Below are 238,881 nucleotides of genomic sequence, written 5' to 3'. Positions count from 1 at the left end.
GCATTCCAATCATAAGGTCCCGAGTTCGAGTCACTCCAAGATTAATGTATGTTGTCCAGTTACAGAGTTGTTGACAATGACAATTCATAATCATGGACGTGAAATATGAATCTAAGAGACTGACTTCGGTCAGTTTGCGGCTTTGATAAGCCAATGAGGCTTCATTGCGAGTACCTGCTTGCAGGAGGACCTAAAAATACATAGATAAGTCAACTTTATCTATTTTTAAAAACCTCTCTTTTTGAAGAAACTTTCAAAATAAAAAGTTGTGATACCCATAGAAAAAAGAGGACACAATTAATGATAAAAAGGATTAACTATAAGCACACAAAATCAATAACTTTTGATTCTCTTAGCTTTGTCCAGTGGGATTTTCCCTAACCATATTTTTGCATCTTTCTGATGGTCTCCAAATTCAAATGACAACAATAGACTTTCTTTCCCACCTTTATGCCATTCCTGCCTTTTGGGAGAAAGTCTGTTAGTGGCTCTTCACATAACTTGACAGAGCATATAAAAGCAAACAATTTTAACAGTCCAACTTACTAAAAATAATTATACAAAATTGACAACAATATTTCAAAGATAGATTATGCCCTCCCCAAGTCCCCTTCCCCTAGCTACCCCCTCATCCCCTCCCTGTTGGATTTCTGACTAAAATGTTGGTTCTTAAAAATACTGAGAATACAACTTGGAACCTGTGATGACCACACTGACTGTAAGCACCAACACATAACCTTATTATGCAGGAAAAAATAATTTATCTGGTATATACTACTGCAAAACGTGCAAAAATAGCTACACAAAATGCAAAAAATATGCATATATCAAAATATTTCATGCACAGAATTGTACCATTTTTCACTATTATATGAGTAACCAATTTCAAAAACTGTGACACAAAATGTGAACACATAAAATTATTTCCTGTCATGATACATAGTGTTTTATATATCAGAAATCACACAGACATGCTTGGCAAGGTTTCAAAAAGTCGATACAAAACTTTATGGCACACAGTGGTATCAAGATACTGGCAAGAAGGACATCTCTGGTTAACCAAAAAAAAAGAAGAAAAAAGCACCCTCCATCTATCACCTTATGTGCAGATGGCTGAGCACACCTTTCCTCACAGGACGGGATCGGTCACACACGCAGTAAGGTAACGGCACGCGTTTATCCCAGCAGACGTCATATTTTTGGTACAGGCTGTATTGTTTGACCTGTAGACATAATTGAACAAAAATTATTAGAATTAGTCTAAATTTTAAGTATTGTGGCATAATTTTCAGCAGTAAAAAAAAAAAAAAAAAAAAAAAAAATCCTTAACTGTCCCGAATGGCTTTCCATAGGTAGGAAATCATTGGCACATCCCTGAATATAACAACTTTTTTCTTTCTGTGATGGAAATGGGTTTTGCCCTATCTTATGGACCAATGACAATTATTGAATTTGTGCCTCTCTGACATTTTTAAACCAGAATATAAACAAAACTAACCAAAACAATAAATGGCCCACCTGATAAACATCCATAGCATTATTCAGGACGGCTTGCCAAACAGTATCATCTTCCTTGGCTTGGAAGGTGATGTAGAATATATTTCGTTTCGGCGAACCTTGTTTCTCGAGAGGATTCTCGTTGACAATGACGTGCAAGAGTTCCTTAAAATGAATATCGTAGCACACGGTCTCCACGTCGTCTCCCACTGGGTTGTCTAGCAACCGCTCCGGACTGTGATAATAATTGATGTAGTCTGTAGCTTTATCTACCATCTTGACATACATCGGCTGCCATTCTTTCTTTGGTATTTTCTATCACAAAACAGAAGATGCAAAAATGGAGAGAAGATTTCGTGAACGCACGGCTAATTAAGTTATACAAATCGAAATATGAGCATATTCCGAAACAGCAGAAAGAAAATTCAGATGTGACAGAATCATAATATGTGACAGAAATCACCTTGCATGTTCACTGAAATCTAAATGTGTGCCTGCCAAACTAACTCTGACAGTTGTGTCAACCATGTTTTTTATGATATTTTTACCTGTCAAAAAAATTTGTTCCAAACTTTGGATCTAATTTTACGCCGTTTAGATGTTTAATACGTACAAAATGCATCCATCTCACTTAAAGGATGACACGATGCTCTCATCGACATATATTTATGATACAAACTGCAAAGATTTTAACAGCATCTACAGATCCTCTGTGACACATTCCATGTGGGTCCAACCACATCCTGGCACACACAACTCCCTGGTCCCTATTTATACAGCTTGGGGAAGAGAGGCAATCGAGAATGTAATGATCTGGCCAGGAACCAAATCTGCTATCCTTAATTTGCAAGTCCATTTGCCTCAAACGTACCACTTGACCACAAAACGCTCCAGACAATGTAATTTACAACATTCCCTAAAAGAGTTTAACGATGCATATTGGGAGCGAGTATTAGCATGACGAGTACCATGACATATGCAACCGCCAGTCTAACTATGACATTCGCAACCGCCAGTCTAACTATGACATTTGCAACCCCCTGTCCAGCAGATGCTTTAAATTGGTCTATAGTCTTACCCTCATGTAACCGCACACACAACTCCAGGCTGGCATGATAGCATCATCACACGTTCTGGTTTGGGGGATTTCCTGAGTGAATATATTCATGGATTTATTATTATCTGCCTTTGTGCCTTCTACTTGTTCCATATCTGGGTAATGTAGCAGGGACTTCATGCTCAAGTGTAAGTCAGCAGGCACCTGGAAAAGAAAGGATGGAAAGAAATGTTATTAATGATCCATTTACTGGTGATGAGAAAAATAACAACGATGAGGGTAGCTGAAGAATACAGAATACGACTAGATTATTTAATGGTAAATAATATATTCAGTCTCATTGTGTATGTGATTAGAATTTGGTGGTGGGGGGGGGGGTGGGGTTCACCAGCAACTGAGGCATGGTGAGAGGGACTGGGTCATTCTCAAAAGGGTGGAGGGGGGGTGGTGAAATGAAGAGGGGTACACAAACAGCACCATTAATGGATGCATAGTAAAAAGAGACTGATTTGAGGATTTGGAAGGTGCATGAAGGGGTATACATGTCAAGTTCAATTATTAGTGTGTGTGGGATTAAAGAGCTGGTGAACATAAACCACACCATCGATCAATGGGCAGTGGTCATGCAGAAAGGAGGTAGGAGGGGTGCAGACATACCACCAGTCAAGAATGTGTATTGATAATAGAAATAGCATGTGGGTATGTTCATAGACTTGTCATTAACTAACAGTCTCTAAGAAACAGAAGCTTGTTGACATACATACACTGGCACACAAATCCACAAACTCATAAACATACACACCTAATGACTTCCTACAACAAGAAATAGCTTAATCTTTAAGGAAGATGAAAGCAAGCATTGTAGAAGTACCCCCTCACTATAATGCATACTTTTTCACACAAAAAACAAAGGGAATTGAAGACAATACTTCATACGTAATACAGAGGAAATATAAAACAAACTTTGTTAGTTTAAATTTAACTTCTTTTGCTTGTTCCACAGCTGGGATGAATCAAGTTTCAAGGAGAAATCAAGAGCAAGATTTTGAAAGGATCGATAGCTATTGAAGAAGATTTATAATAATGACATCACAGACAACCTACTACAGTACCTTGCCTGGAATGATGATGGATGATCTGTAAAACTGTACCTGGTATCTAGTGGAGGGGGAGGGGGTGGGGGAGGGAGGGGGTGGGGGGAGGGGTAACAAGAAGCTAGGGTGTTCAACTAGCATTGGAATACTACAGGTACTCTTCCTTAGAAGGATCACATTAACTATCAATGTAATTAATCCTTCGAAGGCTGCTTTATAAACATGGCCAAAGTGATACCTATATATCTGGACAGTAGCTTTGGGACTAATATGCGCTAAATAATCCCACAATCATGACAATACACCTTTGTACCAACATATCAGCCTATTTGATGGGATCAAGCATACCATAACTTCACGATAAACATCACAGTATCCTGCGTTAGTTCACTAACACAGCGATCCCACAATTTTTTTAGATCGCTGTTATATAATGCACGCCGGTTATATTTGATTTCATACCATGTATCTCTGTTGATTCTTGACCAAGTTTTCAGCGATGGAGGGTGACTCTTCCAATAGCCAGGAGGGTACTAAGATGGAGAGAAATGGCAGGAGGGTCTCGTAGTGACCACCCAGGTTAGCATGATGGATTTCATACGGTTTGCCGTGATCCCCTAGCAACATCTGTAAACGAGATTATATACACTCATTATACGCACATCACTTAAGTCTTCGGCCCTCCATTAAATTTTATTATAATAATAATAATAATCATAATAATAATCATAATCATAATAATAATCATTATAAAAATAATAATAATAATAATATAATAATAATGATAATAATAATAATACTAATTATAATCATAATAATAATGATAATAATGATGATGATGATAATAATAATAATAATAATCATAATAATCATAATAATAAAAATAATCATAATCATAATAATAATAAAAATAAAACTAAAAATAATATAATGTACTCTCTTCCTTCCATATAGAATACAAATCCTCCCTTCAGCAGTAACATTTGATCAGGGGCGATGAATAAATGGGAACATTTGTTTTCATGGCCTTTCCAACTCCTCACCACCCCCCCTACCCCTCACCCCTACCATTTCCCACAAGTCAGGTTATTATGTAACCATGCACAACCTTGGTTGTGAACACTTTCTCATCGATCCAAATAATGCTTTTACCTTTTCCCATTTTAAAGAGAGTTGTCACTCACCACGACAAGATTTTCATTTTCCTCCAGAACTTCCTGAATAAATGCAGATAACTCCTCATCCAGCTGGTTGATTGCCTCGGCCTCCCTCCTACGAGAAATGATAAGAAGGTGTTGACATTTACTGGTTAGTCGATCATTAGGGTATACATGCTCGAACTAGACACATCTATGGCAGGCCAAATGCCCAATAGATTGATAAACCTGGTTTATCGGTCGATAATCCAGGTTTATTAGTCGATATTCCAGGTTTATCTAAATTACTTTGATAAACCGGATTATCAAATGAAAATCTTGGATTTTCGGTTGATATTCCAAGTTTTATTCGATACTCTAGGTTTATGAGTTGAAAATCCTGGTTTATTGGCGACAATCCAAGATTCAAGACTGATAAATCTGGATTATCAATCAATAAACCTGGATTATCAATCAATAAACCTGGATTATCAATCGATAAACCAGGTTTTTCTACTTATTGGCCATTTGGCTTGCCCATACACGTATATTGTCCAATTCCATCTCCATGATGTCAGGACATGCAGATGAACAAAGCCTCTAAGAAAGTATTGCAGAAATCCCATAGCAATTTTCAACCTTTTTAATTTTTGGAGGCCAAAGTGGTAACATTTAAAAGCAACTGTTAATAATAATTCTTGAGAAACTCTCGATTTTCAACAAAACTGACTCAAGTTAGTTACTCCATGTACCCATTGCATTCCAAACTTTAACTGTTTTATAAACAAAGGACTGGTTTGGAAATTGAGAAACCACATAGTTTAGATTCCTGGACAAAAAGCAGCAAAGTAGCTCTAAGAAAGCCGAGCTTGTGCATGTAATTAACATTTTATGCTAATTTGAAAAGTTAAAAGACTTTCTTGGGGCACCACTGAATGTAGATTTTCAAAGCTAAATGCAACAATACTCACGAGGAAACTTGTAGATTATGTATTCTCCAGCTGGTAGGGGTGATGTTATATTTTCAAAGACTAGGAGTTGGTTTAATATACATCAAGCTTTGTTTGTTTGACAAAGGAACCAGCTTCATATAATGCAGACTATAATACCACAATGCAACTTTCCCACGGAGTCTTCTTCGTTTACATTAAACCCAGCACTTGAGGTGGATTGCTTGTGAATTGGTAAATTTCTTCCTCCTGTCAAAGTTATCCGATATGTCCAAAGTTATCTGTTATGTCTGATGTGTTCAGTGCCAAGTAAAAATGAGAACTTAAGACAGAGAGAAGGAAGCCAGAGGTGCATAGCCAAGAGAAGTGAATGGAGCTTGAGGTTGGGGTGAAATAAATTGTAATTCATCTTAACTTACTTGTACCACAGGATTATTGAACTGGAGGACAGATTACAGACAAATAACAGATAACAGAAACCCAAAGACGAGGTCATCAATCTTCACTTGTCCCTTACGTACCCCCCCCCTCCATCTCCACTCATCGTATTAGCCATGCATCAAAGCTATAAATACAGAGGTGAAGGATTTTCTGCATGTTGCTGACACTGCTGTAACGATCCAGAACTCATGGCCGAATAGATAATTAAGATTTCTTAATGTATTTATGCAAGGAAAGATTATAAACATGATAATTTTATTTTATTTACATGGGCAGTCTTTGGGCAGATATTACTCTGACCTTCTTCATCTTGTCCATGTGATAGAGCTCGTTAACGATGAGTTACTCCCTAAAAAAGCTAAGGAAATCTGTTTGCGTAGGAAGGTGCCATAGTCAAGTTTTTGGTATTCAAACGTGTTCAAGATCAACAACTTGAGCAAACCTTTAACCTAATCATTTTCAGTTTCATACAAAATTCCGATCCCCACGAAACTAAGCCTTTTGTTTTCTTAATGAAGGGGTACGGACCACTCTGGTTCCTAGTGTGGTGAGGTTGAGTGATAAATGGTTTACTCGCAGCAGTTTAACATAATAATCTGCATACCGGTGGCCAGCGTTGAGGTCCAGCGCGGCCCACTTGACAGGATGAGGGTGTCGTAGGAAATCCCTGGTGTAATTTAAAATGTACTCGTGTAAGAAGTGATTCCCTTCACAAAGCCCACTGAAGGTGTCTGGACCCATCTAGAACCAAGAGAAAATAGTCAAAAGTTTAAACAAGCAATAACTTTGATATTTAAAACTTGCATGGAAAGAGCATGTTAAAACTGAACTGTAAACTTTTCCTGTTAGTTCTATTTTGAAATCATATTGCATTTAGGGTGTATCTTTTGAATCATTCACACTGAGTCTTGTAACATTCATGAACGGCTTTAACTTACTAACAGCTTAATTAAAGATCTGCTTCATTTGGCTCCAATTATAGCACACCATAGCTAGGAAAGTTTTGGGATTACGTAATCCACCTGCCACGGTCGTAACTCGACCAAATTCAATAACTATTTAAAGGCTGCCTCTTTCATTATTTTTTTGCTCATCCACGTTTAATCACCAACTCTGGTTAAAAAACAAAAAGAAAGTGTCTGAATATATTTATCAACTTACTTGAACACGTTCTTTCTGCAACCAACCGTGCGCAGCATGAGGTAACACAGGTGGTCTGTAATGACAATCCTGTATACAAGAATATTGGAGAAGAGAAAAACATTAGCAACATCAGGGGGGGGGGGGAAGAACCATCCTGTGATGACTAATCACTTCATCAATTTGAATTAAGGAAATGAAAAATAATAATAATAATAGTGATTATAATAATAATAGTGATTCATAATGCACCTCATGTCCACCCAGATGGGTGCTGAAGGAGGGCGAGAGGAAAAGAGAAAAGAAAGGGAAAACCAACGAACAAAAGAATTATTGGTTAACGGTGATGAATGCTTGACGCAGAGAAGATGAGTTTTCAAAAGTTTTTTGATCAAAGTGAGGGCAGCACAACATCTGAGTTCTAGTTAAAACTTATTGGGCTAGGAAGATGGTGACTTTATCAAACATTGGTTTGTTTTTAAGTTCTGCCCAACTGTTAAATTAGATCCAGATAACCCATTATTTCTGTAGGAGAGAGATTATCGGTGCCTGATAAAAAACATCTTCCTAGCATTCAAAACAACTGCACTTCCTGCGACTCGAAACCACAAGATAAAAACAAACAGGCAGTTAATTTTAGCTACTCAGTCCTAATGTTTTCACTAGCAACAAACACCACCAAATCTTGGATTTGTTAGTTTTGATTCTTTTTTTGTGGTTAAGTTGATTTATTCCCTTCCTTGTGACATAATCTGGATCAAGAGTTTGTCTGACATTTATAGATTATTTTTCCTCCCCCCACTCTCTGTTTAAAAAAGAAATGTTCTGAACAACATTTCAGTGGGCACAGGAGGGCTTTAATAAGCATTCAAGTTATGGTTAGACATCCCATAAAAACAAATAATGCTTCCTCTTAACAAATGGAAAGTTAATCACAACAGAGAACAGACAGATAATTTTTAACCTCTAGTAAAAACAATAACAGCTGAATACACTTCACCGCCTTAGTAACAGTACCTCAATAAAACGGAAAATTTTATGAGATAATTTTCCGTCATCATTTCTGAAAAGCTCTGACCCATTGTGAAGAGCAGTGTGTCATAAACAGCAAAACATTCATTTTTTTCCCCTTTGAGTATGATCGATTGTTTCAAAGTTTCTTTAATATGTAAAGACCCATAGGATAGCGCCCCCTATATAGAAACGCTGAAGATCCCCGATAAGGTGATAGTTGTCTTAATGCAGTCGATTGCGATGTTGGATTGCTGGATATATAGGTTAGTTTAGTAGAAAAAAAAAATCAGTAGGGACACTTAAGTCCCCATCAAGGACCCTATAAGAGAGAAAAAAAAACTGAAGACACAAACACTCAGACCCGATTACAATGCTTAAAGTGCTTGTCCAAAGCATTCTTAAACCCATTGACACTACTTGCAAGTACAACTTTCTCAGGCAAACCGTTCCACTCATTCACAACCCTATTAGAAAAAAGTTATGCCGAATATTAATCCTACTTTGTGACTTTTGGAGTTTAAGACAATGGCACAATTACTATTAGCAAACATGAAAAAATCGGCAAAGGATAAATTGTCAAAACCATACACGATCTTGAAAACCTGAAGGTTGGTATGATTGCTAGAAATGAGTGGCAGCTATAAAACATAAATACTCGCTCTTCAAACAGGTAATGAAAAGCCCCCGATGACATTTTCATCTGTTTTTGGAGAGCTTACGAACATCCTATTGGAAGTTTTTTGCTGTAGCTTAATTGATCACCCAGAAGTGCTTGTTCACTATGAAAACTGACTGGTTGAGAACACGACATGTACAGACAATCAGGACTTGACAGACCTGTGGATGTTTACTTTTGGTGCAAAGAATTATCCTCAACTTATCGCTGCATATGACCCACATTTCCCCCTATACTGGGTCAGAGCTTTGCCCAATTTTTCTCGGATAAAGTATGTATTCGTGAACTAGACCTAAATACCATTGAGAAATTATGGTAACGAATAACACCCATGAACAAATTTTGCGACATATCTGACACTAGGAACGTGGGAAAAAAAGGGTTGTATTATACGACTTCTGTGACGGCAAGTTTGAAAGGACTGCTTAGGAGGCATATAATTATGATTAAATGTAAGTCAGAAAGGCAGAAAAACATACTAGTTCTCAGGGAGCTATCCTAACACAGTTAAAAGAATTAAACTGGCTGCCATCTCAGTGTAGGCTTGTGACATACTTAACAGAAGGAGGTAGGAAGTGCCTTTAATAAATTTGGGGTATTTATCAGTGAAAGAAAGGCTGTTTTGTTTTAACTGAAGAAAAAGCATTTAAAATAAAAAGTGTAAGAGGTTGGGGGGGGGGCAGGGAGGGGGGAAACTGATGAAATAATAATTATATCTCTGAAATCCTAAACAACACACACCATATAGATATCAAACTAAAGAGGTCAATTCAAAGGTTGGCTCAGGAAAAATGATAACACAGAGGTCTACACACAGTTGTGTTGTGTAAAGTGACAAGTGAAATGGTGCATAGCGAGGGGTGAAAGAAACGGGGCAACCAGCTTTGGTTTTCTGACACAAAAACAGAATGAGAAAAACACTTTCATATACTACAAAAATATCCTACAATGACTAGGTGTGTTGCTATCACTTCAATGTTTAAGAAACTTTCAGCCCATTTGTGTCTTTTCAATGTATTTTTTTTGACAGTTTTTAGGTATTAAAAGTATCTTTGGCTTTGTGTTAATAACGTTGTCATGGTGAAGCAGTGGCGAGAAAGTCTTTCTTTGATTTCTGTTAACACCAAACAACAGATACACACCTGGTTGCTTTAAAATTCAAAACAAAACAGTGGATATGGTATTACAATAGGACAAAACCATAAACATAACATAAAAATACCATTATTAACAGGTTGTAGAGGAAATTAAGCAGCTACAGGTAAACAATGAAGATTTGTGCCGTCACTTCATTCTAGAATGAGGTTCCACACAAGATAATATATATTTAAAACAAAGGCAAAATCTCTTTTAAATATCACAGTTTTGTCTTGCAGCAATCTTTCCTCAATTTTTTTTACCCTGCAGTAAGCAACAATGATCCTTTCTTGTTCTTTGTATACTCAGACTTAAAACTGTCAACTTTCAAATCTATGTATTAAAATCCAAACATGTAGGTTCATTTGACATATACTGCAATACAGTATAATGTACAGAAGGTGCAGGCCTACAAGACTGATGATGTGAAAGCAAAATTACATGCAAAGATTACAAAAATAAATTGTGGTCAATATTCTTTGAAGAATTAAGGTGCCTCTGTTTAGTTTCAAGAAATGAAAGAAGACCGGCTATCCGATGCCCATGCCGAATGTTTCGTCACCAGGAAGAGAAATGTTCTTTCCAATAACAGCAAAGATAATCTTCAATAGCCGCAACCAGAAGCAATATCAATCCAATAAGATTGTTATCGCATGTTTGGACAGGCTTAGTAATATCCTACTAGCAATCCTAGATTACGACTCATTGGTTCGTTGACTGTCACAGACATGAACAGATACGATCTACCGCCCTACTTATCACAACAGATCAGAACTTCAAATCATCGAGTTTGCAACGTTTTCAGAGATGTAAACTTAAAGCAATTGTCGATCTGTGTCGATTTTATTCCAGTTTCTCGTTAATACTATTCGATGCTTGCGTCACATAGGCATATGATGTGATGTTTGCTTTTACAAAACTGAACAAATCTACGCGACCAGTCCAACGAAGTGTTGTCTTGCACATACTAGGGTCTATAAGTTGTACAACCTCAGAGAATGGGCATCAATTCCTGAGAGACAGGGAACATGTCCCTTCCAAACTTTTTCTAGTGGGGGATGCCATGCTTCGAACCATACCCAAAGATGGCAATCAGTTGAAGAAAATGTGTAGTAAACAACTTTCTTTGGGGGGGTGGGGGAGCTAGGGGGTGAGTGGGGAATGGGGAGGGGTGATTGGGAGAGGGAATTAGTAATCTTCTTTGTTTGATTATTCATTACAGCTTAATAAAGCTCATCCATTTGGTTAAGAAAATCTTGAAGGCAGCCTTACAACAGTGGCAGGATTTAACTTTGCTCAATTACAATCATCCTTTGAGAGACACTTATCATTTTTGGTGATACTGTCTGAAACTGTAGACCAAACACAGACAAGCCACTTTAAAGACTAAAAAATAGTAAACTGTTCAAGTGGAAATGGTTTCACTGGAGCAAATGTTTATTTTTACCCGAAATAGACAAGATACATCAAAAAGCACACATGCATAGAATTGTGATCTAATCAGCAATGGGCATAATGTCATTCTTGTTTGGAAAATTGCTGTAGTCAAAAGTATAAAGTGAGGTGAAGGGTTAGACTGAAATTCAAAAAAGCAGATGGCTGACATAATGCCTTCCTTTTTTTAAGTTGTTTTAAAGCTAAGTTGAACAAACTTATGGAGAGCGGTTTCACAATGGGTTAACTTTCAAATAGTGAAGCAAAAATTTTGAACGGTTTTGAAAATCATATTTCAACTAAGAAATTTGACCAGGCGATGAAATCGTTTAGAAGAATTCGACAGTTACTCAGGGCCTTTAATTTCAATTCATAAAGAGAAAAATGTCTTCTTTTGATTGATCTGGCCAGAGTAAAAACTGATGATGCTAGTGGCCAAAGGCCCAAAATTACTAAAACAAAGTGCTAAAATGCAAAGTTTCTTTCAGTAGCTATAGGACCTCACCCTTACTACCAAAAAACTAATGAAACTGTGCCCTTCATAACTTGACATTTAAAATGAACTCAGGGAAAAGAGGGGGAAAAACAGTTCAGATAAATATATCAAAAGTTGTTGAATTATGTTGGAATGTAGCAAAACTGGGTCAGTTCAAGTTTTGAACATAATTTAACTCATGGTCCATATACTGTTAATTACTACAATGTGTAAAAGGTAGAATTCTATGTTCAACCAATCACTTACCTGAACCTGCTTGATAATTGGTCTCTGACCAAAATCATTTTATAAATGTTTAAATTGAAGTCGAGCTGAAGCTAGGAAAATTAATCACCAGTTCTCCTGAAATTGGTGAGATGGATACTCTTTTTGTCCAGACTCCGTGACCAATCAGTGATCGAAACGAGTCAGGACGCAGATGCGTCCTCACCCCTCCCCCTCCCCCCTGCTTCACCAATGTGACTGGTATTATGTCATTACCTTGCATTTCGTTCTGGTGCCCATCAGACCACTGGCATTATCTACACCATAGCTAGTGATGTAACCACGGCCATTTGCATATTGCCATGACCACTCTTGGATATCCTTGGCATATCTGAAAGAAGCATAAAAAAAATCAGACCATTGCCAGTTTGACTAAGAAGATTAAGAAAGATAGCTGGAGATAAAACAAGGATATCATGGTCAATTATGATGGCAATTGTCAAGCATTATGATAAAAGTGGTGTTGCCAAAGGGTGGGGGCAGGGCCATATGCCCCCACCCCAAATGATCAGTTCCACCTGTTGCCCAACCCCTCTAAATTAAATTTGCTATGTCCAAAAACAAAAAACCCTAAGGCAGGCACCAGTATACATTAACTGGATTCTGTGCACCCTACCCATCCCTGTCCACTTCTAAATGTCTGGGAATGCCACTGCACTATAACAGCATATTATGTTAAAGACCATCAGACTCTTCCCCCCCCCCCCTCCACCCCCCCTCACCCCTGATATATGCCAACCAGTCAGACAATCATCATACAAGCTCAACTTTCGATCAGTATTTTATCCTACAACTCAACCCCCCCCCTCACAATCCCCACTGCCAGGTGATAATGCCATTACATCAATTGGTTGAAACTATGCCAAGACTTTACAGTCAGCAAGTGACTTCAAATCTTCAAAGACTTAATACTTGTATGTATGTTTGTATGTATATTTGATCCTCCTGCAAGCAGGAACTTGTGAAGAAGCCATCATTGGCTTAGCCGCAAGCTGACCGAAGTCAGTCTCTTAGATTCATATTTTAACGTCCATGATTATGAATTGTCAACAACTCTGTAACTGGACGACATAAATTCATCTTGGAGTGACTCGAACTGGGGACCTTATGATTGAATGGTACCGGCGTTAACCACTGAGCTAAAACTCCCTATTGGAATGATTCCACCCACTTGGAATGATTCCTCCATCTGTTACACCTGCCTGCTGGCCCAATATTTCTCAAGGTGTTTTTTTAGCCATCTCTGTCTATGAATTTCCTGCCAGTTGTAATGTGTTCCTGTAAAAGCTTCATATCTTTAATAATATTATTAACTTTAATATCTGACTCACATGCCCTTGGTGACTCTATCCTCGTCCAGATTGTCGTAGAGTTCTCCGCTGAATAACGGGGTGAGGTTCAAACTCGTAGCGGAGCTGATAGAGTTTAACCGATTGAATAAGAACGCTTTATGGGAAGTACCTGGTTCTTCTGAAAATAGATAAAAATATGATCATATCAGACAACAGATGCAAGTTGGATTGGGGTGTAGAAAGTAAGCAGAGTCCCTCCGTGCATTCCCTTCAGCCTCCTCCCCCACCCTCCATATGTCCCCTTTATTTAGCCCCCTCCCTCACCCCTCTTCATGCCCTAAGCCCCAGCCCTCTTTCAACAACTCATTCATTATTGTTTTTTCTTTTCTTTAAACATATTTTATGATTCCTTTTTATAACTTTATATTTATACTGGAATGAATAAATGAATGAAATGAATAAATGAATCAATGCTGCACAAAAAAAATAAAATACTACTTGATATTAAAAAAAAAATTTTTTAAATTATAATACACTCAATGTTGCACATGCATGCATCATCACAGACTCTCAGACTGACCCTTTAAATTCAGCTTTTTGCATCTGGTCACACAATGTTACCGAACAGATACTGAGTATTATTACAAAAGCGAATCTCAATTGATCAACATTAGAGATTTCTCTTCAATTACAGTAAGTGAGGAATTAATGATTCCACTCAGTAATTCCCAATCAATCAATCAATCTGAAAACATTCATATAGCACCAATATCAACAACAGTTGTTCAACGGCGCTAAACTCAAATTACATCAAACAGACATTTTCCCAAAAAAGTTACAATTTATATATGTATAATATGCAATTACAACAGCTTAATAAAACAAATTTTTAGTTCCTTTTTTTTCTTTCCGATATGTGAAATTCAAATTAAGACTTAAGCAATTAAGAATTCACACTGATGCTAATATATGACACTTTAAAGTATTGATTACTAGTTTTCATAAAACAGTTGAGCGAAATCAACTCCAAAAGCTGCTTCTCAAACAGGTAAGTACTAATTAGCTGTTTCCTTATAGGTGAGAAATCCAGACGAGGATGTTAATGATATCAAAGAAAGACAAACTTTCCGAAGAAAACAACAAAGTTTTCACTCTCTAAATTGGCAAATTAATAATGAAATGTTTTCTTTTTTAATATTCAGTCGGAAGAGAAACAGCCGGATCGTCTAGTCGATGCTTCCATCCAAGGCCGACTAATCTAAAATGCAGAAGTTAAAATATTACGTTAACGCTCATCCCATCTGGCTCGGGAATGACTTAGATATGTATGATTAATTTTACACGAGTACGCCTGGCTAATAATTTATTTTATTATTTAGGGCAATGTGTCTTACAGCTGACTGGGGTGGACTGCTACATTTGTCTTCACAATGAAAACAAATGACAAGGATTTTTAAATCTTTTATCCAGCCATCGAGAATCTCTCATCAGAGGTTACAGTGTATTACAAATGTCAAACAACGACTTATTTTAGATTATTTGTATTCCAAGGATACCCAGTGTCTGTCAAAAGTTCAAATCCAGATTCTTTTAGATATGGAAGAAGATGAGTTATGGCAAAGTCATGATCCAGAGGAGGAACTTGTGGGGGTTATAGCCCCCCCCCCCCTCCTCCTTAGATACCGTACTTAATTACCACAACCTTGTATTTAGACCTATCATTATATCAGCACTGTGTGTAGTAAACCAACCAGTTTGTGATGCAACACTTATTTCATGGTTCTAAATATGGCTCAGAAGGCCCCCAATTGACTTCTAAATAGTATTTAGTTCTTTTGTGGACTTGATTGCAACCTCCCCCCACCCCCCACCCCCACCCCCCATATGAGGAACTAATTTCAACACCCAAAGGGACATTTAAGTACCTTCCTATATGGCATCCTGAATCTACCCTTGTGACCATATTATGTTATACACATTATGCTAACTATAATAGCTCATAAGTCACACAAAAAAAACTAACATTGTTTACCTTCTTTGTACAATATTATAAAGCAATGCGGTGAAACATGAATATAGTGTTATATATTTTACAACTACATGAATTGTAGAATTGCCATTTTGTCAAGGAAACTCTCTTGGGCCTGACTTCATAGGACAGTAAGTCATGCCAAGATACTAGCTCTTACTAGCTAGAAATGAGATTACATCATTACTATACATGATTAAAGTAAACGATGATCAATAGGCTTCATAAACCGGTGCTGTGGCTGAGTGGATTTGAAGCAATGAGGCTTAGCAATCGGGAGGTTCGGGGTTCGATTCCCGGCCGGGTCAAAGTAAGGTGGGTTTTTCATCCAAGAGCAATCTACTGTTTTCCCATCTGAAATGACTTTCTAAATTGAAAACATTCCAAATTTGAGTTAAAATGTTGAATTGGAAGCCACCCGACGTGTAAGTTGTAATCCATAAGCCCTTGCGGGCTTCTCCCACATTTTTGGTCGCTTAAGCGTCGTAAAGTAACTGCTGATTATTATTATTATTCTTATTATTATAAATAAGTACCTGAGAAGTATAATTTTTCCAAGAGCTGAACCGTTTTCGGCAGACCGCAGTCCCTTAAAATTTGACTTCTGGACGAAGAATCCAGAACCACCGTGAGCACCGACAACGGTTTCCACCCTCTGTGCTGCTTCTTGGTGTTCTCGAACACTCTCTTTTGAATTTCGTCTACGGAAGGTTTCGGAACAAATTGGGTGTGGTAGTTATGAACCAATCGGTCTCTGATAAAAGAAAAGAATAGAAATGGGTTTGGAGTTTCAAATCAACATACCTAGCATTTAACATGGTGAAAAAAACAATTTCTCTTGTATTGGCAAGCACGTTATTGACCAGCAATATTTTTGAACGAACCCACATGTTAGACAAATATACCTTTCTTGGATCTGACCGATATTAACTTGGAAAGCGATCCTGACATACTTTTCTGTTGGATTAAAAAAAGTACTTTTCCCTTGGAATAAAAGTACAGATAACATATCATTACTATTAACTTTACTGTCAGACTGAAACATAACAATTGTGGTTAGTTGAGGGGATGAGGAATGTAGTACACTTAATTCACCTATTTCTTAAACTCAATAATTTCCACCTGGACATTTTGGTTTGGAATGTCTAGACTGCAGTAGCAAATACTTGTATCTATCAAGAGAATATTTTAATAATCATCTCTTGTGTCATAACAACATCATCATCTGTATAATTTCATTTTCTTCACCTGTTTTATGACCTTGCCCTTCTATTGCTGTGCATTAACATTCCCCGACCATTGCGATTAACGTCTTGCTGTTTTGGGCCTTTAATTCCGAAAAGTAATAGTTGAAAGGGAAATGAAAACTATGGTGAAATTCAAGGTGATTAAACAGTGGGACATTTGAGTATGTATGACTATGTTGCGAAATGCCACTTCCTTCACTACAAGTAATTAAATCAAATCATTTTTCGCCACCTGTGGGGAACCTGTCTGTGTAAGAGATAATACACCATGGGATCATCAGTTTTTCTTATGTAGTAGGCCTAAGTTCGGTTGGGCCTAACACTCTTCCAACCACACAAACCTTGATACAGCGCATATGTAGCAGTTCAATATTATAGGGTGTAGGGTACGAACGTCAAGCCCACATATATATTTTTTAGATCACTCCAATTTTACAATATATGTATACATCCCTACATATTATTCTATATATACTTTTCTACAGGTGTATGCTGTGATAAAACAAAATGAAATGAAATGGACAAAATAACTGGCTTTCAAAAGTCTACAATTTTTTCAATCAGCTTATTTTTTTAGAACACTTCCTTTCACAATGTATATGCATACATCCCTGCATATTATTCTATATACTTTTCTTTAGGTGTACGTTGTGATCAAACAAAATGATTGCCAATGAATCGAAATGACACAAAATGAAAAAAATGAAATGAAATATTATGAAATGAAAAGAAATGGACACAATATCTAGCTCTCAAAAGTCTACATTCTCGTCAATCTGCTCTTGGGTTTTATTTTGGTAACGTTTTCGATAATATTTGAGACTAATATCTGATAATAATCATAAATGTTAAATCATTAACTTGAGTATACTGCAGTTCCATTTGAAATAATGATGTAGAAAGAGACAGTTTGAATTACTGTTCCAATTTCTCATCGTATTTATTTAAAGATCACACTTGGGCCCCCATTATCTGAACATGAATCATTCCGATGTCTTTTCCCTGCAAAGCAAGAATGTGTTACTAAAGGCAGCCTTGCTTTTATTTTCTCAAGTCAAATTAATGGCCATTTTGATAGCCCCTGACAGCCAATTAGGCCTAAACAGGGTAAACCTCTATGGTATATAAATACCAGGGTAAGATGACCTGGGTTATAAACTGTGTGGGATCTTATTACCCATAATGCCAGATTTTATTAAAACCACATTACATATCCACCCATTCAAAACATACATTTATTTTGTCTGCATAAGTTAACAACTAAACTTTTTCAGGTATTGTAATATATTGTAATCAACCTACCAAAAGTTTTCAAGAAAAAGCTGCAGCAACTGAGAAATTCACAGGGAATCATTTACTCATAAGAACATGGTTTTAAAGGTAACCAGTGTTGGGCTAAAATTTTAGCATGTTAAAAGTTTCGAAATATTTTTGACAAAATGCAAAATGCTGGTAATTCTGACTTTGGCAATTATTGCCAGAGGTCTGAAACTGAAGTGTGTTTATATTAGAGAAATAATCGTCTCAGGGAGGGAAAGAAATGTCTGAAGTGAAATGCTCGCGAAAGTTGGCACATTCAATAGTGACCATTAATTTTATTTTCTAGCATATTTCTGGCCATGTAATACTAATGAAATACTTCTTAGTTCATGTTACTTCAACTAAGGTTAATTCATGTGGAAGAGAAGATGTTTTTGCCAACAAGAACAAGATTTTAAATTACTTCTTCAGTTTTTCAAGTCATGTTGCTTCTGGTTAATGTTATTCCCTGGAGCATAAACATTTGTACAACGTGGGGGGGGGGGGGTGGGAGGGGGAGGAATACATACATCTCTTTGAAATCATTTTGAAACTAACCTGGTAAATAAGTTTTTCTTTCTTTTTGAGGATCTGTTGCCTCAAATTATTCACGGACAATCAGGATTATTAATTGCATTACAAATTAATGTGTCTCAGAGAGGAAACTTGTTTTGAGACTAGCAGTAAAATACTGTGTTTGAAGTTTGAACATGGTTGCATGACCCTTTTAATATGTTTGGACACATATTTGTGGGCAATACTAACCATCATTTAAAGACCTTTTAAAACCACCAACGGGATGGAGACTTGGCTCATGTATACATGTGTTGTTGCTGTAAATTGTCACATACATAACTACGTAAAACACAATTAACCTTTCATTTTAAACTTTGTACAAATCTTACAGATTAAGGTCATAAAAATTGGCCTTTTGGCTCACATCCAGGATGCCAACGGCCCTAAGGCTCACCTCGTAATATTGATCAATTTCCAAAACTAATAAATTTTAATGAACATCGGGTCCTTGTCATGACTTGACAGCAGCAAATAATATATTTACCTCAGTCACGTATCAGTTCGTATAGTCCGAATCAACATGGACTTATCATCTTATCGAAGTGACCCTTTTGGCCTCCCATGTAATCTGATGCAGCTTCAAAGTTATATCCCTCCCATTCATGATCAATTCCCACTGGATCCACAAATATATCACTTCCAATCACCTCTTGCAGCATATACATCAATCAATACACATTCCTGTTACTTGTGTGATGACATTAATGATTAAGCAGAAGCAAATTAAGATATAAATAAAAAAATAAAAAAACTACATCACCTCTGATAAAGTCTTCATTACTATATTGTGCATGGTAACTATATAGTAGGTCCTATGTACATTCTTAACATAGCTAAGATTCACCCTATGTCAATATTGAACGTTTGTCAAACTCTGGCATTTACCCGATGATCGATCACGGTCGATGATAGGGCCCTGTTTGCCTTGCCGGAATCATTCAAGGTTCGCAAAAATAAACTTTGACTTTCCGCGGCAGAATCAATTTGTTTACCCTCTGGATGTTAAGAAAGGGTCTAATTTAAGCGTGCTGATGTGATCTGCACTTTTTTTAAGGTGATTCAAAGCATGCTAGGTCACTGCATTTCATTTCTATGGTAACATGATCACCCAGGATTAAATCCATGCTCACTAGATGTACTAAGTGACTAAAGTGCAGTATATACCCTGTACGAACCGTTTGGAGTGATGTCGTTATATCAGTATAGAGAACATGTAGCGTAATTGTTCGTTGGCTAAGTTTGCAAACGAATCCCAGCATGCATTAGTGCAATTAACTTTCCAATTAACTGAATGTCTGCCTACAGTGTTACAGTAAAGACTTTCATTGTCACCTCTTGTTCTCCTGCCAGCCTACCGTACAGCTTTACTGCACGCGTACCGAGCCTATCCACTAGTGACACTCATAACGACAGTGTCTTGGTAGCGGATTAAATATTCTGTACCTATTCTTTCATACAGAGTTTTGCAGTATAATAGTTAGACCACATATGTACATCAATGGTTGTACGTAGTACAAAGGAACATGTCTAAATTTTGTATGGAACATCTAGGTAGAGGGCAAAGATTCTCATGCTAATCATACAGGTAAAAATTAAAAAGCTAACTGCAAAACATTGTTAGATATATGCATAACATGTAACTATCAGGGACAGAGGCCTTAAAGGATATGGTGAGGGGGGCCTGTAAGAGGAAGGGGATATGGTGAGGGGGGCATGTAAGAGGAAGGGGATATGGTGAGGGGGGCATGTAAGAGGAGGGGGGAGATGGGTAGTTAGTACTTACATCTAGGCATATCTGATAGGCATTGTCAATTCACAATAGTGTTAGTCAATATTGTCAGATACTGTTTCAAAACAATTAATCTACTTTTCAATATCTACTATTGGAATTCTTTCAGCAATTACTTAAGTTTAATATGTCTCTTTATTCTTATTTTTAATATTTTGTGCTATAATTTCAAATATGGCCTACTTGGAACTCTCTACTGACTGTGGTATATATGTATGGAGTAGTGTGCATATAACTGAACACCATGCCAAGCTGAACATCACTAACGTTATGGTAATTAATTGACCTCACAAGTAGCACTTTAAGTAGTAATGGTAAACAGATGTACAATATATGCATGTATACTATGCATGTACATCTCTAGAATTCAGGACCTGACCTTAGAATAAACTCTTTGGCACAAGTAATGTGGCAAAATATTATATCCATAACTGTAAAATGTTCATCACCACCCACCCCATCCCCTCCCACCCCTCTTCTTCTTCCGTCCCAATGTCTTCCTTTCATCTACAGAAATGGGGGAAGAAGGAAAAATGTTTATTTTGGATTAATTTGGCTAGTAATTCTAGCTGAGCCTCTGGTACCCTGGTATTCAAACTTCTGTGTTTGGTGATCGCAACTGTCACCTTCATCACAACCTTCGGAGGGGGGGGGGGGTGGATGTGGTCTGGGGAAGGGGTGTTCATGGGGAAGAACAGCACCCCTGGAGAGAGTTTGATATGGTTAAGGATGCTAAGCTATTGTATTTTTTTAAATTTGAAGTAACTTATGTTCTAGAACCTTCCACTTACTTTCATCAACTATCAGTGATTTATTTTTTTCTTATTTTTGTTGTCATTTCTTGGCAACGCCTAAATTGTTTTGCAGCCCCGCTTCCCCCCTCCCCCTCCCTCCTCCTGTTTGAATAGCAGGGGATTTGGTACACCAAAAGCTGCATGGTCTACTATAAGACTTCTAGATTTCCGAAGCCTGGTGTTCAACTTGACATCCTGGAGAGTGGTGAAAGCCTTAATTGGCTAGCAATGCATCCTTCCAAGCAGGCGAACATAGTAACCTATGTACTATGGCACTGCATGCCTTATCTTTATTAGCTGGTTAGGTCACTTATACCTGATGATGGATATCTTTGAGTAAGAAAATAAACTCAGCCATTTGTTTCTCCTGTGACTGAATGGAAAACTGGTTATCATCAATATTCTCCCAAAGTCAGGCAATTGTTGGCAAAAGTCACATGTCAAAGGGCTAGATGGTGGGTTAAGTATGAGTGGATTGTCACCAGAATCTACTACTTTAAACATGGCCATTAATGTAAACTGGTCTTTCTGACTTGACACAAGGAGTCAGTATAGTTTGGTTTATAGAGAGATTTAAATATATCAGTTACTTTGCATGTTTACCTCTGCAAGGACTGTAGTGTAGCCAGGGAGTTGTTCCATAACAACTCCTTGGTGTAACTGCCTTGGAAGATTTAGAAAAAAGTGTAAAATTATGTGCTGATATAATGGATGCAGAGAGAAAGAGAAGGTGCGGGGGGGGGGGGGGGGGGGGGGGTTACCATGTTGTATTGTACTGCAAGCAACTAGTAAGTTGGATGGTAAGTTTTAATTGGCCAGGCACTGATGGGAACAAGGACCTGCTTGCTGTGCAGGTTAAAAAGGTTAGAGGATACTGGGAAGTTTAAAATCCTCATGTATATAACAGTCAGTTTTGCTTTTTCTATTTTAAGACCTGATTCATTCACTCTTGTCGGACTGTGGCCATGAAGTGAAGCAATATTGTACATGAAGCGATTCCTTTCTTGAGTCCTGTGCAGTCGGTAAACTGGGTGCAAATAATTGGAAAGTAGTATACACTTGCACACATACTTAAATGGTGTGAAGACTCACGCAAAAAGAAACGTCTAATGCCGGTAATCTGACCTAGTTTGAAATGAGGTGTAACAGAAATGTTAGACACCACCATCGATCCCAGAAAATACGCACACAGCTTGCTACCTTCGGTAATTAGACACTAGTGTACAGTCAGTACATACAGCTGCGATCAATACCCACAGCACAATGTATAAACGATACAGCGATGGACATCTCAGGTCCAGCTCAAGATGACAAGGTATCACGTTTCATTACTGTCTGCATTTTGCAAGCAACAGAAAGTTAACTTTTTCAGAGCGTGGCACGCGGTTTGGGGTGAGTCTTCGATGCCTTTAATTGTGACTAGCTTTGAATATGTACAAAATGCCAGTTGTTATCTGCCACATATATAATTGAATAGGGAATACTTTCATTGATACAGTATCAGTTTACAGTAAAGCTACAGTACAAATTGAAAATTGCTACAAAAGAAAAATACCCCAAAAAATGGCAGAGATGTATCATAGATTTTTTGTACACTGAATCATGGAATATTTGGCAAAGTTTATGATATAAACAAACTTTTCAATCTAATAAAAGTACAGTAGATATTAATTTTTAACCACTAAATTAATCACTGTTAATTGTGAGCACCAAATAGGTTATGTGATGTTGGTATTCTGGTTCCATAACAAAACCATACAAATTTAAAAATAAAAATAGTTAGTTATTAAACTTGAGGAATTCTTTTAGCTTACCCTCCTAATTTACAAGCAACATCGGCAAATTCTGACTCCATGTCGATTACGATTGGACCTTCGTAATGTCTCCATTTCGGCCGAAGTCTGTAGCTGCTCTGAGATACCAGTTCCTCCATCTCTGTGCTGTCAACGGAATTCACTCGGAAATTACCCTCACAGCTGACATGAAGTTTTCTGGCGAGAAGACAAAGGAAAGATTTAAAATCATGATCTGGTCAACATTGTTTTGTTATTTTATTTAAAATTTATATGATCACTGCTGTGATATCTAATTCTGCATAATCATCAAATCCCTTTAATATACATATTCAAATTAGAATTCCATTTCAAACAGCACAGCAGAAAATATGCTTATCTTTCTTGTTTTGGTTATTTGTTTTCTTTCTGATTGACTATAGGTCATCAGTAATTGGCCCCAAATATCAGCATGCTAACATTGCTAGAAGATTTCAAACCTGCTTTAAAGGGTGTGAAGACTCGCGCAAAAAAAAATGTCTAATGCCGGTAATCTGACCTAGTTTCCAATGAGGTGTAACAGGAGTGTTAAACACCACCATCGATCCCAGAAAATACGCAAACAGCTTGCTACTGTCCGTAATTAGACACTAGTGTACAGTCAGTACATACAGCTGCGGTCAATACCCACAGCACAGTGTATAAACGATACAGCGATGGACATCTCAGGTCCAGCTAAAGATAACAAGGTTTCACGTTTCATTACTATCTGCATTTTGCAGCGACACAAACAAAACGTCACTTGCAAGCAACAGAAAGTTAACTCTTTCAGATGGCCGCTCGCGGTTTGGGGGGAGTCTTCAATGCCTTTAATATAGCTGCTCTGATTCTCCACACTAGGCCAAAAACTGCTTTCATACTCACTTTGTAGTTTTATTGAAGAAAGAAAACGTCGGTACAAGACTGCAGTTCCATCTGATCGTCTCCGGACAAATGTTACTCGGTCCAGAAATCTTCGGTAAGACGCAGACGCTGTCGCTCTCCGCACCGACGCTCGGTGTGAATAGTCTTCCAAAAAGCGCCCTCTTCTGTTCACTTAAGCTGATTAATCTGTCAGGAAGTTGTTCCCTTCCCTCATTGTTGTCGTAGATATCTTTGGTAAGGTTATTTTGGGAACCGTTTTGGTTACCTGTTAAAACAACAAGCAGGAGAAGATAAAAGGTGTATAGTTAGAAAGCAATTTGTGTTTGTACTAAACCCTTGAGCACATTTACTGGGACAAAATAATTGCACGATTCCCACGCTCATCCTTCCTCTTGCGGAACAATTATTCAGGCTGGGACTATAATTGTAGCTTCACATTATGAATATTCAACATATGCAAATATATACTGTGTACCTATACACAGACTTACTTTAACTTTTACAGAGAAAGAGCAAACTAAATTAAACATAATTAAAGTCTGGACATCTTGCATAATAATTTCATTATATATTAACTATAATATAATTCACATTTCACTTAAAGCAGCTTTTTGAGAAGATTTTCATAAAAAAAATAAAAAAATTGACGCTATTCGATGCTAAAATTTCAGCACATTGTAACTCCTTGACTTGACCAGGTAAGTTTCAATACCATTAAATACTACAAGAGCCTGCCAAAGATCACATCTATTTTCAGTTAAATTGAAGTGACCTCAAATATGAATACATCCCTGTACAACCCACCAATCACAGCTATTCGCTAGTAGGCCTTCTGTGTGTCTACAATATCCTTTTATGTAAATTTATTAACTCAATTTTCGCATATTAACATGATCCCCAAAGCACTGCATCAACAAAAGCTGCAACAGCTGCATGCTCAGGATATATGAATCAAATACCATATTAAGGATTATCTTCTAGCACCTGCAGTGACTATCGTGTGAAACTGCAGAGCAAAAAAGGTATTATTGTCTTATGCAGCCTGGCTGCAAGGAGGCTGCAGCCTCCTCAGCATCCTATTTTTGATATGGTACCTATACGTAGATGTACTTTTGCATGCATGTATATGACGATTAAACGTCGTAATTTTGGCATAGGTCGACTAAAAACAAAGAAGGAAAAAAAGTGATGCATGTACAGCAAGGTTATTATTTCCACTCCTGGAGGATATAGGGGAAAACAAGGAATGCTAGTTGGGTACATTGACCCAGATAGCATAACTGACAACACAGATATACTTGATGTAAGCAACGAAGGAGAAAAAACAAAGCAAATTAAAAAAAAAGATAGTTAGGTAGTTGTTAATTTCTTTTTGAGCAAACCAGCATCCATGAAAACTAGTTCAAGAGGATTTCATGTCTGGCATTTAAATATATATTTGTGGATATTAATGGTATAAACTTGTAACAATTAGTTCAGAGAATTAAGGGACATTATAGAAGATTTGGTCTGGTGGCTTTTCTATGACCCAGAATTAAAAGGTCAAGTAAACAACTTCCTAGATGATTTGTAAATAAAATTCTGAGATATTATATAAAGTTTGTGCATCAATTGGTACCGGGAACAATTATGTGCTCAAGTTATGAGTATAACAGTATATGAAATCTCTGAGTTTTGTCTCTAGATACAAAATATATCATGGTTATGCTGTGTACAAACCCCCCGTCCCCCTACCCCCCACATACATACTCGATAAAATATTCCATAGCGCCGTACTTGTGGTAAATAATTGTAAACCTATCATCATCGCATCGATAATTGACAAGTCAACTTTCATTCCAAATAATGAAGAAAACAGTGACATTTGTCAAAAAAATTCGGATTTCAGTTTGTGTGACTTCAAGTGAAAAACATAGCTGGCCGATGAAACTTTTGGAATCGAATGGAATCATATTTCGTGTAGGACGCTCAAAAGGTTACCTTTTCATTCTAGGCACAGTGAAGTGAAAAGTGCTGAGGTTGTGAGGATCGATACAGGGTAGACAACCAAACAAAATTAATTAATTAATTGTTCACTAATTAATGCATTAATTTAGTGAAAAACACACTTAGTAAAGTATCTTCGTTTGATCATAAGCAACCTCCCGTTGATTATTTCCAAGTTGATATTATAGGCAAACAGCAGCGTGCAGACCGAATGCAAACGGTTCCCACATACCCTTGCAATTATGACAGAATATGCATCTGTTTTGAAAACACTGACTCACATATTCCTCCAGGTTGATGAGGTGAAACTGCCTGTGAATATTTTCGTTTGGATGAACCTATACAAGCTATAGTTTCCTTTCAGCTGGCTATTAAGGCTTCCTTGTTACTTTTTCAAGTTATAACTATTTAGGTATTCCAATGCAAACATCAAAAGCTGTATATACATATGGATTGGTTTTGAAAACTTGACTCAACTGTACACCAAGGTTTATTGGGTGCATATATTTATATATATCTGCTGGGTATATTTTTTTTGAGGTGATACTGCCAACTTTCTGCCCATATCAAAGCTGGATTGTACATTTTTGATAATTTCTGACTAAATCAGTTATTTTTAAACAAAACTTGTATTCCACTGAATTAACTAATAGATCTATCTGTGTGTTACAACCCTTTTGCCTGATCATTATAAAGACAGTTTTTAGTTAGTCTGGTTGATTTCAAGGTTTGCGAGGCCAAGAGAACCACATTTGAAACCCTACGCCAAGTATCAGCTGAACACCATCTTATTTCAAGCTCTCTCTCTCTCTTTTCAATGAGTATTACCCATCAGAGAATTACAAGGTAGGTATTTAATCGTAACATCCATTCCTACTCACATGGACACCCACTTAAAAGTAGTCTGTGTAGGCCTCAAATTATAGCACGCTATAATTGCTACAAGTTTTCAAAAAGTACTTTCCTGGAGGTCTTTACTCTCCAAATTGTCCCCAGACATTTTTAAGGAACACACAAGATGACTGAATGTCCCAGTGAGGAAAATTTCCTGGAAGGTTGTCATAAAAACAGTTTAAGAATTTTGACCCAGTGACCATATTTGAATATCTAGCATATTTGGGGCCAATATAGTATACCTTTAATGTCCTTATCCAAGAAGCACCTTATTCATGATCACTGAGGTGCAGCCACAGTGAATAAATTAAGTTTCAAAACCCGAATATCCCACCTGACAAATGTGGACATAAACCAAATCCACACAAGGGATTGACTGTGCAGCACCTGCAATGCAATTCTGAATAGGTCAAGAGTGTCTGGTTTCTGGCATTAGTTTTGAACTGGTTTTCTGGCAGCATTAGTTTTAAACTGGAAACCTAGAGGGTTTGGTGTGGTGCCAGAGACTCTAATTTTTACACCAGAGTTACAAACTGCTTAGTTCAATATTACAGAACATTTTGCTGAATCCCATACTGTTGACAATAGTATCTTTGCATAATATTATTTTGCTATTCTTTGAAGTAATACCTAATGCCTGGTAGGATCTTTTCTGCAGTGTGCAGTTTTGAACACGTTAAAGTAAACATATCATATTGTCATTAATCAAGGCACCTTATCTAACCTTATTGACTGTGCAATAAACCACCAGATAGTCACCGGAGCGATTAAAAGTCACAAACTTCAGTTTTATGGATACAGGCTTGCAAATAAAACTGATACACGTATATCCCTCCTCTCCAGTCCTTCTGGCTGGATCACCAAGGTGGAAATCCTGTTAGTCTCTATACTTTTATTCCATCCTCTTGTTATTGGTCTAGACAAAATGTAATTACAGAGAGAGCAGACATCAACGTACTCTTAGAATAAGCAATTTGTTAAAGTAGGTTGGGTCTTTATGGAACATCCTCCAGCTTTAATTCCTTCGAAGATTGTAATGCCAATTAAAAGATTGACTTGAAATGGGAATAATGAATCAGAGATAATCAGGCTGAAGATACAGTACTTCCTGTCCTTGGGGGCGGCTCCTGATATAAGCATCATAAAAATCAAACAATTGGCTATAGGACCTTAGGCGATTTCGGGTAGGTCAAGGGTATGCACTTTAATTACAGAGAAGAGATTTGATTTTAAGGTCTCTTGATGCAGCAACTGTAGGATGGAAAAACAATTTGATATAAACAGAGATAATTCTTTCTGATTATTAAAGGGAGATGATGATTAATAGAAAATGTTATGTTATGATTTTATAGTATAGTGTTTACAATTTATTTCATATATATATGTGTGTAATATTAGAGAACATATATTTATGTTTTCAACATCTACAGGTAAGGCTTATTAATCAAAGTGGCTGGACTATCAAGTAAAGCATACCATCCAATTGTTTTATCCTGACACAGTAACCCATCAACAAAGTTAGGAAACCCCACTCTTGTTTTTATTGTCAAATAACTTTTTCACAATTTTGGCAAATTACTATCCTTTGGCTAATTAACATTAAGAGTTACACAGGTGCAAATGAAGGTTTGGCTTTCTTATATCAGATGTGTTAAAGAAACTTTCCACATATTTGTTCATGTTTGATATTTTGTGAATCAAAAGCATTTATTAACCTTAAGGTTTAAAGAACCAGTTCATGCTGCACATCTCCATGTTTCCATGACATACTCCCTCATTAAAGCTGTTATCAACCTGATATTCAGTTTTTATGTCACATAGCCGGTACTATTTTGGTGGGGATTTAATTTTAAGATCATCCAGAGTTGACCAGCATCCTATAACCCCTTAGGAAAACCAGTATATCCTCTAGGAAGGGGATGGGGGCCTCGCAGCGATGACAGAAAGCAAACTGATAGGGCAAATATTTAACTTGAGACGCAGTTTGCTGGTATTAATTTGAGAATTTCCCATCAATGATGGATTAACAAAAACAGCAAACTGGTTTGACTGAGCCTTTAAATGCATTTGTTAATATTCGTTCAATGGTTTCTTTTGCCCACCAATGTCATTTGGGAGGCAAGTGGGGCAGGGGGGATATTTGACAGGGGCTCCCACCCCTGCCCCACCCCCTGCTGATTACACCACTGCTCAGACTAGATTAATTATACATTTATATGCCTTACTATTCAAACTGTTGTAATGTCACTGTTCTCACATCACAGTGCTCCTTTTGGTTTAATAATCTCAGGCAAGGGGTACTTCCTGATGTCTTGATAGGTCAGGGCAATGACATATTTAAAAAGATTTATGTAACCATTAAAAATTATCACAGCTTCCACAAGTATCATATGTTTGTTTGGGCTATCTAAGTAACATTCTTCCAGACTGTGATAATAACAGGTCTATAAAACTAACAAAGGAATCCATTGTTTCTAAAACAAAATGTTTACCACAGATAAAAAAGAAAAAGAAAAAAACATCCCAATTTAGTATTTTATGCCTTCTAAATGTTCAGCTCGTTTTTTTTTTTTTTTGAGTGTTGAGAGTTCAATAGTGATGGAATGTTGTGAATATAATCAAAAGGGAACATTTCCTCTTTGTCTTCATGAATCTTTCAAGTGTGTTTGCCCACCACTGTCACAATTTATATCAAACAAGAGTATGCAAGCTAGGAAGAGTGGTTTAAAGAAGAAGTCAAGGTCTCATTCAAGCTGGAAAAAGAAGTAAAAAAAATATAGCATTCTATGTTTTGAAACAATGCTACATTATTCATTTATTGAGGAAAAAAGCCAAACGAAGCAAAATATAGCAGTGATTTAAAACAATAAACAGTACTTATCACACCTAGCTACTACTACAAATGTGCATTAATTAATTAGTAAATACATGAGTTTGAAAGACTAGACATAGTAACGTTTACTGACAGAGTACTTAGTGAATGATCGGCAGAAACTGCTGTGATGGGATAAAACGCAGTGTTTGAGACTTAAAGGCATTGAAGACTCGCCCCAAACCGCTGGCCGGGCTCTGAAAAAGTTAACTTTCCGTTGCTTGCAAGTGAAAGTTTCTGCTTGTCGCTACAAAATGCAGACAGTAATGAAACGTGATACCTTGTTATCTTAAGCTGGACCTGAGATGTCCATCGCTGTATCGTTTGTACACTGTGCTGTGGGTATTGACCGCAGCTGTATGTAGTACACAAACTGGTCTAATTACCGAAGGTAGCAAGCTGTGTGCGTATTTTCTGGGATCGATGGTGGTGTCTTACACTTCTGTTACACCTCATTCGAAACTACGTCAGATTACCGGCATTAGATGTTTCTTTTTGAAAAGGCAATAGGTTTTTTATTTCCATGTTTCTCCTGCCTACAGGGAAGCAACAGGTGCCTTTACACAGTAGATATTATTGTCAGCACTGTGAACTGAGGGTCATTCGTTGCCACAGAGGTGTGATGTTCAAGTCAACTTCATTTCATCATACCCTGGGGACTTATCCAAGAACATCACTTTAATTTACAGGATCCTGTAGGAAATCTACTCACAAGGGAATCTTCCTTAGCTTGCAGGTGGCTTTCTAGAGTAAACAAGTTTTGACACAATGGCATAACATACATGTCATGTTAATAATGCATGAAATAGCTACTGGTCATAATTATTATGAAATGAAGCCATATGTTCTCACTCTCAGTAGAACATAGTATGTATAAAGACCTACCGGGAAAAGGAAATTACATTTATACATTAATGATCATCTTATATGGACACTAATAATGTAAGGAGAAAACTGATAATCTAAAGAGGAAACTGATCATATAAACTGAAACAAATGTTCCTTCAAATTTAAGTATATATACTCGAGTAAAAGTTTCTAAAACTTGTTTTCATCTGAAAGCTCTAAACTCTCTATCCAGCTCAAAATTTATTCTCACCAACAGACATTTGTTACAGTAATGTAAAGTTTACATAAATGCAAGTCGCACATCCAACCACTTCATGACCATACATGACCCATGGCGAGTAATGGCAACTTCATGCGTCACGTAATGTTAACACGTTATGTTTTCCTGACCAGCTGGCAGTCGGGGATGGTCATACAGTGTGTGATGGTTCTCAAACGTCCCCCAACCCCCACCCCACCTTCATGAAGAATGACGTCTCACTGAAGATCCTTACTCACTTAGTAAGGCTTAACTATAACCATGACAACTGCTGTTACATTGTCAGAGTAGAATATGAGACAACTCCTCCTGGCCCACGACACCATCAAACACACCGATCCAGAGGGTGTGCTGGTCTAGAGGTGTACATGCACCCATTTTCAAACTCGAACAAAAGTTCAAAGTTACTTATTAGTACAACCTAGCATTAAGTCCTTAATTTTACAGCTAATTTAGAATCTAAATATGTTGCACCATTTCACATTTAAACAATCACTTCTTTCTGGAAATTGATACCCACCCCCCCCCCCCCCAAATGACAGTGGGCTTAAACGACGGCACGGCTGCAACTCTCTTTCATAAAATCCTGCACCTGACCTTTGCATGTAAAGGTACATCATCCATTTATCTAAATCAGTCCCCCTCCCTCACCTCTCCCACTCCCACCCCTACCTCTCCCCCACCTCTTCTCTCCACCTCTCCCTCGCCCAAATCTCCCTCCCCACCTCTCCCTCCCCCACCTCTATCTCCCCCCACTTATAAATTCTACGCATATCGCTGTGCAGCCTCAGAGGTTATAATAATGAATAAGGCATATGGCAACATCACTACTGTACAAGGTACATACAACCATAAATCATCATCAATGGTCAAATAATCTCTAGTACATACCGTATACATAAACTTCAAGGAGTATATAAAATTCCTCTGAATTTTATGACTAAGAGTTTGAGATTAAAAGTTTAAAATGGTTATGCAGCAACCTCCCCTCCCAAAAACCAAAAACATAAATATAAAGGTGAGTGTGTATAATGTAAAATATCAATCACAGAGCAGAAACGATTCATAAATGTACCTTAAATTTCAATAAAATCAAAACGGAATGTCAGTGCTTAAGAAACTAATATTTTCAAATTCCAATGTGCCAACACTGCTTTAAAGTTCTCTCCTGGGGAGAAATATTAGCCAACTGTCAACTTCTACAGGAAATGTCAATGAAATGACTCCTGTCTCCCTATAACCCAAGCTCATCCATCCCACATGATCATAAAATAAATTGAATTTACTCGTACTGTGACATGGAATTGCTTTTCGTAATATTACACAGTTTAAAGTTTAATCTGGGGTTGTCACCTCAAATTTGGTGTATTTTATCAGGACTTTTTTCATTTAAAGTAAATTGATTTATGAATGGTTTCTACCCTAAGGTAGAGACAGTTCACATTCCATGGGTATATGGTGGTGGCTACAAAATAGCATTCTATAAATTTATTAAAATATAAAATTATTAAGTGAACATGGATTTGATTTTTGATTTTGATATTTTAAAAGGGGACATAATGAAGAGAGGAATGATATAAATACTCAACCATCATCTGTAGCTTCTATGACAGGGAGATGTGTGAGGAACAACTTTCTCAAATAGTTACGATTTAAATCTTGTTCCTTTTGGAAGATATTCTAAGTTTAAAAGACATTTCTGGGAGCTGTCATCTTGTAAATCTGTAACCAAACAAGCTTTTAACTTTTTCTTTGCTTTTCCGTTTTGATCTAAAATTTTAACAGATTTGACATGGAAACCATCCCATCCAATATTTCATTTGAGTTTCATTATTGTGGGGTGGGGGTGGGAGGGGGAAATTGGGGATGTGGGGTGCAGGTATGGCTTGAGGTAATAATAGTGAAAAGTATGGATCTAAAACAGACCATACGCCAAATTAGAGCAAAGCACCTCAAAAATAACCATAATCAATACCTTATAACTAAATGCAATAACTAGTTGCATTATGTGAGGTGACCTTACAGTTGGATTTAGTGAGGTTCGAGTATCTAAATATCTATACAGACAATGACAGCTAGGGTTATAAAATACTTCAATCAAGTTATTAAGCTTTTTTTATTTTTTATTACCATTAATTTGCATTCACGATGGAATTAGAGTAACAATTAATGCATACACTTCACACTGGAAAAGATTTATTTAAACTACATGCCTCAGTGGTCATTTAGTATACGGGTTGGTATAATAACAGGAAACTAATTCAAAAGCATGGAAAACGTTTCGTATAATCTGTTTTATCCAGTGTTTACTAGACCACAAACAAGTATTATTAGCATCAAGGCAAACGTAACACATACACACTGGCCACAATATTGTGATTTGGATTTGAGAATATGTAATATATACAAACAGTAATTACTTTGACTGAAGTTTAATTTCGAGCAAACGCTATAAATATTTTAATGGGGAATATTGATTTGCATATATACCTTTCTATATCAGGGGTCAAAATTTAGAATATTTACCACTATTCCAGCGGAATAGTGAATTTGAAAATACACTATTCCGTCTCATTTTCCATTATTCCTTTGAAACTAGTGCAATAAATCGGAGGAAAATGTAAGGCTTGCTATACTGTGCAAGTGAAGTTGGCTACGGAACATGTACTGTACTGTATGTACTGTACGTAACTGTAACTCACATGTAAAGAAAGTTTCTTTTGTATTTCTGGGCAAGTTTTTATGCCCAGGAATCAAATAAAATAAAAATTGTTGCCTGACTAGTGACAGGCAAGTAAAATTTAGATGGATTTGTCACAGTTTGTTGTTACTTATTAGCTATCACTTTTAGCACTATCCATACGGAAAAACCATCCCAGGCAACTTGGTATTCCATTTATGATTTTACTATTCGCGGGATAGCGGAATACCGTAAATTTCGACCCCTGTATATATATATATATATATATATATATATATATATATATAACTTTAACGAAACATGTTTAATATCTCTTCCTTTTCACAGCTGCCTCTTGACAATGTTCCAGGATGTTCATTTATTAAACTGGTTTTTTAATGAGTGAACATGTGCTTAAAATTCCTTTTATTTGCCATATATCCTACACACATGTTAGCCTATTTTGGATGGTATTTTTTGGGGAAAAAAAAATCAATTTCGGTTGTCTGTTTTATAATTGCTATTGACAATAAAACTCCCTGAAAGTGACAAGCTTGTTGAATCATGCACCCAGCTCGATTCTAGAATTGCCAAGTTCACCGGAACATATGGAAGCGCTACCTGCCATGAGGTTGTAGTATACATGCAAGCTTGTTTTTAATACCCACAGGACAAACCGCATTCTTTCTGCATTGTACTTAGCTTCAATATGGCTTTTAGAACTGTGAAATAAGTTTTCCATCCATTTGCATCCATGGTCTAATTTAATTACAACCACACCTGTGTGAACTAGTTTCAGCCCATTACAGACTCTAACAGCTTAGGATACAGTATTTAAAAACCGCTAATTAGGATGCACGCATACTGTAGATCTACTGTTAGCACCAAAGTTACCTCCACTGAGCAGTATATAGTACTAATATTCAGTAATATTAAACTTCCCTATTTAACAGCAGGATAACCTGCATACAAATAGCATAAGCTGTACAGGAGTATATACACAACATTAGGTCTGCTATATATCTACACCCTGCAGCTATAAGCTAGCTCTTAATTTTGAACTTACCTGTATGTGCACAGGACCTTTTCAGCTGATTTTGATCAATTTTGAAAATTTTATTCTGTGTACCTGATTGTTACACAATCTGAAAGGCTTATAAATGTAAATTTCCAATATGCAAATTAACACTGCGACAAACTTTGTAGGGCTGACTCGATCCTTTTTCTTTCAAATTGTACAAACAGTGTAAAATCTTGACTGAAATAATTTAAGATGATTTCAACTAAGGTCAATTGTACCGTATACATGTTGTATACTGTATAATAGGTTTTCTTGTACTATTCTGTCTATCAATGAGTGGGGAGGAGGCGGTGAAAGGGGGGGGATAACAGATGTTTCTTGGGATGGGGTAGTATACATGGTTGCACCCCTGCGACTCCAATTTATACCAAAGGGAATGATACTTGTAGCTAAATCGTACTCAGATGTTGTATGTTAATAACTGTACCTGTACTACACAAGTCTGGCCAGCATGAACTTCTGTATACAGTGAACTTTAATTGACATTATAGTGGAAACCTTTTTGATAACCAGAGCAAACAAGTTCACAGTTCATTTTTTTCTCTGATGTACTTCTCGCAGCCCAAACCCGAATCGAAGGAAAAATTACTATCTAAACAGGATACTGCCTGGAAGTAATAATGTCTGATTCTCTTTACCCTGCCGGGGGGGGGAGGGGGGCGGGACACAAATTATCTACAGTAGCAAAGATATCAAAAACAGAACTAAGTCTAAAGTACAGCAGTAAACACTTTATAAAGTCCTTCTGTGACTGCTGTGTCCTTCAAAACTCAGTGTGAAATAGCAATTACTTTATGCTATCAATTGAATAGCTTTCCTATGTACCTCACTCACTAGAACTGGTTTATACTGCATGTTGTTTCTTAAATGATGGCAGAATTTTAGTTTTCATATATGTTATAGATCAGAAAAGAAAAGTAAACAATAATGTGAGTGCTAATAATATTTCTCTTGCTGTTCAATTTTTTTAAAAGATATTCACCTTTAAAGTATGCTGAATCTCTCGAATTCCATTCTTAAGGCCTAACTTGATGATGACTGTTGCATGGCCCCTACATGCAGGCCAAAATGTTGATGTTAAATCTATGGTTTCATGAATTATATAATTTCTCAACCAAAACATATGTTCATTGAACTCAAGTAATTATATACAGGCGCGTAGCCAAGGGGGGGGGAAGGGGACGATATTTTTGTTGGGCATATTTTTTTTATGATATCGCTAGTAATTTCAAAATAAAAAATGCTCTAGATGCAACTTACAAGGCCTGGGAAGTGTCATTTCCAGCCAAAATTTTCTTGTGCACCACAGGCCAAACGATGGGGGCGCTACGCTTACATAGTTTGCCTACAGACTTCGCCCTCCCTTCGCAAATTCCTTGCCAAGCCCCTGATTATATATTCATAAATTTAACCTTTTGGGTATGTCCTGACCTTATTAACAACCTGTAAGGTCAAAATTATAAACTTTATATAATATACTCTAAAGTCACTGAATTGACTGTTGCTACAGCAATCATGAAACTTCTATAGGCTTACTATATGCAGCTTCTTGACTAAAGCCTACAGTTCTTTCCAAAATACTTTCATTCAATTCTTTCATTTTCTGCTTCTCTGCTTACAAAGAATGAACTATTGTAACTTGTAAGAGGAGTTACGATAAGAATCATCAAACTTACAGCAAAAATTCAAGGGTAGCTCCTACAGGTAGTGAATAATTTAGCATTCAAATTTTGTGTAGCATTTTTTCGAAGGCTCAGAATATTTTTCTCTCTCACCGAATACTAGTAAGTGTTCCTGTGTAGAAAATTGCTATACTGCACATCTTTACACTTGGTTAGCAAACTTGACCATTTTGTAAAGCATTTTTCGATCTGATACTGGGTACATAATATTATTCCCAGCTGCCAGGGGTATAAAAGTTGTTGATCCAGGGATACTTCATTTATATGATCATGTATAGATGTTTTCTTATAGAATGGTTTTTCATGCTTACCTGTGAAAACTGAAGTCTGGGATAGGAAATTACCTATAATTAACTAGCATATCTTTTTAATGAATGAATTACTACCAGCCCAGTGATACATATTAGTGCAGTCGTGCTGCAGCCTAACTAAAACAAACATTGGCACCAGCCTGGATGTAACTAGCACCTTTCGCAAAGCAAGAAGAAATAGGTGCCTTAATTGGGCTTCCCAGATCCAATTCGTCACTGATCTAGACAAATCAAATTTTGGATAAATCTAGTTTCCACCTCTGGTCAAAGCGAGAAGACTAACTACTCTCGGTGTAATTAACTGTGGCTAAACTATCTAAATTATATTATGGCTACATAAAGAAATCCCAGGGACTACAAAATCTTTGCAATTGCCACCCTTGCTTTAATATCTTTATACCGAGTTATTCAATTACCTATCGGCCCAATACCTGTAGAATCAGGACCCTTTTGTACCAAGTTTCATTCAGATAGCGGCTTCAATGCCGAGTTCAAGGATTAAGGATTCAAGGATTAAACTACATTCGATATTTTCAATATTTCGATCGTGCACAAATTCTTTGCAACGAAACTAAATTAAACTTCTTGCCTTTTATTTCCGTACTGAATTGTTACCCCAATATAAGTATACCCTTTTCAGTTCTGGTATTAGTATAGTACTGCCCTTACAACTCCTGTAGCAAGATAGCACCCTGCCTTCAATGTTTCCCTTTTGTGTGTTTTTTTTTGTGTTAAGAATCTGTGAAATCGTTTCATGGTATGACCTTCCACATCTAGCTCTTCACACCTGTTTTCCTGATTCTTTTTCACCAAATGTAAAGTCATAATTTATAGTCATTGAACATGATCACTGTTTTGATACCAATCCAGGTGAATGATTTGGAAGGTTTGGCCAAACGGCTCTTTTTTTCCCATTTTCCATTTCATCTGAAGCGTATTTAAGTTTTGTCGATTCGATTTTGGTCCTGAGGGTTTCGTAAGGAGGGCAGAATAATATATGTTGTATATATTTACAAGAAGGTAAATTGATTGAGCCCGAATCTCAAGCCCAGAACGGGAAACAGGATGAATTAGAACAGGACTCCGAAGAGGGTAAAATGTTTTATTAAATAGCTCACAGAGTAGGCTAAATTTCAAGGTTGGGGAGGACTAAAATATCTTATGTCAACAATCGATGACAAAAGGTTCTTTCTGACAAGAAAATCTAGAGGGAGTTAAAGAGAGAGGCTGGACGAGTTTGGTTCACTATCAAACAGATAACCTAAAATAAACTGGAGAACAACCCTGCAGCCAATATCAAGTTAACCTTCAAGGAGCACTCATATATCTTTAAAGTGAATATGATGGATAACCAGAATATACCTCTAGAAAAGATATTACTTCTTGGACAGCTATAGTAAACATATCAACAATCTAATCTCAGCCTAATTTGGTCATTCTTTAATCTTGTGAACTTTAGAGTATTCACTATTTCAGTAGCTTTTGTAAAACTGTAGGACCCTTCAGGTGACAATGTTAGGCGAAACAGCTGTCTTTGCTTATTTTATAAAACGTCAGTGAGGGTGTACAGTGTTAAAAGATTACCAGGGCATACTAGACACAGTAGAATGCGGTGCATAGGTTGTGGGGAGACAGGTAAGTGGGGAACGAAGTAAATAGGCGAAACAGCTGGCTTTGCTCATTTATAAAACATCAAAAGTTGATCATACACAGATGTCAATCATTGCACTTAACCATAAAGAGACATAAATAACCCCCCAAAAAGACACAAAAAAAAACATTGGTTTATTAATTGTTAAATGAAGCAGTCGATTAAAACTTCTAGTGTCTGGCATTTTGTCGATAACTTCCATCCAAATGAAGATAGATTAATGTCAGAACAAAGAAATTAAATTTGAGTATAAGTTTGATTATGGATGTAAATGAGGCATTAAATTGACCTTTTCTTAGGTTTTTTTTAATCCATGAATTTGTGATGATATACACCTTGCATGCATGGTGATATGCTTACAGTTGCCCCCCCCCCCCCAAGGAGAGGTCAGAGTAATATGTGGAACTAAATTCATGACAACATCAACAGCCTAGTACTATTAGTTAATTCAAACAATTTGGAGAAAATATAATTGAATTCAAGAATGAATATTGATTTACTTCAGATCATTTGTGATATTGCTTGCATTGGCTAGACAGCTAGTGGCCAATTTAGTAAAGGGATCGAATAATCATTGTGGAGATGGAAGGGAGGGTGGGGGGGGGGACTTAATCATCAGATATTGGCTATGTCACTTTACAATCTTTCTGTATACCTCCAACAGTTCAAATTGTGCTCGTAGACAACTCTTCACATTTTTTTCTCAGGTAAAAGAGCTTTCATCCTCCTGAAAGATTGTTAGTTGCATATCTTACACCCAAGCTTTAAGCTCTCACTTCTTAGCCCCCCCCCCACCAAACCCCTTTACCCCAGTCCCACAGAAAAGTAAAGTTCCAATATATATTCTTTGTTTTCCTTGAGCAGATGAAATTGAGTGTTGGTAAACATAAATACACAGCAACTTGAATTAACCAGATAATAGCATATCTAGGGATCAACATAGACCATTTGCTACAAATTATTAAATTTTTTTTCAGTAAATTCAAAATTTCCTCTGAGGTTCACTTCAGTTGCTGTAGGACGGTATATATTTGTATTATATATGTAGGACAGGTTGAGGCTAGTAGCTCTTTCATCAGAGACAAGTGATAAAAGAGAAGTGTTTTCCTACCAACTGCGTGTTAGACAACATTCATTGACTAATGGAGTTGTACAGGAAGCTCTTAATAGAGGGTCCTTGGTACGGTCACTGAACATCGTCTGTCTAATTGTACCATATATGCTTGTCATAAAAAAATCATTATTCATAAGTTTACCAGAGACAAAATCAGTTAGCATTTTATCGCTTGGTATGGAGGAAAAAACATACCAATGGGTTTTATGTGAGAACAAAATACTGTTCCTAGTTTGTTGTTCTTCAGGTTGTTTTCTTCTTTTCACTCTGTATCTACTCTAGGTTCCCATTTTACAAGGTTTCTTTAATTCACTTTTGTCTCAGGATTTGAGTCTTGGTCTTTTTCAAAGGAGCTATTTTAGCATTTTGAATTTCAGCAACAATTTTCACCTTTAAACATACTGAATACATGCATACAGAATGTACATCGTAAGATTGGGTCATAGGTCAAACTAAGAATTTTCCTCAGCTACATATTTTGCACCCAATGAATGGTTAATCGATTTCACCTCAATCCTCAACGATTTCATATTCAAGCAAATTGTTCATGAAGCACAGCCAGGCCGAGGCACTTTGCCACCCTGTGTTAACTACACTGTGCCCTCCCCCCCTCCCCATTGTATAAACCAAACTTTACCAGACAATACCATTGGCCCTTCCTTAAATTATTTGTGCCACCTTAATTCCTCAGGCTACAGAGCCTGCTGTGAATCACAAGTATTTATAAGACTCGACTGAAGTTTCGAAACTTTCAATAAATTGACTGCATTTCTCAAAGTCAATGGGAAAAATCTGATCCGAAGGAAGTTTTAAGAAATACTTCACCGGGAGACATCAGTTTTAATTGCTGCAATTAGCAGCTTATTTATCCTACATTGTAGTCATACACAGTATTGAGTTTGTAGTGTCTATAATTGGGTTCATACATTTCTATTGGCAAATGAATAGATTATATGGATCAACAGTGCATGTTTAACACTTAACACCCTTGGACAATAAAATAAACAAATTGAACAATTAAAGAGTAACTTGAGCTTTGATGAACAAGTAGTATAAGTATGTGTACCAATATGGACAGCAACGGGCCTCAGTATTTCATGCATATTCTGCACAAATGTGTATGTACATATACAGTACATACATAAAACTCTGCCTAGTATTGTCGCATATACAGTATGGTCCTTCATATGGGCTACTTGTGCTAATCTCGATATTGCTAATATTATTACACCCACTACAGGGTCCCAGACACTAGGCAAAGGGGAAAAAGGATAGCTTTTCCCAGGCCTTCCAACTACCTCCCCCCCTCCTCCAACACACTCCACAGACAATTATCTTCACCAGAGCCTGTTGCTACAACACACTTAATTTAAATAATGCCAAAAATAAATCTGACTTCTACCTTGAGCCCCTCCCCCCACCTATTCTCAAAGGTGTGTTGGGACCCCTGTAGGGAACTACCAAAACATTTAGTTGTTGGGCCCTGAAGTGGTCAGCAATCATTTTCCCTGTTCAGCCTTTTGCTATGTACAACACATTACAATTTCGAATCCCCTGAACATTGAGGTCTGACTCGTCACAAAAATCAAAAAAATTCATTTTGCAGATTGCTTCATGACTCTCTTAATCACCATAGACTCTGCAACATTTCTCAATGGGGAGGGGGATGGGGGGGTGGGTTGGAGGAGTGGACACACTCCTGGTGTGAGGCAGTGCTCTAGGGGATGCAAAGCTACAGACATAACCAACAACTTTAAGCGCAAAGCATTCATCCACACCTGTTACAGGTGGAAAAGGATTTTTTTTCAATTGCCAAGGTGTGTACGCGAGTATTGGAAAGGGATAAGGGAATAAGGGAAAGGGATAAGCAACACTGGGCAACTAGAGGGCATTGTCAACTCCCCATTAACCTCATAAGAGTCTCTTGAAATAAGATCAATATACCAATATGAAAACAGTTGACACCTAAGATACATTTGAAGGAAAGTTTCTTATCCTTCAGATTCCAAAGTCCTCAAGCTTTGATATGTCTGTTTCAATGGCAGAGGGCATAAAGTTTGTCGCAATCTGATTTTAATTGTAACCTAACACAGGATGCAAAGTCATGAACTGGGAAACTTTTGACAGCCAAACGGCTACAATTACAACATAATTTGCAAGCCTCAATGAACCTCCGTCCATTGAAATTTGAGGAAATAAGCTAGCATAATGTATTTATTCAAAGTGATCGGTGACTATCTACAGTAGGGCAATGACCTGCATTCTATCAGGATTATCTTGAAAGGGCATCGGTAAATCCAATCCGCTCTCAGATCTGCTGTGTGCATGAGTATCAATTCTAAAAGAATGCACCGCTACAGTTGGTTGTGGTACTTTTTTGACAGGATTTGGTAAAAGTATGGCACAACAACGGACTTTCAAATGATAAAAGTGGACAATGTAAGATCCTATTCTCAATATTTTGTCTGACCATACTCTTTGCATTCATGCAGTATACTAATAATTAATCACACTGTAGGAAAAATAAAACTTGCATGATGCAAATGTTTTGATTTAATAAACTCAAAATTTGTAATAATAATAATAATATTTATCTCCGCATGTAGGAGAAGGCAATTCACTTCATGTTGTGTACAGTGGCCTATTCAGTTTAGAGTTTTAGATTGTTTTAGACTGGAAGACTATTCAGAGGGGAAAAGTGTGGAAGTCTCCTCAACGAAAAATCCAATACTATAGCCGACCATGATGCATAAAACCAACAACCCCCCATATGCTGCTAGGATTCATTGTTTCTAATGCCCCTGCTTTTATCCACTCCACCATATAGTACAGGAGAAACATGATTGGTCAAGAAAATAATGAAGTCGTCTGGGGCTTGAAACCTCCCATATGCTGCTAGGTTTCACTACTTCAAATGCCACTGCCTTTATCCACTCAATCGTATAAATAAAACACTGGTATTAAATGAAACATGATTGGTCAAGAAAATAATGAAGTCGTCTAGGGCTTGAAACCTCCCATATGCTGATAGGTTTCTTTACTTCAAATGCCACTGCCTTTATCCACTCAATCGTATAAATAAAACACTGGTATTAAATGAAACATGATTGGTCAAGCAAATAATGAAGTCGTCTGGGGCTTGAAACCTCCAATATGCTGCTAGGTTTCACTACTTCAACTGCCACTGCCTTTATCCACTCAATCGTATAAATAAAACACTGGTATTAAATGAAACATGATTGGTCAAGCAAATAATGAAGTCGTCTGGGGCTCGAAACCTCCCATATGCTGATAGGTTTCACTGCTTCTAATGTCAAGCTAATGCAGTTTACTGTACATCGAAAGCAGCAAATGATGTACCGTATCAAAGTCAACCCAAAGAGATGCATATTTATCTCCAGTTTTGTCCATTCTCATCAAGTTTACCACAGAAATACTATTTTTACTGCATGTTTATACTGCTTTTACAAGGAACAAGTTCATCTGGCAAGGACAGAGGAGAAAATAATGCTGATAAATTTCATCCTTTTTTTTCTTTTTTTTTTGGTTTGTCTGGTTAAGATATACATCAACACAAAATCTTTCCTAATAAAAGCAGAATTCTGTAGAGTTTATTATTAGAGTGCTGGTTAAATGGCCATAAAATATCTCCCAGGATCAAACCTTGGGACCATCACCCCACGACTATGGCAATGAAATGTCAGGCTTTAAGGGCTCAGGAACTGGTCAGAACTCCCCAGGCTCACTTCCAGTTTATTCTTTTGTTCCAGAAGAATCAAAGGTCAAGCGATGAAGAACTGGAGAATATGAAAGATTTTCAATCTATGGGAATACAAATATAGACCCAGGGCAGATGTAAACAATAAAAAAGTTTTCTAGCCCAGGCCTGCTGCAGGATGGAAGCTCTTTAGTTTCTGTGCACAATGAACCTTTGTGTAAAAAGCCAAAAACTGGACTCACACAACTGTGGGACACAGGTAGGTAGGTAGGTATATTGCAAGATGTGTGAATCTGTGAATTTACAGTGGATCTGTCTGTCTGTCTGTGTGAATGCGTGAATGTTTTGAATGCACAGCCCGATGCACTCTGTAAAAACTGCCATTTCAAGTGAGCTCAATCAGTCCAGTTTGATACTTGGGGGGGGAATATTGGTGTCACTCGATGAAAAATTTTTTTTTTAGTACAATTAAGATTATTAGGGATAGTGCACCAATACACCTTTCATTTAAGTACTACAGTTGGTTGGATGGAATTTGTGAGGTGCTCTTTAGGTGGTGCAAGGATGTATGAAATCATGTATGTGTGATATACAGATCATATAAGGACACTTTGTAAGAGAGTATATCAGGATATAGTGTACAAATATATACACAAGACATAAAACATCAGTGTCAACTTTTACAATCAGTCTGATGTCACGTAAAGGTGTTTTATTTTTAAACAAGGAATATTTAATTTCTTCAATTTAATTTACGAGAGAGAAGGAAACGTGTTTCTCCGTCTCTGCACAGGTGATATGCAAATTAAAAATTGACCTCCTCCGTTCACCGCATTATAATGCCTGATATCCTGTACATGGTAACACAGCCATCGCGGCACTTAGATAAAACTACTAGAGCTGTTAAACCATTTATATATACAGCAATATATATCTTTAGCAAACAACTGTTACAGATTACAGTGCAAATTAGGTGTCTGTCAATTATCTTGAAAAGTGTACACAAAATACTGTGTGTTAAAGCCATTAAACTTTACTTACTGTACATATGGTTGACTTGCAGATATTATGCTGTAAATTTTGGCTAGATACAAGTTTAACTATAACTTCCAACAGAAGAAATGGTTTGCCTGCCCTCCCCACCCACTCCACCCCCCCCCCTAAACAACACCCATCAATAAATCATTCATTAACTTTATAGCATATAATGTAACAAATAAGATGTTAAGTTGGACCTTTTTAAACTTCATCGTTCAGAATACCTATTAAAAATTCACTCAATAATACTATGAAATGTTTTCAAGACCAACAAAATGCGATTACTGATTCATAATCCGAAAATTGGGGGGGGGGGGGTTATTTTGCAGACTTGGTAAAATACATGACCATACTCTAAATACAGGTACAGAATCATGGACGATGCAAATTGTAATCTGGAGGTCTCTGCAGTTTCAGGACTGTATAGTGGCCAACAACAGTTGGGGGGACATTGTGGCAGAGTAGTACATCAAACAGTTAGGACGCAATGACTTTGTCAGAATACCGTACTGGCCAACGTCCAAGACAGCAGCCTCTTACTCTCAGAGCTGTGAATTCCACATGGTACATACACATGGCTGGAAATCTAATTCTGAAAGCTACAAATTCTGAGGCCTAAAAAACTTTAAGAGAAAGAAATGTTCTTTTCTAGTCCCAAACTGCTGCCTGCTAAATTAACTTTCCAACAACTGAACACCAAATGTTTTTGTACAAATCAAGATGTCAAAGAAGAGACTGAGACACCAGGTACTAGCTTTCTAATTCCATGATTAAACAGGACATAAAGATTGTACAGCAAATTCATATTGTTTTTGGATAAAAATAAAAATTCATTCATGAAGTTAGCAAAATTCTTGCTCATATTGTCAGAATTTAGTAAAATTTAAATCTAACTTTAGTTACTTGTTCTTTTTGAATTATAACTTGGTAATTTCAGTTCTTGTAATGTTGTTGTCATATATACCAAAATTAACCAAAAATTTTTTTGTTGGGCAAAATTATTTACTTAAAAGAATTTATTTGAATTGGCACCAAGGAAACTACTTCAAAATAGGCCTTATTACTATCAGGTACTGTGTACTTTGAATTTTTTTCCGAAATCGATGCAAATAGTCGCTTTGCGTAAACACAAACCACACTGGCCCTAGACCATTTTCAACTTTCTCGTTCGATGACACTACTTAATTAGTAAACATCAAAATTGTTTACAGCTAATTTTTTAGCTAATTCAGGGGCCATTCTTTTCCAATTAATTACTTTGATAACATGATAATATTTTCTTCTCAATAACCATGTCACTCTCCATAACGTACGTTTTACTTGTAGAGCAATTTGACTTATATCCAATGACATCTCGTCAGAAGGTAACGAGTTCAACGTTCTGCCAATCCAAGAGTCAATTACCCTGAAACATGCCAGGAGGGATCTTTGTGCCTTCCTGTATTATCAACCTTTATACACCTCCATTCAGTAAAAATCAAATTGGTTATATCATTCTGGCTTATACATCGTTGTCGTCTGTATAGGAAGGGAAACCAATAATCATAACAGAAAAAAAAACAACCTGGATGTGTTTAACTTTCTCTTTTCCTACGTTGTATATTCCAACAAGACAAGTTTATTTTACTGCAACTGCCAGCTTTTTTATTGCTATGTCTGTGAAATGCTATTAAAGCGAGAGCTCATACCCTATAGAACAGTTATATGTTGAAGTGTTGTATACATACAGTAGGCATAGGAGCCAAGTTTGATTTGGGGGGGGCTGTAACGACTTGCCCGAAAAATATAACCAAAATTTTTCGCACGCGTTCTACATCTTAATGTGCATATCATATAGGCGTTCATCGGTTATTACATCGCATGTCAATTACATAAATCATATGCCGTGTTATTACCCTTTCCATATTGATTAGAATTTTTCAAGAAGTTATTACAATAATAATGATATATAATAATCATATAAGTTTAATGATTGAAAAACACATTGGAATTTATTTTTCTTTCAGTAGGTGCCCGAAAAATTCTCCTCATATTGCCCAAATTTTCACAAAAATATTTTCCCGCTTCCTACGCCTATGGTTGCATATATGCTTTCAAAACTACAAGCTGTTTTGAAAGCCAGACTGGCTGAATTACTACCATAACTATAACTGATATCTCTGTAACAGGTCTATTATTTGCTTCAATAGCTAGTTATCAAATTATATCATAATACCACAAATTAAGTTTGTACTGAGGGTAGCCTAGAATATTTACTGTCAAGAGTAGACAAAGGGAACAAGGAATCACAGATACTGGAGGGAAGTGTCACAAACACTGGGGACAATGTGTCACACACAATGGGACAACGTGACACAGATAACGGAGCAGTGTGTCACCCAAGATCAGGCCGCAAACCGTTTGCTGTCGTATTATTGAACAACTATAACTCGAAATACACTTGTGCATCAGGCTTTATTGGAAAATTGACCCTGAAATTCTCTATTTCTAAATTCCTAGTCATGCTTTCAAACTCTGCTGTCTATTAATATTAATCTCTATCCATAATAACCAAGGAATTACGCTTTAAATTGCGATGAAGGTATATATGGAGGCTTACTTAACTTTGTTATCAAGGATTATAATTCTGGACAGACAAACACAACTGTTTCTGGTACCTCTCGGGTAACATGTTTGAAGGGCAAATAAATGACATGTGGAAGAAATCAAAGATCCATAAAGTACAGTGTGTTATTCACAGAAGAAGAAGCTGAAAAGATGCAAGCCTAACATCAGAGAGATATACAAGCCTGACATCAGCAGCAGCAGCAATCTGGGCGGGAGGGGGAAAATAGGGAGCAAGGCATATTCTTGGGAGAAGGGCAAAACATATATCACTGATATGGGGGAATAATCTAAGGTAAGGGTTTGTGTTAGGGGGGAGGAGGATTTTTTCTACCAGTAAGAGTGAAATGAAACTTTGATGATCCAAAGCATTGGTTACACCGAATTGAGTCAAAAAATGTTTGCAAAATCTTTACACCAAGCTACAGTTCCAAACAAAATATGTGAAAACTCAAGAATCCTATTTAGAGGCTACAAAAATCCTCAAAAAACCCCCAATTATCAACATGGCAAAGTTTATGAACAGCTGCCAATCATCATTAATGTTTTCAAAAACAGTTTTAATAGACAACTCAGCCTTTTTAAGGAGATGTTTCAAGCAACATTTCTGGTTAAAAAAAACATGTCTGGACCTAAAATTGCAATCTATCACAGCTGTGCTGTTTAAGCCTATCATTTATACAATCTGAGTCTTCAGTGACTATTTTATACTCTATTACTCTGGCAACTGACTCTCTTTGGCAATAAAACCTTCCAACTTTTAACTGCTTTTTTAATGAGCTAAATAATTGCAATATTATGGCTATTACCTGGTATTTATTTATTCAGCACTTCCAATGGCGTCATTAACTTTTTGATGATCCTGTATAAAATCTTGACAGCAATCCAGTTACAATTCAAACGTCACACGTAAGCTAAAAACCTGATGTAATTCAACTGGAAATATATAAGATACTTTGTGAACAGGATAAACAGTGCTATTAAAGAGGAATGTTTGGCTGTGTTTTGCCATGTTTAAACAAGTACCAACTGACAGGTTTTTTTTTCAGAGGTCCTATTCTGAGAGATTGTCAGGTAAAGCCACCTGGCATGGAAACACCTGTTGCCAAAGAATAGTTGATGTTTCATGATGCAGCATTATATTCATATACACTGCCATAAGAGTGGCGTCCATCTCAGGGAAGACCTTTTTTAATACCTCAAGTATGTAATTACTTTTTAATCACACAATCATGACAATACACTACATTTTCACCAAAACTTAAGCCCAGTTGCAAGGATCTTCGATTGTACTAACAAAGTAAACTTCTTCTTCAACGCATTAATCCGGGCCCAAACCTAAGCAGATGTCTTGACCCCAAAACTGTAACAAAGTCACAATGCTTTTGATGCAACTTTTCATTACCTTTGATCACTATGAATTGGCCAAAATTCTAGTGACAAAAAAAGTAGTCATCACCATGATTGTGTCATTATTTTCCACAAAGTAGTTCCAAAAAAAGATTGCTCATAGACTATCAGGCTTGAAAGGCATCAAGAGGCTTTCAAGCCTTTAAGAAAATAGTTTTAATTATTCATCAGTCGGAAGCTGTCATTAATTTGTCTCCTCTGCAATTGCTTTTAAAATCATTCCAGGACCTTTTGCTCTACCCCATCCAGGACATAACTACATACAGTAGTTGTTTGTATATGTTTGCCTCCTCCCCCCCCCCCCCCAAAAATCCTTCCCTGCATTCTTCGTTAGACCTGAGTTACACCCCCTGAGATCATATCTGCAAGTTAGCATCATTCTAACACAATACAAAAATCAACTCCAATATGTAAACAGTTCATTTGCCTTTGAGGTAACTTCACATCCTGGACAACTGTTTTCATTGCAATAAAATTTCAGCACACACACACACACAGACATGTTTAATACATGTAACCACAAAAAACATGTTGTTGAAGAGTGCTCATCCTTTTCTTAAATCCTAAATGTCAGTAATATTAAATCTATCATTGTTATTTCGAGTACAGTTATGCACCAATTAGCTTTAATGGTCTGTTTGTATGTTAATCATATACTAATTTGGACACCCCCATATTGAATCCAGGAGAGCAATGCATACATATACATGTGATATATGTACCTCCACAGTTTGTTGTCATAATAAAGGCAAGCCTAAACTCATGTATCTGATTCTGTTCAACTGTTATTTTCCATACAATAATAAGGGGTTAATCAACGGTCTAGCGTGCATTACTCACAGGATTAATGCACGATCGGGGGATAATGCAAGCGATGCACGAGGGCAGAGCCCGAGTGCATCCAGCGATAGCATTAACACCAGGAGTGCATTAATCATGTGAGTAACGCACGCTAGACCGTTGATTAACCCCGTTCATTCATACACTACCATTTGTGTGGGGGAAAAATCATAAAACAAAACATTTTTGGTTACATATAACCAAAGATTTATTAAAGTGATGCCCCGTAATTTTACCGTGCGTTACTCACAGGATTAACCACTGTCAGCTGACCTGAATGGACCAATAGGATTTAGGAATCTTTACTAAGTATGAATGAACTACTAATTTACCAAGTTTATATTGCACTCTTACAAGGGCGGCGGAACCGGGGGGGCACAGGGGGCACGTGCCCCCCCACTTTTCCTCAGGGTTAAAAATGTGCCCTTTTTCTACATAAAAATTGAGGTGTCTCAAGTTAGCAAGAGGCCAGGGAACCAGAATGAACACTCGGGAAGGGCCGTTTCCGGCCATCTGAGGGGTTTGTAAAACCAAAAATTTTCTTGTACGCTCCGCGCCAACCGATGGTGGCGCTCCGCTCAGAATGTCGTGCATACAACTTTGGATATTGCAGTGCTAGTATGCATTTTTTCCATGAAAGGGGAGGGGGGGGGGGGCGTTGATGGAGTGATGTGTATACGCGAAAAAGATAATACAATAAGAGTTATAAAGGGTACTAAATATAAGACTACATCAGTCAAATTGAATTTCTGCAAAGTGCCCTTTGATGTCGGTGCCCCCCCAGATTAAAAGTGCTTCCGCCGCCCTTGCACTCTTATCAGTCGAGACGTGCTCTAAAGAGCTATACAATGAAATCAAATTACTGAACGAAACTGACTTAATAGGCTATCTGAAATCAATACCATTTAACATTACATCGAAAATTAGTTTAAGGACTTAGCATCTCAACCATTTTGTGGTATAGAGTTCCACAGTTTTGCAGCTGTCTCACTGAAACCCCAGTCCACATAATACTTTGTCCGACCACAGGTACATCAAGCAGGGATTTGATGGAGGATCTAAGAGTGAAGAGTATATCTGCTGACGGATCAATCAGCTGTGAAGACAATTTGTTATGGTTGTCTCATAGTAATGAGGGGACCATGGGGTGATGCAGTATCGTTCAAATGTAATGAGGCGAAACTTTTGGCGAATTATTAGCAGCTCGACGATTACGGAATGTTAAATTTGCATCATTAACTTTTCAATTCCCAAATAGTGCTGGTAATTAGCCTCTGATCACTTAATGGTAATAACAGTTTCAGTTGCAACACAAGTAACAGCTTGTGAAGGAGGCTAGGTCTATCGGTATTGTATATACATACTGTATACTTCTCAAGTAATTTTATGCCTAACATACTGTGCTTAGCTTCTGTTGTTAGTTTTGCAAAGATTCGTCCATCAGACCCTGACAACGATGCTCTTGGAGTCTCGTTGGAACAGTAATTATGTAACAAACATTTTGTGCAGTATTTGTGTATGGTGACATGTTTTTCAAACGTAACATTTGGCTTAAATTCAGGGCTACATTTGAGTCCACATAGTTTTGGCTACACTTTCAAATAACTATGTTTATTGCTTGGCTGTTCGTGATTGTGGGACATGATATTCCAGATATTTTGGTAATGAAAAGTAAATCTGTTAAACTTTGAATCAAAACTATTTAACATGTGAATCGCTGGACAGACACGTCTGGCTCATATTCCCAGTACGACTTCTGCCAAATTCGACAAGCCAGGTTCAAGTCCAGTGCACGTAGGTCCAAGAAATGTTATCTGGGTCCAGATAATGGACTCCATTTTGAGTACTCCATTCTGATCGAGTACTCGATGCTATGTACTCAAATACTCCAGCTCTAGACTGGCCAAAATGGATCGGTTGGTGTCGGACAGTACAAGACCTGTTTTTTATCCTTCGATCTGGTTGATCGTTTGGCACCGAAACTATTATCTTTGCTGCTTTTAGTTTTCAACCAATTCTTTAAGTCACAATACCAGACTATTTCCCAGTTCAAATGTCAGCTACTCAATAGGTTTGTTTGGAGATCATTACAAAGAATCGTTTCAAGCAGAAAAACAACTTTGCAAAGGACAGAAATGCCGACACTGTAGGCAAACCAATCACAGATCAATGACAGTTTTAGAGTGGTTCGTTTAAACGTAGAAGATGGGACGTTTAGGAGGAAAGCCATAAAAATGAGATTGGTATACTGAAAGTATAAAAAAAAAGACAACTTTGGAGAATGGCTAATTGAGGGCGAGGGTGCACTTTAGAACCTGACAACCCACTGGGCGATTGTAATAGCTTTGAGCATCCATGAGTGACTTATAAGAGGTTCATTTCATTCCTAATGAGTTCTTATGACCGCTACAAGTGGTTTTTGAAAGAACTTAATTGTTTCCATAGCTAGAAAAACACTTTGTGTAAATAGATAAAGAAAATGTTTAGTAAGATATCAAGCCTGTGGCATGAGACGGTAGTAACACATAGCTGTTAGGTTTCTGACATAACTAACCCTCTAGAATGCATCCTATTCTTTGGGTCTGTCACAGATTTTGAGGACAGTGGCTTATATTCAAGTTGAGAAGTTTCAATAGACTGCTGGAATGTGACAGAATCTTTCAACTTTGAAGGACTGAGCATCACTCACAATAGGCCTTAAATAGATGCAACTTTTGTTGATGGGATGAATTTTGAAAATCTCCAAACTAGAGTATTTGCATCAAAAGTCTACCAGATATGTGAAGTGATCATTGCGGGTGAATTTATTCTTTGCTGCATCCAAATTTTTACACCTTATTCTTTTGCTCGACAGCTTCCTAGTTTGAGCTCAGAACCTTTAGTCGTGACGAAATAACATGACTGCATTCCACTTCTCACCAGAATTCAAATTCAATCAGTATTGCTACAGGTAGTCTAATTATCAAACCTCAATGAAATGGAAGCGATTTTTCTAATTCGCCCATTTTTACAAGATCACATTTTATATCACAGTAATTTTCTCTAGTACCCAGATTATCATCTCATCACACAGGCTAGCAGCATTTGTAACCCATGTTCATCATCCTACTTTGAAGTCCGGAGATGTAGAAAAGCCGCAAAATCCATTTGTAAATTTACTCCTTCTCTTCCTATTCAGTAGAGCGGGAAATGTAGAACAAACTATCTGGCCAAGTACAAACAACTGCGGCTTAAAGTAGGCTTTATAAATACAAGTTGTACAACTGATTTTCAGAGCGGATTTAAGTGGTTGTTGACATAGCATATTCCTCCTTGGCATTGAAAAAAGCTCCCTCTTTCAAGGGCCTATTGTCATCATCTTAGAACGGGAGGGAGGAGTGCGGTTGAAGTTGACGACGATGATGATGAGGCAAGCATTGAAATTAGAAGTGGATGGTTCCTTTGAAGGAAGCTCTCTTAAAGGGGGCGTGCATGTACCATCGGACAGTCTAGAGAACTGAGAATATATATCATTTGTCTCACTATCAACATCCATTTTCTTTATATATGGTTCAATAGTGATAACATAATAATTATTGCCAATGCTTATTCTACATGTATGCAAATGATGTCAAAAGTTTTTTTTTTTTTAATTTACCCATAAAATTGACTTTTTCCATGCAATAATAATCTAGTATAGTACACTATACCATGGGGTCGCCAAGGGGTGGCTTGGGGGGGCAGACTATGCCCAAAAATTCTTGAACAAAAAGTTACTTCAAGTTGCAAAATATAGCACCAGATTGCATCTAAGGACCCTTAATTAATAAGAAAAATTCTCACACCCCTCCCCTTAGACCCCTCCCCCAGGACGGCATTCACAATTAAACATTTTGTCCCCCCAATTAAATGCTGTGCCCCCCCCCCAACATTAAACTGTCTGGTGATGCTACTGCACTGGACATACTCAAATGAAAAAAAAATGGTCCTCTGAGATGAAATGTTGAAAACCAAACATTTTCATTAACCTTTTAGTGATTGATAAAAATCTTATATTGAGAAACACTTTTATAAGTTTGGAAGAAAACCTACCCATCAAAAGCACCACAGAGGCGCTTTAAAAGTCAGTATATATATTGTGTATGTCAGATTGATAGACAGTTTCATCAACATAGTAAGAAGTTGTCAATGATTTGAGTCAATATTTTAGAAAGAAATAACACACAATGTCTCCAATGTGTGATCACCAAGATCAAACATTTCAACCTGGTAAAGTGTAGAGTAATCCCAGTTTTTGAGATTTAGCTACCTAGGCAACGAGGGAATGGTTAGTTGATTCTATCGGGATGTCAGTGCTGCAGAGTGTTTTTCACAGGACAAGTACCCTGTACATAGGCTACATATCAGTTTGCCAGCTTAGGAGCTGGTTAAGAAGCAAATGCAGTGCACTTCAACAAACTTCTCATTTCAGTTCATAACTATGGCATGCCAATAGGGATAAATTTGTTAACAACCTCCTGATTTGTAGCAAAAACCATGTAAACTTTGTTAACAATGTCCCCATTCATAGCAACGACCATGTAAAATTTGTTAACAACGTCCCGATTGGTAGCAACGACCATGTAAAATTTGTTAACGTGAATTGTTGCAACGACAATGTAAACTTTGTTAACAACGTGATTTGTTGCAACGACAATGTCAAATTTGTTAACAATGTGATTTGTAGCAATGGCGTGAATATAATCAGCGGCGCAAACATTTTCTATTGGCGTCCTTCGAATGCTAATAGAGGCACGGCTACAGTTGACACCCGTTGTTAACAAATTTATCCCTTTGTTGCATTCCATACATTACAGGTGCATTTTATATTGGGTGGTTAACTTTGCGTCTATAGATCTGACCAAACCTATATTGATGGTATGATTTGAATGAGATATGACTTCCAAGTTCATCATAAAATGCACAATTAGCATTTGAATATATTACTGTGTTGCCATAAGACACAAATGAGACAGAGAGGAGAGATATAGAGGAAGGGGGAGGGGAGGGGGTAGGGTCACAAGGTAACGATGAAGTGCAACTTGTGAAAATATGTTTTCATCTTTAAAAATAACTGAAATTATACATCTTTCCTTTTGTGATATAGGCCTACAGATATCACAAAATTAGACCAAAGTCAATCTGGAAATAATAATGGTGTTAGATGGGCACCCCACACTATCCCCACACTATCCTCATGCACACTATCCTCCTCATGAATGATACAGACAAATTTCTCTTTCGTTGGTGTTCCCCATCGTCTAAAAACTTACACAGTTTTATGGTTATCTCAAGAAACTGAACATTGTCATTATAGAGATGGCCTCTGAAGTCAAAGGACCATATAGTGTAATGACAGCAATTAAGCAATCTTGGAGAAATTCAAAACAGTTCTTAAAGGTCTGCTGTTTAGACTCAAACCATAGCACGCTATCTTGGAAAAGTTTCTTTAGATTACGTAATCGACCTGCCTTTTTCGTAAAATGACCACTTTTTACCAATTAGTCTGCAAGGCCTGTCACATAGTTTTTCTTGTATGAGGGTCTTTGTGTGAATGCTGTATGATTAACTATACTGTAGACATGAACATATTTCCACGCAGTGTTTACACAAAGAGCCTAATGGCACCTGTTAAGAAGCTATGCAGGCTAATTGTAGGGCCTGGGGTTGATTTACGACTGTGGCAGGTCGATTACGTAATCACAAAACTTTCCTCGCTATTGCGTGCTACAAGTGGAGCCAAAAAAGCAGATCTTTTAAGAAGTTAAGGCATTGAAGACTTGCCCCAAAAGTTAACATTCTGTTGCTTGCAAGTGAAGTTTTCTGCTTGTCGCTACAAAATGCAGACAGTAATGAAACATGATACCTTGTTATCTTTAGCTGGACCTGAGATGTCCATCGCTGTATCGTTTGTACTGTGCTGTGGGTATTGACCGCAGCTGTATGTACTGACTGTACACTAGTGTCTAATTACCGAAGGTAGCAAGCTGTGTGCGTATTTTCTGGGATCGATGGTGGTGTCTAACACTTCTGTTACACCTCATTTGAAATAAGGTCAGATTACGGGTATTAGACGTTTCTTTTTGCGCGAGTCTTCACACCCTTTAAACCTTCGTTTGTTAGCTTGACTAACTTGTATCAAATTATTATGTCACAATGTATTAATGCTGTCATACTTAACTGTTATTACCCTTCTATTATAAATATTTTTACAAATTATTTATATTTATCCTGTTATATAGGGGTGGGAGGGGGTGGGAGGGGGTGGGAGGGGGTGGGGGGGAGAAAAGAAAACAAAACCTGTAGGTATGACAATACATCCCTCAATAAAGGTTCCAGGTTTTCCACAACTCATCTTGAAATTTATCAAGCCTGATCAAGCAGATAGAAGATGAGGAGGAAGAAGAAGAAAAACAATTCCTAGTAGTTTTGCAAGGAATGCAGAGTAACAGAACCCCAAACATTTTGCCACCTTTTGGTAGAAAGATACTTGATGGATTTAACTGTTTTCTGTTGATTTTTGTCACAGCTATTCCTTTTCACTATCTGGAAGGTCAGTTAGACTTCTATTAAGAGAGGATTACACCCCTGTATAACAAACCTTCACCCACAACAAGCAATCAAAAGGCACACACCTTCAGTACTCTGATGGTACTTTACTGGTCTGTCTCCAGTATATAGAAAAGCAGAGATTTTTGTGGTTTAGAACATAATGGAGAAAATCTCTCTCTTCATCCCAGATGCTACCGAATGACAATTGATTCAACGAAAGGAGATGAAATTGAAATGAGACTGAGAGGGAAAATTAGCAACCACCAGGAGAGAGTGTTCATTGAGGCATTTCTAAACAGAAAATGATGATTTGAATGAATCTGGCTTATTTGTACTATAACTGAACCGAGAAAGACCAGACACTTCAGAAAACCAATTAGTATGACTATGTTGTGCCAAAAAAAGTTTTTAAAAATCAGAGCTGTCTACTGATCTCAAAATCTTTTTAACTGAATGATAACATCTGAGTAGAATAGATTATTAACTGTCAGTGGCAGAGGTAATGATGGAACCCCCTCAAATAATATGAGGATTGAACCACTAAGATACAAACAGGTCTAGATTTTGTGAAAGTTGATGAGCACGTAAGTTAGTATTTCATGTCTTTTTCAACATTCCTTATATGCTAGACACTTTTTCATGAATATACAAGTTTAAAATACAAATTGGAAAATTTTGCTGAACTCAATTCAAATGAAAATTGACTTGACATTAAAATGCTTCAAAATCCAATTTTAACATAGAAAGAAAAATATATTGCAGAGATTGATGAAACCAGAAAATGGAAACGTTTAGTGGTTCTGATGCCCAAACATGTTCGTAATGTGGTTAGCCATACATATTAATCTTCATGAACTATTGCACACTAACGAGGGAGATCTTTTGACTTAATGCACTAACAGATAAGGGAAGGCACCAGGAATTGGTTATCATAAAGTCTATTTAGTGACATAGTATAAAAACAAATGTAGGAATGAATATTAATGAGGTCAATTTTTATAATCTCATAAGCATGTACTATATCTGTATTGTATTCTCCAAGTTCATACATGTATAAAGCTAATGGTTGTTGAGATATATTTACAACCACCATGAATATTGATGAGGTAAAAATTGTTGTCGAAAGGACATGTACAATGTAGTTACATTGTCACCAAACTGAATATAAAAACTAAATCGGACAAACTTGACATTTTAAGAATTTTATGGTAAGCCCTGCCCACTCATTAATATTCATGACATGGGAACCAGAAACAATAGGGCATATCTAATCATTGTAGGTCATCAAGTATGACATAAATTCAACTTGTGTTTTTTAAGATGTCGTGTCTACAAGCTGTTATCGAAGATTTCCCATTAAGTCCCATCCACTCATGAATATTAATGAGGTCAAAATTGTTGCTGTAAAGAACAAGTACTTGTGTAGTTACATCACCATAGCATGTATGAACTAAATCGGACATATGGTTGAAGATATGTTGACATTTTAAGAATTTTACCTTAAGCCTGCCCATTCATTAATATGCATGATAGCCACAACAAAAACAATAGGGATCATCTACTGACCATGACCAAGATATATATGCGAAGTATGACATCAATCACATAAATTTCTTTCTTGAGATACCGTGTTTACACACATACACACATATACAAACACGCACGCACGTACACACATATACATACATATGCCAATTTGACTGCATAGATTCTGAAGGATGCAAAGCATCGGAACCAAAAAACAAGTAAATTAACCGACAGTACAACGCATGGATCCATAAAATGAATTCTGGTAATTACAGTAGAATCCACCCATAATCATTAGGCTCTAGGGCTGAGAGAACCTATTGATATCCAAGCAACATTCTGGGTATCTTGGAGGCATTTACAGCCAAAATTTTCTTGTACGCTTCGCGCCAACCATGGTGGCGCTACGCTTAGATAGTTTGCAATGCAGAATCTACAGTTTCGCCCCTCCCTTGGCGAATTCCTGGCTACGCGCCTGGGTTGTGAAAAGGCTAGATGCTGAGAGAAATATCCTAAAGAGATGGACAATGACATATCGTGTCAATTAACATTTATCATAATAGCAAGTTGCGGTCTATCTGTCTACTTTTGGTAGACTACAAGGGGCAAGCAAAATAAATTGCTTTCAACAACTTACTGCATGGGTTATGCAGCCAGAATTTATGACATGTTCAGAATATGACATGACCCTACTGTAGGTGTTTGTATCAAACATCTCCTGTGTTTACAAAGTCTGTCAAGTTATATTCATTCTCGTGGTTATCTCTAATTACTGTTTTGTGGGGTACTACTTTTCAACATGTATGTTATCTGAAACTGATTTACTCCAAAATATTTACAGGATCTTCTTCTGAAACATCCAGACACAAAAAATTAATACAAAAGATTACTAACTTTTCCAGTAAACAAATGGGAGAGAAGAGGGGAGGGGGAAAATAATTTACCCACTTCGAATGAAGAAGGGGACAGGGGACTTACAGTAAAAGAAAAAATTGCAGGACAATTTTTTTTGTGGCAAATTCTTCAATTCTGTGACTAGTAGAGGGTGAGGGTGGGGTGGGGTGTGGTGGGAAGATGGAAAGGCAAAGTAAAACATATACTGTATAGCAGGAAGACCATTGGACATTATTTCTTACAAGTCTGCTTGTGTATGAAGACCTGACTTAACAATTTTCAGGCCCATGAGGAGATAAGGGTGGGTGGATAAGTGTGCATATTACTAGGATATATATCAAACTTCCCAGAAACACAGGACAGGGGCCAATCTAGAGTATGGATTATACAAACAACCTAACCCTTTGAAGCCCCCACAATAACAGGAGGTATTAGCACTACCTTGCATAAATTGCATGTAACTATTAGAGATGTAATAAATATGAACTACTTCATATCTTAACTTTAATTCTCCCCCCCCCTCCCCCACCCCCAGCCTGACTTGGGAGTCAACTTCAATGACACCAAGGCCACACAACCTCCTATTTCAAATCCTGGAGACCTTTGCAGGAAATAAATGCTTGGATGAGCTAGGCCGCCAACTGGCAACTGGGTATAGGAGCCATTATGCCTAGTCTACTTACACAGGGCACACCTGATCCCTGTGACGCCTACCTGTAAAGGTTGAGGACCGGTTAGTTCATAAGTACTATCATTGGTAGAGCCCATAATGGACACTTACAATAAACATGCACCATTATATTCTTGTACTTGTATACTGAACTTATATTGGGGCCTAGCAGCCTAGGCCTAGAATGAACTAGCCTATATATATGTTAATATTAGGCTTATTTAGGGCCTACAAATTAAAAGTTCAATGTTTTACCTTGCAAATCTGCATGTTTCTGTACTTCAGCTCTGGATTGTAAATCAGTTGGCAAATTTAATTGTAGTCTGTCCTGTTCTATCGAGTCTTTTCCCCCGGATTCTGTGAAATCGATGTATTTTAGTTTCCTTACGAATTTCCCAGAGTTGAGTTCATCTTCCTCCTTGGATATAAAGTTCACTGCTAAGAATAGTGTTAAATGAATACCAACAATTGTTCCTAACATGAAGTATATACAACGTTTTCGCGTCATTATGCTTTCACACTAAAATTCTTTTCTGTTCGACCTATATATAAATAAGATTTATTCAAAGCAAAACTACACTGCCGCGTGTCGACATTTTAGTACAATTGGCCAACTAGCCCAGCTTAGAGTTATACCTAAGTTAACGGATACTAGCCTAAATCCAGATTAAATGCTGCACAATACACAGACCCCTAGCGACAATTAGGCTATTATAACTGTGTAAATTAACAATGGTTTTTAAGAACAGTAACGTTAGAATACAGGCTTTTCATGCTGGGTGAATAACTACGACTTCCTAATGTTTCGTCGGTAATACTAATATAACTGCGTTCCTTTTTGCCGGATGAAATTTTGAACAACTTTCCTGGTAGGCAATTTATTATCCACACGCTCTGCAAAGTCCGTGTATATATATCAGATTCGGAAGCCAGATCAAAGACCTGGGGAATGTTCAAATACTCACAGACACACGTGCTTGTACGCTAATAACAAAAGTTTGGTCGGGTTTAACCCACTATTTTCGAAGGGGGAGGAAATAAATAAATTATGTACGTTTTCCTACAGCGGGATGCAGTTTCAAAGAGAGGGCGTTATTCTTAATCCATATAATTATTTTCACCTTGAAAATGTTTCGAAGTTTTCTGTATTCCGTTTGATGGGGGAATAAGTCTACCATGGCGGATTATAACCATATAGGAACGTTCATCTGTACAGAGATACGTGAACTGAGAGATTAAAATAACTTAAGCAAAGAAACACTAAAAAGGAGAAGTCGAATAAGAAGAAGAAGACGGAGAAGTAAAGAATAAAGTCAAAGCAGTTGGATGTAACCAGACTTATATATTTTCTCCAAACAGTTATAAGCCCATCGTGAACATTGCAGACAAAGCTGTGACAAAAACACCAACCATATTTTGTGAAATAAACTACTTACCAATAACACCGTTTTATAGGGTTTGGACTCATCCAAGCTGGTAACACCCTCAAAATAGCGAACCATATTTCGAAATATCCATTTTCAACTAGACAATGAGCAAAAGAATTTTAGATTTCAGCATAGTCTGACGCCATTTAATACCGCCATGGAGCTATAAATGGTACTGCTATAGTATAAAACTAATCTGTAGGATAGTATTATCTATTTCTTTAAACGAGGATAAGGGGGTGTTTGGGGTTTAGTACTATAATAGGCCGTGATTTTGCCCGAAAATGGAATGCTTGCTCAACATCATCGAAAGTGAACATGAATGAACAGGTTGTTTGCTTTAGACGTTTTCTCCAGAGCATCGACCCAGGGAGTTGAAATCCCCACCGAGCTCCCCGCCTTCCCGTCCCCCTCTCCTGTCTGTGTGTCTCATTATGTGATCAGTTCAGTTCAGTTTGCCCTAGACCTGTTATAACGGCCGTAGACATTTCTCTCAAAAGCTGCCTTAGTCGCTGATACCTCCTCTCCACTCTTTGATGTTATCAAGCCAACTTTTCTTTCTTCTTCCTCGTCTTCCTCTTGCACACACTTCTCCCTCAATCGTTGCCTAAATTCTGTGATATAGTTTTATGTTATTTCATATTCCCTTTGCTGCAATAAACCAAATGGATTGGAGTTTTTATTGTTGTTGTTTTTTCTAGCTTTTGTTGTTTTCTGTCTCAAGTAGTCAAATCCACACTTGTATACTCGATGGTATTCTTTCTCTAAAATATGTAAATTTTATTTAGTTTTATTTAATGTGACTCTAACGTATCTTAATTATAAAAGCCGTTTTCATCATTACCTGAACTGATGTATAACAATTTCAAACATTTCAAGCTGAACGCAACTCAACAAAAAACAATAAAATATATGATCAACATTTGAAATATATTTCGGAAAAGTTGTTGAACTACTTCTTATTATAGCAAGATAACGAGATAATATACAGTTTTCAGGCGCGGATCTAATCGGGGGGGGGGGGGGGGGGCTGCACCTTTCTTTTTCCAACCCACACAAAACATGGAAAGTATAGCATGTGCTAAACACAGTCTGTAAAACTAGCATATATGTGTACAAGTTCTACAACGTATATGTATGTACAAAATCATCAGAGATTATATATAAAAAAAACCATTAAAAGGCTTCGTTATATCAGGGCTCTATTGCGAAAGGGGGGGGGGGGGTGGGTAATAATTTGATTAATACGTATAGATGACCAGTTCCCATCTTTTAGGGTATTTGCAGAAAATATTAAATATTAATAATTTTATAAATTGTAATTTCACTTTTAATATAGGCTACCTGAATTTACCTACATGCCACAAATCATCGCGGTTATAAAGATTCCTCATAACACATGTCAGAAAGAAAATGAAGCCGATGTGTTCTCTTTACTTTTAATGCGATACGCCTTATCATCTACTAAGTCAGAATATATCGGTAAAACAAACCGAGAAGTTAATAAAAATCCTGCACTTGCTCAGATTTGTCACTAATGGACAATGATTTTACTAGAATTTAATCTTTTCGATAAATAAGTTTTTGTCTTTCAACTATACCATGAATCTTGTTACGATCGGCTAAAATGATGGTTTGTCATAACCAAACAAATCAAAATCGAGTTCATATTTTTTCACTATTTCATTCAAAATTGTTACATTTGTGTTTCCGATGTATTTCTGTCTGTTGTCTTCCGAGGTGCTATTAGTTCCATGACGTTGACGAGTCATATTGAGAAGTTTCGTAAAATTTGTGAAAAAATGATCGAAAACATATTGCGTGTCACGTGATGACGTTTCCAAGCGACCAATGAAATCGTATTTGATATCACATGGATAACAAAGGAACGCCGCGTGAGTCCAATGTGCATCAACTCCATTGGATTTTATTTTAATTTCTTTTTGTAAAATGTCATCCAGAAATACTTCGAAGGTATCTTCCTTTAAACGGAAAGCATGAGAAGCCAGAGCTTTATCTAAAAACAGCGACAATATTCGTTGTAGAGGATCTCGAACGAAGATAAATTTCTTATAATTTAAAAGCATCCTCGTTGCTTCTGACTTATTATAGCGACTCAAAGGTTTGACGAGTTTGTCAAAAAGGGGATTAATTTTACCAGGGTACTCGTTAAGATCATCAATATGACCCAAACCTGCTAGTAAAATTCTCTTCCATGCGGTAGTCCCATCCTTCGGTACAGAGCAGTATATGACGCCCAAACGCTCTATTGGGAACAAGTTTCTTAATCGCGTCATTTGGCCTTCTCCAATTTCTCCATTGGCGTTCCATAGTGATGGTTTTACGTCGCCATGGTGCTTCACGCATGCGTTGTTCAATATCTGTTGTCGGTACCGTTGAACAGATTCCAGGCACGTAATGTTACAGTCACTCTGGAAAGGTAAATGTGACAATTAAGTTGCTATTTGCAGGGGCGGATCCAGGATTTTGAGAAAGGGGGGGCCGACATCCCGATGGTAGCACTTTAGTGATCTGCGTCCTGGGGGAGGGGTCTAGGGGGAAAATTTTTGGTTAATTGTGAGTGCTTAGATGCAAAATGGTGAAACATTTCGCCAAAAACTAGAAAATCCAGAAACGTTGCAGACACGCTTTTTTGTGCACATATTTTTTCTCGATAGACACATATACTGTACAACGCTCAACAGTGCATGTACAATGGATACACTATTATTGCGTCGATTCGTTTTTTCTTTTGCGCGAAAATTATGACACCAGATTCACCCCAAGAAAAAACATAAAACAAGATATATTCAATGAGATAATTATGATATACTTATTAATGAAAGGGGGGTGTAGGCGGTTTTACACTATCTAACGCAACGTAGTCGCCAAGAACCTGAAGTATTTTTAAGGGAGGGCCCGATAATAAGCGGAAACGGATCACCGACCGAAAAAATATCGGAATTTGTGGACTATTTCTTGCTTCCTAATGTATTAAAACAAAGCACCTATGTGAAAGACACAAATCACATTCTGAAAATTGTGGAAGCCACCCCGTTATCAAAAGCAGTAGTACTTGCTACACTCGATGTCGTCGCCATGTATACCAATACTCCCCAAGAGGAGGCATTAGATATATGTCAAGAAGTCTATGAAAAGGCGGAAAAAAGCGAATATGGAATAAATAAAATATCTTCCATATCCATGCGCAAACTAATTGAACTTATTTTTAACAAGAAACTGTTTCGAGTTCAATAACCAATTCTATCTACAAAAGATCGGTTGCGCCATGGGTAGCCAAGCCTCTCCGGAAATCTGTGATATCGTCATGCATAGACTGGAAAACCAGATTTAACCGACAGATAATAAAATCTGAAAATGGCTCCGCTATAGAGATGAAATTCTATTGCTTTACGACGGTTCACCTCAGGAACTTGAACAACTAGTAAACAGGTTGAATGAAATTCACCGCTTCTTAAAGTTTACGGTAGAAATATTACACACCGAGGTAACATACCTAGATTTGAAAATCTTCAAAGGTCCAAGGTTTGAAACCAATGGGTTCAGTGGCGTAGGAAGGTACTTTGGAGTGGGGGGGGGGCTGAAGACTGATGGCCGGCCTGGGGGAGGGGTCTAAGGGGAGGGGGTTCTCCCTCCCCTTTGGAATTTTTTGCATTTCCAGGTGGCCTCAGATGCAATTTGGTGCAATATAGCACACTTCAACACTCACTCCATTTTGTAAACTTAATTTTGTATTTTCACCTGGCCTTAGATGCAATTTGGTGCTCCAAATGAGATTTTTTTTCTCATTTGGAAATGAAAAAGGGGTTTTCTGACTTGCGAAGCGGGGGGGCGGAATGATACTTCCGCCCCTCCACATTTTTCACTGGGGGGGCTGGCGCCCCCCCAACCCCCCCGGTTCCTACGCCCTTGAATGGGTTATTAGACACCAAAGTCTACACCAAACCCACGGAAACCTTCCAATACCTCGACAGAAACTCTGCACACCCACTTGCCACTTTTAAAGGCTTCATTAGGGGGAAGTCTTACGATACGCACGTCTATTATATGTGTTATAACAATGAGACTGATTTCTTACAGAAAAAGAATGCGTTCACAGAGAAACTGTTACTCCGTAACTATAAGAAAGAGGAAATTGCCTCAGCCACGAAAGGCATAAAATTTGAAAACCGTGGGCAATACCTCACTACCAAACCTAAACGAAAGGAACCACCAATGGTGTTCAAGCTTACCTATACACCCCATATCAAAACCACGCATTTGAAATATGTACTTTTGAAACATTGGCACTTAATCTCGCAACACGCGGACAGGGGCGTAGCGAAGGATTTTTTGTTGGGGGTGTGGATGATTTGATTTGCCGACGGATCTGGAAGTGGTGACTGAAATGGGGGAGGGGTCTAAGTGGAGGGGGTGTCCCCCTCCCCCTTTGGAAAATTTTAGTTTTGAAACGTCCTTAGATGCAATCTGGTGCATATTTTAAGTCAAATTTGGCACCGTAGAATTTCCATTTCGATATTATTTTTATGGCAGTCGGCAATAGAAGAATTAATTGGGACCAATTATCGAACTGTGTTTTCTCTTTCACCGATCGTTGAAATAGTGAAACTTCGTGATGAAAATGTTCAGAAAACTTTCCGGTAATGAGAAATAACAACATTCATTGATATACAAGCGAGAAACGTTAAAAATTGTGTACAATTCGTGAGCCGTGTCCTTAAGTTTTCCAAGGAGAACGAATGACATCTGCGATGACGTCATTCTAAACAGAGGATAATAACAACACGTTGTCACACGATAGCACGACTCATGGGCAGCGGCCTATACGGAAGCCTTTAATTCCATTTCTTTCACTGAGTTGCCGGCGATTCTGGCACTCGTCTAGCTGAGCCTGGCTACAGTAGCTATACTGATGGCCGTGGTATTATCAGTTATTTGCCGAGAGGTTTTTAACTTGCAGGCGTCGGGTGATTGGATTGGTGAATGAGTTTATCAGATGAAGAACTGGAAAATCGAAATAACTGATAAAGAAACTCCCGTTCTCCTTTTCTCTATTCAGCTTTCCTTCTTTCTTCCCCTTCCGCTCTCTTCACCTTTTCTCCTTTTGCCGACAGACCCAAAATTTGCCGACAGCGACCAAATTATTGGGGGGTGTGACACCCCCCCCCCCGCTCGCTACGCCCCTGCACGCGGAATTATCCAAACTGTTTCCAAAAGAACCGATTCTAGCATACAAAAGGGCCCAAAATCTCAAAGATTTACTACTTAACTCAAGGTTTCATACTAACGAAGAATCAGCTGACTCTCAAGGTTCACACGAAGGTCTTTTAGATGCTCTTATAGCTGCACTATGAGTCCATAAAAACTCGTGCACAGAAAATAGATGCATTTTGAGAACGAGACGCCCAGGCCGAATATAAAATATTCAAAGGCTACTACTGATGAAGCTCCTCCTATAAAGTTTGAGAGCAGAAACCGGTCTAGTTGGTCATAAGAACCTACACTAGTCTCTCCTACTATTAGCAGTACACTCAATTCCCCCAACAGGTGCAATTATGTTTCACCACGAGGAGCATGCTATAAGTTCATGTTCCTCGGGCCCTCCCTTAAAAATACTTCAGGTTCTTGGCGACTACGTTGCGTTAGATAGTGTAAAACCGCCTACACCCCCTTTCATTCAGATAATTATGATATACTTGCTAACTGTGCATTGATTTTCCCTGACAGTAATAGTCAGCACTATAGTACTGAGCCGTATCTAATTAATACGTGATGTCGCGTAGGCCTGATAATTGCCTTAGTTTCAAATTTGGAATAAAAACGATCGCGTTTCAGGGAAGAGCAGCTGGATATATATTAGGCTTTTCTTTCACCAAGTTATGCCTATTAGGAATTTGAAGTACTCCCACATAAAAAAACGCAACTGATTTCCAAAAAGGGGGGGCCGGGGCCGGGTCGGCCCCCCCCTGGATCCGCCCCTGTATTTGTTCTCATGAAATCCAAATCTACCTAATACCAATTATCTAATCTTATTTGTCTTTCTTGACTTCCCCTTGGTCCCCAATGCCGATGCTTTGCGAGACATGGACCAGCCACGTTACAACCGCCGAAAACGAACTAAATAAATAATGCATTTTCCAACATTTTCATAATAGGTTGCCTTTTCTTAAAGGGTGGCGCTACGCACAATTAAGATAACTTATATAACTTTATAACTTCATATCATTGAGATGAGAGAGCAGGCCAACCGCCCTGACTACCAATAACTGGAGACAGGGACGTAGCCAGGGGGGGGGGGGGAGCAGGGGGAGCGACCGCTCCCCCCTTTCAGTGTCGATTTTTTTTTTAAACTGTTGTTTTTTTAGCAGGGTATTTTGTCAGTGCTCTTTTGATCTTGAATACTCGTCAGCTCCGTTAATTCGATTATAATCGTAGTAACATTCACGCCTACTGATTCAACTACTAACTTAGTTTGGCAGATGCAATTAGCTAAATTTAGCCTATAGCCTATTACAAGCCTACAGTTGGCTACTGCGTAATAAAATACATATTGCCTACCTAACCGCACTCTATGGAATGTCACGAACCGTATGCACAACAACGTCGACAACGTTCGTTTTCATCCTTTCTATGATTCGTCCTAAGTTGTGCACGAACAGCATGTTATGAAGCTAAGCTATAGCAATCGTACGTGATACGCACTTCCTTTAAATAATTATTACACTGTTAACGATAACGATATTTATTTTTAGGCCACTGCATATCTGGCTATATTACAAAATATGAAAGTTTATATTGTCCATCAGTTAAGTTCGTCAAATGTATTAAAGTCCAGACATTGGACAATAAACAAGAATCATCCTACTGGAAAAATTGTAAAAGAGCACTATGTTTGTCTCTCTGATATATTATGTAAAGAACATGTAAAAGAATTCAAACAGGAAACAAAATCTGCTGATAATATGATATCCGTGATCAGGGGCGTAGCCTGTATGTAGCACTGTAGGCCCGGGCCTACACACTTTTTTTTTGGCCAAGTTATCTTTTTTAAAAACACCCATATTTCAAATCCATAAGCTTGCTGGACGAGTTTAAGAGTCCAGACAGGAATAACTATTGAAATGAACGTAGCAAGAATATGGCTAAATTAGGTGACCTAGTCTTCTAATTTAGGCTGTCATTTCTATCGCGTGCCGTTTCATTCAACACTCTACCCGCCGAAAAAGTCTAGAATCCGATCTTGCCAGTTTTTTTTAACATCTAGTTAAGAACCCGTTTACGCAGATAATATTTCAGTTGAGAAAACAGTTGAGAAATTTGCATCAGATGGCAATCGTCGGATATCTCACGCCTTCTCTAATATTAGGCTAACTTAAACATTTACAGTTGTATCAAAGACAATTACTGGCTATAGTTGTATCAAAGACATTTCTGGCCTATCTATATATGTATCTACAAGTATCAGCAGTTGAAAAGTAAGACTACTCTGTACATGTACTTTGCTAATTTTAAATACCGAACATTATGTAGTATTGAATTACGTACTATTTTAACTCGTTTGTTTTTTTTGGTTTAAAAGTGATATTGAATGAGGTGTCTCAAGTTAGCAAGAGGCCATGGAACCAGAATTAACATTCGGGAAGGGCCGTTTCCGGCCATCTGGGGGGTTTGTAAAACCAAAAATTTTCTTGTATCGCTCCGCGCCAACCGATGGTGGCGCTCCGCTCAGATAGTCGTGCCTACAATTTTGAAAATCCATATCAGTCAAAAAGTGCTCCCCCCCCTTTCAAATTCCTGGCTACGTCGCTGACTGGAGAGTTATTTGCACAAGTTGTTATGGCCAGTTTTGAGTTTATGAAAAACCAAAAATTCGGCAGAAATTGTAATGAAAGTACATCTTTCGAATGATGTGCTAAAAGAGTAACTTGCAAGTCTTTGAGTATCGAATGCATTTGGATTCGTCTAGTTTGTCAACGACACGACGTTTGGACGGGATTGAGCTACCGTCTGAACGTTATTACTATACTAGGGAATATATAGTAGAGCCCCGTTGAGACATCACCGAGCGCTAGTGTGTATGAAATATAATTTAATAATGTAAAGCCTTCATTTGACAGCTCCATGACGGCTCATTGTATATTACAGTGCCTTAGCGGGAGAAAGAAAATTGCATAACGATAGTCATAACTTTAGTAAACATTGACAAGCAACTGAGCAAAATACGCATATATACCTCTTCAGAAAGATCAAGTTTACTCATAAATGAAGTGTTTTGGCTAATCTCGTTGTCACGTATTCTGGACTCGGTTGCTGTTGTACGTTCTCCTACGTAAGCACCAGTTGACTCAGACAGTGTTCTTTCTGTGACAGCTTCTGCATAAGAAATAAAAAATAAAATCTCCTCTTGCTGAAATTGTATGATCTCAACCAAATTCATTCAAATCCTAAATGTAGAAGATGAAATACTTGCCCACCGATCTAACGCAATACACATTTCAGCCACAGATGAAACTGCATCCTAGCTTCTATATAGTTCCTTTCCGTTCGGGTTCACTTGGACTATTTTGAAACCATATATAGCTATAGTGCATTCACGATTACTTATTAAGGGCATCGTATAGTATAACACTTACCTGGGTAGATGTAATATGTTTTGATGATCCCAATTGACGCAGTCATTGCTATAAACACGAAACCTGGCACATACCATGGTATATTAAACATTATCATTTTGTTAAAAAATCTTCGCTGAAAAGAAAACTAACGCGACAATAATTGTGTGAACAGGCCCTTATTCTTCACTCAAGTTCTTCTTGGCCTGGAATCCTCGAGAAATATGAATTTGCTGTGACTCTTAAACAAGATATCACGACGGTGCCCTATATATCACTTATTACAACAAGAAAACAAATAAAACAGTGGTAAACGGGGATTCAAGTCTCAAAAGTAAAGTCTATCCAATAATCCAATAAAATACAAAATATCGACAAACATATATAGAATCTTATGAAGTCTGAGTATGGCGATTCCCGGTTCGTTGGTATATATTTAAGTCTGTAAGTTTTGATATTGACGAGTAAAGTGTTTGAAAATGTTTCAACTTTTGCAGAACAGAGTCGCACAGTTTCCTTAAAGGAAGTAACAGGCTACGCGAAGGAGATCGGTGCCGTCTCTAAGCCTTCATGCATAGGGATACATACAGGTGAAAAAATCAAGGTCAAATTAAGAGAATAAAAGGGCGGTTAAAATCGTCGACGTGAATCATCTTCTGTACCATATACAAACGGAACCACACTATGGTACCATAAACAATTGGCAAATGGTCACAGAGTTCCTATAAAAACAACCAGCTCTTTCACATTACATCTTAGCATACACAAAAACAAACTAAACATTTAAAGGCAACTATGGTTCAGTGAATTTGAAAAGAGTTAACCTTGAATTTGGTTTCTAAGTCAATAATACGGTAATATATCGGATTACCACTAACTGATTCAACAGCTAATTAAATAATTAAAATAGTGTAACATGTAGAGACGTTTCCTTTTCCTTTTCTTTTCTTTATTCTTTTCAATTTCAAAGGCTTTTTCGTTAGTAACTTCCTTGGACTTATGGTGTTTAACATAGGCGTACGGGACCATTTCAGTGTGGGGGGCAGAAACTTTTGTGCCAGAAAGTTCCCGTGACACTATCTAAGCGGAGCGCCACCATCAGTTGGCGCGTAGCGTACAAGAAATTTTTGGGCAAAAAATGCCTCTCAGATTGCCGAAAATGGCACTTCTGAGGCCTTGCAAATTGCAAAAGTTGAAAAAGATTCGGGCAAACTACTGCATATTTATATATATAAATATTTTTTTTCCTCTTAGGCTGCCCGAATTTTTCAGGACTTTTGCCAGAATTTCTTGTCCTCTGGAAATTTGGGGGGCGGGGCAGTCTGCCCCCTGCCCCCCCCCGCCTCGTACGCCTATGGTGTTTAACACGTCATTCATTTTGATGTTGACAAGTATATTGAACATGCAAATCTGTTATATCATGATTTATTACAAGTCTTTGAACGCATATCGCTGTATAAAGTGAAACTTCTTATCATTCTTAAGATTGTTAAATGGGGCCCACTGGATCACGGTCGTTTATAGTAAAATTAACCGAGTCGAAGGGTCTTCTAAGGTCCTATAGCATTCAAACTTTTTTCTCGCTGACCCCAATTTGTCATCTTTATCATCTTGTGGCCCCTCCAGTGGCGGATGTTTTGGTATAGGGAAGTGGTCTAAGGGGAGCAGGTATAGTAGGATTACCTCCTCCCCTTTGAGAATTTGTAATATGATTAATATTCAAGGGTGTTTAGCTGCAAAATGGTGTTATATATAGCAATTGTTTTTAAAAATAATTTAAGTTCAAGACTTTGTGTACCCACCGAGGCTACATGTGAGTACACCCTGATTCAGAAAATCGCTTCAAGTTTGAGCCTATCTTCGTCGAGGTACACACAGGAGTTCAAGGTCGGTGGTGTGCAGTGGCGTAGGAAGGTACTTTTGAGTGGGGGGGGGGGCTGGAGACTGATAGCCGGCCTGGGGGAGGGGTCTAAGGGGAGGTGGTGTCTTGTTTTTCATTTCCAGGTGGCCTTAGATGCAATTTGGTGCAATATAGTACTTCAACACCCACTCCATTTTGTAAATAATTTTGCATTTTCACCTGGCCTTAGATGCAAGTTGGTGCTCCAAATGAGATTTTTTTCTCATTTGGAAATGAGAAAGGGGTTTTCTGACTTGCGAAGCGGGGGGGGGGGCGGGCGGAATGATACTTCCGCCCCTCCATATTTTTCACTGGGGGGGGGGCTGGCGCCCCCAGCCCCCGGTTCCTACGCCCTTGGTGGTGGGAACAAGAAGAGGGCGGCCAAATTATAAATTCTCTGGACTGACTTAAATGGGGGATGAACCATTTTGGAAGGGTTAAGAGGAGAGTTAAATTTTTTTTTTTTATAGAGAATGACGGGTGGCGGCATTGGGTTCTTTAGAGCTGAGTCCAATAGGTGGGAGGAGATCTTGGGGTCTACCTCAGAAAGAAAATAAACGTTTAGACGTCAAATAGTTCATTCTGAGGCATATTTAGACTTTAAATAAGATCTATAATTAAGTGAAAACGTAAGTTTCTGCTAAAAATTCTGTGTGACGTCTTCTACTATTCAGATAGTCTCTTATTGCCACTGCAACAGCAGAGCCCGTTGAAACAATTAAATAGGAATTTCAATTTAAGTCATGTTGATTCTAACTATGATATCAACTTTATTGACACCATACTGGAGCTTAGGAGGTTACATGGTGACTTGATTCAGGTTTTCAAGATTGTGTATGGTTTTGACAATTTATGCTTCACTGACTTTTTCATGTTTGCTAATAGTAGTTGTACCAGAGGTCATTGTCTTAAACTCCAAAAGTCACAAAGTAGGATTAATATTCGGCATAACTTTTTTCTAATAGGGTTTTGAATGAGTGGAGCGGTTTGCCTGAGAAAGTTGTACTTGCAAGTAGTGTGAATGGGTTTAAGAATGCTTTGGACAAGCAATTTAAGCATTGTAATCGGGTCTGAGTGTTTGTGTCTTACAGTTTTTTTCTCTCTCCTATAGGGTCCTTAATGGGGACTTAAGTGTCCCTACTGATCCCTTTTACTAAACTCCCTTTTACTCCCTTTTACTAAACTAAACTAAAACATAAGCCCTACCGGAGGAAAGTTTACACTGTTGTTCGAAACGCTGTCATTTCTAACAGCAGTCGTCTTCCTCTTAATAGTATTTTTAAACAGCGCCAAGTTGTAAATAGTGGAAACAATTCTATCCACTGTTGATGATACCCACAACAATTTATTCACAGCTGCAAACGTACATTTAGTTACGGTAACACAAGAACGAAGGATAGCTTGGCATTCAAGATCACTAAAGTGAAATAACTGCTATCATAGTCTAATTCACCCTCACTAGCGACGCTACATCACTTCACTTCTTGCGCAGCATTAAGTGCGATTGATCTAAAAACAGCAACACGGAAATACACTGGATTTGAGCGATACAACATATAGTCGTCTTGGTATTAGGTAAGTTTATACTTTGCTCATGGAGGTAAGATGCTGTATCAAGTAACTCAACATCTAAGTTTCAATTCCTAGCCAATTGCTAAGAGTAAGAAGATATAGACCTAGGCTAAAGTAGGCTGCTTATAACTCACTGAGATTCCATTAATTTACGCAACTCTTTAATGTTTAAAGCTTTGGGCCTGCAAACCTAGCTTTGGGTCAAACGTTAGATGTAGCCAAACACCAGTCCCCAAAGATGGGATATTTTGTAGTTTGCATTGTGATCCAAAACTAGGCCTAGTCTAGGTAACATTTGGTAATAAATGTTTTAAATTACTTAAATAATCGCTCAATGTTGTACTAGTAAAGAGAAATGTAACAAAATGTACAATGTTATGATTTGTTCATATCAAGCATACAATTACAACTACAACTTACAAGGTTGATCAGTTCTAACAGTGTACAAGTAAGGTTAACAGGTAACCACAGCCTGAGCAATGAGTGTAAAAGGAGAATATGCTTAAGAATTCATAAACAACATGTTGTGGACTATAAGCTAACTAAATAATTGGAAAATAGTATCTATTGATTAATTTGGAAGAAAAATGTCTATATTATGACTGTATTGAGTGATGCATTTACTAGCCATGTTAAACTGCAACGAGCGTGGTGGCAATCTAACCACTGCTTTCCAATATTATTGTTGAACACAATATCACTTATTGGTTTTACTGAAATCATGATAAGCATAATCTCCTAATTAAATAATAAGTAATTGAACACGCGCTATTAGAAGCGTGTACAGATGTTTCGTTTGAATGATTCGGTTTGTGGGGCTGGAAGACAGCCAAACTGGTTCAAATTGGTTGAGTGCTCATTTGCATGCATGTGCTCATCTGCATATCCGGTTGGCACTCAATTAATCAAGAGTAGGGTGAGGGGTTAGCTATAAGTTTGGACCAATCAGGGTCAAGGGCTGAGCTTGTCCCTTGTGCATCGTGTCGTAATTTGTTATTTTAGAATCGGGGGTTTAAGTTTATCTCCCGAAGCCTACAGACGTATAACAAAGGGCTCCGTAATTTATATTTATAATCAGCATTTATGCTCGTGTATTTTAATCATCCCAAGTTATAGTTATATATTCATCACTGAGTTTGTATACCGAGAGTTAAAAAAAAGGAACTTATAATCAAATATCCACTTTTGAAGACTATTTAATGGTTTAACGTTACTAGTGTAAGGCCCGGCTTAACGTTACCAACTTATACCGGGAACTATAAAAAATAAGCCTTCAATACACTAACAACCATTACTTAACACTTGAAATGAATTCCATAACTTTGTTTGTTGTTAAAATGTTCTTCTTTTGCATTGTGTGTGGGTGTATGAAAACAAGTGTATTGTTATCTATAATTACTGAAAACCCTTTGTTCTTGATGGTAGGGCCACTTTTACTGTGATATTGTGATAGTGAGTGTCATGGTACCATCATGTTTTAGCAATTGTCTGCAGTCTGTCTGTAGACACAATCCCATAATGCAAGACAGTTGCACTCAGTGATAAATAATTACATTTTTATAACAAAGGTTCAGATGTTCAGATGTTGGGAGATCACAAATGTAGGGTCTGATCCTACATAGATGAGTGTTCCTCGGATTCTGCTGGTATTCTCAAAATCATGTAAACAATGCGTTAAAGAGGCCATGACACGAAAAATCCAACTCATCGAGAGTAACTTCCTCTGAATCTATGAGAAAATCTATGTTCAAAACTATCCTCAACACCTTGAAAACCTCAAGGACTAATTAGTAATTAACGTTTTAATATTCGCATCCGAAAATAGATATCTGAGAATGCGATTTCACAACAAGACAATGATGACGTCATGTTAGGAACACAAATGCAAAGCTCAGGCATGTATCGGATGCGCGACGATCATACCGTTCCATATACAGTACACGCACATTTACACTGAGAGAACAACCACTGTATTACGCTATATCGTTAGAAATTTCAAGTTTGTTTTACAACTGTTGTAAACTATCCGAGAGAAATGCCGGTCCGTTGTGTTGTTGGGGCTGCATAAATATCATTACCCATGCAATTAGCCTTCACGAAGGACGAAAAAAAACACGGCGATTATGACCAAGTTAGTGCACAACACCAGCGCCGATTTCACTGGGCCTAGCCAGTATGCAGCTCCGAATGAAGCGAACACTTCACGGAAGCATACTACGATCCCTCCTTTTTGTTATGAAATAAAACAAATGGACTTTAACGGTTCGACATAAAAGAGTCATTCTTCTGTCAAGTAATCCACAAAAAACTACTCTGAAGACCAGATCGGGGAACAGGAAACCTCCAATGGGGCAAGTGGCGATCCTTAGGAGGTAGTGCGCCGAGCACTAGTAGTACTATAGTATTAGCGTTACTACACTGAAGTCGCAATAGACGAAGAGATTTTACTGTATCATCTAAATTAACACCCCCTTCATTGCTCTATTGTATACTAATAAGCTATGAGGTTAGCTTCAGAAGCGATGGGTTACATCTTCTTGTGAACAAATCTCAGTGCCCCAATTTATTTCTGGAATATGCTGGATCAGTTAATTATAGCAATAATTTCTTATTCCTATTCCAGGAAAACCATTTATTATGTTGTGGAGGGAGTGGGGGTAATGGGGATGGGTCAAAATAGGTAGGTAAAAAGATTTCATTCCAAAGGTTGTTTAATTAAATCTCAAAGCGATTTATTTTAAAGTCACAGAGCCAAAAATTCACACAACATAGTTCAAGTGTTAAATCATTGAACAAAATTTATTCAATATCAGTTCTAGACAGTCATTCTGGACAATCTGAACTAACATTAACAACAATCATTGTATTATATGACATAAAAGTAAAACTGTACTTTCCATAAACATTATCATTCTTAAATTACACTAATGTAATTTGTGACATCAAAGGAGGTTAAAAGAAAACAACTTACATGAATTTTTTTGCTTTAAGCCTACAAAGCAGTTGCATGTCCATCGCTATCAATCGTTGTTGTGACAAATTAACTAGAATAATCCAGAAGCAAATACAATACAGGGTTATTTAAACCAAGAAACACTGCACGACGCAACTCACATGCAAAAATGTTACCCACGCACGACGACACGTACAACACTGATGGGCAATGTGAAACACAGCATCACACGCATTAAAACAATCGAAGACCATTAACAGGGTGTACTGCTGAGTTTTTGAAGAAAGACTACAAAACAAACCAACTGCTGCTGAAGAAACAGTCTAAACATTCAAGAGTTCTGCTGCCTCCATTGGTCTTTATTATGACTTTTCTGTCAAATATCATTGGTGATATGGATATTTTGGCTTCCAGATTAAAGGTACGAATCAAACGTCTGGGAGGTAAATGCCCCTAAAAAGGTCAATGCCCTTCCCTTATGCACATATTATATGACATCACGGTCACGCCAATACTTGTGTCCAAATGCTTCAAAACATGCCTTTTCTTTCATTGTTGATGTTGGGTCTGGAAAATAACCTTTTCATCCTGAATTAAAAGTCTTGAATTTCAATATATCAACACTGAGGGAACCCTGACGGATTGATAATCCAACACAATCGTAGTTTAGAAAAGGTGTTTCTGGAGGAATTTCTCAACCAAGGCTTCCTATACAATGAGTTTTCTCCTGGCAACTTGAATCCAGTCTAATGACCATTGGCTGGAAAATCACTTCTGATCCTTTGGACTGCACATGATGGTAGCACAACCCTGACGTGTCTTGCTAGGAACCCCAAGTATCATTGAACCTGTTGACCGTAGGCTATGTATCTGTACTGCCTGGGAAAAAATTTATGAAAGTTCAAAATGTATTAATGTTGGCCCATGATGTCCACAATAACAAGCAGGCATACAATGTACAGTTATGGTTACATTTGTTGTGATTCATTTTACACCTTCCATGTATCATGAAACATTCTTTTGTTTCAGAAAATTGATTTGCAAAACTCCAGGCCAAAGTACTAGCCAAGTAATAATGAGTATGAAATAACACACATGCCTACCTAGCATGGCTGCATAATGCAACTTACATCCCCGAGCCAAACTTTCAGTATGCAACCAACCCTACTAGTACTACACACTCTACATATGGGTTGTAAGTTACCGTAACACAACGCACAATACGGTTAAGGGTGTTCCGCGAATTCCAACAACACATGCACAAAATGGACTGAATTTTGTTTTTAAATGCTTCGTTAATAAATTCTTACCACGTTGTATGTTTCTTGCAATGGTTTCGAACTGATTTCTTCTTCAATATCTTGTGGAGCTTCAATTTCGGCTCGTTTAACAGGCTCGAACTGATACGGTTCTAACACCTCCGCTCCACCCTCAACGTTCGGTTCAATATTGGAATGATCATCGCCTTCACTCTCTGCTTCGAATATGAGAAAGGGCACTCTAATTATAGCCCAATTTCACTGCCTGGTGAAGAACCATTATCACTTTGAACTTCAGTTGCCGCAATTGGTTCTGGATCCTCCATTTTACAGGAAATTTTGATTTGAAAGCGCTCTTGTGATCGGTGTTTTGTTTAGTAACTACTAGTGGTATGTGTACTTGTCTACTGTGTACGTGAATGGTACCGTAGCAGCGACAACAAATATGTGTTCAAAACGTGACGTCACATGACGTCATGGGAATCGGAAAATTTTCGAGTAAACAAAGTTTCAAACGCCGAAAAGGGTAAATTCATTCTCAATTTTCGACTTGAAAAATCAAGTTTTAAACTGGCAGATTGGTTGATACATGTTTTAGAGAACATTCTTTGATGGATCCCAAAAATATAGGACTTTGAAATTTTCGTGTCATGGCCACTTTAAGGTTTCACATTTGATAATAAGAGACACCATACATTTGTCAGGGATAGATAATTATGCAAGAATGGTGAGTTGGGCCAGCCAGGAAATGTGCAACATGTACAGGATGGTAAATTATGGCAGTATTGGAGAGAGAGGGAAAGAAAGGGGGTGGAGAGAGAGGGGGAGAGTGAGAGGGGAGAGGGAAAGGTGGGAGGGAAAGGTGGGAGAGAGGGGTAGGGAAAGAGGGGAAAGAGAATGGGCAAGAGTTGGGAGAGAGTGGGGATAAAGAGAGGGGGGAGGGAGAAAGAGAGGTGGAAGAATTTCTCACAATGAAGCAAGATATCCACCACTTCAGATAGAGGGCAGGCTGTTGAAGTCAGTATCGGCTAAATAGGTCAGCGTAGAGTTCACTGCAATAACATTCACTTCCATTTCAAAACCTTTTCAACATTTCGGAACTAAAATTTTAAGTCATCTCACACGTACGTAATCTTAACTTCGGCCATCACTGTTGTCATTTCAAAATGTTAGCAAGCCAAAGATGGCTAAAAGTTTTTTTGAAAGTACTACTTTCCTTAAGACTCTGATATATATGCTTCAAATTATTCTTAAGATATTGAAAAAGAATGAAATTATAGTAATAAGCTTTGAGATTTCCCACTGCTAGTTTTCTTTTTCTGTTTTGAAGTTTGAACATGACAACAGTAACCATTACTTGTATTTCTAGTTTACTTGTGAAAGAATTGATGACTTTTAAAGTTCCAAAGTAAAACCATCCTTTCTCTCTCTCTCCATAACCTAAGCGATAACTTTACTGCATCAGTGCTACTGAGTAATGAATACCGAAGCAGAATCAGTGAATGGAATGAGGGATTATAGGGCCTGAATGGAGTTTAATCATCCATGAAATCACAGAATACCTCTCCTGTTGGTTCACTGAGCCATCTTCTTTTAGGTCCTTGCATAACTAAACACCAAACCCTTTAGTTGGCATGTTGCCTATCTGGGTGTATTGACTCCATCTGGAAGGGAGTGGTAGTTTTTATTGTTAGATCAATGGATTGGCATTCAACTGTCAGTAGTATGTCTTCATGCTCAATTATAAAACCAGTCATTCATTCTGGAGCCTGCTGGGGGCAGACTATGAATAAGTGATCGTTACATAATGCAATAAACTTCATATAGCTTCTCAGCCTTTTGACTAAGATCATGTGTAGTATCTGTTCCCTTTCGAGGGGAATGGTGATGTACACCTGACGATGATCACACAGTCTCGGTGAAAGGGGACTGGGGGTTGAGAGCGGATCAGTCGGTTCTTTCCTGAGGGACTTTTTTCTTAAAAAGAACTTCATATAGCCGAGTCATCTGCAGCTGGCTAAATCTAGCCTTTTTCAGTTTGGTTTATGTTACCAAACCTACAGAGTAGTAATCAGTCAAAATAATTTCAAAATTTGGTCATGATACTTAGTAAGCCTCCTTATAACTTTCGAAGCCCAAGGGATGGTGTACAGAGAGGAACTAAAAATAAAGCACGTCAATTTATTACATTTAGCCTTTGAAGAAGATCCTGCTAGGATCGAAACGTCAGGCCAACTTACTTTTACACAATTTATTTCTCAACATTTTATTGCCCAGAAACTTTCTGCATAGAAGTTTGAACCGGTAATAAACATTATCACACTGGAAATTGTCAAGATGTTCATTTTTAGTTCAAATATTCTGTATGAAACTTGACACCGGCAAACTAAGCAATTACAAAGACATTTCAATATTATGTAAAGGGGAATAACCCAACCATCATCACTGGTCTTTGTGATAAAGAAAACTGTCATGTGAATAACTTCCCCTACCCCCCCCATTCCCCTGCCTAAGCCCAGCCTCGACAGACAGGAGACACAAACCAAACCACCATCATTGATTCATATGTAAGAAGTACTGTCATGAATAACACCCCCACACCCCCCTCCCCCACCTCACCGCACCCTCTAAAGCCAGGAGACACAACCCCTACCCTCACTATTGGTCTATGTGATAAAGATCATTCACCACAGATTTACTGACAAAATGATAGAGCCTGCCAGACACGAGATTTAAGCCAGAATATCTCCCAAATGGAACAAGGTATTTCTGTTAAAGCTGTTTGTGTTTGTCACATAAAACCATAAGTGGTGAATAGGTTTATGTCCCAATCAAGTACTGTATTCTGATCGTCAGTGGCGGAGCGTCCATACAGTCAGAGGGGGCGGATGCCCCCCTGACGGACTCAAATAGACTGCTGGCGCCCTTTTCAGCTTTTTAACACTTTTTACTTATTCACGATTATTGACTTTTTTATTGCGCTCTCAAATACCTATTGACATTTGTCACATTTTGTTGGTGTAATTTTCTGACAAAATGGCGATGACACCTATTTATTCTTCGTTTATCTGCAAATTAGCAAGGCCCGGAAAGGGTCATATCTGGCGATCTAGGGAGTATGTTTACTCAAAAAATTTCTGTTCGTTCCGGGCCAACCGCTTAGATAGTGTCGAAAGCGCCCCTACAGACCATTCTCGCCCCCCTGACCAATACCCCTAGCTCCGCTACTGCTGAACGTAACAATGACAAATGCTATTAAAATCAATCCAACAAGCTTCTCTAAAGGTCATCTGTACTGCCCCATTAAATTAGCATGCTCAAATTTCCAAGAAGTTTTCCAAAGTTATCTTCCTTCGAGATTTTGTCTCTTCAAGTTATTATGACGGAAGAGGGTTAATTAAATTAAAGGATTAATTGTCTCAGTGTGGCATTATATAGTAGTCTAAGATATATGTACTGTTGCATTCAGGCAGGTCGGAAGGGGTTCCAGGTGGGAGGGGGCTGGGAGGGGGGTGGGAAGGGGCTGGTGTGAAAGGAAATATTTTCGAGTAGATTAGTTGAGCTGTTTTTTTCAACATCTTATGTTTTACATTAAAAACATGTTGAAGAAATTAGCTAAATTATACTGCACATTATTTTTCAGCAACTTGGCTTTGATATATAACATATCATCAAGCCAGTTTCATGTTTTTGCTATGTTTTATTTTCTATAATGGAGATGGGTTTTGAAAATGCTGATTGAATTGAAACTGGGTAACATGACCTAAAGTTGTCATTGGTGTTAGCTAGGGTTAATAAAAAGATTAAACATTTCGCCTTGGAAATTTGTACAGAGAAACAGAGAGAGAGTAAATGGCTTCAGATGTTAGTGGCTCTATGACATCACAGATTAACAAAATGGCAGCTCCCAGACACAACTAATAAACGGCAGGATGTATCTCCCAAATGGAACAAGATTGTTTTTTTTTAGCCCGTTTGGGGGAAACGTTCTTCACAGAGATCTCGGTCAATGTTCGCTAGAGATGATGGTTGGGTAAAGTTGTGCCCGCTTTAATGTATACCTGGCAGCAGATTATTGGCCAGTACCTAAATCTTTATTCTACTTCCAAAGGGCAAAATAAACTGACAACAATACGCCAGTGATCTACGCAATCTCAGATCAAGGACACAAGTTGGCAGTGCGTATCATTTGTTTGTGGTGCATATATATATATATATATATATATATATATATATATATATATATATATATATATATATATCTATATATATATATATATATATATATATATATATATATATATATATATATATATATATATATATATATATATATATATATATCGTAGATTCCAGGTGTAAAGTACATTATTCCTACCTGCATCCATGGTTGATTTTCATGCTACGTCTCTGAAGCATGCAACGATGTGGCTCTAAATTTGATATGAATATTTTAACAACTTACATTGGAAGTTGAGAAGTGCAAGTCACTTTCCCTTTCAATTTACCTAGGTGGTGTTCTGTGTGACAAGAACACTGTTGACAAGTCTCAAGGTCTCTCTGTCAGATATCACTGTTGTTTTCTATTGCAAACTATATTTGATCAGTGAAGTTTGTGATACTTTTCCAGAGCATTGTACAAATCAATTGACAAATGCATGTTTTGACCCAAAATTTATAAAACTGTTAAATATTGACCAAACCCCATTTTATATTTGCTTGATTATACCTATCTTTATATACATATATTTTTTTGGTCAATGAAGTGTGTGAAAGTGCTGGCTCTAATACTTAAACTAGAAATAATTCCAAACTTTCCATACATACAGTACAGTAGTATAGTATTAATGCTTCAAATTTCTTGCAGTTATTGTACGATAGAAACAGCCACGCTGGGCTGGTGTCAAGGGTGTGGATGAAGGTTCGGGTCATGGGAGATCCCAAACACAATTTCACTTCATGCCACATTAGCAGTTGAAATCCCTAGTATCAGAGATCAAAGTTGTAAAGAAAAATATGAAGGAAAGAAATTCAAAGAATATCATCCCAATAACTCAGCAGTAGATGACTGCATATAATAATCATAGTGATTATACTTGATCAAGTAGTTTTCTAGTACAATGTTACATGTACTTGTACTTGACCTCATATGGTTTGTACTCATGCTTGTACTTGTGCTTGTACACGGATTATTTTGATCATCTAGTACAGATCGATACCAGCGCATGGTTAATTGTACTTGCATATACACTCAGCTAGTGGCGTCACTACAGGGGGGGGGTGGCAGATGCCCTTCCGCCCCAGAATTGTGCCCCCCCAAATGCAAATACTCAAACAAACACTTGGTTTTACAAAGGACGAAACGTATTATGTTCATCAGTTAAACTTCTTTCCACCAACCATCAGAATAACCAGTTGTTTTCTCATTAACAAGGTCACAGAGAACCTGGCATGACGCGCTAGTGCTCAAACTTCACTACTACCCTGCATGAATTTAATTTTTCAACACTCTTCGTGATGTTGACCCTCTTGAGATGGAGAGGGCTGAAGTATGCTCCCGTCCCAACTATTTAACGGAAAACATGCATGCATGCATCCAGCTGTATTCATATGTACGTCATCTCAGAAGGTTGTAAATAATATGAGGCTACCACCTAACTAATTAGCAACCTTAATTAAAACAGTATGAAGTATTTCTTTGTTCTTATACTGAATTTGAGATATTGGCTCCCTGGTGGTTGTGCAATTTAAAGCAAGTAGCTGCCAACTTTTATGTTGTGATAACGTAGTCAACTTGATGAAATTTTGTATAATCGCTGACTGCATGGGCACATCAATTTTCGTTAGAGAAGACATCGTTTGATCAGTCTACGAAAAATAATAAAAACAATACGTTCGTTTTTTGACCGCTTATGTGCGTATCACTCACAGTGTGTCCAGTATGGTACACGGTCAGATTAATATATGATAACAAGATTGAATTTAATCATAACGTACGCAGATGTACCTGTAAACTTGATGAGTTTGGGATAGGGAGGATAATTGCACCTGCTGAGAACTAAACTATGCTTCCCAGAGGACTAACGAAATTAGTCCCATCAATGAATACTAGAATCTTAGAGGCCTCCTTTTTATATCTGCCGAGTTTCATGACCGTCAGAAACCGGGTGGTTTGAAAATGAAAACTGGATCGTTATTGTCTTTCATTAATTAAAAAATTCCTTAATATAAACGTTATATATGATACATTATACATAATATGTTGTGTTCTGTATATTATACTATTATCTTATTATATTATTATCTTATATTCTTATAGTTTATATCTTACACCTTATATCATATATCATATTCTTTAAATCATCTTTTTATTTGTTCACTGTACATTTCTTAGGATCATTTTATTCATGTTTGACCGCATATTTCGTAAATATATTACTACTGTCTTAATTTTCGTTACTACTTTATATCTGGATAATTCTTATTGTCTGATCAACTTGAATTAAGGATCCTAAATGGGCAAAGTAATCTCTTTAGTACAAGTCAAAATATTCTCTTTAAATTTCATTGAAATGGTAGGGTGCCTCAGAAATTTTTCAGCTCTTTTGTTGTTGGAATTTTCAAACTTAGAATTTGGGCACCAAAAGCATTTCTTCAAAGAGAAATAATAGACATCTTGACTAAATGGACATGACATTTGAATAAGTAATTATCATTAATAATCATTAATAATCCCATCTGAGTAACAGGCGATTGTCGGTGATTGTCTCAAGGCAGTGTGGTGGGCATTATTGGCGATAACAGCAATTTGCCATTGGTGCTGTTTGTTGCTATAACTCGAGCCCAGCTGCTACGTGTTTATCAGGTCAAAAGGCAATAACCTAGCCTTTGTTGAGGCCTATTTTTCTTTTCCAAATGCTCTGGGTTGGTATTAGATCCAGCTTCTGATTACATACATGTCTATGCGCGTCACCGAGAAGCTATCTTTACTATCCATCACGCTTTGAGCGATTCGTTCCTGTAATTGCGCCGGTCTCTCTGAAGTGTATGTAGAAAGGGGAGGAAAATATAACAGCCATAGCTTTTTCCTATTTTTATGTAAGGAGACTCATTTTCGTCGCTGAGCAGGTTTATAAGAGTCTAGCAATTGCCAGGTTATATTTTGTATTTCTCTTAGAGGTCACTGGTTGGTTGGTAATAAATGTTTTCATATTTCTCTACTATGCTTCATATGTAACCCTTCTAGCTTCTAAGTCTAGATCGGTATTTATTGCTGCTGTAGATTTATAACTTTACTCATAATATTACTAACTTCAACTTGAACTTTGAGCCCCGCACTTATGATCGGTCTCGGAGGTACATAAGGGCAGTGAATAGCTTCAATTACCCAAAGGAGAACATAGAGTGAAGGTGGCCTGGGCGAGGGGAACAGATTTATTAAGCAGTTTTGTAACCCCTCTCCCCCTCCCCACCCCCTCCTCTACCTTTGACTCATGTTATAGTGTACTACAAAGTTTCAATTGTTAATCTGAACTTAAGGACGTCGTTCTATATTAAAATTTGTTCAATTTAATCTTATGTCAGTTGGCATTGCGTGTCTGGAACTAGGTAAATGTCTGGTCCAAAGTTCATTTCCTTTATTCTCAAGGGGATGTCCAAATATCAACACCATTAAACTTTATAACCAATTCATTCAACTCTGTCATTTGAGTTACATTCTACAAACAATTCACATCTTTATTACAGTTGTAGTAACTGAAGTGTATATTCCATGTATTCTATCTGTAGTAGGCAGCCTTGTTCCTTGTTTTATGAAATTTTAAGCTGGTATTTCAGGTATGTCATCTTTTTGGGCCCATTTTGTTTATTACATGAAGAAACATGAGACATTTCAATGCACATATATGCTTCGGACCTTATGAGCAGTATGAACTCACGGAAAAATCTTTAACAGTCGTTGGCTAGTCCGGTTGTCGGATCATCCGATCGTCCAAGACCAAATTTCGGCTTGGAAAGCGAAAGCCAAAATCATTCAGCTTTGGGATCACGGAGGTTGCACAATGGATGGCTAGCTTTCAATGAAATCCAGATTGCATTGTAAACCCCAGACAGTTTAAATGATAAATTGGTATCTCCTAGTCCCTCTATCACTCTGGGGATCCATATTGATATCTGATATTATCATCTGAAATACAGAGTTGTCATCTATTGCAGGGCGATTTGAATTTTGATTTTTCCAGGAAGGATATAAAGATTGATACTAAAGGAACTACAACTGCTCATCCTCCGTATGGGAACGATGAGATAAAAATAATACTTTTCCGTAAAAACATTTAGTTAACAAAGAAATTGGTTCAGAGTTGTTTTGAAATATTTTGACTACACTATAAAGTATTTTATTACTAAGTGCTGTAAGGATTGTGCAATGGATACTATTACTATGGAACTATTACTGTACAGTATAAATCATGGTCATTTTAATATAATTTCCTTCAATGGAATTTCGAATAGAAAATATTACATATTGGGAAGTATTGGGAGTTATTACATATACATTGAATGTTGATTCTGTATTGTTACACTAGATGTATTTATGAATAGTGCCCTCTATACTTTGAAAACTTTCATGATGCCTTCAGACTATGTAATTGTATGTTAGTTATACCCTGTCTGTCTTTGAGGAACATGACTGTGAACATGGAATGACTGGCAGTTTATCTGGGACTCAAGAAACAGCAAAACATTGATACCTACAATTATTTTGAGCCACTTGTGAGATTTTAAAGTTCATGAAAGGACATTTAAGAAAATTTGATTTGCAATGACAAGACTTTCCAACCTCAGTTAAACTAAAATCATGTTCACTTTGCAACTTTGCTATCACATTCTCAACAATAACATGTTATGAAATAGTTCCTTGCTTCAAAGCAATATCTGCCTCCTCAGGCATCTCCTTGCCCTGCCCCCATCCCACAGGCATGTATCCAGGAGGGGGAGTAAGGGGGTTGCTTACCACTTTTAAATTCCACTAAGTATTAAAAGTAGGTATTGTTACAACCCTCAGCTTAATTTATGGCTTCAAATATGCCCAAATACTGCCTGTCTCAAATATAATAATTTATTCTGAGGGAAGATCCCTCCCTGCTTAAATGGTGTCTGCATCAAAGATCTCAGGGCCAGTCCCCCCCCCCCCTTTCCAATATCCAGGGCCACATCCTGCCTGCCCCCCTTTCCTCCCTGGAATACCTGGCCCTCCTGTTGGAATGGGATTGTCCCTGATCTGAACCCTTTCTGATGTCACAGCTGGCCCTTGCTAACCCCCCCCCCCCCCCTTTTGATCCACTGAGGGCTTCAGGTCTTGCTCTGTGAACCACCTTGCAAACTGACACACCTGAGAAGGCCTCACATTATAATTTAGATAGTATACTGTACGACGTAATGCTGCATACCCGAATTCTCAAATCTTTGGCAAGTAGCCATGGTAGTATATGCTTGCTGGTCAGCAGTTAGTATATATTCAGAAGACATACATAGATAACAATACTGTGAAGTTTTGATATGCGTCAGTGGTTTCTATATAGCTCCAACAGTATTTCAACTGTTGTGTAAAATGAAACTACAGTCTGCTTGTATGCACACCGATAATAAGTGTGAATCTGACTGCAGATCAGGATTTGAGTGTGTGCACACAGGTGAATTGCCAACCCTGGTATATATATATATATCGCTACCGCTGACAATTAATTTCTCTGTCTACTCATTTTCCAGTCCGCTAGCACATGTGCCAGATCTGTTAGTCTGAACGGACTCAAGAGTGAATGCCGAAAGTTGAACTTTTCCAAACTTTTTTTGACTATCGAGCCTTTATCTGTGTCTGTATTGGTGTTCAAGCCTTAGCCTGAAAACGGACTGGGATTGGAATTGTGGCTAAATCAGGGAACATTGACATTTTGTTATTACGAGTGTTTCTCTAGAGGTAGGGTAATTATTTTTCTGTATTTTTTATTTTATTTTTCTGTTTCATAAGTAAGTGCTATTAATTAGATTACCTTACCATTAACTTTATAATACTTGTTTACTGGAATGCTCAGCTATATTTTAAGTTGGCTGTTAAGTAAATATATATATATCATAATATTTTAGACTGGTAAGTTACTGAGAATAAATAGTTGATTTGGATAATTAAATTAGATTACCTTTTGTAGAATGGTGGAAAGTGAATAATTCTGGTCAAATTTGAACATTAAAATAATTAAATTGAAATTTTAATGAAGAGATGCATTTGATTAAAAGAAGGAAAGAATTATATAGATTAAGTTTAGGTCACAGCTTGAAATTTAATGGAAAAGTGTGGGATAGCGTGAAGGGGTGGGGGGGGGGGCTTGGAAAGGGGTGTTTGTTGTTCTGTTAATTTGTAATGCTCATAAATATATATATATATATGGCTCATTCCGTGAACTTGGGTCAAGTGTGACACACAGTATATGTCACACTTTCTACAGCAATAGGTCAACTTTGTGCAAAGTGAAAACTTTTTCCAGCCCCATATTTTGGTAGTCACTTCATAGATATATGTTGTCCTATGGCTAAATTTTACCAAATTGAACAATTAAAATAAAAAAAATGGAAAAAAAGTGTGGTGTCTCTTCTCTATTTACTGTGATTGTTGTGACAATAAATTAACTGAACATCTCAAGTACCCTGCAAGCGTTCAAGGAATGTCATATGGCTCAGAAACAAATGTAATATACATCCACAGATATGTATTGTTTAAGTGCTGGAAGATAACACAGCTTACCTTCAACTACATTTTTATATTATCATTGGTTATAGTGAAGTTTTCAGACGTAACAAATGGTGTCTCTGCCAAGTTTATCTTGTTACGTCGTGAAGAGGGTTACCTTATTCCGAAAAAAGGGACATAGGGTTTAATTTGCATCAAATGTTGTAAATCAGACATGAACTAAACATCATGAGTAGCGCTAAATTAATTGAGGTCACTTTTCACAGTAAAATAAAAGATAAAACCTAAACACTCGTGGTTGGTGTCTACGACGTTCGTTACGCCGTGCGGGTAAATATGTTTAAAATATTCAATAACCCTCGATGAATAATGAACTTGACCTTGTCTAGTACATAAGTTGAATGGATAATTCATGTCGGTTCCGAGTATTCGCTGATATCGAATCGATTTCAGGTATGCGAGGGGTGAAACACATGGTGTCTCTATGTTACGTCCACAACGGTTGTTACACCGGTAACAGATACGGCAGGAAAAATAAATAAACGTAGGTGTATTTTTTCCAGATGTATCAATAGATCAAGCTTCAAACTTGTCACCATGTTTCATTAGAACTTTGTGACATTTTGATAGCCGCAAGTAGTAACTAAAAGCCTAATTCGCCTTTTGCGAGGTTAATATGAACGGTGTCTTCTGATGACCGTTACGTCTGATACAGTGATAGTCAAGAAAATTTGATGTCGCTTATTACGGAATTTTATTTTGTTAGCAAGGCCCCCATGTATTTTATCCCCGATAAAACTGGTAGGTATTCCCTGTTTAATCTATTCATTTATTTAGTATTTAGGGGAGAAATGTACAGATTCGATTTTTATCTCGCCGACGTAACCACTATGCAGTGTCTAATGTTACACCCGTAACGTTTGCGAGCTAATACTAGCCTAGCGTTATGTTAGGCTACATTGGAGATGCTTGGTCAAGCTAGCTACGCAGTAAATATGCAAGTCACGCTGTAAATATTATTCCAGCAACTCGGGTGAGTATTAAAATGAATGTTTTTTTCTACGGCTATGTAGGATAACGTAGCCTGTATGTGACATTTTTGACATTTTTTTTCTTAGAAATTTCGTTAAGACTTAGGCTAGGGCCTAGTCAGTATTATTTTCCTATTCACGTTAGTACTGCGTTGGCAATGTATCACGTTAGGCTATGCGCAATCGTTCATCGTCTAGGATAGTGTATAGGCATAATAGTGTAGGCCTACTGTACAAGAATGATTCCGACATAAGCCTAGCCTATCATTAGGTTAAAAGCAAATGATTACGAGACCTAGCTTTGCTTAGGCCTAAACGTGAAGTTATATTTTTAGCTCGTACATGCGAACGTTTTGCTAAGGCAACGTAATATTTAAACTTTCGCGAATTTAATGCATTCTGTTACTGTTAGTATATCATGTAAAAGCCAAGACCTATAATTAGGCCTAGTCTAATTAATGTATTCCCATACTCATTGAAGCTTTATGTTAGGAGTTAGAACTTGGTCAACTACCATAAGCACTACTACAGTGCAAGGTGTCAGCCTACCTGTTATTAAATCTGTATGTTGTACTTCCTCAACAGCCACAGAAAGTGTTGAAGCTTAACAGAACAAAATGCCACTCACAGTCAAACTTAGGAGCCATTTATTACCAGCTACATCATCTACACAAGGTACAGCATCTGCCAGATGGCGTACCAAACTAAAGCAAAATCCCATAGCTTATGAAATTCACAAGAAGAGTGATGCTATCCGGTCTTCAATTTATCGTATGTCACTTTCTGGGGAACATCATCGCAGATATAATGAGGGTTGCAAGATGAGGATGAGAAAGTACCGGGAGGCATTGAGAGCAAAAAAGAATACTCTGCCTGCTCCACAACCACTGGTCAGTAAGAGGTCAACTACGCACTCAACCCGAGCTGCAACGACAGAATTGAAAGCAAAAAGAAAAATCTGGAGGGAGAAAGCAAGAGAAAGAAGAGCTAAAAGAAGTAAAAACGAAAGAGATGAAATAAACCAGAAGCGAAGGGAGAAGAGACAAAAAGAAAGAGAGGATCTCCTGGTTTTTCGGCAGCAAAGAAGAGTGGAAGAAAAACAAAAGGATGCGGACAGGAGACAGTTTGAAGCAGAGCAGAAGAGACTGCAAGACGCTGCGCGTAGGCTAGATGAAGAGACAGCACAGCAGACGAGAGAGAAAGCAGTGCGCTCTAACGTAGCAAGAAGGAAATCTTTGTCACGAGGATTCAAATGCCTGCCAAAGTCACCGACACAGTTTGCTGAGACAGTGCTAGACATCCTTAGTAAAGCATCACCGCAGAAGCAAAAAGCTCTGAAGGATCGTGGCCTTGATCCTGATGGCTTGAAAATTCAGCAGCTGCTAACCGTGAAAGTGAAAGATCAACTTCACCAACTTCGAAAGAGTAGGAAAAAAAATGATATGAAACAGAAGCGCTCTCTTACTGCAATGTTTGGTATCATGAAGAAGTATCGACTGCAGCAGAAGACATGCAGATCCTTCAAGATAACACCAAAGTGTATAAAAAATGCAATGAAACACAACAACAACGCACAAAAATCCAAGAGAGCTTTACCAGAAAGCACCAAAGATGCTGTCCATCATTTCTATGAAGAGGTTGCAGTCCAACTTCCTGAAAAGAGATTCATCAGTAAAAAGACATTTCTCAAAACAGGGTTTCTGCAGAAGCCAATCTCAGCTCTATATGCCCAATTCAGAAGCACTTTCCCTAATTTGGCTATTGGTATTTCAAAATTTTATGAGGAGAGACCAACCCACATCAAACCAGTTGGATCAATGAAGTATAGAGGTTGCTTATGTGAGTATTGTACTAACATTGAACTAAAAGTTGAGTCAATGAATGTCCTGTGTCAGGCTCAAAAGGTGAATGCAAAAATACAGGGCGTGTATGGGTTATCTCGTGTAACTATGTGTACCAAGGATGGCAAATACAATCAGCTCAGCTGTATCAACCGCAAATGTCAGGACTGTGGAATCAAAAACTTGGCTACTCATTACAAATCTTTGAGTAGTTATGTTGATAAGCCATTTGAATGGAAAAAGTGGGAGAAGGTTACAAGAGAGTCCGAAGGTAAAAATGTAATGAAGCAGGTACTGGTCACTAAGAAAGGGCTCCTTGCTGATTGCATTAATGAGCTTTCTGAAGAAGCAGAGAGCATTCCATTGCACCTGTTCAATGCTACTTGGCAGTACGAACAGTACTCCAAGCTCTGCAAAAGGTTACCATTTGGTTGGGTGACAATGGTTCTGGACTTTGCAGAGAACTACACTTGTAAATACCAAAACGAAGTGCAAAGTGCCCACTGGTATCACGTTAATGTAACAATTCATCCAATCGTATGCAATTATGAATGCCCAGAGTGTCACAAACCAATGGAAGAGTCAATTGTCTTTATTTCAAGTGACAAACTACATGACTACCATGCTGTCCACAGTTTCATGTCAAAGGCTGTAGAGCACCTCAAGCAGAAGATGCACATCAACAAAATAGTGAGGTTTTCTGATGGATGTGGGGCCCAGTATAAAAGCAAGGGACCCTTCCTGGATGTTGCTTTATCTGAATCTGAGTACGGTATCCCAGTAGAGCATAACTTCTTTGGATCAAGACATGGCAAGGGGCCTAGTGATGGTGAAAGTGCGGTAGTGAAACGACAAGCATCCCAAGCAGTTTTGAGTGGCGCTGCTGTCATCAATGATGCAGAGGATCTGTTTAACTACTGCAATTCTAGTGTAACCAAGATACCCAAGGAAGGCCAAAAGTGCTTGCACTTCCAGAGGTCTTTTTACCTCATGGATACGGTTCAAAGAGAGAGAGGCCACAATAGCTACAGACTACAAACAGTTAAAGGTACAAGACAGCTACACAGTGTCAAGGGTGCTGGTGATGGAAAACTCCTCACAAGAAGGCTTACATGCTATTGCAGTGGATGCATTGCAGGGGAGCTCTGTCAGGAAGCTGCAGTTGTAGATGAGTGGAAAGAAGTCTCATTTTATGAGCCCTCCTTTGATGGTAAGACTACTTTATTCAGTTGACATGCATTGCATCCTTTGTTTCCAGACTAAAAGAAATAGAGTGCACACTGCACATTTTCCTCTTTATTTGGGTTCCTGGAAATCAAACATTGTCGCATAATTTAATAATATATAAACATTTTTTAATACTATTAATATTTCTGGAATTAACAGAATTGTTGTACACAATCATATACTTCACTACAATTCTGTAGCCTAACATAACATGTTATACAATAAACCCAAAACATTACTTTGTTTTCAAATGGTAATTATTCAAGTACTGCATTACTCAACAGCCTACAAGATTGGCAATGCACACACTTCTCTAGAAGATCAGGACATCTGCACAGGAAAAAGTGGACAACAGGGCAAAACCAGGTAAAACATCCAAATTAAGCTTCCAGGAATATGCCCTATAAGAATTCTCTGTAATTTCATATGTTTGTAAATTGTGAGTTACACATCAAGGTACCATATTTCCTTAACTTCTCAATTGCTTTGATATAATTGTACAATATAGCATAACCTTCCTCATAGTAATGATTGGATTTGCATAACGTCAAATAAAACACCTCTCACTTTACACACCTTTTGCTGTACATGATTACATTCTGTAAACAATGATACATATGTACTGTACATTCTAATTTGTTGGATGTATTTTTATTGTTTACATAGACAACAAGGTCCTTCACCACACCAGGGCATGACAACTCCGGAGCTTCGAGGAATTTTAATGAAAGTAGAGCATTATTATGCAGTGTTTTATGATAATGAGTTCTATGTAGGAAGATTAGTCAATCATGAGGGAGCAAGCTATGTTTTCAAGTTTATGCATAGGTTGAGAAAATCTTGCCAGAAGCAAAGGTACTATGACTGGCCTGCAAGGCCAGATATTGCTGAAGTGACAGGTAAGTACATTATTCATGGGCCCTTAGATATCATCGGAAATGGGCCTTTTTCTGTCAAAGAAATCGAAATGATTGACAAAATATATGGTGGAATGAAACTATCTCACATTAAAGAACAATAGACTCCATCCTTCACATGGACTTCTGTTGGTTGGTAGAACCTGCGTTCCTTATTCTTTAGTCCTGAAGATGAATTTTCTTTATAATAGTATTTGTTGGCTATTAAAGCAGCTTCTTGTGTCCTGTTCTATGTTTTGTTTAAACCTCATTGACCCCACGATGCTACAACAACATACACATGTAACTTATGTACTCAAACATAACTTCAAATTGTGAAATAAAAGTAGAAATATGTACAAGTTTCAACATTGCTTTTTCAAAGATATTTTCCATTAAAATGGCAATAAATCCCACCCACAATATGACTGTAAATGCTATTTACGCCATTGAACTAGGTGAATATTTTTAACTTTGCCAGCATAGTAGGCAAACCAGTACATCAATATATACCACAACACCATCCTTTATTTGTTTACATTAGGTATGACCATGAGTGATTCTGTTGCAATTATTTTGAATTGTTGGGAATGAATCTAGCTAAAGGAACAGCTCATAAGTTAAGATTGGTTGAAAAACCGCAATAAGCTTCTGTAAAAACATGTTCTATGACAAATGCATTATAAACAATATATCTTGCGTAGCTCTGCTGGCTTGTTGTCCTTAATGTTGAGCCTGTAGGGTGTGAAAAATAAAAGGAAAATATTTTAGCATTTGATTGTGTGTACATGGCATTTGAAAATTAAGATGTTTTCATTTTAACAGAATGAATAATAAAAAAAATATATAAAAATTTCTTTCTGGTGTTAGCACCGGTTTCATTCATTGCTAAATATTTGGTGGCAATTAAAAACTGATCAATTGATTGTTTATTTGTTGGTATTGACAATTTCTTAAAGTTTGCATTATAATTGAATAAATACAAGAAAAGAATGTGTATTAGCTGTTTCATAATTTTTTTTATGTAATTCTAAAATCGACTGATTATACTTGAACCAAGTTGTTTTCCATGTTACCGCAAGTTGATTTTTCAATACTAATAATAATAAATAAAGTGGTCAAGAAATTAAGAAAAGTGTCTTCTATTTATTTGTGATTACCTTATGTTCATGTCTGTTTATTTTTCTGCAAATCTGCCACCGAAAGAACGTCACTCCAAAATACAATTGCGTTTAAGGGAAACGGTGTCTTCGTTACACCCAGAATCCATGTAACCGCAAGTTGATTTTTCAATAATAATAATAATAAATAAAGTGGTCAAGAAGTTAAGAAGAAGTGTCTTCTATTTATTTGTGATTACCTTATGTTCATGCCTGTTTATTTTTCTGAAAATCTGCCACCGAAAGAACGTCACTCCAAAATACAGTTGCGTTTAAGGGAAATGGTGTCTTCGTTACACCCAGAATCCATGTTACCGCAAGTTGATTTTTCAATAATAAAGTGGTCAAGGAATTAAGAAGAAGTGTCTTCTATTTACTTGTGATTACCTTATGTTCATGTCTGTTTATTTTTCTGCAAATCTGCCACCGAAAGAACGTCACTCCAAAATACAATAGAGTGTAACAGGGATATGGTGTCTTCGTTACACCCAGAATCCTACCCCAACTTTGCGAAATGGTAGTACCAAATGAAAATTCCGAGTCCTGAGGCTCAGTTGTTATCTTAATCAAGTATTACACTCATGTAAACATGTAACAGAGGTGACCATTGCTTCATATGGTTGAAGTGAGGCGACGGATGAGAATATCAGGAAATGGAGGGTAAATAAGACCTGAAGTGCATTGCTTGATGAATACATTTCAAGCTATTCATCCCCAAAAATAAATATGTTCCAAATTATGTTACATTTAATGTGATAGTGCACCTATGGATTATTGAAAGGTGACTGCATGAATAGGTTGCTCTTTTCCTTTCAGTCAGGAGGGGGTTGGCCATCGTTAAATGTGGTGTCTCTGTTACATCCGCAATTTTGACAGTTTCCATACCTCTGAATGTTTGCAGCTACCTGTCTGACGGGAAGAATTCTTAACCATTATTCATTCATGAAACTAGATATGCTTGAGTACTTAAAAAACAAAACAAAATAAGAAATAACCTTATTTGAAATTTTTACCCCTTTGTCACACTTTGAAACCCAGGTTCATGGAATGAGCCATATATATATATATATCTATATGCATATATACCGTTACGGTCATTACTACTCTCCATATAGCAGTTGTCACAATTTTAATCATAATAGTACATGATTAGTTACATTATTTAACTAATTGACAGCTTAAATATTTATCCAGCATAGTCCTAACTTCCTTATTCAAGTTGATTTAAGTACAATTTGCAATGTATTGCTAGAAGTTGTCACATTGTTTGTTTTTAGTCTAATTAATTACATTAATGGACTATTGAGAAGAGATTTAACACACATTTATTCAGCATTATAAGGTCATATTAAGCTGATTCACTGTACACAACAAGGACTTCATAGTATTACTTTCTTTTTTAATTAATTGACTGTATCAGCGATCCACTAATTAGTAGAAAGTGTGTTTTTTCTTTAATGGTAACACTCTAAACCATAGCTAGATTTAAGCTACTTATGCTGCTGATGTTAGTAAATGGCTTTCTTTAATTTGTTAAAATTTATATGGCAAAATAATTGAAACATAGAAAGTTTGTATTTTTCATTTTTACTGATTTGAAAAAGTGTCTGGGTGGTGGGGGATATTTTGCAAGTCAGCTAGAATGATTAATTATTCGGTGATAATTAAGATTCGATTGACTCTATCTGGGTGTTTTACTCAACATTCCAGCATGTAACTTTAAATTTGACACCACTTGTTTACATTTGTTAATTTTCAATTCTATGGTATACTAATCCTCATATATATTACAATGTGGTTTTGTGGTTTCTTGTCATCGCTTGACCTGCTGCTGACCTCTGTGGCTTAACCAGCTGCGCAATTACAATTAAAATTTTATGAACGAATAGTTTTGTAATTATATCAAAACTTCTAGTAGAAATTTGTTTGTAAAAGTAAGTTGGCCTGATGTTTCGATCCTAGCAGGATCTTCTTCAAAGGCTAAATCCCCCCTAGCAATTTAATTGTTATTTTGCACATGTATATGTTAGAAAACACTCTGAGGATTGTCTGTATTCTTAAAGTCAAATCTTAAAAAAATTGTCAAACCCTGGTTTGATAATTCTTGTTGGTCATAATAATTAATATTCTAGAAAGCATGTATCTAAGCTTGACCAGGACCTGATAGGGGGTGGAAGGAGGGAGGAGAGGGGATGAGATGGGGGCAGTGATTAAACTTGCTTCGGCCTCGTACTATATTTGTTTCTCTACTGGCGCTGCCGCTGATCTTTGAAAGATATGTTAATTAAGATGCATTCATTGTAATAAGAAATGCAATAATTTGGCATAATTTCTGTACAGTATCAGAAAGTTCTCATATTTGGCTGTGTCAGAGAAAAGTATATCAATGACAATGAATCTTATTACTTCTTCTGGTTTTTCATTTCCTTCCCCTCCCCCATTCTCACTTCCCTCCCTATTCCCTATTCCCCCATTCCCCTCCCCCCCCTCAGTGCCTCAATGTCCACCGTCCTCTGTTGTGCAAGCAAAGTGCATGTAGTGGATTGCTTTCAGATGGATTTACACATATTTTATTTCAACATTGTTATTTCGGTATTCCATTTCAAGTATAATGTTTCGTATTTCATATGAACTTTAGTCTACCGTTACCTCTTCTTTAAAATATTTAAAAAAATACTTTGCGTGTGGTTTATGATAAGCCTATGGGACCAACTAATTATATTTCAGTTGGGTGAGAACTTACTGGAAAGAGTTTTAGATTATAATTGTTTTGAGTTCCCTCTGACATTCTGTTTGTGTGGGCGGGGCTGATAAATTTCGGTACCAGGGCACAAAAAAACGTAAAGTTGCGCACATAATTGCCTGATAGTGTAGGCGAGCCATATCATTTCATTATCTTGTATATATATATATATATATATATATATATATATATATATATATAAATATATATATATAAACATTGCTCATGACCCACAGACAATTAACCAGTGAACTGCATCAGATGTGTGGGCACCACTTTGTCCGGCTCGAAGTGATAAATAGTAGATTGTAGATTGTTAAAGAAAAGCACTTTTTGCAGTCCAAGATACATATGTATAATAGTTCAATCTAGATATGTATCCGGAGAACATTTCATTATGATTTATTACTATGTTCGTGTTTCCTACTCTGGATGTCAGAAATTTCCATTTTTGACAGACAGATCTTGTAGATTTTGAAGGTTTTATTGATTCAATTATCTAATAAGGCAAGGTCAACAGATGTGGTTATGAAACAGTTTTCTGACATCATGAAACATGTTGATCTCATTGGGGGTAAAGAGTGGGGGGTAAAATGTCAAGTAGGCATGGCAACATGATGAAAGGAAAGTATGTTAGTAAACATAAGCCCTGCAGGCACAATGAAGACCATCAATTAGCAACCGTGATGGACAGTATTATGTTAATGGTAAAGGCTTCTTGAGGCAAGCTCTTTAGCAGTATGTCACACCTGGTAGTCTCTAACATAGCCTAATGTAGTGTTCTTGTTAAGACCCTAGTATGAACAGCCTAGTGTACCTATCTTTTTCACAAAGCTATTTTCCCGTATCTATTTTCTGTACTGCCCAGAGAACGCCCCGGCAACGCTTTCGATTGATATGGGTTTTGCACATTTCTCACAAGTTATCGTATGTTTTCCTGTGATTTTGGCAGATTTGCTTCAGAAAAGCGAAGAAGCCAAGATTTCAGCTTTGCCAATTGGACCCTCTTCCCCAAAATGTTTATTCTGTCCTCCCTCCCGCAGCGAACAATCCCTTGGCCTTAGATTGGTTTGTACACTGCGAGACGTCTCTAATTGCTGTGGAAGAAACATGATCTCACATGACATGCAGTTTCGTAACTTAAGTATGAATAAAGAGTTTGTGGTTTGCATTATAAGTTCATGCCCCGCTTTGGAGAAATGTCCAAGACATTTGTATCAAACTGATCCTGGGTCATGTAAAGGCAGTGGGCAAGCACATTCGAGATAGGTATAAATGGACTCTGAGACATGTATGCACGCGAGAAAAAGAGTATTACAAACCACTTGGCCAAGATTAAGCTTAACGTGGAATTTATTTCTTTGTATAAATTACCCATGTCCACCTGTGTTTGGGACATTATAAAAGAATTAACATTTATATATTGCCTTCATAAAGTCAATTGCTCATTACTGTACAAAACATTTTGACAAAATTCATTAGATCCAACACTCAGCATAATTATTTCCAAAGACCTAATGACCCTATTTGGAAATATTTAGCACTCAGAGGCAGTGATGTAAGGTCAGTGGGGATCTTCACAAAACTAAGGGGGCACAAGCATGTTTACTAGGCCTCCCGGCTTTATTGGCCATAAATATTCTGAACTTTGCAACCTGATGTAACTAATCAATCAAACACAGTAACAATTTACCGGGATCGTCCCTCATCCATCTGGTAAACTCTTCTTCTATTGCATTTTCTCATCAAGGGTTTACTATAAATGTAACCATGAAATTTTGCTATACTAGTCTGTTTTAACCCTTTTACCATTAATCTGTTCTTTGGCCACTCCATTAATATCATAACACATGGGGGGAGTGGTGGGGGTGGAGGGGGGTGTGGTGGGGGGTGGAGGGGGAGTGGTGGGGAGTGGAGGAGGGAGTCATATTGTATACCCAGTCGTACAGTACTGTCCCCGAATCATTATTTTCTATTTGATTAGACTAGCAAATATCTGAATTGGCCATTACAACTGTAAGACTGCCTTTACTAAACTTAACGATCAGACCCCATGGTCTCTGTGTTCAACACTTAAAAATAAGTGCAATTTATTTTGAACCAATATGGAGGTTTTCAGTTAGAACCTTTGATTGGTATCAGACTGGACATTTATTAATATAAAGGTGATAAAGATGTTAAATGGGATGACCATCATCTTCATCTTATTTATGATAAAGAAACCAAACGGCTAAAAACCATTTTGTTCCCTTTGGGAGATACCCTTGTCAGAAAGAGGTATCTGACAACTGTCATGTTGTAAATCCGTGATGTCAATAATAGATGTCAATAACAGTGGAGTGTTAGCTCAGTGGTTAACGCCGGTGCCTTTCAATCATGAGGTCCGGAGTTCCAGTCACTCCAAGATTAATGTATGTCGTCCAGTTACAGAGTTGTTGACAATTGACAATTCATAATCATGGACGTTAAATATGAATCTAAGAGACTGACTTCGGTCAGCTTGCAGCGTTGATAAGCCAATGATGGCTTCTACGCGAGTTCCTGCTTGCAGGAGGATCTCAAATACATACATACATACACCCATACATACCTACATACATACATACATACATACATACATACATACATACATACATACATACATACATACATACATACATACATACATACATACATACATACATACATACATACATACATACACACATACATACATACATACATACATACATACATACATATCGCCACTATACACTTAAGGACCGGAAACCTTTTTACAATTGTCTTCATAAGTTTGTATTTCTTTTTCATATTCTCAAGGGAAAAAAAACACCACAGGTGGCCTTGGGGGGCATGTGCCCTCCCAAACGAAATCGTGCCCCCCAGGTGCCCCCCAGATGCGATTTGTAGTGTTAAAAAAATATTAAAACAAAAACTTTATCTACCTCAATTAAAGACATAAATATTGGACAGACTAAGCCCAAAAATGCTTGAACATAATGTTACTTTAAGTAGCACCAGGTTGCATCTAAGGACCCTTAATTAATCAAACCCCCTCCCCTTAGACCCCTCCCCAAGGACAGCATTCACCAATAAACATTGTGCTCCCCCTAATTAACTGCTGTGTCCCCCCCCCCCCTGTAGCCCCCTAATTTGAAATGTCTAGTTTTTCGTAACAGAAAAGAATTTGAAATATATTTGCACTGAATGGTGAAACAACCTTTTTACCAAATAGGAAGCATTTATACTTGGCTACCTTGTTCCTCTCTCTGATTTAGGGTCTATTAGTTATTGTTTTGGTTTTTAGATGGCCTGAAGCAATTTCATTTACATTGAAGTGTTCTTGTTGGAAGTATTAATCACATTTTATTACTCGTATCATTGTTCCATCTCTTAAGTAGTTATGAAGGCCTTAAATATCCCCTTTTCATTAATTGTGTCGTTTCAAAGTTCTACAAATAATTGGTCTTGTGATTGGATCAAATGTTACAGCTAGGTTTAAATTACTAGGTATATTGCAATATGCAAATGTTAACTGTCTCTTTTCATAATCATTAAGAATCTAAATTCATTATGTACCTAAAATACAAGTACAGTGTAATACAATCCTGTTGATTAATTGACAGAAAGCTTTACCAGGGACAAGACCTGCACTGTTACAAATGATCTTTTGATTGGTTAATTAAAGTCAACTCGATCGATAGGCATTACAAACTACATTTCTGGGGTATATTGATGGAATCCCAGTGGTCCTGGAGCAATTAAACTCACTTATTAAATGCAAGGGAATCTGTACAATATATTGTTAGCTAATTAGCTCACTCAAGAATGTCCTGTCCCCTCACTACAACAGCACTACTTTTTTTGCTTTATTCATTACCTGATTGTATGATATTCCAGTTAGTTGGGAGAATTTTCCCAATACTATTCTGTTGATCCACTTAATTTATTTGCTCCTCTCTTACCTGTCTCCCCACCAACATCTGCACTTTTTTATCTAAATATTTTACTTTTTGTGTTAATATAGTACATGAGCACAAACATGTAAACCTGTTGTTGGAACTTTCAAAGTTTTGCGCTAGGCAAGACACCACGAACAGTCAGGTCTGGTCAAACATGCACGCCTTACAACAACCCAAGAAAGAGATAAGTGTCTTGTAAATGTATAGAGTACACTGATAGGTAATGCCACCATAAATATACCTTGGATGCCCGATGGCAATTCTATTATACATCCCTGGAACTAATGCTGCATTTCTGAGATGTCTTTTGGTTTCTCTCCATGGAATTCCTTTTAGGAACAAACGCAAACAATACTGTGATAATAACAAAAGAGTGGTGATTTGCTTGGACCTCTGTGTGCCCCTATGGTTGGTTTCACCTGGTTAAACAGAACCTGTCTATACAATTCCTAGTTTCAAATAAAGTTCAAGCAGTCAAGCAAGAAAAAAAAACACTTTGCGCTAGTTTGGAAGTTTGTGGAATTCTTACCCCCTTTGAATAACAGGATCACTAGTAAATTTACCGACATAGATATATGTAACTACCTTTGTATAATATAGGGATAGGAATCAACCAGGGATGGTTAGATTGAGTAATTACTCTAATTCTTGCTGTAGTTAATATGTGATTTAAATTAATACAGTACGGTACACATTCAGACAGTTTGTTTCACCATTGGTGAGTCTATGGAAGTAAATGCTTTCAAGTACATTATGTGCTTTTTGGTACACACAACCTGTAATGTGATCATCTGTTGTGACTTCTATTTCGGTAGGAAGGGAAACTGTGGTCCAGCTCACTACAGATATACTCACCCCCAACATCCCCCCAACATCCCCCCAACATCCCCCAACATCCCCCCCAACATTATGGCAATCATATATGGGTACAGGCCTAAGGGTACTGGTATGAAAGTTGTTCAAATTGTTTCGTTTTCATGCAAAGGTTCAATTCTTGGGTTGGTTTCTTCCTTCAAGAGATTTGGCCAAATTTGAGTCTATATTGATATATATTTCCATTATTATTGTCATTTCAAAGGGAACAAGTTTGCTACAATACTATAGGTTAATTGGACCAGAGAAACGCTTATAATTTGGCATTATCTGTGTTTAATCCCCTTTGTGAAATTTGAACTTTTGATTTTTACTCTTTTAGTTCTGCAATATGTTACGCTCCTCAATCTTGAATCTAGGCTACCTGTAACCTCATTATTTAATACAATGCCCGAGTCCACTTCCAATATAGGTAGCTTCTAAACCCCAAAATACTGAATTAAGGTTAAAGTTCAAACAGAATTAATCTGCTTCCAAGTCCTGTGTGATAATTAACTGGTCAAATTGCTACTTACTATATATGCTAGAAGGTTAAACCAGATGGTCACTTGATATGCTCCCTCCCTCTTCCACCCTCCCCCTTAAAGTTCTATTTTTTTCCCCAAAATTTATAGCTTAATAAAAACAAAAAGGATAGGTTGTATACAAACAGAAAAATGGAAAACAAATGTAGCTACAAAGATGGAAAAGATTGCATCATTTGGCATCTAAGCCCCCTCCCCTTAGTTCCCTCCCCACGACGGTGATTCTCTTGCATTGATGTACCCCTCCCCCATCCCCCACCCCCCCCCCCCCCCCAATTGGTTACTCTGGTTATGAGCCTGCCTCACACACTCCTAAATAAGCTACAAACCAGGTTCCACCAAAGTAATTTTGAAGACTGTAATTCTGAATTATTTATAAGGATGCTTAACTTTGGTGGAGTGGGGGGGGGGCACTGGGTGGGGCTGGAGGAGGAGAAGGATGGAAATCGTGCTCCAGACCCATATAAATTGCAGTTACTTGTATTTTTTGACGTCACTGCAATGTTCAAATGCCGTTCTATTCCAAAAATCCTTTTTTCCTTTCGAATCGTAGGCCTACATGATTTCTTGGTTTGACTAAAACAATGTACGTACATTACATGTAAAAGCCAAATTTCTTTTGAAATCCCAAACATTCCCTGCTGCTTCCTGGTTTTAATACAATGCAACTGGGGTCTGCTATCTGTTTTATTACATATCCTATATTAGGCCCTGTGGCTGCCCCTCCCTCCCCCTGTCCACCCCTGTCCCCAGCAAAGAAGAAGGGCTGAATAGAGCACGGTTATCCAAAGAGCACAGGACTTTGAATCCTGAGGTACGTCACAGGTTCGAACCCCATCTTAGCCCCAAAAAATTCTTTTTTTTGGCTCTTTTCAAAATGTTACAAGATCCATGGATGAAGTCTCAATCTACCGTATATGGACGTGGCACATCTCTCTGCATTAGTCATCAGATCTAACGTAGAACAAGAAATGTGTCTGTTGTTTCCTACTTTATACATATCTTCTTCTTTTCTTGTAAGAAAAGCGAGAAATATTGCAGAAATACAACCGCTCTGAAAATGTTCTGCCAGCTCCCACCCCTCCACGCCCTCCACTACTTAAAAAACTAAAATAATTTCAAATAATACCTTAGACTGACCGCGTAGGAAGGTACTTTTGAGTGGGGGGCTGAAGACTGATGGCCGGTCTAAGGGGAGGGGGTGTCCCCTCCCCTTTGGAAGTTTTTGCATTTCCAGGTAGCCTCAGATGCAATTTGGTGCAATATAGCACACTTCAACACCCACTCCATTTTGTAAACTTAATTTTGTATTTTCACCAGGCCTTAGATGCAATTTGGTGCTCCAAATGAGATTTTTTTTCTCATTTGGAAATGAAAAAGGGGTTTTCTGACTTGCGAAGCGGGGGGCGGAATGATACTTCCGCCCCTCCACATTTTTCACTGGGGGGGCTGGCGCCCCCCAGCCCCCCCGGTTCCTACGCCCTTGAGACTGACACTATCTTTATTCATTTTAATTTGATAAATTCATCACATTTCATTTTCCTTACAAAGGTTCTGTCATGTGACATTACAGCCTATAGATGTTACCACTTGATAATAATCATGATAATAATCAGCATTTATTTTTACGACGCTTAAGCGACCACAATTGTGGGAGAAACACGCAAGGGTTTATGGATTACAACTTACACGTCGGGTGGCTTCCAATTCAACATTTTAAACTCATATTTGGAATCTTTTCAATTCAGATGGTAAAACCATAGATTGCTCTTGGATGAAAAACCCACCTTACTTTGACCCTGCCAGATTTCGAACCGGAACCTCCCGATTGCTAAGCCTCATTGCTTCATATGCCACAGCCTTTATCCACTCGGCCACAGCACAGTATACTTGATACCACTCTTGAAAGACTGCAAGCTTCTAAGGTCATTTACCAGATAATTTGTTCTACATACCAAGTGGAAGTACTAGTTGTAACTGGATTGTGCTGACCAGCAATGAATTAGTTTTGGTGACCGTCATTTACGTTTCTTATCAATGGCAAGGACAACACTTGTACTTGATTGGTACATGCAGACAATTGATGGAGTTCTGTCCAGAGCTGTATTAATTAGCTTTTTAATCGATGGTCCTACTGGTCACACAAAACAAAAACAAAGAAGAAAAGGTCAACAACGTATGTTGCTTGACTTCCCATGCAAATCAGTCTCGGCAGAAATTTGGAAGGAGCCATCATATTTAATCTTTTGCTAAAAAAAATCTGCCAGTTAAAACTGCCAGTTAAAAATCTCCCAGTTAAAAATCTCCCAGTTAAAAATCTCCCAGTTAAAAATCTCCCAGTTAAAAATCTCCCAGTTAAAATTCTCCCAGTTTTCGTTTTTAATTTACTTACATGTACAGATTCATGCTGGTGTATTTCATGTTGGTCTATTTAAGTAAGCTTAATTCATAGGGGGAGAGAGAATGGGAGAAAGATAGAGTTGAATAGATGCAATTATGTACACATTAATGCAGAAAGTTTATACATAGTGTCTGCCTAATATTTGTCCGCCGGTGCCTTTCAATCATAAGGTCCCCGGTTCGAGTCACTCCCAGATTAATGTATGTCGTCCAGTTACAGAGTTGTTGACTATTAACAATTCATAACCATGGACGTTAAATATGAATGTAAGAGACTGACTTCGGTCAGCTTGCGGCTTTGATAAGCCAATGAGGCTTCTTCGCGAGTTCCTGCTTGCAGGAGGATCTAATATACATAATATTCTTAACTAAAGGCTGTCATTGAACATTGTGCTGGATGATGGATCCATCATGCATATTTATAGAAAATGAATAAATATTCATAACCAAAGGCTGTCATTGGACATTGTACTGGATCCATCATGCATATTCATATTTGAAATCAGACAAGCAGCTCTGAGTACAACAGCATCAGTACGAGTACCATTGGAACTTTCCTTTAATAGGAAGAATATGAGTACAAGGTCATTCATTCATTCATTCTTTATTTCAGTATAAATTTATAAAAATGAATAAATAGAATAACAAATCTTATGACAATAAAGAACATTAAGAAGAATTCCAGGTTAAGACTTAAAAGTTTAAGAGATTAAGAAAGATAATACTTCCATAAAAATTTGTCACAAAAACTATCTGAAAGCTACAGTAAAGAATCTAAAGAGTCTTTCTGTACAAAAAGGGCTTCGATCTGTAAATAAAAGAGTTCTTAAATAGTAATATTCTAAACATGGATTTCTTAAATTGTCATTTTATTTTATTGCACAGAGAGTTAAGCTTGGAGTGTAGAGGATGTCCCCTTAGTAGCTTGAATAACTTTTGGCAAGTCTCGGCAGATTCATTGACCAAAAGGCTATACATAAGCTTGCATCAGTATCTACACAAGATGTACAGAATGCCATAGTATAGCAGTACCACTACAATTCTTGGGAGGACTAATTTGAGTACACTGGTCGCTAGGCTACCATATGCATATGAGTAGTCTGCTTGAAAACTGAACTACGATACAGACTGATGGACGACTTTATGACATGCAGACCAGAGATATCTTAACACTGAGGTCTGCAGGCTGAACATGGCAATAGATGCTGCAGCCACATGTTTCTATAGGCTAGTTATATATACCAACAGATTTCATTTTTACCCTTACTGAATAACTTAATGCAGAGAGTCCCCATTCTGCATGATGCTTACTTAACATGTTTGTGCTATGACCTTATCTATGTCAACAAAACTGATAAAGCAAGTTGGGCTGGGTGATTTTAGAGGTGTCATTATATTCAATACTTGCTCATTGAGGCAATTACTCCCTGATAATAGGAATACAATCTGAACAAAAAGTAAGTAAAGAAACAAACCTGTATTCAATGGAAAACGGTGATAGAGACTTAAAGGTATGCTGTATTGGCCCCAAATATGCTAAATATTCAAATATGGTCACCTTTGGTCAAAATTTGTAAACTGTTTTTATTACAACGTTGGAGGAAATTTTACTCACTTGGACATTCAGTCATCTTGTGTGTTCCTTAAAATCGTCTGAGAGCAATTTGGGGAGTAAAGACCTCAAGGAAAGTACTTTTTGAAAGCTTCTAGCAATTTATAGTGTGCTATAATTTGGGGCCTGTACTGACTACCTTTAACAATGTTACACCAGGGAGCCTCGAAGACACACCTAGGCTGAAGTCTACCAATGAATCAAGGTTGCTATCACTTATAGCACGATTTGTGGTTGACTTTATAAGTCCTCTGAGTGTTGGAGGAGGTGGGGGGGGGGTGGGATAGAGGACGGGGACGAAATTGTCTATAAAACAGTATGTACGTTATATCACCTTTGTGTACCTGACAAAAGCGCCATTGGTTTCCCGGACTTGCATTTTTATGTCGGACATCCAATAGCTGATTTCCTGTTACTATTAATATACGTGTAACTATAGACAACCTAAGATATAACATTTCGCATCAATGTTTTATTTACATGTATATTGGTGGTCATTTCATACACACAATATTCCAACTCATCGGCACAGAATACATATTAAATCAATGTTAATAGCTATATTTCCATTTTCACCAGAGAAACTCAGATATCCGTAATCGTGTTGATAAACCTTCTGCCGAAAGTTAAGGAAGTGTTAGTGTTTGTTAAAAGAGTAATCGCAAGTCTCTTCAAATAGTGACACATAGCAATTATTATATTGCTGTATTTAGGAACAGTCTACCTCTGCGGAGAAAATGTACAATGCATTTGGTATGGGTGTAATGAAACTACAAACATCAGTTTCGTTAATGTTTGTGTAACAAAATAATAGCGTTACTCTGTAAATGTGTAAATTGCAATTGTATATAACTTACACTGGACAAGCTACTAATAGGTTGACCATGCTATACACTACATCGGGTCCTACACATTACCTTACATCGGACAAACTACTAAGAGATTAACAATGCTTTACACTGCACCGGGTACTACACATTATCTTACATCGGACAAACTACTAAGAGATTAACAATGCTTTACACTGCACCGGGTACTACACATTATCTTACATCGGACAAGCTACTAAGAGATTAACAATGCTTTACACTGCATAGGGTACTACACATTATCTTACATCGGACAAGCTACTAAGAGATTAACAATGCTTTACACTGCATATAGGGTACTACACATTATCTTACATCGGACAAGCTACTAAGAGATTAACGATGCTATACGCTACATCGGGTACTATACATTACCTTACAAGCTACTTATATGTTGACCATGATATATACTGCATCAGGTACTACACATTACCTTACATTAAGAAACAGACTACAATTTCCTCTTCAACTAAAGCTGCTATACAGACATTGGTTACACACAAACAATACATTATACCTTTTTTTTCGATTTCGTACTGCCAGTTTGAAAGGACTCCTTGATCGGCAGTTTAGACCTTCCTCCGTAGTCAACGTTACAATAACTCACAATGAAGATAAAGCAAATGTGTCTTCATTCTAAAACAATCTAGCATCCAGTGTCTTCATGGTACAACTTTAAGCCGCAATCAAAATTATCTTTACAAATAAAATGTGTATCCAAAACTTCTGACGTCTATTTACCCTTCAGTGAAAACACAATTCCATGATTTCTTCTAATTAGAACATATTTGTTATTTTCCTATAATTCCAGTTACTTCTTATTAATATGGTCATATTGCGTTTTAATATATTTACCATCAATAAGAATAATAATTTTAATATTGGCAACGCCTTGAATTTACATTTTAGCCAGGTACGTTGTTGGATAAATGGAACAATTAATAAAAAGTTCGGTTTGTTTCAAGCGTTGGTAACTTCAATAGAAAATGTGGACTATACGAATCACGACTCCAAGCTCCGGTACCCGACAGGAGATCTTATGTTGTAAGCACTGGATCATCCTCTTCATCTAAAACATAGACAACAAAAAATTAAAGACTTTTAAAGTTACACTTATTTCACTCAAATACTTATAATGTGGTCTATTAAATGCAATTTCCCCTTAATTGATTATATTGTCTTTCACATCATAATATTCTACTCCCATTTTATCAAATAATTAATGCCTTATATTTTGACCATAAATGCTTAATTATTTGTTACATTTTTGTTAGAAAAACAACTTGATTAGAACTAAATTTCAAAACAATTAGGATGACAAACGTTTATAGCAAACTGAATTACCGGTTTCGTAGTATTCATTATGGAGATGTTCAAACTTGGTCACTGCATGGATAACTGAATGGAGCTTTTCGGTGAGGATCTAATGAAGCAAATACATTCAAGTAAAACTGTGAACATTTTCAATTTCAAGTATTTGCCTACTTGCATCGTTTCTGGTAATGGTGTTTATATATTTTGGCGAAAGTATAAATTACGCAGATGTCTGCTGTGACCGTCGAGTTTGGTAGCCCAGATATGATTGAAAATTCGAACTGATTTTGAACAGTGGCCTGCACAGGATTTAAAAGGTTAGGGGAGGGACAAAATTTAAAAATATCCCGACTGCGTAAGGTACAGGCTGAACTTTTGTGGAAGGTTTAGAAGAATTTTAAAAGGATGACGGAACTTGGGTTGATGAAATTGATTCCTCTATAGAGGGTCCGGAAATCCTTACCCAGAAAAAAAAAGAGAATCTTCAAAGTCAAATTTGTGCATTCTGAGGTGCATTTAGAATATTATTTAGGACTATTTAAGTAGTTCTAAAAACAAGATTGTGCTAATAGCAATAACCTCCAAGTTCCTCCTACTGTCTTAAGTAGTAACAAGAACCATTATGGAAAATCCAGAGATGAATGGAGAACTTTATACAGAAGATTTGCTGATATCTTCTTAGTGTGTGTTTGAAAAAAAAAAAACGCTTGGGGAAGAGCTCCTGTAGTAGTGATCTAATTCTCACCGGCTGAATGCAAAATTACCACGACTGACAAGTTTTTCTGATGATCGCGCAAACGTGTAAAACTCTGAGTAACAACTACCAGTGTTCCACTAGTCTTAACTCATTCCCACCTATACTTCGCTCTGTCCATCGGACGTAGAGCACTCTGCGCAAAGATATACGCCAACCAGCCAAAGATATATTTATATATATACATAGGCGTTGGAGCCTCATTTGATTTGGGGGGGCTGTAACGACTTGCCCGAAAATATAATCAAATTTTTTTTGCGCGCTCCGCGCGCGTTCCACATGTTAATGTGCATATCATATAGGAATCCAGCAGTTATTACATCACCTGCCAATAACATAAAATCATTTTCCGTGTTATTACCCTTCCATATTGGTTAGAATTATTGGGGAAGTCGTTACAACAATAATGATAATAATATTATCATCAGTTTAACCATTGAAAAACACATTGCACAAATTCTTCTTCTTTTAGTAGGTGCCAGTGGCGGAGCTAGGGGTATTGGTGAGGGGGGAGAGAATGGTCTGTAGGGGCGCTTTTGACACTATCTAAGCGGAGCGCCACCACAGGTTGGCGCGGAGCGTACAGAAATTTTTTGACTAAAGATACTCCCTAGATCGCCGGAAATGACCCTTTCCGGGCCTTGCTAATTTGCAGAAAAACAAAGAATAAGTAGGTGTCATCGCCATTTGTCAGAAAATTGCACCAACAAAATGTGACAAATGTTAATAGGTATTTGAGAGCGCAATAAAAATAATCGCGAATAAGTAAAAAGTGGTAAAAAGGTAGCCAGCAGTCCATTTGAGTCCGTCAGGGGGGCATCCGCCCCCTCTGACTGTATGGACGCTCCGCCACTGGTAGGTGCCCGCAAAATATCAGCATATTACCCAAATTTTCACCAAAAATTTTTGAAAAACAGACTGCAAATTATTATTTTTTCAGTAGGTGCCCGACAAAATTCTCAGCATATTGCCCAAATTTTCACCAAAAAAATTTGAAAAACACATTGCAAATTATTATTCTTTCAGTAGGTGCTCAACAAATTCTCAGCATATTGCCCGAATTTTCACCAAAAAATTGAAAAACACATTGCAAATTATTATTCTTTCAGTAGATGCCCGAATAATTTTCAGCATATTGCCGAATTTTCACAAAAAAAAAAAATGAAAAACACATTGCAAATTATTATTCTTCCAGTAGGTGCCCGAAAATTCTGAGCATATTGCCCGAATTTTCACCCAAAAAATTGGTTGGCGGGGCTGCAGCCCCCCCAGCCCCCCTGCCTCCTACGCCTATGGACGGGGAAGGATTTACCTTGAAGGGAGTGGGGGAAGAAAAATATCTGAATGAGTGATAATTGGAATTTATGCGAATTATTCAATTCAGTTGAAGTTTTATTCCTAATCAAATGTATGTAAATACAACACAAAATGTCTGTGTTTTATACTTTTTAAGATTTTGTATTTCATTTTATATTCACCTACCAGCCTGCCCTGACCTAGGAAGTTACAGCATACATGAAGCGTTGTATAATTTGACTATGCATACGGTATCATATATGAACAAGGGTATGTAACTACAAAAATGACTGGGAGGATTGAATATGGTGCCCAGTATATAGAAATAGGAATCAGAACCATATAATGCAGCATGGCAGTTGCAATAAAATAGGTGCGGTATTGCAAGTTCCTCTGCATCACCCTTCCCTCCTCCCCCCTCCCCCTCCCCTCCCCTCCCCACCCCACCCCTCTCCCAATCCTTACTTTCTCTCTCATACAGAGAAAGATCCCAAATGAGATGGCCCATCCATTAAGAAGCTTTTAGCAGCATCCTTTTGTTATCACCTCAACCATTTATCATGATTTTGAGTCTATTGTATGAGCACATCACTTTAAATTGTTTGAACACATCACTTTAAATTTTTTGAATAATTGTTGATTGAAATAACGTTGAACTGAAGAAAGTGCAGGGCAACCTCACATGGTAAGTTCATTCCTGTGATGTACTTTACATTACTATGAAGAGAAGTTAACATCAATTGTATGATAATTTATGATGGTTTTGAGGATTTGCACATTGTAAATGAACTGAAAAAGAAAGAATTCAAGTTCTTTAAATTACTACGGACAGCCCACAAACTTGCCCCATATTATTCACAACATTTGTTGTGTGTGATAATCTCATTCAAATCTGTGGAAATGTTTTGAATAGCTCTTTTTGTTTCCAAGTTATGCACATTTGAAGTTTTTGATAAATCTGGGGAAACTCATTAAATATGTGCAAACTATGATGTAGAGTGTTTACGCTTTTCAAAATTTCTTAGTGTAGCTCTTAATTAGTTAACCCCTAATTAAAAGCCTCTCACCTAACATTTGAATAATGTGATTTTCCTCTTTCCAAAGAAGGGCACAAACCTGTATTCAGTGTCGTTGAGGTTGTAAAAACAAAAGCATCACATAACAGAATATTAGGCAGTCACTCCTTTGACATCATCAATATGCATAATTAGCTAATGTTTATTCATAAATGAAACTAGAATTAAGGAAAGACTTGTTAAATGGTCAATCTGTGATGGATTGTGATGGGAGTTGCAGCTATTTTCATGATTTCTAATGCCTAGAGTGATTTAGGAAAATGTTGTTCATAGGTGTCGGTAGGCCTTAGCCTGCGGGTGTTTTGCTATTAATGATAACTCATCTAGAATTAAAACTCTTCCAAATTATGAAGGAATGTAAAAACATCAGTCTCACAGACGGAATAAATAATCAAAATCTGTTTGTGATGGGAGAGGCGATGGTAGGGGGGCCTTGGTAGGGAGGGTGAGGGGATGGTGGGGATGGGGAGAGGATGAATTGTTTACCATAAGCATCTTAGTACTGTAGACCTAAAGTTTATCACCATCGCCAGCCAACCTTCTTCTCCCAAATATGCTTGAAAGTTAAACATACATGGTCGAAAATCATACTCGAAAATGTCAAAATTATCACTTATTTTCTGTCACCATTCAAAACCTTTGGCTGATATACTGATACCGTTACTTTCCAAATTTAAAACTCCTTGAAGTCAAGGAATAACTTTGAATATCAAGAATTATGTGATCTTAATTTAAGCAAAAGTAACATTTTTCATTCAACATTATACAGTGACCTTTTAATTGATGTTGACTTAATGGATTTGCTTCAGACATTTCATGTTATATAGAGCGGCGCTGCTTCTCCCCACAAAGTTTTCATTCCCTTTTGTGAGTTTAGGCGTATTATCTATAGTTTCACTTCAGCTGGACGACATCTGTGATCCGTATGTAGTTACCAGGTAGACCTTCACCCTTATCGCGGCGCAGGATCGACATCTAAGGCCAGCTGCCTGCTGCCCCGGCGAAAGGAATGTTCGTCCAAGGGTGAATGCTTTTTCAGGAAGTATTTATCTGAATCAATTTTCCAGCTGTATGGTTGCAGTGATAATACATTGTTTCAACAGCTTGTAAATGTCATCTAACCTTTGACCTTTCAAATGAGAGAGAGAGAGAGAGAGAGAAAGGAAAAAAAAAGTAACAGAAAAGTCCAGAATAGTTAGACGGCCAGTTGGGCATGTAACAGTGGCAGCACTGGGTAGGCAATCCGGGGGCGGATGGGGTGGGGGCAACTAGGGGACGAAGAACATTGTTTATTGGGGGAGGGGAGATAACAGTGATATGGGGGTGGGTCTAACTCTAAGGGGAGGGGTTCCCTCCCCTTAGGGCATTTTTCAAGATGGCAGACCCAAGTGGTGCTATCATTTGAATATTTTTCACATTAATGCATAATTTGCATTGGAAGTTGTTACTGATAAAAATGATTAGCCTGTTTGGATAAGTAGCAGATCTGATTGAGGGAGCAACTGGGGGGAGGGGCAAGGGGAAAGTCTGGGGGGAAAAGGCGCCTTCGTGCAACCCCCCCACTGGCTTGTATATGAGTAATGCTGTGGTATCACCAACATTCAGTTCAATTCAATCTAGTTTCTCATGTAAATGCAAATTTAAGTCTTTGGGGGGGGGGGATGTAGACGAAATTTTACAGTTCACATGATGGATACCAGAAAGTTGAACAATTAAAGGGTGTGAAAACTTGTGCAAAAAGAAACGCCTAATGCCGGTAATCTGACCTAGTTTCGAGTGAGGTGTAACAGAAGTGTCAGACACCACCATCGATCCCAGAAAATACACACACAACTTGCTACCCTCGGTAATTAGACACGTGTGTACAGTCGGTACATACAGCTGCGATCAATACACACAGCACAGTGTAAACGATGGACATCTTAGGTCCAGCTAAAGATAACAAGGTATCACGTTTCATTGCTGTCTGCATTTTGTAGCGACACGAACAAAACGTCACTTGCAAGAAACAGAAAGATAACTTTATTCATATGGCATCACGAGGTTTGGGGCGAGTCTTCAATGCCCTTAAAGGTGGTGGAAGCAAAAGAGAGAAAATGAAACAGGAAAACATGATGAAACAGGAAATGTGAGACAATTCTGATATAAATCTTTTGTGTCTGTTTTCATTTAGATAACATTTCTGAATGTTTTGAAAGCTCTTCTATTGCTGTAATAGTGATAGCAAATGGTCACAGATTATCTCTCTACTGTTACAGGCTTAAATCATGCATACATTTGCTGGTTCAAGACAAAACCATTTGATATCCAAAACTAAACGACAGTCTTTAGTTCTGCCTAGGTCACATGCAAGTGAGTGGCTTTAATACAAGTTTTAGTTTCATGCTTCTATGCCCTTGATTTACAGATCTTCGTGAAAAGTGTCTACCAGTAACTCTTACATCTAATATAAAATTTCAGAAAAGTTTGGGTGCTATTACTTTCAATTCTAAGTAATGACCATGGGATGGATACTGAGTCATTTGTCCTTGGGATTTAAACCTTTTGACACATTCAAAAGTGAAATTGTTTGAGTGATAAGTTTCCCATGAATATTCTTTCCATAAATAGTATTTTTCTCTATTCATAAATACTCTTTTCTTTTCTCTATTCATAAATAGTCTTTACTCTTTTCGTAAATCCTTATGTGTAGGATCCATAAACATAACTCGGGGTTTCAATTTCACATCAGTCATAAATTTAAGCTGAAGGATAAAAGACAAAATAAAAATGGTAATCCTTATGATAGAAATGATTGCGTGCAAGGTTTTAGGAGTAATTTCCGGTCGGTCGTACAACTCTTTAAAGGTCATCGGTTATTCCCCCCCCTCACCCCCTCTAAAATATGCTAAAAATTCAAATTATGGTCAGCCATGGTAAAATTACAACATACATTTAATACCGGTACTGTAGTTATTCCCCTTGAGACATTTAATTGCTTACCCTTTCAACCACTCTGAGAGAAAAGTCGAAGTTCCAGAAGCTCCAGAAAAAGTATTCTTTTGAATATTTCTGCAACTTTTAATTGCGAAAAATTTAGGTCTAACTCTGATGTAAGGTTAATAATATACCAATTGTTCAATCGGATAATTTGTAAGTGGCCAAGTTGGTTGGGTTCAGGCGCGTATCCAAGGGGGGGGGCAAAGGGGGCAGCCGCCCCCCCCTTGAGCATATTTAAAAAATTTTTTTTTAATGTTTTAATGATATCGCTAGTATTTTCAAAAGAGAAAATGCTAAGATGCAACTTACAAGGCCTGGGAAGTGCCATTTCCAGCGATCTGGGAGGCATTTTCAGCCAAAATTTTCTTGTACACTTCGCGCCAACCATGTTGGCGCTACGCTTAGATAGTTTGCAATGCCAAATCTACAGTTTCGCCCCTCCCTTAGCAAATTCCTGGCTACGCGCCGTGTTTAGGTTTATAGTCGCATAAACCTAATACACCATGTACGTATATATTTACTTCGTTCCCCACTTACCTGTCTCCCCACAAACTAAGCACCGCATTCTACCGTGTCTAGAATGCCCTGGTAATCTTTTAACACTGTACACCCTCACTGGCCCTAATGGCCTTCCTTCATTTTTCTACCCACAAAGTGTCTCACTGTGTTTTTCGGAGTTAGAAAAATTTTCGCGACAGGTAAGTGGGTCACTCGTAAATATATAAACCAGTAAGTTTTATAACAACTAAAGCAAAAGGGACATGAGTATGGGACGAAGGAGACTATCCGACAGTTTATTCTTGGTGCTGCTCCTCGCTGTTGGAAAACTTCTCATCCTTTGATTTGAATTCTACAAGTGTGGTACTAATTATTTCTGTAGCAGCTTTGATGCCGGGGTGTCCAGTTCCTAAGATTTTTCTTTGCGTTGGTTTTGAAAGTAAATCAACAACAGAAAGTTAAAAGACAGGTGAACCAAGAGCAATATTTGAAAAGAGTAAAACTAAGTTCATAGAATGAGATTTGAACCAGCACTAACCCTCCAAGTAATAAGTAACGGTAGTCAGTATAGGCCCCCAAATTATAGCAGGCTATAATTGCTAGAAGTTTTCAAAAAATATTTTCCTTGAGGTCTTTTACTCTCCAAATTGGTCTCAGACATTTTTAAGGAACACACAAAGATGACTGAATGTCTAAGTGAGGACTATTTCCTCAAAGGTTAAAATCAAAACAGTTTAAGAATTTTGACAAAAGCTGAGCATCTTGGATTTACGGAGTAATATTTAATTGGATTTATGGAGTAATCATAAGGTCTCCGGTTCGAGTCACTCCCAGGTAATGTACGTCGTCCAGTTACAGAGTTGTTGAAAATTAACAATTCATATAAATCATAGACGTTAAATATGAATGTAAGAGACTGACTTCGGTCAGCTTGCGGCTTTGATAAGCCAATGAGGCTTCTTCGCGAGTTCCTGCTTGCAGGAGGATCTAAAATATATATATACATATTTTAACTATTTGCACAGCATTTTATGATGCCATATATAATAAATTAAACCCAGATCTCCCCTTTATATGTTCTTGATGCATTTTCTGCCTTTTGCCTTTTCACGTCTTTAATTTTTAACGCTTCAATACCTGCTTTTTTCTTTGTAAGGTCAGAATTTTTTTTATTATTTTTTATGATGGTCATCTTTAAAGAGGGTAGTCCTGCTCAGTGCAGAGCATTGCTTTCCATAGGAGCCCTCAATACAAAATACACATACGATATTATGCAGTTGAATAACAGTAAACATCCAAAAGCGCAAAAAAGATAGACAAACAAATATCAGACATCTAAACTAAATATATAAGTTTTTCATATTGCTTTTAAAAATATTAACATATGGCAAGCATTTCAAATTTTGGGGGAAGACTGTTCCACGACCTGCCTCCAGTAAACTTTAAAGGACCTTTTACCATTCCCAGATCTAACAGGAGCAAGTAAAACATTACTGGAGCAGCTAGATCTAGTTCTGTAAGAATGGCTATCATCTCAGTAGAATAGTATTATCAGTATTAGGTGATCTGGAACCAGGCCTTGGACACATCTATACATTAGAATTAAAGATATAGGTTGCATTTCTAGAATGAAAAGTGATATCATGGGCCATAAAGCTAGAGATCTATTTAAACAACAGTTCATTCATACTTAGTAAAGATTCCTAAATCCTATTGGTCCATTCAGGTCAGCTGACCGTGGTTAATCCTGTGAGTAACGCACGGTAAAATTACGGGGCATCACTTTAATAAATCTTTGGTTATATGTAACCAAAAATGTTTTGTTTTATGATTTTTTCCCCCACACAAATGGTAGTGTATGAATGAACAGGGTGAATCAACGGTCTAGCGTGCGTTACTCACATGATTAATGCACTCCGGGTGTTAATGCTATCGCTGGATGCACTCGGGCTCCGCCCTCGTGCATCGCTTGCATTATCCCCCGATCGTGCATTACTCCTGTGTGTAACGCACGCTAGACCGTTGATTAACCCCTTATTAACTGACTGTAGATGTGCCTTCTTTTTGCAACAGCCATGTCTTGGAGACTGTGTTCTCTCATATTACATTTTCTACCCATACTGAGGTATCATTTTACAACTAGCCATATTAATTTACAGAATAAATATAAATATTTCACGCAGGAGTGATATGATTTCAAATACTGTAACACGCTGCTGGCTTCTACTAACTTTGTCCTATGTTGTTGTTTTTTCTTGGGGGGGGGGGGTGGGGGGCACTCATGAAATTGTAGAAGTCAAATGTCCTTTTTCTTTGCAATTTATACAGGCGCGTAGCCAGGAATTTGCCAAGGGAGGGGCGAAACTGTAGATTCGGCATTGCAAACTATCAAAGCGTAGCGCCACCATAGTTGGCGCGTACAAGAAAATTTTGGATGAAAATGCCTCCTAGATCGCTGGAAATGGCACTTCCCAGGCCTTGTAAGTTGCATCTTAGCATTTTCTCTTTTGAAAATGCTAGCAATATCATAAAAAACATTTAAAAAATATGCTCAAGGGGGGGACAGCTGCCCCCTTCGCCCCCCCTTGGCTACGCGCCTGAATTTATAGTACTCATATAAGTGTGTCATATTTAGATTTGAACTGATTGCAGCTAGCACGCACATTGTCAGCAAGCAACAACATTTCGACAAAGTTTCCTGTTTATGAATGAGCATACAGCAGTTTACTCGGCCTTTGTGTTAACATCATACCTCATCTAAAGGATGTATCTTTGAAAATCAAAAACAACAAAATGAAAGTGGGGCGGACAGATAACAAACTTTGTTAATTAACCGACTTCGTGCAGAGGAGAGGGCCAGCCAAACAGGAGATATGTAAAAAGTACATTGTTGATTGTTGATTGAAGTTTTGTGCCAAACCTAATAATACATTCAACTACTTCTTTGAGGATGATTGTTTAGACATCCTGTTGTGGATTTCCCTGTCAGTTCATCAGTTAAGTTTCATCTGCTCTCCAGACACGCACATTTATGCAATTCTTGATGTAATTTTAGAGTGGAAATCGAGCCAAACAGGAGGCTAAACATGTAACTTACTGCCGATTGCATTTTATGCCAAACACAATATGCCAGCACTTTACACAGTTCATGAAGTGATCTCGAAGGTATCCATCCTGTTAGCATAAAATGTCCTCCTTAAATTTTCTAGAGGCCAAAGCCCTTTCCATCTCAAAAGATCTCATCAGCTGTAGAGGACGAGGTAGAGCTTTCTGCATTGATAATTTTAATCATCTATGATACCGTGGAGGCAGAGGCGGGACTAAGCAGGAGGATGCATGTAACTTTTAAAATCTATCTACACCACCCTTGAGTGAGAGATGGTCAAGAAATCCCCGGCGATGTAATATCCTAGATGACCCGAGTCCGGCCTGCTGCAGCTGTGTCACGCTATAATCTTGGCTCGCTTATATCCTGTTCTCACGTTATCAGAGAACGAGGTAATTGTCACGCAATACTCGCAGGGAGGCTGATTGTCGTTGGAATAGGAGTTAATCCAGTTTCGATGATGATTTGAGAGCCCCACATGATAATTTTAACGGGGCTGTGTCGCTTTCAAGCATATGTGCTTGTGGTTGACTATGAAAGCCACAGTGTAGAACAATATGATTGGCTGTTTTTATGGAGCAACTAGTACCAGTTAAAAAAAGAAAACAGAGTGTTTGTGAAGTTCAGTGGACTTGATGATTATATGGATATATATAGATGGCTTGTCAATGCTTCTAGATTATGACACAGTGTGTATCACAGCTATAGATCTATATATCCCAATTGAAGGGTATATTTTGGCAAAAACACTGGATCTAATTTGCATGCTTATGTACAGCTTAAGGGCTTTGCTAAACTTGCGTGGGCGTTGCATTTTTTTTTAGCAGCATGTTGTGTTATGGGTAACAACAACAATGATCTGCATGTAACTGTTTATTGCTGATAAGAAAGTGTCTGGGTGCCAGAAAATTTTCAGAGTGGATTTACTTTGGAATAAATTAAGCGAAAGGCTTTCTCTTGAATTGTAAAATGATTTTCGAAAATCTACAAAATTCTGTTCGATACATCCTGAGTGTGACAGGTTCAAATAGTATTTTCAAACACATGTATGCTAATGAGTTTTAACCATCAGTTACGAAACCACAGAATCAACTTTGTCATTGAACTAAGAAAAACACATGACTGCCCTATGTCAATTATGCCCAATGACAAACATGCTCTTCACATACATTTTTCGTTATTTGTTCAGAAAAGACGGCCAAAATGTTGAATCGTGATCAGATTGTGTTTCTGACATTGAAAAATAACTTTGGAACTAAAAAACATCCCTGGGTAAATGGTTTAATAAAAGAAATGTGGACAAAACAAGCATTTTCAACGAAGGTTAAAAACACGATCTCAAAGGAAGTTATGTCTTTGGTCATTTTCCTGTTAACCAAGGTAGAAATCATATTAGAGACATATTTATCATAGAAACGTGTCCAAATATGGATATGTATCATTCTATATTGCTAGTGAACTATCAAGCTGTTCTCTCTTAATTATTGGAGGGTGATCGATACACTGACAAGGATACCTGACAGCTAGGTCAGGGTCTTAGGGACAATTAGTTACCTGGCCACCTTCTTTGTAATCTTTCAAGTTTTCATTTAGTATATTACAAATATTAGAATACATTATTCTTGACACATTCCTTAATTGATCAAAGGGACAAGGGATATATCCTCCGCTGACTCTCTTCCCCCCTCCCCTCCCCACCTGCCTCTTTAGGCATACATACTGGCGTATACTAATCCACAGGTACATATTTCATTTGTTGAACCTAGTTTTTATTAGCTATGTGTTAAACAATGCATCGAAGCAGGTGTATTGCAATGACTACAGTTTTAGACTGTGCCTGTGTTTGGTTACAAAAATCTGTGTTCAATTAATCCTTGCTCCAGAGTGCAATGTGGTAGTAGGAATTACACAGCACCTTTTAAAAACTAAATACTTTCAATTCCTGACCATTAGCAGCACTTGTATCTCCCAAAATATGACCAGCTGGCACTGCCAAGCTGCTTATGCATGCCACATTAGTACGCCAGTACCATGCAGCTTGGCTGGTAATCAGTATGGCTTATCAGTGCCATGGACAACAGCTAGTCAAGCATGCAGTGCTGGGAAAATGTCAAATGCAGGGGCTTTCAGATAGCGCTATCGATGAAATGCATTCCCCTCAACCTTCCCCCTTACGACCTCATTGTTGCGAATGTAAGAACTAGCATCAGGAGGACCAGTTTGATATTGCTCCAGAGATGACCAAACTGTCAGATTCTCTGGAGTTCACAGTTGTCGTTTGATCAGATTCCATTTCCCTTCCCACGAATAGTTAAATCAAGGGATTTGTAATTAACCCTATATGGTTCCTTTACGGTGACCAACTAACCAGCGCCTTGAGAACACAGGGGGCAGGGGGGCATTCTGATACCATTGGGGGGGATCAAATTCATGGTGCTCATATGTACTCTAGATCAGACCCAACAATCCTGTTATCATGTCGTGGCAATGGCAATCATGATGCCTGTGTGTATGCTCTGGAATCATATGACCCCAGATATTCCCTATTTAAACACAAAACGAACGTAAATCTAAAGGATCGGCATGCCACACTACCATGACTAGATAAGAAGTTGTGACCTAATTTGCTTGTGTTATACCCTCACCCCCTCCCCCCCCCCCTCCCTGGAGAAAGCACAATCCTGATCTCCCTGCATTTTCAAAAGTTAGTAATGTTTAGGTATCAATATTACCGCAACATTACGAACAAATTTGCTGAATTTTATGTCCCTGCATAACAGACTGCGAACTTACATTTTCAATAAGTCAAACTAATTGAAGGTCTTTCATGGAGTATCAAAATCAATATTGTTACCTTGTTGACTTATTGATTAAATCATTAAGCTAATTTGGTTTGCCTGATGGAAGCTTTTTAATAGTTGACAGTTAACAAGTCAAATACCCATTAATAGCATTATGACCCCCGCCCCCCCTGCAATAATCAAAACAAATAAAAACTCTTGTATTTTAAAGTCTATTGCAATCTAGCTGAGATAGTTATAATTGGCAATCTGAACAGTGGTGATACTCAGTTTGTGACCACTCAATGACTTCATGTGTAAATAACCAAAGTTTGAGGTTTTAATATATATAGATATAAATACACAGCTAATTTGGAGTGTAACACAATGTATTGAAACACAAAATCAGACTGAAGTTCGTAACACTGTAGGTCTTCGATACCTCTGACTGCTATTATCCCGTTACTCTCTCTGTTTTGGTTGTTTTTTTTAATATTTCTATAATTTTTTTCCTCTCTCTTTTCCTCCTTTAGCCTTAAAGCATCTTAGAAGAGCTCATCGCAAGACGCCTGCGGCATAAGAAAACGCTTCCATCTAGACTCGTCAAAAATCCCTAGAGTTCAAATATGGACGGACAAACCAAGAGTACAGACAACGTGGAGGTGTATTCGAGGTCGGGTCGATTTAAAGTCTGGTTTATGGCAAATATTCTGCTTATTATGACCGTAATCAGCGTGGTGTTGGGGATCTTGTTTGGTCTCCTCCTGCGGCTGGCAGAACCCTCGGCTACGACCATCGTCGTCCTGGGTTTCCCCGGAGAAATACTGATGCGAATTTTGAAAATGTTGATCCTGCCTTTGATCATTTCAAGCTTGATAACAGGTAAACTTGATGTATTCTCTTCCCCCCCCTCCCCCCTCCACAGCTCCCTCCCCTTCTCTCTCTCTCTCGGCAAAGTGAAAATAATAAAAGTGACTGAAATGCAAGTCTAATGCAGGACCAAGGGCGTAGGAACCGGGGGGTTTGCATCTGAGGCCACCTGGAAATGCAAAAAAAATCCAAAGGGGAGGGAGACACCCCCTCTACTTAGACCGCTCCCCCAGGCCGGCCATCAGTATTCAGCCCCCCACTCAAAAGTACCTTCCCACGCCACTGTGCAGGACTGTTGCAGTGATGTCGATTTTAAACTTCCGCAGATCTGTCTTCAAGCAATGCCAGTGGAATTGTTTAATATTCAGGTCTAACATTCTGTCAAATTGTGTCTACTTATTGTCCAAGCATTAGTAATCTTGGAATCTGCTTAAATTGTCTGCTTCCTTTTCCTGTCTCTACAGTAGATATTTTCACTGATAAGTTCGTTACGATAGGGGGTTGCAGTGCAGTGCTATGAACTGACTTTTAGCCACTGTTTGTAGTTGACTTTTTGATCAAATTTCAAATTAATAATTGGATGTCACTTAATATTGATATTAAAGTTCCAGTTTTCAATGTGAGTCCATCAGGTTTAATAGCTAAACAAGTTTTCCGTTAACAAAAAAAAAAAAAAATTGAAGTAATGAAAAATCAAGTCAATTTTTTTTTTATATTTGGGTGATCTTTCATGCGTGATTATTGATTGATTATTGTTTACTGGTTTAATACCAAATTTTAAGAAAATATCTGACGGAAGACTTAAACAAAGAACTGAATGATGTCATAGCTGACAAGGATAAATCTTTCCTTCAGAAAGACACAAAACAGAAAGAAAACCAGATACTTTCATGTGCATTGCAGTATTAATTTGATATATATTAATTTTTTTAAATTTTATTTTATAAGTTTTTCAGCCGCTTTTGGTGATTTAGATAAACAGGTTTTACTAATCGATAATAAATAATAATCACTAATAAATAATAGATAATGATTTATTAATAATCGATTATCAATAATTAATAATCGACATTGAAATATTATAATAATGACCTGTAGAGGTCAAAATTTTAATTTTGCTTAATTTAAGTCTCTTGTGATTTAAGCACCAAAATAATATTAAAAAAAATAAAATAAAAAAAGTAGTGATGTCTGGACAGAGAAACACTGAGAACTGAATGGAATCTTGATTTATTTATGAATGACCATATATTTGACAAAAAAGAAGAAAATGAAAAATGAAAAAACAAAATTACTACATAATAGTAAGAGCATGGCAGAGTTAGGGATTAGTTTGCACATCAAAGGGGGAAAACAATGCAGAATCGATATAATCTGTGGCACTAATCTATCTATCTACCAATAATCTATCTCTCCATCTTGCATTACCTTTGATTCCCTGAAACAGTAAATAGAGACAACAAACAAAGGTAAATATGTAATGATAAACAGTTAATATATTATTGCAGAGTTAGATATGTTTTTTTCTTGTTAACGATCTAAGTTTATGGTTCCTTCCATAAATTCTGGCTATAACTGGACCACTTTATCACAGCAGTATCTGAAACTTTAACAGACAAACTCATGTGTACTAAAACAAAGAGATAATTATGTGTGATAACATCACAGCATTATGATGTCTAATGCTCTCAGGTCTTCCAAGTTTGAATTATATTCAATTGTTTTATCTTATTCCATAAGTCATTAGACAAATAGGCTAGACAGTCAATTAATGGTCACTAGTTGATATACTTAATATCCAAATACTCAACCGTGATCCTATGACGATCGTTCTCTCCACTGTGATCTTACGGCGATCGTTCTCTCGACTGCGATCCTACAGAGATCTTTCTCTCGACTGCGATCCTACGGCGATCATTCTCTTCACTGCGATCCTACAGAGATCATTCCCTTGACTGCGATCCTACGGCGATTGTTCTCTCGACTGCGATCCTACGGCGATCATTCTCTTCACTGCGATCCTACGGAGATCATTCTCTTGACTGCCAACCTACGGAGATCATTCTCACGACTGGGATCCTACGGAGATGGTTCTCTTGACTGCGATCCTACAGAGATCATTCTCTTGACTGCGATCCTACGGCAATCACTCTCTCGACTGCGATCCTACGGCGATCGTTCTCTCGACTGCCATCCTACAGAGATGGTTCTCTCTGCAAATTCAGTCCTGTTCATTGCAACTCGCTCTGTCTGTCTATTAGAAATTCGACTTCTGTCGGCTTTTAGTCCAAATTAAAGCTGTTTCTTCTTCATCTGGCCTCTCCTTAATGTTTAATAGTGTAATTGTAACTGTTTCTGTAAAAGCACTCCAGCTCGCTCCAAATAATGGCCAAGATTAATACCAAATCTCCTGTCTCCTATATCCCAAAATGAAATGTTGACGGAGGAGGTTGGAGGGGGCGGGGCGGGGGCGGAACATGTCCCACCCTTCCACACTTTAAAGCCTCCATAACCACATTCATTGTACCTGACAGATCATAAGGTCAAGAACATCCAGGCATTTCTTTTGTATTATATTATGGTGCATTACAATGCCAGTGGGTGTCCCTTCAAATATAGCTAGTTGGATTAAAAGTATAATTTTATCCAGCGATTGTTGCATTGGCAGTGAATGTAACTGTAAACCTACTCCCTAAGGTGGATAAATATAGCCTCCATTGTATATTGTTATATAGGAAAATATTAACTGGCAACATACATTCAGTGCGTTACCCATGATAACAACCTTTGAATCAAATTGCCATATAATCTGGAGTTTATTCACACATCCAACAGTGGAGTTGCTTGCAGGCAGTCTACAGTATATTGTACTGTTATAATATTATTGTGTATACTTGAACACCCTGCAAGGATGTAAAACTGTTTGTTTGATTGATATAAGTTTACAGGCGTGTTTTCAATACCTCTATGAATGATAATTGTCAAGATTTTTTGTGGAGGCTTTTAGCGCGAAAAAGACATAATTAGCCTTGAATTGTTTTGTGCTGTATGTTAGTTTAATACACAGGCTGTGGTACCAGTGGCTGTGCTATGGGGACCATGTTAGGGTCCTCTCCGATTTTCCCGTTGTCTGTTGTTCTTTTGATTGCTATATTGACTTGTTTCGTTAAGCGCCTAGAAGCAGCTTCTTCTTGTCTCTGAGTTGGCACTATATAAATCCACAGTCTTATCATGATTATTATTATGATTTAGGTTATTATTGTCAGTAACCCAGAGAGATGGCTTAGGCTATTAGGATAGATGCCTGTTTATGCATTCAAGTGAGTAATATCTAATGCATCTGTATGATATTAAAGTTGATGTACTTTATGTCCTGAAATGCTGTCCTAGTTGTTAGTTTTGGTGCCAGACTTTGTGTTATTAATAATTATGCAGATATTTGTCGTAAAATCTGCCTTTTGGTCAGATTGTCAGTCTGTTTTGTCAAATGGATTGCCATTTTTGTGGGCTATATCACAAAACAGCAACATGCAATGCAAATGGGACACAAATGCAAAAAGCAGCAGCTTTGGTCAAACTTGAAACTGTGATTCGCTGAGTGTGGAGGACATTAAAGTAGTTTAATTGATGGTCTTTGTGTCCGTAAGATTACTGTGCTATTTGTAGTAGGGTTTGATATTCTAGCCAACCTACATGAATATAATTAGACAGTGGGTGTTGACAGGAACAATGTTATATGCATGTAAACACTGAAATATATATATACTATAGATCTTAATTGGGAGTATGCATTTTTATATGCAGAAAGTAGGACTATTATTAAATATTGTTAGGGACATTAATAATGAACTAAGTACTACATATGTTTGGTTATATTTGTAAATATGTATCTATGTTGCCATTTTGCTTTTGTAATTCTTAGTTTGGTTGTTATCAACCTATACTGTCTCCTACCCTAATATCACTGTTTCAAATGACTATATACTAATAATACCCAATTAACTCATCTAGGCTATGCACGAGTTTCCTGTTTGGATTTTAACTTTATTTATTCAAATAACTATTGCTCCTGAACCTGTTTCAGGTAGTCTGGGAAAACAATACAGGAAATCTATAAGAGAGTTTGGCAACCATATATAGAAGTACTAGATCCTTTACTAGGATTAAACATATACAATATATACCGGCATGTGAGCAAAATAGGAAATGTGGGAGGATAATTCTATCTCTGAGATTTGTAGTGTTATTCTGGCATTGTAATATGTGTGATTTGACCGTTCATGGAAATCCAAGCTGTTAGCTTCTAAAGGCCTGAAGTGTGTGTATAATATCCAGTATTGGTTATATAGGGCACTATATATATATATATATATATATATATATATATATATATATATATATACTGGTAGTATACTATAGCAAGGTACAAATAGTGTACTTCTCAATTTAATTCCTCTGTAATTACCTATTAAATCTTTGATTTACTTGGCTCCTCTCTTACCTGTCTCCATAGGCGTAGGAGGCGGGGGGCTGAGGGGGGGCTGCAGCCCCCCCAACCAAAAAATTTTGTCAAAATTCAGGCAATATGCTGAGAATTTTTCGGGCACCTACTGAAAGAAAAATCATTTGCCATGTGTTTTTCAATGGTTAAACTGATATTATTATGATCATTTTATTGTAACGACTTTCCCAATAATTATAACCAAAATGGAAGGGTAATAACACGGCAAATGATTGTATGTAAATTGGCAAGCAATGTAATAACCGATGCCTACATGATATGCACATGAACATGTTGAAGGCGCGCAGAGCGCGTGAAAAATGTTGGAAATATTTTCGGGGAAATCGTTACAGCCCCCTCAAATCAACTTGGGCTCCTATGCCTATGCCTGTCTCCCACTCCACATATGCCATTTCCCATCTACCTAACTACACATCGGAATGTTTAAACATTGCACCCTCGCTCCCCGGGCACTGCCATCTAGCTTACACCTCTTTTCGATTCTACCACCCAAAAAGTTTCCACCATTCAGAAAGAGATAACGTACTTGATCGTAATCCATGATTTTTGTATAAATAATCAAACATTTCTTTCATGTAGAGTGTATGACTATTTTATAAACAAATTCTACATTTTTATGGGATTTTAGTATCAATCAGCACTGAAAATATTGATCAACATGACGAGAATTAGTCCATTAACCATAGGTTGCATTTTTCAGCTCTCTTGACCTCATCTTACTGAAACTTTATCTCTTCTGCAAGCAGACTAGTTAGTTTGGAAGAGTTGATTTGTTCACACCTTGCCATGTCTGCCTTGATCTGATAGTGATTTGGCTACTAGCTGTGTCAATAGTTGCATTTGGTGCGAAAAGATGGGACTGATCACTCAGTTGACCAACTGGAAAAAAAAACCCTGCCGTTCTGTACAAACGGCGGGTTTTTGGATGTAACCTTTAGCTAATGAACACTTTAATAGCATGAAAATCCACTTATTAGCTGCTCTAAAACAAGTAATCGGAAGTAAAAAGCTGTAAAATCTTGTGTTTGTAAATCTTGTGTAATAGTGTTGTCTTTAAAAGTACATGAGTGGCTACAACTCCCTGTTAAAAGTGAATGCACTAACGTTTCACCAAGTTCCCTTCCTGATCCCTGACGAATATTATTTTGACCTCTGACATATTTGTTAGTCGCCAGCTCAAAATTGTGTCTGCGTTAGTAATGAAGCGTAGTGTGTTAATGTCTGTTTTTGTGACTTCTTTCCTTTTCGGAAAGAAAGATCATTTGGTTTTTCTGTATGTGTATGTTTAACTAAATTTGTGTACGTGATAGTCATTTATTGTGGGTAAATTGACAGAGGCCTGGTAGGAGTGCAACAATTTAATAAGTATTGCTCTTCAGTTTTTTCCTGTTCCTGGCAATGAAGGCACAAAAATAAGATGAAAGTGCAGTAGCATGTAATAATAATAATAATAAAAATAATAATAATACGAAATAAGTTCTTATAATATAGCGCCAAATACCAAAAGGCCTAGAGGCACTTCACAAAACCTAAAAAAAAAATCAAATAAATCAAAAGACAGAGAAACCAAAAGAATAAAAAGTTAAGAAAACACATAAACGAAAATTAAACAGTACGTTAAGAACAAAAAAATCTGAAAATAACAACCCAACCATTAATTGTCATGTTATTCCCAGGTCTGTTAACAATCGTGCAACTTACATTATTTTACTTCATAGATGCAACGATATTATCTCGTATACTGAACGAGAATTTTAAATTTTGACTCCAAAAGTTTTTTTTTTTCCCTTCCCCATGCAGGATTGACCGGACTCGATGCCAAATCTAGCGGGAAGCTCGGTTTGAGGGCGATGCTCTACTATTTCTCCACGACGTTTATCGCTGTCTGCATTGGTATGTTCCTAGTCATGACCATCCAACCAGGAAAACACGCAAGCAAGGAGACTCTCGGAGATGGAGACCAGCAAAGCAAACTCTCGACCCTTGACACTTTCTTGGATCTGATCAGGTATTTAGAAAGAAAGCCAGTTTAAAGTATATGTACTTCACTAAATCACTTACCTATCTCCTCATGACATCAGCACTATCTGCTCTTCTGTGTCTAGAATGAACTGGCGACCTCTTAATAGCACCATACACGTAACCTCTCCACGACAAGACAATGAACGACCCTCCATCACCCTCTATTGGAAATTTAGTCTTCCATCTTGAATCTCGGATATAATTTTATCATGAAAAAAAAAATATGGATGGCACAGATGGGCTGGGCTTGTATTAATTGGACACATCTTATCATTATGTAGTCATGAAATAAACTGCGATAGGTAATCGTGTACCCCACGATTAGCTGTACACTGACAGTCTGTGACTTTAATTTCAAGATAACGGATGGTTTTAGTCAATTTTTACGCTTCCATGGTAACCAGGGCAGTTGAAATAAATTTGGTTGAAATTCTCCACTGCATTCTACGCGGACCAGCATGCTCCTCTACTTGAAATTCCGGTGGCTGAAGTTTTATTTCTTAATAAAACAATAATAGTAATTGTGTGCATCTATAGGTCAAAACCTCACGATGGGGTGAAGGGGCCCACAACTGGGGTCCTTGTGGGGGTTATGGGGCAACGCCACCTTAGAAACTTTGTTTATTGAGGCATGGGAGGGTAAAATGCAAGCTGTTTAGTTTAGTCAATCTGAGATTTGATTGGCGAAATTAGGGATGTCGAACTTGAGAAAACTTTGCACGGCTTCATATATATTTTGCAAGCCGTGCACGGAAAATAGGCTGTCATTTCACAAAACCAGCCATACAAAAGATGGCTGGACAGCTGGCTGCCTAAACCCCTGTGAAGATATGAGTTTTTCAAATTTAGTGATTTTTTTGGCATCTGGCAACAGTAAGTTAATGATGTCATCACTGCAATTCAGTTGGAAATGGTTTGGTTATCTTTGTAAATGCTTAACTCACTTATTCACAGTGGAGAATAATATTTCTACAAGAAAGTGGCATTCCGATGAAATTGTGAATACAGATCGAGACACATTGACAGCTATGAAAGGTTCCAAATCTATCGGCTATGTCTCCAGGATATATCCACAAGAAAGATTATATAATTTGACAGTAAAGCTTTTGAAGAGACATTTGCATAATTACATCAGAGACAACCAACTGTGATGAGATTCAGAGAAGAATCCGGGCTTATAGCCAGTCACAATAAGTTACATTTAATCAGCCACTTTAGAAGTTCTGAAAAGTTATTTACGGGGATGGTGTTTTCTACTCAGCGTAAAATAATTTTCTCAGCCACAAATAAGCATTAAGTTGTCTGCCACAGGAATCCCCCTTTAAAGTACAGCATAGACGGCATGCAGCTGTTGCAACTGCATGATGGAGATTAAAAGATCTCAACTTTCACCTTCTTCAGGGGGGTGGGGGGGGCTTACAAATTTCAACACCTCAGCTCCCAGACTACTAAACTGTGTCCTAATGAAAGCAAGTAATTCTCTTGGTAAAGTGGTGTTATCCAGTGCTTGGGTAAGGTTAGAATGTCACATAGGAATCTAAATTCACCAATAACTTTAATTTGAAGCTGATTTGTTTATCCCTACCTCCCAGGATGAAGTTGTTCTTATCATTTAAAGGATAGTCCAGGCCCCCCCCCCAAAAAAAACCTTTATTACAAAATGAAATTTCTATGGTTGGCAAGATACAATATTTGAAGTAAGTGGACATAAACCCCCCTCTCCACCCCCACCCCCCCCCAAAGCGTGCAACTATGACATCACATCTGTTTGTTCCAAGTTCACTTCTTTTACGATACAAACTTTGACAATTTTGACTGTGATTTATCTTGAAAACGGAATGAAGGATTTGCTTGCAAATTTTTACAATAACGCTTATAGTACGTGTGTTCTCATTTCATCGGTGAAAAACATCTTTTTCTCTGCACTGTCATCTTTTTAACTTTGGCGGATAATTATCGATCCATCACATCCGTTTGCCACAAGAAGAAATACTTTAAGGAAAATGAATACAAATAGAATGATAATAATTTGAATAATTTCTAGAATTATGATTCGTTGATTATGACACACGACCAATAGTTTTAAGAATAACAGCAGTCCCAAAACAAGGTGTTCGTTCGTCTCAAAGTTAGTTTTGTTAAACACAAGCAAAGTGGAGAATCCTTTATATTTAAGCCAAGTGAAACTAAAGTAGAATCTAAAGTAGTTCCTAATATCCTGTGCCCCCTAAACAATAATAATAATAATAATATAATATCGAAAATATTGAAGCTACTATGGTATGAAGGAATTGAGCAAAATTTACCACCTCTATTGATGTATGAAGGACTTCCATCTACAAATAAACATAACTTATTTCTTCCTTTCAGGTACAGTCCCATAAACATGTATTCGTTTGTCTCAAAGTTAGTTTTGTAAACACAAGCCAAGTGGTGAATCATTTATTTTATAAGCCAAGTGAAACTACTTAGTTCCTAATATCTTGTGCCAAAAAATATTTGAAGCTACCATCGTATGAAAGAGATTAAGCAAATTTTAACACCTCTATTGTTCCATGAAGGACATCCATTATTCCCCTCCGATATCAGAACAATAGTCAAATTGTTTGGCTGCCTGTTTACTCATATTGCCATCGGGTGTGTTTTGTTATTTTAAAGTTCATTTTTGCTCTTCATGGGTTTAATTCAGTAAGTGATGTAGCATAAAACCATAAACCTGTGATCCTGTTGTACTTATCTCCATGCTGCTTTCTACCCGGGATATAATAAATGGGGTCCCTTACCATTGTCAGAGTTGTAACAATTACATAACTAATAACTTCTGTGGTTTAGGAAGCTGAGAGCGTCCAATTTGTCAAAAAGCTCTGACTAGCGGAATTGAACTGTGGAGCTTACTCAAGCATCACAAATATTGGCGTGATAGCCGCGACTGTGATATGGAATCAAGGGTGCCAAGACATTTAGGAGTTTGGGGGAGGGGGTGGGATGCAGAGGTGTGGGGGGTGGGAAGCAGACAGGGTGGGGAGCTTGGAAGTGTAGTGAAGAGGGGCATTGTCATGTCTGAAGGGCAATACCATATTGTGCAACGTTTGTGGATAGTATTAAGTGCAGCTGGGAATTGCTCTGGTGTGAGCAATCAAGCAATTGAACTTTGAGACGTGACTGAAAGTGCATGACATATTAAACTTTTAACCTTGATCTCACTTGCAGTGTTGTTTTGCAGCCTGTGATTTCGTTCTGGCCTGATAGTCTCTAGACTGGAACCAGGTCAGGGTAACAGGGTAACAGGGTGTCAAACTGTTGGGTAGAAAGAGTTTTAAGGGAAAGCTGGTAAAAATTTGGGGAGTAATATATTAATTGATCTTAGCTTTCTCGATTGTGAATATTACCAACACAAAGATGGCACTCTTGTCATTTAGACTAGAAACCAGGCAGCATTGTGAAGCAGGTCGTTGTGATACCTGAATTTTTTCCCCTCATCTCTGAAGAGCATTGATGAATGTGCATGTTGTAGGGCAGGGGAAATGCTTTTACCTTGTCAGAAAGACAAATCATCTCGGGAATTGTTTGCTTCAAATTAATTCAGTTATTTTTTTTTTGAGGAGGGGGGGTAATATTATATCTCTTTATGAGAGAATGTTGGGGGGGTGGGGGTATGAGTGTGTGGGAGAGGGAGGGAGGGAGGGGTATGTGAGGGCAAATCATTCTCCAGTCCACCCCTGACCCATCTCATAAAGAGGGTCTCCAGAGAGGCATTAGTGTTCAAATGTAGCATTTGATTGAGATGTGGTAAGAATAAGGATATGCATGGTACAGACTTAAATTGGTTTTGTATTTTCTTACTTAAGTTCTCTTGTTTTCTCTCACCAGGAATGTATTTCCCAACAACTTGGTTCAAACTTGTTTTGAACAGGTATGTATAGAAAAAAACACAGAGGGATATCAATTTGTGTTGTTGTTGTGTCATAACCATGGAAGGTGTGTTAGGCCCAAAAGTATGCTAGAAAACAAAGAAAAAGTCACTAATGTTCAAAAAAAATTTTAAAGCATTTTTAACGACCAGTGTGAAAGCATTTTGCCTCCATGCAGTGAGGTATTTTATTCTTTTAATATTTCCAACATTTGGCTTTGAAGTCTCAGAGTAACATGTGGAGGAAAACGAGAAAGGGGATTGTAGGCCTACCTCGATCTGAGAACTTTCTAATAGCATGTTTAAATTTACAGAATCTGTAAGAAATAAAGGTCCTTGAAAGACCAAAACTGATAGTGGCAAATTATGGTAAAATGGCCACCAAACTTATAATCAAAAATAACATAAACTTCATGAGCATTTCTTGACAGTTTGGGTGTCAACTTGCATGGCAGTCGTAATGTTATCAATGTCCATGTGTTTAGCAAATTTACCGGGTGGAGTAAACTGCGGTTAATAACCGGTTGATAACCAATTAAATTATGATTTTTTTTCCTCGTTCCATTTGCTTCACTAATTTATACTTCCTTTAAATTTGAATTTGCCATTTTTAATTAAAAGTCCCCTGTATGATTATTCTTTTACATATTTCCATTTCTAACACTTTATATTATCTTTGTATTTCTTTGATCTCCATAGCAACGGTTGTTTAATATGTCAATGTTTCTTAATAATGTGATTATGTTTGAGTATGTCCCTGGCATTCATTTGTAATGGAATGGTCCTCTCTTTTTTTATTTCTTTTAGCTCTGGTGTATTACATTCTTTCAGACTATTTACCTGCAATATTCACATGCCTTTTTCGTCATGTCCTTGTTGTTGTGTTTCCTTTTATTAGATTTTAGTCCACAGCTTTAGGCTTTAACAGAGTCCCTCTACAATGTTCTTTCTGGTTATCTTCCCCACAATCTGATCCTTTTTCCATTGCCTAGAAGAAGAAAACAATCTTGGCTTTGTTCCCAAAGATCAAGTTTTATTGATCATAGTAGAGAGATCCGTATAAAGTTATTTTTAAGTCAGCTTACAGGAGTGTTTGGAAATCATCAGCCCTGTGCCAAAGTAAATAGTTGTTTCACTTCATGAAAAAGAAGAACAACATTTCTAATCATGCACTTACTCTTCCTCAAATGGATGTGCATTATCTCCTATGAATATGCAAAAACCATGGTCAAAGTCTTCAACAGTTAAAAGTTATAAACATGGTCAAAGTCTTTAAAGGCATAGAAGACTTGCCTCAAACCGCGTGCCGCGCTCTGAGAAAGTTAACTTTCCATTGCTGGCAAATGACGTTTTCTTCTTGTCGCTACAAAATGCAGACGGTAATGAAACGTGATACCTTGTTATCTTTTATCTAGACCTGAGATGTCCACGCTGCTATGTACACTGTGTTGTGGGTATTGACCGTAGCTGTATGTATTGACTGTACACTAGTGTCTAATTACCGACAGTGGCAAGCTGTGTCTGTATTTTCTGGGATCGATGGTGGTGTCTAACACATTCGAAACTATAGGTCAGATTACCGGCATCAGACATTTCTTTGTGTGCGAGTCTCCATTCCCTTTATACACCAGGAGACAAACTTGAACAACAGCTGTATACACCAAAAAAGATACCTATATCTAATCAAATATTTTTGGAAATTAATACTTCTGCCAAAATTGTCATGACTTTTGAGGCATATACAAAGAAATCTTCAGAAATTCATTAAAAACAAAAAAAATCCTACTTCCTTTCCTTGTACAACATTTTAAAGTAATTTTTTTTTCTAGTATGCCAACTTCATGCATATTTGCATAAAAATTATTAAGCGGATTATTGTGTTGATGATTCTTGTATTTTTCTTCCGTCTAGACTCAAACGTACTATGAAGAAGTTGAAAAGAATGGGACCATAACATCAGTCAGGAAGTTGGGGTACAAAGGGAGTATGAATGTGCTAGGTGAGTCATGTTTATCAAGTTTGAGACGATCCCTTGAGACAATCCCATTTTGCAGATGCCCAGGGCCATAATGAGACTTTGAATGATAGCTAGAGAATCGTAACTCACAAAACGCGCATAAAACGCGCATAAGGCACTGCAGAGAAAGACATTGTCAAACTAAAATGTCAAATTATTTGCTGCTTCCTTCTTGACATAGTTAACTCACTCCATGCAGCTTTGGATCAATATGATTTGTTTCCATAGCAGCGATTTTTAGAAAAGTGGCCTGTGGCCAAAATCCAACCAGCAAAAAGGTTCAATTCTGCTCGCCACAAAAAGAAAGAGATATATAAAAGAAAATAAAAAACCCGTCAGCTAACCAAACTGCCAGTAATGATCAGGTATGTGCAGTTTCATTGATTAGGCACATTGAGATCTTTGGTTATCTCTGGCCTTTAAGTTGCTCCAATTAATGTTATATGATTGAGAGCTGGTTAAATCGCTTGTAATCGACAAGCCATTTTAATGCGAAGAAGACCTGCAGTACGACATTCTGTTAATACATGAAACCACAGAGTAGACTGTATAGTTAATTCAAACATAATAATTGCATATATAGGAAAAACCCTGCGTATCTGCAGTCCCTGACAGTATTTTCCTTTTCTTTCTTTATAGCTTTTTATCTTTCTTCTTTTATCAATCTATGACCTGTTTGGCACATTCAAGGGATCAAGTAGCGCGGAGGTGGTAGAGGGGTGGTGGGTGAGGGGTGGGTGGTGGGTGAGGGGGTGGGTGGTGGGTGGGGGGGTGGTTCCAGACATATAATAACGTGCTTTCATACCCGTTCTCTTCCGTATACCGCAGGGCTTATCACTTTTTGCATTGTGTTTGGTATCCTTCTGAGTCGAATGGGCAGGCAGGGCCAAGTAATGATCGATTTCTTCAGCGTTCTTACTGAACTTACTATGCAGATGGTAGATCTCGTCATGTGGTAAGTCACAATTGTGATATGTCCTCACATCAGTGCTGGATTATTGCAAAAGGTAGATCAGGTGCTCCCCACCCCCCCACCCCCATCCTCCCCTACCAAGGTCAAGGGTCGGCCAAGGTCAAGGGGATCCCATTGTCAAGATCCACATCAACTTTCTCCTTTTTTATGGTGCCTGCAAAACTTAATAGGACAGTTGGAGAGAGGGGGAGGGGAGTGAGAGTGAGAGGGAGGGCAGAGGCAGAGGGAAAGGGAGAGGGAGATGATGAAGGGGAGGGGAGGGGAGGGGGAGACAAGCAGATGGTACCTTAGGGCCACCCAAGAGGATGTTAGTCCAATACTGCCTCCCATATCCCAGATAGACCACAAAGTAATAGTCTGTCGCCAAAAAAAAAGCGAGTTTCGCGTTTAATTATTAATAAATTGTCTTTTCCCCAATCGTGAAAAATTGCTATAAAGTATCGGCTCAACATTCAACAGCTCTTACGAAGAACGCTGTGAAGTTCAGTCGGTCAAATTTACGTTTTTTGATTTTTGTTTTGTCTTTTTGTTGCCGATTTCCAGGTATTCACCCATCGGAATAATGAGTCTGATCTGCGCTAAAATCTTGGCAATGGACGATCCAGACCGGATCTTTGCCCAGCTGGCCATGTATATGGTGACGGTCATCTTAGGACTTATAATTCATCTGGGGGTACTCATGTTGATTTACTTTGCTCTGACCAGACAAAACCCAATTATATTCTTCCAGGGAATGTTACAAGCTTGGTTAACTGCCATAGCTACTTCGTCAAGGTAAGTTAACTCTGATGCTCCCATTCTACTTACCCCTCCCCCTCCCCCTCCTCCTCCCCCTCCACTTACCCCTGTGCAAAGCCAACCCTCCTCCACCCTAACCAAAGACGAAGCTGCTAGGTTATTAAACATGTATGTGAGTTCTGTTCTCTCTAGATTCACCTAGTTCCCCTATCGATGAATTAATTAGTAATATATAGTCAAGCACTTTTATGTTAGTTATTTTCCCCTCAGCCCAACTCCACTGGCTCCCCAAATGCATTTATAGTTGCTAAGATAATGAACTCAACTCATCAATGTAGTTTGGAAAGCATTTGCCTACCCCCTCCACAATTCTCACATTCTCCCTCCTTGGAACACCACTAAGTGCCTCTGGAAAAAACTCTGTTACTTTAGACGACTAAAGTGAGACATAAAAGAAGCATGACATTAAATTTGTCAGACACAAAATATAATGTATTGTACAAAATATTATGTATTGCACACAGTCATATATGTACTGCAAAATATACTATGTATGGTACAAAATATTACTATGTATTGCACAAAATATTATGTATTGTACACAATAATATATATTGCAAAATATATTACGTTTCACACAAAATATTATGTAGTGTACAAAATATTATGTGTTGTACAAAATATTATGTATTGCACAAAAGGTTGTAAAAACTCACTAAATATAATTTCTAAGATTAATGGGGTGGGGGGGGTGGGGGAGGATTCTAATAACATTGCTTGCTCAAAGTGCTTCAATGGTAATATAGCTCAATGCATGAGGTACTGTAACTGTTATTACATATGAAGGTTTGCTTCATCTTGTTGCGTATGAAACCAATATTTCAGAGCCTGTTGACCGAAGAAAATCATCAGATGTTACGTGGAATGGACAAAAAAAAACAGAAATAATAATCTGTTATTATATTTGCCAGTGCGTAACTACTTCTCCCAGAGAAGGTTGAAATCCTAGTATTGAAACTGAAACTAACAGTATTCTGAATTTGATTACATAGGACAATTTGCAGTCAACCTGGTGGCCATAATGCCATGTAAAAAAGCAACTGAATGATAAGGACGATGCATGCCAGATTCCACCACCTGCCCCCCACCGCCCCCCTCCACAAACACACACAGAATAATAATAGTAAATATCAAGCAAGAGCAGTGTTGCGGGTCTTTAAATATCTTTTTTTAAATGGCAGGTGATTGTTCAGTGATATATACATTTGGTTTACATTTTGTTGCTTTTTAATAAAAAAAAAAGTTAAGGCAATTCCAACTATGACTAATACAACGCACCACTGTTCTGTTCTTTTTCCATTTCTTACTGTCTCTATAGATCCCCCCCCCCTGTTCCCTTCTTTCTTCTGATTTAATTTTCTTCCTTTTTGTCAAATTTCAACAGCTCTGCCACTTTACCTGTAACCTTCAAATGCCTCGAGGAGAATAACGGAATCGATAAACGTGTCAGTCGTTTCGTGCTTCCCATCGGTGCGACAGTGAACATGGATGGTACTGCCCTCTATGAGGCTGTCGCATCAGTATTCATCGGTCAGCTGAATGGATTCACTATGACATTTGGTACAGTCTTGACTGTGAGGTTCGTCAGCTCCTGCTTCTCATTAATTTGCAGTTGAATCCTCCTCATCTGTTCTCCACTCTAATCCACCCCTCTCAGCTACCATCCTCTCCCCTCCCCTCCCCTGCCCTCCCCTCCCCTTTCCTTCTGCAGGCCTACTTGCGATAGGCATTGTTCATTCTGCCTATTGTTTCAGTACAATGATTGTCAAACTACTGTTTGAAACCATGAACAATTACCATTGCAATCATCGTTAGTGGAATTCAATCAGCATTTTCATTTACCCGTAACTTTTTCGTACTGGTAGTATCATTTCATAAGGTGCGTTGAACTGTTCTAATATCTGTTCACTCACTGGTGAGATATGAGTGATTCAGTGCGTTAGTAGAAATACAGGGATTACTTTAACTGGTATATATAGCAAAAGGCTATAGAAAGTTGGCCATGTCGCTAACACTGTTAAAGTGGCAAAGATGTTTAAGCAGCTTTTTTACCCTTTGTATTCGGAACAATACAGCGTTGAACACTAGACGATTAAAACAAAGAAAAGAATTTAAGCAATTATTTGTTCTCTGAGTCAGGATTTTATTCATGCAGGGAAGGTGGTGGATGGTGTGTGGGAGGTGTAGCCCCCCCCCCCCCTCATGTTCTGACCTCACACAAAATTCCAAAGTGGAAATAGTACAAGCTTGAATTTAGACCTAAATTATAGACCTACTGGATAGTCTAAATATGTCTTTGAATGCACCATTAAAAGTCTAAAATGTTACATTTTTTGCTAGGAAAGACCCCACATCCCTCTACATGGCAGTCAGCTTCAATGACCTCCACCCCCAATGCCAGGCCATACACCTTCCTCCTTTAGAACATCTTGGATCCCCCCACCCCTGTGAATTGTTACCTGTAAAATCCCTGATTTGATAATACTTCAAGAATTTACTTAAAAAGATAAATCTATGCCAGGTTTTTGTTGTTGTTTGGGCATGGTTGGAGATGTTTCCTGTAAACAAACCAGCTGCATTGACTAAAATAATCTGATTACCTTTCCTCTCTGTTCCTTCTCCCTCCTTCCACCCTTAGTCTGACCGCTACTCTGGCCAGTATCGGTGCAGCCAGTGTTCCCAGCGCCGGGCTCATCACCATGCTGATGGTCCTAACCGCTGCAGGCTTTCCCGTTGAGGATGTCAGCCTTCTCCTTACTGTTGATTGGTTCCTGTAAGTGCTGAATATTCATATAATAATTTTCTTATTGCCCCGTGTGTGTACAAGCTTGCCCACACAGCTAAAAGTAGATCATTTCTTATATAATTGATCCTGTTATGTTCTTCCTTTAGTTCTGTCAGCTTTATTCAGATCTATGCAATTAATAATAAAAAAAAGTTAACCATTTATTTTATCTCATTGCATGATCGTAACAAGTGGATCACTTCACATTCCTGAAAACTTCTTCTGCACACACGTTTGACCTTGTCCAGGCCGACCTTGTAACCATGTAGAACTGTTCCCCTAGCTGTGACATCCACATTCATTCCAGAAGTCTGCCTTCTTCACTCTACCACCCAAAAGTCTCTAATTTTTTATTTATTTCGGACAAATTGCAAATATTCAGTTATCTCAATTGTTCCTACATAGGTAAACTCCTTTTTCTTCAAATGTGGAAGTATTTTGGGCATCATTTTTTTTCAGTTACTCGGCCTCCTGCTTTACTTGATGAAGTACCCCACCTAATTCTTCTTCTTCTGCCATATTTAGTCGAGGAACAAGCAACAGGGGAGGGATTCAGAAAGCAGGATTTAAAATTTGTGTACATACCTGAAAAAATGTTTGCACATTCTTTTTTTTCCAATACCGGAATTTTTTCATGATACACTTATAGCCGACGATTCTTCTTATTGTTCTCACTCTTTGCTCATCATGTGACCTTTGATCCTCTGATTCCATTTCTTTATAGGGGGTCATATTCCTCCCTGTCGGCCTTCTCTGACCCCGTTGCTTGTGACACCAGTCTGTCTATTGTGTGAAATCTAAAAGTAATTTACTGATTTTTCTTCTTGCAGGGATCGCTGTCGTACTTCCATCAACGTCCTGGGAGACTCGTACGGTGCCGCGATCGTCCAGAAATTCTCGCAGAAGGAACTGGATGCAGCTACGGAAAGGGTAAACACATTTAACCCTCATTAATGTGATAAGTTTCTAGTTCAATCTGGCTGATTAAATTTGATTGCACCGTTCAGAATTAAGTTTGTTTACACTAAATTAGGATCACTCCCCCTGACAGCTAAGGGTCACACATTGTACCCTATTTTACATCTGAAAAATTTGAAAGTTCTAATCCATTTGATAAAACATATATATATATATATATATATGTGCAATTAAGGTATATATAACCATGTCTTCCTCTTACAAAACTAATGTTGTTGCATGGATTTTTAAATGTTGATTAGAAAATAACAATACCAAGGTCATTTAATGGTTTTTGGACTACATTAAGAGGAACATCATTGCTGCATCAGCAGCATGAGTGGGCAATTTCAAGTAAACCGGTAACACATCACTGAACGTGGCTGAGTACTTCCTCAAATACCAGTCTTTGTTGTTTTGTAACTTGCGACTTCCCACGACCACTCCTGGGCAAAAAACCTTCAAAACTACCAGATTGAGACTGCTGAGGTCATTGATATGGACAAATCAACATTCAACTACAAATCTGAATGGGATATATATAGTTCCTTGTGTGTAAGCTATATAGGCCTACCTACGATGTAATATCTACTAGCTAGTGTAGAGACTAAAAGCAAAGCTTTAATATTGTAGAAATAACATCCTGGAATGGACTTCTCTAACAATGCTAGTAGTATGAAATATCTGGCCATGTGCCAGGGTATCGACTCAATCATAGAAACAAACAGGTACCTGCATCGCACTTTTCAATATCCGTAAAATATAAATAGTCTTCCAAAGATCGAGTTGTGGTCTCTTTGGTAGCATCAGAAAGCTGTAACTGAGGTAACAACTCCCTGGTATTATAATTTTATTATTTAATCCTAAATATGACAGATGACCATCAGATCAGCTTCTCAGAGGCAATAACAAACCGGAAAGGCCAAAAAACGTATAAGACTTCATCAATTCATAGCCTGAAATGCTTATCAATGCAGACCACACTCACTGCAAGAATCAAGTATTACATATGACTGGCTATTCTTTCCTCTTATTCAGGAACTGGAGGAGGGTAGCCACCAGATCAGCAACTATCCTAATAGTGGTACTCCACTTGGAGAGAAACAAGAAGAAGCTCACTTCTAGAGATGAGGATGATGTCGATGTGTGATGATGATGGTGATGATGGTGATGGTGGTGGTGAGGATCGATGTAAGATAAACGTGACCAATATGTGTGAATCTTCAGTAAACTAGTTTACTGGAGTTTGTATATCGTTAGCAGAACAATATTATCCCTTCCGACTAGTCCCAGTATTCTTCCCATCCCCCAAAACTGCTCTCCCCACCCCATCCAACCCCTCTCCCCACCCCATCCAACCCCTCTCCCCACCCCATCCAACCCCTCTCCCCACCCCATCCCACCCCTCTCCCCACCCCATCCTTCCATAATGTTCAATATTCAATTTGTGATGTCCTAAGTTATCCATATGAGAGCTTTAAAATATGAAGCTTTCTCTCCCAGCAGGTTGTCCAACCCCCCTCCCTCTCCCACCCCTCCCCCTTCCAACCTTCCATCTCTTCTTTTAATAATCTGAATAACATGTGTACAACTCCATAGGTCTGATCCATATCAAGTTATTTTTTTACAAATTTGAATCTAACAATTTAATTATGCACAAAAGCAAAACCATTTCAAAACCTGAAGCTTCAGCAGGTTAGTAGTATGTTGGTTCTGTACAATTAATGAATAAAAAATTATGAAAAAATAAATAAATTAATGAATATTAATTAAATAATTAATTAAGTAGTATTATTAACCACTTTAGGGAAAACAAAAGGATAAATCTCACATTGACCAATTTGATTACCCCCCTTTGGCTATCCTTTTCCCCTCTCCCCCTACCCCTCTCCCCCTACCCCTCTCCCCCATCACCCTCTGACTCAAAGCAAGCAATCATGTCGCACAATTTATGGGAGATTGGTGTTTCTTGAATTTTTTTGTAAATTTACCAATGTTCATTTACTTGACAATGTTTTTTATGAATATATCGCCAATTTGTATATATTTCCAACAAAAAGTGGACAAGTTCGGACTCAAATCCAAATCGAGGCTGATAGTTTGTTGCCTTTATAAGTTGTCTCTGAGCATAAAGCAGTCCAGACAGACAGACAGACAGACAGACAGACAGACAGACAGACAGACAGACAGACAGACAGACAGACAGACAGACAGACAGAAGGAAACTGAAAAGAAGAAGGAGTGGGCAAAAAATTAACTACTTAACTAATTAAATTGTTGCAAGTAAATGGAACAATGGCAGCGATTCTGTCGTTTCCCATGCACCACAAATGGCTGAGTAATAACAATAACAGAAGACAATGGAATTTAATTTCCATTGTTTCCCTTACAAAAGTGCATAACGGAAGTAATTTCTTAGAAACAAGCAAAATGTTTTCTCGATGGTATTTGAAATACATTCCCAACCAGGTTTTGGTGCTCATGTAACTAAAAATCTAATTAAACAGGGCGTCTTTCAAATTTTGCATTTTTCCATCTGCATAGTGCCTTTCATCTCGCGTCAGGGTAGCGCAGAACTAAAAATTGTACTGGTTGTCTGTCTTTTTTCGCCTTTATAACCAGACTCACTTTTCATGACATGCAATAAACACTATATCAGCTGATTAGGAATGGCTTCACAGGGTATAGAGCACTTGCTTGGTTTTGTACATGATATTTGTATCTAAAACCTTTTTGTTTTTCTACTCATTCTTCACATTTTGTATCCCTATTAACATTTTTTCAAACCTTTTTTTGATTTGTCAAAAATTTTGATCCAAAAATATGGTTGTTTTAGTTTCATCTCCCTGGTCTCAAACAGTAATTAAGTTACATTATGTGATAAGATCAATAGCAATTAAAAGACAATAGCTTATGAAATTATTTGGATCCCCATGAGTGGGAAGGGGGTGCAGACAGGGAGACAGGGATTGAGTAGATGACAGGGGGGAGGGTGGGGAAACGGCGTTTCCACTGTTTTGGTAGACTAAACATATGAATAGATTATGTACAATTGTTAGATTGTTTAGTTATCCAGTTTGTGGCTTGTCTTGTTTTTTTGTTGCTCATCTTGTATACTCTCTGGCTTTAATAGTGTGGGACCAAATCAAATGAATGCTACACCAACAGAAAACAAATAATGGATGCTATGACAACAATGCATACAATATTGGTACTGTGAGTAGCTCATACACTTTTGTATTGTCAATACTGCAGCTGTTAAACACATGAACTATTTGTATTGTCAGTAATACATTAGCTATTTGTATTGTAAACAATGCATACTCTATTTGTATTGTCATGACTACATCAGCTTTTTGTATTGTACACAATGCTATACCATTTGTATTGTAAACAATGTATTACAGTATTTGTATTGTGAGTAACTCATACACTTTTGTATTGTCAGTACTGCAGCTGTTAAACACATGAACTATTTGTATTGTCAGTAATACATTAGCTATTTGTATTGTCAACAATGCATACTCTATTTGTATTGTCATGACTACATCAGCTTTTTGTATTGTACACAATGCTATACCATTTGTATTGTAAACAATGTATTACAGTATTTGTATTGTGAGTAACTCATACACTTTTGTATTGTCAGTACTGCAGCTGTTAAACACATGAACTATTTGTATTGTCAGTAATACATTAGCTATTTGTATTGTCAATAATGCATTTGTGATTTGTATTGTCAACAATGCATATACTTTTTGCTAGTTTATGAAATGGATATGTTACAATGCATGATGACATTTTCAAGTGATTGATCAATGGTCACAGCAATCATTTTTCACAATTTATCCACAATTTGCTATTGTTAATTGCGGAAAAATTACAGTTTATTTTATTGCCTTTAATAACATAAACATGAGAAAGTAGCTCTTCATCTGAACATTCATATCAACTAAAATTACTCATTTTTCTATATATTTTGGTTGTCATTTCTCCTTGCAATGAATTTGTTTTCTATCATTGTTTTAGTATGTAAGTTTCAATATGTCTTTTCCAATATCTTTAACATTTTAGAGGCTAATTGTGTTCCCTTTTCCCTACAACATTACTCTTCAATAGGCATACATTTTATTAAGACAAAACCCACTTTAGATCACTTCAGGTTTTGAATAGTACAGTACTGTGTATGGCTTCAAGCACAAAGTTTCCCAAAGTGAATTATATGAACTTTGTATGCATTTAACTTTCTTCATTGTATTTTCTGATATGCATGTACTCAATTATTATTATTATTACTACTATTATTCACAAGTTAGCAAATTTTTATGATATTACATTGGCTGATACTGACTGCTCTCAAGACCTTTAACTGATGTCAAAGGTCATCATTGTTATATACTGCCCTCTCCCTTGTCAGTCTACATTGTCAGTCTACCACACCACTGGACTTTTCAAGTTCGAAGGTCGCCAGTGCTTGCCTCCAAATTGTACTACGCTTTAAATAATTGCTGGAACTCAGATTTTGACGACAAAATTAAAGAATTATTTCCACTCTTGTGCGGTAAATACAAATTGGTCTGAGAGTTCCAGTAAAAGGAGCTCGAAAGATAACGTTATTTGCTGACCAATTTTGGTCTTTTTCTAGCATATTTGGAGTTATTTTGTACATGTTAGTAAATGTTGGTCGCAGGCTTCTTCAAGCAGAATAAAAAAAGTCAGGCATTCTATTTCCATTGCCTCATTTAACCCAGGTGATGTCATTGTGGCTGCACCCTATGGGAAAGTGCCCTAGGGGGACACATTGATTTGGCCCACTGTAGTGTCCCGGGAGCGACTGTTTGAATTTGTGCACACTTGGGTGTTGGTTGTGACAAGTTACCAATGATCAAGGGGGAGGGTTGAAGGTTGTAAAAATCATGTGAGAAGGCATTGCCTTGATACAAGACTGTAAACCTTTCAACTTTTACAGAGAGGGACTTGGGCTTGAGAGTCGATCAGTTAAGTTTTATTTTGGGTTATTTTTGCTACCTCGGATGATTCTTCCTTTAATGGTATTAGTCCTTACCTATATGTGGTATACACAGCTTGAAGTGTGTTTTGTAATTTGGTTTCGATCAACAGAACGGTTATACAGGGTCATTATACTAATAATGCAAGAAACCTGCCATGTGTTCGGTATTATATTAAAGATGGATCACCTCTGATTCTGGTGTACAGTATATATTCTCCATGTTGTCTTTCTTTTGCTTCAAAGTGTCGGTAACTATTTAATTTTTTTAACCAGAGCCTAGGTGGGGACGGGGGGGGGTGGCGGGGGGAAGGGGCGGGGTTCCATCTCCTGAAAATGTGTATGGCATTAAAACTTACCCTAACCTAACCTAATTTTGCTAACAAAAGGTACAGTGGAAACATTTATCACACTCTGCGTGTTTGTATGTGTTACGTTTTACCAGTTTTCTTTTGCACCACTCTTTCTGTAGTAATATTTGGTCTCCTGGTTCAACCCCCTCCCCTTCCGAAAACTCCTAGATCCGTGGAGATGCTTCTGATGAATAATTCTCTCATAAACCTCTTTCCATTTAGGAATAGCTCTAATACCCCCCTCCCCATCACCCTACCATTCTATTACCCCCCCCCAACACCCTAAGACACTTCCCAGAAGGGAAGAGCTCTTTTTCAGCTGCCTAGGAGATTTACTTTGCACAAACATATTTAGACCATAAGATGAAAATGTTGGGTTTTGGTTATTAAGCTTAAATGATAAACCCCTTCGCCCTTCACACACCACTCGTCCATTCCATCGCTACCTGCAGTTATGGAGGGAGAACGGGTGACATAACAAGGTAAGGAAGGAAAAATTATTTAACATCTAGTGGGGAAAATGTATGAATGCTAACGAAAGTTGTGCAATTTTCACAGTTGGCTATAGTTTCAATTTGGCTTCATCATTATTGTTTTCGACGTCATATGATGAGTTGTATATATATTTATACACACACACACTCGCTCAATTTGCACTTTTTGCGGAACTTTTGATTTCCCGCTGGAAAGTCCCAAATTTGCATTATATTTTAATTCTTGGAATTCGCTCTGCCAAATGGTAATTCAATTAACAATTCGGATTCGATAGGAATGAGGGTGGAGGATTCAATCTTAGAATCATCATTCGTAAATAAATGGTCTAATATAGCAAAACATTTAACTGCGTTCGTGTTTCACGCAAGGGTTAAGTTGAAAAAAAACGGAGAGGGTGGGGAAGGGGTATGCGTTGACCTTAATATCTAAGTCACTAAATGAAGAATTAACAGAACAAAGTATGGGTAATGACGAAGTGCACTAGTGTTTTGCAATCATATCAATGTCCGGATAAGGAAACAGGAAGTGATTTTGAGGTTGAAGTAAATATTAGGATGGACTGAAACTGTGGTTATAACGTAGTATACTACAGGTACCGTCTTTAGATACGAGAGGTTTCCAAATGACATGTAATCATAAGTGGTTTGGACAAACAACTCCACGCAGCAACGTATAAACAACTGGCGTTCCAAACAAGAAAAAGTAAAAGAGGGCGCGCATCCACTTTGATTGGGATGTATCAGTGTGGAATATCTGCCTGAATTATTTGTTACCTAGTATTTGTCTCATAAATCCGTGCTGTGTCCATGGTAGGAGGGGTCCCACAGTCTCCAGGTCAGGGATCCATAGGGGACCCGAGAAATACGGAAGGGCCAGGAAACATATGGTTATATTTCCATAACCCTTTTAAAGAAAAATGAAGAGTGCAAAAGTTGAGCACGATAACAATTTTCCCGATGACTTTTCTAAACGAAACTAAGGCAGTCTCGTGCATATTATCGCCTAAGGTTGATGTGCAAGCAATTGCAGATTTAATTCTGTTCCCAAAATTTAGCTCCCCCCCCCCCCCAAAGACACACTTATACTTCTATTAGCCCCCACCCACGTCCTTTTTGGTACAGATTCCCCACTTTCCGCCTTTTTTGGGGGGAAAACAGCCTGGAATCAGTTCTGAAGAAAAACATGTTTCTTTGTCAATGTCAATCTTATGACTAATAGAGCTATGGGCTTTACGTATCGATTATATTTGGAGAGATAAAGCATCTGATAAAAATAAATGTTACTTATGTTCAATGGAACCTTACCAATCAATGGTGATGGAATAAACGTTGGAGATATGTGAACGCAAGAAAAAATAAATTAATTTCAGCCTAGTTTTATAAAGTGAGCGGTACTCGCTTTTACAAGAATATTTGAAAACATTGCCCAAACTTGGTAACTTTGTAGACCCAACATACAATACTGCTTCACTTCACAAAGTCTCAATATATTAAGGTTCGCAAACGCTTAAGGATATATCGCCCTCTATTTTTGAAAAAGTTAGACGCTTGCTGATTTCCGCGCCTGTGTTTCGTATTCTGTTAACGGTACACGGTGAGTTTGATCGACGGCGCTCTCCAACTTCTGTTAAAACAAGAAAATAGCAAACACTGTTCAATGAATAGATTCGATATAAATCTGCTCGTGAGTTCTCATGAAAAGTGTAAAAAAGCATCACGGGGACATCTTTTTAGATATGCTACCAGCAATGATTTGTAGTCTTCCTTTTGTACTGCTGTATATGTGTCTGTGTGTGTGACTTGGATGTTGAAATGCAGGACTCGTAGTAAATGTTGTGCGACACTTCGTTATGCAGGCATTTTGGGATTTCGTAAAGGGAAAACTATGGATTCACTCTTACCGACCTTGCAAAATTGTGACTGGGACCGCGGTTTGCAAAGTCGGCAATGACTATAAGTATAAAGCGGATCGCAAAGTCGGTAATTACTATTACAGTTAGATTCCTCCAACATGAAACATATAGAGACCGCTGTACTCAAAGCCGAAGACATCGTTGGTACAAATCTTTGGTCAGCGAAAGCTAGACCGTCATATTTCTCAGCAAGGTTGCTATTACTAAAATCGTAGTGTCTGCATTGTTTGACAAAATAATGTTAGAAATAACATTCAACAGGTAGAAGAAAATTATCAAAGGAATATTAAAATTGTATTTGGTACTATAGAGTTAGTAAATGTTGATGATATTATGTATAGTTAACCTATCTATAAAATGTTAAATATGTTGTGTTTGATACATAAACTGTTAACCCCATAAGAAATAGTCCATGGAACTGAAGCTTGTAGGTTAGTCTATTATGTTGATAGGGGTAACATCAGTTGAGTTTAAATAAAAACCAAAATGGAAATTTATCTGTCTCGAAAACAACCGCTTGTATACGGCAGAAGACGTATAAGGAACACATTTATTTTTTATGTATTCTGCTTTATAAAGTTCTCATTCGACTACTCAAAATGAATCTTACAAGTTTATTCGGAGTAACCGGAAGTGGTCAAGAGAGGGGAGCGTGCTGACCAGGTTTTTTTTTCTCGATTATGGGGGTGAGGGTGGAGGCAGTAGTATATGTTTCCTAGTTTTTTTGTGGGGAAAGTGAGGGCGGAAACATAGTCCTGCCCCTCCATTTGAACAGTAGGGGACATCGTGCCCCTCTTTTCCCTTCCCGTTACTCTACGCCTATCCACACAGTGCTAAATCATTCAGCCGGATCCAAGCTAAAAAGGAGTGTCAAGCAATAATATGATCAACTTTTTCTCATATACCTTATAATAGTTCACATTTTCGACCTTATTTTTGGTCACAATTTGTTAGACTTATATTCGTTAAGTTTCGAAAGATTATAAATTTTGACATAATATAATAGAAATTGGTCAGTGTTTTATATGCTTCCTACGCCTTACCCGGCTAAAGTCACACAGACAAACGTTTGTTGTCTTCGGTAAATTGAAAAGAACAGGCAGGTTATCCCATGCTATCTACACACGTGATACTTACAACTCTTTCATTGTATACACGAGTGTATGTGGGGCTTGTTTCTGGCGGTAAAATCAGTTATGTTTGTTGAAGAACGGTACATCTCAAGAGTCTTACGGTGAATTAGCATTTAGCTAAAACCTACCCTTAAAATATACTTAATTCCAGATTAAATAAGAAATGCTTAGTTTCCCCGGAGCTTTGTACTGTTATCCGCTAATCAATAACTCCAGAGGAGAGTTAAAAGCTCTCTAAGGTTTGCTAAATCACACACACACACCATTGACTGGGCAACACAATGTAACCGGAGATTAAAACTTCCGCCAGCTTAGTCCCGGTCAAGACGGCTGGACTCGTTCAGTCATTCAAATGTATAAATCGGATGTATGCATGATAATGGGGTTCCTTGGGCTGTACAGAGATAAAGCACGTTTTCAGACCACGGTAGTCTGCTCCACGGATACACCTTGTCCCCACCTAAACAATGATTGGGAGCGATTTCACTTAATTATTGATACCAAGATCATTTGAGTCAGAAAACCTGTCAGCCAGCCTTTCTGTTAGCTATACAGGGACAGTGTGGTACATGCAAGCTTAGGGAGGCTCAGTAATAGGCCTATAAACACGTCTGGTCCTCTCCGTTGATGATGTGTTCAATCTTTCCTTTTGTCCATGGGTAGTGAATATCTCACCAGTTAAATGCAGAGCGGAGGTTTTTGGGCAGACAGGTCTCCCCCTCTCGAATTATGTCTCTTTGTAAACAAGCAAGCGTCAAGTTTTAAGCGCCATTATAATTAAATCGCAGAGACGTCTTGCTTCCATGTTCATGCACAAGTCTAAGAAATGACAAAGACCAAATGGCACATCCACGAAGTCTTCCTTGGGTTTGTTATTTCTGGTTTGTGAACTTGGGAAAGGGGGTTGTTTCTGTTCTTCACTTGGTTCGAAACAACTTTGTTCGTCATGGCTGCACTGCAGTGATGTCGAATGGGGTGCCTTTGCCTACCTCAGTAATTGAAAAAGTGGTCAGATGCTGGGGTATACACTCTCGTCCCTCGGATGGGGACATTAAATGACCGTCCCGGGAGCAGGAATTGGAGCGAATTTACACCACTGCCTCGTTATCCTCTGAACACTTATCGAAAAGAGAAGGCTTGAACTAAGCCGGTGTTCATCCACGATCTAACATGGATAGGGTCTCAAATAAGCTACTGTAAGGCTTCCTGATCCTTGGGTCTCTAAACTAAACTATTAGCTTAAAATACGAACTTGCCGACCAATCAATTGGATAAACAAAATAATCTTCCAATTTATTTAAAATAGTTTAACATTAAATGATTTAACCTTTGTTATTAATTTATTTATTTTATGTCAAAGAATCAGTCTTTTTGATAAATAATTCAAGTCAGAATACTCAAAAGTAGATTGAATATATTGGAAACTTCCGTCCAAAAATATGACCAATCGAAAATTTGAAAATTAATAGTATATAACGTCACACATGGATATTGGCTTCTCAGACCAAGGATGTACATATTATAACGAACTGAATCCTATATGGTCACTGTGGTAAAACAGGATTCAGCTCCATTGTCCATAGATATCTTTAACACCGCTTACACTCCCACAAGAACTTTTATTTTTAAATATTATAGACCTCATTGTTTTGGGGTGCTATTGTTTTCTGTTTTTATCGTACCTTGGGAATGGAGGTAGGGCTTTATATGGAGGTAGGGCAACTCGTAAAAGACTTCAATTGTCATTTTCACAGGTCGGTTATACTTACACGTCACTGTAACTAGACGTATCTGTATATTAATTGATTTATATATACACTAAATTAATATTCGTTGCTTGCCAAAGTCGTAAGAGTAGAAATAATTTCAACGGATATATGTTCTATATACCCACCATGTGATAGGTGATGGTTTGAACTCTCGTGACACAAATCTCCAATGCATGACCGTGTAGAGTTTAACTATAAGAGGTAAAAGCTGAGCATATATTACTCCCCAATCCATATGTGTCGTCATCAGGTATCACTATGGAATCATCCGGTTTTACCAACAAATTTCTAAACACCTTAACTCACTTTCAATCCTGTTGACTTTTCAGACCAGAATATTTCATCCTTTTCAACATCAAAGCATCGAACATAATGACGATAACTGAAAAACATGTCAACAAGGTCACTTCAAAATGTCCATTCAGTGACTTTTGCCGACAATGTTTAACCTTTTTATGCGGATGAACGTTACTATAATTGTTGTATTGTTCCTAAAGAGATTAAATACACATAGCCTTACTTATGCATATGTTAGCTTACCGTGACAATTTGAATCTTTTCCGTAACATTTCCTGACTTCCTTTGAATGAGCGTTTCTCTGATTGGTCAGCGACCATACGTGACTTATCATACAAGACAATCTCCCTTGTCAAGGCTTTTTCTTAATCAATCCCTGACCTTCGTTAGTGCCTGTTTTAATCAATGAATGAACTTGACCCGGCCCAGTCATATCCACTGTTTGATTATTTTGTTTTTCAGTTTGTGTTAACTACAACGATAATCTGTCCGGATAGGGGGAGGGCAAGTTTCAAGAATAGTGATAAGAGTAACACCTTGAATCTCTTGGTTAGCCAGCTCTTTATATATAACCCTTCATTGACAGTTTACCCATGCAACCGCGGTTTTGTATGGTTCATATCATCGACAAATTACTGCCGCTTGATTACCAATTCGTTAACATATTTCGTGAAACTGCTACCACAAGTGATCTGTTAAGTGTAAAATATAAACCAATATACACCGCATATCGTATAACAAACTTGCATGCTTTTACTTAATTAACAGGTTGGTCGTTAGTTTGTATCAATCATAATGAACAGTCCAAAGTCACTTTCAAAATTATGTTTGCAAATTATCAAGCCTAGAAAGCCCCTAGATGATTACTGCGGTCCTTAATTAACTTTTCACATACCTTACATAACGTCACATTGTCCCTGTCACTTGTTCACATCATATAATGTTGGGGGATTGAGGGTGATAGTGTGATAACAACTCACATAAATTTCAACATATTATAATGCACAACTCGTTGTAGTTACAGTTACTTACATTCTTCTCGGCCTTTTGGCTAAGATCATGTGTAGTATCTGTTCCCTTTCGAGGGGAATGGTGATGCACACCCGACGATGATCACACAGTCACAGTCTCGATGCAAGGGGACTGGGGTTGAGAGCGGAACAGTCGTTCGGTAGTTTGGTTTTCGTGCCCAGGTTCTTTCCTGGGTGACTTTTCTTCAAAAGTAACATACATTCTTTCAATGATCTTAAACCCAAAAGCCGAGAAGTAAATAAACCAGATATATAGTCTGGACACACAGGCTATACTTATAAATAAACATACATTTTGTAGTCCATTTGCCATTTGTACTTTTATTGTGGTAATCACGGTTAGTCCAAGTTGAATAGACTGATTAAACATAAAGAAAAGTCTGAGAAAAGTTGTTTTCGTAGACTGTGAACCGTAAATTTGGAGCCTTTCGATGACAGTCAGCTATGAACTGCAAATCTAGGGGATACAGGATTTACAATAGTTCCATTCATCCTTAAGAAAATTGACTCGTTCATTAAAGTATAGGGTTCAAAGGGAAAATCAATACAGGTAAATTTTGGCGCTTAAATCTCGCTTAATCCGGTAGCCACTTGGCATTGTAATAGTGTATAAGCATCGTATATACTTATCAACGGCTTGAGCAGACGATACAATTGATGAGCAGATGTACCCCTGGAATCCAATCGGATTACTCAAAACTGGGATTTTAACGCTCCAATAGTTATAGCATTACTATCACCATGACAACCTTAGAAATCTGCCTCGCTTAATCAGTATCAACACAGAAGTGAGATTTTGTGGCGAGATTTCTCACGCTTTAGACTTAGAACATCTCAAGGGGAGATATAGATACGCAATCTGTCTCTTAAAAAAATCTCTGTAAAGGCATTGAAAAATGAAGCAGAGGAAATGTGTATAGAAAAACAGTACGGACGAGGACACGGGACATCTGCCATATGCCATATTACCCACTGGACGCTTATCAAGCTTCTTAAATTAGTACACTGTTAAAAAAAATTCTGTTAAAAAACAGAATTTCTCTGGCAGCAGAGTTTCCAGAAAATGTCTGTTATTTCCAACTGCAGATAATCTATGTAAAATAAACAGTTTAAAACGGTTTTTTATACAGTTTATATCTTTCATTATAACAGTTTTTGTCCGTAAACTTACTGTACGACGACCGTTATTTTACACCATATTCCATGTAAAATAAACAGTCTGAAACTGTTATTTATAGTTTTTTTCCCCCATTATAACAGACTCTATTCGTAAAATTACTGTACGACGACCGTTATATTACACCATATTCTATGTAAAATAAACAGTCTGAAACTGTTATTTATACAGTTTTCCCCCCAATTATAACAGTTTCTGTCCGTAAAATTACTGTATGTCAACCGTTACTTTACACCATATTCTATGTAAAATAAACAGTCTAAAAATGTTATTATACAGTTTTTCTTTGCATTATAAAAGTTTTTATCCCTAAAATTACTATATGACGGCCGTTATTTTACACTACATTCTATGAAAATAAACAGTCTGAAACCGTTATTTACACAGTTTTTTCTTGCAATATGTAATTTTCTCTGTAAAATAACTGTATTGTGACTTTTAATTTACTGTATCTTTTAGGTAAAGTCTAGTCTTCAATGTTATCTATAGTATTTTTCCTTGCAATAAATGGGTCTTTGTCTGTAAAATTGGCTGTCAGATGGAATTACTATTATCAGTGAGATTATAAAATAAAAAAACAACTTATTGTTCTCTGAAACTTTTATTTACAACTTCAAAACTTGTTGAAACATATTTTTGAATGTCAAAACCTTAAAAGTAATATGTAAGACTGAACATCAGAAGGCAATCTCTTATTGATGACTGGGAATTTGCTGGGTGACCCAGCCTTTCTTTTGGAAAAGGTTTTGTTATACAAACGATACTTTCATTGTTTGGAAATATACTGATAAGTCTGTATGTGGCCATATTTGTCTCTTCGGCCACTTCAGGAAATCCTGGATCAGCCACTGAAAGTTTTCACAATTAACTGATCATAAAACACTAAGCTTTGACACCTGCTAGTTCCTCGCCCTTTCTATTGCTCTACAACAAAGTTCCTTTCCCTCTTATTTACAGATGCACTTGAAGTATGCAAAGGTCACTGTATTATGTGACCACAGAAACTTAGGTGTCTTCACTATTCTTCACTTAACTTTATTACAACTATGCTCATTTCATGTATTTTTAAATGTTCTAGCATTATTAAATATATCGCTCATATAACATATTCACTTTAATGGGCATATCAATGTTCACAGAAAATTAATACCTTTAACTGTGGTAACTCCTCTATCGCTGATAAGGATTGTATACTTTTTCTAATTTTCATGACCTTCTTTAGCCCTTTAAGTTCAAAGTGGAAGTTAAAGACAAGGATATGTTACAATACGTAAGAATAAAGATTAACTATTCTGTTAACCAAAGATATTGTAAATCATCTGATCAAAAGATATATAAACAATGATTTGACCTTTGTACCTGGAAATGATTAAAAAAGTTGTCCTTATATTCCTGTGCTTCTGCTGTTGAGTGGAAGGAGCAGTTTTATGAAAAGATTTCATGTCAACATTTAGCAGAGAGATTTTATATTTTGACAACAAAATATAGTTTAGATATCAAGCTTATAGCATTAACAAAATTAACAGAATAACTTGACATCTGAAACTATTATGGATTCAAAACTTTTCTAACATTTGTGAACCTGCTTGGAAGAGTTTAGAGTTTATGGAGTTATTGGAAAGGTGTCATGATAGCACCAAATAATAGTCTTTAACAATTTTGTCAACAAGTAAAACCTTGTAAATATCCACCAACAAAGTTAAACACAATAGTTTGAACTCTGTATAAATGTTTAACTGTTCATTTGTAAAAGAGACTTCTCTGTAGCTGGAGAGTCTATGGTTCCAGTTAAGGAGGCTCAAGAGGCTGGCTAACATTTTCTCAACTAGGAACACTTTAAATCAACCAAGTGACCTACATTTATAATCCAAAGTTACCAAATTGTCAGACTAATGTGACCAATCACGGGAAGTGCCTGAAAAGCATTTAGACTGTCCAATCTGACTCAAACTCCTTCAGGTTTCCAACCAAAGCCAAAATTTTTGGGTTGACAGGATAGCTCTTCTTGGATTTGGGGGTCTTTCTTCCCTTTTCTGGATTCAATCCAACAAAGCAGCTGCAAAGAGGAGCAAAATTAGAACTGTGAAGTCATAAAGTTCAAATAAGTTTGCAATTATTAAACCATTTAACAATTAATTTCCCTTGGTCCCAAATTTACACTACAGTATGTCATACATGATAGTAAGATGTGACACAACTCAGTTTCCAATTGTATGTGTGCTCACTGGCATTGATAGAAGCAATTGAGCTGGATACCTGTCTTAATTTACAAGCCTTTGGAATTCAACAGTTTTCTAGGAAATCATGATCTGAAAAGAAGAGCTAATTTGTGACTCCTCTTTTAATTTCAATTTTGTTCAGTTTAAGCTGATACCCTATAGTTGAAACAAATTGTGCAGGTGTTCTCAGTAAGTAACCAAACTCATACATTCCCACCCTTTTCCAAAATAATAAAACATGCCATTCAACTATTTACACTAACTTTCCATTGGTGAAAATAATGTAAAGGTCATCAATGTTTACAAAAGGTTACCAAAGCTGCTGTTATTCTTGGACCACAACAAATAGTACAAAATAAGTAAATCAGCTGTAACTGAGAACAGAGTATGATTTATTTCAATGATCTGCCTAGGAGTAGAGTTAACTGCAATTTGTTGATTTTTTTTTCTTTATTGGTACCTTTATGATCGGCTGATCTTTTGAAGGTGGCTAATAATATGCATACACTCTTACATTCCATGTCAAGGGAATGTCCACACAAAATAACAATGGTTAACTATTACTAGGGTACTTTCAGCCTACTCACCGCTGGATAAACTCCATTAAAGTTGCACCTTCAGATGAATACTCAATGTTTAAGATGAAAACATTGCAAACAGCATGGTCATTGCACTTTCAAAAGTTTGAATGTGGTCATTAACAATAACCATATCTACTGCCAACATAAACTTTCTTCCAGTGTACATGTTTGGACCTGCAAAAAATAAATATCAATTAGAACTATTAAGAGAATGTCCAGTTAAAGTTAATGCCACTGCTATGACTACCACTACTTTACAGTTGCAGCGTGAATATACTCCAACTCGCGTGCACTAATGGGTCATTATATTTTATTCAATATTATTTTTACCGGTATTCAAGGTTTGTTTCGGATGCACTTGGTATTTCGATATATTCGTTGATGGCAGATTTCAATATTGTCAGTGTGGATATGAAAGAAAAAACAGTTTATCTGATATATCGATTTACTGAGGCACCCTCAGCAACACAAAAATGACATTGAAAATGTTGCAATGGTCAACCAAAATGTTTTTACCACATATGAAGTCAAAAATGGGCTATAGTTCTTGAGTTTCATGTTACATGCTGAGCATCAAATGCACACATACATGCTGAATTGATGCAGTAACAGAGTTTTCCCAGTTAAATCTCATATGGACTCATGACTTTGTCTTCCACAGGTGATAGTGCACTATGGGGTGTCATTGACACACTTGCCATCATATAACTTCCTAAGTTTCTCTAATCAAAGATTCCCAAATTTTGACCCCTGTTGATTCAAGTGACCACACCTACATACCACATGAGATCTGTCCAAGATTCCCTTCTTGAGATATCATGTTTACAAAGTATTCAGTTTCACCTCTGTTGACCCCAAATGATCTTTGACCTTTGCCAAAAACAATAGGCTTCTTGTACTCTATCGGGTACACCCACATGCCAACTATGAGATCTGTCTAAGCTTCCTTTCATGAGAAATTGTGTTTACAAGGTAGGCATCACTAAAATACATACACACGCACACATACTCACCATCACAAATTTCAAATGTTACAACTATCATCCAAACCAAAAAGGGAAAAAGAGCAGTGCATATGTACTGGAGGAAATGCATCTTAGAGCAAAATCCTCCAAATGCTTCTCACCTTGAATAATGATGCATGGGGATGTTGACTTCAGATCCTTAGTGATATTCTGCACAGTACTGGTTTCCTGAACATAATGTAAATGTAGGAACAATAAAATTGTTTGGAATACTTATCTTATTATATAGTGGGACAAAACATTCAAGATGCCATCTGGGAAACAGGAGTTTCTTCCAAAGCATAACATAAAACAATGAAACTGAGGGACAATATGTATCCCTGAAATCAAAATGATGACAATGGGGAAGACCTTAATTAACTGATGGCATATGATGTACTGAACTTTGGACTTCAGAGTCCCAATACACAACAATTACAGCTGACCTACAAACAGTGAACATCGCAGAGGAAAATCGTTATAAAGTCAATCAACTTGACCAATACATCTACATAACTGTAAGTTTAAGAACGACAAACCAGAGCAAAACACAAAAACACAGACAAATAGTGCTATTCTGAGACTGTTCACAAGCTTAATGATTTATAAAGGTAGCTACTTCTTACCTTTGCAAGGTAGAAAAGATCGTCCCATTTATCTCCAAGGTGATTGCAGAGGAGGAGAATAATTCCTGGAACATCAGGGGAATGATCACCACTTTCCTTCTTAGCACTCTCCACATCAGCTATTATATTTTGCACCTCCTTCTTCTTCTTTGCTGACACTTGCAGAAACTTCTGAATTCGTGGACTTTTATCTATAAAAGCTGTAGTGAGAACTGATTTCAGTTTGATGCCCACTAAATCTTCAAAATGTCCCATCATCCCAACCTCCTCAAACAAGAAAGGATATTCATCAAGGAGAGCACATACAGGAACTTGCTGACTGTTTATCTTGGCACGGATGGTTGGAAATACAGTTTTCATGAGGAAAACAACCTCATTGTCATCCCATATGTTAAGTTCATGCATCACCTTTAAGTCATCTATCTTTTTTCTCTGCGTGTCTCGATCCTCCCCTTCAGGTAGGTCCTCTGGTTGCCAGTTTTTGCAGCCATATGAGGTGCTGAGTTTACGCTTCTTTGTTAGTGCTTCATTCTGTTCACCCTCTACAAACAGGGGGTAACCAACATTTAGGTGAAATTTGCCTCTATTGATATTGCTCATACGGTTTTCCAACTGTGTAAGAAGGGATGCATATCCACTACCAACAACAAGTCCTTCAATGTCATCTTTAAAGGGTTCTGGAAACTCACGAACGATCTTCTGTGCAATAATAGAAAGGTGCTTTCGTCCTGGACTTGACTCAACTTTCATTATGTCATTGCATAATATTCTGATCATTTCACGCCGATCTTTGGGAGTGGGTCTCTGTTTCTTCTGGAGTGATTTTGTAAGGCTTTTAGGCATTTTATCCCAATCAACTTTAAATGACTCTGCCCAATCTGCAATTACCGCTGCTGGACTTGATCCTGCTGAACTGGGCACCCAGCTGCAGCCTGGTGAACTGGCCACAGAGTCGGGTTCAGATGATTGTGAAGATTCTGATCCAAGCAACTTTTCTTTAAGAATGAAAATATGTCACATCAATGAAAGTAGATGATATGAAATGAATAAACAACCTTGATAAATTATTTCCTGATAACAGACATTTATTGCATTAAGGTACTAGTTTTTTGGACACTCACAGAACATCAGCATTTACACAACAAACAGGGGCAGCACTCAAGCTCGCAATCTATCGAATCAAGCATATCTTCAATTGGCAACAGGGGCATTCTCTGACACGTCTGTTTAGGTTGCTGTGGCCGAGAAGATAAAGGCGGTGGCATTTGAAGCAATGAGGCTTAGCAATCGGGAGGTTCGGGGTTCGATTCCCGGCCGGATCATAGTAAGGTGGGTTTTTCAACCAAGAGCAATCTACGGTTTTCCCATCTGAAATGACTTTCTAAATTGAAAAGATTCCAAATTTGAGTTAAAATGTTGAATTGGAAGCCGCCCGACGTGTAAGTTGTAATTCATAAGCCCTTGCGGTCTTCTCCCACATTTGTGGTCGCTTAAGCGTCGTAAAAATAACTGCTGATTATTATTATTATTATTATATTATTACTATATTATATTATTATTATTATATTATATATATTATATTATTATTATATTCAGGGTTTTCGTTAGTAGCCGGGACCCGGGTCAAATGACCCGCTTACTGCACGTACATGACCCGGCTACTTTGCGACGCTCAGTAAAAAAAAAAAAAAAATTAAATTTAAAAAAATTTAAAAAATAAATAAAAAAATGACGAAAAAAATCGAGAGGAGTAAATACCCACAACCAGATCAGGTGTGATTGAAACTGTCACAGCAGTTAACTGTTGGTAAAAACTACAAGAAGTTGAACATTAGTAGTATGGTCGAGGAGATGAGGCCGAGGGGTGGGTGAGAGTAGAGGTAGGCAAAGGGCTTCTCTTGACATACAAATTGTTGCTCAACAGAGATAAAAGCTGAATAAAAAACAGAAGGTTCTATCACAGACCTAGTTGGGTATTTTTTGGCAGTAAAATCCTACTCACTTTGTAGTACCGTAGACCTATTATCATTTTGTTATGATCGCACTTCATTTAATGCAGCAAGTGCGTCACACCCTTGCTAAGTTCCGTTCAGTGGCATAGCTACCTCCCTAGGCTCCATGACCCGAGTGTTAATAAAAAAATTCAGGAGAAAAAAAGAAAAATAGGACAGAAGAAAGGGGTGATTGGGAGGGGGCAATATCATTGACCAAACAACTGTATATTGAACCATTTTGCATCTAGAGACTTTTTAAATTGCAATTTTCCGGCTTAGACCCCTCCCCCATGTCCGCGTACAGACAGTCCCATCTACTTTTCAACTTGACCCACCTACTTCATTTCTTAACAAAAACCCTGTATATTATTATTATATTATTATTATATTATTATTATTATTATTATTATATTATAGGTTAAGTCGCTGCTTGTTTGTTGACGTAGGCAATGGCTTTGTACACACTGTACCGTATGCCATATGGACCTTGTGCATAAGCATCGGACAAGGCTTGCTTTATAGTTTGTTAAGTTGTCAAGGTGTATTCTTATACTGTTTGGAAAGCAAGCCATTGCCACAGTTCTCTGCATCTTTCAATCAGTATAGCCAAAGTGTGAAATTATTGGGGCAATTTTTGTTGATTATTGGATACAAGTGTTTTTGGGGCAAAGTAACACTCATACATATCAAATTGTTGCGTCAATGGCATTATTTGGTCACTGCAGACGTTTGCGTAGTGCCCGCTTATTTGGACCCCAAAGTGGGGGCCAAGTATGATCCCAGAGTTGAGGTACCCCATACTACCCCATAGTGGTTGTTTTTCAAGGTGACCTTTAGCCTTGTCATACTCCCATATGAACTTCAACATACTCTACAAACAACATAACAACAACAACAACAACATGTTTAATTTGAATTAAAAAGAAGGGTTTCCTCTTTTCTTGATGATAAATATTTTAGTTTGGGTATGTGGTGTATCATTTCATTAGTTTGACCTGGTGTTTTCTGTGTGTTCTATTTGCTCACTACTTGAAAACTACTTAAAAAAATTCAAATCTAATGTATAATACTAATAATTAACCAGAAAATTTTCTTTAGAGAATTACAAAAATGCTAATGATGTACTATGAGACCAGTTTCCTTATTCAATTTGTGGTACCAGCAACTGTCTTAGACAATAAGAGAAACTTCTGTGTATCACATGTACTTACTATTTAGACATTTTTCCATCTCCTCTTGTAACTTACTTCTTAACCTCCCCTTTCCTCAAAAAAAAGGAGAATAATCATATTTAGAAAGTGCAATTATATTTCTGCTTACCTGCCTTGTTTGCCCATGCTAGTAACAGCTTTCTCCTCTGTATTGGCTTCAGTACACTGGAAAGGTCATCATCAGTGATCAGCTTGAGATCGCACACACTTTCCACACCAGCAGCCATTATGGAAAGCATTATGGATGAAGCAACATCTTCAAGACAAATTGTATCATCTGATTGTTCTGACACGCTCATTTTAACAAGAGAACCTCAGACCTGAGTAATGGAAGTGAAGGTTTTAGTTCCTTCTCAATTCAGAATAATTCATACGCCACATTTGCTTACTATAAGTTTCTTTGTAAGGCCCATTATATACACCTAGTTGTTCCATAATTGAGCTTGCACTCAAACATAGTTCTTTAAATGGAAGGCACTTTACATGTAAACACAAAGCCTTAATTAGATATTAATTGATAATTATTTCCTAACTTTACAACAGTTTTTCTGCAGTAATATCAACAAATGCATAAGCTATTTAACAAGTACATATATGTAATGCTTCAAGTTCATTAGCATGGTTCTAAGAGAAGATGATACATTGCACCATCTTAAGTCAATGAAAATACGCCCCAGTTGTATAGCATTTGCCACTTACATGCCTATAAAAGCACTGCAGCTAATGGCTTATGCTTTAGTGAAAGCAAAAGCCTTCCTCTCACAAAACATGCCGACAATGGAAAATAATCAGCAAGCTTAGAAATCTGCACACAAGACACTATATTCAAAGGCTGCAAACAGTAAACTCCAGTGGTGTGATTGAATGATCCACTGTGCATCTTTACGACAAGGTACACAATATTTTGGCTTTCAACAACTGCAAACAAAATGCAACCCAATTTAAGACTTGAAAAGCATGTATCAGAACACTGACATATTACAAAGAAACCCTTCTGGTAAGAAGTGCCAAACATCTGAACTCTGTCACTGATAACAGAATCATCAAACTTTACATTTGCTGCCTGCAAAGCATGCTTTATTTCAGGCATGAAACATTCTATGTTGAGGGATGTGGCATTTTCAATAACCAATCTATCAGGATATAATTTCCCTGAGCTGTTATAAGCTTGAAAGTACTGGTGTTGATTTGCTAAAGACTGTGTAACATTGATGAAATTTTGTGCAGATCTGGCACAACGTTTGAAATAGGAGTGCTTACTTTCGAAGCGTAGAGTCCACACTCTCATTAATGGTCCAAACTTAATAATTAAATCTGGATAGTGGCTCAGGAAATGATGTTTTGGTCTGAGGGGAGTATCAGCAAAGAGTCGTTTTCTCTCAGTCAAGTATTCCTCCATTATCACCCTTAAATATGCAAGTTGCTCATGTGAAATCTTTGGAGAACACACATACTCAACAACTTCTCGTAAAAGAAGAAAGAGTCTCCATACAAGGTCATTATGATCTTTCACATATGCACTCAAAATAATTGGAAGAAGTCTCAAAAGGTTCCAGTTTTCAACGGCCTGACCACCTAAGCGGTTACCTGATAAATTTACAAATGCAGGTTTATTGTTTGCATCGCGTCCTTGAAATTTAAACTGTACCAACATTATATTCAAATCTGCATATGTGAACCAATGTTTTTGTTTAATCCAGTATTGAATAAACATGGCTACATCGTAATCAACAACTCCTTCAAACAAGTCGTGCCCCAGGCATGGTGGCAAACCAGGTGCACACACATGAAAATACCTCAAAGAATTAAAACATGAATTAAATTTAATTCCTTGATGATGATTTTCTTCATGATCTTCAAGGTGTGCAATGCAAGAATCATACTCCTCCTTGGTTCTAGGCTTCCCAACAGCATATGGTGCGTTACATTTGAAGTCATGTGAAGTTATTAAACAGTAGCGGCACATGTTAGTTCCTGAAAAACTCTCAATGAAACCCCCAATACAATGGGAACCTAAATTATCCCCTAATATACAAGACAGCGCACCTTTCCAGACCACCCCGTCATTTGTTTCTATTCCAACTTCCTCTAAGGTTTTCAAATCATTTATCACTCTCTCAAAAACCTTCTGCTGCCCAAAGACCTTAAAATCAACTTCTTTACACAAAAACACAAGCTGCATTGCATCAACAACAGATCTGTACTCAGGTTGGATGTTTCCAAGTGTAAAGTACATTGCTAGTATTTTGTGTTTTTTTCTTGCCGACCCAAGTGGGTTTACGATTTCAAATGAGTCTTGATAGAGAATGATGGATAAAGATCTTTCATAACTTTGAAACAAACTATTTTTTTTAAAAACTGTACCATCCACTATGTCAGTAAGAACAGATGAGTCTTCACTTTGGTGCCTACTTTGACATTGTCCCAACACAAAATCATCTGAAAGGAGCAATTGAATGCTCTCCTTGATTGGAATGTAATGATAGTAATGCATTTTTTGTGCTGAATCTCTCCCTAGTGATATTGCAATTGGAGCAACAAACTTGAATGCTGATTTATAGTACTCTTTTCTACAGTGCTGCGTTCTGAGTTTTCCTTTACAACTATCAATAGCAATCCATGCATCTATCTCATTCATATAATCGGCTACACATTTGATACGTTCTTCTGCTAAACCCTCATCTCTCAATTTTTGAGTAATTTTCAAAACCTGATCTTGTTGACATAAACTGTGAATAGTTTGAAGCTCCTCAACAATCATTTGAATTGTTTGTGATGGAACAAGTTGTTTTGCCTGAAGTTTCAGAAGAAACAAGGCAAAATTTTGTTGAAATTGAAGTCTAGACTGACCTGTTTCTTGCGCCCTACCTTGGCAATTGTTACTGTTTTCGAAATCACAGCTTATGTCATTTTCACTGACAAATCTATCAGTCTCTGTAGACACATCAAAGCAGTTAGTGTCTAGAGGTATATCTTGATCCAAAGAGCAATGATCACAAGTAGAAAGTTTGTATTTCTCCAAAATGTTTACAGCTCCCCAGTTTCTGTGACAACGTGACAAATGTGCTGTAAATGAACTGGTTTTTGAAAAATCTCTTTTGCACTTCTTATATGGACAAGATACAATTTGGCCTTTTCTTATATGTGCTTTTAAGTGTGCCAAATATGAGGACAGATCTGTGAGTTCTTTTTGACAGATTTCATACGTACAAATCAATGACAGGTTAACTGACTGAAGATTTGCTGCAATTGCTGTTTGCTTTTGAAGATGGCGGTGATACCTAGTCACATGAATCTTCATTGCAGCAAAAGTTGATAGGGTATAGCCACAATTAACAAAACAACATGGAAATCTCACTCGAGGTATATTCCTATGGGAACTCACATGATCAACATAGCTACGGATAGTAGCTGTTAGTGTATTGCATATTTTACAGGTGTACATTTCTGCCCTGCTTCACTATTGATTGGAGCTAATCAAAACTGATCATTTGAAAGAAACATGAATTATGCCTTTTCAAATTCAGTCATGTTCTAAAAGGCTAATTAACCTTTGCTAATCTAAAGACTTCATATTACATGCCACATGAGAGCCAATATCATCCATGTATGTAGGCTATCAGCACCAATTAACTTACAAGTTACAATGTACCCACCCTTATAATATTATATCATATTAACCTAAACAACATGAAGCAAGGCTAAGCTTCACACGCACATATCAAAATGCACGGTAGGGCGACGATAGGTTGTCTAACTCTTAATTATCGTTCGTCTAGTCTACGTTATAGGCACTGGGCCCTACGGTTATAACTAAAATATAAACTAACTTTTTGTTATGACCAGACTTTCAAAGTTGTTTTGTTGATAATAATAATGCAAATGTGGCATATAGTTCAAATAAATTTACCACTCACGTCTGACGAAGTACTCAATGAAGTCTTGTTCTGGTGTGGAAATGTGCGTAGCCTACTGGACAGCAACGGCAGTTGTTTTCCTCTCGTGTCGACGTACTTTGAAGCGCTGTAGTATTGTATTGTGCAATCTATACACTTCATACGTACGTTAATGCGAGATGCGATCAATCATAATGTACAGAACAGCGCAGCATGTACTGGACGTTCATCGCGCCAACTTGGGTCATGTGACTGCATGCTGGACTGTAGCCAAGTTTTCCGGGAAAGCCAACGGCAGCCGCCCATGTATCAAAATAATTCCCGCCTGTGCGCGAGACGTCATAGCTGTTACAGACACGTTGACGCCAATCATCGAGCTAGACCGGCTGGGTCGAATGGGAGGAGGGGTTGAGGGGTTGAGGGGGGGGGGGGTGGTGGTTCAGATGAATGAAATGACATTTGCTGAACTAGACATATTTAACAACATTTTGATACGTTCGGTGACCCATTTAGCTATAAATAGCTGCATGTGTGACCGTACATTGAGCACACGGAATTGTCATCGGTTCATGTTGTACTGACAATACAAGTTAACATTAAAACAATGAATTAGACTACATCTTGAAGGCTGGGCATTGTATTCTTGGCAGCTCACATCAGTAATTGTTTTGATAGGATTTCGGAAGTTGTATACTCCTTAAACAAACGGTAAACCAATTGGAACAGTACCATCTATGTCGTTTTCATTAGTTAACACGTTAGGCATTTACAAGTAATTCGTTACTAAAACTCTTGAAATGGTTAGATTTCACATATTTGACCTACAGACCCTTCAAGGTTATCTTTCACATTGTTTTCGTTCGCTGGACAATTAAGGGTCATTGATGAGCCTCACGGGGGTGGGGGTTGTTGCTCAAATGTAAGTTTATGTAACACTAAGGCAGAAAACGACTGTAGGGACAAAGTTAACTGGTAATTGTGGGTTGGATCATGGAGCTATCGGTAATAGCTTCATGGTTGGATTTCATTCTTTTCTTTGCCAAACGGTAATGTTACTGCACGATGGATTTTGTTGTATACCATTGTATATTGGTAACGTGTTTCCACCTTCAAGAATATTTCCGTATAACGCTCTTCAAATTCCAATTTTACATGCATTAGATTGCAAAACAAACTTATTCTGTAAAGTACATGACACACATAACGTCTGTAAAAATCACAGAATTTTACATGTAAATATAAAAAACTGACATATTCTGGAAAATTTTACAGAATTATCCTGTAAATTTTCATTGGAGGGAAAAATACTACAATTTTTTGTAAACCACTTGCTGTAACATAAAACGTCTGTAAAAATCACAGAATTTTACATGTAAATATTAAAAACTGACATATTCTGGAAAATTTTACAGGATTTTCCTGTAAATTTTCTTTGGAGGGAAAAATACTACAATTTTGTGTAAACCACTTGCTGTACAGAAAACGTCTGTTAAAATAACAGACGTTTACATGTAAATATAGAAAACCGGCTTTTTCTGTAAAAATCGACAGGAATTTACTGTAAATTTACAATTTTTTTTAACAGTGTAATTGTCCTTTCCTGTAGCTGGCAGACGGAGAAGATAGATGACATGCCGTCCGCCGTTGTCTCTCGAGGGGAGGTTAAATGACTGTGACAGAACATTAAAGTGTCGTGTCGGGGTTGTAACCCTGTAACCTGATGCAGATCGATCGTCGTGAGCGCACTACGCCCGAACGACTGTTTTCTGTTAGCGACCGATTCTCGGCTAGGTCAACATGCAACATGACTTCCGCCGCGATCGGTTACGTTTGTTAAAACTGGTTAATTTGAGCAGGAGTGAACCCACCACAGTACACTGCAAGCTATGACCTGCCACACATTGTAAACTGTCAGTCAGGAAATACTATATGAAGAGTTTACAAATGCCGTGATGCGACATATTATAAAATGGCAATCTCGATGTGTCGCAACTAGTCAGTCGTAAACGCACACACTCACACAAACACCACTACAGGTTGATACGGTTGAGTTGAAACGTGTGTCACGGTCAGTAGGGCAGTATGCAACCTGCTCAATATTTATTCGAAACAACCAAGTTGCGCTTGCAGGTAAGGAAGGGGATGGGGTGGGTAACAAGTCTTATCAAATTGTGCGTAGCGCAGCTCCTGCAGTATAGCGAAAAATATGCAGCAAAAAGGGATAAAATACGAGTATATGGTGCAAAGTAGACAAGCAATTAATAGAAATGGAAACATTTAACTATAGTCAAGAACAAGCCTGATTAAAAGAAAGCTGAGTTGACCACGGGGGGGGGGGGGGAGGGGGCTGGCATAACCATCCTCCCGAGAGACGTAGCTATATTCCACGAACAAAAATTGCGCTTGCTTGATCATGGAGTCCTATTTATGTGAGCTCTTTCCATAAATATGCTTGCTGTGAGCTGATCAAAGCTATGGGCTGACTCTCTCGCCATAATAAGTCCACTGGCCGTGATGTTCTTTAAAAAGAGCGCCATCGTTTTTGTAGAGTTGCCTTTCATCGTTACAAACCAAAGGCAGAAAATATTTCTCGGTAAACTACATCGTATAACCGTTTTACGCCAACATATGTTTTTTTCAGATGCTGTTTCCAAGGTCACAATCTTTTCTCGAAAGTTAATAATTCCCTTAAATTGACGAATTAACAATTAAATTTAAAAGTGTCGACAATGACAATGACAGGCTACTTGAGGAATTGAGGCAAATGTTTGACCTTTAGAAACTGGAAAAGCGTCTTGTTTCGATGTTTGAGGAGAAATACAGATGATGGTGCGCGTATGCAACTACAATTGCACTCGACTGACAATTCATGCTTAAAATAGTCGGTATTGTCCATTGCAGTGGTGTAACTAGCGAGGGCGACGAAGGGGGGGGGGGTGTCGGGAAGGGGGTGTATAGGCCTCTCTCAGTTAGAACTCTTACTACCAATTGTTCGCCCTTATAAAGATTTCGGGAAAAACAATGAAACTTAGTCTTATTCGCTTAAAGAAAGTAAATTGAAATATGTCTTAAACGAATAGCCTGCCCACACAACCATGATAGGAATACGATATAAATCTTCCTGGCACCTAATAAATCCAACGTAAACTGTGATATTAATGCGGATCGTGGCCATCCATATTCATGTTAAAATTGTAAGTTTGTGTTTATGAGTGCAACACGGGAAGTATAGCAGGAAAAAACAGATATAATTATAAATAGGGTAATATTATAGGTTAAAAAATTGCCAACTTGGAGTAAAATTGTAATATTGTGTTTATGAGTGCAACACCGGAAGTAGCAGGGGAAAAATATATAATTATAAATATTGTAATATTATAGGTTAAAAAATTGCTTTGTTGGATTAAAGATTCGGGGTACCTTACACAGATTTCTTATTTCTGGATAAAGAAAAGGAATACAAAGCATATCATCACTAAACTGTTCCTTTATTTCTTCTAATTTTCAAATAAGGATAAAATGACCAAACGATACACTGTCTGAGAAGTTGCAAACAGGTTGTATTTATTGCTTTTCTGTTCTGTTTTGTTTTTGATCTCACTCACAGTGAACAGATGAAAGCTTTCTAAGACCGTTTTGATTATTGTTGTTGTTGTTTATAGTGCAAGTCTTGGACATGGGGCATTAACATACACTCCCCATTCACGTTCGTGTCTCAAGCTATCCGGACAATCTTGTTGGGCTTAGCTTAGAAGATATGGAACGCGGAAAGGGTCAACACGAGGCGCCGTCCAAATAGGAATGGTCGTTCGCTCAGAAACCGTCCACTTAGAGATCGCCGCTCAAATACAGCAGCCGTTCATTTTGAAATCGCCGTTTAACGTGAGGCGCCGTCCATTTAGAGATGGCCGTTGATATATACACAGGCCGTATAATCAGAGATTGCCGCGCAAACACACCCACATTTTCGGGAACCGTCCATTTAGAAATGGCCGTTGACTTAGAAACCGCCGCGACTGAGAAATCGTCGTGATTCAGAAATCGTCCATTCAGAGATCGCCCACTCAGAGATCGTCGTCTCAGAGATCGTCCATTTGAGTGACAGCCAAACTTGCATATTTATATCGTGGGCGGGCGTGAACTTTTCAATCACAGAGTCGAGGTGCGTCGACCGTTCGCACTCGTACTCGTTCATTGAATTTTCAATCACAAATTAAAATAGATCAAAACGATGATATACAACTCGAGGAATTTGTGAATATCGGTTTCAACAACAGAAGAACGGCAGATTTGCTTGATTGCAGTGAATCAACTGTTATAAAAGTAGGCGTGCTTCTTTAGGCCTCTGGAAAAAAAGATGGATCTTTCGCAATACAAATCTAACGTTAGTATGATGAGTGTATGAGTACGGTGCTGGTATTCCTCCGCTTGCGGCCAATCCCTAATACTAGACTTGATCCTCATACTTATTTGTTTTGATCCATTTCATACAGTGTCGGTTCGTACTCAATCTTCGGGAGTTTGTGCATGTTGAGACGACGTATAATTAAGCCCGTTAGTATTTTTAATGAATAATTCGTGAGTACAATTTTCCCCAAAATTATTGATTTTTTAGTACGAATTATAATTTGCTGTAATGAAATACTTGTATATTTTAATGAAATATTAATTGTTAAAAAATGAGTTATTACTTCATAATGATGAATAATTAATTTTTGACAACTAATGTCGTATTAATAAGTACCACACATGAAGAATTTTTAACTTGCAATTATATACAAATTTTTATTTCAAACGAATTGTAATTTCTTCAAATGATTATTGACTTATTAATACAATTGATTTGTTTTAATGATATACTATTACATTTGTCATGAAACGTTACTTGGTAACACTGAATTTAATAATTCATAGTAAGGGATCATTAAGTGATTACAATGTTTTGTAAATTTGTAACAGCTAGTGGAATTACTATTGTGTAACGCCTATAGTATTTCATAGTTACAATTTATTTATTCATTATTGTAAATTAAAAATGAAATATTAACATTTGTAGTTACAAGGGTGAACAGTTATGATCATCTATGGTCATCATGATACACATCACACTTTTCCATGGCCAAGAATATGTTATATTTGATGCTCAGTTACTGAAGCATACATGTTAAGTCATCACTTTCTTTTATTTTGACAAATACTGAGCACATGAAAGGTCAAATCTCGGTCAAATTGATTAGACCAATGAAAAAAAACTGGGCCTGGCGACGGATGTTACTACTTTCCAAATTAGTTATTCCTGTTTGTCTATGAGTTGCCTGTTCCCTTTCGAAGTAATTACGGGAAACTTCTTCGGCATTTTCGACCCCCAACGTGTGGATTATTTCTGCCATCTTATTTCTTTTGGATTCTTGAAACTTTCATTGCATGTGGTCTTCGGTGTACCGAGACGAAATTACTCTCCTGAAAAAGGGAGGGGCGCCGAGGGACGAATTGAATGAGGCGGGAACAACAGCGTTCTACTGTTACAGCTCGGTGTACGTTACTGGGCGGGAGCACAGCCGATAAATAGTCCACGCCCACTTAATGCATACGTATATAGCCATTGTAAAGGGAGGACGAATTCTAAGTAGGCGCGGCTCAGCATCGACCGGCGATTTGTAAGTGGACGATTTCTGAGTCAACGGCCATTTCTGAATGAACGGTTTCTGTACTTCAACGACGATTTCAAACTGGGCGGCTGTTGCATTTGAGCAACGATCTCTGAGTAGACGGTCTCTGAGTGAACAACCATCTCTGAGTGGACGGCGCCTCACGTTAAACGGCAATTTATAAGTGGGCGACTGCTTGCATTTGAGCGGCGATCTCTAAGTGAACGGTTTCTGTGTGAACGACCATTTCTAAGTGGACGGCGCCTCACGTTAACCCTTTCCGCGTTCCATATAGAAGAAACCTCCACTTCGTAACGGTCATTATTCTTTTTTCGCCACATGCCACTCAGGAAGCCGCACCTTATCCCCCATCAGAAACTTAATACGGTTATCGAGTTTCACTCACACGACTCAAGTGACTTGTGGTCGGTTCCATGATAGCAAGTCTTCAAATCAAGTTACACGGTTATACTTCCTCTATACCAGGAAACAAGCCACAAAAATCTAGAAAACTTAATACCCTAAAAGCGGTATGGATATTATAATATATGCGTTTGTGTTGTATATTTCGTGTTACTCTGACCAACCCATTGCACATTTGACTCATGATTTTAATTAAAAGATCTATATGATCAAAAATTAATTGATTGAACTCTAATTAGCGAGTTATTTACCACTTAACTCGTATCATGGAGCTATATCCGGTAATAGCTACATGCTCAAACACAGAAAGTATATATATAGTTGTGGCACACAAATATAGTTTTACTTTCAATTCCAAACAGTTACACAAACTTTCATAATTTCTGGTGCGAGTTTGGTTGAAATGTAAGTTGTGTAAAAGTAAGTGGGCCTGACGTTTCCATCCTTTAGCAGGATCCTGCTATAGGATGGAAACGACATGCCAACTTACTTTTACACATTCTCTTATATGTACACATGCTCTTTAGTGGATAAGCAGTTTGCCAACAGTTTTTGTTTTATTGTTATTTCGATATATAAGTTAACAGGTTACAATGCAAACACACGACGTTTATTCTGGTATATAACGTCAAGTATATAAGCTATCACTGTATCAGTCAGACTTATGCGAAGTATACGAATATACAACCACAGAAATATTAACCTGGTATATAGGCCTACACAATATCGTGTGTATATGAGTTATTGGTATATTGGTACATGCATCATAAGAATATACCCCGAAGACTGAGATTGCGAGTACACATGGGCCAATTAAAGCAGCGTTTTGCGTCCTTTCCTATATGATTTTCTCGACCTCATTGACCCCACGATGCCCTAACGATAAACAAAGGCCTAACTAGCTTATCTATTCAAATCTTACTTCAAATTATGGTATAAAAAAGTCGAAATATTTACAACTTTGAACGTTGTTTTTCTCGAAGATATTTTCCGTTAGGATCGCAATAAATCCCGCCCATGCATAATATGAATATTTACTATTCTATGAACGTCATTGAATAATGAGGTAAATAATTTTCACTTTGTCGGCGTCGTTTATACAGCAACCCAGTAAACACCAATATTTACTACAACATCATGCTTTATTTGAGTACAAACGAACGCTGGGATTGACCGACAAGCCTGGTATCACCTGCAGGGACTCACTGTCATCCAGGCATATAGTCCCAACCTTTAGCTGCCCTGCCATGTCCATACCTAAGAGAAATTATTTCGAGCAATTGAGGAGGGTCAACTGACGTGACTTTATGTAAGCATGTTTCAATCGGTATAAAGGCTAATCAATTTGCAGAAATAAAGGGGGGGGGGGGTACAAGCCTAAGCATTAAATCATGCCTGTGTGATACATTTTTATATAACTTTGTAACATGTTTGTTTTTAAAAAAGAACAAATAATTATGATGTCCTTGAATGTTTGACTTTATCTGAATTGTTGTGTTGTTAACTTACAACCCCCCCCCACCCCAACCCCTCCCCATATGATAATACAACTGACTAACTAGTTAAGTACTTCATGTCAGCTCGCCGTCAATCATCCGAAAATTATATATATATGATCAAAACTACAGCATGAAATGTTTCCCGAAAAGTAATAAGGGCGGTATTGAAGAACATAATTAGCATACATAGATTCCGAATGTGTGACCTGATTAATTTACTTTGGCTTTGGCTTTGAGTAAAACGTTTCTTTATGCTGCCGTATCGAACGAATCTAACCGTACTAGTAAGTACCGACTTTGTGATCCGCGTTATAGTCATTGCCGACTTTGCAATCCGCTGTCCCCCTCACGATGTTGCAAGGTCGTAAGGGTAACTCCATAAGTTTCCCTTTCGGGAATCCAAAAAGAATTAAAGTGTAAAATAAAAATGTATTTTATGCTTTTCTACAAAAAGTCTTGCCGAAACTCATCATGGAGTGCAAAGCGTCCTATTTTGAATTTATGAAGCAAGGACTTGGAATGAATTGCCTGAATTCATCGAGTGTAAACTAATATATTTAAATAGGCATATCTAAAAACCCAAATGAGAAAAACCACATGGATAGAATGTTCTGCTTTATTGCACTATGAAATAAAGAGCTAACATATTTTCTAACGTAATTCTAGAAGTCTCATCTGATTTAGAATCGTTCCACAATTTCTGCATGCTGAAATGGCGTGCCATAGTCCAACTACAGCTTTTCCAAGCAACTTGTTGTTTTCCAAGGAAGGACAACTTTTTTTAAACACTGCAAATAAAAGATAACCGCAAAGTATGTTGGCTGACTTTGTTGGATAAAAGTCACAACAGATGTTTTGTATCAACTGAGGAAAATCCGTTACTTTTTGAGTCAGTACAGTTATTTGCACAGGGTTGCAAGCTATTGCAAGCTATTTTCGACGCTGTATGCGAGGCGACATGTACACACACACACACATGTATGTATATATTGTATTTTAGATCCTCCTGCAAGCAGGAACTCGCGAAGAAGCCATCATTGGCTTATCAAAGCCGCAAGCTGACCGAGGTCAGTCTCTTAGATTCATGTTTAACGTCCATGATTATGAATTGTCAATTGTCAACAACTCTGTAACTGGACGACATACATTAATCTTGGAGTGACTCGAACTCGGGACCTTATGATTGAAAGGCACCGGCGCCGTTAACCTAAAGAGGATGCGTCCGTTGTTTAGTTCATATTTTGACAGAGAGGGAATTATGATGAAATTTTTAATTTATTCCCTATTTGCGTTTTTTTTTGGGGGGTGGGGTATTTTATTTCGACATCTATGCGTTTCATTCCAGAAGTGAAACCATACATTGTGTGACGTCATACTGCCGTTGTAAGTAACTACAACTACTGTTTTTGTTTGTTCAGGTTTTTGAACTGACAATCGCGTCACAAACAGGATATGAATACACTCACATGTTCACTAGACAAACAGCCTGGATATGATGAGTACAATCGCACGTTCAGTAGTAAATTGTACCTTGATTCACAACAACCCTTGTTCGAAGAATATGAACCGTAAACACAACTCAAGGTCAAAGTAACAAGAGTGAAAACAGATTTTGTGTTTGTTTTTTGCCAATGTACATCCGTTAATGACATCCTATCGTGCTGACTTCCAAGCTCTCGTTTTGGTATATAGACTATTGTGAGAACATTAACCAACAATAGGTGGAAAACGTCATTTCAAGGAAATGTGTGCACGTTTCACCATGTTACTTAGCTTACTTTGGCGTTGTGCCATTTGCATCCCCTAATTGCCCACTAAACTTTCACCTGATGTGACTTTTGCCCACAGCATTTTCCATAAACTTTTAAACCTACGAACCCAGGATCGTCCATGGGACTGAATCACGACCCACGTCCTGCCCCCCCCCCACCTCAGAATCGATGCTCAGAATATACGAACAGCTAGCTATGATTCGATGTTAATACAAATAATTTCATCGACCTCCTTCGCCTGCATGGCTCGAAAACCTTGATAATTTTTTTTTCCGACGTCCGCCGGGGAAAATCCCGCAAGCCACCGAAAAATATTTCCAGATATCGCGTATAGTTTGCGGATCGGCGAGAATATACAGAAACAGATGGTGCTTGGCATGTGTCTACGGCGTGCATATGTGTATGTTCACTATATATCAACATAAATCGGCTAATGGTTTTAAACTTCACTAAAAATTAGTACAATATATAAATATTACCGGTGTAAGCATTTATCTATACATTGAATACAACGATTAAACAAACACTGAATTAGATAAACCAGTCATTTCAAATCCAGAATTAATGTATTAATTGCCTACAATGTGTAAGAAACAAAAACAGTAATCAGTATATATATTGCGTTTGACAGCCTCAGGACTTATTGAAGTATATGTAGATTTTTCTCGATGACGTCACGAAAGGTGAACATCAGGCCTAAAACATGAACTGACTTTGTTCGAAGAAGAAATGATATTTACACATAATGCATTGTGCTTATCGTCCGTTGTATTACAATCTTCTTATCGTCTGTGAGCCCACTTGTCATATAATATCATCCCCGCTGCTTTGGGTAACATTTTCAACCCTGCATGCAGAGCATGTTTCCTTGTGTCCAGATGAACTATATGCAGGGTTAGAGTAGCAGCTCCCTGCTATATGTATATCGGCAGTAATTGATGACAACTTTGTTGTTAGACTCGTGCTGGGTCTATTTCAGTAAAGTCCTTGGAGTTCGTGTTGTATACTGTATATATATGTTTGGATAGTTCCCTTCATGTATATATACGATGCGGCCAACGAAGTCTGTTACTTCATTTATTGGTTTGGGTGGAAGATCATGCGCGATTATAGATATTAACCTTGAATAATAGAAATGAACTTGCCAGTGGTTGTAGGCAGAGGGAGAACAAAAAACCACACCTATTATATGTAACTTGAGATAAACTTGAAACGTTAATATTTTGTTTATCCATGCATTCAGCTTAGAAACATAAATTAACATTAAATTGGGTACTATTCATACTGTTTGAAGTGCGTTTTGGCCAACTGGCTGCGCGTACCGGCGTCATTTGGCCACGTGCGCACATCCGACATGCGTGAATTTTGTGTCATGATGGTATTATTCATCATTGTACAGTTTGAGACTGAGGAGTGTGGGTGGACTTATCTATTTATACGAAAAAATTGATATGTCTCTAAATACTTTTGAAGAAAAGTCACCCAGGAAAGAACCTGGGCACGAAAACCAAACTACCGAACGACTGATCCGCTCTCAACCCCAGTCCCCTTGCATCGAGACTGTGACTGTGTGATCAACGTCATGTGTGTATCACCATTCCCCTCGAAAGTGAACATATATTACACATGATCTTAGCCAAAGAGCCGAGAAGCTTCTAATGCAACTACTTTTTAAGAAAAAGTCGCCCAGGAAAGAACCTGGGCACGAAAACCAAACTACCGAACGACTGATCCGCTCTCAACCCCAGTCCCATTGCATCGTGACTATGTGTGGTCATGTAACTTAATATGTTTGTTTATTTCTTACTATAATGTGCAGGGTGATGGCGATAAGAGGTTCTGGGCTATGTATATATGTGAGTGCTTTCCATGCGGAGCCTAGCGAATAAATATACACAAACACGATGTGTTGAGTGCATTAAGTTATACATAATATTGACGGAGTGTCTCACTTCCAGACCTTGCACTCGAATACCCTCCACACTACTAATAATTACAGCTGCTACTGCAACTAATTAACATACAAATAACAGAAATAACATTTACATATACATACATTTACATACATTTACATATACACTACAGCCGTCTAAATACTTTCAATATGCAAATAAGCTTCACTTCACAATATAGCTATTTACATAACATAGCATAGACTCTTACATTACCTGCATGCTCCATTTGAGCTTCCAAATAAAACTACCCACCCCCCCCCCCCCCCGCACCTTCCCTCTCAAAGCATCTGCAATTGTTAACTCGAAATTAGAGATATATGCTATCTTATTGCAAACTACCTTGATTAAATTATTTATAATATCCTTTCGTCTTATTATTGTGTACTTCTCATGCTTATTTTTTTCTCATGAATATTTATTATTATTATACTAGCAAGTTGCTATAGTTCATTTTCATTGTCCATTCCATTCATTTCGTTAGCTCCGATAAACAGTGTAATCTTTGTATCGTCCTATGTAAATGTATGTACGCACTGAGTATTTACATTCCATGATTGTATGTATGTACGTATATGTACAAAATAAATAAATGACATGAATGAATTGGATAAATGTAATAAGGCAAGTTAAGTTACGACGGAAAAAAGTGGTTTGAAAGAAAGGGAGCAAAACTAGTAGGCCTCTGTGTGTTTGTTTGTTTATACTTTTATATTTTGTCATGTTTTTGGTATAGGATTCTGTTTGACACCATTTTCTAATTTCTTCATATTTTCCAAGACATGTTTACAACGTGAGTTCAAGTAATTGTACAAAATACATAGGCCTTTGTTATTTAACGAACAATATTTTTTTTTTAAGATTTTGATATTTTTCAATTCTTAAAATGTCCATTTTTTCATTCTGAGAAATTTTGACGAAGATAATGCTTGACTAAAACTCGGACCAATTATCTTTGTTTCTGGTCACGTTTACACAGCTGGAATTAGCCAGACCATCTTTTTCGCCAATAGACAAAGAAACATGACAGACCGAACGAACAGGGTATAACCACATTGCGGCTACATTGACCGCTATTCAGTATAGGGTTATGTAAGCTTTGTTTGTAGATGGATTTTATCTTGAATAATCTTTCCCCTAAAAAGTATTTAACTATGATCGAATTTTCTCGCCGTCAATATTGATTCAAAAGCCCGTTTAATTTGCTCGAGCCCTATTACTAAAAGAAATGGGCACGCGAGGGGAGCGCGTGGCAGATATGATGGAACAAAGAATTTGGAAATCCAATCCCGTAATACGAGTAAATAAGGCTTATACAATTAAAACTAAATCCTCTTCGATTTCTCTGGTGTTGTCTCAACCTGTTCTGGAAACGAGACAAAGCCTCACAAGATGAACAAGTGCATCTTTGTGATCAACCTTTGTCTTTTCCCGCCAAATTTATCAAAAGCAGACAACAGCCCACGCCTCACAATCTCACTTGTTATTGAAAGCCGAGAGGGCAAAAAATCGATGGTAGTGAGGTTTTTTTTTATGCACAGTGCAAAACAGAACTTATGTATCACTGATGAGAGTTTTAACAAAGAATAAACGAACGGTATACTTTACTGCCCTATTTAAGGAATAATAGATATGCACAAACTAAGTTTTCGTCTTCCTTAAGTTTGTTTATTTTAATTGCGTTTCAATCAATGTATGTATGAAACATCTTTGTCACATATAGGCCAGTATATAGTTAATAAAAGATCAGTATATAATCCATGGTCTGAAGCGTATATTTCAAAATAATGACCAGATTTAGGTGAGATTTAATTCCGTGAATAAAACAAAAAAACTCGTACTGCCCTATAGATCAAAGCCAAATCGAAGAAGAGAAATACAATGTGGCGAGATTTGATTAGTTATCTCTAAAATTTATACATAATTTGCTCTTTGTAAAGAAAGAGTTGTTTGATATTTTGTTTTTTTATTGTAGAAAGATGAGAGAAAGTGACCTGACAACAATTCATGTACATTTTAAGGTTGTAACGTAATACGGAATTGCTCCCTCATTTAAAAATATGAACAAATAGAACAATATTACATCATATACGAACGTATAAAGGGATTCTTGTCCTATCTTATCACCCGATTGTTTAACATGTAAATGAAGACAGCGCCCTCACTTGGATTGTAGGGCAGGTGTTTGGTGTGTTTTTTCTAAGCGATGAAAAGTTAAACTACATTCTAAACAAATTTGGGCAAAATTTTCAGCCGACACTGCATGTACTTACAGACACCGGAATGAAATTGTCCAAATCAAGCGATTTCTACTCGATTTACTAATAGTTTTGGCCAATGTATTTTGAACTGACTGTTAAGAAAAAATAACGTCAAATGTCTTAAATTTACTACATTTACTCACGATGGACTGAAATCAGTGTATTTACCAGCAAATCTCTGATAGGATAAACTGATGAATTTTTAAAACCAAACCGTATCTTTTATACAATCTGTTGTATTTTGGCGTCAATATAATTATGGATGAATTTTTAGCGTTGCCGAAAACCCATGGCATTATATTTATTACTTATATTATAATTGTCTTTACCTTCTTCAAACAATGAAACCACATCACCATGGCAATGAGAAGCTTCCCCAGTGGAATAAGCACAATAGCATTTTTCTTAAAAATTGGGAGAACAAAGTACGGGGGGGGGGGCGGAGTCGCTGGTGGAGACAGGGGATGCATGCAATGCGCAAAGAGCCACTTGAAGGATATGCAAATGAATGACCAAAAGAGACTGTTTCAGCCAGTAGGCTTGATCCAGGTTAATCTGCATAGCATATAGCAATGATGCCAGTGTAAATTCAATTATTAATATTAATACATTACTTATGGAATAAATCTACCATTTTCAAAAAATATATTGGTGTGGACCTTTTAACAATATAGAATAATATTATGTCATGTATCGACTATGTGTGTGTGTAGTAAATAATCGAGACCGAGGAACACCCACCTCCTCCCCCTCCCCTCACACACATATACACACATTTTCCCGCCAAAAAGCTGAAGTGAACGAAATGCCAAACGACAAAAATCTTGATACATTAATGATTAGTAACAAGATCAAATAGTCCATTTATACTCTCTCTGTTTAAATTTCGATGGCATGAAAACAAAATAATCATAATTCAATACAGTATAATAATCCAGGAATATTAGAGCAAACATATATAAGTGGGCTATTATGTCAAGAACTATACCTGTTGACAAATATGATTAAACACAAGATTACATTAACAATTTTGCACACTTGTGTTTAGCAGTCAATGCAACAACAAAAAAATCTCTTGCACATAAATTACATTGTGTAGGTGTCAACAAGCTTCCGTAGCATAACACGCACAAATATACGCACACAAAATAAAAAAGGTAGTTGCTAATGATACTTGGTGTCAGTAATACGCAGGAATATGCATACCGTTATACCCGTCCCGTTAGCTATGAGTCATACAGTAAATGACGAGAAAACAAGGTGAGTCACTGGATGTTGACAAAATATACTGGTAGGAGAAAATAAGCTTGTCTTTTGGAACACGGATCTGTCATTGACAATCCTGGTACTCCAATAGTTCAATGATAAATACTGCACGTACATGGTATACGTGCCGATTGCTGCACAAGTTAACTAAATTGTATAGATTTTACAGTGTTTCTCTCCTACTTGAAGTACTACAACGATAACAGATCCATAACATACAGACTTTCAAAGAGTTTTGAGAATTTTGAAATTGTGTCTACATTGTCTCATAGCGAGGTAAAGTCCCACCTGTTGTGATGTGTTATGATGAGAGGATGGGTGCAGGGGACTTTCATCTCTTGGACGGTTCGAAAAATTATTTGGTATGCAGTTCGGGGGAAGGGGGTGGAACAAATGTTGCAAATATGACAGAAAGTCCACGTTTAGTTGAAAAGAAAAAAAACATAAAAGAAGTATTTTTTAGTTTAGAACAAATAATAAAGTCTCAAAATAATTGCCTACAAGAAATGAGATAATAAAACTGAGACCAGGAGACGAAAAAGAACAAAGAGAAAACGGATGGTTCAATATAGCAGCATTTAGTCATAGTGGTATATATAGGCTATATATATTGGCTATATATATAGCCTACATATATAATCTATATATATATAGGCTATACATATAGGCTATATATATATATATATATATATATAAAGTTGGTTGGTTGGCGTCTATCTTGGCGCAGAGTGCTCGATGTCCGGTGGACAGAGCGAAATATATGTTAAGACTAGTTGAGACTAGTGGAACACTAGTAGTTGTAACTCAGAGTTTCACGCGTTGAGCGATCATCAGACAACTCCACAAGTTAACTAAGTTGTCTGATGATCGCTCAACGCGTGAAACTCTGAGTTACAACTACTAGTGTTCCACTAGTCTCAACATATATATATATATATATATATATATATATATATATTAATATTTATATATATATAATATATAATGGACGGTTAACTATACAGTATTTTCCGCATTTAATTATAATGTTGTGTGAATAAGTAACACATTGGTGGGTTTCTGTAATAAAATAACAAAACTCATTTCATATACCACCCGATTCCAGGGCCTAATTCAAGACTCTAACGCAACATATAGTTTAATATAGTATTTCCCACCTCACATGCATATCGATTCCTAATTATCGTATAAAAAAAACCAAAGTATGTGTAGTGATGCAAATGACACACACAATATGGACGCCGGTTTAAATATTCAATATTTATGTACATATTTCTTATGGTTACATATATGATACAAAACTTTACACACTTTAGTAACTTATCATCCATACACACTGGTGGATGATTTTAACATTTTCATTAAGTTTATTTTGGCCAATTAGCAGTCATGTGTAGGGAAATTACACATATATATGTATATGTAGTGCGCATGCGCGTTAGCTAGCCAAAATAACTATATATCTCTAGGATCGTAGTACAACAGACAGAAAGCTTGAACCACAGAGCACTTTACATACTCCACCGTATGTATGACAACACCGAATGCATTACAACACGAAAATGATGAAGACCCATATAATATCCTGTCACATTTGCAAATAGAAATGCGGGTATACGACATTATTCACCTCATAACATGAGAGAGACAATAATAACATCAACAACAACAATAATAATAACAACAACAACAAAGACAAAAAGTGAAAGTGAAAATTAAAACGAGAAAGAAACACGGAGAAGCGGAGACTGAGTTGTTAACAGTTTTCGTTTATGTTTAAATTATTGTGGTCTGTCTGTTGATGCTAGACTGATATTTGTTTCTGATAGTAATCTATTTTGCTTCTTGTCTTGTCTTGTTTTATTTTGTTGTTGTTTAGTTAAAGTTTAGTACTTTTCGATAAGAAAATGTCACAGATAATAATTAATTAAGTCATAGTCGCCATCTGCTCTGCATATACGTCATCAAATATGAATTATACATTCATTAAGGATGACATATAAGAAAATCCGTTCCATTCCATTCGTTAATGTTGCTTGTTATATGTTCTGATATATAGAGATATATTTGAATAAAAGAGATGGAAAAAAATATAAGAAAATCGAGGCCGTTTTAAAGTTATTTGCCAATATTAATCAGTTCGCAGAGAGAGGTATAGCCTAACAAAGTAAGAGACTTCTTATAAAGCACTTAGGCCATTCCCTCACATGACATAACGAGAAACGTTCTGCATGCATGGTACCCTATAGAAAACCTGACGCAGTTCAATTGGTTTCTGTTTATAAGAGTAAGTCTGTCATGGTTCAATGGAAACCAATTTTTATCATAGTAAAAACAATTTTTATCATGGTAAAATCTTTCCGAGCATACGTATTGTACCGCCTGTCAATGGTCTCTATATATGTTTTGAGAGCGTGTGTTTGCACCCCCGATAGAATCTTTTGCTATACGTTTTCGGGGTTTGTTGCGGTTTAAGCTCTGATTAAGATCAGTAATTGTTGTATTGTTGTTTTCTAGTTAGTTTAAAGATTGAAAAGTTTCCTAAATTGAGAATAGGAACAGAGAAACAGGAAACTTAGAAACAATGGGAGAATATTGTGGAATGTATTAACAAATAGATGGTTATCATAGATTTATGGCAAACATTATATATGAAAAGGTAACATATAATGCTATGCCTATGTTAAACAATAGACGCAGCTTTAAAGGGGGACTGTATGCAGGAGCACTTAAATCAAGAAAAAATGTTATCCACCCACTCGCCTTTGAAATATCCCTTTGGGAAATTACCTTCATTGTGAGTATATATACGCATGAAGTGAAGTGTGGTCTTTAAATATGCCCGTTCTATAGGATTCCCTTACAATCATTAAGTAGAACTGTGATAATTGTGGGGGGGGGGGGAGGGGGGGGGTTATATTATAACCGTTATTCTTTGCGGAAAATGGATTCTTTGAAACATTTGTATCCGTTTATGCCTATGTAGTTACAGGTATCCAATGTTGACCACAAATTTAGGAATGCTAAAAATTGATAAATGTTTTCAAATGTACTTTCTGAAAAGGTCATGACACTCCTGATAATTAACATACATTGAGGAGTGTTCAGCCAGTCGGGACAGTTTCCTAATGCTAATACCTTTCTAAACTGTCCCACCACATCATGCTTTGAAGCACTCGTATTTAGAGTACAAACAGTTCCTAACCTTTATCTGATAGGAACATGATATACACTTGTTCATAAAAGTTTGAGAATGATTGACCATTTTCTTGACATACTAGCATATTTATGTGCTATATTGATTAAATACCTTTGTTGGACTGAAGTAACTCATTAGGTTCATTAAAACAAAATCAAAAACAAACAATGACTAATCAACAATTGAATAAAACTCACAATTAAAATTGAAATATAAACAGTGCCAATATACAAAAACGTCAGTAAGATAGATTCATAGGATCTAAGACACATAATTGATCAGGTGAGTTTTAACTTTAGATTTTGAAAATATCAAATAGGTCCATAGAGCCGGGCGAACCCCGTACAACGGTTATAACAGATGACTTGATAGCGCAAGATTCAAATTTGATAGGGCTATGTTTCAGCCCATTAAATCATACCCCGTTTGACGGGTAATATCAGCTTTGTGTCAGGGGATTGCCATTTAGCCAATGTGTGATTTCTTAATTACCATTTGCATGTGATATCTTTCAGATTCTCTTGTTTTGGAATAGTTAAGCCTACAATATATACTTGACACTATATAGTACCAATACCATCATCGCGTATGCCATGTTAATACATATTTTTCTTTTTCTTTTATAGGTTAATTTCCGCCTTTGCAAAAGAATTCTTCATAACGTAAAATAAACATTGGTAATAAATAAAGATTAACCATCAAATCTGAAGCATAGGGAAAACGGAGAAGGTCCCAATGGGGGGGGGGGGGTGGGGGGAGAACCGGCGAAGTCGTAGTTCTTGTCGAGCTCATACCTGGCCCTCGACGCGTCTGACGACTAAAATGTACAGGCGTATAGGCCTATGCAACAACGGACGTATTAAAGTTACTGTACGGTACGTATGTATGACTAATCGGAATCTGCAAGAGACAATCAGTGGTCAGGCTGGGATCCAGGTGTGATGTGGGGATGACACTCCCCCTCAACCCCCCACCCCACCCCACCCCACCAGCCCCTTTATCCCTAGATAGAAATAAAAGTAGTTATTAATACAACTTTTCATATAGCCTTCGTATAGCTCAGAAAGAAAACTTTCACGTATTCACATTTTCGGTGGGGGTGGGGGAAGGGGCGGGGGGTGGAGGGGGCCGTGGAGACTATCAGATCCCATACATAAAAGTCGGCTTCAACAATCCCAGAGCCACACGCCCTCCTTTTTGTATAATCCTGGTTCCGCCCCTAATTGTTATGTATTCCTAGGATTACCTTGGCTCTGTGATTTAGTGCGATAACCTATATAAGAAACTGATGCCAAGGACGAGAGGTACCAGGACCTTCTGTCATGGTACGTGATGTTAAGGACTTTGATGAATAAACATATATAGATATGTAAAGCAAACGACTTGATAACGTATGATTCGAATACTGTGTATAGTTGTGAAGAAGGAGTTTAAGGGCACGCCTCGTAAATACTGTAGGAGGAGTTTTCAGTTAATCCTCTCATCATCCAATCATGAATAATTGATAATGAAAACTCGTGATTCAGCCAGTTGGCACAATTTCCTAATGCTAATACCTCAGGCTAAACTGTACTCCAATATCATGCTTCAAAGCACTGGTATTGACAGTACACACAGTTCCTAGCCTTTATCTGATAGAAACATGATATTTATACTGCTCGTACTGACAATACGAGTGCTCTGAAAAAGCGGGACATGACACTACAGTATAGAAAAATATTGTCTCAACTGGGTGCAGAGGTTATGTTATTGCACTTCTCAATACCGGGCATAATACTTGATCAGAATGTGGGTATAAGGCTTAAAAAGAGAGATAATCTTAATATAATTTTAAAATCCTCATTGTGAATTGTGAAATATCTATAGCATATCTATAAATGTATATTTCATATTCACAGTTTTGTTATGTACTGGGTACCACGGATTGGTCATCGGTCATTTCAAGCTAGAATTGGATCCCGGTTTTGTGACGCGTTCATGGTCACGTGACCTCATGCATGACGTACTGGGCATGGCTGAGAATGATCAAAGGTTACCAAAGGGAATCTCTATGTTTGTTGTTATAGTTATATTTAGATAATTTCGTCCGTTTTGTACATCTGTGTGTTAGTGTGTGTGTGTGTGCGTTTTGTTTGTCTTGGGGCGGCAGGGTGGAATTGCCTCCCGGATTACCATGATGGAACCGGTTGAGGTTGAGGCACTGAGTATTATACCAAGTTATGCTATACCGTCCGCCCATGTTTGAAAGGGTTAGTAAATATGTGCAATTGTTTTAAAGTAATCATTTTAGCGTTATTTCTGTCAATTGCAGAGGCAGGTAGGCTGAAAGTATATGCATGGTTACGTGGACGGGTGAAAGGTGAGGGGTAAAGGGATTCGAACAGATGCTTTCAAGGCATTGGGTGATTAGAGAACATTTCACATACACTACAGATACAATATAGTAATGAGTCAATTTACTTTTCATTTATTATACTGTTGTCTCACCTTGGCAGCAACTTTTTTTATTATGTTTCTTTCAACCAAATTATATGACACAGGTGTAGTAGTTTTTAAAAGTTCTTATTCTTATGTAGACATTTTCTGGTTATGTGTCAAAATTGAATCAAACAGATTTAGATCACTGTACGTTTAACATTAACAATACATTATATTAGATTTGACGAGCCTGGGAAAAGTCACCCAGTTGGCCGCCGTATTGTAACAGCTGTTAGTTTCGGTTAAATTTTGTTGAATATTAAACAACGGATAACTAACCGGTTTGAATAAATGTTCTTCGCAGAGTATAGCGAAATAAGACCCAGTAGCACGTATATATATATACACGTATTACCATAATGTACATGTTGTGTAAATTTACTTAAATTTAGTTTCTACACACAAAATATGCAATATAGGCCAATATATAACCCTATATATAGGCCTATCTTGGCCTATATATAGGCCTATATATAGGCCAATAGTAGGCATACACTTTGAAGTATACTGGAAAACTACAAGTGGACAACAGTTATGCAGTTAAGGGGGAACAAGAATAAAATTATCACAGTTAACGAGAAGAAATACAGGCCTACCTTAAAGATCTGATCCACTTATAGCACGCTATAGCTGGGTAAGTTTTGTGATTACGTAATCCATATACATCGACCTCAGGCTCTACAATTAGTGTGTATAGCTTCTTAACACCATTAGGCTTTTTTTTTTGTAAACACTGTGTGGAAATATGTTCATATCTACAGTGTATTTAATCATACAGCGTTCACACAAAGACCCTCATACAAGAAAAACAGATGTGCATGGCAGGCTTTGCAGACTAATTGATAAAAAGAGGTCATTTTACGACCAAGGCAGGTCGATTACGTAAACTTTTCCATGATAGCGTGCTATAGTTGGAGTCTATACAGCAGACACATATAGGCTAATGACACCAAAGTTAGTAAAGAGATATATATAAATACATATATACCTTCGTGTGTTATATGCAATCCGTTTGAGTCCGCTTAGACACGAATTTTTGAAAGAAAATGACTGTTTTTTTTTGTCCCATAAATTAAAACTGTGTGGTAATGCTTTTGTGCTTCATTTGCAAACAATACAATTAACAGTTATCCTAACGGCATTATTCCTATTGAAGTTTTTTCTTATTTCAAGTTCCTCACGAAAAATCGTACTTGAATCTTAGAAAAGTAACCGTTTTTACTTTATATTGCAACATGAACTATACTCTTGACCAACAAAATTGACATTATTTTTTTTAAACATATTTTCACATTTCTCTTGTTTTGTTGGCCACCCAAAACGAGTGAACATGTGTGATAAATTTTAAACATTTCATATAGATTGTTTACAAATATGATGAACTGATAAAAGTCGATAAACTATTTCGTCAATTTATGATTGTGATAAGGAATTTAATCAACATGTTGCAAAAAAAAAAAATTAAGAAAAATATTAACACTTATCAACTATTTTTTTACAGCGATATTGTACCATGTTTCCGTTCCGGATTCTCATGTACAGACATTTCAAAAAATACAAACATAAAACAGTACGTATTGTGTATGTGTAATAATATCTATAGGACATTACAATTGCGGTACCTCTGTAATGACTTGCCTTGTAACGTTATATCCTATATGTTTGATCTAATTTCGGGAAGTTTTTGATGTGGATATCATCAGCGAAATGTTACTCCACCAAGGCAATTTAATTTCTTAATATGCTGTTACAGCACACCCGACCAACACCTGCGGGGCGGTACTTGATTAAGGTTTTTATGTATCATAAATATATATATATTTTTTTCAGTTTTGCTGCGGTTGCAACCTGATTGCAATGTATATATGTCTGTATGGGGTCCCACAGACACTCTGAATTATCGCCCCGTACAATACTATATCAGGTGCTTGTATTAAAAGCGAGGCGTCAAAGTAGAAATAAGTTTGGTTTGGGGAACAAAGAAACATGCAAGGTGGGTTCTGTGAATAAGCCGCTTTCGACACAGCGTGCAGTGTGTATCAAGGGGCGTGAAGGTACTCTTATAATCGGCGTGAAAGATTACAAAGAAATTTACTTTCTACCTATCGAAACAGACTTTAACAGAGGTCTGTTTTATTCGAAGTTAAAAAGTGGAGGTGTTTTTTTTTCTTTTTTTCTTTCCATCCCGCAGTTGTGTGATTTGTCAAAGAAGAGTTCTTTGTATATATGTTTTCAACGTGAAATGAATTAATGTGACACTTTGGAGTAAGTAACCACCGACTATGACGTCACAAATATTTCAACTGTATTGACATATGTCATGTTTTTTTTTCGTGGTTTGCTTTCAAGAACCTCGATTTAAGAGGCAAACGGCAACAGCGATAACAAATTTCTGCCTAAAATATACATGTACTGTTTCGCATGTTTCCAAAGAAATATTTGTTTATGTATGACGGGGGACGGGGTGGGGGGGGGGTGCGGTGGGTCTTCATTCCTCTGTCGTCCCATACATTAACTCTCATATGGGCACTGGTATTGTCGAAAATATTTATAATTTCTTTAACCTGCAATTTAATTTGGTAAAAAAAAAAAAAAAACCTGTTAATTTCAATAAATTTGGTGAATATGTATAAAGAAATAATCAACTTATTCGAGTAATATATTCGAATAATAATATATATATATATATATATATATATATATATATATATATATATATATATATATATATATATATATATATATATATAATAATAATATCATATTAATAATAAATATATATATATATATATATATATATAATATCAACAGAGACAACAAGAAGAACATTAACCGAACAATTGCGAACAAAACAAAAAATCACTACACTCAGGGTATTTGAGTACAACATAATTTAATAGTGACCTCACTAATACGGAGAATCATAAGCCCAAGTTTAAATCCTATACAGCAATATACTCTCCTTGTATATGAATCATATTATTATACATTGCCAGCGCCATCATAAAAATTTCACCACCCCCCCCAAAAAAAATAAATTACCCCGATGTTTTGGAAAGAAAAGCTTTTGAACAAAAGGGTAATCACAATCGACCCGGCCGAAACTAGTCTGTCCTGATGCTTTCGGTTGCGTTTAAACTTTCTTGACCTAATCGGGAAGTCCGCCAGGGTTTTAACCTACAATGGAATAGCCATCGCCCATAATTCCAAACAAAACTCTTGAAAATTCAAGAGACATTATTTACCAATGAATTTACTGGGAAAAAATAAAGCTGTCCCCTCTTTTTTTCTTAATTAAAACTCTTTTTTTTTACGAGGGTTTCGAATTCTTTGTTCTACAGAAGATCTGCGCGTGCCGGACACGCTCGCGAGCTATCAACAAATTTGTTTAGCGTACGGTATTGAGTAACTAGTTTTAAGTACTGGTACCAATTCCTTTGTGAGTGTAACGCGGAAATTTGCTGGTTAAATGAGCTTATGTATTTTACGGCATCTTTGGGGGGAAAAAAAGCGAATTCGATAAAAAAATGTAAATAAAACATATAAAAAACCCGGAGAACTGACAGAAAAAGTCAGGCTGTTACTAGGGAGGAGTATGAACGAGCTTGGTTCCATCAAGTTGTATGTATATATAGTGATAGTGGTAACTTACAACCGTTGATGAACTGTGTGTATTTCAGCGAGCTTCTCGAGAATATCAATGCCAGTAACGCTCGCCAACTTGCTTCGAACTCAAATCTGCTCAGTGTTGTTTGTGAATATTCATATATATATATATATATATATATATATATATATATATATATATATATATATATATATATATATATATACATATATATATATATATATATAAATATAAGACTTATTCAATTCTGAATAGACCACCGTGGTAGAATATACAAACATTCTGGTTCTAATCATGGCCGTTAATGCCCACAACATTTTATACATTGATAAATATCGAATGGATATATCCATTCTATTACTCAATTTTCTTGGGGCAGGAGTTTTACTTATAAATAAAGATAAATTAAACCGTTAATGTAACTGTACCTTGCTTATCATACTTAAACCGCACTAACCTATATTCATTGACATAAATCAACGCAAGCCCCAAATTCTTTCCGGATAAATTTGTAGTATACATAAACTGAATGCATTTTGCGGATTACAAAAAAAAAACGTATGAAGTGAAAAAATCTGGTAACAAAATATTAAGTTTGAGCATCATTTGCGAACATTACTGATGACATTTCGATAGGGGTAAATACAAACAAAAGCAAGCAAACATCATGTCACACAAACACACAGACAGACACAGACACACGCACAAACACACAAAGCAGAAACTTCAAACAAGTCTTGATATAGTCTGCATGCTTGTAGTAATGTTTTCATCCATGCATTGTAGCTAATTAAATATTATATACTTTCCATTTTGCCAAGTTTCCAAGTTTCTAGTTCATATTCATATTTGTACTTGAATAAGGTCTATATGACATTTAACATTTCCTATTTAAGCACAATTCAAACCTAGGATAGACCTGTTGGATCAATTTAACGGCTACAGATTTATATGCAGTTTAGGTTGATATATTTCCTGTTATGACATATTCGTGATAATCTGCATGGCTGATCATTCAAATGTTTTCTTAACTTTCTGCCACTCCCGAAACTGTTATCCTCGCAATCAAGTTTAATTAAGTACTGCAGCAGACGGATATATAAACTGCAATAATACTATTGATGTCCTGGAGGCGATGCGTATACTGGTATTCATCCTTTTTATTCATTCGTTCTTTCGTTCGTACGTTTGTTTGTCCGTCCGTTCGTTCATTCGTTAGTTAGATCATATAATACCTTTGTGAGTAAACCATTCATTCGATCGATAGTATGATCCAATCGTTCGAATAATTAGTTAATTCATTCGATAGTATCATTCATTCATTCGATAGTACCATTCATTGGATAGTATCATCCATTCATTCATTCGTAACATCCATTCATTCGTTCGTATCACTCATTCGATAGTATCATTCATTCGTTCGCATCATTCATTCGATAGTATCATCCATTCGTTCGATAGTATCATTTATTCACTCAATAGTATCATCCATTCGTTGGATAGTATCATCCAATCATTGGATAATATCATCCATCCATTCGATAGTATCATCCATTCATTCGATAGTATCATCCATTCATTCGATAGTATCATCCAATCATTGGATAATATCATCCATCCATTCGATAGTATCATCCATTCATTCGATAGTATCATCCATTCATTCGATAGTATCATCCAATCATTGGATAGTATCATCCATTCATTGGATAGTATCATCCATTCATTGGATAGTATCAGCCATTAATTGGATAGTATTATCCATTCATGATTCGATAGTATCATCCATTCATTGGATAGTATCATCCATTCATTGGATAGTATCATCCATTCATTCGATAGTATCAGCCATTAATTGGATAGTATCATCCATTCACTCAATAGTATCATCCATTCACTCAATAGTATCATCCATTCATTGTAAAGTATCATCCATTCATTCGATAGTATCATCCATTCACTCAATAGTATCATCCATTCATTGGTTAGTATCAGCCATTCATTGTATAGTATCATCCATTCACTCAATATAGTATCATCCATTCATTGGATAGTATCATTCATTCACTCAATAGTATCATCCATTCATTGGTTAGTATCAGCCATTCATTCGATAGTATCATCCATTCATTCGATAGTATCATTCATTATTCATTCGATAGTATCATTCATTCGTTCGTGTCATTCGTCCGTTTGTATAATTTTATTTCTCAGCAAACTAACCAAATGTGTTATGACTCTGTGTTCTTGCACATATATATAAACATAGCCAGTACATTTTATTCATGTATAGGCTAACAGTATTTGTTCAAATATGACAGTTTGTTCAGAACGTTGTACCAATCTTTGTAATTAATCAATAAATTATACCAGATGGCAAGTTGTGCTAATTATTATTCTTGTTCAGATATGTAACAGACAACACGTATAAATTACCTGTGTTCTATGAAAACGCCGCCGGCGTGGCATCGCAGCATTTAATCGGAGTATAAGAATTTGTGTGAGAGTCTGTGTTTGGGAGGGGTAGGGGCCCAAATGTTGATTGATGTCTGACCTGGGGAGGTATCAAAGGGAGGGAGGGATGTTTCCTTCCCTTTGAGAAAGTTTTGTATAGACAAAAGTGGCTAAGATGCAAAATACACTTGTTTTGTGTACAGTACAAGTTACATATTAACTTAATAGTGTGTATTATTAAATGGAGGCCGTTTGCAAGACAGTATGACTCTGGGGGTTGGGAGGGGAGGGAGGGGAGGGGCTGGAGGAAGGGGTAACAGATGCCTACCCCTCCCCGGCCTACATATGATAATAGTTGGGCATGGTAAAATGTGCAAACATGCAGAGAGGACTATATGGCATATTTGTTCATAAATGGAATATGTATCTAGTTATTCTACAGACGTACTTGCCCCGTATAGCCGTAATGTAATCAAAATATTAATTAAATACAAATACGATACACAGGTACTATAAATGAAACTGAAATGTAAGTAAATCAAGGGCAAACGGTGCTGAGTGTCGGAAGTCTGGAAGTTGCATGAATTGAAAAGAAAACTCTTCTGGTTTATAATATTTTATCAAATAATGGACAGAAGAGCATACGTCATCATCGACTTAGTATAAACTTAAATTAACGTTCCAGACATTTATAATGCTTTAAAGGTAAATATCCTGAAATCCAATAAGCTAACGATAACCTAACCGTGACCTAACCATTCGCCACCGCCCCCCCCCCTCACTCCACCCGAACCCTCTTTTCTTTGGACTTTGATAAATCAACAACAACAAAACAGAAAAAAACGTCTTCCTTAAAGGGATTGTTCTAAGCTAGTAAAATTTATATATTGTTTTTGCCTGTAAAACTATCCTTTAAGAGCATGACTAACCATAATAAGGACCAGGATGCCGTACATAGTTAATAATTATCGTCGTATAGTTACCTCAGCAAAACCATAATATAACATATAAATATAAAATAAAATAGTATTTATTCGCATTTGCAAACAGGAAAAACTCACCAGACTGTAAATCAAACAAGTCTATAATATAAATATTTACTTCGTGCGTATGAAGATAATGACCCGTGCCCATTAATGACTTATTATTTATTAATTATCTTTATAATGATTATACCATACTGGATGGGAAATATTAAACGAGTTGCCTGCATGCACTGAGACCATCTGTAAAATCGAGCTGAATCGTTATAAATTCTCAGTGTCAGTGTGTGTGTATAACATTCATAATGAGCTAATAATGCTGGTACTTGTCAGTCGCCTCCGGTCATACAGCATTGGACTTGATTATAGAAGTCACACTAAAGTATATATATATATTCTATGTGCGCAACACAGCACGGTATGAAACAGTGGCAGTTTATTATGGAACGCGAAAAGGGAAAACTTATTTCGTTGTGTAAACTAAAGTTGTTGCTGCTATTTTACCACGCTGTTGCTCAAACTCATGTCTAAACTTCCGTTGTCTAGACTTACGCCGTTGTCTAAACTTACGTTAAACTTTGCAACGAAATAAGTTTTTCCCTTTTCGCGTTCCATAGTTTAATATGAATTTGGTTTACGGTAACAGTTGACGCAGGTATTGTTACAGTGCCCCCGCAGCACGATATCTTGTTGAATAAAGTTTAGTCATAGAAATTGCAAAACGTCTCGAATCTTACGAAATTTAGCAAAATGGAGGATGAACATTTCCGTCAGCAAAATGGCTAATTAGCCTATCCAACGATAAGCCACGCCTATAAACGTTTTCTCTGTAACATATATACATTTCATGCAGAAATTTCATGTCTGGTTGCCTCAGTACTGCACTATACCTGTGAAGTTTCTGGATTACTGACCGTCCATAAACTGTACCAATGTCCGAACGATATATTGAATTGTGTTCATAGTACAGTGCATTATAGTCCTATATAGGAACGTTATAAAATGAGCTTGCATATTGAATTTATTCGCATCAAACTGGATTTGTTGGGATATACACATATCCTCAGTTCTTACTGTAATCCTAATAATAGCAAATGCTACCGATTTATAGCATGATCCAGTTTTCACTGTGGTTACACATTTTGTAATATTTCCAGTATCTATAGTTAATGTGTTCTCTGTCTGTATCGGGTGCAAGTAACTTTTCTTATAACATGAACAAACAGCGGCAGCCCTATATATGTTTTTCAAATCAAAAATTGTTTTATTCAAAATAGGCCTCAGTGTAGAGTCATAGAAAATTCATCGTCGTCGTCGTCGTCATCGTGATCATCATCGTCATCGTTATCATTATTATTATCCTTTATTATTATCAATATTAATATTATTATCCTTTATTATTATTATTATTGTTATTATTATTATTATTATCACTACTACTACTACTACTACTAATACTACTACTACTACTACTACTACTACTTCTACTACTACTACTACTACTACTACTACTACTAATACTAATACTACTACTACTATTATTATTATTGTTATTGTTATTATTATTGGGATGGACTAGTATTTGGGTCATTTTGTCTCATTCATTTCTCTTAAAGTAATAGAAAACGACACAAAACATTGTTAGCTGTATGTACAATGTAGCTGTATGTACAATGTAGCTGTATGTACAATGGGTCGAATAATGCAGGAAAATCTTCAAAATCATTGGAACTCGGGAACGAAATCTAAAACCCTGCTAACTAACAGACTTGCATGGGTCCAACTTGGAGTACTACAACATTCACCAATTCTCCACACCTTTGTTTGGGGCATTCATATTTTTGTGTGTGTCTGTTTTGTGGTTTTCAAAGACATGCGGTTTCTGCTACCCAGACAGGTCATTGACTGGACCTGTTTACTCAATGTGTGTGAGTGTGTGTGTGTGTGTAAAATAGACACTGCTGGCTTTGACAAAAACAAAAATGAACTTTTTTGTTATTTATCAAGATTTTTTCTTCGAAAATGACAAAAACACCTTTTGTCGTTTCTTCTAACAGTGTACTCAACGGAAATGTGTCCCGTTTATTATTATTATTATTATTAATTTTGTGGATGTTTTTCCCCGATTTGAAATTATAATGCAAGTCATAAGCCTTAAATGCCAGTCTAAATATAACTGTATGAGATTCTCATTGGCTTATTTAAAAACGGTTGAAACCGGTTTACGTTGTCCATCGATTTACTGGGGCTCTATACTCCATTGGCAGACAATAATATACACAAACAAACCTAGTGTACTGCAGTATGCATTACATATATAGCATGTACAATACAACCTAAGCACTGGAAACGTCTCAAAACTTTATGTCAAAAGTTGTGAAATATACCACTGTTTTGCATCTAAACGTCCTCCCTTTTTGTCAAATTTTCTCCTGTCCACTTACATCCCTGAACCAGGAAGACATAATATGTTAGTTCCACCCCACCTACCCACCCCACCACCCTCCCCACCCACCCCACCACCCTCCCCACCCACCCCTAATACACATGGTTATTCATTTTTCTCAACACAACACCTGCCAGCACACAAACACAATGCAATAACTATATCTTCATATAAAAAATACTTTATTATTTTTTGGTATATAAGGCCAGAAAATATTCCGGAACCAAATTTACCTCAGGAAACTGCTTGTAATACATTTAGGCTATCTTTCAATAATAATGTTTTAGTCCTTTATTTTTTAACCCTCTTTGTACATTTTGAGTAAGATTAAATTCTTCAACAGCGGGTGGTGGTTATAGAAACATTTTACATTTTCAAAGCTAAAATTATTCAATTTTCTATCACTCCAATTAATCTATGCCACGGGCAATCTCAATGACATAGCCTAAATGAAATACTGCAGTATATAGCGGAACAATGTGCACATATCTCGCAGACATTTTTTTGTACATTTAATATGGCACGTAGGGGGTAAAACAACACTTTCAGTACGTTCTACTCGATATGTGTTTTCTAAGTATGGTTCATATCGAAAGACTTGTCAATATTCTCAGTGGGTGGTCGATGACGTCATAAGGGCAAATACTCTACTTTTTTTTAATGTTTTCATTCATTATTTCACTTTAAAATGGTGGCAGTTTGTTGTAGTGGGTATGATCATTTCAGTTGCTACCGGTACTTTGCGCAGATTGTATATAGACTAACATGTCCAGCCACTTTAATTGATGAGCCTCATATGTTGGAAAGGGTCATTGCTCAAATACCAAGAGAGAGAGAAGTAAGAAGATAAAATAGATGCAGAGAATTACAACCATGAGTGAAGCAGAAATGATTTATTGGTAGACAATTATCAAATTAATTAATGTTGTGGCTTCAAGTACACTTTTAATTACAAACTATAGTCTGTAGATTGTTCATATCTTCTCTATTTGTTATAACGTTGTACATAAGATTTTTGTTCGTTCTTACTACCGTTCTACAGCTGTTGGCCTACACTCTTTAGGCTATATATAGTGTGTCAAAGCTTTATGAAAGGTTTGTCAATTTCACTGAGCAAGTGGTAACTGTTTAATGATTCACTTCCCTGACGATTTATCCCATCAGGAATAAACCATTAATAAAATGTATTGGATTTATCCGTTATACTCAGCTATGACAGGGAGTGGCCCATTGCAACAAGCTATCAGCTATTAAAAATTACGTCTATAGTAATAACAAGATAATCTATGGTTCATAAATCCTGTAATATGCGGGTTTGACATGTTTTTCTTACATAAATTTCAAATGATGTGACAATCGTCTGCGGCAAAAATAAAATAAAGGGAAAGCGATCAAACGGACTATAGGATGGGCATCGACAATTTAGCAAAATGTTGTCATTTTCACTATATATATATATATATATATATATATATATATATATATATATATATATATATATATATATATATATATATATATATATATATATATATATATATATATATATATATATATATATATATATATATATATATATATATATATATATATATATACACACATATATGTGACCTATTTCTGAAGCTCAATTGAATATACTTGCAAAGGGAAAGCATATAGACGAATTATTTTTTTCCGCAGTTACACCTTTTCTAAAAGGGCTTCCCTGTATATATGGCTGTTCGCTGCTCCACTTATTTAAACAAGAATGGTCAAATTATTCAAGATCTTATTGTGGCTTTTGGTCAGATAGTTTTAGCAGGAATATACCTGTAGTTTTGAAAGCCTATTTACCAGACAATATTTGCCAAAGCCTCAAATATTCTGTTGAGAATTAAAATCACTTATGTACCATGCAGTGATCATATAGCGTGATAATATCGTATTTACTTAGCAGCGTGGTGCGGTAATGTAATGACTGTATCTTATATATATATAATAAGCTTTAATAATAAGTTCCAAGTTGAATGCACTTTGAGACAACCACAAGGGCAACGCGAAGGTTTTTTGCCCTACATGTTACGTTTGATGGACAACTAAAAATGTACTACGTTATTATTAAATTAAATGTGAGAAGTAATGTGGGTGTGTGTGTGGGGGAGGGGGGGTGGGAAGATAATACCTAATACAATGAACCTTACGACGGAATTCTCTCTTGATTTATTAGATTAAAGATTCACTTTAGATTAGTTAAAAATTCCAATTCTCACCGAATTATGTCTCCCCTAGATATGACCGCTTCGTCTATGCATATTCCCCTAAACGCACCCTCATCCTATTAACAATATTCCCTTCCCTAAAATGAAATATGATTCGTTCCTACAATTTTTGTTTTCCTTTATAGACATCCCCTGAAATGGAACACCTCCGCGTATTGCATATACACACATAACTTTATCAGTTGCATGTTCCTTTAAACAGAAATTTGTGTCACCTTATCTCCAGTATAACCCTCATAATCACCCTTCCCTCTCATCCTCTAACCCCCACCCCCCCCCCACTATCGTATCCTCTGCGCACGTGGTATCAACTTATATAAGGCGGAGTGTATAGCCTAGTGGTTAACGCCGGCGTCTCCCAGTCATGAGATCCCCGGTTCGATTCCCCGCCGACAGCAATGTGTGTCGTCTGGCAAGGGTGTTGTTCAATAACAACTTCCTGACATGGACGTTAAATGGATGTGTGCCGAGAGATTGGCTTCGGTCAGCTTGCGAGTCTACAAGCCTCCATGGCTTCTTTCGCGAGTTCCTGCTTGCGGGAAGATCACATATACATACATACATACATACATACATATATAGGAGGTCCTGTTCGGGATTGGTATATGACCTTCTTTTAGGAGGGTAAATGGTTATTTGTCATGATTCTATTTCTCTTGACTCAACTTTTTGTAAAATAACAAACAAGCGGAACTGCGGATAATATATTCTTTGGACGGATACTGACGTTAATTAGAAGTGACTGTATAATGACATGTTCCTTCCGTTCAGCGTCACACGGAAATTCAAACAAAGAAAAGTTAGCCACAGAACGTGAAAATGGGGTTGAATGTACTGTTTAAAAAAGAAATGGTGGGTGATAAACAGTTTTTGGTCATGTAAAGTTACAGAGATAAACGGGAATAAGGGTGGGGGGGGGGTTACGTTATGATGGTAGTCTTCAATAGCCCCGGTAACTTTATGCTATTACGATATTATAACCTTATGAAAGGGGTAAGAGGGTATTTCTGATAAGAGGAACATTGGTATTATCCGGGGGGGGGGGGGTAAAGAGGCGCCAAGCTTGGGGAAATAGTTCCCGTGCGTTGGGGTGGGGGTTCAGGGGCGAAGGGTGCTCAGATATTTATTGTCTCTCCTGGTTCTTCTTCTTCTTCTTCTTCATCTAGTACCGTATCGTCATGTCAATTTTTTCTCTGATAAATTGTTGAGGAGGGGTAACCTTTACCCTCCCCCTCTCCTACGCCCACGAATATACTTACATGTATAAGCCTCCGTTTCTAACGTTGACCTGACAACTGCAACAAAGATAGGAAAAGGATAAGAAATAAGGGGGGGGGGGGGAACCTTCGAAGAAATAAATAGTAACAATGGAATATATGCGGGTATAGTGTAAATAGGAAGATCGGTTTATTGATATGTTTCTGATGAGCCTGAGCGCCATCTAATTAGCATCTAGTTTATTCTGTCCTTTCATTAGGTCATATAAAGGCCTTGTGTATACTGTACACTGTATACTGTATATTGTTTATAACCCAACGTTAAACTGTCAATATATACAATGTGCATACTGTCGTTTGAAACTTTCAATCTTTTGCAGTAGGATTGAAATGCAGTATCGAGTCAGAACTGCACGGAAGGCGTCTTTCTCCAATATATATATATATATATATATATATATATATATATATATATATATATATATATATATATATATATATATATATATATATATATATATATATATACACAGATGGATACCACACTGATCGTCACGTAAGATACTATTGTTTTTGAATTTTTTGAAAAGGAGGAAGTGATTGTGCAAGCATAATCTTCTTTCCGTTCCGGCTGTGAAGCATACTTGACTTTAGAAATAATTGTTTACGTTTGCGAATTTTGTTTCAGTCGGATACAGGTATATATCTAAAATTTTGCTCGATAAGTAAATATTGACCTACAGTTAACATCAAAAGTTTCGCACTGTCAACGTGTTTGTTAAATTACAATGAGTAATACGGTCTAGATATAGCTTACAACTTGACTTTGATGTGAAGGTTGTTGAGTAAGATCCGTAGATTGTAATAGCAAAAAGAAGGGAACGTGTATATACTAATTCCCCTTTGATATATATTCTGTCTGTATTATATACACAGATATAGGCCTAGTCAAGAAAAGAAACTGCACAGTTCCCATGGCACCACCCAGTTGGGACAATTTTGTCTATACTCAGGCGCGTATCCAGGATTTTCAAACCCGGGGGGCGCGAATTACTATCTAAGCGGAGCGCCACCATCGGTTGGCGCGCAGCGTACAAGAAAATTTCTTGTTTTGAAACCCCCCAGATCACCGGAAACGGCACTTCTCGGGCTTGAAATGACCAACCAGATGTACACTTTTTGCCTGAGAACCAAGTATTTCCTAATAGTTTTTTTTCCATCCATTTTTGAAGATTTTCTTTTTGAAGATTGTCAACCCGGCACACATCATGTTCGACCTGATCGCATCTCCTGTGGGTCTTTGCTTTTGTAGGTGATTCTACGTCGCGGCCCACAATACCCGTCAGCTCCACTTTTCAAGGTTTTAAGCCCCATATTTGTTCAGAATTTGAAAATTCACATTTCTCGTGAATAAACTCACTTCAAAACATACCCATAATGTTATACAAAATTTCATCTATGGACAACCAATATAGAAAAAACTTCCTTCAACCCCTAACAGACCGGTCAAAATTGCACGAGTAGAGGGAAGTGTGATGTAGAATGTTGGTCAGAAATTTTCGAAAATTCAGACACAGTTAATTTATTGTTGTACAAATATTAAAACCTGTTATAACGGCTATTATAAAACTTGGTTGAAGGATATGAAAAAATAGCAGATATTTCCGAAACCGAACACTACACACATAGGCGTAGGAGGCGCGGCGGCAGTGGCGGAGCTAGGGGTATTGGTCAGGAGTGGCGAGAATGGTCTGAAGGGGCGCTTTCGACACTATCTAAGCGGAGCGCCACCACTGGTTGGCGCGTAGCGTACAGAAAATTTTTGAGTAAAGATACTCCCTACATCGCCGGAAATGACCCTTTCCGTGCCTGGCTAATTTGCAGATAAACGAAGAATAAGGTGTTATCGCCAAATTACACCAACAAAATGTGACAAATGTCAATAAGTAGGTGAGAGCGCAATAAAAAAGTCAATTATCTAGATAAGTAAAAAGAGGTAAAGAGCTGAAAAAGGCGCCAGCAGTCCATTTGAGTCCGTCAGGGGGGCATCCGCCCCCTGACCATATGGACGCTCCGCCACTGCGCGGCGGGGGTGCAGGCCCTAATTCGCCATTACTAATGTAAAAGAGAGTTTGACATAATTGGACCTCGGTGCTTTTTATACATCTACATGAGACATGTCGTTGTTTACATTAGCATCCCGCGGTATACTGCGCAATTTGAACGGACCGTACGGTACATGATTGCATGCGATGTAATAACCGATGCTTGCTTATATGATATTGACATGAACACGTTGAACGCGCGCTTAGCGCGCGAAAATTTTTGGTTATTTTTTCAGGCAAGTCGGACAATTTTGAAGCTTTTCATCCTGGAACGCCATTTTCATGCTCACTGATATAATGTGATATCTGCTGTTTGCGTTACAAATTCGAACAGGCGCGTAGCGAGGAATTTGCCAAGGGAGGGGCGAAGCCTGTAGGCAAATTATCTAAGCGTAGCGCCACGAAGCGTACAAGAAAATTTTGGCCGAAAATGTCTCCCAGATCGCTGGAAATGACACTTCCCAGGCCTTATAAGTTGCCTCTAAGCACTTTCTATTTTGAAATTACTTAGCGATATCATTTAAAAAAAATGCTGAATGGGGGGGGGGGCGGGCGGTCGCCCCCATCCCAAAATGAGTCATGTTCCCCGACGACACGGTCGAGTTCGAGACCAGCCACAGTTGGTTTCATAGCACAATTCTACACACGCGTTATGATAGACCATATATATATAGATCATTAGTGAGAGAGGAAAATGGAAACGTCAAAAAAATGGAGTTGTCGGTGTAAGGGGTAGGGTGAGTCACACTTTTACGAAATCATTGATCCGTCGCTGGCTATCCTTTAGCGCTGTAATGATGTCACTGTTCTTCTTTCTCTTCCCGATGTCTTCGCGTTTTGCTTTTACTCCCTCTTTTTCTCCCTTTTCTCTCTTTCTTCTTTTTCTTTTCCCTTCCTCCCTCTCCTCCTCCTCTTTTTTCCCCTCTTTTTTCCTTTTTTTCTTCTCTTTTTTTCTCTTCTCTTTTTCTTACCCGGGGGGCGCGCGCCCCCAACGCCCCCCCCCCTGGATACGCACCTGATACTGTACTTTCATGTCTCGCTTTCAAAGCACTCGAATTGTCAGTACGAGCAGTATGAATATCATGTTTCTATCAGATAAAGGTTAGGAACTGTTCATACTGTCAATACGAGTGCTTTGGAGCATGAAATGGGAGTACAATTTAGAGAGGCATTACCATTACAAAAATGTCCCAAGTGGCTGCCCATGGATAATACACTTTATTATTATTCAGTTCAAAAGAAAGAAATTAGTAAAGGATGATTTTAGACACAAAATTAAGTTTGATAGGTTGCAGACCGATACAAATGAAAATGTTATCAGTCCAGGTTATACTTCTATACTATTAATTTTTGAAGAAAAAAAAGACCTTTAAAAACATGACTAGGCCCACCGATTAAAGCAGTTGGAATCATTATACAAGTCTTTTTCTTTGGCCTCAAATCACACGACTGTTTAAAAATGCATTACAAATTTGTCAAAAGCAAATGTATGCATTCAGAGTGTTGAATGATACTCAAGGGTTCTCTCAGAATGTTGTTCATAATTTTAAGGAAAAAGCTTTGGTTGAGTTACTATAGCATATATTAAACAACGGATTAACATTACATTTTTGGCCGGTACCGAGGAACCGACGATATGGGGGTGGGGTGGGGATGGGGCGGGGGGGGGGGGTCTATAGGTAAAATATTCTCTGGTTTAGAGCTACTCTTCGGTGAGAGTGAAATTCACTCCTCAAAAGAGATATCGTTTTGCATGGACACTCTCAAAGAGCTGAAGAGTGAAATCTCACTCACTCCTTTTCAAGTCGCTCGTTTTGCGGGCCTATCTGCCTGCGCTACGTCAATCACCAAATTGATGCCTTCGAACAAACGGTACTTTTGGTGAGAAACTGGTGAAATTGAAAACCAGATTTCTACAAGAAGAAAACGTCGAATGGGGACAATTTTCACATGGTTAGAAAGAGAAAATGCAGGACATACACCCCTTATAGATTATCTTTTGATGTCTGCATCTTCGGGTTAGGGTGGGAGAAGGCCTCCCCCGGGTGGGGGGGGGGGGGTGGGGGAAGGCAAGGGATTGACGAACAGTGAGTGATACACCATCATTGTTGACGAACAGTTTTATACCAAAAGTTTTCAAAAAAGTGATCAACTGTGGTCTATTTAGGTTCGTGATAGAATACTTTTTAACAAATAACTTGGAAATTACTGGGTTTTCTTTTTTCTCGTCTCATTTTAATATACCGAAATTATTACCGAAGTATTTATCGTCATGTGGGTAGTCAAAATTTCCCCTCCCCCTCACACATCACATTTTCCGGCTATATCCACCTACCCCTCCCCCGCCCCACCCCTTGTGAAAACCAATCTAAAGGTGTGCTAGCGAATTTCAGTCCAATATATGAATAGTTATAAATATTGCATTATTTAAAACACAGGTTGTCACGCTAGTTGCCATGGCACCTTTTGTGATATGCGTGATAGTCTACTTGAATTCTCCTGACGTTGCTAGGCAATTGTGACAGATTACTTGAAAGAATGGCTTTGGGAAACAAAACAAAGCAAAACAAAGCAAAACAAAGCAAAACAAAGCAAATCAAATCAAACCAAACAAAACCAAACAAACAAAACCAAACAAACAAAACCAAACAATACAAACAAAGCAAAGCAAAGCAAAACAAAACAAAACAAAACAAAACGAAACGAAACGAAACGAAACGAAACAAAACAAAACAAACAAAACAAAAACAAAAACAAACAAAACAAAACAAAACAAAACAAAACAAAACAAAAACAAAACAAAACAAAACAAAACAAACAAAACAAAAAAATAAAACAAAACAAAACAAAACAAAACAAAACAAAACAAACAAAACAAAACAAAACAAAACAAAACAAAACAAAACAAAACAAAACAAAACAAAACAAAACAAAACAAAACAAAACAAACAAAATAAAACAAAACAAAAACAAAACAAAACAAAACAAAACAAAACAAAACAATACAAAACAAAACAAACAAAACAAAACAAAACAAAACAAAACAAAACAAAACAAACAAAACAAAACAAAACAAAACAAACAAAATAAAACAAAACAAAACAAAACAAACAAAGCAAAACAAAACAAAACAAAACAAAACAAAACAAAACAAAACAAAACGAAACGAAACAAAACGAAACAAACCAAAATCATTTGTTCACAGAAAGAAAACGTGACCTAAAGAGAATGAGTCTGAAAAGCAACTTATCTTTCGAAAACACTTTTTTCCCATTTATTATTACATAATTGACCTTTGAACTCAGTTAATACATATGACTCATCCTATTAATATTTCATTCACTCCTTCCATCTATATATATATTTTTTTGTCATTTTTTATCTCAAGAAAACTTGTATTATATACTTATACATATATTTATCGTTTCCGAGCATATCGACTTCCTAGTTTCAATATTCCCTCCCGAAAAAAAATCGTTTCGAAACAGACATTATGAAAGGTTTCATATTACAGAATGGCGTTGGCTTTACGATTAAGCAGTTTCGAAATCTTATGGATTCCAGTGAGTAATAAAAACGGTTACCTCATTAAGACAAAATTTGCTCTGAAAAAACAACTTTCCGAGGGAAGCCAGTCTTCTTTGTTCGTAAGCAGAATCGTATTTCCTGCGTCGGCTTAATTTCAAGCAGAACAAAGACATCAGGGCGTGTGTTGCTCTTCAACATTTAACCGTCTCCGTCGGCGGCCACGCCAACTTTAATCCCCCACTGCGGATATGATTTTTGTCCGTTCGATTTTTACCTTTAATATTTCCTGCACTTGGTCGTTGTTAAACTATACCGCAGTTCCTGAGTAATCTAATTTAAAAAAAAATAAAAGCACTTCTAATTTTGTTTTTATATCTGTCGTGATACTTCAGCGGCTAATTCAAAAGTTTAGTTATAATATTTCGTAAAATTTTAAGCGTAACTTTAAAATCGACCAATCAAACAGTGTGGAATCTATGCGAACAAAGAAAACGAATAGGGTTTCTTTGTGTATACGCCTTTCAGGACGCACCTCTTGAAGTGACGATCGATGCGCTAAAGGACTGATTAGTTACCCCGGCCCCTGGTACCCCTTTGTTCCCTTCGTACAAGACCAATGGTGGGTCAAAGGTCAACCAATCAGCGTGTTTTATTAACTGAAATTAACCCTTTTTATTGTAAAACAAAAAGAAGACAACGGAGTGAAACGATTTGACCAGCTCTGACTGTCTTATAACAGTGACTGTAACCATTTCAGGTTAATCAATATAGATTAAACAGGCAGAGGGCAAAGATAAGAGACAAAATAATATGAAATATAATGAAAACGACTTTAGCAAGCAAGGTCTTTTTTTCAAAAAAAAATCAAATATATAAATATAACAGATCACGAAAATATAAAGAAAAAGAGGGGGGGAGGGAAAGACAAATATTAACTAAAATGAGATAATAAAACAATCCTATAAAAGAACTAATCGAGGTTTAATCTTGTTTCGAATCCCTTTAATTACATTCCACTTTTAGAAGGAATCTTTATACTGAGGATACAAACGATACAGAATGCAAGTTACTGGCCTTATTGTAATGCACTGTTAACTGTTTGTTCGTGTGTGTTTTTAGCAACGATTCGTGTTGCTTATCGACTTTTTTATTTCGTTTTCGTTGTTTATTTGATGTGCATGTAAGGGACGGGGTGGATAAAGGTGACGCGTGGGGAAGGGGGGGGGGATTAACGGGTTGTTAATTGTCGAGGAAACTTTTGATCATGTCTTAATAGTAATAAAACTATTCACAATTATAATTATCATTACAACAACAAAATACAAAGTATAGTTACACTAATTTTAAGGAGAAGCATAAGCATTGAAAATTTGTAAATATGGTTGACTGCATTCATTTAGGCACCAGTATTAAAAATGTTAACCTTTCATGGATGTGTGTCTGTAAAGTTTTTAACCTCTTTTCAAGATGTTTACTTTCAGAGGAAATTGAGAATTACAGATAATCTATTTCTCCTATCAGACCCCCCCCCCCACCCCTTCCCTCTCTTGTGCTACCCTGCGCGCTTCCCTGAGAACTTGTCGATATTATTTTGGGTATGAATGCTCCATATGTATATGGTCCTTATCCCTCTTGAAGTCGGTTACACAATGCTGCTCCCCTACCCCCCCCCTCATCTCCCCGCCTGGCAGATAGAAGAGGGACAGTCAGCGCGTTTACGGTCACGTCGGGTGTGGGGAATGGGGGAGAGGAGGCACAATACTCAGCGTATTGTAATCTACGTTTGTTGTAGAGCTGTAAAAGTACAAAGTTCATAAAAAGTGTCAGCTTATAAACTTAACTATAAAAAGCAAAGAATCAGTAAATATATCTATAAGCCTCGCCTACAGATCGGTTTTGAATGTTGATGAAATCAGCGTTTCGTGGTAATAAATAAATAAATAAATGGGAAACGTGTGCCTTGTTGAGGCTGATAGTTTGTAGTGCTTTTACTTTCTCATTGTTCAATTTACGATTTCCAATTTGTTTGACACTTCTGTAATGACTATACCAGTATTGGCTCCAAATTTTAGATTGAAGTCGTATTAAGGTACTTTCCAAGCGGCTTTGGTATTCCCTGACACAATCACGTGCATCGGCTCTGGGGGGAGGTGGGGGTGGGGGTTGAGGGAGGGAGGTTGAAATTGCTGGTTTAAATTTAAACATAACTGAACGACAATTAGCTGAGAATAGTAACACAGACAAGGAAATAGAACATAATGACCTTCAAAGAGCTTCAGGTTGAAAGAAGAAATTGAATGAAACGAAATTTATCCAGTACGGCACGCTGTGCTACATCCTGGAATGGGTATATACTGAATCCTGTGCTGGAATCGTTTACTTTTGTTCAACCAATCTAAATGTCGCCAAACTGTGTTAATGATACAATGTTTGATGGGACTGCAATACGTACATAATTGTACGTAGCCTATATTGCTCCTATCAATATGCTGTATTGTGCATAATCAAATCTCTTACAAAGCGTGGATGGACGGTTGAGTATCCAATCAGGGAGTTCCATAGTAACGCCCTGATCCAATCATTTGAAAAGGTAACATAGTTTGTTCATAACGAACATTCCGTCACTCTCCTCCCCCTATCCTCCCTCATCCGACACAGAGTCCATCCTGACGCCACATCTAAATTCCGTCACCCTCTCTTGTCTTAGCTATATGTTCAATCATGCCAATGACCTTTAAAAACCCGTAACCTAATATTACTTAACAATAATTTTAGTGATACATGGTGATATCAAAACACCCGCATATCCACCCGGAAGGATGCACAAATTTGTATATTATTTTTACTCCGAATAAATAAGTCAAGTGAAAGACAATTTGAAAATTGAAAGTTAACCATGAATTAGAGATAAATGTCTTCCGTATCGCCCCCACACTTATATATATTATCGCCCCACCCCCCCCCCTGGCTACGCGCTTGTTAACCATGACTATTCATTCAATTGCTTTTCATCATGCACGCGTACGGAGCCAAAACAGAAATTACGGACTGCCATGCATGAATAAACTGAAGCTGTTTATAGTATGGTTGGCCGGTTCGTGACATACCAGTGCTCAACCAGGGAACGATATACGATGGACGCATTCCTGACTTACTCGCTGCTATTTGTTCGTCTAATTAACCAGGTCATAAATCGAGAACAAAAGCCTCGTGTGTGTGATGCCCTAAAACGTTAATGTCATTAGGTGAAGTAATGAGCCCCAGGTCAGTGCACGCGTGCCGATGCGGAAAGGTCAAAAGGTCAATCTATAAAGTCTCGTCATCCGAATCGCGATCTTGATCGACACAGAAAGAAGCGACACGGTTTAGTTTGATCTTTATCGGTGTATTAATTTTTCATCATCTCTGATAAGAGAAGGAAAGCGCTCGTATTTCGAATTTTTTTAAATATCTGCTTTTGTATATGTCTGACGTAAGAGGTCGAAGGACCCGGGAGGGGAAGGGGAGAAAGAATGGGGAGGAAGGAGAGGAGAGGAAGAGGCTTGGGTTAGTGGGAGGAGAGTAGGGAAGGGCAGGGCTTGATTGTTATCGATGTATCAATATTCATTAGCTATCATAGGAAGGTACCCAGTTGGGACAATTTTTTCTATACATGTTATTTCCCGCTTCAGAGCACTCGTATTGTCAGTACGAGCAGTATGAATATCATGTTTCTATCAGATCAAGGTTAGGAACTGTTTGTACTGACAATGACAGTGCTTTGAGAGCATGGTATTGGAGTACAGTTTAGAGAGGTATTAGCATTAGGAAATTGCCCGAACTGGCTGAGGAAATGAAAGCTGACGTATTTTGATGATTTTTAATCTTTACTTCAGTTTATAAGCCAGACAAAGGAGAGGAGGAAGAGGGTTGCTGAGTGAAGAGGGCAAGAAAGGGTGAGGGGGGTAAACAGGATTGCTAGTGAGATTCCGTAGGTGACGAGTTCACGTTGTATATCTGGAGGGGCGAATCGGAGACTGCTTAATGGTACTTGTGGGAGGGAAATGGGACTAGGGCACCCCCCCCCCTCCTCCTCGTCTATGTCCCAGCCAATGACGTCATTTTTAAACTTGATCAAGTCATATTCGGAAGAATAAGTAGCAAAACGCACAGGGTCGAGTGTGTTTGTATACTTGTAGCAGGCAATAACAGTTTCGTCTCATGGTCTCAGTATGTTAAACACTGTAGTATAATCAACAGTTTCATTTCATTGTGCGTGGGTGTTTGATTACGTCACAGAGTCCAACATCACTGGCTTCATCAACTGCATCTGGTTTGAGGATGAAGTCATTACGGAAGGGAAGAGTTGATATCCTGTGTTTGAAAAGAAACTGAAAATAAGAGCATATAACCAACATCTTCTAGGCCTATAGTAGCCTACTGAGCACACTCCCAGTGTGTAAAATACATGGACATTTACGTCAGACATGGCCTTCATTGCTTCGAGGAGGGACATGGGCACAGTGAACTTGTTGGCGGTCTGTAGGGCAATCAGCCTATAAATACACCTCAAAGCCTAACAAATGGGCTGTAGCCTGCGATAGTTACACATACTTATATATTTTAAGTGGTCGATGACCGTACTTTACGCATAGTGACGTCAGAGGTGACGCGAGACCATAGCGTACATGAAAACTACAATTGCATCATAACATTTTCTTATAGCTAGTATCCCCCCCCCCCTTTCTCCAGCCTTAATTTTGTTAAATACTATATGTTCCAAATAAAAAACTAATAACAAAGCAGTCTCATTTACCAAGTATACCTTCGAAATAATATAGCAAAAAAATGTCAACAAAAAAGGAAACATACCGATTTGATTGTTACATGTGATTAATACTAAACATAAGTACATTAACATTCGGGGTATAAAGTAATGAAAGGAATTTTCAATTACTCAAGGAGAATGCCCTTGTTTGATAAATCATTCTTCATCTCGAACAACAAAACAAAAACAAAACTTTACGCTGTCCAATTATAAAACTTATCATGAATGGGTCAGTTTTGTTAGCCGTAGTGTGTCATCATATGCCACACTATATAGTTGTGTTTTTGTGTGCTTTTTTTTTAAATATATTTTTTATCATATTTCGTTGCACTTGTCAGCTTTCATAACAAACCTAAGTTTAAACTGATAAGAAGCGCGCCCAGAGGGTGCGTTTTGGGTCACATTAAATTTTACTGTGTCCTTCGAGAGTAGCGAGTAAACCGCAAGAGACCGTCGAGTTTCATTCATAAAATTCCGCCTCGTGGGAGATGGATTCAGGAGAGGGGGGAGAAGTGCCCTTATAAGGTCAAGCATTCCAAATCGGTGTTTTTACGCCAGGCTATGACTATCGACTAATTCCGTGCGTAACATAATCGCGGACAAAACAGCTGATTGACACGAACTAGAGAGAGAAAAACATCCCAGCCGCCGCCTTGAGTTCTTCTATCTTTGTCGTGGAGATGTGACCCTGCTGGGGTCAAGTCAGGAAGGATGCATCTGAAGTGAAACTTAAACAAACATCGGAGGAGTGATATGTAATTAAGAAGAGAAAAGTGACGTGCGATCCTAGAAATGATTTCACCAGGGAAGGTTTCTATTTTCGGTTTTTTTTTTTGATTGGTTGGCAAGTCAATAACTTTCTGCTGCTGGTCGAAGATAGGAGACGACACGACACGACACCAGAAAATATATAACTAATCTGCCTGTGAAAGAAACGCCTTGTCTTGTCAAGTATCGTTTGAGAATATTATTTAAAATTTGGGAAGGGGAAAAAAAAAATGTAGTTACTCTATATCGCGTTAAGTGGAACCCCGTTGTCGGAATTCAGTTTCTTTTAGCTAACGAGAGAAATACTGGCCAAAAAAAATCTCAAAATTCCGAGTAAAACAATATCTCTTACAATAGGTGCATTGGAAAATTGAAAGCAGTTTTGTGTATGGATAGTATGAAGATACTGAATAACGAAAGTGAATGTATAGCGGTGAATGGCGCGATCATATAATATACAGTGAATGCATTATTATACGTATAATCTTTGTAGTGAAAATAGCTGTTTATCCGTCAGTAACCCATATTTATCACTTCATCAAATGATTTTATTAGTCTGTATGTAGACAACATTCTTCATATGTTAAGAAAAGAAATATATATATAATAATTTTTTCTTTATAAAATCAAAATAATATAAAACAAATTCCTCGGATATAGAGGAGATTTGAAAAAACACAAAGTGAAACATACCTTCCCGGATTTTTTCTAATATTGAAAACGTGATTTTTTTCAATGAACCTTCCCCCTCCCCAACCCCCCACCAACTTTGTGAAGTATTCATTTGTCCTCAGGTAGGGCCTATATTATTAAAATGAGACATTATTAATCCCAAATTTATCCCCGGGCCTCTAGTAATTGATCCCGCCGCGTGCGTCGGCTTAATCTCTCTAATTGATCCTCTTATGTCACACCGGCCTAGGCTATGATATGTACTATTCATCGTCTTTATCGATAAAACAATGGATTTGCAGTTTATTTCCTTTTGAATAAAAAACAATGGTGAATCACGTGATTAGTTTGGTAATTGTTTTTCACTCTTGTGGTATTGTCAAAGATGATAAAGGGGTGGGGGGTGGGGGAGGTTGGGGTGGAAGATCGGAGACAGGGAGGCTGAAGAAAACTCTCGACAGGGTTCAAGTTTTTTTGACTAGAAACATTGGTACGTCGGCTACCGTACTGACCGACCGGACAATACCATCTGTGCGAAAACTTTCCCAAATTGGTGTCTCCATATTTTCACGTTCCTCAGATATGATATTCTTAGACAATAAAAAAAAACATTCTGCAATTTTTGTTTTCTTTTTTGGTTTTTAGCAATCATTTACAGATCTTGGCCATGGTATTGGAAATGTACTAAATAAGCTGCATTCACCAAATCAGCTGATGATGAGAGACGAACCCCCTACCCCCCCCCCCCCCCCCAATGTTTGTATGAAATATTTCGGGGGAAGGAAAGAACAACATTATTCGACTTACAGTCTAAATCTAAATCTGCATAGTGAACGAAAATTAGTTTCAAAAAAGGTGCGACAGATAAAGACGGTTCAAATATTAAAGAGATCACACTGCCTACCCCGCCCCCCCCCCCCCGTTTCTGACCCTTTAACCTCTTCCCTTCACGCCACCCCTCCACTCGCACCCCCTTTCGGTATATGATGTTTAAACATCCCCTTCTCTATACTCAACTAAAAGCTTTGTTATAACATGGAGCTATAAACAGAACAAATAACCTAATTAGAACAGAGTGTTGTGTAGTCCTTAACTTTTATTTCCTAATCTGTTCGGGGTCACTGAACGGCCGTTCATATAGGCTTGTCTATTCTCTATAGTTCAATGACTGAAATAACTGCATAAATGAAAAGAACTAACAGTTACATTAACTTTCACTTTCATACTCTCAAACGCCGTCATCAAATAGAAGATTTTTAGCGAGTTTCGCAGGTAAGGGTAAAACCCCTAAACATGATAGATTTTTTAAATATTTTTTTTCCCCTGAACCTTGCCAACTTTAGTCTGTTTCATCGTCAACATTTACAGGAAGTTTTACCCAAGTGTATAGCTTTTGAGTTTTAAACGCACGTTAAGAAAACAAAGTATCAAACTAATATGACAACACTGATGAAGACTTTGTTTCAGATCACTGAAAACGGCGACCAAACGCAAAATACTGCTTTAAAGGATAACTCAATGGAGTATATTTGTTTCTATAACCTTCGTTATCTTTAAATGAAAAGCAAAGGGAAAAAAAATTGAGGGAGGTTTCAGGATAGCCACCTTTGAAACAGCCTTACTTAAATCTTTGAAATGCTCCTTTAAGGCTAAATTTGTATGTAGACGTCATCTTCTCATTGTCGGCGTAATTATCAATACTAACTTGCAAGCTAATGGTAAATTTTAATTACTCAACCAAAACATCTTTGTTTTCAACTTTTATATCAACACCAACAGCATCAGTTTGTCCATGACAAACTTGTATTGCATCGTTAAGATTCATTTGAAGCTATTATAGAAGTCTTTTGTTTAAAACCTACTTAGTTTGCGTTAATTGCATATGAGGAACTGAACTAATTATCTGTTCGTCAGGCTAAGTAGTTCAGCTACTTTAATTGATGAGTCTCAGCTGTTTAGAAATACAACCTAGGCTGATAGCTTTAACTGGTACAATTTTTGTCAACCTGTCAATGTTATAATGCACACAGACACATACATTAATTACACTAGTATTAATTACACAAGTGCCGAAACGCACTTCGGAAGTTTGGTTTCTTCAATTATCGACTTTTACTTCAGTAATATTTGAAATGAAACTTGATCAGCTAGCTATATGCATGCATGCTTGCTTGTATTATGTTAGGTCATTTTCAAATCAAAATTGTATGAAAAAGATCCACCAACATCAACTGCAAAATGCTGCTTTAACGGTAACCATTTTAATCGTTAATCCTTATCACGTAATTAACCTTTTCCGCTATCGTTCGGTCGTTCTCTACTTCTTTTAATATATATATATATATATATATATATATATATATATATATATATATATATATATATATATATATATATATATATATATATATATATATATATATATATATATATATATATATATATATATTATGCATTTTTGTCTTTAGTAGGCGAAGATTGACGAGCCTTCTCAGCTTTTTCTCGTCTCGTATTGTCTAAGTAGGCACCAAGTCTTGACAGCCTCCTTGGATCGTGATGAGAAGCAGCTTGTCAATTTTTCTGTTCGCTCGTGACTGTCAGCTCTTGATAATGTCAGCTCAGAGGTCACAATATTGCTGTTAACTATATAGCCGTTCCTTTTGACAGATAGAAACCAGAGATCGTCCGTGAATACAAGTTTTACTCCCTTTCATTTTCTTGTTCCTTTCACATACACGCAGACTTGTCACAATTATTCTCGTGTGTGTTCATAAGCCAGCGTTTTTTAACGGAGTTAATTTGGCAGCCAGTTCTGACAACAATTTTCCAACGCTAATACAAATTCTGTATTATCCTATCATAGTGTGCTTCAAAGCAAGGGGAAGGAGGGGTGGGGTGGGGTGTGATGTGGAGGAGGAATGGGAATGGGAAAGGCGCTGCTGTACTTGTATCACGTGAATTCAAACTTTAAATCCTTTAATTACATTTTGTTTCTTTTAAAAAAGGAAAAAAATAATGACACCCATACATTTATAAATGCGTTCGTGTTTTGACACCGACATCGCCGATTAAGCGGTATGATTTACCATGACAAATGTTCGTTACAAAGAAGAGACAACGATTTTATTAAAGACTTCTTGGAAAATGCAGTTTGAGATGGTGTTTTTTTTTTATTCAGATACGTGCCTGTTTGGCTTCCCAAGAAGTCGAACCTCTGTACAAACAACTATATTACCCACTCCAGCACTCTATACCTTGGAAACAATTCTAAACGATAAACGGTACTATATATATATCATACAGTAATCACGGTGTAACTAGTTACAAAGCTACAATGGCATGATGGTTGTCTCTTAAACATAACACCCCCTTATCATATCAGGGAGTTGTAAACAGCGCCTTGCTTCACTATAATATTCCGATGACTGCGGTTTAAGCTATACATGATTGACGTACGTCGATCAATGCGTCATTCTCCACTTGTTGTATACCTGTGCGTCATCTAAAGAAATATATGGTTTTTGACAAGCTTAACTGAGCTCACCTGGCCTGCTAATGTTTTATTCTGTACCTGCGGGTGACATCGGGGAGTAAAGGGGTCACAAGGTACCGTAAACCATGGTGTATATACGGATTGAAAAGAACTTTGGGTATTTCTTTCCATAGCATTTTTTTTTCTCTTTCTTTTCTTCTTTTATGCTGATCTTGGCAGTCCTTTTTCCGAGTGATCGATTTTGAGTCACTGATTTTCGTCAAACCACTGAATGGAATCCCGCCTATACTGTTTTTTAATGCAGATGTGTCAGGAAAGGATATATATCTAACAAAAAGCTTCTTTCCTTCTTTTTGGCAAAGAGGCAATGTTTACGAGTGTATCAGCCGCGTCGCGACTTTCAAGATCATGTGCCGAATCTATTTCCCTTTCCAAGGAGCGCGTGATTACATTCACTTGATGTAACTCCGCCTTGGTTACTGACTTAGTAGGGTTTTGATCAATCTGTTGATGTAGATCTCATTAGGTTTGCCCAGCCCAAATGTATAGTTCAAATAGAGGACTAAACGGTCTCAATTTTAAAATTTCCCGGTGTAGCTTTTAACTGTGTTTTACTATGCTACTATGAAAAGTTTCCAGACGACATATTGTTGAGGATTGAATCAAGTTCTGCAACAGGCTTTTGAACCTTTTGCTTGTTTGAAAAATCTAAGAGCGTGTCTTAGTTTTGAGTACTAAATCGTAGGCTTGAAAACTTGACTGACTAAACTCAAAACGCTCGGCTGTGAAGCGTATACCATTTATCTCTTGCATGCCGCATTGTAAAATGATGTTTCAATCGTATACACTTATGATGATACACACACACAGGCTAAACGCATGAGTAAAGATACAGTGAACTTCATTTGCAATTCCAAATATAAACCAGGAAAATTCACGGAAACCGAGTGAATCTAGTGGAATCGCTTTGGTTATAGCCACAACTTCCCGCCGAGATTTTCTTCTTAAATATATCAAAACATTGTGTATTGTATTTATTACTGTATAGCCACATGTTATTATTTGCAAAACTGAACAGAAATATTGGCTTCCGATGGAGTTTAGAGAAGGTGCGGGCGAGCAATGGTGCCACGTTCTAGAACCGGACGGAGGCAGTCAAGCTCGTAAAACAAGGGTTTCAAATTTGAGGCTCACATTCGAAGCAAAATAGGCTTACATTATTTGAAGTTTAGATATAGGCCTTCCTGCACTTATTCAGTACAAACAAACACCGAATAACTAGAACAGAACGCAACTATATAAACAGACTGCCGCTCTCTCATTGGTCAGAATTAATTGCCCATTATAGCACCCGCATAGAACATAAGGGTCGGAGAGAAGATCGAGGGCAGAACCGACATGGCATGGGGTATAGGGCCAGGGAATAGAATGAGGGGCAGAACAGACATGGAATGGGGTATAGGACCGGGGAAGTATAGAGTGAGCGGCGGCGGGGCATGGTTGTCGTTGTGGTATGCGTCTTATCCAAGGTGGCTACAATTATTACATTTGTAATCTTACCCAACCCCCGCCCCCCCCCCCCTCTTTAAAAATCATCTTCAATAACAGTGTGACCCAACGTTAACATTAACGAAGGACCCATGCATGCACACAGATTAGTAAATATCACAAAACCAATATAGCGCCACCTCCATATAGGCAAGTCTGTGCACAATAATAACACAATAATAACAAACACATCTATATATAGCAAGATGATATCGTATTTTAAGTTCAAAACAGGAACTATAGTCTTTACGTATTCAAGACATTTCAGGTGACCTAATTACTTGTTCCATTCATCAGCTATTAACAACAAAGTCTGGTAATTAATTAAAGGTAGGCTAATACTATATATGCTTTGCTATGCTACATTGGTGCTTATTGTTGAGCAGATACTATCCTACATTATTTCCAAAAAACAACCGAGAGCTGTCTATAATGTTAAATGTTTTTTACCTTCTTTGGGGGAAATTAATAACCATAATCCGGCAATGTGCAGTACTGCGAGAGGCCATCTGTCGCTAATGTGTGACGTCACCATCTGACATCCTAGAAAAACCACATTTACATTTGAGTATAACATTATCCAGGATGTTTGTTTACATAAAGTACTAATTAATTAGCCTGTCAATGATCTGTCTAAAGATCATGTTAGAACGAAAAGATCTTGTTAGAACGAATGAGAATGGCGTTTGATATTTCTGGCTGAAACAATAAAAATAGAAAACTCAGATGGTATTTCATTCGGCATGCTAGCCTGAATTATAAGGTCAAATTAAAATGTCAATAACCGCAAATTAAAATGATTGCGTTCGCAGTTTAAATTGCTCTCGCTATCAAATGATATATATACGGAGCAAATAAACATAGTATCTTCGTTCGTTCGTTCGTTCGTTCGTTCGTTCGTTGTATATTGATGTCTGAAACAGCACCAATTTTACGTTGCTGAAATGGAAAACGATCAGGCTGAGAACCCGAGTCAACCAGAGAATGGGCCGTACCCGGCAAGCCAAATACCCATTCGATAGGCCTGGTTTTCGCCCGATAAACCATATTTATCGAACGATAAACCTACATGCAGGTTCATTGAACGATAAACCAAGTTTTTATTTAATAAGCCTGCTTTATCAATTCGATAAACCTGGTTGTCGAATTGATAAGCCATGTTTTTTTTTGATAAAACCTATAGTTTGTCAATTCGATAAACCAGTTTTATTGTTCGATGAACCTGGTTTATTAAACTATTGGGCATTTGGCTTGGCATATATATAGCCGTATATAGGGGTGGTTCTAAAACCCAAGGAAACGAGGAAACGGAAAGTTTGAGTCATATTTAATTGTTCTGTCGTGATTCATTATTAATGTCGTTGATCCGTGGGAAAAGTCAGTGATTGTTTTCACAAAGGCGCTCCTGCAATTTGCACCTGCACCCATTTACTCTAAATCTTGAGATAAAAAATGATACAACGCAAAAAAAATAAATAAATAAATAAAGGCAGTGCCGTAATATTTCCCACGCATAGAATAAATCCATGTCGCTGTTATACTTGCCAAATGGATACTGTATCAAACTAATTGTGTATTTGCCCCACCCGCCCCCGTGTTTTGGTTTACTCAGCTGTGAAAATTCGCACAACCTGATTATTGAGCAAACACCAACTTGCCTTGAACCAAATTGACCATGAATTATGATATTATATATATATATATATATATATATATATATATATATATATATATATATACTATAGTTAAAAGCCTCCGCTCCGTTTGTAAAATATCTTGTACTGTTTCTCTGATCCTAGATTGATCATGGAGATAATAAAGGATCACTGTAATCTGAGTTTCATGACTCTGAATGGATATAAATAGATCCAAACTGCGGAATCAGAATTTGAGGGTAATAGGGGTGTGGGTAGGGTGGGGGAGGAGGTATCAAAGTTGAGACTATAATGATTGAATATGCGAAACCGGAACTTTTGGAGGGAAGGGGCAGGAAGTTGGACGAGAAAGGGGCAGGGTGGGGAGAGAGGAGGGGGTTGGGGAAGGGGGGTATCCGAGTTGAGACAATATAATTGAATATACGAAACTGGAACTTTGGAAGGGGAGGGTCAGGGTGTTTGACGAGGAAGGGGAAGGGCGGGGAGAGGCAGGGCCAGTGGATTGTAAAGAATTCAGGAGGGACAGGTATTCGAGTAGAAAATTACAGCATGGTATGAAATTCCGAATCAAATCTCTGTATTTTGATTAGGAAATTTTGCCTGGTTGGAGGGTTATGGGAGGGGGTTGGAGGAGGTATGAATTCGAACTTCGAATAAACTCCGAGTGCGAAAATGGTCTCCGAATCAAACGTAGCCCTTTTGCTTTGCCCTACTTTATACAATGTCATTATCATTACTACATCCAAATTATTTCGGGGATTTTGAATTGCAACTTTAACACGTAACTGGGGAATTACCTAAAAACCCAACGCTTCTACAAACTCTATAAAAGACATCTACAAAAAGAATTCTTGTCCAGGTTCCATTGTTAAGCCACCTGTAATATTCCATGGAAACTAACCGATTTACGCCGGGAAGTCCCTAACGATCCCTTCTGTGGCTGATATTTGCCATGATTGCTCTACGTGAGTTCGTTACACTTTCAGCACACACGCTAATAGTAATAATACACATAAGTCATAAAACCAAATCCCATACACAGGTACATATAGCTACTCCGTTACTACGCATGCGCGTGTTATAGTTATATAGCCAAGCGAAATAAACGGTAGCACATATACCACTTGTCGCGTGCCTAGCTTCTCTTGTTTTTGCGTTCAGCAATGGTTGTATAAGCCTACATCATAACCGTACATGTGTCCAATGTTATCAGTGATCCAAAATGTGTTTAGTCATATTTTCTCCTGTATCTACACAGATTTGGAAATTCTCAATATTATATATATAACACCGAAAGTTTCACATAGTGTCACGCACAGCATCTCATTACATATGCTGAAATTAGCCGGGGCTGGCTATGTTAATACTGGAGTGCAATGGTAATTATGTATCCGCGCCCAGACCACCGTCAGCTCTTGCCCAGACTACCCAAGATTCATTCGAAAGAACAAGTTTTTTTAGTCGAAAACTTTGAAGTCGGGCAGGCATTGTATACACTATAGTTTGTTTACAAACGATGAATCATCACAGAGTTTGATAACGGAAGGGCTATTTTGGGGACATTACGTCATATAAGGCAACAGTTATATATATACCACCCGCGCGGTGCCAAAGGTCATAAAAACAGAAAAAAAAATATATATAGACAAATACAGTAAGCAAACAATAATTTTAATTTTAATTTTTCGCTTTTAATTTTATTTTTTTATCTTCAAGCTTATATTCTATAATACATTACAGAGAACTATATATTGCACATGTACACAGGACAGTATAACTGTACTATCAACCAATTTTATCATTAACAATACACCGGTTTTTCTTCTCTTTCTGTCTTTCATAAGTTTTATCAAAATAACTTTACCAGCACATACATGAACATGCCCATCTTTAACTCTGGTAGGCATCTTTACCCAAAGAAAACATATTACTTGGCAGTGTTTATCAACCTTTTGAAAACTAAAAATGTGAATTAGCCGTATTCATTTTTCCCCTCAGTAACACATTTTTTAACGTAAACTAAGTTACAGGTAGGTAGGTAATGAAGAGGAATTTGTTATGTCACAATTTAGTTTAAACTGAAAGTAAAATTCAATAACCATGTACCAGGGTTAAAGTGGGGGCTATGGGGGGGGGGGGGGGTGGGGGCTATGGGGGTGGGGAGGATGAGGGCGTGAAGGGGAGGAGGGATCCAGGGGGTTCTTAAAGCTGTATGTATATATATCTATAGCTAAAACATCAAAACGAAATTAAAAGTTCCCTTTAAGAGACATTATGCCATAGATACGTCAAAATGTAAACACTATGTGTCAACAGGAGAAACAGGTATGAACACGTCATCGTGACGTCACAACTTGGTTGCACAATTCAATATTGCGTAGTTACATACATAAACCAGTCCCGCGAGATTCGGGATATGCCAAAGAATATCAGGGTAATAAACGCAATAAAGAAGAGCCACATGGGTTTGCCAAAAGAGGGGCAGAGGATGAAGCGAGTGGGTGAGAGGGTGTTCCTCTGTGACAATAAAGTTGGCTAGTCTATTAAGAGACGTAGACGAGGTTCAACCCCCCACCCCCCCCCCCCACTCGCATCGATCAAATAAATCCCAAAAAATAAACTGATTGCTTTAGCTCTTCAAGCCCATCTCGTTAACTTAAATATAAACACCTGTAGAGATTGCTTTAAATATTAATGAAGTAACTAACAGTGTTATATGGAACACTACTGAATTCAAAACTGTATATAATACTGGTAATGTGATATACATAAAATTAACATCTTCACTATCTTACAATTTAACTGTCTCCAGTTTCTTTTAGTATGAAGTACTCCACTATTCTGGTCTTAAGCTTATCGAAAACAATGACAACCTGCCAATAATGATTAGAAACAGTTATCAATTCTTCTTCCCCGAATACGTCCGTAAAAAAAACAAAACAGGTAGGTTAAAGTGCACGGAACATAATACAGTATTAACCATGCAGAGATCACCCGAAGTCTTTCCGCCCGGAACATAATACAGTATTAACCATGCAGAGATCACCCGACGTCTTTCCGCCCCATTCACAAAACAAAATATTTGTCTCGCAGACAATAATCGATTCAATGCACGTAATAAATAAATTCCATTACAACTCCCTGAATAGACGGGAAACCAGTTTCCTTCCACGTGGCTTGTCATAGGGCTATCACACACCACCCCACTCTACTACCGGCTGGGAATAACAGCCAGCCTATCCTACTATTTCGCGGAATTACTCTTCCCGCCTAGATTTGGTTTTGTGGTTAGTTTATTCTTTACAATCTCGATCGATATACTACTTGTTTTCGTCAAAGGTACCCATGATGAACATGTGGTTTATAGTCTATGGCACAGGAGGTGTGGCCTCAATGAACAGACTATATACACAGTTCATTCAAAGAAAAAATTTCAACCCAGTTGGAATTTTAGCGGCAAACTTTAAAACGTGTGTAATCTGAATTATGTGGAAAGGTTAGGTTAAAGAATTATCGGAAAATACTTTTCCCTATCTTTCTTTTTCATATCTACATAACAAAAATATAAGTAACTTTGAGATACCACAATCTCTCTCTATTCTCTTTACACCAAAAATACAAGTTTTAATACAAAGTAGCGAAAAACAGCAGAAGGGGGGTTCACAGTTTTTCGCTTGAGATCATTGATATGTTTTTAAGTACAACAGTGTGGCTTGGAAACGAGTTTAAAAAAATTGATGTGTCTAAGAAAACAAGCTGAATTCCAGGGTAGGCCATACCATACACTATGTTTTTTTCTTACCCAGCTGTACATAATTCATAGATCATATATATACATATATATATATGACAGAACAAATCGGAGACTTTCTTTAATTTTGTGATATTTCTTTCTGTCTAAATATCTGATAACAATAATGAAAGCACAACGATATTTTTTCTCCTTTTTTTTAATGTTGAAGCCAATGTTCCCAATATTATTTATAGATATTCTTCAACAGCCATCAACCGAATTTCAGTTAACCATTGACACATGTTCCCTATGATATTCCTCATAATTCAAGAGAGCCACAGAAATGGAATGTGAGAAAAATATTGTAATTCATAAATATCTATGACTTTTCTTTGACGAAAAAACAATGACAATAGGTTGTACAACAATTACATAACACAGAGCTGACGTCATTGTATCTGCTACCCTGATGTCTTCACATTTCAGGTTTACATGATATTGCTGCAGATTTGTGACATCAAAGTTTTGGGTGAATTTAATTTAAGCATAGAATGAATGCCCCTGCTAGTTACAATTTTTACATCATGAGGCTACCTTCGTTTTTCGTCACATATTTAAGTGTGTGTTGCAATTCTTGTACAAGAAGACAAAAATCTGAGAAAATTTTACGCTAGGAAATCTTATTTTTCAATCGCATCAAAGCTGTATGAAACTAAACAGTTATTTATCCCATTCCAAAATAAATCAACACTTTGGTTAATTAATTAATTCTTTCCTTTCTGCTTTTTTCTTTATTTTTCTGCTTAAAGTCAAGCAGTAAACAACGTTCTTCTCTGTTGTAACTTCCGCTAGTACAGACAAATATTAGTCTTCATATCCCGTGTGGAGATATTCACCAGCTGTTGCTATTCACTCTACTTCCGCACAGCTTTTTTTTTCTACGCGGAAATCTCCAGTAGCTCATTCCATATGCGATTGTGTGTGTACAACACTATGTTGTAAACCTTACACGCAACTTGCCTTTGATTTGAACAATGGCACTTGTAAGCTTCCGTCTCTTGTTTACAACTAGATCTCGCGTTGAACCAAAGTAGACATTGCCCAGGGCATACGGCGTTAGTGTTGATCACGTGACCACTTTTGGCGGCAAATCATTGGCGCGTATCCAAAGCGAAGCTTCAGCGTGCTCAGTACGACCAGGGGCCAGATGTGACGCTGGTAATAACAATGGAGTGGAGATTGACTGACGGGTGCGACGGAGAGCTTCCTTCCAAGCAGTTTTGGAGTGTAACCATCTCTCTCATTTGCCATCAATATATGGCCAGCGTCCTACGGCGACTAGGTCAAATGGGGGTGCTCAAGAAGGGGGTACCTGTTGAAATAAATACAGAAGTATTAAATAATCTTACATGTTTAGTTTTGTTCATTGTTAGGATAAAAAAAAACAAAAAAAACAGACACAATGTATATAAACCAACAAGTATATTGGTTCACAATTTTCACAAAAGTTTTTTCGACTTATCGTTATTTTTTATTAACGTCCTTGTCTTCTTCTTTAATTATCGAATAAGGGAAATGAAACATTAATGAACCTCTGGACTGACCCACAAACAAATTGTCTAGCGTGCCTGGATGGAAATTATAAAAATAACACAACTGGAAAAAGATTTCATCAATCGCGTACTTTTTGCATACTTGATCAGAAAGATTTATAAACGACGTATGTGTAACAGAAAAAAACTTTTTTTCATTTTGTCGAAGTTTTAGTAATAAAATGAGTCGGTATTTTTATAGTTCATTACACACAAATGCTATAGTGGAAACAATGATTACAGTTAGCATTAAACGTACAAATCGCAGTGCTAATTTGCAAGAAATTTCTTAGAAATCATACCATACCATGAAATCATTGTTCAAATAACAAACCCTCAATAATAGAATTGAAATTCTTCAAATACTTAAAAGTTTATCAACATTCACAACCAAGTATAGGGGGAAAATCAAAAATGGAGCAGGAAGTTAAAAGCTTGTGATCAATTAAGAAGTATTAATTAAAAAGCAGGGAGGGAGGGCTCCTAACAGCATGTACTTTGACATGAGGTATTACAACAACAGCACCTATCTCCTGTACTTTGATATGAGGTATTACAACAGCAGATATTCCCTGTATTTTGACATGATGTATTACGACAGCACATATTACCTGTACTTTGACATGAGGCATTACATGTTTGACTTTCTAATTTATAACCATGTGAAGGTTGTTTTTGCTAATACATAGCTGACTTTGTCAATGACAATTTAAGACCAAAAAAAAAGGCGTTGAAATCATATTTGAACAATGACGCGTGATACCACACAAGTGGCATGGAATAAAAAAATAATAATGGGACATGCCTTGTGAAAATTGATAAACAAACCTACTATTTGAAGTTATTAACCATACATACTCCCTTGAAGAAGAGAGGGTGAGAAGGGGGGGGGGGGGTTGACTTAATGAATCCAGAAACAAAATGAAAAGAAACTGATGGATCTCGTTACGTTATTGCTAGTTTACGTCAGGCGTGTCGTTTCGGTGGCATCACGTATCACTATATGTCCCGGACACTATTGTGTCTTTCCGATTTAAAAGTAGAATTGTGGAATGACACTTCCCACATATCATAGCCATGAAGGAAAATATAAAGGAAAACAAAACCCGGTTTTTGTGGTAAATTTGACTTAATAGAATGAAATACACATTTTCTCTGTTCCTTTCTTTACTCTTACTATTGACTATTTTCTGTAACCTATACCCTTTACCACCCCCTCCCCCACCCCCACCACTTTGAACTTTAGAAAAACAGATTTCTGTCAACTTACCTTACATGAAGTTCTAAGGATTCTTCAAGCTTCCTCCTTTGTTCTTCTAGCTCTTTTGGACATCCTACAGCTATATCTTGGAGTTTTAGGTGACGGAATAACCCTTTTCTGTGCTTTGAAGAAGTCTATAAACAAGAAAAATATAGTATGCGTAAAAAAAACATCACATATGTCTACCACGCACACATTTAATACACATGTAACAGATATAACAAACTTGATCGACTGTCGCCTTCGACATTTTGTAAAATCGCTTTTATCTTTCAGCTCAAAAGTTTCCATTACCACCTACTCTACAGAAATCTCCCAGCACCTTTCTGATTGTTCTGTACTGAGAATGAACTGGTTGAGGGTAAACCTAAGTTCAATAATTAATCACGAACTATTCCAAGAAACCTGAACTGAGTGTGACCTCAATTCAACAAATAAAACCCAAAGCCTAACTAAAGAACTCTATCATGATAGTACAAAACAAAGGGTAGAAGGGGGAAAAACACATATTGAGACCTTCATTTGGTAAAGTTTCATGCCTTACCGAACATTTTGTTCGCAAGACTAGTTTAAAAGTTCTCTCCGTTCAACGGATAACATACAATTTATCTATATTGAGGATTGTTACTGTGGATTCATGGGGGGGGGGGGGGGGGCGGGGTGGTTGGGTACGAGTAATACCATTCACCAGTTGAACACGCACTTGCTGAATTTAAATTGACTAATTTAGCACACACACAAAAAAAAAACAACAACTTCGACAAGAGTTCACTTACACAATAGAACTTAGAAGGGACGATTTCCTATCGATCAAAGCCAAATCATGTCCTAACATGTTGCAGCTTGAAGCCGAGTGCAATGCACGAAGCGACTCGGCCACTTGTCTCAACACGTTTTCTCGAAAATTCAACAACAACAGGGCGCTGCATGCATTGTCATTCTAGATTTAGCTATCCATGCAAAATACAGGTTTCGATTTTACATTTAAATAAAAGAAGAAATAAATAACAAAACAGAACCATATTTACTACGGAAAAAACAGGTCTGTTCATGCTTTTAAGGAAACGCCCATTTCCTTTCCTTTTGGAAATTTTCCAACGATACACATAGGCTCTAGGAGGCCTATAACTAAGTAATACGAAAAGAGCAAATTGTGTGACCCTCGGCAATCACTTGTTTACAAGTGGCGGAGCGCCGGCGATTTTTTTAAACTGGAGGGCGTTTCCCTACAATTGAACAAAACACGGGGGAGAGATTGCAACGTCTGTTCAAACTGGCACATAACAACTTCAAGCGGTTGTTTAAAACTGAGGTGAACTTATGAAGCGACGTTTTATAAACGTTGTGAGATGTTTCAAATATTTCAAAATGTTAAATGGTCAATCAACTAAATAAATCCAAGCGTGTATTTTTGGCGACTAACGATGGACCAGACTGCTGGTACTTCCTTCGCCGAGCCTTGTTTGCCTGGCTTCGCCTAGCACTGGCACTAGTAGCAGCATCCCTTATTTATCAGTAAAACTGATATCACAAGGGGAGGGGTTCCGAGTAAGAATAAACGTAATTCCAACTGTTTAAGTTTAAACTTATTATTCGGTTAACGTTTCTAATGTATGCATAGGCTAGAACTTAGAAGATAAACGCTTACCTTGTAATGTAGTTTGAGTCTTTGGCTGTTGTACTGTTTGCGAACATGCATTAGCACTTTCTGCACAATTAGATATTCCTTTGCCGTCGTTTGTGTCCTCGGATACCTTACACTTTTTACTCGAATGTACGACAGTCTTGTACGGATGAGGGGGGTTTTCAAAAGGCATTATGTCTGTATATTTATCCTCTAATTTGTCACTAAACACGGCACCTGCAGTAACGCATTTACAGTTCTCGTCTCTTTCGTCATCATCAACAAAAAGTCTCCTTTTGGCTCGCACAGACACAATATCCCTTTTGGAACGACGAGCTTTGGCCATATCGTCAGGAAGATTGTTAAAGGTATAATCAAGTAAACGCGTTCGAAGAATTTCCATGTCTAATACAGTAATAGCAGGTCGAAGATAGTAAGATTTTTTATTCCAACACTATTGAAGTGTACTTTACTCGAACACTGTTTGCGCACTAAATGTTGTCGTCGCTCAATACAACTGGCATATACGTAAGCCTTTACTGTACAACGTATGGGTTCACCTGCGTTACGTTAGTAATAGAATTAGAAGCTTATATGATTGTAAACGAGGCAAACATAGTACAATTTGATTGGTTGAGCAAGAAAATGGGCGGAGCATAGTATTTGATATTGCGTAAACAACAGTTGTTTGTCAGTCTCGAGTGACCTTCCAAGGTCCGTTGATTCATCGATATTTACTATACTATATACTACAAGCCAGCTGATATGTGATTGACAAGCCGTACTACTAGTACTACATATTAAACCCATTTCGTAGTAGAGTAGTTGAGATTTTAGCAACCAAAGCGAGCTAACAGACTATTAACTCACGGTTCGTTCAGTGTTTGGTCAAGAAAGCGGATGGCAGTGTAGCTGGATGCAATCACATCTGAAGAAGCGATAAGAATGTATTCAGCATTAAAGTTCCTTTGTTGTTAATGCCTTTTCAGAAACAGTGTATCAGTACAGGTTTAGAGTACCAACAGATTTGGCCGTTTCATGCATATTAAAAACAGTCGTTTGCATACAGGTTATTCGAGCGCTGTTAGGTATATATTCAATAAAAATAAAAATAAATCTAAAATCACTATCAATTCTTTGTTCTTATAAACAAAATTAAATCGTTTAAGCTGGTACTACGGTAAGAAATCAATGCTAGCAAAACAGACGGAAAAATACAAGATCACCGCCGTTTTTGGAAAATAAAAGCATAAACAGGCTTTCGCCCAAGCTGACTCATATACCTCCTAAGAACAATTGTTTAATGAGAATAAAGTTCACATATGTCAGTCAACTGTTTAAATTGTAGACATGAAAGAAACAATGATTAAAATTACAATTGGGTAAAAATAATTTAGATTATGTCAATGACTTTATTACGAATGCGGCCCCATTACGGTTAATAACCTAATACAGTAGGCGGCCGCACACTGTATGTCGTCATCGTATCAATTAGCAAGCAATTAAGTTTAACCACTAATTAGCTGTTTGATTATAGTAGCAAACTATAGAGAATAAAACACAGGACGTTCTCATGATGAAATCTGCAAGAAACTTACTCTGCTATATAGCCAAGCCTAGTTTGATTTTGAAGAATAATTACTATCCTATCACGTTGAGTGTATTCTCGGAGAGAACCTTAACATGTACTAATGAAAGTTATGTACAGGCCAAGTGACAAAAGTTGATCAAGTTGGCAGATAGTAAGTTCCATCAAGGTATGCAAGTTGTTCCGTCACTCGGATCTATGTTTCGTCGCCGAAAGCAAAGGTTTTTAGGGACAATTAGGGATAATTGTCCCTAAACCGGGCCCGCCCGCCCGCCCCCCCCCCCCATCCCTCTTCGATTCTTTATAAATTCTTAGAACATGGACATATGATGATTTTATTCCGCTGGACGGAAGCACTGACCTGATATACCCTTACCCATTTCCCGGGTCCCCTTATTGTCATTGACCATGGGTTCCCGGGGATGAATAACCCCCATTCCGCCCCGTGAAACCCTCTCGATTGGCAAATCTTTATTTCATAATGCTCGCCCTGGTTTCGACCTTAATGAAGACTTAGAACAATGTATATTTATATACTTTATATTGGCTATATATTCAGGTCTATATCACACCACAACTGTAAGAAGTATACAGGTGTCATGTATGTTACATATGCAGTTTATAACACATTGTAAACTCACTGCAGTATCCTATAGATATACACATATAACCAAGGTTTTAATCTGTATTTATTTCGATCATGTACACACAAAATGGGCGTTTGTTACCAACAAATCATTTGTACATCGATTTTTCATCGGTGCTATATACAAAAAGTGCAAGTTACCCCTTGGTCGAATTATAGACCGCCCATAGTAGACTCGATCGTGGGTAATATAAACAGCAATTATATCGGCCATCGAGTAAATATTTCCTGAATTCGTGTGACAAGTTGACTTGTTGTTCAATTGTGTTTTAACTAGGATATTTTGATTGTGAGATATATACAAATTCGCCTATAGATAATAGATAGATCTGTATCAGGTTTTAAAAGTCGTTTTTAGGAGTGCCATTTTGGCCACTAAAAACTGTCCCCTTTTCCTGTACCATGTTTTTTCTTCCTTTTTCTTGATGAAGATCCATGTTAACACTGAAACCTGTATGCTAGTAATACAATATGAACAATGAGTATACGTTACAATGAATAACCATCAATATGACTCATTAATGTAATATTTAGACTTGATTACCTCGGTCTTTAGCTTTGGGTGTCAAGAAACACTATACACAAATCTCCAAATGGAATGGATAAAAAACGTAGCTGATGTTGGGGAAAGTAGCTAGGCTTTCTGAGTCATGATTAGACCCGATGAGAGAGAGGAGGAGGCGAAGCGGGGGGGGGGGGGGTCGCGAGAGAGGGGAATACAGTTCCGGGGCCTCGATCAATTTGAGGCCCCGGTAAAACATGGAAGGGCCATCAAATATGTGATATATGACGAGCGCAAAGAAAGTGGCCAGGTGCCACGTTATTGTCCTCGGTACCCGATCTGGCCCTCGACCCCTCTGCATGTTGATGGCTGGGTTTCTTCCCGTTTAGTGTTTTTATATCTAGCCCACATGGTTTCCTATACCTTTATGCATCCAATCAGATTGGCAGACTAAGGGTATATGCATTGGAAAGCTCTCTCAAGCATTGGCCTTTTAATATCTGTTTAATAACAAAGTCGGCTATTCAGCCCACGCCTAACTGCAATGTTTATTCTACCTTTTTTTAATATGAATAATAATATGTACTGTTTACATAAAACATGATCACATGACATCACTCTGGAATTCACAGCATTCCTCAATAGTTATGTGAACATTACATGGTAAACGACATTCTGTGATTTAGAATTTATGACAATAAAACTATTCATTAAATACACGTGTTTAAATTTGTGCATGTTTTTCATAGGTCATTGTAAAAAAAAACAACGCAAATTACCATAACGTCCACCACACCGCACCCTACACGACAGTTCAACCCCCCCCCCCCACACCCACCTCCTCCCGGCCCTTCTTCTTACTCAAGATGAAAGAGAACTCTTTTAAGGCTGTACGTCGCTGTTATTTTTCAGTATAACACCCGATATTTTCCAAGCGGCTTGAAAATACTCGACAACGCTTGCCCAACTGCTTTTATCTCGGTAATAATTACGTGAATGCTTCTATACTTTATTGCTTATTCCGTCAGTCCTAATTCAAATTTAGTTTCAAGTGATCAAATAAATTATATTCAATCATACTTCCCTAAGCAGTATTCAGAAAGCTTAATTATGCAATTAATTAAAAGCAGAATAGGGATATGAACAGTGTTCCTAATTCACCGATTACCTACTAATCATATAGTATATATACCCGAGAGGAAATCGCATCATGGGACGAAACTTTAAAGGGTTGGGCTGGTATATGTCAAGAAGCGTTCAAGCCGGCAATTTATCAGGATGTGCAGAGTCAACGTTTAATATCATGATAGGCAATGTTAAGTATGCATGCTATCAGTTTATTGGATGGGGCATAGTCCCTCCCTCCCTCCCTCCCTCCCTCCCTCCCTCCCTCCCTCCCTCCCTCCCTCCCTCCCTCCCAAAATTTCCAAAATTTCCAAAATATCCAAAATATCACGAGTACGAGTATACAATAACATGAGTGCAATCGCATGAATCCAAAAACATGAATACATTAACATGAGTACAATGACAAGTAGATTTTTTTTACATACGAGCGAATATACAACCACAAGGCTCCAAGCGCAGTAAGATAGTTTCAATTTCACTCTGGTGTTCAATCTAGATTCCAAAATTTCACGAGTATGAGTACGAATGCAAGAGTTCAGGTCCCTATATAGATGGTGAAATTTATTATAAGTCTGCCATAGCAACATCTAACTGAAACCAGCAAAAATCATACAAAAGTTGGACTATGGTCAGATCTGTTGCGCAGATCGTTGAAATGAAACGAAAACAGGCAATAAGACTCTTGGATTCTGATTTTTGACTCGTCCATACTATTTGGCATTTTGTTTTTCCGTTATCGTTCTATCAGCTACTTGTTATTAACTGTTTTACTTCCCTATAATTGCATGTACTCCCACGCAAATCTTACAATTGCAGTCAAATTTGTAAGCTCATGTAATTTCCTTGTATCGATTCGTTGTCTAAGACGACTGTCCGACGTATACAAATCGTTTTACAAGTATATATATCACCGCCAAGACCGCTGTACTTCACCTTTAGAACTCTCGCAAGGGGGAAAACAAAATTCAGAGGCTCTTCAAAAACCCCATAGATAACTTTACCAGGTAAACCTTAATCTAGGGTAGCTTATTTACAAATGTTTAATAAAAAAAAAAACCGCCACGCGAACGAGCAAATAACCTTATTGCGCTCACCTCATGCTTGACCCTTCTTTTCGTATTTGTGAGAGCATGTGTCAATGATATGTGAATGTTTTTTTCTTTCATGCTCATAATGTGGAAAATGGGAGTTTAGAAGTAGTGGGACGACCTCCATTATAAACTATACTGCAAGTTAATCTTTGGGTTGGAAAAGGTAGGTTAATGGTGATGTACCGGTATCATGTGCTAACAGGGCTACATTAGGGGTATATGTAACTGACATTACGCTGAACTACACGGTATTATATCCGAATATTGGTACGCTGACCTGGCACTGTAGGTTGATAGTACTTCTCAACAACTCATTCACAAATGGAGAGAAACTTAAAGTCTAGACGAATGTCCAAATTAAAGGAATACAATTAATTGTAATAATTTGAAGAACAAAAGAATTAAAAGTGGGTGAGAACTGAGCCGTGGTGGAACGAGACTCATCTCAACTAACTGAACAAATAAAATAAAAGTGGAAACCTATATTTTGTTTCTCAGTGCGTGTGTATGCAGTGGTCAGTAGCCCCGCTTTTTACAGCACACAATGATATGATAGGAGGAGGGGGAGGGGTGGGTAGATGGTCAGGAAGCTATACATCCCGGCAGGAGAGGAGTGGGTCAGTTAGGTGACACGGGGATATACGGGATAAAGAATATTATGTTATCATTTTCATATACTTTTCAGTCTGGTTGGAAGTCAAATAATGGTCACACCACCAACTTTGAGAAGGAACATTTCACTCTCATCTTCAACTTTCATGCATGTTCCCTCACTTTAGGCAGTTTCGTTGCCTGACAACCATTTTTACATTTTGGAGGATGAAAGCTCGACTAACTAATTATTATAAAACACTTACAGCCATCATGAGGTGAATGCAAGGGACGGGTGGGGGAGAGAGGGGTGGGGGCAGGTGGGGGTTTCACACAGAATCAGAAGCTTTCCTCTCGACCCCGGGTATCGCGTCGAAGTGTCTCAGGGTGCATAGATAAGCTGAGGAAACCTTTTGAAATGTTGACGGTAACTTTGTCTGTACAAGGAAATCCAAGTGACTGAACACAGGGTAAAATAAAAAAAGGTTATCGTCAAAATAAGTCAACCAAGACGATCGATTCCCTTAGTTGCGAAACTACAATCGTTGTGCGAACATGCATGGCCTGTTTACCCTGTTTACCCTGTGACCTTGACTGCGACCTTGACAATGGATTACCATTTATTAAGCGCAGTGAACATGCATGCGTAGGAGTAAGGTGCACGGGGCACGGTCAGAAGGGGGGGGGGGGGAAGCAAAGCCCTCACTTTGAAAAATTAAGCCGTTAAAAAATGTCGACATAAAAATGTCGACATTTTGGCCAAGGAAAGTGGTAGAAATTTAAGATCTAACATTGTTTTGACCTACAAAAGCTCAAAATTTAAGTCACTGCAGTATATTCTACAAAAGTGACAAAACTGAAATTCTTCTAGGGACGATCCCAAAACCCTGCCAGCTTTCTGCCCCTCACTTTTTGAGAGCTTCCATACGCTATTACGCTATTACTGTATTATTGTACCATGAACAGAGCATATCAAATACAGAAATAGTAAAATGACACTGAGATGGTGTGGTGTATCGGTTAAGGTGCCCGTCCCATCATTCACCTCTCGGTTTCCGGTTCAAGACGGCACGAGTAACCAGATTCTCTTGGCCTATTCAAAATTGTTGCCAGTGTGCCTGTAGAGTTATTTGAGCAGTCTTCAGTGGATTCGATAATTGGGAGTTGGATATATAGATGAAAAAAAAAAATTCGTTGGCCATAATTATAGCTGCCCTGTACGGTGGTGATGAATGGGGCGGGTACGTCGTCCTTTCTCAGTATTTAAGAACATGACCAGATGAGGAAGATGTACTTGTGTCCAGCGGCGGTCACGGGGAGCAAGAATTAATGGATGAGGCAATTACACGCCTGCCTCGTTAGTATTCTTTGAACGCCCCCAGTCACCGAAAGTAAAAGGATTGAAATAAGCCGGCCTTAATCCACGATGATCTCATGGATAGGGTTTCAAATAAGTTTGTTTTTGGCTTCTTAATCCTTTGCGATTCAATAAATTATACACATGATATAATACCCCCTCCCCCTCCCCTCCACTCCTTTCCCTTCCCAAAAAAATATTTGTGATGTAGGCTATATATAATGATATGATTGTCATGTATTTCCCTGTACATGGCGTACCGCGTGGAGATTGGTAATTCGATTACATCATACATATAGAATCAACAAATAATTGTTTGTTTATTATGAACGTATACAATAACAATAGTAAACCAGGCTAATATTTCGTAACCTTGCTCTTTTTCTCTTTCATCACTTGTTGTTATTACTCTATATACTATCACAAGCTAGTTGTTATGGAACATAACAACTCCCTGCTATCATTTTGTCTCCTGTCCGAAATCACCCCTGGATCATTTTTTTTTTTTTGCCCTGGGACTTTTTTCAAGTTGTTTACGAGAAAGTTTCATCTATTTTAAAAATCGAACCCTGGATACGTACCCTTCCTGACTGTTTGAGGCACCTCGATTCCGGTTTGGCTGCTAAATAGTTGTACCCATTACGATTCATCTGTGTAGTACGTTTGCCCAACGAACTTAGTTGAGGGTATTAACAACCGACTTGGTTACGACTCTTTTCTTCAATGGGTAATTTGAGTTGGAGTATAACGATCATTTTTTTGTGTGGTATTATTACATCGTAGTAACTGGGTAATAAGTTACCGTGAATGAAAAGGTTCAACAACTATAGAGCGATACTATTACTAACGTGTGGGTAACTCAATACAACTCGAGCTGACTGCTTGTAAAGAAGAAAAAAACGGGTTAAGAGAATAAAGAAAGATGTATGCCGAATTGGGCTGGCTATATATACATTGACAGATATATTGGGAATGGAAGCAACCCAGAATCATTGATGTTTGAACCCAAATTGATGGTATTTTGGGTTTAAGAAAGAAGCGAAAGAACTGCCAGGTGTTTAGAGGGATTTTAAAACCCGGACTTTTGTACTTTATACATTATGCTTCAACGTACTGTGTATATGAATATATGTGGACAATGCAATTTGTGTCCATTTGCCCCGTCGCAATTCAGTGTTCGCTCTCTGCGGGTTTCACTATAGGCATGCGCCATTTACGAGAGATTGTTACAGTTTTGAATCTGTGACGTCTTGTGGCGTAATAAGAGATGTAGAGGGAAGGGGGAAGGGGGAAGGGGGAAATCGAGAGGAAAGAAAAGTGGAAGAGAAGAGGATGGAGGGGGTAGGACAGGAGAAGGGGAATGAAAAAGGAAGAAGGAGACGGAGAATCAAATGGAAGACGGACTGGGCGAAGCGGGGGGGGGGGCGGGCGGGACAAGGCAAGGCAAGGATGTAAGGAAGGGTCTTCTGTTCCGTTTGTTGAGAAACACATGATGAACAAACCAAGGAAACCTTACACAGCATTGATGAAAAGACTCCGCAGATATGGGAGGGAAAGATGGGGGAAGGTCCTGTGGGGGGGGGGGGTAGGGAGAAACAGTCTCTTGTCGGAGCAGTGCATGAATCAGCAGGAACAGGCGTTACCAATTTACAGCAATAGAAACTAGTTAAGTTTACTAGGTGCTTTCTGTCTATATTTTTAGTTTCGGCCTATAGTCTTGACCAAGTCGTTTGTAATACTCTTTTTCTCGCGTGCAAACTGTACATGCCTCAGAGTTCGTTTCTACATATCACGAATGTGCTTGCCCACTGTATTTTACATGCCCGAGGAACTGGCCGATACAAACTAGTATCAATCGAAAGCGTTGCCGGGCGTTCTCTGGGCAGTACAAGAAATAGATACGGGGAAATAGCTTTGTGAAAAAGATAGGTACACTAGGCAAGTTCATACTGGGTCTTAACATGGAGGTAAAACCATGGTCTTAACAAGACTATAGTTTCGACCTTGGGTGAATTCGCTGTATGTCTGCGATCTCCCTCTCAGTACCTCTGCAACTAAACCAACATATGGAGAAGGAGCAGATGATGGGAAGGGAAGGGGAAGGGGAGAGGAAGGGGAAGAGGAGAGAGGAGAGAGGAGAGAGGAGAGAGGAGAGAGGAGAGAGGAGAGAGAGGAGAGAGAGGAGAGAGAGGAGAGAGAGGAGAGAGAGGAGAGATAGGAGAGAGAGGAGAGAGAGGAGAGAGAGGAGAGAGAGGAGAGAGAGGAGAGAGAGGAGAGAGAGGAGAGAGAGGAGAGGAGAGCGGAGAGCGGAGGGGAAGGGGAGAGCGGAGGGGCATGGGGAGAGTAGATCATAAAAGTATGGGAGGAAAGGTAAAGCACATGTATGATGGAGCCTCAAACCACGCATGACTTTGTAGAAGTTTGTTTTTGTAGCACAATATGCCGATAGGGTTTGCTAAAACTCCAAAGAAATGATTTACAAGTCTTACAGGAAATCAATGGATATAGTCTACATATTTCCTCGATCGGAAAACCCCACAAACTTTACAGAGTATTAATAATTTTAATTAACCGTTAATTGAAAACGCAACAGCTTTACTGCAGGCCGATTTTCTTAGAACAGAATATGTTGTTCTCCTGAAAGAGAAACTGAACTGCTCGCTTTTATGAAACTGATAATAGCATCATGGAATTCGAGGAAGCGAATCCAGTTAATTATGAGAGAGGTTAATCGAGGTGTACAAGGAAAAATGTTTTCCACGAATATCTTCAGAGTTCATTATCTTACTTGTTAATGGGTGTCATTGCTATAATAATAATAAGAGTGATAAATTATTGATTTAAAGCACCGCACAATATCAACATAAATGTTTATATACTTTTTACTTGCACGTCATATTACATAAATTTAACTGTTCACCTGGCGCAACAGCTCAGAAATTAAAGAGGGACGGTATCGTTCATTTGTTGATCCTTTTCAAAATGGGTAAGTTTCTTCATCCGATTAGGTATAGGCCTATAGTATAGCTACCGTATATGGTACAGAAACTGCATAAATATGTTTCATGCTTGCACATGGGCGGATCCAAAGGGGGCAGGGGGGGGGGGGCGTTCAGGGGGTCCGGAACCCCTCTTTTTTTTTGGAAACCCAGATCCTTCCCTGGTGCATAAGTATGACGTTGAATCATTTAAATATACAGAAGACGTTGTATTTCTATCGGCTATGTAATATGTACGTCACTTTGCAAGGATTTTGTGCTTTTTCGTTTCAGTTGGCTCGAGAGATGATCTTTAAAGCTCCTTGGTAATGAGAATAAACGACTATCACTTCCCTGTCGCAACAGGAAATATCACCGAGAGGATGACAATGACCTTCAGTGTTATTATGAACATGTTCAATGACGAAATATCCTCGTAGACTGTATTGCTTATACATTTACATTGTCAGGAACGTAGAACGTTTGACATGAACCAAGGGTGGAGTTGGGGTACGGGGTATGATGTGGAGGAGTGTTAATCACCCACCCCACCCTACCCCAATCCTCCACCCCCACGATGGAGGTGTCAAATGATACCAAGTTTTCAACAACCACCTTCTTGTTTGACATCCATTTTGGCCTCACTTTGGACTTTCGTTTTTCACGTACAGATGACGTACCTCCAAAATGATTATCAAAAGGTGATGTCGTCAGAACCTGGCGCCAAGGAAGTTTTGCATATATATCGGTGAAACTGACGGTGTCATGAGCCTTGGGATGAAGATGGGATGAATATACCCAAGGGAGGGGTGAGCGTAGGCGTAGGAGGCGGGGGGGGGGGGGGCTGGGGGGGGCCTGCAGCCCCCAAACCAAAATTTTTGGTGAAAATTCGGGCAATATGCTGAGAATTTTTCGGGCACCTACTGAAAGAAGAATAACTTCCAATGTGTTTTTCATTTTTTGGGGGGTGAAAATTCGGGAATATGCTAAGAATTTTTCGGGCACCTACGGAAAGAAGAATAATTTGCGATGTGTTTTTCAATGGTTAAACTGATATTATTATTATCGTTATTATTGTAACAACTTCCCCAATAATTATAACCAATATAAAAGGGTAATAACAGGGAAAATAAAACCAAAATTTTTCGCCAAAATTTTTTTGTTGCTTTAAGATGTTGAACGCGCGCGTAGCGCGCGAAAAATTTTGCTTATATTTTTCGGGCAAGTCGATTCAGCCCCCAAATCAAATCAGGCTCCTACGCCTATGGGGGTGAGTGAGAGGGTGTACATGTTAACTTAATGGAGGCAGTGTAGTATATATGCATGACACGTCTCTGAATGGATCTCATTATAAACATTAAGTCAAGTCGTCAACGCACATCATGATACCGCATGTATTGCCGCATCATTAAAAGTTAAACCGATAGTGTATTGCTTGTAAACCGTTTTAATGTACAAGATTTTCGACCTTGAAATTTCAATTCGACCCCTTTTTTCTAGAACCATTTTTTTTTCTTTTTTTTTTGAGTATACCTTTCCATTGGTAAGTTTCATGACTGACCTTCACACTATTGTGATAACTAGATCTTTGACTGTAACCTTGTATTATTATCTGCTCATACATTTGTTTGACTGAACAAACGTAGTCACCGCAATGAGTACTGGATCAGCCTTCAAGCGGAATATTTCTACAATGCATATTTATTACGAGAATGGTATGTAAAGGCTAATCTGGTGGCTGAAATTGATTGTTTAGCAAAATTGGTGAAAATGTCCTGAATCTCTATATGAGAATACCACATCCTAAAGGCATTTTGTATGGCGAAGATATGATTTTATTTCTTCAAATTTTTGTGTAATTTGTAAATACATGTGGCAACAGTAGAATATATTGTCATCGGGGCACTTCAGCTGAAATGCCTTTGTTTTTCTTTATATAATGGTCAATCTTTTATCCACGGAGGAAAATAAATATTTCTTCCAAAGGATACATTTTGATGAATATTCTGAATGCATAGAACATTGTCAGCATAAAATAAAATCATTCCGAATTTATCAGGTTTCAAGGATAAATCAACAAGAAGATTATAATAGCCTATAAGTCAGGGTTGTCTAACCTACGGCCCGCGGGCCACAGTCCGGCCCGCCGCAGGGTTGCGTCCGGCCCGCCAGAGATGCTCTTCGGTGCGAAATTTTAGTGAGCAGATTTATTGATAACAATTTGAAGCTATACAATCAATCATTCGAACCTTGTGGGTCCACAAAACTGCATACAGGTCAGTTTGTGTGACACTCTCTAAGCGGAGGGGGGGGGGGGGGCGGCTGGACTTCATTCAACTGTTTTATCAGGAAGGAAAATAAATCAGTGCGCTCCGCGCGCAGTGCTCACATTTGTTGCCTTGGGCTTCGGGCAAAAAATCGAAAAATGGAGCGTAGGGTTCATGCGGCCCCCTCCTTCATCATAATCATTCCATGTGGCCCTCCTCTGCAAAAGGTTGGACAACCCTGCTATAAGAAAAGCTTTTGAAGGTATAACACCAAAGACCACCTACTGCGATCCGACTTCCTGGAGTAAGTTGAATGTTTAGCTATATATAATAACCAATCACCCGCTTATACCTCGAGTTAGGAACAAGATTTTGAAATGGGCTTTCCAACAAACAGTGTGGAATATTTTTTCTCTTCTGATATATGGTTTACAATGTTTGCCCTAGAAAATCCTTTTAACCCTCTACAAATAAAGACATCGTAAAATGGCAAAGTAGTTTTATTTACGTTCAATATATAGGCTATATAAGAACTCAAGGAATTGCTACATGGTATTTATAAAATGAAGACGTAACACATCTCATGACGGATAATATTTAAACACAAAAAAGAGATATTTGGAATAGTTTGTGCATGTACAAAGATTCTAGATATGTACAGGGTATATGCTGCGTATTGTTATCGTGCTAGGGATACGCTCTATAAAGGTTAGGGAAAGGTCATCGGGGTATTGGGTTCAAAATTTAGCGTGCTTAAGTCGAGTAATTTCCTTCCTGGTAGTTATAACTCATGAAGTCTCCAAGTTACTCCAAGACAATCGAGCTTGTCCATGCACGGGGGCAAAGTTATAAATATTAAGCTTGTGCGCATATTATGTTATACTTTCGTCCATGCATTTAGAGGCAAAACCTATACATGGAGAGGAAACATATATATGGCCTATATACATGTGTGTGTGTCTTAAATTAGTTTTAGTTTTAAGGTTATGTTGGCAAATACTTTTGAATCTTTGTATATGAGGTTGAAACAGGGAGAGGGGATTGTCCCCACAGTGCACCCCCTGGATCCACGCACGGCATTGATCTAAAGTCAGGTTCCTGTAACTGTCTTTCTACAACAAAGACGTAAAACAGCAACAAAAGAATACTCTTCTTTGTCACTGAAATGGTTTGGGTCTAATTGTCAATTAATCATTTTTGCCAACCAATTTGAGGAATAAACCCATGCAGGAAAATACGAGAATTACTTTTGGAAACTGTGAGCAATAATAACTAGGCTTAAAATATCGTGTTAACAGCGAAAACAGATGACCTTAACTTGGTCAATGGTCCGAAATCCTTGAATCGAAATTACTGTTTTCTAGAGACTAGAGACTAATGACTGCTAAATACTTACCGTGGTTTACATTTAACACAATGATGACGCACGCTATAAGTGAACAATATATTCCATTCACTTTTACATAGTAACAGGTTGTGTTCTAAATATAAGGAAGCTTTCAGACCTATTTAAAAGATAGATAACATTCTAAGAACACGACAAGGAAAGGGGGGAAGGCCCAACAGTTGTATAAACCAAGGACGAGCAATAAAGGTGTTGTGACCTCCGCGGCGTCTTTATGGTTAGAACTCTTGTAGAATCCCTGAATGGTTGTTTCAATGTCGAAGGAAGGAAAGATATTTGTCAATTGTTTTCAGTCCTCGGTCATATGTACTCTGCAAAAGTAGGACAATTGTTCCTTTCCTTTCTGTCAACTTTCTTTTGTCCGACTAACTATTTATATATCTATATCTATATATATATATATATATATCTATATATATATATATATATATATATATATATATATATATATCATTATATATATATATATATACATATATATATGTATATATATATATATATATATATATATATATATCTATATATATATATATATATATATATATATATATATATATATATATATGTAAATGAAAATCGTAATGAGTTGGAAAATCAAGAACAGTGAAAAAACTTTCAGCCTCCACCGGGATTCGAACCAGGGGCTTTTAGCTCTGTACGCGGACACCCTAACCACTAGGCTATGGACGCTGATTGTATGTCCAGAGGTTCGAAACCGGTAACGAAGGTCCACTGTAGGCGTTTGTCACCTGTATCGAACAATACTAGTTCTGTTTTTGGTGATATATATATATATATATATAAATATATCATGGTATACTAAAGGAACCCGGGCTAATTAGTAATGGCCCCAAATTTACAATAACATCAGGATAATCGTAACTTATGTGTCGTCAAACCTCAACAACCGCATTTCATTGCTTTACCCTCAAAGCACTTTACCTTTATCAAGGCAAATACTTGTTTTCAAATTGAAAACTGCGATGGTCAAGGTGTAATTTAGACGGTCAAAACTCAAAATATAAATAGTGCACGATAGCTAGAATTTAGAAACATGTAAACATGCTAAACTTTAGTTTAAATATTAACTTTGCAATTTCTTTTACTTGTATAGTTATACTACAAACCTCAGCCTAACGAGTTAACGACTATATGCTATACCGCAGACGTCACTGTCTGTCAAATAATACAGCCTACTTTATTTGTCGACATAAAGTTGTATATGCCTTATATAGAATATATATAGAATTATCATTTATAAAACCTTCAACATGCTCGGTATTTGAGAAACTTTGGTAAATAAAATCTACAGACTATAGCCTGACCTAGATTGAGTAATATGCAGGGTAGGCATGTAT

The 238,881-nt window shown here is 37.6% G+C and overlaps 5 protein-coding genes, 1 long non-coding RNA gene and 1 pseudogene across 12 annotated transcripts; 3 read left to right on the top strand and 4 right to left on the bottom strand.

Moving 5' to 3' along the window:
• Positions 1-637: 637 nt before the first annotated feature.
• On the bottom strand, positions 638-59,691 carry LOC139975996 (uncharacterized). Its single transcript, XM_071984383.1, has 13 exons — positions 58,964-59,691; positions 24,059-24,323; positions 23,177-23,353; positions 16,194-16,411; positions 13,668-13,806; positions 12,553-12,667; positions 7,337-7,405; positions 6,780-6,916; positions 4,833-4,920; positions 4,111-4,275; positions 2,576-2,758; positions 1,519-1,812; positions 638-1,223 (listed from the first exon to the last, which is right to left on the bottom strand). Exons 1-13 carry the CDS (start codon positions 59,214-59,216, stop codon positions 1,095-1,097), a joined length of 2,232 nt encoding a protein of 743 aa, XP_071840484.1. The 5' UTR covers positions 59,217-59,691; the 3' UTR covers positions 638-1,094.
• A 371-nt stretch (positions 59,692-60,062) lies between these two features.
• Positions 60,063-69,324, bottom strand: LOC139975925 (carbohydrate sulfotransferase 10-like). The gene is made up of 3 exons (XM_071984252.1): positions 68,790-69,324; positions 68,390-68,529; positions 60,063-62,567 (listed from the first exon to the last, which is right to left on the bottom strand). Exons 1-3 carry the CDS (start codon positions 68,884-68,886, stop codon positions 61,758-61,760), a joined length of 1,047 nt encoding a protein of 348 aa, XP_071840353.1. The 5' UTR covers positions 68,887-69,324; the 3' UTR covers positions 60,063-61,757.
• A 2,743-nt stretch (positions 69,325-72,067) lies between these two features.
• Positions 72,068-144,210, top strand: LOC139975779 (excitatory amino acid transporter 2-like). 3 transcript variants are annotated; one of them, XM_071984069.1, is made up of 11 exons: positions 72,068-72,243; positions 120,671-121,019; positions 127,330-127,537; positions 131,422-131,464; positions 133,373-133,460; positions 134,307-134,433; positions 134,995-135,225; positions 136,634-136,828; positions 137,888-138,022; positions 138,865-138,964; positions 140,030-144,210. In XM_071984069.1, the coding sequence occupies exons 2-11, from the start codon at positions 120,764-120,766 to the stop codon at positions 140,114-140,116; spliced, it is 1,470 nt and encodes a 489-aa protein (XP_071840170.1). In that variant the 5' UTR covers positions 72,068-72,243; positions 120,671-120,763; the 3' UTR covers positions 140,117-144,210. The 3 variants fall into 3 exon arrangements, with proteins under 3 accessions (XP_071840170.1, XP_071840090.1, XP_071840242.1); XM_071983989.1 differs by lacking the exon at positions 72,068-72,243 and adding an exon at positions 86,059-86,428; XM_071984141.1 differs by lacking the exon at positions 72,068-72,243 and adding an exon at positions 116,707-116,731.
• LOC139972349 (U2 spliceosomal RNA) lies at positions 78,276-78,525 on the top strand (annotated as a pseudogene).
• Positions 86,883-93,358, top strand: LOC139975715 (uncharacterized). Its single transcript, XM_071983857.1, has 3 exons — positions 86,883-91,278; positions 91,580-91,661; positions 91,962-93,358. Exons 1-3 carry the CDS (start codon positions 88,845-88,847, stop codon positions 92,314-92,316), a joined length of 2,871 nt encoding a protein of 956 aa, XP_071839958.1. The 5' UTR covers positions 86,883-88,844; the 3' UTR covers positions 92,317-93,358.
• A 9,829-nt stretch (positions 144,211-154,039) lies between the features above and the next one.
• Positions 154,040-164,040, bottom strand: LOC139975450 (uncharacterized). 5 transcript variants are annotated; one of them, XM_071983475.1, is made up of 6 exons: positions 163,719-163,835; positions 159,911-160,121; positions 156,597-157,591; positions 156,093-156,159; positions 154,973-155,140; positions 154,040-154,222 (listed from the first exon to the last, which is right to left on the bottom strand). In XM_071983475.1, the coding sequence occupies exons 2-5, from the start codon at positions 160,098-160,100 to the stop codon at positions 155,022-155,024; spliced, it is 1,371 nt and encodes a 456-aa protein (XP_071839576.1). In that variant the 5' UTR covers positions 160,101-160,121; positions 163,719-163,835; the 3' UTR covers positions 154,040-154,222; positions 154,973-155,021. The 5 variants fall into 5 exon arrangements, with proteins under 5 accessions (XP_071839576.1, XP_071839862.1, XP_071839638.1 ...); XM_071983761.1 differs by having other exon boundaries at positions 159,915-160,121; XM_071983537.1 differs by lacking the exon at positions 159,911-160,121 and having other exon boundaries at positions 163,712-164,040.
• A 56,083-nt stretch (positions 164,041-220,123) lies between these two features.
• Positions 220,124-224,513, bottom strand: LOC139975401 (uncharacterized). The gene is made up of 3 exons (XR_011795738.1): positions 223,995-224,513; positions 222,356-222,480; positions 220,124-220,865 (listed from the first exon to the last, which is right to left on the bottom strand). It is a non-coding gene; the product is annotated as an uncharacterized lncRNA (long non-coding RNA).
• Positions 224,514-238,881: the final 14,368 nt, after the last annotated feature.

The sequence above is a fragment of the Apostichopus japonicus genome, chromosome 1 (genome assembly GCF_037975245.1).
Source record: "Apostichopus japonicus isolate 1M-3 chromosome 1, ASM3797524v1, whole genome shotgun sequence".
Classification (NCBI taxonomy): Eukaryota; Metazoa; Echinodermata; class Holothuroidea; order Aspidochirotida; family Stichopodidae; genus Apostichopus; species Apostichopus japonicus.
The sequence above is the reverse complement of the archived record's forward strand: the minus strand, read 5'-3'. Positions and strand labels throughout refer to the sequence as shown.

What these genes read in the sequence shown, in the direction of transcription:
- LOC139975996 (XM_071984383.1), bottom strand. Translation starts at nt 59,216, where the DNA reads ATGACGCGAAAACGTTGTATATACTTCATGTTAGGAACAATTGTTGGT. An exon ending in GTTGCTTGTAAATTAGGAGG is followed by an intron (nt 16,412 to 23,176) that starts GTAAGCTAAAAG and finishes TTCTTTTATCAG; the next exon opens with AGACCGATTGGTTCATAACT. An exon ending in ATGCTATGGATGTTTATCAG is followed by an intron (nt 1,224 to 1,518) that starts GTGGGCCATTTA and finishes TTATGTCTACAG; the next exon opens with GTCAAACAATACAGCCTGTA.
- LOC139975925 (XM_071984252.1), bottom strand. Translation starts at nt 68,886, where the DNA reads ATGATAATGTTTAATATACCATGGTATGTGCCAGGTTTCGTGTTTATA. An exon ending in AACATATTACATCTACCCAG is followed by an intron (nt 68,530 to 68,789) that starts GTAAGTGTTATA and finishes TTTCTTATGCAG; the next exon opens with AAGCTGTCACAGAAAGAACA. An exon ending in AACTTGATCTTTCTGAAGAG is followed by an intron (nt 62,568 to 68,389) that starts GTATATATGCGT and finishes TTACCTTTCCAG; the next exon opens with AGTGACTGTAACATTACGTG.
- LOC139975715 (XM_071983857.1), top strand. Translation starts at nt 88,845, where the DNA reads ATGCCACTCACAGTCAAACTTAGGAGCCATTTATTACCAGCTACATCA. An exon ending in TTATGAGCCCTCCTTTGATG is followed by an intron (nt 91,279 to 91,579) that starts GTAAGACTACTT and finishes ATTACTCAACAG; the next exon opens with CCTACAAGATTGGCAATGCA. An exon ending in GGACAACAGGGCAAAACCAG is followed by an intron (nt 91,662 to 91,961) that starts GTAAAACATCCA and finishes TTGTTTACATAG; the next exon opens with ACAACAAGGTCCTTCACCAC.
- LOC139975779 (XM_071984069.1), top strand. Translation starts at nt 120,764, where the DNA reads ATGGACGGACAAACCAAGAGTACAGACAACGTGGAGGTGTATTCGAGG. An exon ending in CATTTCAAGCTTGATAACAG is followed by an intron (nt 121,020 to 127,329) that starts GTAAACTTGATG and finishes TTCCCCATGCAG; the next exon opens with GATTGACCGGACTCGATGCC. An exon ending in ATGGTAGATCTCGTCATGTG is followed by an intron (nt 134,434 to 134,994) that starts GTAAGTCACAAT and finishes GCCGATTTCCAG; the next exon opens with GTATTCACCCATCGGAATAA.
- LOC139975450 (XM_071983475.1), bottom strand. Translation starts at nt 160,100, where the DNA reads ATGAGCGTGTCAGAACAATCAGATGATACAATTTGTCTTGAAGATGTT. An exon ending in AGCATGGGCAAACAAGGCAG is followed by an intron (nt 157,592 to 159,910) that starts GTAAGCAGAAAT and finishes TCATTCTTAAAG; the next exon opens with AAAAGTTGCTTGGATCAGAA. An exon ending in ATCTTTTCTACCTTGCAAAG is followed by an intron (nt 156,160 to 156,596) that starts GTAAGAAGTAGC and finishes CATTATGTTCAG; the next exon opens with GAAACCAGTACTGTGCAGAA.